Source organism: Macaca thibetana, chromosome 7, assembly GCF_024542745.1.
Source record: "Macaca thibetana thibetana isolate TM-01 chromosome 7, ASM2454274v1, whole genome shotgun sequence".
NCBI classification, from domain to species: Eukaryota; Metazoa; Chordata; class Mammalia; order Primates; family Cercopithecidae; genus Macaca; species Macaca thibetana.
The window spans coordinates 12497161-12785518 of record NC_065584.1 but is presented as its reverse complement, the minus strand read 5'-3'; the positions used below and the strand labels follow the sequence as shown (position 1 = coordinate 12785518).

General features: G+C 46.2%; 1 pseudogene; it reads right to left on the bottom strand.

The window, feature by feature from the left end:
• Positions 1–10811: 10811 nt before the first annotated feature.
• Positions 10812–11736, bottom strand: LOC126959118 (60S ribosomal protein L15-like; annotated as a pseudogene).
• Positions 11737–288358: the final 276622 nt, after the last annotated feature.

The window sequence follows — 288358 nt, the reverse complement described above, 5'->3', positions numbered from 1 at the left end:
GGATTTCCAGGTCATGTGATAACTCTATATTTAACCATTTGAGGAACTGTCAGATCATTTTCAAAGCAGATGCACCATTTTATATTCCAACAGCAATGGTATGGGGGTTCTAATTTCTCTGCATCTTCACCAACACATATTAGCCTTTCTTATTAATTTCAGTCATCCTCATGGTATGATGTGACATCTTATTGTAATTTTGATTTGTTTGTGCTGATGACTAATGATGGTGAGCATCTTTTTATATGCTTACTAGCCATTTGGATATCTTCTTTGAAGAGATATCTATTAATGTTATTTACCATTTATTTATTTATGTGTGAGACAGAGTCTCACTCTGTCACCCAGGCTGGAGTGCAGTGGCATGATCTCAGCTCACTGCAACCTCTGCCTCCCAGGCTCAAGCGATTCTCCTGCCTCAGCCTCCGGAGTAGCTGGGACTACAGGCGCACGCCACCACGCCCGGCTAATTTTTGTATTTTTATTTTTTTATTTTTTTTTATACTTTAAGTTCTAGGGTACATGTGCACAATGTGCAGGTTTGTCTTAGCAATGCGGGCCTTTTTTACATATGTATACATGTGCCATGTTGGTGTGCTGCACCCATTAACTTGTCATTTACATTAGGTATATCTCCTAATGCTATCCCTCCAGCCCTTCCCCCCACCCCATGACAGGCTCCGGTGTGTGATGTTCTCCTTCCTGTGTCCATGTGTTCTCATTGTTCAATTCTCACCTACGAGTGAGAACATGGGGTGTTTGGTTTTCTGTTCTTGCGATAGTTTGCTCAGAATGACGGTTTCCAGCTTCATCCATGTCCCTACAAAGGACATGAACTCATCCTTTTTTATGGCTGCACAGTATTCCATGGTGTATATGTGCCATATTTTCTTAATCCAGTCTATAATTGATGGACATTTGGGTTGGTTCCAAGTCTTTGCTATTGTGAATAGTGCCGCAATAAACATATGTGTGCATGTGTTTTATAGCAGCATGATTTATAATCCTTTGGGTATATACCCAGTAATGGGATGGCTGGGTCAAATGGTATTTCTAGTTCTAGATCCTTGAGAAATCACCACACTGTCTTCCACAATGGTTGAACTAGTTTACAGTCCCACCAACAGTGTGAAAGCATTCCTATTTCTCCACATCCTCTCCAGCACCTGTTGTTTCCTGACTTTTTAATGATCGCCATTCTAACTGGTGTGACATGGTATCTCATTGTGGTTTTGATTTGCATTTCTTTGATGGCCAGTGATGATGAACATTTTTTCATGTCTGTTGGCTGCATAAACGTCTTCTTTTGAAAAGTGTCTGTTCGTATCCTTTGCCCACTTTTTGATGGGGTGTTTATTTTCTTCTTATAAATTTGTTTGAGTTCTTTGTAGATTCTGGATATTAGCCCTTTGTCAGATGAGTAGATTGCAAAAATGTTCTCCCATTCTTTGTAGGTGGCCTGTTCACTCTGATGGTAGTTTCTTTTGCTGTGCAGAAGCTCTTTAGTTTAATTAGATCCCATTTGTCAATTTTGACTTTTGTTGCTGTTGTTTTTGGTGTTTCAGACGTGAAGTCCTTGCCCATGCCTATGTCCTGAATGGTATTGCCTAGGTTTTCTTCTAGGATGTTTATGGTTTTAGGTCTAACATTTAAGTCTTTAATCCATCTTGAATTAATTTTCATATAAGGTGTAAGGAAGGGATCCAGTTTTCCCAGCACCATTTATTAAATAGGGAATCCTTTTCACATTGCTTGTTTTTGTCAGGTTCATCAACGATCAGATGGTTGTAGATGTGTGGTATTATTTCTGAGGGCTCTGTTCTGTTCCATTGGTCTATGTCTCCGTTTTGGTACCAATACAATGCTGTTTTGGTTACTATAGCCTTGTAGTATAGTTTGAAGTCAAGTAGCGTGATGCCTCCAGCTTTGTTCTTTTTGCTTAGGATTGTCTTAGCAATGCGGGCCTTTTTTTTTTTTTAGTTCTGTATGAACTTTAAAGTAGTTTTTTCCAATTCTGTGAAGAAAGTCATTGGTAGCTTAATGGGCATGGCATTGAATCTATAAATTACCTTGGGCAGTATGGCCATTTTCACGATATTGATTTTTCCTATCCATGAGGATGGAATGTTCTTCCATTTGTTGTGTCCTCTATTATTTCGTTTAGCAGTGGTTTGTAGTTCTCCTTGAAGAGGTCCTTCACATCCCTTGTAAGTTGAATTCCTAGGTATTTTATTCTCTTTGAAACAATTGTGAATGGGAGTTCACTCATGATTTGGCTCTCTGTTTGTCTGTTATTGGTATATAAGAATGCTTGTGATTTTTGCACATTGATTTTGTATCCTGAGACTTTGCTGAAGTTGCTTATCAGCTTAAGGGGTTTTCTAAATATACAATCATGTCATCTGCAAACAGGGACAATTTGACTTCCTCTTTTCCTAACTGAATGCTCTTTATTTCTTTCTCCTGCCTGATTGTCTTGGCCAGAACTTCCAACACTCTGTTGAATAGGAGTGGTGAGAGAGGGCATCCCTGTCTTGTGCCAGTTTTCAAAGCGAATGCTTCCAGTTTTTGCCCATTTTTTGAGACAGAGTTTCACTCTTTAGTAGAGACAGGGTTTCACCATGTTAGCCAGGATGGTCTCCATCTTCTGACCTTGTGATCCACCCACCTCGTCCTCACAAAGTGCTGGGATTACAGGTGTAATCCACTGCGCCCAGCCTTTACCCATTTTTAATTGAGTTATTTTTAATGGGGAAAGCAAAGAAGGAATGGAGGAAGAAAGGAAGGAAGGAAGGAAGGAAGGAAGGAAGGAAGGAAGGAAGGAAGGAAGGAAGGAAGGAAGGAAGGAAGGAAGGAATCTGTCCATACAAACACTTATACCTGAATTTTTTTTTTTTTTTAATAGATCTCACTCTGTTACCCAGGCTGGAGTGCAGTGGCACGATCTTGGCTCACTGCAACCTCGCCTCCTTGCCTCCCAGGTTCAAGCAATTCTCATATCTCAGCTTCCCGGGTAGCGGGGATTATGGGGGTGCACTACCACACCCGGCTAATTTTTGCATTTTTTGTAGAGACAGGGTTTTGCCATGTTGCACAGGTTGATCTTGAACTCCTGGTCTGAAGTGATCTGCCTGCCTTGGCCTCCCTCAGTGCTGGGATTATAGGCCTGAGCTATCCTGCCCAGCCTAAATGTTTTTCTTTATCTTGGGTAATCTTTTCCGGTAACCTAGAAGTGGAATTGCTGATCATCTGTTAACAGTATGTTTAACTTTGTGAGAAACTGCCAAAAATTATTTCCAGCGTGATCATACCATCTTGCATTCCCCTGCATAATATATAATGCATGTTCTTTTCCCTTTATTTACCAGTTTTCAAACTAATAAGCTGGTTCTTTTTTTTTTTTTTTTTCTTGAGACAGAGTTTCACTCTTGTTGCGCAGGCTGGAGTACAATGGCACGATCTCGGCTCACTGCCACCTCTGCCTCTCGGGTTCAAGTGATTCTCCTGCCTCAGCCTCCTGAGCAACTGGGATTACAGGCATGTGCTACCACACCCAGCTAATTTTTGTATTTTTAGTAGAGATGAGGTTTCACCATATTGGTCAGGCTGGTCTCGAACTCTTGACCTCAGGTGATCCGCCCGCCTTGGCCTCCCAAAGTGCTGGGATTACAGGCGTGAGCCACCGTGCCCGGCCACTGGTTCTTAATATACTCCAAGAATGACCCACTATGTTCTTTTCTTTTTCCCTCAAGTATCATGAATTCACATATTTAAATGTATTTTATGGGCAAGGCATAGTGGCTCATGCCTGTAATCCTAGCACTTTGGGAGGCCAAGGTGGGAGGATCACTTGAACCCAGGAGTTCACAACCACCCTGGGTAACATAGAGAGACCCTGTCTCTACTAAAAATTTAAAAAATTAGCCAGGCATGGTAGCATGTGCCTGTGGTCCCATCTAGGGAGGCTGAGGTGGGTGGATCATTTGAGCCTGGTACGTTAAGGAGTCAGGAGTTTGAGGTTGTAGTGAGATATATATATATATATATATATATATATATATCTCACTGCAACCTCCGCCTCCCAGGTTCAAGCGATTCTCCTGCCTCAGCCTCCCGAGTAGCTCACAATAAGGTTCTTTCCCCTGATCCAGGATGCAAACTGGGATCTCATATTGTGTTTTGTTGTTGCGTGTCCTTAGTCTCCTATAATCTGGAACAATTTCTCAGTCTTCCTTCACTTCTTATGATACTGGCATTTTTGAAGATTACAGAACACCTGTTTTATATAGTACCCCACCATCTGGATGTGTCTGACTACTTCTTCATTATTAGATTCAGGCTTAAAAGGTTTTGCAAATATGAGACCTAAATGATGCTTTTGGCTCCCACTGCACCCTGTAACAGGGCTCACGGTGTCAGTGGTCCCATCCTGGTGGGGGTAACTGTGATCACTGATTGAGGTAGTGTCTACCAGATTTTCTCCCTTTGAATTACTAGGAATCGTTTGGTCTCCTTTTGTAATTCATCACTAATCCCTAGCTCAAGTAATAAGCAATCCATAGCTCAAAAATAAGATATTTGTATTTTTTTATATTAAATTTTTGCAATCTGGGGCATGTGCTACCTGGAGAGCACACTTTGATTTGTAGCAGCCATGCTTCAAATCCTCAGGAGTCACCTGTGGCTGGTCGCCACCATGTAAGACATTTGTCACAGCATTAGGCCATGAAACAAGACAGTGTGGGGGTTCAAATCACAGCCCCATTACTTGTTAGCTTTATTAACTTTGGGTAAATCATTGAACCTCTTTAAGCCTTAATGCTTCCTAAATTGTAACAAGGGATTTGACAAGGGAACCTATTTATCTCTTAGAGTTGTTTAGAAGAGAGAATGTAATAATCTGTGTAAAGTGCTTTATGGAGTGTTTGTTGATTCATCCATTCAACAGGGAGGGCTTGCCACACTCTGGGTGGAGCCCAGCAGGGAACAAGCCCTTGACTCGAGCATTCTATTTATACTGAGCAAACTACTGATCATGTATAAAGTAAGACAAGTGCTGACAGTGCCATGCTTGTGATAAACGCATTGAAGATGCTGAGGCCAGAGTGCTGGCTCAAGCCTATAATCCCAACACTTCGGGAAGCCCAGACAGGATCTTGTGAGCCCAGGAGTTCAAGATTGGCTTGGACAACAAAATGAGACCCCATCTCTACAAAGGATCAAAAAATTAGCTGGGCATGGTGGTGTATGTGTGTGGTCCCAGCTACACAGGAGGCCGAGGCAAAAGGATCACTTGAGCCTGGGAGATGGAGGCTGCAGTGAACTGTGTTCACACCATTGCACTCCAGCCTGGGTGACAGAGTGAGACTCTGTTTCAAAAAAAGGAAAAAAAAATTAAAGTTGATGAGAAGGGATCTGCATTATCTGTAACATCACCTGAACTTTGTGATGACTCCTAGCTCCACGGTGGACCATCCTCTGAGTGCTCCAAGGAAAACAACTGGGGGCTTGATTATTCAGGTTGTTCATTCTGTAAGTATTTGTTGTGGATGAGTCGCCATGCCGGGAACTGGGAAAGGAAATAGCAATTCACTGAGACCAGGGCAAAGGAGCTTAAAGGTGAACTAGGCAAGGAGCCTGGAGATGTGGGAGATGGGGAATGGGCAATGAGAGACAGTCAAGATGGAGATGCAGAGAAACAAGACAAAGCCCACAGTGAGGCAGAAGGATGACTATACAATACGTCGGGACCCTCATTCAGACCAAGGGACTGAGAAGGTGGAAGAAGTAGCTCCCGACTCCAGTGCCTGGACATTCAGTGGCATCTTTTGCAAGTAAGAGGAAGTAGAAGCCGATGGTATTCTGAGAGAAAAGAGCTGCTTGCACAAAGGTGAAATACTGGAAAGGGGCAGGACTTTGAGGACTGGGCAAGGCTGAAAGCAGAGGTGGAATTGGAGGAAGGAGAAGGAGGGTTGGAGGCAGGGGGTGGGCACATGGTGCAGGGCCCAGTAAAGGTATTAAGGACGTTTGGACTTTTATCCAACAGCATTAGAAAGGGGTTAAGTGGTTCTACTCCCGAGGAACAGGAAGCAGGCCCTTGAGCGGAGGTGGGCCGCTGTCAGGGAAGATAGCAGAGGGATGGTCAAAGAGGAGGGGTCCAGGCTCCCCTGAACTTGCCCTAGGTCTCAACTGGGGAGTGGAAGGGCCAGAACTACATTCCTGGAAACTTGGACCCGTGGAGAGGTGGGGTTGGCCCGCAGCCTGAACTGAAGAGATAACCCAGGCCCCAATTGCTTGACAATGGAGTTAGGGAGGAGGGCCGCCTTGGGTGGGTTCCTCCTGAGAGGCTTAACAAATTTCCTCTGACAAATCTATCTCAATCCATCCTTATCTCAAGGCCTTTACACGTGTCCTTTCTCCTTGAGCTAAGCTCACCCCCCAATTTGCACAGCTGCCCTTTTCTCTGCAATCAGGTCCTAGTCAAAACCACCGACAGAAGGCCTTTTTCTGACCACAGCTCCTGGTGATGTCATCTCCTCATCCTCCTCTTTCTTTACCACCCTGACCTGTTGTCTTCTTTCCCTCTGTTTTAGGATACTGTTTTAGGATATCTGGCAGACATTCAAAGATACTTGTGTCTGACTGACTGCATGGATGATGAATGGACAAATGAATGAAGAATGAATAAACACATTTGGTGACTTTCTTTTTTTCTTCTTCTTCTTTGAGATGGAGTTTCCCTCTTGTTGCCCAGGCAGGAGTGCAATGGTGCTATCTTGGTTCACTGCAAACTCTGCCTCCTGGGCTCAAGCGATTCTTCTGCCTCAGCCTCCCAAGTAGCTGGGATTACAGGCGTGGGCCACCACACTTGGCTAATTTTGTGTTTTTAGTAGAGACAAGGTTTCACTATGCTGGTAAGGCTGGTCTCAAACTCCTGACCTCAAGTGATCCACTCACCTCGGCCTCCCAAAGTGCTGGGATTACAGGCATGAGTCACTGTGCCTGGCCCAGTGACTGTTTCAATGCGAGTGAGAGAAGTGGCCTATAATCTGAATCTAGGAAAGAAATTTTTTGGTGTAGTCCTCCTATTTGAGAAATATACCAGAGCTGGACTTGATCTTGGTGACTGACTATGGAGTTGCGCATGGAGGTGAGAAATAAGGAGGCTGACTCCAAAATAGGAATGGTGAATGGGCCACCCAGGAGCCACATCCAGTCTATGCAGATGGTTGGTTAGGACTGCACCATGTTTCAAAAACTTTTTTGAATTGGTTAACAACATTTAAAAATCTCTAAAGATTTCAAATAACAAATTTTGATTTTATTTTTATTTTATTTATTTATTTATTTATTTTTTGAGACAGAGTCTCCAAAAAAGGCTGGAGTACAATGGCAGGATCTTGGCTCATTGCAACCTCTGCCTCCCAATTTCAAGCAATTCTCATGCCTCAGCCTCCTGAGTAGCTGCAATTACAGGTGCACACCACCATACCTGGCTAATTTTTTGTATTTTAGTAGTAATAGGGTTTCACTATGTTGCCCAGGCTGGTCTCGAACTCCTAAACTAAGGCAATCCACCTGTCTTGGTCTCCCAAAGTGCTAGGACTACAGGCGTCAGCCACTGTGCCCAGCCCAAATTTGGATATCCATTTTCACTTAACTAAAAGATCTGACAACATCAGACCTGTATTTTTACAGGAAAAAAATTGGTTGGGGCCAGGCATGGTGGCTCATGACTGTAATCTCAGCACTATGGGAAGCCAAGATGGGAGGATCTCTTGAGTCCAGGAATTCAAGACCAGCCTGGGCAACATAGCAAGACCACGTCTCTACAAAAAAATAAAAAAATTAGCATAGCAATGTCTGCTTGTAGTCCCAGCTACTCAGGAGACTGAAGTGGAGGATCCCTTGACCCCGGGAGTTCAAGGCTGCAGTGAGCAATGATCACATCACTGCTGTCCAGCCTGGGTGACAGAGTGAGCCCCTGTCTCCAAAAACAAAACAAAACAAAAGTCAGTTGGAGCTGAGTAGCATTTGCTCCCATTGAGTCCCACTTTGACCTTCAGGTTGGACTCTCCCGGCCCGCTTCCTCATTCCCATCACAGGACTGGCCCCGCCAGTCTTGAGTTTGCTTCTCTTGCTCTAATGCTCTAACTAATCGTTCAAAGCAGTGGTTCCCAACTCTTTTAAGTATGAGAGCCCCTTTGTAAAATAACTTTCTCTCTGTAAATATGAAACTAATATTCACAGAGACATGCTCACAGCAGGAACTCAAGAAACACAGAAAAGTAACAGACAGAAGACAGTATCACCCACACGCCCAACATCTAGAGCTAAGCACTGCTTGCGTTTAGTGGATAGGGGGGCACCTGACATTTTTATGGTTCTCACACATTCGTAGTTTTGTATATAGTAAATATTGACTGACCGAAATAAGACGTCACAGAAACTACAATGATTTCAGAAACACTTGACGGAATGGGTATTTCCCTCGGTACATCAGCACCGATGGCCATTTGAAAAATAGCCATACATGTACAGAGATAATCATTACAGACGCACTGCATGGGACTCCTTGGTGCTCACATGGAGGTTCAAAAGCTTGTCTAATATTTGTGGGCCTGGAACCTCCACTTTAAGGAAGTAGAGCAATGATCACAAAGTGTGGCACTTTGGCTACATGGTACTATAGATACTCTCCGGAGTTCTTATCACAACTAGGTCCTGTAGAAATTACAGAAAACATGTATTTTACTGCATTGATGGGCTTATTAGAAATAAGGAAAGTTTTGAGGGCCGTGATAAATAAATAAATGTATGCCAGAGGGCTGAAGCCAAAGCAAGGAATGGTAATAAACAAGTAAATTGAATAATAACTATGAGATAGGATTGTCCTGAGTTTGAAGATCTAAATCAGCACCATCTATAGAAAACTAACTTTTGGTCAGGCGCGGTGGCTCACGCCTGTAATCTCAGCACTTTGGGAAGCCAAGGCAGCTTGGCTTCAGGAGTTCAAGACCAGCCTGGGCAATATGGTGAAACCCCATCTCTACTAAAAATACAAAACTTAGCCAGGCATGGTGGTGCACACCTGTAGTCCCAGCTACTTGGGAGGCTGAGGCAGGAGAATTGCTTGAACCAGGAGGCAGAGGCTGCAGTGAGCTGAGATTGTACCACTGCACTCCAGCCTGGGTGACAGAGCAAGACCCTGTCTCAAAAAAAAAAAAAAAAAAAAAAAAAAAAAACTAACTTTCAGGCTCTTATCAAACTAGGAGAACTGAACCTAAGACATCTGTATTGAGCTCTGGATTCTCTAAAAACAGGCAAGCAATTTAAAAAAAAAAAAAGCATAGAAAAAGCACAAAATAAAATGATATAGACAAAATCCAATTTTTTTTTTTAGTTTAATAGACATTTATGCCTTTAGTCAAACAACCTCTACACAATCAAAATGTATGACTTAAGATCTTTTCTTTTTTTGAGAAGGAATTTAGGTCTCAAGAACTTTTGTGAACTTGCTATGAGTACTTCCTGGAAATCAATTAGCTGATCCTTTTGAAACCCCTAGAGAAGATAGGAGAAAATTGGTTCAGAGAAACAAGCATTTAAATTAAGTCAGCAAAGGCAGAATTTAGAATTGGGCAATTCCTTGTCTACGTTTCCTTTGCACTCAAATTCACCCTGGAGAACAGTAGCCTAGTCTCCCGGAAGACGTGATGCAAACAGAAATGCAGTGTGGTGCTATACTTACAGTGAATGTTGGTGTGGAAGTGATGGCCCAACTTTGTGGAATGGTAAGGATTTTTAGGATGCTTTCGCCGGGAACAAGAGAAACAACTACAGACAACACATGTGGTTGGAATTCATGCGCTTGTATGACTTTTACTTTTTGTAGCCTATGAGAGTGGACAGAGTGGGTAACCCAAGATATTTTTAAGACTGACTGGACTAAGAATGAGGTACTTATAGCCAACTACTTTCCCACTAATGTGACTGTAAGTATTCATAATGTTCACAAATTAGTGTTACGATTAAGTATTTTAGGGTTGACTTCTGAACTCACACTTGAAAGGTATTTATCTAATGGCCACCGGCTCACCAGCTTCCCATTGATTGCTAGCTTACCAACCTTAAGGCTAATAATTTTATATCACATTCAGTTTCAAAACACACCAGTGTTAAAACCACGACCACTAACCATTGAATGCCATGAAGCGATGGCACTGACCCAGGAGCTTTCACCTTTTATGTGAACTTAAAATGGTACTGTGGAGACTGAGGCAGTTTTCTTCAGGCTAACCCAGATTTGTGCCCATAATTTTCTAAATATAATCATGACATAGTTAAGATGTCCTCCTCCTACCCTGCAATTTCTAAAGCAAAGCCCAATTAAAAAAATCCGTGCCTGCCAAGCTAAAACCCCCCCCAGTCACTGGAAAGTAAGGCAGCAGAGCATTGCCATCACCTCATAAAGCTGCAGGTTTCATCACATGCACCAGACAAATCTACAGACCTAGTTTCAGTACTTTTCTTTTAAAGAATTTAGTTTAAACCTATTATGCCACACAGTATGTTTTATGCACTGACATATAACTCCCTAATAAGATAAAGCAAAGACAAAAAAGTTTGTCTTATTAGAAACAAGATACACCATCACTTACTGTTTTCAAACATTATTATACTTTAACTTCCTTGACAAAGCATTCAGGAAACAATCTGCAGACCAGTTTTAACAGAAAAATAGCACCTGTAAGCAGACATGACTGTCCTAAATTATTTATTAGGTATGAATTTTACAAACTTTACTTATATTAGCAGTAATGGTGGAGCTGGAGAGTATTGCGCCTTCTCCAAGCTGCCCAGCGAGAACCACCAATAGTGTGGTGGAACTTATGGCCCTTTCTTTCGGCCTGCAGATGTCAGCCCACACATCTCCCTGTGCTTGGGGTCTGGTTTGGTGATCCACTGGGTGTCAGGATTTCTTCTGATAGCTTTATGGAATGGATGGATGAGGATAACCTCAAAAAATTTGTATGCGGAATCTTCACCAACCCAGTAAGAATTCAGGACTCTTTTTTTTTTTTTTTTTTTTTTTTGAGACGGAGTCTCGCTCTGTCACCCAGGCTGGAGTGCAGTAGCCGGATCTCAGCTCACTGCAAGCTCCGCCTCCCGGGTTCACGCCATTCTCCGGCCTCAGCCTCCCAAGTAGCTGGGACTACAGGCGCCCGCCACCTCGCCCGGCTAGTTTTTTTTGTATTTCTTAATAGAGACGGGGTGTCACCGTGTTAGCCAGGATGGTCTCGATCTCCTGACCTCGTGATCCGCCCGTCTCGGCCTCCCAAAGTGCTGGGATTACAGGCTTGAGCCACCGCGCCCGGCCAGAATTCAGGACTCTTAAAGAGCCCTACAGTGGCGTCCAACTTGCTCCTCTGCAATGGACTGAAGGCTTCGAGCAAACTTTAGCTGGTTAACACCATGATGGACAGGCTTGCCATAAGTTGCACCCTTAGGAACTGGGCATTTTCGGCCACCACAGCGAACACGAATCCTACATATAATGTAACCTTGTTTGGCCTTGTAGCCCAGTCGGTGCGCTTTATCAGGCCAGAGAGGGCAGGGAGCCCTGTGCAGGGCAAAGAGCTGGTGGTACTGCCAGCAGTGGACCCTCAGAAGAAAGCACATGACATCAGACTGCTTCTTTCTTCATAGCTCCTGGATGTACTTGTATGCACCCATCTTGGCTTACCTGATGGCTGCCTCCAGATGGAAAGGAAAGACCTGTGCTACCCCAAAGTTCAAATATTTTAATAATCACAATAAATTTAAGTGGACCAAATCTACCAGTAAAAGACTAAGATTGTCGTGTTAGATTTTTTTCTAAATTTAGCCATATATTAATTATAAGAAACATAGATGAAACTAAGAAAATAGAAAGTTTATAAGCAAAAGTAGAATAAGAGATACATACACCAGAAAAATAATAATAAACATCAAACAAAATAAGTTTTAAGAACAATGCATTATTAAAGGTAAAGAGGGTCAATATACAGTGATAAGAAGTTTAATTCACCAGTAAGATACAACAGTTATAAATTTGCATCCATTTTTATAAAATCTAAAAAATATAAACCAGAAATTGAAAATGACTACAAGAAGTAGTTCAATCTGCCACAATAGTAGGAGATTTCAATGCACCTTAATTAATTATTGGTAGGTCAAAGAGACAAAATTTTAAAGACATAGAAGATTTCAATTTAAAATGGACAGGCATGACTTGATGAACATAATCCCCCAACAGTTAGATTATGCTCATTCTTCTCAAGCACATGTGGAACGTTAACCTGTGTTTTAAGATTTCTTACCATTTCAAAAAATTGATTTCTAACTTAGTTGCATTGTGGTTAGACAATAAGATTGAAAGGTATACACTTTATTAGGCTACAAAATGTGTCATTATGTTTAAAACAATCAGTATCATACAGATATCCTGTGGTCTCTGATCACAACAGAATTTAAAAAGTAGATGTAGATAATACAAAGACACATTTTAGTAATCTTTTTTTTGAGAGTCTTGCTCTGTCACCCAGGCTAGAGTGCAGTGGTATGATCTCAGCTCACTGCAGCCTCCTCCTCCAGGGTTCAAGCAATTCTCCTGCCTCAGCCTCCCGAGTAGCTGGGATTACAGGCGCCCACCACCACAGCTGGCTAATTTTTGTGTTTTCAGTAGAGATGGGGTTTTGCCATGTTGGCCAGGCTGGTATCGAACTCCTGACCTCAGGTGATAAGCCCACCTCGTCCTCCCAAAGTGCTGGGATTATAGGAATTGGCCACCGCACCCGGCCAAATTTTAGTAATTTTCTATGTCTGGAAATTTAAAAGCACACTTCAAAATAACACCGGAATGAAATAAAAAATAGCAATGTAAATTGAAAAATAATTAGAATTGAATGCTACTGAAAATATTACATGTTAAATATTCCGTTATGAAGCAAAAATAGTCTGTTGAAAGGGAATACATAGACTTAAGTATTGTTACAGAATAGAGAGGCTGGGTGTAGTGGCTCATACCTATAAAATCAACACTTTGGGAGGCCGAGGTGGGAGGGTCACCTAAGTCTGGGAGTTTCAGACCAGCCTGAGCAACATAACGAGATCCTGTCTCTATTTAAAAATAAAATAGGCTGGAAACGGTGGCTTATGTCTGTAATCCTAGCACTTTGAGAGGCTGAGGCAGGCAGATCACTTGAGCTTAGGAGTTTGAAACCAGCCTCTGCGACGTGGCAAAATCCCATCTCTACATAAAACACAAAAATTAGCCAGTATGGTGGTGTGTGCCTGTAATCCCAGCTACTCAGGAGGGTGAGGCAGAAGAATTACTTGAGCTCTGGAAGTGGAGGTTGCAGGGAGCCGAGATCACACCACTGCACCCCAGCCTGGGCAACAGAGCAATATCCTGTCTCAAAAATACATAAATAAATAAAATACTTTTTTTTAAATAAAAAGAAAATATACCCCCAAAAACATAGAAGGAAAGAGACAAAGATAAGAACAGAAATCACTGAAATAGGAAAAAAAAGATACAATAGAGCAGGTTGATAAGGCTAAATATTGGTTCTTCGAATAAAATAATAAAATAGTCAAGTTTCTGGTAAGACTGATTAAAAAAAGAAAGCTCGTACACCCAACAATACTAGAAATGAAAATGAATCAAAATTAGAGCGACAACAAAGATTTAAAATAGTAGACCAATAAAATATTATGCAAATGTTTACATAAAAAATTTGAATTCTTAGATGAAATACTGAAATTCCTAGAAAAAATGTAACTCCAAAATTGATTTGAAAAGAAATCAAAAGCTCAAATTTTTATTTAACCATATAAATATGAATAAGTATCTGGGTGCAGTGCCACACACCTGTTGTCCCAGCTACTTGGGAGACTGAGGGAGGATTGGCTGAGCCCAGGCGTTCAGTGTTACAGTGCTCTATGATTACACCTGTGAATAGACTCTGTACTCCAGCCTGGGCAACATAGCAAGATCCTGTCTCAAAATTTAAAAAATGATTAAGAGGTTAACTATCTTTCCATTGAAAAAATAATTTCAGGTCATATATATATACACACACACACACATATATATATATCCCATACACACACACACACACTTGTATATATATATACACACATAGGACCTACAATTATATATGTGTGTGTGTGTGTGTATTATTTTAAACAGGAGAGTTCTACCAAACTTTTAAACTCATTCCAATCTTACATAAAGTCTTCTGGATATTAGTGAAAAACACCTAATTCATTTTATGGGGCTAAAAATGAGTTAGGTGTTGAGAATGAGAAAGGAATGAATACGAGAAAGGAATAGGACAAGTTAGTCTTATTCATGAATATGAATGCAATAGTCCTACATAAAATATTACCAAACAGAATCTGGTAATGAATAAAAATGACAATACATGAGAAACTAGTTGGGTTTAATTCCAAAAATGCAAAGATGATTTAGTGTCGAGAAAAAAATCTATAAATATTCACTACTTTAACAGATTGAAAAACAAACCATTTATTTTGACCTTATGTGTCAAAATAAAAATTTAGACCGAGCACAGTGGCTCACGGCTGTAATCCCAGCACTTTGGGAGGCTGAGGTGAGTGGATCACTTAAGGTCAAAAGTTTGAGACCAGCCTGGCCAACATGGCAAAACCCTGTCTCTGCTAAAAATACAAAAAATTAGCCAAGCGTGGTGCATGCCTGCAATCCCAGCTACTCAGGAAGCCAAGGCATGAGAATAGCTTGAACTGGGGAGGCAGTGGTTGCCATGAGCCAAAATCACACCACTGCACTCCAGCATGGGGGACAGAGTGAGACTCTGTCTCAAAAAACAAAAAACAAAAAACAAAAAAAACCAAACCAGATTTTGAAAAATTTAATACCCATTTATAATTAATCAATTAAATAAAAATTACCAAAATAGAAAATGAAAGGGAGCTTTTTTGACAAGGTGAAAGTATCTACCAAAATCACCAATTTTAATGCTGATCAGTTAGAACCTATTTCTAAGAAGTTGGAGATAAGACAAGAGTGTATTCTATCATTACTATTGCCCTAGAGGTCTTAGCCAGTGCAATAAGGCAGGAAAAAGATGTAATGATTGGAAAAGAATAAATACAACTATTATTCACAGATAATGTGATTGTTTACGTAGGAAATCCAAAAGAATCTACAAATTATTGAGATTAATGAGAGTTCAGCAAAGTAGCTGGATATAAAGTCAATAACTTAAACATTGAATTTCTATGTAATACAATAAGCAATAAGCAGTTATAAAATGTAATTTCAAAAATAATACCATTTATAATAGCAAAAAAAAGATAAAAGGCACCTTGGGATAATTCCCTCCCCCTCCTCTCCCCCTTCCTCTCCTCTCCCCTTCCCTCCTCTCCGCTCCCTTCCCTTTCTTTTTTTCTGTTTCTTTTCTTTTCTTTTCTTTTTTTTTAGGCAGGGTCTTCCTCTGTCATCCAGGCTTGAGTGCAATGGCACAGTCATAGCTTACTACAGCCTGGACTCAAGGGATCCTCCCACCTCAGCCTTCTGAGTAGCTGGGACTGCAGGCATGCCCCACTACACCCAGCTAATTTTTTTAACAATTATTTTTTGTAGAGATGGGGTCTTGCTACATTGCCCATACTGGTCCCAATCTCCTGAGCTCGAGTGATCCTCCCACCTCGGTCTCCCAAAGTGCTGGGATTATGAGCATGAACCATGTACCTGGCCAATAGCGGTTTTATAAACATGGAAGACCTCTGTGGAGAAAATTGTACAATGCTAGAGAAAAAACATTGAAGTCATAAGTAGATGGAGAAACATTTTCAGTTCATGGCTAGGAAGACTTGATATGCTAAAGATCTCAAGTATCCCCCAACTGAGCCACAGACTTAATACAATTTCAATCGAAATCCCAACTGGATTTTTCAAGGAACTGAACAAGTTGATTCTAAAATTTGTATGGAAGAACCAAGGCCCAAGAATAGCCAAGACATTCCTGAAGAAGCCTGAAGTAGGGCAGTTTGCCCGGACAATGTTGGAATTTATTGTAGTTATTTGGATTATGGCAGTATGCTATTGGCACAGAGAAACTGACCAGGGAAGCAGAATGAAAAAGCTCAGAAACAAACCCAAACACTTTTGGTAACCTGATCTGTGACTGCAGTGGCTTTGCAGGCCATGGGAAAAAGGGGGGACTAATCTGTCAAGGATCCTAGAGGAAAGTGGTCCCTTATCTCCCATCACTGATAAAAACTAGATACAGATAAATTAAATATGTAAACGAGAAAGGCACAGCTTTCAAACTTTCAGAAGAAAGTATAGGGGGATATTCTTGTGACCACCAAGTGAAGAAGTATTTTCTGCATAAGGACAATTGTAGAAGAGAAGATTGGTAAATGTGACTGCAGTAAACTGTTGTTCATTAAATTCAGTCTCAACAAACAAACCACAGATGAAGAAGACAATAGCAGCACTGTAATGAAGGATTACAATCCAGGATACATAAAAAACTACTATAATCTAATTTGAAAAAAACAAGCAAGCTTACAGAAACAATATTGATATTAAAAAGGGATCTTCCCATCCCCCAAGACATAAACAGAGCAATCCTTTTGATTTTTGGTTGTCTCCAAATTCTGTGCTAAGAGAAAGAGAAAATATGTATTTTACCCAAGAGTCCTGTCACTTGAGAAATGGGTCACTAGCTTCTTTGAGGAATGCTAGGAAGGAGCGGGGCTGGGTTGTCCGGAGGTGGGGATGTGTAGCGACTCAAATGCAGGTAATCTGGCTCAAGAGGAGATGTGAGTCAGTTGAGATAGTCAAATTGTTTTGTAAATAGGAAAATAAAAATTCTAGTTTTCTAATTGCCTTCTAGAATACAGTAATTATTAAGTTAATGGGATTAACATATGTGCAAAGGATTTTACAAAGGGTGATTTTTATCAGTGGTAGGGTGGGGTCCCTTCCCCGCCAGAGTTACCCTGCTTCCACAACTTGGTTCTACTGTGCACTAGAAGCCTCCAGGAGCAAAAGGAGGAAGGATTGAGAGTAAATGTGCCTGTGGCAGGAGTTTTACAAACTCCCAGCCCTTTAGCCTGCAAGCTGAGACAGCAGCCAGGGAGCAAGCTGGGGACACTGAGCTTCAGGTTCCTCTCCTATGGAAATGGGGTGACAACACCCACCCTCAGGATGTGATAAGATCACCTGTGTCACCTGGGTAGCACACAGCCTGGCATATGGTATTAATAGTATCTCAGTCAAGTTCTGTCACCTCCTTCTTTCTTGGGAGACATCTGCTGAGGTGTCAGTTCCTTCCTCCCTCTTAACCTCCTTTGCTTGTCCCCCTTTTTCCTACTCTTCTCCCTTACACCTTCCACCTTCCATGAACATTTAGCCAGTAGTTTCCAGGTACATGTTGATTTCCAAACCCTAAATGGGGATGCAAGTGAATGTATCACAGAGCACACAGCCGTGAGAGCTATTAGACCTGGGAGGACCGCCATAGTCATGATGAAGATTAACATCAGTAAAATAAACAATCACAATAATGAAACTTGCTGCAATTTAGCCATCACCTAATCTGTGCCAACGCTTGCCTACTTTATCCCATTTAATCCTCATTCTTTCCTAGAACCCTGGCAGCAATGTTACACCCAGTTTGTGTATCTTGCTGAGGTCGCAAGGCTTCTTGTAGTAGCAGGAACGTGCATTCGCTGTAGATCTGTCAGTTACCGTAGCACGGTGGTTGGGATATTAAAAAGGGATCTTCCCATCCCCCAAGACATAAACAGAGCAATCCTTTTGATTTTTGGTTGTCTCCAAATTCTGTGCTAAGAGAAAGAGAAAATATATATTTTACCCAAGAGTCCTCTTACTTGAGAAATGGGTCACTAACTTCTTTGAGGAAGGCTTGGAAGGAGTGGGGCAGTGTTGTCCGGAGGTGGGGATGTGTAGCAACTCACAGGTAACCTGGCTCAACCATGGTCCCTGGCCTGAGATTCCCAAGCCTATCATCTACCAGCTTTCAAACCACAGGCAAGTCCTCTGGCTGCTGTGAGACTTATGTTGTCATATTAAAATGGGGCTTAGACGGGCACAGTGGCTCATGCCTTTAATTCCAGCACTTTGGGAGACCAAAGTGGGCGGATCACCTGAGGTCAGGAGTTTGAGACCAGCCTGGCCAATGTGGCGAAACCCCATCTCTACTAAAAATACAAAAATGAGCCAGGCGTGGTGGCGAGCACCTGTAGTCCCAGCTACTCGGGAGGCCGAGGCAGGAGAATCGCTTGAACCCAGGAGGCAGAGGTTGCAGTGAGCCAAGGTCACGCCACTGCACTCTAGCCTGGGCGACACGGTGAGACTCCATCTCAAAAAAATAAAATAAAATAAAATAAAATAAAATAAAATAAATAAATGGGGCTAACTTCGGCTTTAGAGTATTTTTGCAAGGGTTCTATTATCTGCTAGAAATACCTAAAGAACTTAGAACAGCGTCTGGCACACAATTTGTGAGCATTAAAAGCACCAATTTATGCAAAGTGCTTAGAGTTGGGCTTGGCATAGAGTACCTGCTATCTAATTGCTTGTTATGATTATTGTTGTTGATGGGGATGATTCTGGGACCACCCAGGTTGCAGATAAGACCCTGCTTATCAATGTGAGGACGTCACCGTGGGCTTGGGGAGACACAGAACCAGATCAGTCATGATCTGAGTCCTGAGTCAGAGCTTCAGCAGCACACAATCTTCTTCCAGCCTGGATGTCCTTGGGGAAAAAAAGGAGACTTTACACAAAAATCTGAATATCCAGTTTCTCTTGGAAAGCTAGATCTGGCAGCCCTGGGCCCATATCCTGTAGGTGACAGTTTTCTCTTTAAGGCTAGCATGTGTGGGTCTTCCCTGCCAGCCTCAGTGGGGGGCATCACTTACCTGGTCCCTGTAGGCAGCGAAGTTGGTGACCCATGTTGGAAGTCTCTCAGGGACACAGAAGAGGGTGTGACTTCTTTGTTTTTTGCTTTTTGGGTGTTTTGTTTTGTTTTGTTTAGACGGAGTTTCACTCTGCCACCCACTCTGGAGTGCAGTGGCACGACCTTGGCTCACTGCAGCCTCCACCTCCTGGGTCCAAGTGATTCTCCTGTCTCAGCCTCCTGAGTAGCTGGGATTACAGACACCTGCCACCATGCCTGGCTAAATTTTTTGTGTGTATGTTTTTTGTTTTGTTTTGCTTTGTTTTAATAGAGATGGGGTTTCACCATGTTGACCAGGCTGGTCTCTAACTCCTGACCTCAGGTGATCTGCCCGCCTCGGCCTCCCAAAGTGCTGGGATTGCAGGTGTGAGCCACTGAGCCCAGCCGAGGGTGTGACTTCTTGCATGGTCCAACAAGGGTAAGAAGAACTTCTAACAGAAGGTGACATTTCAGCAGGCCTTTTCAAAAAATTATGAGACATAGCATATGTAGTGAAGAACATAAAATATATACCCATAGTTGAAAGAACAAGAAGACCTGGGTGGACTGACACGCGCGTACAGTCCCAGCTATTCAGGAGGGTGGATCACTTGAGGCCAGGGGTTCGAAGCTGCAGTGTGCTATGATCACATCTGTGAATAGCTACTGCACCTCAGCTTGGGCAACATAGTGAGACTCCCAAAACATAATTTAAAAAGATAAGAAAACGTATACTCATTTACCTACTACCCAGGTTGAGAAATTGGACATCACCTGGATTTTGGTACCTTTTTGGCCCCTAGACTGGCAGCACCAGCCTCCTGTTGGGGCTCACTGAAAATGCAGCATCTCCAGCTCCTCCCCAGCCCTAGGGAACCAGGCGATGCGTGTGCACGTTAGAGCTGAAAGGCGACTTCTGCAGCCCCGTGTACAATTCTCAGTTGTGCCCCTCTGTCTCCTGACACCAGAACAGTCTCTATCCAACTTGTAGCAGCTTTTCCACTTGTGTAGGTATTTCCCCAGAATCCTGTTTCCTTTTGAACGGCAGCATGAACCTGGCTGTCTCTGGGGCAAGTCCCTTCCAGCTTCCCATTGAGCTCTGTGGAAAGGATGTCACGGGGAGGGCAGATGTGGTCCCCCTTCGACTCCATGGGGCATCTGGAGAGCCTGCCACATGAGCAGGGACAGAGATCAGCAAGCGGCTGCTCTGTAGTTTCTGCTTGCAAGCTCAAGAGTAGGTCAAAGCTATCGCAAGAACAGAAAACCAAGCACCGAATGTTCTCACTCATAGATGGGAATTGAACAATGAGATCACTTGGACACAGGGCTGGGAACATCACACACTGGGGCCTGTCGGGGGGTGTGGGGCTGGGGGAGGGATAGCATTAGGAGAAATACCTAATGTAAATGACGAGTTAATGGGTGCAGCACACCAACTTGGCACACTCTACATATGTAACAAACCTGCACGTTGTGCACATGTACCCTAGAACTTAAAGTATAATAAAAAATAAATTAATTTATAAAAAAAGAGTAGGTGAAAGCAGAAGACTTCTTGGGGCTGGCATGAGTGTCTCCACTGGACCCGGACCCTGCTGGAGAGAGCAGACACTTCATCAGCTCACAGCCAAGTGCAAGGCTGGGCCAGGCCAGGCTTGCCACAACAGCGCTTTGACAGCGGGGATGTTAGTGATGGCACCATGGACAACCTACTTGGGAGACCTCAGGACAGGGGGGTCAGTGGGGAGTTGCATTGAGCCAAGGGGCGCAGCCAGTCCAGATTGGCCCCTTTGTTGAAACAAACTCCATGTTGTTTCCGCCTTTCCTGCTCTTGCCATTGTGTGGAATGGTCTTCTTTAAAAATCCGTTTACTGGCCAAGTGCAGTGGCTCACTCCTGTAATCCCAGCCCTTTGGGAGCCTGAGATGGGAGGATTGCTTGAGGCCAGGAGTTTGAGGCCAGCCTGTGCAACACAGTGAAACTCCATCTCTACAAAAAAGAAAAAGTTAGCCAGGTGTGGTAGCACACACCTATAGTCCCAGCTACTTAGGAGGCTGAGATGGGAGGATTGCTTGAGCTCAGGAGTTTGAGGTTGCAGTGGGCTATAATCACACCACTGCACTCCAGCCTGAGCAACAGAATAAGACCTTGCCTTAAAAAAAAAAAAAAAAAATTCCCTTTAATGTAACTTAATGGGATTCTTTAAGGGAGTAGAATTTAAAATGTGTGTTCAGGTTGCTGGTTCACGCCTGTAATCCCAATACTTTGGGATGAGGTGAAAGCATCGTTTGAGGTCTGGAGTTCAAGGCCAGCCTGGGCAACAAAGTAAGACCCCATCTCTACAAAAAAAACTTAAAAAAAGAAAAAAGTAATAGAATGTGTTCAGTCTGCCCTCTTGAGCCGAGAAAGTCTTAGCCAGGTCTCTGGATGACAAGGAAGGTTCGGGAAGGCATTCAGGAAACGGTGTTCCTGAAGGGCTAGGGATGTGTGAGGGGTGACTGATAGTGTGTTCCTTTCGTAGGACTCCTGTGAAGTGCCACAAATAACACAGATTTATTCTCTCATGTAACTAGAGGCTGGAAATCCAAAATTAAGGTGTTAGCAGGGCTATGCTTGCCCTGAGACGCTGGGTAGAATCATTCTATCTGTCCTCTTCTTTTTTTCTTTTTTCTTTTTGAGATCGAGTCTCACTCCCTCACCTAGGCTGGATTTCAGTGGTGCAATCTCAGCTCACTGCAACCTCCGCCTTTTGGGCTCAAGCAATTCTCATGCCTCAGCCTCCTGAGCAGCTGGGACTATAGGCACGCACCACCATGCCTGGCTATTTTTTGTTTGCTTGTTTGTTTTGGTATTTTTAGTAGAGTTTCACACGTTGGCCAGGCTGGTCTCGAACTCCTGGCCTCAAGTAATCCTCCCACGTCAGCCTCCCAAAGTGCAGGGATTACAAGTGTGAGCCACCGTGCCTGGTGGCTGTCCTCTTCTTAGCTTCTGGAGGTGGCTGGCCATCCTTGGTGCTCCTTGGTTTGTGGCTGTGTCACTCCAGTCTCTGCCTCCATTATCACACAGCCCTCTCCCTGTGTGTCCCTCTGTCTCCTCTCCTTTAAGAAAAAAAAAATTTAAATTTAGAGATGGGGTCTTGCCATGTTGCCCAGGCTAGCCTCAAACTCCTGGCCTCAAGCCATCCTCCTGCCTTGGCTTTGCAAAATGCTGGTATTACAGGTGTGAGTCACTGCACCTGACCCTCTCCTCTTCTCCTAAGGACATCAGTTGTTGGATTTAGGATCCACCTAATCCAGTATGACCTCATCTTAACAAATAACATCTGCAAAGCTCTATTTTCAAACAAGCTCACATTTTGAGATACCAACTGGATGTGAATTTTGAGGGGTCATTAGTCGCCCCAATGCAGATGTGTGGCTGGATCTCAGGGGGAGATGACAAGGTGAGATGGCAGGAGACAGCCAGAAAGCAGATGAAGGGCTGAGCCCCCAGACTTCCCTCACTATTTGGCCTTTATTCTCGGCCCATGGAGGGTTTTAAGGTTGACAGTGATGGCGCAGGTTGGTTTTAGAGCAGGCAACATCCTGCCCCACCCCCATGCCCTTTTATATCTCCATGTTTCTCTTTGCCTGTGATGAACTGTCCCATTCTCCCAGGCTCATGCCAGCACCTTTGGGGACAGTCTCTGGCCAGCCCTGGTGAGTCCACCTCCCAGCCTCTGCTCTGGCCTCCCTGGCCCTAGGCTCATGGAGCTTGGCTGGCTTGGGTCCTGCAGTGAAGCCTCTCTTTCCACATCGTGCTGGGGCAACCTTGGGGGCCAGGACTAGCTCTCATTCATTTCTGTATCCCCTGCACCCAGCAAGGGTAGGGCACAGTGGATGGGACATAGAATGGGAAGCCTGAGAAGATGAGACTCAGAGCCAATGCATCAACTTGTTATGGTCATTTTCCAAGGGGTATTTTCTGCATTGCTGTGAGTGATTTTTTTTTTCCAGGTGACAGATTCTTTACAGTCCCTCTCTGAAGTTATGAAATTAAATGTCCTTCTAAACATGTGCCTGTCCCTCAGCAGTCAGAAGAAGGGACATCCACCTCTGGAGGTTGCACATCCCTGTGCCCCAGGCTCTGAAATCCCTACCCTCCTGGCCTTCCAGCCAGCAGCCCCCGCATTCCAGGTCGCCTGCTGCTGACACCCCTCTGTTTGCAGCCCTCCTGTTTGATGACAGGCCCCCACGTTTCCAAGACAAGGCATGGTCATAAAATCAACTGTCCGCAGCCATTTAGTCTAGGCATGGTTAATGCCAAAACTGGCTTCCAAATTGATAGTTAATGAGGGAAAATGACGAGGGGGCGTGTTAACAGACGCAGGCTCAAGGTAATAAACAGGCCATTAAAGTCAGGTAGTAAACAGCTTGCCAAGGACCATTTATGAATTTATTTTTTTGAAGGAGAAAAAAATTAACCAACAAGGTTTGTCCCCTTTGGTGACTGGGTCCGACTGGCAGTAGGAAGAAGTGAGAGGTTCCTGGGGAGACCTCAAATATCTCAGGAGGTCCCCTCAGGTTGGGATGTGCGGACGTGCGGGTGGAGCCAGGGACGTGGGCTCGCTGTGGGCTTGCTGTGGGTTCCCATGGGCACGCTTTGGTCCCATCTGTTCCTCATGCCCTTGGACGCTGGATGGGGTGTCAGGAATCCCAGCAGTGGTCCTGGTTCTGTCTCTGGTTGATGCTGGGACCTAGAAGAAGTTACCTGATTTTCCAGGCCCTCTCAGCTGCAAAGACCAGGATGGACTCCATGATCTCTATAGAGACTTGTGCTGAGTTGAATAGTGTCCCCCACCCCCTAAAATTCATGTCCTTCCTAGAACTTCAGAATTCCACTGGCCGGGTGCGGTGGCTCACACCTGTAATCCCAGCACTTTGGGGGGAGGAGGCGGGCAGATCACCTGAGGTCAGGAGTTCAAGACCAGCCTGGCCAACATGGTGAAACCCTGTCTCTACTAAAAATACAAAAATTAGCTGGGCGTGGTGGTGGGTGCTTGTAATCCCCGCTACTCGGGAGGCTGAGGCAGAAGAATCGCTTGAACCTGGGAGGTGGAGGTTGCAGTGAGCCGAGATTGCACCATTGCACTCCAGCTGGGTGACAAGAGTGAAACTCCATCTCAAAAACAAAAACAAAAACAAAAAAACAAATCCGTAGCCCTAAAACCTCTGCGAGGGGTGCAAATGAAAGCGGATTTCTGGAGGGCGGGCATACAGCATTCCCATAAACCAGCGGCTCCTCAACAAGGGGAGATTTTGCCTTCAGGGGACATCTGCAACATCTGGGGACATTTTTGGTTGTCACAACCAGAGAGGGGGGCAAGGGTTGGTGTGCTCCTGGCACCTTGTGGGTAGAGGCCAGTGGGGCTCCTAAACATCCTACAGTGCACAAGACAGCCCCCCACAAATTATGACTCAAGCCAAAATACCAACCGTGCAGAGGTTGAGAGCTCTGGTGTGCATGAGTGTTGACTCGGAGGCCCACTCTGTGCTGCATCAGAACCAACCCAGGACTGCCTGTGTCAGGTGCAGGCCATGAGAGGGTGTGAGAGCTACAGAATGATCCAACTCAACAGGAAAAAATGATCTTATCGCTACAAAGTAAACCTTCCAGTTAATATAATCCCCCCTTCCCTCCTTCCCACACACATATGCACACATTATCGGAATCAACATAGCGGGTTTGCCAAATTTGTATAGATGTCCACTGCTGGGCTGACAGGTGGGGGTAATAGGGTTAGTGTGGACCTGAGGTCAACACATTGGAATCACATAGTATAAAGACCCCGAGAGTTAATAGCTGGAAGACACTTGTAGGGGTGCGTGCCTCCTTTGTTCTCATGATGCTGGGTGGTGTATCTGGCTAGGGCTCTGGTCCCTTCACCAGCTTCCAACCCACAGGGATGTAGCCATGCCCACAGGCAACTGATGGGCCATTGCTGAGACCACTACAGGGACTCTGAAGGCACCCCAAAAGAATATGTGGGTGGGAGGACAGGATATATATTAAAAGGATTAGTTTAGGTAGATTCGATAATTTTATATTATTGAGTTGAATAATTCCATAATAAATATAGGTAAATTGAAAAAGTCACCACTGGTTGGTTTCCATGGTATTACATCAAAGCCAGTGACATCTTCCTACTCCTTCCACTTCCTTTTTTTTTTTTTAACCCCTTGCACCCTCATATTTCACTTGGTGGCAGACAGTTAAACTTTGGGATCTGGCTTCAGAGTGTTCCTTGGTTGCATAGCTGGCCCTGTGGTCTTCTATGAGTGACATAAGCTGCCAAGCTGTAAGGTGAGAGTCAGCCATCACAACAGCATAGACCTCCCAGGAGCATGAGGATGGAGGAGACGACACAGCTATCTAAAGCCCTTGACTCAGCGCCTGGCTTGGAGGACATGCACCAGAAGCCCCCGAAATGCCTGCCTTATACCAGCATCCCTGAGGCAGAAGCAAGATCCCTCCCACCCCCAAAGCACAGGCTTTGGGAGGCAGACAAACACACAGGCAAACACCAGAAGCATGGCTTCCGGTTAGTAACTGGATCTCTCTGATCCTCAGTTTGGGCAGCTGTAAAATGGGAATAGTGCTTGTCTTTGCAAATGTTGCTGGGAAAATTAAATCATATGAAATTCTGAGCAAGGTGTCTGGAGCTTTACACTTACTCCTGTCCCTCTCTCCAGGTTCTGGTCAGGGGCTGCTTTTCCTGCCACTGAGGCATTCCAGGGCCTGGCCAGGAGGAGAGCCGGGCTCTCTGGTACCTGGTTATTGACACCTGAAGACCACCAGGCCTATCTGTGGATACACAAGGAGGCCTGCATTTTAGAATGGTACCCAGAGGCAATGGTGTCCAGCTTTCTGATCTTATAACAGGAAGCCTGATACCTGGATAGGAAAGTGACTTCCCACCCCTAAGGTCAGCCAACAGGTCGAGGAGGTCAAGGCAGAGACCCCACTTGCCCCCTCTTTCTTTGAGATGGAGTTTCACTCTTATTGCCCAGGCTGGAGTACAGTCGCGCAATCTCAGCTCACTCCCACCTCCGCCTCCCAAGTTCAAGTGATTCTCCTGCTTCAGCCTCCTGAGTAGTTGGGATAACAGGCATGCACCACCATGCCCAGCTAATTTTTATATTTTTAGTAGGATGCTGGCCAGGCAGGTCTCAAACTCCCGACCTCAAGGTATCCATGCGCCTTGGCCTCCCAAAGTGCTGGGACTGCAGGTGTTAGCTGCCATGCCCGGCTTCACTCCTTTTCCTTATGCTTTGTTGACAGCTTCATTCAGTAAGTGCTTGTGATCTCTAAGGTGCCAGGCTCTGTGCGAGGGGCCTAAATGGAGTGAAATCCCGTGTCTGCCCTCCCCACCTGTAGTGGGTTGACTCATGGACCCCCAAAGAGATTTGGTTTTAGCCAATTAAGTACCATTTTCATTTACATCTATCAGGCCCAGAAATGGGGGTATTTGTGATTGGGAGGACTTCTCCCTTGGGTTTCTGTCTCCTCCGTATTTACGTTTATGGCTTCAGAGTGCTCCTTGGTTGCATAGCTGGCCCTGTGGTCTTCTATGAGTGACGTAAGCTGCCAAGCTGTAAGGTGAGAGTCAGCCATCACAACAGCATAGACCTCCCAGCAGCACGAGGATGGAGGAGACGACACGGCTATCTAAAGCCCTTGACTCAGCACCTGGCTTGGAGGACATGCACCAGAAGTCTCCGAAATGCCTGCGTTATACCAGCATCCCTGAGGCCAAGCCCTTTGGGTTTGGGTTTATCTTTGGTAAAAAGATTCTTTGTAGTCGTAATCAAGAATCTATTTTTTTTGAGATGGAACCTTGCTCTCTTACCCAGGCTGGAGTGCAGTGGTGCAATCTCGGCTCACTGCAAGCTCTGCCTCCTGGGTTCAAGCGATTCTTCCACCTTAGCCTCCTGGGTAGCTGGGATTACAGGCACCTGCCGTCATGCCTGGCTAATTTTTTGTATTTTTAGTAGAGATGGGGTTTCACCATGTTGGCCAGGCTGGTCTCAAACTCTTGACCTCGTGATCCTCCCACCTCAGCCTCCCAAAGTGCTGGGATTACAGGCGTGAGCCACTTAGACACTTGTGCCTGGTTTGAAGTAATCAAGAGTCTTGAGATGGGATTGTCATGGATTATCTAGATGGGTCCTAAATCAAATGATCAAGTAATCTTTTAAGAGACAGAAGTGGAGGAGAGAGAAGAGAGGGCCATGGGAAGAGAGAGGCGAGGATCAGAGTGATGCAGCTACAAAGAATGCCTGGAGCCACCAGAAGCTGGAGGAAGCCAGGAAGGATTCTCCTCTAGAGCCTCCAGAGGGAGCCTGGCCCTGACAACACCCACGTTTAGGATGTCTGGCCTCCAGAGCTGTGAGAATAAATTGTGCTTTAAGCGATCCAGCCTGTAGTAATTTATTATGGCAGCTCTAGTAAACTAATACCCCGCCCAGAGCCAATTAAGAAAGATACGTGTCACCAGCAACCATTGCCACTACCATTAGAAAATATTAAAAATGAATAGAGCACCGAGTCCCCTCTAACTCCTTTAACTCACTTAATCCTCTAAACACACCTGAAGCAGGTACAATATTATCCTATTTTATAGGTAAGAAAACAGAAACTCAAAGAGGCCAGGAAGTCAGAAAATTAAACGAACCTCAGTTTGTGCCTGACTTCAGTTTGCTCTTGATTTCAGCGCTGGACTGTCCAACACCAGGGGCCAGTCAGCAGCTTCTCTTAGGTCCTTTCACTTTTCCAAGCCAACTTTTTATAGAGACCTTGCCCAGGCCAGTGGCTTTAGGGAAACTAAGTCAGCCAAGAAATAATAATAATACCAACAACATCAAGGACATTTACTGAGCATCTACCATGTGCCAGGCACTGAACAAAGTATATCCACAAATTGCCTCATTTTCTCCTCCTAACAGCTCTACAAAGCAACAACTATTATTATTATCCTATTTCACAGATGGGAAAACTGAGGCTTCCAATACAGGCCAGTCTGGCCAGAGTTCATGTTCTCAAGTTAACAACCTCACTGCAGCTGCCTCTAAGAGGGGCACAGGACATTGGCTGGAGCATTGGCACATGGCTTGAGTATCATGCTCTTCTTACGTCTTCCACTAAAGCTCTTAGAACATCATGAGGTGAGGCCAGGCATGATGGCTCATGCCTGTAATCTCAGCACTTTGGGAGGCCGAGGCAGATGGGATCACTTGAGACCAGGAGTTCGAGACCAGCCTGGCCAACATGGAGAAACCCCATCTCTACTAAAAATATAAAAATTATCCAGGTGTGGTGGTGCGCACCTGTAGTCTCAGCTACTTAGGATGCTGAGGCAGGAGAATTGCTTGAACCCAAGAGGCAGAGGTTGCAGTGAGGTGAGATTGCACCACTGCACTCCAGCCTCGGTGACAGAGCGAGACCCTGTCTCAGAATAAAAGAAAAAATGAAAACAAACACAAAAAACAACAACAAAAAAACATTGCGAGGTGATCACTTGTTCACTTGTTTGTTTTTTACTTGTTCATTTTCCTATGCTGGAACAGAACCTCACCAAGGGCAGGGAGCAGGCCTGTCTCCGTCTGTATTACGAGTCCAGTACTTGGTACTGAGAAGGAGCTCAGCAACATTGGAGGACTAGTCAGGTACCTGTCTCCCCACTAGACTCTGAACCCTTTGGGGCACCAGCATCTAGCATAGCTCGAGAGCGAGAGCCTGCAAAGCAAATGACCTCAAAGGAGCCATAAACATAAATACAGAGGAGACAGAAACTCAAGGGAGAAGTCCTCCCAATCACAAATACCCCCATTTCTGGGCCTGAGAGATGTAAATGAAAATGGTACTTAATTGGCTAAAACCAAAGCTGTCATTATCTAATCCAGGAGCCCGATAATAAATTTTCAATGCCTTCCACTTATACTCTGGAGCAATGGTGCAGCTGCCCTGGCAGATGGAGGCAGTTGGAGACATCCACAGGCATCTGTCTGTCTGGGGAGCAGCTGTGGACTTGGTGATTCCATTGGGGAAGTCTACTGCCATGGAGAACACTCAGGTGCTGAGGAAGCCTTCATTTCCAGTAAGGCAGACACCCCCGTTTGTCACTGTTGCCTAAAGAATGATCATCATTAGGCTGGGTGCAGTGACTCACGCCTGTAATCCCAGCACTTTGGGAGGCCAAGGTGGGTGGATCGCAAGGTCAAGAAATCAAGACCATCCTGGCCAACATGGTGAAACATCGTCTCTACTAAAAATACAAAAATTAGCTGGGCGTGGTGGCGGGCACTTGTTGTCCCAGCTACTTGGGAGGCTGAGGCAGGAGAATCTCTTGAACCCGGGAGGCAGAGGTTGCAGTGAGCCCAGATCATGCCAATGCACTCCAGCCTGGTGACAGAGCGAGATTCCGTCTCAAAAACAAACAAACAAACAAACAAACAAACCTGGTCATCATTGTTCTCTTAAGTCCAGCACTTAACAGTTTGCAGAGCACTTTCACATTCACAAGTCTTTCCTATGACTGCAGGGATGGGGACAGATTGGACTGTGGCCCCAGTGTCATCGTTGAGGGAACTGAGGCCCAGAGGGCAGTCTAGTCTTGAGTTGTGTCTCCTGCCTTCTCACATTGGTCGCCTGTGTCATTTCCCACCTCCAGGTATTACAGGATCTGTGGGGTGTCTATTTTTCTGGCTGGAAACCTCTGTGGCCATGGTGCCTTTGCCTGAGTTCCTGTCCCGCATCCAGGAAGAATGAGGTACACAGACAAGTGAAGGGTGAAGAAGAAAAAGAGTTTTATTTAGTGTTAGAACAGCTCAGAGGAGTGGGTAGCTCCTCTCTGTAGACAGGTTGTCTCGCCAAGTGTTCAACTCTCAGCAGAGAGGAAGCCCTGGAGAGGGTGGTTCCTCTCTGCAGGCAAGTCATTTGGACGTCTCTGCAGGTCTGTGAAGCTCTCAACAGAGAGGGTAGCTCCTCGGCCAGCAGGTTGTCTCTGCAGTTCTCAGCTCTCTGCAGCTGGCCATCCCATTATCTCCAGCTATCATCAGAGAGGATGCTCCTCTCATCCAGCTATCGTCCTATACAATTGTCTCTCTGCCCTCTTCATCCTCTGGCCATCCGCTCACCTGCTCTGGCTAGCCCAGGGCTTTCATGGACCTCGAGGGGAGGAAGTGCACGCCAATTGGTCCATGGGTGGCCATGGGGGTGCCTGGAAGAGGCACCACAGTCCCCACTACAGTCCATGGGACTGGTTGCCTGGCCCCCAGCCTTCAGGCCCTCCCTGGCCCCAAGGTGGGACCTTACTGGGGACCCACCCCCTTCCACCAAAGAATTAATCTGCCTGCCGCTGCCATTCATGGCCCTGGGGCCTCGGCCCCAACCCCCACTCTGAGATTGGAGCAGGTGCCAAGAGTGGAGAGGGGCCAGACAGTGGGAGAAGACACCCCTGAGCCTGCAGGGATGAGTAGGTGGGGTCCTTCTTGGGGCTCTGAAGGGTGCAGGCTGCAGAGACACCCAGCTTCTGCACCTGGGAAGGTGGCCCCAGCGGCACCTGGGAAGGCAGATCCTTCCTGCTCCCTATCCTCCCCCAAAAGCACAGAGAGGCTCAGATCCACAGCTGCAGTTCGGGCAGCTATAGCCCCACCCAAGAGGGTGGGGCTCCTGTCTGCTCTGTAGACCAGGAGGCCTGGGTCGGCAGCTGCAGTTTGGGCAGCTGCAGCAGCATCCAGGGACCTCCTGCACTCAGCCATCCACTGCTCTGACTGAGCCCAGGGCTTCTATGGACCTCAGAGGGCAGGAAGTACACGTCAGTTGGTTCATGGTGGCCATGGGGGTGCCTGGAAGCGGCAGCACGAGTCCTCACTCCAGTCCACGGGACTAGCTGCCTGGCCCCCAGCCAGCAGCCTGGCCTCCTCCAGTAGCTTTAGCCCCTTTCCTGCCTCAGATAATCTATTTAGTAGGTCTATGAGGTGTCTCCAGGACCTGCCTTTTATTTTATTTTATTTTAAAGTTTCTTTTTAAAATTATTTTCTTCTTTTGAAATTTCAAAATTTATTTATTTATTATTTGTTTGATACAGATTTGGCTTTATTGCTCAGGCCAGAGTGCGGCGGCACAAACATGGCTCACTGCAGCAGCCACTGCTATCACAGGCACACCCCTCCTGTTAGTGGGGCTTTCAGAACTTGCTCTCCTCTGAAGTCTAACAAAGCCATCTTTGGGACCCCCGTCACAGTATTCCTCAGCCTCCCTGGCCACCCCTTTCCTTTCCTCCTCCTGCTGGGCCCTCATGGGCTCCTGGGGGTCTGTGTTGCTTGCAGGATCCTCTGCCTGGTGTAAACCCAGCCCCTCCTCACTCTCCCTCCCCAGCAAACCTCCCCCTCTGCTCCAGTGCAGGAATTAGGACCGGGTTGTCCAAGAAGCTGCCCTAATCCCCAGGCTGGTGGACTGACCTTTCTCTATACTCCTATAGCAACCAGATTCCAGAACCTTCTCTCCAAGGCTGGCGGTGGAGGCAGACTCCATGTTGACACCGATTGAGGGGTGCGTGGTTGGGGTCCCAGCAGGAAGTGGTTGCATCCACAGGGGGTGTCACTGAAGAGAGAAGAATGAAGAGACTGAGGCTGGGCAAGGCTGAGGGGGTCTCCAGGGGCTCTGAGGTGCCCCAGGGCAAGCCACAGGGTGGGGAAGTAGCTACTGTTGCCAAGTCTGAGGGGACAAGAGGAGGGAGTAGCTCTAAGAGGGCTCCCTGCAAGAGCCACAGCCACCCACCCTCCCTATTCTGCTGTCTCTGGTCCTTACCCTGCCTCTCACAGTGAAACCCCACAGGACACTGGAGGGCAAGGCGCCTGGGGATGCCTTCCAGGAGGGTCAGCCTCAGGGCAAGCAGGAAGGGTGGCCAAAGGGGGAGGGTGACCTGGGGGCCAGTGTAGGAAATCCAGCAGGGAGGCATAAAGCAAAGCATAGGTGCCCACACTTGCCCATTCTACAAGTAGCCACCTGCAGTGCCTTTGGCCCTTTTCCTGCCTTAGATAATATAATTTAGTAGGCCTGTGAGGCGTCTCCAGGACCTGTCTTTTATTTTATTTTTAATTTTCTTTTTAAAATTATTTTCTTCTTTGAAATATGTATTTCAAATTTTATTTATTTTTTATTTTTTGATACAGATTTGGCTCTGTTGCTCAGGCTAGAGTGCAGTGGCACATACATGGCTCACTGCAGCCTCGACCTCCTGGGCTCAAGTCATCCTCCCACCTCAGCCTCCAAAGTTGCTGGGACTACAGCTATGCACCATCACCTGTGTCTAACTTTTGAATTATTTTATTTTTATTTTATTTTATTTTATTTTATTTTATTTTTTTATTTTTTTTTTTTGAGATGGAGTCTCGCTGTGTCTCCCAGGCTGGAGTGCAGTGGCGTGATCTCGGCTCACTGCAAGCTCCGCCTCCCGGGTTCACGCCATTCTCCCGCCTCAGCCTCCGAGTAGCTGGGACTACAGGCGCCCGCCACCGCGCCCGGCTAATTTTTTGTATTTTTAGTAGAGACGGGGTTTCACCGTGTTAGCCAGGATGGTCTTGATCTCCTGACCTCGTGATCCGCCCTTCTCGGCCTCCCAAAGTGCTGGGATTACAGGCTTGAGCCACCGCGCCCGGCCTGAATTATTTTAGAGATGGGGTTTTGCCATGTTGTCCAGGCTGGTCTGGAACTCCTGAGCTCAAATGATCCACCAGCCCCGGCCTCTCAAAGTGCTGGAATTACGGGCATGAGCCACTGTGCCCAGCTTTCTTTTCTTTTTACTTGTAAATTTCTTGTACAATAGAATCTGCTTTTTATTATTTTATTTTATTTTTATTTTCATTTATTTATTTATTTTTGAGACAGAGTTTGCTCTTGTTGCCCAGGCTGGAGTGCAATGGTACAATCTCCGCTCACTGCAACTTCCTCCTCCCAGGTTCAAGAGATTCTCTTGCCTCAGCCTCCCAAGTAGCTGGGATTACAGGCATGTGACACCATGCCCAGCTAATTTTTTGTATTTAGTAGATACAGGGTTTCACTATGTTGGTCAGGCTGGTCTCGAACTCCTGACCTCATGTGATCCACCTGCCTCAGCCTCTGAAAGTGCTGGGATTACAGGTGTGAGCCACCACGCCCAGCCAGAATCTGCTTTTTAAAAATCAGTCCTCTTGGGTGGATTTTAAGCGCAGTGTCCGCACAATGTCAGTATGCTTTCAAGCAGCAGGTTTTGAGATCAGACCTCACAGGGAGGTCTGAGCTCTGGTGTTATCCCACTTCTGCTGTGTAACCTTGGGCCAGTCACTTCTATGTGTGAGACTTCAGTTTCCCCAATAGTAAACAGAGGGGTTTGGAGTCTTCCAGCCTGAGGTGCCAGCCATGAAGCCAGCCCTGTTAACTCTTACCGAAGCTGTAGAGGGAAGATGGTGGTGGCTGTTCAGTCCCCAACTCCAGATGTCCCTCAGCTCTTTGCAGTTGACAAAAGCCAGAGGGATCAAGTCAGCTGCCCAGAGGTACATGGCTACCCTCCAGGGCAGTCTGGGAATTGTATGCTGTCTTGATAGCAATGCCTGAATGGACGACATTGATTTTGGGCATTCAAGACAGACATGGAGTTTACAGGGAAGGATGGGTTTATATGGATTCAGGGTATAGCCACACCCCACCTATTTGCCTTCATGGCAAAAAGGGGCTGGCTGGATGATGATGAGTGATAGCTTATAATCTTTGGGGAGCCTCATAGAGCTTCCTGTACCCCTTTCTTTGGTTGGAGGACACCTAGGTAGATACAGAGATGACCCCCAAAGGGAAGGGCTGCAGAGCAGTCTGTTCCCAAAGGACATGGTGTCCCCAAGAGGCTCCCATGCCCACTTCCCTGAACAAGACCCATGAGGACAGCAGAGAGGAGCCCTTTCACCTCCATCGTAGCCCTAGGCGCTTGGGCATGAGTGCAGGGCCGGCCTGCTCTTTTCCCCGTATGTTGTCACAGGGTCTATCTTTTTTTGTTTTTTTAGAGACAAGGTCTCACTCTGTCACCCAGGCTGGAGTCCAGTGGTGCTGTCACGGCTCACTGCAGCCTCAAACTTCTGGGCTCAAATGATCCTCCCACCTCAGCCTCCCCAGTAGCTGGGACTTACAGGTACAAGTCACTGCCTTGGGCTCTAGGGTCTCATTTATCTTTTATCCTGAGAGCCCAGCACAAGCCTGGAACCCAGGAGAGGGTCAGGCCATGTTTGGCAAATAGATGAACACAAGATCTGCTTGTACTTTCCCTGGTTATTGCCAGAGCCTAAGCTTCACTAACTTTGAATCCCACAGGCAGCAATTCCCACTACCTTCCCTACTGCCCAGTGGAAATCCAGTCACCATTTTGTAGCTGATTCTTGCACATCCTCTAGTGGTTGAAAAGGGCTGCAATAGAATTCAAAGAGCCTCCTGGGAACCAAGCCTAGGGGCAGAGATCCATCGTCCTCAGGGTCTATTATTCCTCCTGCAGTTATGGTTCCTACTGATAACAGTTAACTCAAAGAAGCTCAGAGAGGCTGGGGAACTTGCCCACGTTCAGTTGGTGAATGAGCAGCCTCATTCCCCCGGCATCTCTGCCAGCATCAGCTGCTGCTGGCCACCATCTCTCCCTCCCCTAGGGACTCGCTCTTTTCTCCCTTGGTTCCTCTGTCATCAGCTCCTGAGAAGAGAGCATCTTCTTAGTGTCTTCAACTTCTCACACTTTTCCCTCTCAGTCTTTTCATCTTCCTGTCTCTGAGTTATTGCCCTCCCTGTCTAGCTGTGGGCACTCTGAGGGGTCTAAGAACCCTCTCAAGGGCAACATGTCATCTGGATGAATTGAGCCACCATTGCCTGAAGCCTGGTTGGCCACTCCTTGGCCAAGCCCTGAATGCAACACCCTTGGAGGGATCCATGGTTCTTGTAAACTCTATTTGAAATCTCCCTGATTAGCTTCCCTCAATACCCCATCCTCTTCCTCACCTTCCAGACAGTGCTGCTAGTTAAAAGCATTCCTCCCACTACTCGGACTCATGGGGGCAGAGGCAGGGGGCAGGCAGAGCCCAGGACTTTAATCCAGGTTGGTCTGAGTCCAGAGCTCAAGTGCTCAAGCTCTTCACCACTCCATGAAAGGGACAAATCAGTGACTAGAAGCATATTGGTAGTTGTGTTTTTTTTTTTTTAACAGTAAATCTTTATATATAGATAGATTTATATATATATATTTGAAGACTTTTCATCACTCAGCCACAGGCTTCCCCTACAATCATACCGTGGTGTCCCTGTTGATGTTCTCAGAGGCCACTACAAAGAGAAGCCTCTTGTTTGAAGCCCGACATTGAGTCACGCAGCACTTGCACCCTGGTATTAAGCTGAGTCATGCCAGGTTTTATGTTTCCAAAGCACTGAGAAGCTCCTTGGTTGGCATTTCCCACCGCTAGGGACACTGTCAGAGCCTCGGGCCTCTGAGCTGGGGATGCTCCCTGCATTGCGTTTATATATTCCCCAGATGTTTATTTTGCACCTAGACCCTGTTCTAGACTAGGGTACAGCAGGGAACAAGACAGATGAGGTCCTTGCCCTCCTGAGGCTGGTACACAAGTGGGAGAAAACATGATTACAAGGAAAGATCATTTCCGAGTATGATAACGTTAGGAAAAAATATGACTTATATGATATACAATGAGGGTGGGAGGCAAAGCCAGCTAGAATGGCTGGGAAAGACTTCTTTAGGGTAGGGACATCGAAATGGTGAGAAAGAGCAACTCGAGTGGAGGGATGAGTGGGGAGTAAGTGCAAAGGCCCTGAGGGAGGAGCCCTGGAGGAGGCTCATGCACCTGGAGCACAATGGATGAAGGGAGCGGGCTTAGGAGGGGAGGTCAGAGGGCAGGCAGGAGCCAGGTCATCTGGGTCTTGAGAGCTGTGTTAAGTAGCTGAATTTTGTTTGAGATCAGTGGACACTCATCTTACTAAGTATGCCACAAATGTCCAGCTCTGATCATTCACTTATTACGTAGGCAATTTCTCAAGGTTATGTTTGCAGCCAGCAAGCTCGAGGGGTGAGGTTTTATCTCCCTCCGTGGCAAAGAGCAGGCTTATTTCCTGCTTGCTATAAAATGGTGAGTTACCAAGCTCAGAGCTCCTCTCCTGTAAGGGAACCCCCCAGCACATGCAGGCCTGTCTCTGTCTAGGCCTATTCGAGTTGCCCCTGTGGCAACTGGGGCTAAGAAAACTGAGGGGAACGTGCTGTCACTCTGTCTATTGCATTCACTGTGAGTAACAACGTCTTTTGTCTCTGACCCAGGAATCTCATGTCTTCTGTCAGCATCCATGAAACTGGCATGCTAATTTGGTAGGTTGCAAGTAGGGTAAAATCTCAGCCCCTTCACAGTTCCTGACAGTTCCAGGCGGGGGAGGGAGGAGGCGGGATATGGGTGGAAAGGAAGCAGAGAAATCAGTCAGGTGGCTGACTGTGGAAATAGAGTGCAGTGGGCTGATTTGGGATTATTTGGGAGGCAGAGTGTTTAGATATTGCCAATGTAGGGGATAAGGGAAAGAGAGGAATTGAGGATGTCCCCTAGTTTGTGGTTCAAGCATCTGTACGGATGGTGGTGCTACTTAGCGAGATAGGGAAGACTGGTAGAGGGGAAGTTTGATGAGCAAGCTTGAGGGATGAGGTTCTATCTCTCTCCATGACAAAAAGCAGGCTTCCATGAAGCTATCATGAAGCTACTTTTTGGCTGAGGTCTGAGATCCCTGTGAGACAACAGGGAGGGTATGAAGGTCTGAAGCGTGTGGGGAGGCCTGGGATGGAGATGGAGATGGAGATGTGGACTTGGTGAAATGGAAGCCATGCAATGGGACATTGGCCCTTTGCAGCCAGGAACTGAGCCCTGTGTGTGTACTCTGCAGAACCTTTCATGCTCTCCTAAGTGAGAAGAGCAGCTGGGTCTGAAGTTTCCTCTCTGGCTCTCAGTCTGCCCTAAACTCCCAGTAGCCACTCAGTTTCTGAAATACACTTTCCCTCGACCTATCCTGAAGAATGTCATTTAGTGAATCAGAGGGAGGCCCTAGAGCCAAATGACCAGCCCTCAGGATCCTTGGAATCTAGACTATACCATCTACTGTCGGCTTGCCATTGAGCACATTATTTTGTTATGGCAGCCCAAGCAGACTAACAAACCATCCATCCTCAGTTTTGTTCGTAAATTCTTATTGTGTACTTACTCTGCATCAGGCACTATTCTAGGCTCTGTGGAAACAGCAATTAACCAAGCAAAAGTCTCTGTCATCATAGAGTTTGCATTCCAGGGCAGAGGGGACAGACAATGAACAAATAATCAAATGGAGAACTATAAAGCAGGGTGTGGTGGGGCCTGTGCTGGGCCACCAGATGCCCATTCTTCAGAACGGCAACCCTCATTCTCCATTCACTGGGAGCATTGGCTGCCAATGGCTGTCAGCTGAGTCCTTCTCTGTCAATCGCCCTCAGCTGAAGAGAGCCACCTCATGCAAGGTCATCCTCACTTCCTGGAGCATCTGCATCAAATGACTGGTTGATGTGGGGATATAAAGGCCTTGCCTCAATTTTGGAAAATTCAAAATGGTCATCCCAGGTCTAGAGTTCCCTGTGAGAAGCTTCCTGACTGGTTTCTTGGCTTCCTTTCCATTCGCACTCCAGCTTTCCTCCACTTTCCAAAAGTCATTCTTTCAAGAACTTGTTATGTAGTAAAGTTAGAAACTATTGGATGAACAGATGGTTGTATGGATGAATGGATGGGTGGAGGGAGGGATGAATGGAAGGAAGAACAGATGGATGCATGGCTAGACAGATGGACATATAGATGAACAAATGGGTGGAAAGATGGATGGAGGGCCAGGTGCAGTGGCTCAGGCCTATAATCCCAGCACTTTGGGAGGCTGAAGCAGGAGGATTGCTTGAGTCTAGGAATTCAAAACCGGTCTGGGCAACATAGTGAGACTTTGTCTCTATTAAAAAAAAAAAAAAGAAAGATGGATGGACAGATGGAAGGTTGGATGGAAGAGTGGATGGATAGATGGGTGGATGGATGGATGAAAGACAAATGGGCAGACACATGGATGGATGAATGGATGCCTTGGGCTTGCTATATTTAACCTGTTCATTTGAAGTCCACTCTCTTTGGACCTCCTTGTTGACACAGCCAAACATCCTCTCTGCCCTTTAGCACGTGGAATTGTGCTTTTCATAGGCACATTGTGCCACCGGCCGGCCTGTCCCCCATTAGCTGTTTGAAGAGTGGCACGATAGCATGGAACACACACCAGATCTGCACTATGAGAGGCTTGGGTCCAAGTTTAACTCAGCTATTCTATCTTAAAGTTTATGTAAAGTGCTTACATAATGCAGGACACATAGTCTTTGCCCATTAAGGGTCATTTTCCTCCTGTCCTTCACTCCATTCTGTTGTTTTTTTTTTTCTGTCATTTCATATGTCTTGTGCCTCGTCCAGCCTGAGCTTCCATTCTGAAAGAAGCAGGCACTAAAAAGAAAAACTATTTTAAAACTTATTTCTTTGCATCCTGCCTCTTTCAATTTCATTAAGGGTAATCAAAGGGGAAATCAAAAGTTAGGAAGATAAAAGACTTATAGGCAGTAACTAGAAGGCATCTGCAATTGCTGGTGCTGAGCTACTTGGCAGGCCAGGTGAAAAGGGGAATATGATCTATTGCATAGCCTTTACTATCAGAACAGGAAGAATTCACCAGCCATCTCAGAAAAGGAGTATGCTACATACATAAACAATTACATTCCATACCCTTCTAAATTTCTTGAATTGAAAGAATTTTGGAATGTTGTTCCTGGGGAAAATTTCTACATAAAATCTAGACTGAGGCAGGGAGGAGGGGAGGATTGGAAAGAAAGGAAATAGGTGCTGTGAAAAAATTATTATTACACATAGCAGTGGACTTAAACTAACATGTCTGATGTACTGTGCCTTTTGTTGGAGATATGAAACTAGTATGCACACTGGTTGGAAAAATGCTTCCACCTAATTGCCTGGGGACGAAGCACTTTATTTATAGACATCAGAGGGAAATTTGGCTCCCTTGCACTATAATACGGTAGGGAACAGGGCCAGGTAGCTGCCGGTTCCAGGACGGTCTGTGTTCCACAGGGCAGGAATGTGGAACCACTTTCCATGTAAACACAGTGAGTTCTTCTCTCTCTCTCTTTTTTTTTTCTTAGACACTTTTTTGTTTTAAATGTGAGATGCCTTTGAAGAAGAACCTGCTTAGCCATGAAAGTCAAGGGTTAGTAACCCTCTGGGTGGGTTGGTGCGGGGATTTGGGGGTGAGGGACTCTGCCAGGCTTCATTGTTCTTCCTCGTGCTTTAATTAAACCTCAAGGAGATAAGATGGATGGATTCCACCCAGCCCTCAGATTCTGGAAAGACTGCAAATACAATGTGACATTCTCATGAGTTCTCTGGATCAGAGGGAAATAGGAATTTGGGAAATAGTAGAGAATCTACTGCCAAATCCACGGGCTCTATACAGCTGGACAGTCCCTTAAGAGGGTAATGTAGGGGCCGGGTGCAGTGGCTCATGCCTATAATCTCAGCCCTTTGGGAGGCCAAGGCGGGTGGATCACCTGAGGTCAGGAGTTTGAGACCAGCCTGGCCAGCATAGTGAAACCCCGTGTCTACTAAAAACACAAAAAATTAGCTGGGCATGGTGGTGCCTGCCTGTAATCCCAACTGCTCAGAAGGCTGAGGCAGGAGAATTGCTTGAACCAGGAGGCAGAGGTTGCAGTGAGTCGAGATCGCACCATTGCACGCCAACCTGGGCAATAAGAGCAAAACTCAGTCTCAAAAAAAAAAAAAAAAAGAAACAAATAAACGAAAAAAACCAAGATGGTAACCTTTGCTCTACTGCCCTTGAGGGAGGGTCAAGGGAAGCCAGAGAGAACTGTTGCAGCTGGGCTGTGGAAGCTCTGTTCCACAGTGGAAATGGATTTGGGCCACAGCAGAGTTTCCTCAATTGGCGCTTCAGTTCAAGGGGAGGCGGTGGGGCAGAGGAGGCCTGTGAGTGACAAAAGAACAGATGGACAGTGTTTTACAGTTTGCAGAATGCTCTCAGCTACTTGTTTTTTCATACATTTCTTGTCAGCAAGCATTGATTGTGCACCTGCTGTGTGCCAGGCACAATGCACACTGGATTGGTTTCTGGGAGGACAGAAGCAAACAGCATCTGCCAACTCTGCTTTCACGGTACAGCCCCATGCAGGTATGTTTGCATCCTCTGAGCCACCGTCCCCTCCCAGCTCCAGGCCCCCAGCCCCTGCAGCCCCACCTGGTCTTGGCAGAAGCCTCCTGACTCATCTCCCTGGTGGCAGCCAGCTGTGCCCTTCCAGCCTGTTCTCCACGAGAAAGCCAGAGGAATCCTTTTCAAAGTAAGCCAGGTCACGTCACTTAAAAGTCAGAAACCACCAGGTACCTGAACGGAGAGGATGCCATCTGCATAAAACCTTCCAGGAGCTTGGTGATGGTGAGTTTTCTGTGTCAACTTGGCTGGGGTCTAGTCCTCACCCAGTTATTCAATCAAACATGACTCTAGGACTTGCTGTGGAGGTATTTTTGCAGATGTGGTTAATGCCTGTAATCTGTTGCCTTTAAGTAAAGGCTATTAACTGTTTTTTTTTTTTTTTTTTTTTTTTTTTTTTTTTTTGTTTTTTTTTTTTTTGAGACGGAGTTTCACTCTTGTTGTCCAGGCTAGAGTGCAATGGCATGATCTTGTCTCACTGCAACCTCTACCTCCCGGGTTCAAGTGATTCTCCTGCCTCAGCCTCCCCAGTAGCTGGGATTACAGGCATGCGCCACCATGCCCGGCTAATTTTGTAGTTTTAGTAGAGATGGGGTTTCTCCATGTTGGTCAAGTTGGTCTCAAACTCCCAACCTCAGGTAATCTGCCTGCCTCGGTCTTCCAAAGTGCTAGAATTACAGGAGTGCGCCACTGCTCCTGGCCTCTTTTTAAAATTTTATTTTATTTATTTTTTATTTATTTTTATTTTTTGAGGCACGGTCTTGCTCTGTCACCCAAGCTGGAATGCAGTGGAGTGATCTCGGCTCACAGAAACCTCTGCTTCCTGGGTTCAAGCAATGTTCCTGCCTCAGCCTCCCGAGTAGCTGGGATTACAGGTGCCCACCACCACACCTGGCTAAATTTTATATTTTTAGTAGAGACGGGGTTTCACCATGTTGGTCAAGCTTGTCTCGAACTCCTGGCCTCATGTGATCTACTCACCTTGCCCTCCCAAAGTGCTGGGTTTACAGGCATGAGCTACCATGCCCAGCAAGGCTATTACTCTTGATAATGTGGGTAGGCCTCATCCAATCCATGGAAGGCCTAGGAGCAAAAACTGAGCTTTCCAGAAAGAAGAAATTCTGCCTCAAGACTCCTGCGGCAACTCCTGCCTGAGTTCCCAGACTTCAGGCCTGTCCCGTGAGTTCTGGATGTGCTAGCCTCCACAGTCACATGGGCCAGTTTCTTGAAATAAATATCTCACACACACACACACACACACACACACACACACACACACACACCCCCTGTTGGCTCTGTTTCTCCGGAGAGCCCTGACTGATACAAGCCTTCTATCTTATTCAGGATAAATGCCCAGGTCCTCTGAGTAGCCCCCAGGCTCTCTGCTCTCCTTGCCCCTCTCCCAGCCAAGCTCCCTCTAACTTCATTTTAGCACTTGCTCCCTGCTTATCAGGCCACACCTTATCATGCATTTTCTCACACAGGACCTTTGCATGTGCCGTTTCCTCTGCGGCACACTCTCCCCCATATATCTGCATATTGCTGGCTCCTTCACCTCTCCTTATAGTCTCCACTAAGCTGTCACTTTTCCCGAGCACCTAAATGCTATACCCTGCCACTCCCTACTCCTGAACTCTGTGCTATTTTCCCTGCTTGAATTTAGTACCCTGTGATGTAACACGTCTTTACCAGCACTTTTTAAGCATTTTCTTCCTCCTCACTAGAATGGAAGCAACCTGAGGGCAGAGCCTTTCGCTTATTTTGATGACTGTTCTATCCTCAGCGTGAAGGTCTGTCTGGCACACAGAAGGTGCTTGTCTCAGTCAGCTCAGGCTGCCGTAACAAAATACCACAGAATGGGTGGCTTAAGCAACAGAAATGAACTTCTCACCTCTCTGGAGGCTGGAAGTCCCAGATCAAGGTTCCAGCAGGGTTCAGTTTCTGACGAGGGCTCCCTTCCTGGCTTGCAAACAGCTGCCTTCTTGCTGTGCCCTCACATGGCCTTTCTTCAGTGCGAGGGTTCAGACAGACACAGAGAAGGAGAGCTGTGTGGTATCTCTTCCTATATGAACAGTAGTCCTATTTGGCCTGGCATAGTGGCTCACACCTATCATCCCCGCAATTTGGGAGGTTGAGGCAGGGGGCTTTCTTGAGCCCAGAAGTTTGAGACCAGCCTGGGCAACATATATAGTAAGATTCTATTTCTAAAAAAAAAAGAAAAAAAAAAGTAGAATATTAGTCCTATTGAATCAGGACTCCACCCTTATGACCTTATTTAGCCTTAATTACTCCCTAAACACTACAGTTACACAGGGGTTATGACTTCAGCATATGATTGCGAGAGGGATACAACTCAGCCCATGGAACACCCAACAAATGCATACTGAATGAATGAAAGGGCAAGGTCTAGGGAACCATGTGCTCACAATTCAGGGGACCCCAGCCACCCTGGAGGGTACAGGAAGCTTCTAGAAGAGGGGCTGAACCCAAAAGGTGCTTCAGTGCTAATGGTGTTTTGTTATCATTCTTTATACTTCACACATCAAAAAGCTGAGGCTCTGTCATGTTCCGCACCCACCATGGTGGGAATGGATGGCAGAAGGCCTGGTGTGGGGCTAGGAGTCGGGTCCAGCCAGGAGACAGAAACCATGGTAGTTGAACAGAGATTTTTGTTTTATTTTTTTGAAATGGAGTCTCGCTCTGTCACCCAGGCTGGAGTACAGTGGCATGATCTCCGCTCACTGCAACCTCCACTTCCTGGGTTCAAGCAATACTCCTACCTCAGTCTCCTAAGTAGCTGGGATTACAGGTAACCCCCTCGCCACGCCCAGCTAATTTTTGTATTTAGTAGAAATAGGATTTCACCATGTTGTCCAGGCTGGTCTCGAACTTCTGACCTCAAGTAATCTGCCCTCCTTGGCCTCCCAAACCGCTGAGATTACAGGCATGAGCCACCATGCTCGGCTGAACAGAGAGAATTTGACACACAGAATGGTTAACTAGGCATGAAGTTGTCAGCTGGGTAACTGCAAGGTGAAAAGAGAACACTAAGGCATAATACAGGTGGCAATGGCAGGAAGCAGCTACCACCTCCAGGGCTGGGAAACAAAGACAAAGACAAAGGGAAGAGTGAGATTATTACAACTGAGAAACTTACAGGAGAGTCCAGTGGTCTCGGCCCCACACCTTTGAGGTGGGGCACCAGCCCACCAGCGGGCTAGTGTTGGTATCCTCAGGGCAGAGGAGCACAATGAGGCAGTAACTGTGAGTGCTAGAAAAACTGTGGACTGGATTCAGCCGGTTCTCTAGATAAGAAGCCACGCTGGGTGATGCCTGAGGAATAATTCCTAGCAAGGGAGGCTATGAATGTGGGTGGTTACTTTTGTAACCAGTCCCTTTCATGGAGGCAGGTTCCAGAGGTGGTACTTGGGAAGTATGAACCAAAGAGGCCGAATCTAAGAGACAAGGATGGGCAGTGTCTACTAACATGAACACAGGCTGACCCTTTGACCCACAATTCCACCCCTGGGTATAGACCCAAGAGAAAATGCACACCCCAAAGACGCAGAAGAATGTTCATAGGAGCTTTATTCATAATTATCCTATACTAGAAACAGCCCAAGTATCCATTTATTTATGGATAAATAGTGGTATATATAGAACTAAACAGTAATACTACACAATAATGAAAAACAACAAGTCATTGATACATGCAGCAATGTGGAAACATCTCACACATATAAAGATGACTAGAAAAAGTTCTGCCAGTGTTCGAACTTCCTATAAATGGAATTTGGCAGTATTTACCCTTTTGCATCTACATACTCCATAATTCCATTTATAGGAAGTTAAGCCTGGGTAGAACTTGCTGATGGTGAAAGAAATCAGAGCAATGGTTATCTTGGGTGGGGTGGAGGATATTGACTGGGTAGGGACCTGAGGGAGCCTCTGGGGGTACTAAAAATGTTCTACATCTTGATCATGGTGGCGATATTAAGTATGTTTATATTTGTCAAGTTGTGCACTTGAGGTTTACGTACTTTACTGCCTGTAGGTTATACCTACATTGAAACTTATTTTTATTTATTGTTTTTTGTTTTGTTTTGTTTTGTTTTCTAGAGATGAGGTCTCCCTGTGTTGTCCAAGCTGGTCTCAAACTCCTGGGTTCAAGTGATTCTCTTGCCTTGGTCTCCCAACATGCTGGGCCTACAGGAGACAGCCACTTTCCCACCCTGAAACTTACTTTAAAACACAAGCCAAGAGGAGGATCATCAAATCCAAGTGTGAACATGGGACAAAGGAGTCTTTTTTTTTTTTTTTTTTTTTTTGGTCAAGGCGCCAATAATAGTTGCCTGGTACATAGAAGGCCTCAGTAAATTATTGTTAGAGGAATGAAGGAAAGAATGGCATCAATAATATTACATGAAAAAATGCACCAACTCCTTACAGAAGGGAAGGAAATGGAAAATGAAGCTAGACAAAACATTCAGATTAATAAATAACAAATATCCATTTATCTATCCAATTTGGGGAAAGTAACAGAGTGCTAGGCAGCCATGATTATAATACCAGCCCCTGTTTTGGTTGACAAATTAATCTGCCCAGGGTTTGGGAAGTGACGGGTCATCTCAGTATATCATTCCACAGGCCCAGCAGCCTCATCTGATTTCAGGGGAATAGATGGAGGCCGCCTGATTTTCATGTAGATTGTTCGAGAGCTGAATGTAAATTGATGTAAATCAGGGAAACGGATCAGCAGCCACGGCACCTCATTCTCCATCATGGGGCCTCTCCTGTGCACAGACTAGCCAGTGGCTCTCTGGGTACCTTACCAATCTGAGCCAGGCAGCCTTCTGGGGGCGGGGAGGACCCAGGAAGCCAAAGGGGCGTTGTGTGAGCTCCAGGAGCCCTTGAGGAAATAGCATTTCCCTAGGAAAGATATCTATGACAACCACCAGCCGTGTCGCTCTCGGTGAGTGTCTCAGACACATCTCAGGCCTAATCGACACACTCTCAAGCCAGCAATGAGATGATGGCCATGTTTTTTATACAGGTAATAAATGTTCATTGTAGAAGACTAGCAAGTTCAGATAAGCAAAGAGAAAAGAAATAGCCACCCACAACTCCACAATTTTCATGTGTTGCAATGTGAATGCAGATATTATGTCTGTGTATAAAATTTGTATTTTCACTTTGCCATTTTTAATTGTTTCATTCCTTCAGCTCCATGTAATAAATTTAGAAATTGAATAAGGATAAATGAGGTTTATCCAGAGGTAGATTTTCTATGAAGTGAATGAAACAAACTCTAAGATGCCTCACTTGCTTGGCCCCTTCCAAGGCTTTGTACCTAAATTTGCATTCATAAATTTTGTATTCTTTTCCGTAAAGAGGACTTTCCAACTGTCAAATCTCTTTGCTCCATAAAATCCGATTCCATGCCTGAGTTTAATCACAAGCCAGTGTTATGGGCTGAATGGCATCCCCCCAAAAGATATGTTGAAGTCCTAACCCCTGTGCCTGCGAATATGACCTTATTTAGAAATATAGTGGGCCTTTGCAGATAAAATCAAGGTAAGATGAAATCATATTGGATTAGGGTCCTGTTCTTATAAAATAAGGGAAATTTGTGAGCACACACAGAGGAGAAGACCGTGATATGACAAAGGCAGAGATGGGAGTGATGCATCTATAAGTCAGAGGATGCTAGGGAAGGCTACCTGAGCATGTCTAGAACTACCAGAAGCTAGGAGTGGCAAAGAAGGAGTTCCCCAGGGCCTTCGGAGAGAGCATGGCCCTGGCAACACCTTGATTTCAGACTTCTGGTCATTAGAACTGTTAGAAAATAAATTTCTGTTGTTTCAAACCACCCAGTGTGTGGTATTTTGTTATGGCAGCCCTAGGAGACTAAGGTAGTCCGTGACCCCTAACACTTGTTGAGCAACAGAATTACTGGGGAGACTGAGGGATGCCACAGGAGGCTGTTAGGTAAGGGAGGACCCAGAGTAGTGGAAGGGAGCCTGTCAATGGCATGTCCCTGGCTCACAGCTGAGGCCACCTCCCCAGTCAGTAAATATCCCCACAGGCAGTGCTGGATCGAAAAGAGACACCTGTTCTTATTAGATGATGTCTCTTTTTCTCCAATGACCCAAGGAAAGGAAGGTCTGTTTATTGAACATCTACTGAAAGTGTTAGGCCCTGTGCTATGTCTTCACTTTTGTCATTTATCTGCATCTCACTATAACTCCCTGCTATGGTTTGAATGTGTCCCCTAAAGTCCATGTGTTGGAAACTTAACCTCCAATGCAACAGTGCTGAAAGGTGATAACTTTAAGAGGTGATTAAGAGGATTAACGTCATTATCACAGGAGTGAGTTCCTGATAAAAGGATGAGTTTGGGCTCCTTTGTCTCTCTCTCTCTTGCCCTTCCACTTTCCACCATGGGCTGACCCAGCAAAAAGATTCTCTTCGGATGCAGCCTCCTGGCCTTGGACTTTCCAGCCTCTAGAGCTATAAGAAATAAATATTTGTTCTTTATAAATTACCCAGTCTCAGGTATTCTGTTATGGAAGCACAAGAAAGACTAAGATATTCCCTACTATATAAATATTATTATCCTCATTTTACTGGCAAGAAATTGGAAACCTCACACATTGCTGCCAGGAACGTACAATGGTGCAGCCACTGTGGAAAACAGCTGGGAGGTCCCCCAGTGAGTTAATCATAGAGTTACCATATGACATAGCAATTCCACTCCTAGGTATAGACCCAGAAGAATTGACAACAGGTGTTCAGAAAAAAATCCTGTATGTTAATATTCATAGCAGCACTATTTACAATGGCTAAAAGGTAGGCACAACCCAAATGCTGAACAACAAATGAATGGATAAAGAAAACATGGCATATCCACACATATGATGACATATGGTTCAGCCATAAAAGGAATAAGGAACGAGGTACTGATGCACACTACAACAGGAGTGAATGTTGAAAGTATTATGCTAAGTGAAAGAAGTCAGACAGAAAGAGCCACATATTGTATGATTTGTTTTATATGAAATGTCAGAAAATACATCCATCCAAAAAGACAAACCACAGATTGGTGGTTGCCAGGGGATAAGGGAAGGGAGGAACGAGGGGTGACTGCCTAACAGATATGGGGGTCTCCTTTCCAGAGGTGATGACAATGTTTTAGACCTAGACAGTGATAGTGCTTGCACAACATTGTGAATATATTTCATGCCATTGAATTATACACATTAAAATGATGATTTTTATGTTATGTGTATTTTATCACAATAAAAATGTTTCCAAAAGAATTGTCAGTGGATTTCTCCTGCTGCTGCCTGTTCCTTCTCCTCCCTGTCCTAGGCAAACTTCTCAGAAGAGCTGCACATACAGGCTGTCTCCTGTTGCTACCACCCCTCACTCTTGGCTCCCCTCCAGTCTGGCTTCAGGCACCATGGTTTGGGAAGTTGTCCCATTCGATGACTGTTACACCTTTCCACTTACCTGACCCTCAGGCATCACCTCACAACACACACTACTGATGCAGACAGCACACACACACCTTTTCCATTTGAGGTAAGCTGCTCTCTCCGAAGACTGTTTTGTTCCTGGTGCAGCTCCCCTGACGTTGGAAACTTTCAGACTGACAACTCAATGCTGACCTTGAGCAAGGTTTCATTCCTCAACAGGAGAGACGGGCCTGAGCCCAGCAATTATGGGCTGATGGCCATCAATGTAGCTCGTCCAGGGGACCGAGATTCTTGCCCAGGCAGGCATCTGATGCAGAATATATATTCATGAGAGTCAAAAGGTAATTTGCACATGTCTCAAATTGCACCCTACCTTTCTCCATCAATTTTCTTCTCCTGCAGAAGGTAAAATTAAAGGCTTCAGAATATTACACATTTTAGTAGTTACCAGGTGACAGGGAATCAAGGTGTCAAAGTTATTGACAGGCTGGCAGGTTGAACTTGGGCTTGGGATATCCTTTATCACAGCTACAGTCAAAGCACTTTGTAACCACATCTCAGGGACAATAGCAATTAATTTAGAGAAAATGCAACCACAGTGAAAACTATGAATAATTTTATTTGTACCTGTGCATCTTCTGAACACTTTGAGCTCTTTGGGGTTCAACTTCAGTGGCAATCCAAGGAAATACAGCACAGGGGTTCAGAATGCTGGCTTTTCTACCAAGACAATCTGGGCGCAAGTCTCAGCTCTGACACTTACCAGCTATATGGCCTTGAATTCATCCATTACCTCTCTGAGGTTTTGTTTCCTCTTCTGCGAAATGAGGAGAGTAATAATAGCTCCTATAGCACGAGGACTTTTGTGACATTGAAAGGAGCACATTTCTTCATTTGAGAAATTTGTTAGGTACTGCGGTCAAGCCAGGCAAGTCCCTGGCCTTGTGCCATCTGCATTCTAGAAATACTGAAAGCACAGAGCTGGAACAGTGTCTGATTTCCTATAGCCCTTAGCAAGTGCTAGTTAATGTTATTATGAAGAACACATTTTCCTTTTTGATGGTATAGAGCACAAAGTACACAGCTCAATAATTTTTAAAAAATAGACTATTTTTTTAGAACAGGTTTAGGTTCACAGCAAAATGGAGCAAGAAGTATAGAGAGTTCCCATGTACCCCCACCCTCACAAGTGCATAGGATCCCCCATCATCAACATCCACCTGCAGAGTGGCACATGTGTTACAGCTGATGAATCTCACTGAGACATCGTCACCACCCAAAGTCCATACTTCATATTAGCCCTCACTCTTAGTGTTGTACATTCTATGGCTTTGGGCAAATGTATAATGTCATGCATCCAACATTACAGCATCATTCAGAAGAGTTTCACTGCTCTAAACATTCCGTGTGCTCTGATTCTTCATCTCTCTCTCCCCCCAACCCTTAGCAATTGTTGATCTTGCTGTCTCCATAGTTTTGTCTTTTCATACACATACACATGCACACACACATATATGTATTTTATATAATAAAAATATATTACATATAATAAATATATATTTCTGAGACTCTGGTCTTGCTCTGTCACACAGGCTGGAGAGCAGTGGCAGGAACACAGCCCACTGCAGCAGCCTCCACCTTCTGGGCTTAAGGGATCTTCGAACCTCAGCGTCCCAAGTAGCTGAGACCACAACCACAGGTGCATGTCACCACACCTGGCTACTTTTTTGATATTGTTTAGAGATAGGGTCTCACTTTTGCCTAGGCTGGTCTCAAACTCCTGGGGTCAAGTGATTCTCCCACCTTGGCCTCCCAAAGTGCTGTGATTACAAGCATGAGCCACCACACCCAGCCTTTGCCTTTTCTGGAGTGTCATTACAGTTGGAGTTCTGTAGCATGTAGCCTTTTCAGATTGGCGTCTTTCACTTCGTGACAGTCATTTAAGGTTCCTCCATGTCTTTTCACGTCTTGATAGCTCATTTGTTTTTAGTGCTGAATAATATTCTGTTGGCTGGATATACCACAGTTTAAAGCTCCATACATTTTTCCTGTGCACATACCGAAGTAACACCATATGGATCAAGAGACAGGGCATCCCCAGTCCACAACAGGTTCCTTTGGGTGCCCTCCCAAAACGTGACCACTCTTCTCACCTACATCACCAAGGATTCCTTTTCCTATTTTAAAACTTTATATAAATAGAATCTTACATGATTCCTCTTGCTTCATTCAACCATATGTCTGACAGGTTCATCCATATTTTGTGTAGCAGAGTTCATTTTTTTCATTGCTGTACTGCATGAAAAACTTTCCATTGTGCATTATTTCTTGGAATATAAACATATTCTATAGATTAGACACTGTGCTAGGTGCTGGAGATACAGTGATGTGCCCTGCGCAGGCCTTGCACTCAGGGAGTACACAGTTTAAAAGCTGGATGTGAAACATTCTCCAATTTTCCCAATATGAACCGTTTCATAACATATATCCAAAACAGAGAGTCAGTTATACTCTATGGAAACACTGTGAGGGAGGACATTTATGTATCTAAATATCTGAGCTCCTACAAGGTGCCAGGCCCCATGCAAGGTGAGTAAGGTGGATAAGATATGCTTCTTGATCTTGTGCAGCTTATGGCCTGGGGCCAGGGGAAGAGGCAAGTTGCAAAGTGAGGTGTCCTATAATCAAGGAATAGCAACAGGCTGTTCTTGTTCCTCGACTGTTTCCACTACTCTGGGAAGTCAGGGAAGGTACAGTACACATTGTTGGTGGCCTGGCCTACAGATAGTCTCTCCTTCCCCCTTCCCTCCCATCAGCCAAGTAGTCTCCCTGCAGCAATATTTTACAAAATATTTCAAACATGGCGGCCATGTATTCCCAGAAGGTTGAGCCTCACCCCTGCTCCGGAAGATGAACCGTGATTGGTCCAAGCCTATCCGGAGGCATCCATTCTTTCACAAGCCATTGGTTAAGCCAGGAACATGTGACACAATTCTGGCCAATTATAAATGAGGGGAAGTCCTTTGGCATGGGTGTGGGGTGGGAGGTTCTCGGAAACATTTTCCTTGCTGATTCAAAAAACAAAAAACAAAATAAAACGTTTTCGGGGAGGAACTATCCCATTTTCTGCCTCTGGTCTTCATCATCAGTAGGTGACACTGTCTTAGAGCCCATTAAACTGCCAGCACAATTCACCTAGAATTGCTTCATCTGTGACTTTTGGTTCTGCGTGATAATAAAGTTTTTGTTGTTGTTTTCATCACCTTTTGTTGGATCTTCCCTTATCTGTAGGCAAAAACATATCAGTTAGTAGGAAAGTCTTCTTAAAGGACATGATTTCTTAAGCTGAGCATTTAAGGATGCCCAGAGTTAACCAGGAGGGAACTCCACGGAGGGGATGACCAGTGATTTAGCCTCCAAATCAGGACACTGCACGAGAGAACGTGGACTTTGCTGATGATGACTCTGGGACGAGGGACCTAAACCAGCTCTGCCCCTGGAGACATGGGACATATGAGGCAAGTTGCAAAGTGAGGTGTCCTATAATCAAGGAACAGCAACAGGCTGTTCTTGTTCCTCAACTGCTTCCAGTAGTCTGGGAAGTCGGGGAAGGTACAGTACACATTGTTGGTGTGTACTTCTAGTTTTAATTTCATTTAACAAACACAGCTTGCTTGCACTCTGGCAGACGTTGTTCTCAGCGCTTTGGAAATATGAAGCCAGAAGGTGATGCTGAGAGTGGTGAGGATACAGGAGGACAGGCCAGGGCAAGGGCTGGCTTGTAAGACCATGACAGCTTCATCCAGGTGGAGGTATTTAAGCAAGACCTGTATGGATGCACCAAGCAGGGGCACAGCTAGAGGAAGAGCAGGAGAAGTTCAGCGATTGGCAGAAACCAAAAGCTGGCCAGAGCTTGGGGTGTGCAGGGAGGTGGGAGAGAAACCATGCCAGACAAGGTTGCAGGAGTCAAGACTTCGTCTTGGAGACCTCTAAGGGTCTGAGTAGCAGTTGCAGATGCAGTTTTTGAGAGATCCAAAGCTGATATAATTTGAGCGATTCTCCTTAAGATAAAAGCATACAAAAGTACGGGTCATGGAAGCAGCCCACTCAAGTAACAGGCCCTGAGCTTATGCTTCACTAGCATGGCAGTAAATCATCTCCAGTGAGCAGAGATGTGAGATAGTCAAAAGTGGGCCTTATCGAAGCAGTGGGGCCCCCATACAAGCTGTGAATGTGAGAGAGAAAGATGGGAAAATCATTGATGACAAAGCATGGAAAAGAAATTGGGGAACTACATTTTGCATCCCATTGGAAATTTTCAGTTTATATCGTCCAAAGAGAGGTCTTTGGCCAGCACAAGGAGATTACAGGGAAGGGGGATGTGGCCTGACCTGGGACATGTTCCATCTGCCCACTGGATCATAGTCTGTCACTCTGAGGGGTGAGGAGAACTGATGACATAGGGCCTTCCACCTCTGTCATTTGGTAATTTCAGGAGGTACAGAAAGCCACCTGAGGCCATCTTGGGTTCTGAGACTTTTTCACAGGAAGTGATCTTATAACATTGCTGGCAGGTGGGATACCCTAGATCACCTAGATCGGTTTCCAAAATCCAGCTGGTTGTCAGAATTATCGGGGAGTTTAAAATAAAAAACATTGAAAAAAGAAGAAGTTACATCCAGGTGACCTGTGTAGGGCCATGGGTTGTGATCAGTAGACCAGGGGTGGGGAACCGTTGGCCTGGGATGGGAGTTTCACACTGGGCCTAAGGTACTGTGATGGTTAATTTAATTTTATTTATTATTATTATTATTATTTGAGACAAAGTTTCGCTTTTGTTGCCCAGGCTGGAGTACAAAGGTGCCATCTCTGCTCACTGCAACCTCCGTCTCCCAGGTTCCAGCAATTCTCCTGCCTCAGCCTCCCAAGTAGCCGGGATTACAGGCGCCCACCCCCATGCCCAGCTAATTTTTCTATTTTTGATAGAGGCGGGGTTTCACCATGTTGGTCAGGCTGGTCTTGAACTCCTGACCTCAGGTGATCTGCCCGCCTCGGCCTCCCAAAGTGCTGGGGTTATAGGCGTGAGCCACGGAGCCTGGCCTGTGACGGTTAATTTTTTATGGCAACTTAAGTGGCCACGGGCGCTGAGATTAAACATTGTTTCTGGGCGTGTCTATAAAGGTGTTTCCAGATGAGATTAGCATTTGAATTACCAGGCTTGCTTAAGAAGATGGCCTTCCCCAGTGCGAGTGGGCACCATGCTATCTACTGAGGGTCTCAGTAGAACAAAAGGTGGAGGAAGGAACAATCCCCTTCTTTTTTTCTTTCTCACTACTTCAGCTGGAACATTTCATCTCATCTCCTGCCCTTGGGCTGTGATTTCCACCACTGGCTTCTATTGTTCTCCAACCTTCAGATTCAGACTGAATTACACCATCAGTTTTTCTGAGTCTCCAGTTTGCAGGCAGCCAATTGTGGGACTTCCCGGCCTCCATAATCAGTGAGCCAATTCCATGTAATAATCTAGGTCTATCTGTCTATCTATCGATCTATCTGTCTATCTATCTATCTATCTATCTATCTATCTATCTATCTATCTATCTGTCCATCCATCCATCCATCCATCCATCTGTCCATCCATCTATCTCCTATTGGTTCTACAGTTATTTTTTAAACCACTGCTCCAGAGCCAGAGTTCTTAATGCGGAATCCATGGAACTAGGGGTCCTTGACTGGGCTTCCAAGAGTTGGGGAAGTTTCTGCAATTGTAAGCAGAAATCTGTGTGCATTTGCATATTAATATTTTTCTGGAAAGAAGAACTCATGGCTTTCAACTATTCTGAAGGGTTCCCGGGACTCCTCCCATAAAAGGGTAAGAACTATAGTATAGCTCTTCTTAGACAAATGTGCACATGGGGATCTTGTTAAAATGCAGATTCTGGCTGGGCGCCGTGGCTCATGCCTGTAATCCCAGCACTTTGGGAGGCCAAGGCAGGCAGATCAACTGAGGTCAGGAGTTCAAGATCAGCCTGCCCAACATGGTGAAGCCCCGTCTCTACGAAAGATACAAAAATTAGCTGGGGGTAGTGGCAGGCACCTGTAGTCCCTGCTGTTTGGGAGGCTAAGGCAGAAGAATTGCTTGAACCCGGAAGGCAGAGGTTGCAGTGAGCAGAGATTGCATCACTGCACTCCAGCCTGGGTGACAGAGCAAGACTCCATCTCAAAATAAATACATAAATAAATAATAAAATAAAATAAAATACAGATTCTGATTCAGGAGGTCTTAGGTGGGGCCTGAGATGTTGCATTTCTCATGCATTCTCAGGTGATGCTGATGCAGCTGGCCCATGGACCACACTTTGAATAACAGGGCTGAAGGCTATCCTGTCCAATAACAAAGACACTGGCCACATGCAGCTACTGAGCTGTTGAAATGTCACATCCAATCTGAGATGTGCTCTAAGTGTGAAATACATGCTAGATTTCAAAGACTTAGTACCCCACAAAGGTGAAATATCTCCTTAATAATTGTTACATTGATTATATGTTACAATGGTAAAATTTTGGATGTATTGGGTATTTAAATTCATTTCACCTGTTCCTCTTTACTTTTTAAGAATGTGCTCAGTAAAAATATTTAAATTACATAGATGACTTGCACTTGTGGCTCACATTCTATTTCTCTTGGTTATTGACGATTAAATAGCAGCCAATTCAGGAATAAAAAGATGGCATAGGGTAGTAGAAAGAGCCCCAGAATTTGATCCCTGGGCAAATCCTAGTGGTGCAGCTGAACAGCCTAGAGACCTGAGTCATTCGCTTTCCCATCCATCCCTGAGAGTCCACCAGTATAACAGAGGTTAGGGGAAGGGTCGCTGAAGGATCCTCTCAGGTCTCAAGAGCCATATGGCTTCTACAGAACCTCACCTCCCTAATGCAGCATCACACAAACAGAGACGCAGTGTAGTGATCAAAGTACGAGGTCTGGGGCAGACTGGCTGTGTTCAAGCCCTGATTTGCAAGTTACCCCATTTGACCTAGGGCAAGATGCTGCATCTATCTCTGCCGGGCCTTGCGTTTTCCACTTGTAAGATGCACATAATGATAGTGTCCATCTCACAGTCTTGATGAGGGGAATACATGAGCCTTCCCTAGGAAGGCTTAGTCCATAGCCTTTCACTAATGGGAACTAGTGTTTTGTATTAGTCTATTTTCATGCTGCTAATAAAGATATACTTGAGACTGGGTAATTTATAAAGGAAAGAGGTTTAATCGACTCACAGTTCAGCATGGCTGGGGAGGCCTCAGGAAACTTACAATCATGGCAGAAGGAGAAGCAAACATGTCTTTCTTCACATAGTGGTATGAAGGAGAAGTGCCAGAAAAAGGGGGAAAAGCCCCTTATAAAACCATCAGATCTCCTGAGAACTCACACTATCACAAGAACAGCAGCAGGGGGGTAACCGCCCCCATGATTCAATTACCTTCCACTGGGTCCCTTCCATAACACATGGGGATTATGGGAACTACAATTCACGATGAGATGTGGGTGGAGACACAGCTAAACCATATCATGTTTTATTACAAACCAGCTTAAAATTCACATTCTATCCCTACTCTATGAGGTGAACTCGGCCTCTGACTTTGTCAACCCTCAGGTTCCTCTTCTGTAAGATAAAAACACCAGTACTTACCGACAAATGAATACGGCAGTATATGTGAAGTGCCTAGCACTGTGCACAGCACGAGGCAGGCCCCGAATAAATGGCAAATCGTTGTCCTCTTCTGCTCCTTTCTGTTATTTTGGTGTCTGTTCCTGCGACCAAGAGATGCTGTGTTTGATCAAATCAGATGTCCCTTCTCCAGGGTATTGTTTCTCAGAGCAGCCAAGGGTCGAGCTTAGATGCCCTCTCTCACCAACATGGAGTCCAGTAACAGAGCCAGGTAAACTTCCAGCTTGAACCTTCTGGGAACCTATTTTACGCCCCATGCAGAATCTGATCAAGAATTAAAACGAAAAAATTATTGTTGTGAACCCGTAGCAGGAAACCTCATGGACGGCCATGGCAGGTAGTAGCACTATTTAATTCATTTGCAAGACCTGGAAACTTTAAAATTGTACTCGGAGGCTGTGTCTTTGCCCCCTCTCCTCTCTGGGTTGTGTGTTTGGGTCTCAGTTGTAATCTATTTTAGGTTTGCAGCTCCACATGACATTTCTGGTTTTGTTTTGCCTGACTGATGGAGTCCAGAAGGCTAAACAGTCACCCTGCGTGGGACATTGCATCTCTGAAGTAGAGTTGCCCGGCGGAAAGGCCTGGAAAATGATTTATGGGTGGTGGGGAGTCGCCTTGCATGAAATAAAGGATGGGTTAATGGGTTGGTCCCCACTCGGGAAAGAGTGTTTTCGTTCCAGGAAGCTGAGGACCACAACTATTTCTGTCAAGCAGGCTTGGCAGTTCATTTCTGCAGGCCTTTCACAGAAGGATGCAGGGCTCATCAACTTTTCCAGGCTTTGAAGCAAAAGGCGGCTGTGGTGTGCTGGAAAGCTTGCCAGCATTGTAGCTGAGAAATCTGGCTTCAGGTCCCAGCTCTGCTACCTGGCCTCTGTTTCCTCATAGGTAAAATGGGGACAGTAATACATTGCTCCTTAGTTACTCTGGGGAGTCAGGGGCGTAACATGCGATGGTGTGTCCAACATAGAACGGCCACTTCATAAACATGTGTCGAATGGAAAACCATTAGACAAGTACACACAGTGTCAGGGAAGAATTAGTAAGAGAAAATTTCCAAGCTCTGTGGCTGTGAGAAAAATGCCAAGATCTCTGAATTCAAAATGCCCATTTTGAATGGCCCCGGGGAAGAGCTTCCTGCGGGTTGACTACCATGAGTCGAGTCCCGCTGTGGTTGTGAGCAGAGCAGACAGGCCTGCTGGCTCAGGGCTGGCTGTGCTGGAATCTTTGGGGACTGTCCCATATAGATGAATTAGTACATTTTATACTGGCTCAGAAAAGACAGCTGTGTGTTCCATGCCCGTTGGCTGCCTGTTTTCCTCACTTTGTTCAAATGGCTAATTACATCCCAACATCCATTCTCTCCTTTTTTTCTTTTGTCATTATAAATAGTACAACTGAGCCAGGCACAGGGGCACACATCTGTGTTCCCAACTACTCTTGAGACTGAGGTGGGAGGATCGCTTGAACCCAGTAGTTAGAGACCAGCCTGGGCAGCATAGTGAGACCCTATCTCAAATAAATACATAGGCTTGGCACAGTGGCTCAATCCTGTAATCCTAGCACTTTGGGAGGTCGAGGTGGGAGAATCACTTGAGTCCAGGAGTTCAAGACCAGCCTTGGCAACATAGTGAGACTTGTCTCATTTTTTTTTAAAATAAATAAACAAAACAAATTAAAATGAATAAGTGAATATGTATATGCATCCCTACGAACATACCACAATCCCACCCACCTGCCCACTCACACTCACAGTGAACACCCTATTAGCAGGGCTCTTGCTACCCAGCTGGACCTTCTCTATCTCAGCCTCCCTTGCAGCTAGATATGCCTTTGGGCACATTTGGCCAGTTCTGGCTAGAGCTGAAGCAAATGGGCACATTTCTGCTAAGACCAATTCTGTAATGGGGGAGTAGTTTATCTCACGTGTGGCCTCACAGCAACAGGATTTTTTTCTCTTGGGACTAAAAATTGCTTATTGTTTTATTATAATTATAAATGCAGCACATGCTTATGGTAGAAAATTTGAAAAGTAATGATAAAATTAATTAATATTCTCATCAGATAAAGGTACTCTCCATTAATGATTTGATGAAACGTTCTAGTAATTGTGTCTGAATGTTTCTTTGGCACAAGAAGATTCCTACTAGACACTCAGTTTTGTATTTTGTGGGATTTTTTTAAAAATTCAAATTACCTTGCACCCTGTCTCTACAAAAAAAAAAAATTACAAAAATTAGTCAGGCTTGGTGGCTTGCATCTTTAGTCCCAGCTACTTAGGAGGCTGAGGTGGGAGGATCACTTGAGCCCAGGAGGCTGAGGCTGCAGTGAGCTGTAATTGTGCCACGGCACTCCAGCCTAGGTGACAGAATGAGGCCCTGTCTCAAAAAAACAAATAAAATTAAATTAAAACATTGTGAAACTTTTCTATCTTTTGAAAAAAGGAAGTACAGATGTGTATGGTGTAAACTAATCCACGTAACAACTGCAAAGTAGGAATGAGATTATAATAGGAAAATAATAAACTCCCAGTGGGGTTTAGCTTCTTTTAAGTGGAGTTATCGAGTCAAAGGATTTGCCTATATTTAAGGCTTTTAATATATCTTGCCAAATTTGCTTCCAGAAAAGTTGCAACACAGCACATTCCCACCAGCAGAATATGACAGTAGGTCCTACAATCACAGCCTGGATCAGGGAGAGGTAGGGCCACCAGCCCCCTCCCCTGCCTGCGGTCCCCAGAGGGCTTTTTAAAAAAAAGTTTTAATTTAATTTAATGAATTAATTTATTTATTTTATTTATTTATTTTTATTATACTTTAAGCTTTTTAAACCCCATTTGATGAAGATGATGACATGGTTCACTGAGAATGGCAGACACCCATACTACGAAAGGCAGCAATCTAGCAAGATTCTATACTACACAGGGGCCACCAGGGCTGCTACACGGATTTCTAGTCTCCTCTTCACCAAGGCACCCATGACTGCTCTTAGCCAGAAGTGACCAAGGGGCTGCTTGGGGACCTGGCCCTATCTAGATGTTTCATCCTCCCTAGTCTGCATTCTCATTCCACACTGGACTGCTCCGGCTCAGTTACTTTTATTTTTTTTCCCCCTGAGACAGAGTCTTGCTCTGTCGCCCAGGCTGGAGTGCAGTGGCGTGATCTCAGCTCACTGCAACCTCCACTTCCTGGGTTCAAGCCATTCTCGTGCCTCAGCCTCCTGAGTAGCTGGGATTACAGGTGCCTGCCACCATGCCTGTCTAGTTTTTGTATTTTTAGTAGAGACGGGGTTTCGCCAGGTTGGCCAGGCTGGTCTTGAACTCCTGACCTCAAGTGATCTGCCCTCCTCGGCTTCCCAAAGTGTTGGGATTACAGGCGTCAGCCACTGCACCCGGCCCCTAAGATCACTTTAAATCCAATTCTTATTAAGTGTCTTACCAAAAAGGGCAGTCTCTTTAGCTATCATCTGCATAAAGTCTGCCACTAGGGACTTAAGACATGCACTCATCCCTACATTCATTCATTTTTTATTCAACACATATTTAATGACCACCTCCTATGTGCCGGGCACAATGAGAAGCACAGTGGTAGACAAGACACACATAGTCCCTTTCCTCATGGAGCTTATTGCCTGGCGGTGGAGCTACATAATAGACAATAGACAAACAAAATAATATATAATTACCAAACTGTGCGACATACCATAAAGGACACAGATAGAGCCCTGTGAGAGTGCCCAGGGTGGGTGGATCTAGTGCAGAGGAGTGGGCAGGAATGCCTCTCTGAAGAGCACCTCTCTAAAGGTGTTTAATCTAAGACTTGGAGGATGAGAAAGAGAATGGGATGATTGGGGGAAACATATTCTTGACAAAGGGCACAGCACATCCTTGAGATAGGAGAGTGCTTGGAGCTTGTAATGGACGAGAAGAGGAATACGGTGACAGTGGCCATAGGTGGGCTTGGAGCAGAGGGCAGAGGGCAGTTCCTTTTCTTCTAAATCCAGGCCACTGAATGGTTTGTAAGTAGAGGCAAACAGAGGGAACAGGGCCCTCATTCCCATTTACAAAGGAGCACATTTCCAGTTGTAAATGGATTAGAGAAAATGGAGCAGCAGAGTGGCCTGGCTGGACTATTGCAGTAGTCCAGGAGAGACGGTTGACACCAGGAAGTAAAACGAAGCCAGGAAGAATTTTCATGGCATCTTGTCCAAGCCATCCTATCAGGCATCGTGTAGCACTGGAGCCAGATCAGGCTGGCAAAGGGGCTGTGGGTGCTGTCAGTTTTGTACACAGTCAGCTGCCACCTACAAAGCGTGGTAACAGAGTGCCAGACAGACCGGAGACCCTCCCTCAGCTGTGAAGGCCTTGAACTCCATTTGTAAAAGACAAAATCCCTCTCCACGGGCGCATGTAATATTTAAAGGGAAAACCCCAGGAGCAGGCCCATTTCGACCTGTTCTCAGTTGTTGATGCTGCGTGGGAAGGAGTTTCTGAGACCTGACCTTAGGCAAGTTACCCTATTCGTATGGATCTGTTTCCTCACCAGTGAGATGAGAAGGTTTGCCTCTTCCCTCCCTTCATCACTCATTCACTCAACAGCCTGCCCAGGTGCTGGGAAGGGCGATGAGTGAGATCCAACGAAGCTGAAACTCCAGCAGGCCTCTTCGGTTCCTGTTAGTCTGTAGAAATGACATCACTGGTTTCCCCATTTTACTGAGGACCTCCCTGAGTCCAGGGGAACTTCGGAGCATCATGCTGGAGTCTCCTTCCCAGGGCCCTGTGGCCCCTCCTCCCAGCTCATCTGATAGGTCCGTTTCACCGGCCTGGACTCCTCCTGGAGGCCTTTCGCTCAACGTCTGGACTACAATGGAGGTTAGAAGCTCACCCCGATTTACCAGGCTGGTGTGCCCCAGAAACACAGGATTCTCACTCAGACACCTGGAGTTTGTGACAATTGCCGAGCAAAGTGACATTCCTGCCTCCCGGACCCATTCTCAAACCATTTCCACCTCGCTCCCCCCAGCCACCTCCTCAAACCCCCCTCCTTGCCACAGCCTGGTCTCTGCGCAGGCCAGAATCTGGTCCTAAGTGATTGTCAGAGTGAATTTCCACAGCCTGAAAACACTCACGCAGCGACCAGGGCTAATGCCAAAGCTTGTGATTATGGATCTAATGTGAATTCTTTCTAGAAGGGTCTTGCTCTGCAGGCCAAAAACCTGTTGGCTTTTTTTTTTTTTTTTTTTTTTTTTTTTTTGAGGGGAAAAATGAAATGAGATCAAAGAACACAAGGAAAGGGAAGACACTGAACAGACACTGAAGGCCTACAGTGCGCCAGTGGATTTTATATGCGTTAACTTTCTGGTAGCCCATTTTAAAGGCGGGCCTTTTGAGCCTGGGAGAAGTTTGCACAGGAACGTTCAGCCAGTAAGTTTCAAGGCTGGGAATCAAATCAGGCTTGTTTGTCTCCAAAATTTTCCCTCTTTACTACCTGGCACTCGGATGAAAACAGGCCTGGAGTAAAGACGGATGGCATTTTGGACATGGCCTCCATATCCCATATGGCCGCTGACTAGCTCTGCTTAATTCAGTCAGTACACGAGTCACTACACGCCCAGCCCGGGGGCAGAAAGCTTCCCGAGATATGTTCCCTGCCCCACAGAGCTTATAACTAGCAGAGAGGTAAGATACACGCAGCAGGGAAAGAAAAGAGAATGCTGAGGAACCTGGTTCTAAGTAAAAGAATGGAAGCAGCGGGGCGAGGGGGCTCACGCCTGTAATCCCAGCAATTTGTGAGGCTGAGGCAAGAGGATCACTTGAGCTCAGGAGTTCGAGACCAGCCTGGGCAACATAACGAGACCTTGTCTCTACTAAGGAAAAGAAAATCAGCCAGGTGTGGTGGCACACGCCTGTAGTCCCAGCTGCTCAGGCTGGAGGCTGAAGCGGGAGGATCACCTAAGCTTGGGAGATCAAGGCTGCAGTGAGCCGTTATTAAGCCGCTGCACTCTAGCCTGGGCGACAGAGTGAAACTTGTCTCAAAATAAATAAATAAAAATTTTAAAGAAGATGGAAACTCCCAGGGACCCAGGAGTGGTCCTTTCTGGGTATGTCATAACTCAGATTTCTTTCCTTGGGAGATTTTCTCTTTGATTGTCAGTAGGAAGCTACCCCGTCCATCAAAGGAAACGAACGTGGTAAAACCTGCTCTTTGGGAGAACGATATGTTTTATAGATATCTGGGAACACAGCTCTGGCTGAGGATGTGCCTCCCCGGCTTGGGCGCGCTCCAGGGCGAGGCCCCTCTGGGTGGAATTTCGCCAACATGCATTTTACAGAGAAGTGAGGGAAATCTATCGCGAGGTTTATTTCTGCAGAGTCTGCAATAACAGGGGAAGACATCCATGATAGGTTTTAAAAAAGAAACGAAGGACTGGAGGGAGGAAGGAAGGGAGGGAGGGAAGTGTATTCATTTTCTCTGGCTGTATAACAAGTCACCATGCATTTAGCAACTTGATATAAGTTCACTACCTCCATGTTCCTGCAGGTCAGGAGTCAGGGCTCAGACCTGCTGGGTCTCTGCTAACGATCTCCTGCAGCTGCAGCCCAGGTGCTGACTGGGGCTGTGTCTCATCTGGAGCTCCTGCAAACTCATTCAGGTTGCTGGCTGTTGGATGGGAGAGGTGGGGGCCACTCTTAGCTCCCACAGGCCACCCCACCTTTAACCCAAAACTGGAGAGCTTCTCACACATTAAATCCCCCTATGCAGCTCAGCCCCCAGGCTCCGAATCTCTGCCTCCCTGTCTCTGATCTCCTGACCCAGTTATTTTTATTTTTATTTTTGAGATGGAGTTTCGCTCTTGTTGCCCAGGCTGGATGGAGTGCAATGGCGCGATCTCAGCTCACTGCAACCTCCACCTCCCTGGTTCAAAGAATTCAAGATATCAATACAGATATCTGGGAACACAGCTCTGTCTGAGGATGTGCCTCTCGGCTTGGGTGTGCTCCAGGGCGAGGCCCCTCTGGGTGGAATTTCGCCAGCACACCTCAGCCTCCCAAGTAACTGGGACTACAGATGGCTGCCACAACGCCCAGCTAATTTTTGTATTTTTAGAAGAGACGGAGTTTCACCATGTTGGTCAGGCTGGTCTTGAACTCCTGACCTCAGGTGATCCACCCACCTCGGCCACTGCACCCAGCCTTTTTATTTATTTATTTATTTATTTTTTGAGATGGGGTCTCACTCTGTTGCCCGGGCTGGAGTGGAGTGGTGTGATCAGCACTCACTGCAGACTTTACCTCCGGTGCTCAAGCAATCCTCTCACCTCAGCCTCCCGAGTAGCTGGGACTAAAGGCACATGCCACCACGCCTGGCTAATTTTTTGTATTTTTAGTAGAGACGGGGTTTTGCGATGTTGCCCAGGCTAGTCTTGAACTACTGGGCTTAAGTAATCTGCTCTGCTCAGCCTCCCACAGTGCTGGGTGTGAGCCACTGAGCCAGGCCTTCTGACCCAGATTTTAAGGGCTCATCTGATGAGGCCAGGCCCACCAGGATATCTCTTAACCTTAAGGCAGCTGACTTGGGACTTCAATTACATCTGCAAGATTCCTTCACAGCAACACCTAGGTTTGTATTTGATTGAAGAACTAAGAAAAAGCCTGTGTCCACCGGGGCCAGGAATTTGAGGGGCTCCCTGAGACTTCTGCCTATAAGACAGATAAAGCGAGATGGAGAGAGAGAAAGAAGTCAAGATTGAAACTTAGGAAAGTAAGATATTATAAAGGTGGGTCAGGTGTGATGGCTTCTGCCTGTAATCCCAGCACTTTGGGAGGCCAAGGTGGGCAGATCACCTTGAGGTCAGGAGTTTGAGACCAGCCTGGCCAACATGGTGAAACCCAGTCTCTACTAAAAATGCAAAAATTAGCTGGGCATGGTGGCATGTGCCTGTAGTTCCAGCTAGTCAAGAGGGAAGCTGAGGTGGGAGAATCGCTTGAACCCAGGAGGTAGAGGCTTCAGTGAGCCAAGATCGCACCACTGCACTCCAGCCTAGGCAACAGAGAGAGACTCTGACTCAAATAAATAAATAGGTGGAAAGCAAAGAAAAAATTAAAAAAAAAAAAAAAAAAAAAAAAGAAGTTGGGAAGTTCCCTGATAGAACAGGCTCCAAAGAGGCTGCTGTTTGGTGTGGTCTGTGGTGGAGCATGGAAAAGTAGGTTAAGAAACACAGTTGTTGTAAAGGCCAGATGGAGACACTGCCCACCCTCCAGCATCCAGAGATCCCTGCAGACCATCCACACTTCCCGGAGCTGCAGTCCAGCACCCAGCATGTGAAACTGGCCAGATGGGCACAGCTGTGGTCCCTTGTCAAAACAGCATAGCAGCCGGACATCATGGAGAACCCCCACCTCAGTGGCCAGCTGGACTTTGCTTAGCCACACAAGCATTTGCTCAGCTAAGACTACTTGCATTTCATCAGTGAGACCAAGGGTGGGGTCCATCTGTCCAAATGGACAGTCCATCTGATTCATTATCTTTTCTAGTTACCTGAAGTGCTCTCATTTAAGTAGAAAACTTTTTTTGGAAAGAATTTAAAGTGACAACTTGCCTTGTTTTTCTCTTCCTTCAAGTGCAATACATATTCATTGTAGACGGAGAAGAAACCACAAATTAACAGAAAGACAAAATACTCCTACACATAATCCCATCCTAGAGAAAACTGCTTTTAGAACTTTGTCTATATTTTTGTCCAAAATGGGAGGATATTCTATGCATTGTTTTATAACTAATTTTTAACTTATTGCATTGAGAAGGTCATTGCATAGCAGTATTTTTCTACCATTGTAGATATATCATCATTTATTTCACCAGTCTCCTGTTGTAAATAATGTTGCAATGAACATCTGATGACTGTCTTAATTGTTCCTTAGAATCAATGCCTGGAAGAGGGATTAGTGGAGCGGGTAATCTTGTGTCTTAGTTTCTTCACCTGTAAAATGAGGATAGTGGTAATATGCATGTCAAAGAAAATGGAAGCAGTTAAATGAGAAAAAAAACACCATATAAAACAATTTAAACAGGGTATAGCACAGGGGAAATGCTTGATGAAAGTTGATGGTTAGCAGCACCTTTTTCAAAAACATGCTTATTAATGGAAATGTTTCTAGCATATATCACACACATGCACCAGCGTAGCCAATGGCAGAACCTGGGCATCCACGTGCCCACAGTGGTAATAGTCCAGGGTCCCTGGGTTATCTCCAAAGGTGACCACCATCAGTTCCCCTTCCTTGAGAGTACATGCTGTTCCTCACAGCAATTTCCTCACCAGCTGAATTGGACATGTCCTTTCGACTTGCTTTGGCCAACAGAACTCGGCAGAACTGTGCACCAGCCCCAGGACCAGCCTTTAGAGGACTGACAGTTTCATCCTCCCACTTAGAAGCAGCCACTCTATATAGGTTCAGCTACTTTGAGACCATGATGCTGTGGTCCATGCTGGCCATGTGGAGAGAGAGAGATGCCCAGGTAGCCCCAGCTGGTCCAGCCACACAACTGAGGAGACAGACACAGGAGTGAAGATGCCATCTTGGTGTTTCCACCCTAGAAGAGGCCATGTAGAGCAGAAGAACCACCCTGCTGAGCACAGTTAATAAATGACTGTTTAAACCACTGAGCTTTCATTGAGCATTCAGCAATAAATAACTGAAACATCTCCAAGAATCTTCAGGGGAACTTGTGCATATACCAAGAGCCAATCCTGACTGTTCTTGCCCAGATGGGGACCTGAAAGCTGGACCCTACTCTTTGAGGCCAGAGGCCCCCCACACCCCACCTGCATGTGGTTGCCATAATTAGGGGTTCATCCTAGGAGCAGCAACTATCTCCCCAGGGGGGCATGAATTTTGGATTTCTGTGGATGGGATTAGTTGTTACAATAATTGAAGAGGGAGGATAAATGGCATTTCTTGGGTGGAATAGGTGCCCCTGAGGCACGGGACAGTCCCACAGAACAAAGGATTGCCAAACTAGGCATTCATCGAAGTAAAAATCATTATGCAATTAACCGAGCTTAGAGCCCTGTACTCAACCGAGGGTGATTTTGTCTCCTAGGGGACATTCAGCTTTTCTTGGAGACATTTTTGGTTGTCACACTGTGGGAGGGGGTGCTCCTGGCATCTGGTGGGTAGAGGCTAGGAATACGGCTAAATATCCTATAATGCATAGGACAGCCCCCATCACAAAAAAAATGGTCCTGCCCCAAATGTCAATAGTGCTGGGAAATCCTGACCTAGAGCTTTACTCTGTTTTATGTATAAATGCAGTCTTTTCTACAAGTTTGTAATATACACTAAAATTTTCTGGAGTTAAACAATGGAATTAAACTACCATATAAATCAATGAAACTTTAGTAAAAAATCATCCACCTTTCAGAAAAGCACCTATCTGGACACCCAGGCTTTTGCTATGTGAGTTGCCAGCCCATACCGGCTCTCACATTAACAGCAGTTTGCCCAGTAGATGCAAGCACTCCCCTGCTTCACTGTGTCTTCCAGTGCAGTCAATCCCAAGCATTTACTTACTGAAATGCATGCCATTTTTATTATAAATCCTTTTCTTTCTATTTCCTCTTTCTCTAACACACAGGGCATTCTAATGATTTTTAAGATTTTGTGTGTAAATTATGTGTGTAATACTATAAGAGTAGGAATTTTTATTTCAGAATCAATCATAAAGGAGAGGCTACAAAATATTTTAGGATAATAGAGGAGAGATGACACTAGTTGTTAGAAGGTGACATTGAGTCAGACAGGTGGAGGACTGTTTCTCGAGAACACATTATGATGCTGTCCCTAAAGCCATAGACAGACTTACCATTGAACAAAAGTGACACCCACCTCCCCAAAACAGGCACCCTGGGAGAACAAAGAGGCTGAGCTCCCCCAGAGGAGTCACCACTCATGGGGGTGCCCAGGTCATGAAGGGGCTCCTCCAGGCTCCAGGTGGTCTCACTGTCCCTCTGTGTCCTGTCCATGCCAATGAAAGGCCCAAGGCCCCAGTTTCACTTAGACACCACCCCCCTTGAAGCTCACCTGCATCAGAATCACTGGAATGGGACCAGTCCTGAGATCAGTGGCCTTACACACCAGAGCCACCATCCCATTTCCACCTTTGCAGAAGCCTCTGCAGGCCCCCTCTCCTCCCGTTACCCAGGGAGAGCTTACCCCCATGGCTGCATTACTCCGGCCATTCTGTCCCTCTGCCTACAGACCCAGTTCATGTTCAAGGTCCAGTTTCCCCACTTCTCTGCCTCTTCATGCTTTTGTTTATTTGGTTATTCTATTTGTTTTTGTTTTGGTTTTGTTTTTTGGTTTTTTGTTTTTGTTTTTGTTTTTTTGAGACAGTGTCTTACTCTGTCGTCCAGGCTGGAATGCATTGACATGATCTCAGCTCACTGCAACCTCCGCCTCCAGGGTTCAAGCAAATCTTGTCTCTCAGCCTCCCGAGTAGTTGGGATTACAGCCGTGTGCCAACAAACCTAGCTAATTTTTGTGTTTTAGTGGAGATGGGTTTTCGCCATGTTGGCCAGGCTGGTCTTGTACTCCTGGCCTCAAGTGATCTGCCCACCTCAGCCTCCCAAAGTGCTGGGATTACAGATGTGAGCCACTGTGTCTGACCTATTAGTTATTTTTAATAACATACTAAGCACCTGCCAATCACCACCCAAGGCACAGTTAAGATCTCAACAATACATGCCATTTAACAATATGGTCCTTCCCACAACCCCACCCCCAATCTTGCATTGAACGTTACCTTGCTTTCCATTTAATATAGTTTTACTGCCTATATGAATTCCTATAAAATATATTTACTTTACTTAAATTTAAATGTACTCAAAGGGTGTTATACTGTGTGCAATCTTTGGGGCTGTTTTATTTTACTCAATATTATCTCTTTTAAAACTTCACAGTATACTGCTAAAACCCATTTGCGTTTTGCATTCACTCTTTTTCCAGGTTGCATCGTATTCCATCCGGAGCACATTCTGCAGCTCCACGCCTGTCCTGTGTTTGGCTCTGGGGAGCTGTTAGGGCCTTGCTCTTGTAAAGATCGCTGCTCTGGACAACCAAGGAGCTCTTGTCTTCCAGGAACTTGGATGTGTTTCACACACATACCTGGCAGAGGAGCGTCTCTCACTTGGCTCTTCCTGGAGAGCAAACGGAATGGAACAAGCCTACACCTTTCTAGTTGATTTGAGGTCGACATTAAGATGGAAAGAGCAAGCGTTCTGCTGCAGAAAGAACTTGCCATGGCCCTGCTCCACCTTGTGCCAGCAGTGACTCTACGTGAGTCATTGACATCTCAGAGCATCAGTTCCTTCATCTCTGCGTGGGGGTCCATGACCCATTCCTCCCAAGGGTATGTGAGTTTCCAGATGCTTCCTGCACCTCCAAGTGCGGCACAATGGCCCTGGGGAGCAGGTCTGGGTCCTCCTGGGGAACAGAGTGTGGCTTCCCCAAAGATTGTCAGGCCAGAGTGGGAGTGCTGAGGGGCTAGACATTTTCATGTAAATCAAACACAACCATGCTAGGTAGTAAGAACAATATATACATGCGAGTCTCAAGCTAAATCAGCTGTAAACATAAGACAGGCAGTTTGTGGGTCATTGGTTTCTCCAGGACACCAAGGGAGCCCAACTCTTAGACTCTTACCTCTGAATAAATCTGTCCATCTGTCTACTCAGTGTCGCCATTCTTATGTATTGATTGATTGATTGATTGAGATGGGGTCTTGTTATGTTGCTCAGACTGGTCTCAAACTCCTGGTCTCAAGCGATCCACAAGCTGCCTTTCCCTCCCAAAACGTTGGGATTACAGGCGTGAGCCACTGCACCCTCCTGGCATCTCCACTCTGATGGACCATGTCAGGCATGCAAAACAGCCCAGCCTCATCCTGACCCCAAACTTGACTCTCCGCAAGGTTTTCTCTACCTTTGAGCAACCCCCAACCTCGTGCACAGCCAGCTGTAACCCCAAGATACAGTCAGTCCCCAAGGCCCTCAAATTTTTTCTCAGATGCATCTCTTCCATTTCACTTTTACTTCTGTTGTTCTAAAAAAATTACAAAAATCACAGTAAATAAGTATATAGAGAGTGCTTCTTCAATGCTGGGAACTGTTTCAAGCATTTTGCATAGAGCAATTTATTTAACTGGATTATTGTTATTGTTATTATTATTATTAAGCCAATTCAAAACCCAAATTTCTAAAAGGCAGAATTGGGATTTGAACCCAAGGAATCAGGCTCAGACCCCATGGGTATGAACACCATCCTATACTGCCCCCGGCATGTTCCCAGCCTAGAAACCAGGACAGGAACCCCTACAGAGCATGTAGCCAGCAGGAGGGCCTCAAGGGGTTGAACTTCTCATGTCCCTTCTGAGGCCCGGGTGGACTCAAGGCCAGGGTTGGGTCACACATTTTGCTGAGGCACTCAGGGAAGTTACGGAGTACATGTGTCGTCTACTATAAAAAAATTAGCTAGCTACACAGTTCCCAAATTAAATGCAGCCTGAGGCAGTCTCAGTTGGCTGGTGCACAAAGTAATATTTGTTCCTCTCCAGTCCTAATATCATGATCCTATTAACAAGGGAGCATTACCTAAAAGGCTGGGAGAAGAGCCCGGAGATGCTGGTGGAGGCGGCCAGGAAGCCCTGCTAGCGCCCAGCAGTTGCAGCCAGGGATCAAGTGCTATGCTGGATGCTATGCGTGTGGCTTCTCTGGAGCCAGATTATTCCTGACTACATGCTCCTGTTCACCACCACCAACCTTCAGTCCTTCCCCTGCATGCTTGGGCTGTTTCCCATCTCTTTTCTGCTAGGCATACCCTCCTTTTGGAGGAGCTCAGGGAAGGAAGGGAACTGGGGGAATTCTATGCCAACTCCTCCCTGCCTAGGGCTCTCTCCTAAACCATCATAGATGAACACGAGTCAGATCATGCATCTTGCTGGATGTGTGAAAATAGAGCCCTAACTTTCACCTTGGGGCCTTAAAATAGATACAGCCCTCACAGCAGGAGGTCACAATTTCCAAAGGGCTGACAGTTGCTTGTTTGAAAGAGAATCACCTAACTGGGCCTGGTGGTGTGCCTGTAAGTCCTAGCTACTTGGGAGGCTGAGGCAGAAGGATTGCTTGAGCTCAGGAATTCGAGGCTGCAGTGAGCTGTAGTCACACCATGACACTCCAACTTAACAGAGCAAGGCCTTGTCTTAAAAAATGTTTTCTATTTAAGAAAAGAGAATGATGGTTTCCAGCCGCATCCATGTCCCTAGAAAGGACATGAACTCATCCTTTTTTATGGCTGCATAGTATTCCATGGTATATATGTAAAGAATTACCTACTTGCCATATCCCTAAAAATGCATACATAATATCTTGGAATAACAAGACAGAGATGATTATTACTTGATGATAGAACTACTGAAAACAGTTTAAACTTTTTTTCAGTTCTTTTTGTTTTCAGGTTTCATTCCACTGGGGATATTCAGTGACATCACTGTGCTTCCCCTTGAAATCATTTTGCTGTGTTTACTTATGCCACCAACTGGATACATGTTCAGGCTCATTTGTTTTATTTTGCTTTCGATTTTCCAGAATTTCAGTTTTCCTCCTATTTTGATTTCCTTTTGTCCTGTATCTGAAAGATTCTGGAGAGAGTTGGGCTTCAGGATCAGATGCCATGTTCTGTTTCTCTCGTTCTTCCCTGCTATGGGACTTTGAAAAAGTCACTTTAATTCCATGAGCTGAGTGTTCTCACCTCTAAGCAGAATGATCACACCTACCTGGCCAGGTGCAGGGGATGAACTGGAGTCAGAGCAGGGACTTAGTGGTGGGAATGACACTGAATAACTAAAATACACTGAAATAGCTGGGTGCAGTGGCTCATGCCTGTAACGCCAGCACTTTGGGAAGCTGAGGCAGGAGGATTACTTGAGACAAGGAGTTCAAGACCAGCTTGGACAACATAGGGAGACCTCGTCTCTCCAAAATAAAATTAAAATATCAGCGGAGGTGGTGGCAACACACCTGTAGTCCCAGCTACTCAGGAGGCTGAGGCAGGAGGATCACTTGAGCAGAGGAGTTTGGGTCTGCAGTGAACTGTGATCACACCACTGTACTCCAGCCTGGGTAACAGCAATACCTCATCTTAAATGAATAAATGATAAATGAATAAGACACACTGAAACACGAGAGGAAAGGTCTGGTTTGGTGTCCACTGGCTACGAAATGTTCATTTTTCCTCCGTTTGAAGCAGCCTCCAGCTTCCTGTGCTGTGTCCGAGGGCAGAGACAGGGCTGCTGACCGAAACTTAGAGTCCTCCATGCAGCACAGCAAGGCGCCTGGCCAGACTCGGGGCTGCCTCGGAGGAGTCGTGCCATCCATCCTGGACACTCCATTCTCCTGGGAAGCCTTTGACACACCCATGTTATCCTGCTTCCAAGGACAGGGCGGTGAGCACCAGTCGTGTTGAGAGTTCTTACGCCTTGCTCAAAGTCACATAACTTATGAAGGACAGAACTAACTCCTCATCTGGCCGTTGGCTGGAACTTGAGCTCATGACTTTCTCTCTCTGACCCTGGGCTTTCCCATGGGTAAAATGGAGACACGTATAGTGCCGTGTAGAGAGAACACAGCAGGGTACGTCGCTGGCTGCCTGGGTTCACATCCCAGTCTTCCAATTCTGGCTGGATGAATCCAGGCAAGGACATGACACTCTCTGTGCCTCTGTGGCCTTATCTATAAAACGGAGATGATCATCGAACCCACCTCACAGGGTCGTGGCAAAAATTAAATCTGTCTATGAATGCAAGGTGCTAGCTAGCCTAGTGCTGGAATAAAGCAAGCACTCAGTATTCATTAGCTATTATTTTACTGAGGCAATTCTTGTTATTAACACCTCATGGCACTGCTATTTCTACTGTGGTTTTCTTTCTTCTTTCTTTCTTTCTTTTCTTTTCTTTCTTTTCTTTTCTTTTCTTTTCTTTTCTTTTCTTTCTTCTTTGTTTGAGACAGGGTCTTGCTCTGTCACCAGGCTGGAGTGTAGTGGCGCAATCATGGCTCACTGCAACCTCGAACTCCTGATTCCAGGCCATCCTCCCATCTCAGACTCTGGAGTCGTTGGGACTATGGGCTTGCACCACCACAACCAGCTAATTTTTGTATTTTCTATAGAGACATTTTGCCAGGCTGGTCTCTATCTCTTGGGCTCAAGCAAGCCACCCTCCTTAGCCTTCCAAAGTGCTGAGATTATAAGTGTGAGCCATAATCTCAGGGGAAGGCCTGTATCTTCTTTTTCTTTGTGTCTCTAGTGCCTGTGGTGTGCAGTTTACCTCCCCTCTGATCTCAGCCCCTGCCCTGTCTTTCTCCTAGATTATCGGGAGGCTCATGGTGTTTAATGTGTGCAGAAGCACTACACTGACCTTAAGGTGCAATAAAAACTTAACTTTTGTGAATAAATGATTCGTCTACTCAAGACAAAGTATGGTGCCCCTACTTTGTGCTAGCTTTTGTGGCAGGAGACACAATTAACTCTGGATCAAAATTATTCTTCAGGGATCTTGAATAAAAGAAACCAGATGGGTAGACAACAGATTTCCACTGAATTTTCAGAAGAACTTGCTGAGATGGGCTTTTCCAGTGCTGATCTTAGTTGAGACAGTGGAGTATGTAAGAGCTGGGCCACCTGGGCTCAAATTCCATTCTTGTCACTTAGCTGCTGTGTGGCTTCAGGAAAGCTACAGAGCCTCTCTGAGCTTCAATGTCCTCACCTGTGAAAGAGGATAAGTAATGCAGTCTAGCAGCAGTGTGTAGCCTGGAATGGCCTGCCTTGAGACCCAGGAAATGGGCAGGGGGCTCCCTGGAAAACTATAGACAGGGAGGACAGGCATATGGCTGGGTAGTGTGGATACAATCCGTGCCCTGAGCAGGGGCCTGCCCAGGTGAATTTAGAGGCGGAGGCCTCTGAACTCCTGAGAGCTTACAAATCCATGGTGCAACCCTTGAGGAATGCTCAGGCTAGGGGAGGTGAGAAGTCACTAACACTGAGTGAGAAACGGTCAACGTCATGAGAGCATCACAAAGAGGTGAGGTCACAGGTTGCAAGGATGGCTCTTGAGCGAGAGGGCATGTGTGAGCATCTTGAAGGACAGTTTGGATTTAGACCTTCAAGTATGTGGAGGAAGGACACCTGGCTGGATATGGAATCGTCTGGTCTATAAATGTAGACTGTCAAGACCAGCTCCATTTCCTGGGCCTGTAGGGTGGAACAGTGTGGGGTGGGGTCTGACACAGCTTGAATATCAAGCAACGGGGTTTGTTTTCTTTTTTTTTTTTTTTTTTTTTTTTTTGAGACGGAGTCTCGCTCTGTCACCCACGCTGGAGTGCAGTGGCGCGATCTCGGCTCACTGCAAGCTCCGCCTCCCGGGTTCACGCCATTCTCCTGGCTCAGCCTCCCGAGTAGCTGGGACTACAGGCGCCCACAACCGCGCCCGGCTAATTTTTTGTATTTTTAGTAGAGACGGGGTTTCACCGTGGTCTCGATCTCCTGACCTTGTGATCCGCCCGCCTCGGCCTCCCAAAGTGCTGGGATTACAGGCGTGAGCCACCGCGCCCGGCAAGCAACGGGGTTTGAACGTTTGCTGGGACTTCTGGAAGAACCAGGCTGGTCCTAGCTTAACTGCTTTAAGCACAACCAAGGACCAATTGTTTAAACTTTTGACCTGCCCTCGCTTTAGAGCTGAAAGAGCTGTCTGCGGTCCCCTGTGCCTACAGAATAAGATTGTTGTGCTAGGGCCGGATGTTTGGATCTTACCTAGCTTGCTATTGCTTTATTCTAGGTTTCTTTGAGGGATCCAGACCACTAACAGGCTGGCATCTGTGGGCTGGCAAGAGGGAGGGTGGCCTGGGGGAAAGGGACGCCACCAACAAAAATGGGCTCTTTCACCCTGGGGATCAGGTGCTCCTCAAACTAAGGGTGCAGGAGATGCCACTAAGGTGCCACAACACAGACTCCTGCTTGAATGACAGCTCCAAGAAGGATCTAGGAAGCGGGTGTCAGTCTGTGGGTGGGACTATGCAAATCATGGTCCACAGGGAGGTGCCTTTGCAGAGATGTGTTCAAATCCTACTGCATCTTGGCTCAAAGACCTCTGGGAGACCCTGTTCTCTGGGATAAGAGAGCAACCCCTGCCCTTTAACCTCCCCGGTCACCTCTCTCTGTCTTCCTCAATGCCCAACCTAACTTGTCCTGGGCACAGCTCCAGCTCTGGAAATCTTGGCAGCGCTTTGCTTTCATTTCATTTCATTTCATTTCATTTCATATTTTTTGAAACAGGGTCTCACTCTGTTGCCCAGACTAGAGTTCAGTGGCGTGGCCTTGGCTCACTGCAACCTCTGCTCACTGCAACCTTCACTTCTCAGGTTCAAGTGATTCTCCTGCCTCAGCCTCCCAAGTAACTAGGATTACAGACATGTGCCACCACGCCCAGCTAATTTTGTATTTTTACTAGAGACAGGGTTTCACCATGTTTGCCGAACTCCTGACCTCAAGTGATCCACCCCCCTCGGCCTCCCAAAGTGCTGGGATTACAGGCTTGAGCCACCATGCCTGGCCTGCTTTGATTTTAATTCGGCTCAAGAGTTCGTTTTTAAGAACCTCCCATGTGCCAGGCACCAGGAGAGGGGCTTTCTCTACTTTATTTCTCTTGATCCTTCCAACAAATTGAAGAAGTAGAGGCCGGACACGGTGACTTGGCTCGGTGCAGTGGCTCACACCTATAATCTCAGCACTTTGGGAGGCTGAGGTGGGTGGATCCCTTGAGGCCAAGAGTTCAAGACCAGCCTGGCCAACATGGCTGAAACCCCGTCTCTACTAAAAATACAAAAAATTAGCTGGGCCTAGTGGCGTGCGCCTGCAATCCCAACTACTTCAGAGGCTGAGGCAGGAGGATGGCTTGAGCTCAGGAGCTCGAGGTTGCAGTGAGCCAAGATTGTGTCACTACACTCCAGCCGAGGCAACAGAGTACAACTCTGTCTCCAAAAAAAAAAAAAGAAACTCAAAAAGAAGAAATAACACCACCTCTTTTTTCCAGATGAGAAAACTGAGTGTCAGAGAAGGGAAGAGATGTTGCTGAGTAAATAGCAAAACCAGATTTTCACTCTCCAAAGTCCATACAGATTCTTCTTATCTCAGCCTTGCTCAGTTGAGTGCCTACGATGGGGTTAAAAACAGTCTCTGCACTGCCTGGCTCTGTGACATTGGACAAGTCATTAGTTCTACTATGTTTCGGTTTTCTTATCTCTAAAATGGGGATAATACTATTAAACTATCTCATAGGACTGTTTTGAAAATCAAAGAATAATTACATGTAAAATGCTCCAAGCAGGACCTGATGTGTAGCAGCTGCTTTTATTTATTTATTTAATTTTTCATCGAGCAGGGCATGGCCTCCAGCTTGGTGCCAACTCCCAGTGGTGTTCTAACCTGACTTCAAAATGTGTGGTGCTGGCTCTGCCACTTATCCACCATGTAACTTTTGGGAGAGTTGCCTCAGTTTCCCCATATATCAAATGGGGATGAACTAGATCAGTGATTCTGAACCCTAGTGGAGTCCTATGAGCCTCTGAGGATCTGAAGGAAACAGTGAATACTATCCAGAAAAATTCTTCATGGCGCTCTGATCCTTTCTCGGCCCCCTGAAGCCTGCCTGCAAGCCTTCCAGTACTTATGGGCTCCCCAAGTGTCCATCCGGCTGTGGCAAGAAGGGGAGGGCTATGGGTTGGGGGTCACTGGACAGCTCCGGGTGTCTCTCTTCCCTGCATTTTGTCTTTTTCCTTCTTCCCTTTCTTTATTTTCTAATTCTTAAAGCTTCTTAAAACTGTGGAGTTAGAAAATGGAGGCTGAGGTAGGAGGATCACTTGAATCTGGGAGGCAGAGGTTGCAGTGAGCCATGATTGCGATACTGCACTCCAGCCTGGGCAACAGAGTGAGACCCTGTCTCAAAAAAAAAGAAAAGTCCAAATTCCAGGGCAGAGGGGGTACCTAGACTGGACCTTCCATCCACACACCCATCCTCATTTCTGCTTGAGGTTCTCTTGGTCTCTTCCGTTGCTCAGAAAAAGCCTTCCTCAGTGGTGGGGGTGGAGGGGAGGGCATGTTTATGAGAAAAACAGCGTAATCCACACCAAGGGAAGAGGCAACAGCAGAAACCCAAGCTGTGGGGGAAGGCTTCCTGCTTTATCTGCCGGGGCGGTGGCCAGCTGCCTGTGCAGCAGACCATCTCATCCACCGCGCGGTGGCAATCAGCGGGGATTTAGCTGAGGCCATCCCGGCAGGAAAGCAAAAACCAACCCCACCAACAGAAAAAATGCATCCCAAAGCCAGACCTGCGTCACCGAGGTGTCACCACCCCATAAAGGAGGCCAATGAGACGCCTGGGAGCCTGCGAGTCCAGTCGGTCCGGGCGCGAGGTGGAGCTGTAAAGCCCTCTGGGCGCGCTCGGTGTCCTCCCGCGTCCCGCCCGTAAATGGTCCCGCCACTTGGCAGTCTGCTCTCGCCATTTTTATATGGGGTCGTCCCCAAAGGCCACGTGGTGGGGAAACAGGGCCCGGGACACAATGGTGGCACAGTGACCAGCCGCCCGGGCCCTGGCTAATCACTAGAAACACCTGGAGGAACTCGTTGAAGGAAACAAGAAAGAAAATCCCTCCGATTAGTGTCGCAGGCTTCTGGTGGTCCCGGCTAATCTCTTTCAGGTGGAGGGCCCGGTGGGGGGGCCTGGCTGCCTCCCCAGCCCGGGAGCCGGGGGCCTGGGGCCAGTGGCTGGAGCGTGTCGAGTCATGAGGTTTGTAAGGCTGGTCTGAAGATCTGTGGCAGCAGGTGCCCTGCAAATGCCGGGCGCCATGGAGAAAGCCGAGGTGTGTGCGGGAACCCCATAAAACAGATCAAGCTATTTAACAGCCACCCCCGCTTTCCATAGGGAGTTACCCCCACCCCACCCCCATCCACTCTCAAAGCAGGTCAGAAGAGAGAACAGCAGAATGTCAAAGCTGAGATGAATAAATCCGTCGGTGCTCAGCTTCTCAAATAACATAAGCAAACACTGATCAGTTTTGCCCATTTCAAGAGTACTATATGTTTATGGTGGAAAATTAAGATAATATGTAGATAAGGAAAAAAGTAAAAAAGCACACAGTCCCATCACCCAGAAATAATCATGTTTAATATTTGAGACTTCTCTTTTATTGCCATGTGCATATAGTAGAAGTTTATAAATGTTATGTAAATGTTTTCTTCCCGAATAGAATTTACTCATCCATATATCCTTTTTTTTTTAGACGAAGTTTCGCTTTTATTGACCAGGCTGAAATGCCAGGGCGTGATCTCTGCTCTCACTGCAACCTCTGCCTCCTGGGTTCAAGCAATTCTCCTGTCTCATCCTCCCTAGTAGCTGGGATTACAGCCGTGTGCCACCACACCCAGCTAATTTTTGTGTTTTTAGTAGACAGGAGATTTCACCATGTTGGCCAGACTGGTCTCAAACTCCTGACTTCAGGTGATCCACCCACCTCGGCCTCCCAAAGTGCTGGAATTACAAGCATGAGTCACCATGCCCGCCCTAGGGTTTGCACACGGCTGTTTCCCTCTCAGCTTCATCTCACGTGTCTTTTGGAGAAAAGTCCGTTTATCCAAGCCTCCATGGTACACGAAAGTTAGTTTGGGCCCTCAGTGGGAAAATGACTCACTGAGGGTCATGCTACCATTTGTCACTGAGTTGCGGATTTCTAGGTGTGCTGCAGACCAACAGTCTGACCTCAGGCCTCCTTTGGACACAACCATCTCATCAGTGGGGCAGTCGTCTTTCACATCTGGAGGGAAGGCCCCATCAGGGACGGGGTTTGAAGGTGCTGGCAAGGATTTCTGCCAGCAGGCACTACTCCCGTGGGCCTGAAGTTCATCATGAGAGAATTTGTGCTTAAGGCACTGTTCCCCTACATCTTTGGAAACTTCCATGGATTCTATGCAGCCACTTACAGATTCTCTAGCACCTTAGGGTGAGCTACAACCCAAATAATCATAGCTGCTGTTCGTTCAGCACTGGGGAGATGCTGCTGAAAAACACAGAGCCGGCCGGGCGCGGTGGCACACTCCTGTAATCCCAGCACTTTGGGAGGCCGAGGTGGGTGGATCATGAGGTCAAGAGATCAAGATCATCCTGGCCAACATGGTGAAACCCTGTCTCTACTTAAAATACAAAAATGAGCTGGGCATGGTGGCGTGTGCCTGTAATCTCAGCTACTCGGGAGGCTGAGGCAGAAGAATTGCTTGAACCTGGGAGACAGAGGTTGCAGTGAGCTGAGATCGTGCCACTGCACTCCAACCTGGCAACAGACTGAGATTCTGTCTCAAAAAAAAAAGAAAGAAAAAAAAAAAGAAAGAAAGAAAATGATAGAGCTAGGGCCTGCTTTCAGGAAGTCGTCATTCTCATGGCCACATGACTTCTCAGACAGCCTCATGGCTCAGGCTTCCGCGGCCGAGGCTTTGCAGTCCTGTATGAACTTGCTTACATCACTGCCTCACTCTGCCTCAGCATCTTCTTCAAGGAAAGTGGTGATAACACCCACGTTTCAGGGTCATTATGAAAGTAGGTGACACGTGGACTGCAGAGTGTCCCTATTGATGAGGAGGAGCAGGGCACCCGGAGTGGGCAGGCGCAGAAGGAAGAGGGAAATGCTGTCCACTTTCCCTGGCTGATTCTATTATACAAACCAGCATCTTGGAGTTCAAGGGACTTTGGAAATGACTCCTTTCCCAGTTTTCTAACTGAGGCCCAGCTTGCTGAGCAGAGACACAGATCTACATCCTCAGGGTAAGAAATCCTGGCTCTAGCAGGAGGTATCAAGGGCTGCCTGCCTGCAGCAAAAGATCCACAACATCCCTCTCCCGGTTCCCCAGTCTGGCACCATCATCACTACCATCACCCTATGTTGCACTCATGCATACATGTGCCCCGCACACATATTCACAGGTGCACACTCTCCTACTCACATGCGCACACTAACTCACAATTACCCATGCACGCACACACACACTGACTTCAACAATACTACCTGCATGCACACACATGCTCACATGAGCACACACCTCCTCCCTCCACACACACCCATGTACATGTACTCTCACACACAGACCTATGGGCGCACACCTACCTACATACACCCACATGCCTATCCACATGCAAACACACTCATGCATGCACACACACCTACCTGTGCCCACACATATGTTCTAAGATACACCTACCTGTGAGCCGACTTGCACACGCACACACATACACACTCAGCCATGTATGAACACACGCAAATGCAAACCTATATAAAAAGAACACAGGTACTTTGTACGCTGTGTTTACTGTGAGAATGAAAACGCGATGGTTAGGCGCTCAGCAGTCCTTGCTCTGTCACTTACTAGCTCGGTAGTCTTAGGCAGGTCACTTCCACTCTCTCTGCCTCAGTTTCCGCATCTGTGAAATGGAACTATTAGTAGCACCTCGCTCAAAGGTTGTTGTTGAAGATCACTTGGCACAGGGTACAGTACACAGTGAGTGTCCAATAAATGGCAGCTATTAGTGGCACCGTGTGTCCGCCAAACCTTCTTAGACTCTGGAAGCTTTCTTTTCAAATTTGCAATGACTACATTTCCTCAAAAATCCATGTGGTGTGTGTTTCATGTTTATGGAGGCAAAATATGGCATTGACCTTGCACCTACCGGGGGAACAGAAAACTCAGGTGGCTGCTGGTACCAAGTTCCTCCAACGTGCAAGTTCTGGGGGAGACGTGACCCAGTGTGCCTTCCCCATCCTCCACGTCACTCCCTGCTCCACACGGCGCGCTTGCTTAGTGATCTCACCCTTTGTCAACCCAAGAACAGTCATCGCATTGTTTCATCCTCAGCCTAACTCGACTCCCTTTACATTTTTAAATTGAATCTACTGCCAGTAATCTAATTTACATTTGAAGGCACACACAATGCCAACACGACCAAATGCCAATAAAATTTCTAGTAAAACCCATAAATGGCTCGGTGCTTGTGTTTATGGAAATCTTAGCCAGCTCTTGCCTTAAGAACCCTGCAGCCCAGAGTCCCAAATCACTCCCATATGACTGCGAGACACTCTGGACGCCCCTGGCAATGGGGGATAAGGCCTTTCTCCAGGACCTCAGAGGTGCTGCCCTGACCAATGAAAGTGGGTGGGAGAGGGCAGGGCCGGGGGTGGGGCTGGCTTCGAGTCAGGTGCACACACCTGCTGAAGTCAGGGCAGCATCCCCTGCCTCTCCCCATTTTGCCCCATCTGCCTGCGTCTGGCCACGTAGTCCGGGCCACTTGCAGGAGCAATGGCCACCTCACTCGGGTTTCTGGAATGACAAATGAGAGAAAATTACTCTACTTAATAATTCACTCTCCCCTCCTGAGTCACCCTGTCCCATCTGTTGAGCACATTACAAGCATCCCATAGACTCAGCAAAGCGTAGATTCTCAACTTTGAAGGAAACTCCAGGGGTACCCGGTCTTTCTTTCAATAATGGTTTGAATCACGATAAAAATCAAAGCAAGTACCTACTGAGGATTTAGACTGTGTCAGCCACTGTTCTAAGTACTTTACATGCATTAACTCAGTGAATCCTCGCAGCAGCGCTGTGTGGCAGGGCTTTTGCTTTTTTCACGTAACTGATGATGACACGGAGGCACTGTCACTAGCGTCAAAGATGGGGTTTGCACTCTGGTTGTTTGGCTCCAGAATCCACACACTTGGCTACCATAATATTCTGCCTCTCATCTCCATGGAAGAAGCACCTGCTATTTGCTAAACTAGGAACCAAGTCCTTTACATATCTTAGCACTGAGCTCTGCAACAGGTCCACGATACAGTACTGCGGGTCCCAGAGAAGGGAATCATACTGAGGACAAGATGAGCTACATAATTTTTAGGACCCAGGGAGAGTAAAAATTCAAGACCCCTTGTTAAAAAATGATTAAGAATTTCAACACAGCAGCAGCAGAGCAGAAAGCCAAGTATGGGCGCTGTACACTGCCCACAGGCATCCACCTTGTGGATTTGCTGGTCCAGCTTTCGACTGTTTCAGGACCTGAGGTTCAGAGGACAGAGTTAACCACACTCCTCAGCTCATGGCCATGGGTCCCCATTGGCCATGCTAGGTTCCTTCTGGATTGATGAATTGATCAATGTGATCCCTTTTTACCACATTTCCCACCTCTACCCCTCCCATTGGGTAAAACATGTTTTATTAGTTTTATATGCATGTAATATTACTGCACATAAATATGATCATGCTATAGATACATGCTGGTTCTTGTTTTTCATTCTCCATGTGTTCATGCTCTATGCTCCATGTAGCCATGTGTCTACCTCTCATGCTCTTGGTATTCCATAGTGTGTGCATCTAGAGTGCTTTTTTTTTTTTTTTTTTTTGAGATGGAGTCTTACTCTGTCATCCAGGCTGGAAGTACAGTGGCGCGATCTCTGCTCACTGCAACCTCTGCCTGCCAGGTTTGAGAGATTCTTCTGTCTCAGCCTCCCGAGTAGCCGGAACTACAGACATGCACCACCACACCCAGCTAATTTTTGTATTTTTAGTAGAGACAGGGTTTCACCATGTTGACCAGGATGGTCTTGATCTCTTGACCTCATAAGCTGTCCTCCTCGGCCTCCTGTAGTGCTGGGATTACAGGTGTGAGCCACAGTGCCTGGCCACTTTCTTAATCCACTCCCCAGTGGTGCACCTATAAGTTGCCTCCAGTGCCCTTAGACCTAATCAAGGATGTGATGAACATCCTCTTAAATATCCCCTTCTGGATGTGTGTTTGGATTTCTCTGGATCAACAATGGGGAGTGGGATTGCTGGGTCATAGGAGATAGATAGAATTAATTTGACTGAGTCCTGCCAGGTGACCTTCCAGGATGATACTCCAAGGCCAAGCATGAAAGCTCCTACCTCCCCCCACCATGCCAGTGCTGTGCTCTTTCCTGACTTCTCGTTCTTGCTAATCTGGTGAATGTAAAGTGATATCACATTGCATATCAATTTCCAATCATCGAGTTACTAATGAGAACATCCTTCACATGTCTGTCGTCTTTGGGGCTTCTCTGGTTGCGTTAACTGGCTCATGTTCTTGCCTGCTTTTCTATTGGGATTCTCACAGATTTTGTGGCAGATTTCAATGGTTAATTTTATATTCCAAGATATCAATTCACTTTTATTTATTTTCATTTTTTGAGACTCTGTTGACCATACTGGAGCACAGTGGCAGAATCTTGGCTCATTGCAACCTCCCCCTCCCAGGTTCAAGTGATTCTCGTGCCTCAGCTGCCCGAGTAGTGGGATTACAGGTGCAAGCCACCATGCCCAGGTAATTTTTGTATTTTTGGTAGAGAAGGGGTTTTACCATGTTGGCCAGGCTGGTCTTGAACTCCTGACCTCACATGATCCACCTCCCAAAGTGCTGGTATTACAGGCATGATATGCTGCACCCGGCCTCGGTCCATTTTTAATATTAGACATGACATACATTTTCTCCCTTTGTGTCATTTATCTATTAACTTTGTTTATGTTGCCTTTCATTGAACAAAATTCCTTAATTTTGATGTACTCAGACTGATCAGTTGCTTTTCCATATGGTCTGTATTATAGGGGTATACTTTGGAAATTCCTTCTTTGTTCTAGGTCACCAAAATATTCTCCCATAATTTCCTTTATTATACTTATGATTTGTCTTTCACACTTAGACTTTTTTCATTTATGGTTCAACTTTGCTTACAACGTTAGTTAGGGATCGAATTCTATTTTTCTCTATGTAGCGAAGCAGTTTTTCAGACGCCGTCTCCTAAACAGTTCTTAAATGTGTTTTAAGAATAAAACTTTTTTTTAAGAAATGGTGTGCTCTACTTTCAGTTTACTTCCTCAGCACTTTAAGGCTTTATTGCTCTTAAGAGTAATTAAATTGTATTTTCTGATGTATTTATTTATTTAGTTAGTTAGTTAGTTAGTTTTGTTGCCCAGGCTGGAGTGCAGTGGCACAATCTCGGCTCACTGCAGCCTCGGCCTCCAGGAATCAAGTGATTCACCTGCCTCAGCCTCCTGAGCAGCTGGAACCACAGATGTGTACCTCCACACCCACCTAACATTTGTGTTTCTCGTAGAGAAGGGGTTTTGCCATGTTGCTCAGGCGGGTTTTGAACTCCTGAGCTCAGGTGATCCCAAAGTGCTGGGATTATAGGAATGAGCCACTGCCTATTATTTCCAATAACATAATAAGTACCTGTCAATCAACACCCAAGGCACAGAAGACCTTAACAACACCCACCATTTAACAATACGGTCCTTCCTACAACCCTACCCCCAATCTTGCATTAAACTGATCCCCTCCTGTTCTGCTGAGGCACCTCTGTAGGAGCTCTTTCAATGGATATTTGACCTTTGTCCTCCTGTGCCCCTGACTTTACTATCTCAGGAGACAGCTTCGTCTACTCTTGGATAACTTTACTGCTAGAAAGTTCTTCTTTAGATCGACTCTAAAATGACTCTTGGTAGCATTTCTAGCAACTTTTGACTACTCAGAGAATGTTGTACCCAGTTCAACCTTCCCAGGACTGGTCTTTGACTATTTTAAAGACATTACTTTTGGGATTTCTTTTTTTTTTTTTTAACCTTTGAGTTTTCTTTTCTTGAAGTTAATCAGTCCCAGATATTCCTCCAGCGGCCTCATGTGATTCTATCTCAAGTCCCTGGCTCCCTCTTCTCTGCACCTTTCCAGCCTGCCAGTGCTGCTTCTTTTCTTTTTTTTTTTTTTTTTTTTTTTTTTTTTTTTTTTTTTTTGAGACAGAGTCTAGCTCTGTCGCCAGGCTAGAGTGCAGTGGTGCGGTCTCACTGCAGCCTCTGCTTCCAACCTCTGCCTCCTGGGTTCAAGCGATTCTCCTGCCTCAGCCTCCCGAGTAGCTGGGACTATAGGCATGCACCACCATGCCCAGCTAATTTTTGTATTTTCAGTAGAGACAGGGTTTCACCATGTTGGCCAGGATGATCTCAATCTCTTGACCTCGTGATCCGCCTTGGCATCCCAAAGTGTTGGGATTACAGGCATGAGCCACCGCTCCTGGCCCAGTGCTTCTCTTAAGTAGCAGAGCTCAGACTTGAAGATAATTCTCCAAGAATAATAAAAACAGGGTTGAGTGGGAGAAAACAGCCTCCTTCATTTAAAATGTTATACATCCATGTATGCAACCTAAGCAGGCATTAACTCCCTTAGCTGATACCTTATAGCAGGAATCACCTTGAATTAACTGTTGGCCAAAACCCTTTTTCTGCACACAAGTTATTGCCAAATTCTAACTCCTTATCTTGTCTTTGAGTGGCTGAGATAACTGGCTTCTTCCTTTCAGCTGAGAGATTTTCTCTCCAACGTTCACTTCCTTTCATTCATAAACTCAATGAATATTTATTAAGTAATTACTGTGTAGCAGACCTTAGAGTGATAGGAAAGGACACACCCCATTGCAGCCCATTCTCCATGGCAAGGATTCATGAATTTTGCTTCCAGAAAATTAAACGAACCCGAATCCATTTATGAATTCATCCGCTTTGCAAGCATATGTTGAACCTCTACTGTGGGCAGATACTTCCTCCACTCCCTTTTCTTCACCCCCCTGGGTGAGGAGCAGTAGAGGAGAGGGAGGCGGGAGCAGAGCCCGGGCTTTTGGTGAAAGTCACATTCACTGACCAGAACCCAGAGCCAGCTCCCAAGTCTGAGAGTCTCCCAGCAAGACGCCTTCCTCTCTGGCCCCAAGAGTGTGACACCCAGACCCTTGCTGGCCCTTCCACCACTTCAAGGGACACTGCTGAACCTGGGGAGGGCAGGGAAAGCCTTGTCGGTGTCTCTGGGAGAGAAGTTGTGCTCCAGTCTGAGGCTTCCCTTCCAGAGCCTCTGCCACCCGGCACTGGAGATTGGAGCTGCCGGGGCCAGCGCCGCATAGGATACATGTGGAAAGTGAGGCGTGTAAACACCACGCAGTGAGGCTGGGACAGGGGGCCTCAGCTCACTTCACCCCCCAAGGCAGTTTCCTGCATGGAGGTTGCGGAAGGGCCGGGGTAGGATAGGGATGTGGGCCTCCTTCTTGGACTGGACATGGACAGCAGCCCTGAAGAGCCAGAGTGGTCCAGGGAAGTGAGGGGTTTCCGCAGGGGATGGTGAGCTCCGGGCATGGGAGAGGATCTCACAGAAGTGGGAGTGGCCAGTAACAGGAAGCTGCTGCACCAGGTCAGAGACCAGAATCTTCAGGCATGGGCTCTGGGACTCACCGGGGAGGACTGAGCAGGTGGCCAGGCAGATCAGAGAGTAATGTGTTGGAAGAGACATAATCACCTCTTGTTTAGGAAAAGTTCTGCTTGGACCCACTCTCTCCTGCCTCCCGATGCAGCCCCTCTGCGGCCCAGGCCACCCGTGCTCAGCTCTCCACGCATCGTTCTTCTCGGCAGCCTGGCACTTTGCTGCGAAAGGGCAGGACACAGGCCGGCAAAACTGCCTGGCAGCTTGTAAGACATGCAGAACCTCAGGCCTCACACTGGACCTACCAAATGAGAATTTGCATTTTGTTTTGTTTTGTTTTGTTTTGTTGGAGACAGGGTCTTGCTCTATCGACCAGTACAGCGGCACGATCTCGGCTCACTGCAGCCTCCACCTCCGGGTTCAAGTGATTCTCCTCCCTCAGCCTCCTGAGTAGCTGGGATCATAGGCGTGTGCCACCATGCCTGGCTCATTTTTGTATTTTTAGTAGACACCAGGTTTCACTATGTTGGCCAGGCTGGTTTCAAACTCCTGACCTCAGGTGATCTTCCCACCCCGACCTCCCAGGGTGCTAGGATTACGGGCATGTGCCACCATGTCCAGCCAGAATTTGCATTTTTCACAAGATCCCAGGTGCACATTGAAGTCTGAAAAACTCTGCAGCGGAATGTCAGTTCTGTGAGGGTTGGGAGTGGGTCTGTCTCATTCACACCATGCGTGTTAAAGGTGGAGAAGTACTGGGCTGGCAGCAACTGTACCTGTGTGACTTGGGCATGGCATCCAAACTCTTTGTGCCTCCATGACCTCATCTATCAAATGAGAGTGATGACAATAGTTCATGCCTCAGTGGAGTTGTTGGGATGATTAAATGAGTTGATATATAAGAAGAGTTGGCTCATGGTAATCATTATATAAGTGCTAACTATTATCAGTACCTTCAGCCCACCCTGCTGCATTTTTCTAAACCTTCCTGGCCACAGAGGTAATAGACCCATGGTTTGGCTTTCATTAGGTGCCTATTTGGTTTTGGCATCCATTGTTTCTTCTTGTTTGTTATCCATATATTACAATGATATGACATACAACTGAGGAAATTGTGGCACTGAGTGCAGAGGGCGGTACATTGCCCACCCCTGTACCAACCAGCTCTTCTCTTCCTTATGTGCTCGTACTCTTTATTAGTGAATGCATTTGTCAAATATTTATTGAGCAACTATTGCATGCCAGGCATCATTACAAGTGCCTGCCTTACAGCAATGAACAAAGCAGAATCCCTACTCCTTATCCGTATGAACCTTCGAGTCTTAATAAAAGGAGGCAGAAACAAAGTGTAACAGATAAACAGACAAGATAATTTAGTGTAGACTCAGGGTAATATGCTGCTATTTTTCACTCATATATCAGATGTATTTTGCATGTTATCACAAAGCCTTCATCTTACTGCCCTTTTTAATGTCTTCAGAATACTTTATAAACAAACGCGATAGGATTTATGAAACCCAGTGAGTGTCAGGGCTAGTGCTAGATTTCAGGCTATCCACGTGATGTCACTTGAACACAGATGTCTGTGGGACTGAACAGAGAGAGTGTGTAGCTGCCCCTCGCCTTCTCAGCTTTCCATTTCAGACAGTTCTGGTTGGTTGTTTTTATCCCGTCTCAGAGCACACACGAGGTTATCTTTGTTCTCTCTCACACACACAGACACGCAATGTCAGGAAAGAAAACTATGAATTAATGTGCTCCCAGAGCAGCAGTCAACCAGTCAGGGTTACGGGCTGATGTCTCAGTACCCCAGCACCCCAATCCTCTGCGTGTGTTTTTTGTTTTTTGTTTTTTTTAGATAGAGTCTCACTCTGTAACCCAGGCTCACTGCAACCTTTGCCTCCCAGGTTCAAGCGATTCTTCTACCTCAGCCTCCCAAGTAGCTGGGATTACAGGCATGCACCACCATGCTCAGCTAGTGCTTTTGTATTTTCAGTAGAGACGGGTTTCACCATGTTAGCCAGTTTGGTCTCGAACTTCCGACCTCAGGTGATCCACCCGCCTCAGTCTCCCAAAGTGCTGGGATTACAGGTGTGAGCCACCATGCTCAGCCCCATCCTTTGTTAAGGGCAGTCCTCAGAACAAATTCTACTCTGCCACCAGAGTCCCCAGCATGATCCAAAACAGTAAATGGTTGATAACACATGCTTTTATAGGCCATCTTCCCTTCCTAGCCTCCCTTTCCCACTTCCCCACTGGTGTTCCCTGGGATCACCTCCCAGATAAACAACAGGGTCTGCTTCTAAGGCAACCCCTGCTAAGATGACTCCCTCAGAGATAACTGTGAGGGTTGAATGGGGGATGTCTGGGGCAGTGCTGGCATTGCTTTTATTTTTGAGGGACAAAGAGGAAAGTCAAACAGGCTTTCCCAGGGTGTTTTCTCTCTCTCTCTCTCTCTCTCTCTCTTTCTTAGACTGCCAAGATCCCAAACTCTCTAATCAGGCAGTGGTGTATAGGTTAAGGTTTATTATACATTTTACTGGTATGAAAGATGTATAGCAAACAATTTACAAATAATAAAACGTACAGTACTCTATTGTAAATGCCATGCAGCCAGTTGATTCTCATAGAATGCTTCCATTGATTTTTGTTGAACTCTCATATCTATGGCCAGTCTATGGTTACAATTGAAGCATGAGCGTACTTCCGTCAGGAATGTTGGATGATGTTTTTATTTATGTTAACAAGGAAGACAAAAGTGAAACAATGAAGACTTCACTCGTTCATTAATTAATGGTATGAACAATTTCTTTGCTGACTCAGATAATAGTTTGCAAAGTCTGGGAGATTTCTTGGATTTGGGGGCAATTCACAAGGTAACAACTGTAACCATGACACATGTAAGTTTGTTCTGCTTCACGTTCTGACGTCTAGAAAATCAACACAGCAATATAAATTAAGCCCCGATTTGTAGCATTTGCCAATTTTTATGGAGTAAATAGTCCCACTGTGGCTGATTTCAGGCTATCCACGTGATGTCACTTGGACACAGAGTTGGGACGAGAGGCACTGTAGCATATCCTTACGTATTTCCATCATATAGAGACAATAAGTCACTGTCTCTATAGCTTAGGTACTAGTAAAAGCTTAGGTACTGGTAAAAGCTTAGGTACTGGTAAAAGCTTAGGTACTAATAAATTAATTAGAAAATGATGATTTCTGAGTATTTATTACCTTTGGGGTTTCTTTTAAGTCACTAAACTATTTTTTTAAGGAAAGTTTTAGGTTCACAGCAAAATTTCACAGAAAGTAGAGATTTCCCATATATCCGCCCTCCCCACACACGTGTAGCCTCCCCAACTTCCAGGCCAGAGTGGAACATTTGTTGCCATTCATGACCCTCCACTGATACATCATAATCACCCAAATCCCATCCTTTACCATACAGTTCACTCTTGGTGGTTTACATTCTATGGGTTTTGGCAAATGTTTGATAACATGTATCCACCATTGTAGTATTATACAAGAGTTCCCCTGTGACCTTTGTTTCTAGTACAAAGTTGTTTAATTGTAAATTTACATGATTTAATTTTTAATGTTGACTCTGTTTAACAACTTGCTTGCAAAGTTCCTGAAATTTTAACAGTTGGTTCTCAGGGGCCAGTGACTGCCGGCTTCAGGACACCCCTGCCACCCAGTCTCTTTGGAGAACCTGAGGTCCCCAGGCTCACCTGTACGGCAGTTTCATCTCTTCCAGGCAAAGCTGGAGCTGCTCTAGGCAGCTGTAAACTCAGAAGACCCACCTTGTAACTGGGTGGGACTAGGTCTCACCCCTTCCATTTGCATCCCTCTGCACGGCAGGCAGGACTCTCTCCTCTGCCTCTTTCCACCAGAGCTGCAAGCCACGAGGTGCCTGTTAAGAGCGTCTAGTTTAGGTATGGGCACAAGGCCTGGGACCCCACATGGGCAGTGCACACATGGTCTAGCGACAAGGGTGGCTTCTCCAGCCTTTTATTCCTGCAGGGTGTGGATGTTCGGGTAACTGCTATCACGCTTTTGGATGAGAGGCCCTGAGAAGTTTACAATAAAAATCAAAGACAATTTTCCACTGAGGAGGAATCATTTTCCCTGGAGAGTCGTGGCCTAAAGTTTCTCAGTCTTAACTAGCACAGCCATTATTTATTGCCCTCCAGAGAGATTTGCCCAAAGTATGCTGCCTTAAAGAGCCAGCCAGCCAGGTGCAGTGGCTCGCACCTGTAATCCCAGCACTTTGGGAGGCCAAGGCAGGTGGATCACTTGAGGTCAGGAGTTCGAGACCAGCCTGGGCAACATTGCGAAACCCCGCCTCTACTAAAAATACAAAAATTAGCGGGGCATGGCAGTGGGTGTCTATAATCTCAGCTATTTAGGAGGCTGAGGCACGAGAATCACTTGAACTTGGGAGGCAGAGGTTGCAGTGAGCCAAGATCGTGCCACCACACTCCAGCCTGGGTGACAGAGTAAAACTCCGTATCAAACAAACAAACAAACAAAAACAACAATAAAAAACCTAAAACAAGTAAAAAAGAGACAGCTACACTGAGCTTAACTTGGCTGGACCCGTAAGAGAACCTCCTGAATGCTCTGATGTTCCAGGGCTCCAGTGCTGGGGACTGGGGATTCAAAGACAATAGATCTCATAGCCTTTGAGGATGGGCAATTCCAGAACAGGGAGATTTGTCCCACCACAGTGAGAATCACAGAAGAGACACCAACCCAGACCAATCCTGAAATAAGGAAAATATCCTGGAGAGAGAAACCTATTTACTTATTTAACAAGCAATCATGTAGCACTTGTAACGTGTTATGCACTATTCTAAATACTTTACAAATATTGATGCATCTAAACCTCATACATAGGTGCTATTAAATCTATTTTATAAATGAATAACTGAAGCCTCAGAAGGGTATGTAACAGTATTTGAATCCGGGCAGTCTGGATCCAGGGTCAGAGCTGCAAACTATGATGTTACCCTATCCATGAAGGCAGCTGAGAATACAGAGCAGTCAGGGAATGACTTTTGGCTGGGACAGCAGGTGTGGGGAGATAGGAGGGAGTGATGTGAATTCAGACTGGAGTGATCAGTGGGGGCCAGATTTTACACACACACACACCTGTGCATAATGCACACACGAACATGCACACTGTGCACACACAAACACACGGGCACAATCATGCATGCGCATGCACACACACACACACAACTGTGCACATGCATATACACATGAACACACAAACACATGCAACATGAAACACATATCATGAGGTTTCCGCTTTAGAATACTTACTCTAGTGGTTCGTGGGGGAACATGGGGAAGTTGCTTCTCTCTGGATCACGGCTTCCTCATCTGAAAAATGGAGGACCTGATTTTCCCGTAATGAATGGGAAAATTCTTTGTAAACTGTAAAACTAAAAGCATGTAAGCCATGTTTTCAAACCCCATGTCCTTGTCAAAAGATTAAAATATGAAAGTTACCAACATAGCTCGCAACACCCTATGTCAGCACTGGGTGGAGGTGGTAAAATGTGTGTATGTGTCTTCGTGTAGCAAATGAAGAAACTGGGTCCCAAAAAAGGATAAGAAGAATGCCTAGGGGCACCCAATAAGTTTGTGTCTGATCTGGGATTTAAATCCGGGTCTTTTTGACTGAAGGCCTCATTGGGTACCTGCCTGATATCACCAGTGTTTTTCAGCAAGAGCCAAGATTAAAAACATTTTTCCCAGGCCTCTTGTCTCCAGTGACCATGTGACCTACCCACTCCGAGGGCAGGTCTCACAGGACAACAGTCTAAAATCCATTAGCCACAGGCACCCTTTGTCCACTTCAAAAAAAAAGGGGAAGAGGGTGTGCTCAATATGTGCTGAGAAATGAAAAGTGTCGGGGGCAGGTGTGGAGCCACGGCCCTCTGTGGTGGGACAGCTGTGAAAAGGGGGCAATGAATGTTTGCTTCATTCAACTTCCAAGAAACAGATGCTGCAGGAAACAGAGCCAAAGAGGTGACCTTGCGGTCCACAGGTCCCAATGCTTGGATGGTGACAGAATGGACAGAACAGGGATCATGGGTTTGGAAAGGTCAGTGGAGCTGGAAAGACCTGGGCTCGAGTCCCAGCTCTGCAACCTCACCAAACTCACATAGCCTCTCTGAGCATCAGTTTCCTCTTCCAGGAAACTGAGATAATTGCATCGACTTCCTAACTGTTATGAGAGCTGCAGGCTCCATGGAAGCGCAGAGCACACAGTACATGCTCAATAAACAGCAGTTGCTGCAGTTGTCACTGTTGATGGGACATTTATCCCAACTGAGGCAGAAAACCTACCCAGCCAGATCCCAGGAAAACGCCAGACTGCCTGTAGGGAAGAAAAGCTTCCAGCGCCTCCCCTCTAGCCGGCCCTTGAGGCTTCGCTTACCTTTCTGAAAATTAAATTAAAATTCAACAGTAGCGCCATTGTGGCTTATGCATCGCTGGACTTGCCAGCGAATAGTCTTTAATATCCACCGCTGACAGGATGGAATTAGCTGCATTTTTTTGTTTGGGTTTTTATTTCTTGCTCCAACTTTCATTCTCCCCCACAGGGTGTAAGCTGGTGTTTAATCCCATCCCCAGAGCACTGGGCCACTCTTAAGTAGGACGGGCGGGCAGGCAGCCTTGGCCCCCAGGCAGACCAAGGTGAGCGCTGGGTGGACGTGGGCAGAGGGCACCTACTGTTGATCTTCCCCTGCCATCCAAGTTGGCCAACACAGGTTCCGCAGGCACAAGAGAATCAGTGCAGAATTATCGCTAAGCCTCCAGATCATCATCCTCATTAGAGGTAACCGGAGCCTGGCTAGCCCGAATGCAGCTCTAAACCCCACTAAGACGGGACGCGCTCGGGAAGAAGAATATGCTGAATGTAATTTAATCATCTTGGAAACAAGTCTGCATTCTTTTTTGTCTTTGGCCCAAAGGAGAGGTAATTCCCGATGCAGTCAGAGAAGTGGAACCATGCCGACTCGAGAGAAAGGCCTAGATTGGGTGGACAAGAAGGGCTTGGTAGAATTTGGAGGCTCTGCTCTGTTTCTTCTGGATGAAATAACCTCCCATTCACCCACACCCAGATCAAGGCCTCTGCCAGCTTTTCAGAACCTTCCAGAATTTTCCAGTACTTTCATATGAATTAATGAACAGAGTCTCTTTCTCCAGGTTGATGAAGCCTGCACCCTCATGGCATAGCGAGTGGAGAGGAGGCTGATTCCAGCCCCACATCGCCCCCTTCAGGGCAGCCCAAGGTAGAAGGCTCCCTGCCCCATTCCCATAGCAGCCGCCTCTGCAGATTGCCCCATCCCTCCCCATCGAAGCCTCACTCGGCAGATGGTTTCCTGAGCTCTGAACCTCTGCCTTCCCCATCTGCAAGCCTGCCTTGCCAGCTCACCTTTCACCCAACCTCACCTGTGCACTTTCTCTGCTCCAGCCCCACCAGCCATCCCTGCCTCCACCCACACGCCAGGTGGTCCCAGCACAGGGATAACCTTAGGTCCCATGCAAATGGTGCTTTGCAGCAGACAAAACACTTCTGCATCCTTCACCTATCTGGATTCTCCCTCAGCCCCATGAGAGACGCAGGGTGGAATTATGATGCCTGTTTCTCAGATGGGAAGATGCAGACTCAGAGATGGGAAATGGTTTTACTCAAATCATACGGCTGCTCAGGACTAGGGCTGGGCTGGGAACCCCGGCCTTCTGGCTCTGAGTCCAGGCACCCACCCTGCTTCCACCAAGGCTTTAGAGGCTGAATTGTGTCCCCCAACCACACTCCCACTCCCTAAATTTATCTGCTGAAGTCCTAGCCCCCAGGACTGTATTTGGAGAGAGGGTCTGTAAAGAGGTATTTTCACGCTGCTGATAAAGACATACCTGAGACTGGGTAATTTATAAAGAAAAGAGGTTTAATGGACTCACAGTTCCACATGGCTGGTGAGGCCTCACAATCACGGTGGAAGGTGAAAGGCATGTCTTACACGGCGGTGAGCAAGAGAGAGAATGAGAGCCAAGTGAGAGGGGAAACCCCTAATAAAACCATCAGATCTCATGAGACTTACTCACTAACCTGGAAAAGTATGGGGGAAACCACCCCCATGATTCAATGATCTCCCACCGAGTCCCTCCCACAACACGTGGGAATTATGGGAGCTACAATTCAATATGAGATTTGGGTGGGGACACAGCTAAACCATATCAAGGTGATTAAGCTAAAATGAGGTCATTAGGGTGGGCTCCAATCTGACTGTTGTCCTTGTAAGAAGAGGAGATTAGGACAGGCAGACACACACACACATACACACACACAGAAGAACACAGGAAGGCACGGGGAGAAGGCAGCCACCTGCAAGCCAAGGAGAGAGGCCTGAGAAGGAACCAGCCCTGCTGACACCTTGATTCCAACTTCCAGCCTCTGCAACTGTGAGAAAATGCATGTCTGCTGTTTAGCCCTCCCCCTGTCCACCCTGGGGCTGAGGTACTTCGTTAGGGCTGCTCTGGCGGACTAACCGAAAGGCCCTGTCCGCTCAGCCCCTAGTTGTCTGTGCAGCCTGCACTGTTCCCCCCGCCCCCACCACCTTTGCCCGTTCTCAGCATCCCCTTGCTGCTTAGCGGGCACCTGCTGCCCACCCAGTGGGACTGAGATTCGGGACTGTGATGGTGTAGTTATTAGTGAGGCATGCATGTGAGAGCGCTTGGGGCTCTCTGAGCCAACTTTTAGGATCTTTAGGATCTTCCTTCTCTTGAACTTGTCTGGTCATTATAACTGATGTTATGATATCAGCTTCGTGTGTTTCAGGAACACTAGAAATCCTTGCATCTGGGGAACATGCTTTTGGAAGAACTTTTTGTATATTTTGTATATAACTTATATGTGCGAACGTGCATATGGACACACTTCATAAATCGTTATAAAACATAAGTGCATCTATTGAAAATTATGTATATATATATATACGCCAACATGCATGTAACTGTATTTTCACCCTATGTATAAGTTAGCTTTTTTCTGAAACAGAGTCTCACTCTGTCACTCAGGCTGGAGTGCAGTGGTGAGATCTCAGCTCATTGCAGCCTTGACCTCCTGGGATCAAGTGATCCTCCAACCTAAGCCTCCTGAGTAGCCAGGACTATAGATGTGAGCCACCATGCCCAGCTACCTTTTGTACTTTTTGTAGAGATGGAGTCTTGCTATGCTGCCCAGGCTGTTCTCGAACTGCTGGGCTCAAGCAATCCGCCCAGCTTGGTCTCCCAAAGTGCTGGGATTACAGGCATGCACACCGCACCTGGCCCCTAAACTAGCTTTTTTTCAGCCTGTATTTATCATCAGAATGTGAACATACCAAAGAAATGCATTTCTTCCTAATCTTCTTTTCCATAAACCTGTAGAAATGCCACCCAAAGAGGATAAATGACTATAATATTGATCACATCCTGACCTTGATATTTTCAACATCCTCCTTTAACATGTTTTGAGGCCTGCATGCACCACTTTTATATTGGGCAGAAATCTTCAGAACCAGCAAGTTCACTTCCAGCAGCCATTTTCTCCAATTGTCCCTCTCATATGGATGTGTCCCCCTTGGCCCTGAGCACCTCGGCAAGAATAAACAGCAGGTGCTTCATATAGACGGATGCCGTTCTCCGGGCCTGTGTCTGGCCTGCCAGATTACTTGGACAACCCTGGGGAAATCCACTGGTGCCTCCAAGCAACAGCACAAGACAGAGGAGGTGCCCTGGCTTCACCCACCGCCTGCTCTTCCTTGCAACATCCCACGAGCAAGCGGAGGCCCTGGCCGGGAATGCGCACGCTGAGGTTGGCAGAGCAGAGGCCTCCGCAGACAGAGGTTGGGGAGTGGACAGGTCCAGCCTGCAACCACAGCAGCTCTCAAAGGGCTTGCCTGACTCTCATGCAGGTCAGAGGGGGCATCCCAGGCTGGCCGGGGCCACTCCTGGCCTCCAGACTATGGCTGCTGGGCCACCCACACTGACACACAGGCCCTAGAGAAGGGGTGCTCAAGTAGAATCCCACCCAAGAGAAGTCAACAGAGCCACCCAGGCTTTTAGGCCCTGAGCTGGGCTGGCAGGGCTGTGGGGGAGAGCGGCACAGCGGGAAGGCACTCGCTCAGCCTGAGGAACGGGACAGGCTTCGCAGAGGAGCCACGTCTTCAAATAAACCCTGAGGGTAAACGAGAACCCCCCTAAACAGGGGTGAGACACGCACTTGGCGCTATCTCAGCAGCCCTCTTGTCCTGTGGGCTCCTGAAGCCCTGGGATCGGGGCTGGGGTCTGGCTCCCTACAGACCTTGCCGTGACCTTGGCAGAGCCCCCTCCTCTCTGGGCCTCCAAGAGAGGCAGGGAAGCAGAGCTAGTGCCCTACCCTCTACCTGGGCTTGTGATCCCAGCCATGTGAGCAGGTTGGTGAGGTTTGTGGGAGGCTGTGGAGGGCGGCCATTCAGGGAACAGCAGGACAGCACACCCTCCTGAGAGTGAGCGCAGGAAATATGAAACACCTCTCGCTAGGCGAGAAGCTCTCCTCCCCAAGCAGCGGGCCACGAATGTGCTGATGGTGTGGGAAGCCGCTCCCTGGCAGCGCCCAGATCCTGGAGAACTGGCTCTGTCCAGCGCAGCGTCTGTCCTGCAGACCTGTGTGCCCTTCCTTCCCACACAACCGGCGACCATACCTGAGATGGATACACAACACCGAGCTGCAGACTATTGAATTAGGCCGCCCTGGCGTGACTGTCTTGGCAGCACGTTCCTCCATGATCCTTATCAGCTATAATCAAATCTGGAGAGTGGCTGGAATGCTGATACCTTCCTCACCCTGTGTCCTGGGCCGACGCAGGCGAGAGCTTCCCCTGCTTGTCAGGTCGCTGCGGCTCTACTCCACAAGGCCTCGTGTTTCAACAAGGGGATTCCCCAAATGCCAATCGGTCAAGCAATACCCTCATGTTTGCTGGGAGAGACCCTCCTAAGCCGTGGCGAGGTTTCGTGTCTAGTGGGATGATGACAAGAGGACAGGATGGACTGTGGCTTCTGTCCAGCCCTGTGAGGAAGGTGCATGGGTGGGCACCAGGTGGGCTCCAAATGAGACCCGTTTGTGCCCTCAACAGAATGTGTTCATTTGCTTCTTCACTAAATAAATGGGGGTTACACACCTACCATGGGGTGTGGCAGGAATAAGACGAGGCCCCTGCCCTCCAAGGGCCCACAGACCCGCGGTGGCAGCTCTCCAGCTCACAGTTGCAGGTTCATTACAGCATGTGTGTTATAAATGTGCTGCGGGAGCATAGTCAGGACACCAAAACTAGCCTGGGTGAGGTGGTGGCTGGAGGACTTCCTGGAAGAAGCTACGTGTCAGATGAATCAGAAGCAGGGAAGTGAGAGGTGGGTTTTTGTTTCAAGAGCTCCAACTCAAGGGCCTTCAAAGAGTCCTAGCAGAAGGATTTGAATTAGCACCAGATACTTGAGAATGGGAAGTCACAGTCTTGGGCGTAGGTGGAAGGAAGGAAGGAAGGAAGGAAGGAAGGAAGGAAGGAAGGAAGGAAGGAAGGAAGGGAGGGGGGGAGGGAGGGAGGGGAGGGAGGGAGGGAGGGAGGGAGGGAGGGAGGGAGGGAAGAAGGGAGGGAATTCACAGCTCCAGTTCCAGACCTCATCACAAGGAGAGTGGCTCTGTCCTTGTCAGAAATGGGGACACAGGGATGATGAGGAGGTGGCCTGGAGGGAGAAGCTCAGCCAGACTGAAGCTGCGTGAGAGTGGATTCTTGGACCCAACCGGAAACGGTGCAGGTCTTCGAGTACCCTGCATGACTCTGAGCTGTCTGAGGTGGTGCTGATGGCAGAGGCTAGGCTGGCTCATGCTTCACACCTGACAGTGGCCTGGAGTGCTCCCCAGGGGTGGCCAAGCTGTGTCCCAGAGCTTCAGCCATGAAGGATGCAGATTGCTGAGGGTCCACACATTGCCTTCAGAGGACATAACCCCAGGAGCTCACCCTGTAGAGGAAGGCTGGCCTGGGAGTCACGGCCCATCCAGCCGGGCTCTGCCTCACAGGGGGCCCATGGAAAAGCCACCCTGCTCCCTAGGGCTCTGCTTCAGTCACTGAGCAATGAGGAGCAGACATCTCTTCAAAAAGGAGACCTGATAATGAGATAGAAGTGGACGTTCTCTGGTTGGGGCTTGGGGCCTGGAGCCCTGACTCCTGGGGACCCTCTGGGGACTTCTAAGTCAGAGAACTGTCCTGAAACCATTAGGGGAGGGGACCTCCTGAGGACCTCCACCCACAGCAGTCTGAGATTTCTGAGGAGGAGACTGTTTCTTGCCCCGACTGAGGAAGTTCTGAGGGCAGAGGTGAGCAGTCAGGGAGGGATGGTGGTCAGGAATAAAGTCAGGAATAAAGGGTGGCTTAGCACTGTGGAGGGAGAGTGATCCAGGGCTCAGCCACCTTGCACTGCAAACCCAGAGCCTAGGCTGGGGTGTGTCTCTCGGAGCTTCTGCTTCCCTGTGTCCAAGAGGCAGCAGTGACCGTGGTGGCTGGTGGTGCTGGTCAGGCAGGGCAGGCAGAATTAGGGGCTCAGTGGGAGCTGGGGAGGGCAGGCTGTCCCGGCTCCCATAGATGCCAGTGGGGCCTGGAGGCCTGGTAGGACCACCTCGGAAGGACCCCCAGGCACCCCAGATTGAGCTCTCCAGAGGTCCCATGGTGCCCCTTTCACGTCTGTGAGGGGCATGCCTTCCACCCACCACGCCAGACCCTGCCCACCCTTCTCAGCCTGGCTCAAGCCTCACTTCTTCCAGGCAGGCTTGTAATCACCCAGCCACCTTTCTCCCCATGAACGTGCCCATCACCCTGCCTTCCCCACCTTCCTTATGTGGTCAACTCCCCTCCTCCTTTCAAGGACAAGTTCCAAGGTCACAGTGGAGTCATGGGTCCCTTAGCTTGGGCATTTGGCTCCCAATCTTGGCGTTACAGTCCTGTAGCACCTGACACTACGCTGCTCTGGCCCCGGAACAACAGTTCAGCCCTGGCTTCACTGCCACCAAGCCCAAGTGACCTCTGAGCCTGACCTGTACAATGCGCATGGGAGTGCCAGTACCTCCCTCCTATGAGGATCCGCTGTGGTAAAGGACCCAGCCCTGTGCCCCACCTGTGATAAGTGCTTGTCAATGACATCATGGTTACTACATTGCAGTATTTCACACTTACTTGTATATTGTTCTCCTGTGCCTAGCGCAGCACCACAGGCTCCCAGGAAGACTGCCACGGCACCCACACTCCTCATGGGCTCATGTAGAGAATTTGAAACAGCTTTCTCCTGTGTTAGATTAAACCCTGAAAGGGTTTTTTGTTTATCCTTACCTCTCTCTCTGAGACAGGTAGACCAGGGATTATTTATTCCCATTACACACACACACACACACACACACACACACACACACACACACACACAAATGCAGGCTCAGAGAGCTCAGGTTGCTTGCCTAAGGTCACACAGCTAAAATCAGCAGAGCTGGGGCTCAAATATGGGCTCCCCAAGGCTCCCAAGCCTGGAGTCTTCTCCTCGATGCTCTCCCCGCCTTACATTTCCCCTGAAAAGGACTTGGCAGAGTCAAAATACAGGGCGGATACTGACAAGCCCAATGCTGATTATAGTGCCTATAGCTGGAAAGAGGTCCTTTCTCCATCTGAAAGTACCCCGGCCTATTCTGCAAGTGAGGAAGACACATCCAGGGAGGCCATAATGTCACGTGATGGAGTCCTGGCCATGAGCTTCTGCAAAACCCACATCTGTCACTGTGTTTTCAGGACCATCATCACACCCAGGTCTTAAAACCCACCAACTGCAAAGCAAAGGGTAGCAAGGGTGTGTGTGGGGTGGTGTAGATGTGTAGATGTAGATGTGATGTGTCTGGTGTGTGTTTGTAGTGTATGTGGGTGGCATAGGTGTGGTGTTTATTTAATTTACTTTTTTTTTTTTTTTTGAGATGGAGTTTTCCTCTTGTTGCCCAGCCTGGAGTGCAGTGGCGCAGTCTCGGCTCACTGCAACCTCTGCCTTTCAGGTTCAAGTGATTCTCCTGCCTCAGCCTTCCTAGTAGTTGGGACTATAGGCGCCTGCCACTACACTCAGCTAATTTGTTATTTTTTTGTATTTTTAGTAGAGATGGGGTTTCACCATGTTGGCCAGGCTGGTCTCGAACTCCTGATCTCAGGTGATACGCCCAATTCAGCCTCCCAGGTATGGTGTTTGTAAGTTGTGCATGTGTGTGGTTTGTGGGTGTGGTGTGTGTGATGTGTGTGATTTGTGTGGTGTGTGGGTGTCTACGTGTGTGTGGTGTGTACATGTATGTGTGTGTGATGTGTGTATGGTGCGTGTGTTATGTGGTGTGTGTGATGTGTATATGTGTGTGGTGTGTGTTGGTATGTATTGTGGTGTGTGTAGGTGTGTACATGGGTGTGTGGTGTGTGTGTGGTGTGTGGGAGTGTGTATGTGTGTGATGTTTGTAGTGTGTGGTTTGTGTGGGTGTGTACGTGTGTGGTGTGTGTAGTGTGTGCATGTGTGTGTGTGAGGGTGCAGTGTGCATGTGTGTATGTGTGTGTACATGTGTGGTGTGTGTGTACTGTGCGCATGGGGGTGTTTTTGGGGGTGTACATGTGCGTGGTATGTGGGGAGGTGTATGTGTGTGGTGTGTATGTGTGTTTGTGTGGTGTGTGGGGGGTGATGTGTGTGGTGTGGTGTGTGTGTGGTGTGCATGTGTGTGTGACATATGTGGGTGTGTATGTATGTGTGTGGTATGTGTGGGTGTATACATGTGTGGAGTGTGGGTGTGTACCGTGTATGTGGTGTGTGTAGGTGTGTATGTGTGTGTGGGAGTGTGCATGTGTGTGGTGTGAGTGGGTGTGTGTGGTGTGTAGGGTATGTGTATGTGGTGTGTAGAGGTATGTGTGTGTACATGTGTAAGGTATGTGTGTAGTGGTGTACATGTGTGTATGTGTGGGGGTGTGGTATGTGTGGGTATGTGTATAGTGTGTGTGGGTGTGTGAGGTGTGTGGGTGTGTATCTGTGTGGTGTGGGTGTGTACATGTGTATGTGGTGTGTGTGGGTGTGTACGTGTGTGGTGTGTGGGTATGTGTGTGTGGTGTGTGTTGTGTACGTGTGTGGCGTGTGGGGGTGTGCACATATGTTTGTGGTGTGTGTGGTGCCTGTGTGTAATGTGTTGGTATGTGGGTGTGTACATGTTTGTAAGAATGTGGGTGTGTATGTGTGTGAGATGTGTGATGTGTACATGTATGTGATGTGTATGGTATGTGGTGTGTGGGGGTGTGTATATGTGTTTGGGATATGGGGGTTTGTGTGTGTGTGGTGTGTGTGGTATGTGCTGTGTGTGATGTATGAGGGTATGTTTGTGTGTGTTTGTGGTATGTGGTGTGTGTGGGTGTGTACGTGTGTGTGGTGTGGGGGGTTGTGCACATGTGTGTGTGTGGTGTGTGGTGCCTGGGTGTAGTGTGTCGGTGTGTGGGTGTGTACATGTGTGGTGTGTGTGATGCGTGGTGTGTACATGTACATGATGTGTATGCTATGTGGTGTGTGTGGGTGTGTATATGTGTTTGTGGTGTGTGTGGATTTGTGTGTGGGGTGTGTGTGTGGTATGTGATGTGTGTGGTGTGTGTGGGTTTGTGTGTGTGGTATGTGATGTGTGTGGTGTGTGTGGGTGTGTGTGTGGTGTGTGTGGGTGTGTGTGTGGTGTGTGAGGGTTTGTGTGTGGTGTGTGAGGGTATGTATATGTGTGTGTGGCATGTGTTTGTAGTATGTGGTATGTGGGTGTGTATGACTTATATGTGTGTGGCGTGTGTGTACGTGTGTGTGTGTGGGTGTGTACATGTGTGGTGTAGTGGTGTGTGTGGGTGTGTGGCTGTGTAGTGTGTGTGCTGTGTGTACACATTCATGCAAGCATGTGTCTCCACGCCTGTCTCTCAGTGCTTTTCTGCTAACGGTGACAGGGTCAGGGAGGAATTTTCTGTGACTAATTAGGTTTTAACTTGCCAGAGAGAAAGTGGACATTGGCAGCCTATTGTATAAGAGTGAAACAAAGTTTGAACTAGAGTGAACTTAATTTCCTTTGCACTGAAAGGAAAGAAAGATTAATGAAATATCCCCAAATCCATCCTGTTAGTTTTTATTAAATCAGCAAATGAAATTTAACCTCCAGTTCTGTTTTAACGTCCTTTCCTGCAGATTGGGTTTCAGCAAGCCTAGGTGAAATAGACACACTCCCTCTAGAACAACATTTCGATATGAAAATTGCATTATTGCTGTCAACATCAGGTTACCTGAGGAACAAGCCACTTGGAAAACAATTAATTCCACAAAGAGCAGAATGACACATACATTGCCTCAAATTTACAAGAGCCACAATGTTCTGATTACAATATTTGTGTAAGTTCACTTCTTACCTCTTTGCTAATGCTGATAAAAAACCAGTTGAATTTTATGTCATAGCAGCGGCAATACTCTTATCTTCAAACAGGGGTGAGAAAAGGGAGGGGAAGAGGATGGTTATCCGCCACGCACCTATTTATTGTGTGCCGGGCGCTGGCTCTCTCCTGCATGTTGTTCTCATAACACCTCAAGGTAACAAAACTTACCCGTTACAAGGATGAAGAAACGGAGGCTTAGGAAAGCAAAGGGCACGCTAAGGTCAAAGAGGTCCTATTCAAGCCCATTCGCTAACGTGCAGCCGTTTCCTGGCTTTCTAGCAAGGAGATGTGTGTGTCGCTTTATTCGTTCATTGAACGAATGCTGGTCAGAGAAGCGTCGCTCTGGGCCGGGTACCCTGATGGTCTTGGGAACCCCAAGCATCCATGTTTATTCCTCATTTCAATTGACCCTCACCGCGGCCCCATGAGAGGGGGTGCTAACGCCATTTAGAGTTTCGGAGGCGGGTGGCGACTAGTCCAGGGCCACAGAGAGGAAGTGGTGGGGCTGGAGCTAAAAGCCAGGGCTTCAGCTTGGAAGTCCAGCGCACCCAGAGCCAGGCCACCCGATGTACTCGGGTGTTCCGTGGGCACCATAGTCAGGAGGGGAGCAGGACACTCTCAGGCCAGCCTCAAAAGTGGTTTTCAAGTGAGTTACTGAAAATCTGTCTTTGTCTACGTTTTCTGATGTTATTGGATGGAAGCAACAATCCAGTATCAATCCAGTAATGTGAATAAGATTAAAAAGGTGGCTTAGGAACTATCATTTCTGTGGGACTGAGACAGACGTGTGTTCCGTGAGCCTGTGGGAGCCTGTGGGAGAACCTACCAGATTCAGATCTCAGCTCAGAAAAGGGTTGCATCGGCCAGAGCTGCCTTAGGGAGAGATGACTTGCTTGTCCCTGGGGGAAAACAAATGGAGACAAAGGGACCATTTGGCGGGGAGGCTGGGATGGGGACGCAGCTCATGCTCCTGCCATTTGATGATTGTACCTTAGGCTACTTCATGTTCACATCTTCTCTGGAGGTGGCTTCGGTGAGCCTGAGGGTGCCGGCACAGTGCAGCCTGGAGACTCTGCAACCAAGAGAGGACGCTTCTCACTTGCCTTCTGCCTGGGATGGAGAGTAGGCTGGGCTGGAGTGTGAATCCTGCCCTGCCACTCCCTGGGGGCCTTGGCCCTCTCACCTGGGAACTGGGGGCAATGTTTGGTCTGTCCTCACCGGGCCTTGTCAGGGTTAAATGGCTTAGAAAAGCAAAGGGCACACTAAGGTCAAAGAGGTACTATTCAAGCCCATTCGCTAACATGCAGCCGTTTCCTGGCTTTCTAGCAAGGAGATGTGTGTGTCGCTTTATTCGTTCATTGAACAAATGCTGGCCAGGTGAGTGTAAGCACTTAGCACAGGCACACAGTAGATGCTCAACAAATGTGAACTGTGATTATCCGCCAGTTGTTAAGGTTTTCTTCCTTCAGAGCATGAAAATTCATGCAAAACTCCTGAGCTGGAATCCAGGATGTGAATTCCTTGCTGGAGGGACTCTGGAGAACTGCTCTCAAGGGGGACTGGGAACGTCCATCCGAGTGGAAATTCACATGGGACGCTGCAGGTTTCCAAGTGCCCACATTTTGGGCCCCATCGGAACCCCATTAGCTACATAAAATATTCAAAGCAATAGCCAAGAGGGAGGCCCCTTTGCCAAGGTTCCCCAAGCTTGTCCTCTGGAATTGATTACTTGAATCCTTTCAGAAAAGCAGAAATAAAACGATGCCAGGGCGGATGGACAAGCTGCAGATCGGCTCATGTTTCTAATCCAGCAGCCCCCCTTCCCCGCTCCCACCCCGGAACAAAGTCTTCTCCAGTTTTTAGTAAACTTAAATTGACAATCGTCAAAGGGAATCAAACAGCGCAGAAACAAAGCCTCTAAAAGATGTCAGAAGAAGTCAGAATCGGTAGAAATCTACTATGCATCCCATCCACCCCCTCCCCTGAATGAGTATTTAAATCTTTTAGGAACAGGCTCGAGGGGCCGGATGATTTAACTTGTTGGCAAGAATGCATTTAGGAAGGGCACTCGTGTTTATTTTGGGTATTACCTTCTCACCTCTTTAGTGTAATCCCCCCGAGACTTAATCCGAGGGTTATTGGGAAGACACCAATTAGCAGCAACGAACGGCTCCTCACCCCAAATCCCCAAATCCGATGGAGAAACCCCTGGAAGGGAGATAATTAGCTGAAGGTGCTGCTCCGGTATCTGCAGGCTGAGGAGTGGGAACCGGCCCCCAGACCACCAACAGACTGAGGGGGCTCTTAACAGCCTGCCCCAGCATGTGTCCCCACACATGCCCTTGCTTTATCAGAAGGGCCTCTGCCAGCTAAGTAGATTTTCCCCACCTCCTCTGCTCCTAAATAACCCCAGCTGGGGACTTCTCTCCACACAATGCCTCTTTACAGCACAAAGATGTAGCACAGACTAGGCCGAGGGGCATCCACAACGTCTGGGCACAGTTGGCTTGCTAAGGCTGCACCTGCTAAGGGCTTCACCTCCTCTGGTCATGTACAGATCCTTGGGTCCAGGTCCTACTGAGGATGGGGGAGGTGGAGGCACAATTCATCGTCATTGATCGTCTCCCACATGCCAAGCCCTGAGCTGGGCAATGTATAAATGTAATGTAATTCCACATGAAGACCCCCTCCCACACCACTGCAGCCACAGCTGACCACCTCATCTCTATTTGGATGCCCTGAGAAGGACAGGGCAGCTCAGTGTGGCCCCTCACGGTGAGAGGGCGCTCAGCTCAGCCAGGACAGGGAAACTGGTATAAAGGTGGGGCATCTGCACCATTCCCATCTTGCACGGCTACTGCCTGCCAGTGCCTCTCCAGGCTGGAGTTTCCTCATGGCCAAATAGCAGTGGATGGATGCATCCACTGGGACCAGGAGCGCAGAGGCTTTCCCTTCCTGGGTTCCATTGCCATGCTTAGAAGGGACTCTTTGGAGATAGCAAGTGTAGTGCTGTTTTCTTTTTTTTGTTTGTTTGTTTTTTCTTTGAGATAGAGTCTTGCTGTGTTGTACCTCGGTTGGAGTGCAGTGGTATGATCTCGGCTCACTATAACCTCTGCCTCCCGGGTTCAAGTGATTCTCCCACCTCATTCTCCCAAGTAGCTGGGATTACAGGCACCTGCCACCACGCCAGGCTAATGTTTTGTATTTTTAGTAGAGACGGGGTTTCACCATATTGGCCAGGCTGGTCTCAAACTCCCGACCTCAGGTGATCTGCCCACCTCGGCTTCCCAAAGTGCTGGGATTACAGGCATGAGCCACCATGCTTGGCCTACTGCTGTTTTCTTTTTGCAACAAAACGGACCGTCTCCAGCCTGCTTGGGTTGAGCAATCTTCTCTCTGGCCACGATACTGAAGGACTGGTCTGCTGGAAACCAACATGGTGAACTGAAAAGGGTGCAGGTCAGAGCTGGGCCCCAAAATGCTGCCTCTGCCAGACCTGGCTGGGTGATGGGGATAGGTCGCCTGTCATCTCTAAGCTGCGGTTCCCCCATCTATCAGGATGAGTGATAACCTGGCTGGCACATTTGGGCACCTAAGTGGGATTCAATGAAAGAGTTTCCCATCCTCTTCTGTGAGTTGAGGTCAATACATGTTCTGCAAAGATTTTAACCAGAAAGATCTGGAATGGCAGTTTCTTGGTCTGATGGACACACAGCTCCCTTCCAAACAGCTTTTTAATCTTGTGAAAAGTGACCTGATCCCATATTACACACACATACTGGCTTCTAGAAAAGGAACCTTAAAACGTTTCAACACTAAATATTCTCTGAAGGCTAAACCTGAGTCTGGGACCTGCCTCAAGGTGGTTACCCTATGACCTTGGGTGAGGCACTGACCTTCTCTGCTCCTCTGTTTCCCAGGAGACAGCCCCGGGCTAATGCCTCCCCACTTCCAATGGGCCCAGAGGAGCAGGCAATATAGGCATGCTGTGAGACCACAAGGCCATTATAAGCAACGGCGGCTTCATATAGCAGGGTGAGGTCAACTGGGCAGAGAGAGAAACTTACTGGTGTGTGAAAGCTTCAGTACTGCACATGGAACAAGCCCAGGGCCAGGCGTCCCGAGCAGTAGACCCTGTGACCTCAGCCATGTCACCCTCTCCGGGCCTTCATCTTCTCATGTTTCCATGAGGGTATTCGATGGGACAGTCCCATTGTAAGAATCTGTTTTGGAGGTGGCTAGACTGTGTCCTGCCAATCCCTGCGGTTGTCCCATAAGGACAGACATCCTAGGGTTTGTAGATTGATTCTGTAGGTCTCAAGCAGGACTCTGTCTCAGATAGGTAGATCTTGGGCTTCATTCATTCATGGGCTTTCTGCTTAGCATGTATGTCATGAACAAACTTATAAGGGAATTGTTCTAGAAAGCAGACTGGCCACAGCTTCTTGGTCAGCATCCAGGGTGAGATGAGCTTGCAGGAGCCTCCTAAAGCAGCTCATCCCGTGATACAACCATAACTGTGTGGCCAACTATCTGTTCTCATGCATGAAGCTCTCTTGCATGTCCTGGGAAGTGCTCAGACCCCACTCTGTAGGAAGGTGGCATGGAGCTGCAGAGAGAGGCAGGACTTTACAGCCTGACAGCCCGGGTCAGACCCCAATTGTACCCCTTGCCCATTGTGTCTGAACTTGGGCCAGACCCTTAGCCTTTCTGAGCCTCAGTTTTCTCATCTGCACACTGGGGATCATGACATCTACTTCTCAGGTTGTTTGGAAGACTAGAGGGCAGAAGGTGCAAAGTAAAAGCACCTGCAGAAAGGAGAAGGGGCTCCATCATTAACTTTCCCTTCTAACCTGCTACCAAGGCATCCAGCTCTCCTGATGTCCTCCATCTTCTCAGGAGATCTGAGCAGGTTCGATCTTGGGCATAGCAGAGACCAGCACTACGCTGTCCCTTTATTCACTGTCTCTTGTATTCATTGAGTGGCAATTATTGAGCACTTACTGTGTACTCTGTCTAGTGCCAGGTCCTGGGGATAGAGAAATGGAGAAGCCTCACACCTTGCTTTCAAATGCTTATTATCTAGAGAGGAGAGAGATGTCAACCATCACTGAGTGTGCAGGTGGTGGGGGACACACATCACAAGAGCCCACAGAAGCACGGGGAGGACCACCCTTCTATAAAGCAGAGGGCTTCAGTGCCAGGATCCGAGGAACCTCTGCACCTGCTGAATGGAGAGCAGCAGCCAAGAGGAATTCTCCTGAGTCCTGTGTTTGGGGATGTTTGCGTAAGTTAATGTTGCACGCAGATGGAAGGGTCCTCACCGCCCCACCCTGCCACTCTCCTGCACAGTACTTCAACTTCCCATACGGGTCTTCCTCCCGAGAGCCCTGAGCCGTGGCTCCATACTCTAGGACACACCATAAGCCCCAGAGATGCACAAGTTGTACAGCTCATACGAAGGCTATCCTCCTCTGCCTCCCGGTAACTGTTTGTGGGAGTGTGCAGAAGTCCCCAAGATCTCCCACCAGAACGCTCAACCTACAGACGCCAAAGAAAGGCACTTCTAAAGGCAGATACCACTTCACAATCCCACACAATCCTCCCCTCTCCTGCTGCCTTCCGGCTTTCCTCCTTCCCCCTGCGCGCACACACACACACACACACACACACACACACACAGAGACACATGCATATATACAGAGACACACATACACACACAGACACATACATATGCACAGAGACGCAGAGATACACACAGAGACACAGAGACACACATACACACAGAGACACACATACACACAGAGACACACAGAGACACACATACACACACATACACACATACACACAGAGACACACATACACACACATACACACACATACACACAGAGACACACATACACACACATACACACACATACACACAGAGACACACATACACACAGAGACACACATACACACAGAGACACACAGAGACACACATACACACAGAGACACACATACACACAGAGACACACAGAGACACACATACACACAGAGACACACATACACACACATATACACACAGAGACACACATACACACAGAGACACACATACACACACATACACACAGAGACACACATACACACACATACACACATACACACACATACACACAGAGACACACATACACACACATACACACAGAGACATGCATATATACAGAGACACACAAACACACACACAGACACATACATATGCACAGAGACGCAGAGATACACACAGAGACACAGAGACACACATATACACACATACACACACATACACACAGAGACACACATACACACAGAGACACACATACACACAGAGACACACATACACACACATACACACAGAGACACACATACACACAGAGACACACATACACACAGAGACACACAGAGACACACATACACACAGAGACACACATACACACACATACACACACATACACACAGAGACACACATACACACACATACACACACATACACACAGAGACACACATACACACACATACATACACACAGAGACACACATACACACAGAGACACACATAGACACACATACACACACATACACACATACACACACATACACACACATACACACAGAGACACACATACACACACATACACACATACACACAGAGACACACATACACACAGAGACACACATAGACACACATACACACACATACACACATACACACAGAGACACACATACACACAGAGACACACATAGACACACATACACACACATACACACATACACACAGAGACACACATACACACACATACACACAGAGACACACATACACACACATACACACACATAGACACAGAGACACACATACACACACATACACACACATACACACAGAGACACACATACACACACATACACACACATACACACACATACACACAGAGACACACATACACACAGAGACACACATACACACACATACACACAGAGACACACATACACACACACACACACATACACACATACACACACATACACACACATACACACACATACACACAGAGACACACATACACACAGAGACACACATACACACACACACACATACACACAGAGACACACATACACACACATACACACAGAGACACACATACACACAGAGACACACATACACACAGAGACACACAGAGACACACATACACACAGAGACACACAGAGACACACATACACACAGAGACACACATACACACACATACACACAGAGACACACATACACACACATACACACATACACACAGAGACACACATACACACAGAGACACACATAGACACACATACACACACATACACACATACACACAGAGACACACATACACACACATACACACACATAGACACAGAGACACACATACACACACATACACACACATACACACAGAGACACACATACACACACATACACACACATACACACAGAGACACACATACACACAGAGACACACATACACACACATACACACAGAGACACACATACACACACACACACACATACACACATACACACACATACACACACATACACACACATACACACAGAGACACACATACACACAGAGACACACATACACACACACACACACATACACACAGAGACACACATACACACACATACACACAGAGACACACATACACACAGAGACACACATACACACAGAGACACACAGAGACACACATACACACACATACACACAGAGACACACATACACACACACATACACACAGAGACACACATACACACACATACACACACATACACACAGAGACACACATACACACACACATACACACAGAGACACACATACACACACATACACACACATACACACAGAGACACACATACACACACATACACACACATACACACAGAGACACACATAGACACACATACACACAGAGACACACATACACACACATACATACACACAGAGACACACATACACACAGAGACACACATACACACACATACACACACATACACACAGAGACACACATACACACAGAGACACACATACACACACATACACACACATACACACAGAGACACACATACACACAGAGACACACAGAGACACACATACACACACATACACACATACACACACATACACACACATACACACAGAGACACACATACACACACATACACACACATACACACACATACACACAGAGACACACATACACACACATACACACACATACACACAGAGACACACATACACACACATACATACACACAGAGACACACATACACACAGAGACACACATAGACACAGAGACACACACATACACACATACACACACACATACAAACACTGTCTCACACACGTGCCTCTCCTTTCAGCAGTCTGTCTTTCACACGATTGTTATTTCACATAAAAAGGGAATTCTGGAAGAAAGGGCTAAGATTGCCTGTGGATTGGCGGGTAACCCCTGGTGAGTCACCAGACCTCAGAAAGACAGCGCATGAAGCCGTCTGCCAAAGAGGTGGAGAACCGGCCCTCAGAGGCCCATCTGATCCTTTCCCTCCCTCCTCTGCAATGAAATATCAGGAAAAGGGCAGTGGGGTGAATTATGTGAATAGATGCGGTATTTTATGAAATACAAGAAGAAAAATGCTCTAAAACCCATAATCATAAACACAGCATATGGAAAAAGGAAAGCGCTAGTTTCGAGTTAGAAGCATCTTTTATCTACTTCCACTGCCTCCCCTTTCTGGTCAATATTAGATACATAATCAGAGAAATGCTTAAATTTCACCAAAGGCTTGCCTGAGTGGGAAGCTTGATTTTTTTTTTTTTTTAAGAAGAAATTCCCCACCATCCATTCTACTGCAAGGATTTTCTTTCTCAAGTGCTTTCACCTGTCAAAAGCCCTCTGTCCAGAAACTTAGCAGATCCCTCCACTCTCTCGTTCTGCAAGGCAGAGAGGAGAGGAGGCTACACTGAGTGAGTGTCTACCATGAACCGGGCTCAGACGCAGACATCTGGCATCTCCTGCCAGCCTCTCGGAGGGGCTGTGAGGACGGTGGGCTGCCCATGGGCTCTTGGGTTCAGAGAGGCAGTAAGCCTGGCTGAGGGGCACCAGCTAGGAAATGGCAGAGCCAGATTCTGCACATCCCCAAAGCCCCAGACACCTCCCTACCTGCCCAGACTTCTCCATTTGAGTATGCGCCCTGCCGAAAAGCAGAGAAATGGGATGCGGGATGTTTTCCCCACAACAAACCCGGGTTCATTTTCTCTGTTGCTCTCGTGCTTCCATATTTGTTATTCTGCTCCTAGATACAGCCACGAGAAACGACTGCTTGGTCACGTTTTCCTATTTGACATATTCCTTCCCTCTCTTTCTCCCTCTCCCCCTTCCTTCTTTCTTCCTTTTCTTTATTTCTCCCTCCCTCTCTTCCTCCCCCTTTCCCTCCCTCTCTTCCTCCCCCTTTCCCTCCCTCTCTTCCTCCCCCTTTCCCTCTTTTGGTTATCAGTCTTTTTCTTATTTATTGAGATCAAACAGGTACCATAATATACACACATCTTTCTGCTTGTGAGGAATTTTTACATTAGCTGCCATGCATTGCATAAGAACATTTCAATGAGTGACTGCATATACAGCAGTGATCCCATAAGATGGTCACACTGTGTTTTCACTGTACCTTTCCTGTATTTAGATAGGTTTAGATACACAAATACCGCCGCGTCACAATTGCCTATGATATTCGGTGCAGTAACATGCTGCACAGGTATGTGGCCTAGGAGAAATAGGCTGTACCTTATAGCCTAGGTGTGTAGTAGGCTGTACCATGTAGGTTTATGTAAGTACACTCTATGATGTTTGCACAACAAAATCATCTTTAGGTGATGCATGACAGTACAGGGCCATAAAGTCACTTCTCAGATCAAGGTATAGGACAATTCCAGGCTCTCTCACACCCCTTCCCAGTCAGTACACACCCAGTTTCCCACCCCTCGCCTCCCCAAGTTAGATAAGGACTATCCTGATGGTTAACACCATCAATGGGTTTCACTGGTTCTTTTTTTCTTTCTTCTTCTTCTTCTTCTTCTTCTTCTTTTTTTTGAGATGGAATCTCACTCTGTCACCCAGGCTGGAGTGCAGTGGTGCGATCTTGGCTCACTGCAACCTCTGCCTCCCGGGTTCATGCCATTATCCTGCCTCAGCCTCCTGAGTAGCTGGGACTACAGGTGCCCGCCACCATGCCCAGCTAATTTTTTGTATTTCTAGTAGAGACGGGGTTTCACCGTGTTAGCCAGGATGGTCTCAATCTCCTGACCTCGTGATCTGCCCGCCTTGGCCTCCCAAAGTTCTGGGATTATAGGCGTGAGGTACCGCGCCCGGCCTCACTGGTTCTTAAGCTTCATCTAAATAGAGTTGGGCTTCCTCTGCTCATCTTTGTGTCTGTGAAATTGCTCCTTCTTTTTGCATGCATCAGTATGTTGTTCTGATTTAGTGCTGTATAGTTTTCCACTAGACAACTGTGTAGGGATAGCTTGGTGAGAAGTGAGTAAATAATTAGCGAGTTTTTAAACTCTTAATGGACACTTGCTTGTTTCCAGTTTTTAGCTAGGGTCTATAATGTTGCTATGAGCATTCTTGCACCTGCCTTTCAATGGATATAAACACTCATTTCACTTGGGTATATGCTGAGAGTAGAATTAGTACGTCATGATGTATAGGATGCTTTTGTTGATTATTGTTATTTCTATTCCAGCAGTGATACACATTATTGTAAAGAGTTAAATAAAGAAAAGTTAGGCTGTAATCCCAGCACTTTGGGGAGGCCGAGGCGGGCGAATTGCCTGAGGTCAGGAGTTTGAGACCAGCCTGGACAACATGGTGAAACCCTGTTTCTACTAAAACTACAAAAATTAGCCAGGTGTGATGGCATGCACCTGTGATCCCAGCTACTTGGGAGGCTGAGGCACGAGAATCACTTGAACCTGGGAGTTGCAGGTTGCAGTGAGCCAAGATCACACCACTGCACTCCAGCCTGGGCAACACAGCAAGACTCTGTCTCAAACAAAAAAGAAAAAGAAAAATTAAACCCCACCTCCCCTAGACCCATCCTCCCTGGGTATAATCTAATATGCTTCTCTACATGTTCACGCAACATACATGTACCCAGGTTCAACACATATGGTGTTTTTGCATTTCTTTCTTTTTCTTTTTCAAAAACAAAAATGAAATCACTCTCAAACACTACTTGGTGACTTGCCTTTTTCTGCTTAAACTTTGCATATGTTGGCCATTATCAGACTGATCCATATACGTCTACTCACTCTGTTTAATAGCTATATAATATCCCAGAATATGGTTATACAATTATTTGCTCAATCAGTATCCTCTTTTGATGGAAGTAATTTCCAGGTTTTTCATCTTGACACAAAATTCCATGATGAAGATTTTGAGAAAGATGTCATTTCGTACTGCTGGGGATTTTTCTTGTAAAGATTACGAGCATTGCCATTTCTGGGCCAAAGGATATGTGTGTTTTAAAATGTAATATATCCAGGCCAGACACAAAAGGACAAATACTGTATCATTCCACTTATATGAGGCAGCTAGAATAGCCCAATTTATAGAGACAGAAGGTAGAAAAGTGTTTGCCAGGGACTAGGCGTGGACGGGAATGGGGAGTTGGTGTTTAGCGGGGCCAGAGCTTCTATTCGGGAAGATGAAAATGTTCTGGAGGTGGATGGTGATGATGGTAGCACAACAGTGTGAATGCACTTCATGCTGTTGAATCGTACACTTAAACATGGTTAAAATTGTACGTTTTGTATTGTGTGTGCTTTACCACAATAAAAAATTTAATAATAAACATAAACATTTAACATATCCAGTGATGACTTTCTTTTTTAAAAATTTTTATTTATGAGACGGAGTCTTTGATTTGAGCTCACTGCAACCTCCACCTCCCGGGTTCCAGTGATTCTCATGCTCCAGCCTCCTAAGTAGCTGGGATTACAACAGACATGTGCCACCATGCCGGGCTAATTTTTGGTATTTTTTGTAGAGATGAGGTTTCACCGTGTTGGACAGGCTGGTCTCGAACTCCTCTTTCTTCCCCTGCATCTCTTCCCACCATAGGTGCTGCCCTGCACAAGTCTCTTCCAGGATGTCCAAGATCTGGCCACCTCTGAGGTTATTCTCTTCTCTGGACTCTTTCAGCCTGAACTTGCTCCCTGATATGGTGTGGGGGCTGGGGGGCTTCCTGGCAAGGAAAGAGAGAGGGTGAACCAGTCAGGAGGCCTGGCACATGCAAAGGTCTGCGAACTGGAACATGCAAGTTCTGTGTAGCATAAGGAATGTCCTGGATTCAGTCACGGGCTTGTGACTTACCTCTGCTTTGCAGAAGCTGGGAGAGTGGGGGCAAATCACTTGGATGCTTGGAGCCTGTATGCTCTTCTCAATAAAATAGAGGCAAAATGGTGCCCACCGCAGGAGTTTCTGAGAAGATCTAGCAAGTTGGCGTGCATGGATGTGCTTTGCAAAATGTGGTGCAGATGGTAGTCATTTGGGTACGTGCTTCCTTGAGAGGGTGAACATCTGTGCCTAGGGGCTTAAAAGGCTGCCATATGCCCCCTACTCTAACCCCCCACCCCACCACACACACACACACACTGCTCAGAGCCGTTTGGAGCAGTCGGTGTCTTGAAATGAGAGAGGTCACAGAAGGCTACCATTTCTAGTCATCTTTGTGCTATAATGAATAGAAAGGTTGCGTGTTTAATGACCTTGCCAAAATGACCCGGATGCCCCTGAGCAACACAGAAAAGGGATTTCTTACTAACTTCATTCTCCTCCAATCTATGCACTGCCTGCAAAGTGCCTGGCGTGGTGCTTGGGCTACGGGAGACACGGAGACAAAAGAGCCACACGCAAGCCACGAGCAGCTCACGTTCTGCCTGGAGATGCAGAGTGTAAACAGCTGGGTGACTTTGAGTAAGCCATCTCGCTGCCATGAGCCTCAGCTTTCTCATCTGCGAAATGGGGAGAACTCCATCGGTCTCACACAGCTACTCCAAAGATTGAATCAAGCTGATAGATGTGAAAGAACCCATCAGGCCCTTGCCTGTGAGCCTAGGAAATAAGAATTACGAGAGCCCACTCTGTGCTCACAGTCACGGAAGCACATGACAGACACACTGAACCCAGAGCTTCAGCCTTTTGTGGCCGGCGTTTGCAGAGCATCTTCCAGACCTTACCTTGTGCAGGTGCTTTGCAGACATTACGGTTGGAAACACTCAAGATAACAAGCTGTGGCCTAGTCAGTTCTATGTTGTTGATAAGGAAGCAGGGGCCCAGAACGGTGGAGTGACTTGCCCAAAGCCACACAGTTCACAGGTTGCTGGAGCCAGGATTCCAGCCCATGCCTGTCTGATCCTACGGCCCACGCCTGCCCACGTGCTGCTATTGAAGTGTCCTGTGTGCAGCGCCAAAGCCCTGACATGATCACTCCAGAGGAAGGTCACTGTTGAGCCCTCCCTTCTCCCTTCATCATCAAAGTCTGGGTTGACGACTGGGGGCTCAGAAGGCATCAAATTCTAGAATGCTGGAGTTAGGAGGCCCTAGGAGTGTCTAAATAAACCAATCCAACCATGTATTAACATCTACATGCTGGGAGCTGTTCCGCACACACCGTGGCAGCAACAGACTCCATCGGGCTCCTTCCCTGCCCTAAAGCAGCCCACAAGGAACTTGGAGCAAGCAAGCAGACCAGAGCTTTGAGAGTCACCAAGACATTCCAAGACATTTTGCAAAAAGAAAGAAGGAAAGAGGAGGAGGGGATCCCTACTGCCTGGGAGCTGAGGGCTGGCTTTTTGCAGGAGCTGCTTTAGCAGGTCACTGAGGGATGGGCAGGCAGGACCTCAGCAGGCTTCAGGGACACTGGGCAGTGCAGGAAGAGGGGCTCACGTGAGCAGGACACAGAAGAGGGCTGTGGGGCTGTTTCCGCCTGTGACGGGACTGGGAAGGGAGGGCAGGCGGAAGGGCGGGAAGGAAGAAGTCTAGAACAAGAGAATAACATCAGATTCGCTATGGAGTTTGGACTACGTTTTGTTGAGTTGAAGGGAACTTCTGCAGCCGAGAGCTGGGGCAGGAGGACAGAAACAGCTGGCCTCAGGGACAGAGAGATCAGCTAGAACATTTCTCTCCATCCTCTTGCCCAACCTGCTCCCTGGGGCAGATGGGATGGTGCAGGGCAGAGAAGGGAATGAGGTTGAAGTGGTCAGCAGCAGGAGCAAAGTTCAAAATATTTAGCAGCCAGAATGATGCAGACATTGACCAACCAGGAGGACATCAGCTTTAACCAGCCAACATAGAGATGCTGGTATGAGCTGACTGGACGCTAGCCCTGATTGACTTTAGAGGGTGGCATTGACTTAGGGTACCAAAATGGTTCCCCAGGACCTTACCGCTTTTTCCCTTGATGCCATTAATCTAGAATAGGCCAGCTGTCTTAGAAATGTCCACTCTGTCCCAAGGGAACAATGCCCTCTTTGTAGCATCTGTTGAAGGGCTCTCTGACCTGGTACTGCCAGAGAAGATGCCCAAAGGCTGGGGGGTGAGGGGCACACCTGTTCACACCTGCAATATTATCACCTTAAGGAGCTGGGAACAAACCAACCAGGGACCGATGACAAATATGAAACATGTTGGGTGACTCGTCTTTGTTAGTGTTTGAAAATCCGTCAAAGGTTTTTAATTAAAGTTAAGAGGATCTTTGAGGAGCCTGGGCCTTCCCAGTCTGTGTGAATGTGGGATTAGTTCTGGGTAGTGGGTGGTGGGTATGAGGTCTTATTTAGGAGATTGTCTTTGAGAACCAAGCACGTTGACTTTTGCCGGGCTCAGTTTCCACGAGGATTGCTAACCCCCCAGTGGGCTTAATCTTTGCTATTTACTTAGCTGTGAATACCCAAAGTCACCAGTTTAAGTTCTTTTAATTTTTCTCCTTAGAACTCAGGTCTCCCAACCTCTTGTCAAAAAGTATTTGTGTTACCCCCTAAGGCCTCCTCCTGTTTTTTAAGAAAACGGCCAATGATCCTTGGAATGGCTGACATTTTTCTGACATTTGCTTACATTTTTAACATATTTTTACTCTGTCCTGACTTCCTAGTTCCAAAAGGCATCTGAATTCCTGTGGTTCTATCCAACTGGCCTGGTAGCAGCACCTGATTTAATAGATAGGCCCGGCTTTAGAAAACCCAACACAGTGAAATGAAGACATTGGAACATTGGAATTTAGAAAACAGAATCCTTGAGCATTGAAAGAAGACTTGCATTGTAAAAGGATTTTCTCCTTCAACAAAGCTTTCTTCTGAGTTAGCAGGTCCACTTTGCTGCATGAAGGGTCTGGTCAACCAAAGCACGTCCTTTGCACCTACTGTGTGTCAAGCACTGAATGAGGCACTAGGAAGAGCTACAAGATGACACTATGGTGTGAAACAAGCTATCATAGAAGCAAGGACATGGGAGAGCAGAGAATGGAACAGTTAATCAACTACTGCTTCAGAACGCCTGATTCTCAACTTATCTCCTCGTCTTCTTTCTAGAAGCCCCATATTCCTATAGCACAGAACTTACCACTGTTACCTTGAATGAGAATTGGTTGGTAGAGGTAACTCAAGAACAGCAGTAAACGTTTCTCTCTAATCCCTTAGTCCTTAGCTCAGTGACCAGCACATAGTAGGTGCTCAATAAATGTTTGGTGAATCAATAAATCAACAAGCAAGTGATAAGACTAGGGCAGGTGGTGGCACCAGAATCTAAGACCTCTGCCAACTGGGTTCTGGGGAGACTATGACAGCATGAGCCAGCAGAAAACAAATTCAACTTCTTAAAAATCCAAATTTCATGGAACATTTTCAGGCCCTGGGTGTTCCCAAATGAGAAAGATTGGTGTTAGATGGAGGGGAAAAGTGCGATGATCGGTCCTGGTGTGGGTTGGAGACAGGAAAGTAACAGGAAAGGCCACTTATGGAATGACTGAGCAGTTGGCGGATTCAACCAGGAGTTTGCTGGAAGAGCTCTGGAATTTTCCCACTGGAGAATGCAGGCTAAATAGAATGGGGTTCAGCAGCAATTGAAGATGGCGTCTGAAACCCCATTTGGGTTTTGCTTTTACTCTGAGGTTTGAAAACCATTAACATGTGCTCATTGGTTTCCAGGGCTCTCCCAGTGCAACTCCCCAAATTTCATGCTGTTCCAGAACCACAGAGCATTCAGGCTGGAAGGGTCTTCAGTAGGGTGGCCAACCATCCCAGTTTGCCCAAGACTGTCCTGGTCTTAGCACTGAGAGTTTCATGTCCTGGAAAAACTGAGACAGTCACATTAGTTTTAGAGACCATCAATGGACCCAGACAGATCAAGGTTCAGGCCTCAGGACTTCCACCTCCTGGCAATGTGACTTCAGGTAAGGTGATTTGTCATTCTAAGCTTTGGTTTCTTCATCTTTAAAACAGGGAGTGTAACAGAGCCTTCCTAGGCACTGCCTGTACAGCATTTGGCACAGAACCTGGCCCCCATTAAGCAGTCAATAAATGATAGTTGCTATTATTATTGTAGTAATTATTATCATTGTCTTCCTCATTGTTATTATATTCCAAATGCCTCATCTCACAGATGAAGCCCAGAAAGAAGACTGGCTGGTCAAGGTCTCCAAGTGGGGCATAGTGGAAAAGCCAGGACTCAAAGCAATACCTGTGACTCCTAATCTAGTGCTCTTCCTTTAAACCAGACCAATGGAGTCATGGGCTCCATCTGAGCAGCTTTCAGGCCAATGCCAGCCACTCTCCAGGACACATGCTTGTTCCGTGTTCAAGGGCAAAAGCCATTGCAACCGTTGGAGCTCTTCATTCATAAGCAACAAAAACAAGTTCTTGCAAACCAAGAAGAAAGAGAGTTTATGGGAAGAACATAGGGTCTCCAGGGACCACATGGCAAACTGAGAAGCCAGTTTGGGATAGATGGGTCAGGCAGGGCAGGAGGGCGCTGCTGGCAGCAGGGTCGTACAATTGTTGCACCAAGGTGCTGCTATGAGAATGAGTGAACTCCAAAGTTGCTCCACCCTTGAGATGACCTGAGAGTCCAAGGTCCAGGAGAGAAAGCCCAGCTGACTGAACTGCTTGGCAGGGGTGGGCAGGGAAAGATGAATGGCACAGAAGGGGCCTCAGGTTCTCCTCTGTTTCTGCAGTGAGAGGGTAAACACCAGGACTTGGTCCCCTATCAAGACTGCATTCTAAGGTGGTGTCCCAGAAAGAAATCAGAGTGCAATGAGGGAGGGAAAATTAGTGTTAGGTGAGTGGCCATAAACAATGACTGTCTACTCTAGCTATGAACTTGGTGAAGGTTGTTCTGCAGCTCAGTCTAGAGCAATTAGATTCTGGCCTGAACCCAGTCCCATTTCCAGAAGGGACCTGCCTGAGGGATATGATGTATTCATGTCAAATAATCCCCCGCCCTGTTTTCTTCTCGTGCTACCACTTTCCCTCTCCAGTGTGACACTTTTTTCTCCCAGGGGCCACTTCCTTTGCTCTCCCAGTCTGATTTGACTTCCTCACTTTGCCAAGGAAGCCCATTTTTTTTGGCTGGACTAAGATCACAGCTGGCTGCAACCTTTGAATTGCATGAAACCCAAGTCAAGCTCTCTCCTTGGAACAAAGTTGCTGCAATTTGGTGAAACCACTGTAATGAAACAGTAGTAAACATCCAAGAAACTCTCGGTGTGAACAGGGACCAGAAGGCTGTTTTTCTCCAAATGGGTCCGTTTTTCACTTTCTGCTTTTTTCAAAACGTTCATTGTAATGACTTGCTGAAAACCTGGACTCCACCGTGTTGTTTTGAAGTCCAGGCTGTCTTCAATTTTTTTTTTTCCCCCCTCTGATTTAACTTGCTGGGCGCCTCTGGAGTCTGGTATTAATAATAAATATTATTGCCGTGCATCCTTATTTTTCCCTTAATTTAATTAGAGAAAATGTAATAGCCCTTATGAAAACAATATACGAGTTTTCAAACCTAATTAACATGATACCAAGTGCGCAGGTCACGAAAATTGTTGTTTTCTCTGGAAAGCTTCCATGCAAATAGATAAAAACAAAACTGCATTTAATTCCACAGCCTCGGCTAACAGGCAAATCAGAGTTGACGGGCTCTCGCCCCAGGGCTCTGTCTGCCTGGTAATAAATACTTTCCTTTTGTCACGATTCAAGGGAGAGCCACAGCGATAGGCGAACCCTATCAAGTATTCCGAGGTGGAGTCAAGTCAGCCATGACCGGGGTTCAGCCGTCCCGCTTTAGGATGTTGAAGCCGCGAGGCAGCCCAGTTGGAAGGGAGCCTGCCGGGCGCCCTGCACCGCCTGTGGTGCTTTGTGTGCCGCACTCCCTCCTTCGCTCCGGTCAAGGCTGGTCCGTCCCGGGGGCCGGGCCGTCCTCCATCCTCCTCCAGTGGGTTTCCCTGGGCACGGGGCGCCGGCCCATCACCAGGCAGAGCCAGGACGCTGGACTCCAGGCTTTCTCCTCTGCAACTTCCCGAGCTTGGAACGGGTTTTTCTGGGTGTTCTCCGAGGCTGAGCAGGCGGTGCCGCCAGAGACAGATCTCCCCCTAAAGTTGCGGTGTGGGACCTGCCAGGGTCCTCCCCAGCCTCCCCACCACGGGCATTTAACCTCACTCACTTCTCAGAAGACGCCTCTCCTTCCTTCCATTCAGCAGCGTGCCTCATGCTCCGCACCCCAGAAGCTCATCCCACTTTCCCTTCCTGAGACCCAGGCCCTGTTCCCTGGAGACTGGGACGGGTGCCCCACCTCTGAGAAGCTGGTGTGGAAAACGGAGGTAGTAAGAGTATCCACCCGTACTATAACAAGTCGGGGGAGGCTTAGCATGCAGTAGCGCTGTATAAATGTCACTTCCATGTTTTTCTCTGGGTCTGACAACTTCCACTCGTTTCATGCAAAGTCTGAATGTGTGCTGGGACAAGCCCCCACTCCACCTTCCTTTCTTCACTATCATAAAGCAGCCCCTGGGTCCCTTCCTCACAAACGCTTTTGGAGAAGCAGCTGGACCTTTGCGTTCAGATGGTGTCCAGACCAGGGCCCTGTAGGTGTGGAGGGAGAGCCCAGGACAGAGGCTTCAGAACCCGGGGAAGAACCAGCGCTGCCGGCACACATGGGGAGGGGTGGGGTAGGAGACCTAGAAAACCAGACCCGAGCAGGAGAGAGCCGGGGCCGGGCTGGCGGATCCCATCAAGACACCAAACTTGCAAGTGACCAGGAAGAGGGTCTCTCCCAAGTCAGCTGACTCCAAACATGGGGCGGCCTCCCTTGTTCATTGTTCTTAGACACATGACTGACCATCTAATTATAAGACACCGAATCAGAAAAAACGCAGCCAAACACGACTGCGTTATCATGGTATTTATTATGATTATTTAAATGGTAGTTATATTCACTTATTAATGAAAGCAATTAATAATAATGCATGTATGTGTTACAAATGCATGTAAATGCACTACATTTTAAATACAATGTAAATAAATAAAATGTATTTTCGATAAAAATATATTAACTTGTAAATGTATCACAAATATTTTAACACATGACGAAGAAAAGTTTGGTCACTCTTAGCAAGTTTGAAGCTCCCCTTAACTGAATTGCATGTCTGTGTGTGTGTAAGTGTGTGAATGTGTGTGGTTGTACGTGGTACAGAGAAAAAAACACCCATGAACTGAAGAAAAAAGGACACCCATGGACTTTTAACAGACAGACAACATTAAATATACATGTTGTCTCCCCTCTGTTTCTCTCTCTCAAACACCTGAAATGACAAAGGAATAATGAAGATACGGACAGACTAAAAGTCAGAGAATTATACAGATGGGGGGAATGTAGGTCCCAGAGATGACCAAAAATAATTGGATGAGCAATAGTCACTGACTTGGCAAAGCAGTGCTGCCGGGGTGTGGAGCTGGTGGAGGCCAACTTTAACAATCAAGCAGAGGCAGAAACCAGGCTCCCAAATACTCAGACACTGAAGGTTTACAGGTACCTCAGGGGTCTGGGGGCAAAGGATGTCTTGAAATAAGAAGCTTGGTCCAAAAGCCTGACCAAGAGTGGCTAGAACCCCAGCTTCTCCACTAACGTGCTCCCCCAGGCAGCTCCTGCCACACACGCAGGAGGGTCCTGAAGCCTCTGTCCTGGCAGAAGAGTAAGGGTTAATCGCAGAAGAAACAGTCAGAGAGGGAAGAGACCCAAGACCACCAGGGACAGCCAAGGGCAAGGTGGGCATCATATTGAAAATGTGGGATTGAGGCTGGGCATGGTGGCTCACACCTGTAATCCCAGCACTTTAGGAGGCTGGGGCAGGTGGATCACTTGAGACCAGGAGTTGGAAACCAGCCTGACTAACATGGTAAAACTGCATCTCTACTAAAAATACAAATATTAGCCAGGCATGATGGCACACACCTGTAGTCCCAGCTACTCAGGAGGCTGAGGCTGGAGAATCACTTGAACCCAGGAGGCGGAGGTTGCAAGGAGCCGAGATCGCACCACGACACTCCAGCCTGGGCGACAGAGCGAGACCCTGCCAAGAAAGAGAAAGATAAAGAAAGAGAGAGAGAGACAGAGAGAGAGAAAGAGAGGAAGGAAGGAAGGAAGGAAGGAAGGAAGGAAGGAAGGAAGGAAGGAAGGAAGGAAGGAAGGGAGGGAGGGAGGGAGGGAGGGAGGGAGGGAGGGAGGGAGGGAGGGAGGGAGGGAGGGAGGAAGGAAGGAAGGAAGGAAGGAAGGAAGGAAGGAAGGAAGGAAGGAACTGAATAAGAATTAGTGCCCTAAATGGTGGGACCCCTGTCCCTCTCCCCTTCAGGCTCTCAGAATGCTGCAAGCCAGGTTTATCCTCCACAAGTGTGAGCTTGGATGAGACTCCTCCAGGAAACTGACTATTCTGAGAAAAAATAATGATAGCTACTCACACTCAAGGGTCCCTCAATGAAATAGCCATAAGTCTAAAGAAGCCCACCAGCCAACAAACCCCACCCCTGCATCCAAAGCTTGCAGTCAGCTTGATAGCACTTTGTCCTTACATATGAACATATGGCCAAGGATCAACAGACATTTGAGGAAAGCACTAGAACCAGCCAACAAACCAGTGAACAGGACAAAGGGATGTATAGGAAACAGAGATTTCGATAACACAGATTCATATCCTTAGAGACATAAGAGGAAATATTGCATCCAAGCACAGGGTATCATTTAGAGAGTTCTTGGAAAGTAAAACCTATTTCAAATAAAAATTCAGTAAAGTAAAGGAAGATATAATTGAGGTAATCTTCTGGGAAATATCACAGAAAGACAAAGACCTGGAAAATAGAAAAGCCAAATAAATTAGAGCATCAATGCAGGAAGTTCAATATCAAATTATTAGGATTTTCACAATATAAGATAATTTAAAAAAGAGAAATAAAGAAATACCAAATAATGTGATTCAGTTTTGCAGAATATAACCAAATGAGTTTCTGAATTAAAATGGTCCACTGAAAACCTAGCTCAGGTAGGACTAGAAGCCCCTCACCAAGACACATCACAAAGAAATTTTAGAAAATCAAGGATAAAGAGATCTTATATGTTGTCAGAGGAAAGGTGGGGGAATGTCATATATAAAGAATCACAAATCACAATGGCACTGAATTTCTCAATAACTGAAAGGTAAAAGATGATAAAACAAAGCCTTCAACAATCCAAGAGAAATTACTTCCAACCAAAAATTATATACCCAGACGAATTATCAGCCGAGTGTGAGCATAAACTTCCATTTTTAGATATGGACAATGTCAAAAATGTACTTTCATTAACCATGTCTGAGGAACCTACTGAAGGATGTGCTCCACCAAAACAAAGGAGTAAGTCATAAAAGAGGAAGGCATGCATCTTAATCTGCTCAGGCTGCCATGTTAAAATACTATAAACTGGATGGTTTAAACAATAACTGTATTTCTCACAGTTTTGAAGGCTGGAAAATCCAAAATCAAGGCATCTGCTAATTTGGTGTCTGGTGAGGGCTTTCTTCCTGGCTGGCAGACAGTCAGCTTCTCACTGTGTCCTCACATGATGTTTCTTTGATATGTGCACATGGAAAAGAGAAGAGAGAGAGAGAGACAAAGAGGAGAGAAAGAGAAAGAGAGAGAGAGAGATCTCACTCTTCTTATAAGGCCACCAATCCTGTAGGATTTAGAACCTCATCCTTATGACCTCATTTTACCTTCTAAAAGCCCTATCTCCAAATGCAGTCACATTTCAGTTTTAGGGCATCAACATATGAATTTGGGAAGAACACAATTCAGTCCAAGCAACATGGAATCCATGAAATAGGTAATTTAACACAGGAGAGAGACTAAGCACATTTTTAGGATAACAGCGGAACGATGGGTCTAGGGAAAACCAGCTCCAGAGCCGAGGATGGAAGGCTTCCGGAATTAATAAGAAAACTGATCAATTACCCAATATATTTGATTGTCTCGAAAGAAAGTTCAAACTTCTGGCAAAAAGTTTGGGATATATAGAAAAGGACATTAAAAAATAAAGCAATAATTAGCTACTCAATAAATAATAATATTAGGAAGGAAATTCAATTATAGTATGCTGTGTGGCTTTAGCAGTGAACAAAATTTATATATATTTTTCACCTATGATCAAAATGCTATCACAGCATTGAGGTTTACTCTACATAGAGCATCATCCCTTCACTGCCAGGAACAGCGTCCCCTTGCTCTGTGCTCCCACCTCACTGTGCTCCCATCTCTCCCAGCTCAAAACATATGGACTCTGTTCCTGTCTACCTGTTAGCCCCCAGCTCCCCTCTTTGCCGAGACTGCCCCTGTAGGGCACACATTTGGTGATGGAGACGAAGATTAGACACAGTAAAGGAGAGCGTTGTTGCATATTAGAAGTTGTGAGAAAAAGAACACTCAGGACTGGGTGAGGGGAGGCTTGGGCATGGGAAGAGGGATCAGTCTGCAGTATTAATCAGGGTGGTCAGAAAAGGTCTCTGAAAAAGTGAGGGTAATGGTTCATTTTATTTGTCAACTTGCCTGGGCCATGGGGTGCCCAGATTAAACATTGCTTCTGTGTGTGTCTGGGAGGGTGTCTCTGGATGAGATCAACATTTGAATCAGTGGGCTTGGTCAGGTTGATTGCCTTCCCCAGTGTGCACAGGCATCATCCAACCCACTGAGGACCCAAGGAAAGAGCAGGCAGAGCAAAGGGTAGAGGAGAGAGGGATTCCCCTTCACCTTTTTTCTTTTTTTTTCTGCCTGTTTGACCTGGGGCATCTCATCCCAGCTGGCTCTCAGTCTGGGATTTACACCAATGGCTCCTCTATTTCTCAGGCCTCCAGACTCCAGCTGAATTACACTATCCGTTTTCCTGCATCTCCAGCTTGCAGACTGTGGGACTTCTCAGCCCCATAACTGCATGAGCCAATTCCTCATAATAAATCTCTTCCTACATATTTCCAATTGGTCTGTTTCCCTGGAGAGCCCTGACTAATGCAGTGAGCTTTGCATAAAGACTCAAGACAAGCTGCTTTCTGAGGGAAAAGAGTTGCTGGCAGAGGGAAGGGCTAGGACCAAAGCCCTAAGCAGTGGGAAAGAAGAAGGAATGAGGATACAGAAATAATAAGGTCAAGGTCATGAAGGGACTTTTAGCCCGTGGGTAAGAACTTTGACTTTAACTCAGAGGGAACTAGGGAGCCATTGAAGGTCTCTGAGCAGAGGATGGACCCGGTCTGATTTATGACTGCAGAGGGACCAATTAGATGCTGTTGCAGCAATCCAGATAAGAGATAATGGGGGCTTGGCCGAGGTGGTCACAGTGCGGTGGAAAGAAAGGTTTGGATTCTGGATGTATTTTGAAAGAATGAATGAATGAACAAAACTAGTTCATATGAGATTCTATTTGACATTAGATTTTCTTCAGAAATCCGGATAGCAATAACTTTAGTTCTTTCTTTTTCCCTCCCTCCCTCCCTCCCTCCCTCCCTCCCTTCCTTCCTTCCTTCCTTCCTTCCTTCCTTCCTTCCTTCCTTCCTTCCTTCCTTCCTTCCTTCGTTCCTTCCTTCCCTCCAGAGGGCCTGACTATGTGCTGGGCTCCACATCACACACCTGCCCATCCATCCCCTTCAATTTGTGCAACCACCCTCCTTTCCAGATGAAGAAACACAGGCTGATGGAAACCAGGCAGTTCCCTACAGTGATCTACAAGTAGACAGGGTTGGAGCTGGAATGAAATCCAGGTACACTGATTACAAAGCTCATGTGCTCTCCCGAGAGCTTAGGGGAGGTCTGCCTTTGGGTAGAGTCCCCACCCTGGGGTTCACCCCAACCTGACATGGAGGCTGCCGAACTGTCAGGGATCTAACCTGAAGCACAGCCTTGGCCTGCTTGGTTTAAGGAAAACTAAATGATAGGTAAGAATTGCCATGGGATTCCCAAGAGCTGCCTGTCACTTAGACCTGCCAGTTCATTTCCTGGAGGTGTCAAAACTGGGAGTTCTGTGAACGGGGGACATTCCAAGTCCCTGGGAGGGAGGGGTGCTGGTCCAGTTTTGCTTCCCTACATGCTCCTCTGGCTTTCAAACACCCCGGCTTCACAGCCCTCCGTGCCTCTGCAGCAGCACGCAGGCAGTGCACCCTCAAACAAACATCACATACGGCTCCCACAAAGATGGTCATATGGGCTGCAGCTGGGACTCAGAAGTTCCTTTCTATGTGGTCTGAAAAGCAGCCGGAATCATCCATGCCCTGCTTCTCCCACTGACCTTAAATTGGTAATGGAGGGGAAATAGCAGATCCAAGTCAAATTTCTCTTTTCAAGATAAAACACGGAAGCTTTGGAGCCTGAGGACCAGAACCTGAGGACCCGGCTCTCCCTTTTCCTTTGGCAATTTCTTTCAGCTCTCGGAGCTTCAGGTTCCTCTCTTGTACAAAGGACCCTCAAGCGGCTGTTGTAAAGATTCCTAGTAGAATGCGAAGTCGCCAGCAAAGTGCATGGCACATGGATGCTCATCCTTAGGGCTGGGCATGCTGGAACCTTAGGTGAGGAATTAAAATTTTGTTATGGAAGGACAAGAGTCTTCTAATTTCTTGCCACCCAAGATCAAACTTTTTTTTAAAACTTATCTTGCATTGGAATAATACACTTTAATCAACATGTATTGTATGTTGTTTAATCCTCCCTGTAAGCCTATGCATTAGGCATCATTATTTCTATTTTATTTTATTATTTATTTATTTATTTGAGATAGGCTCTCCCTCTGTTGTGCAGGCTGGAGTGCAGTGGTACCATCACGGTTCACTGCAGCATTGATTTCCTGGGCTCAAGTGATCCTCCCGCCTCAGCCTCCCTAGTGCTGGGACTACAGGTGTGTGCCACCAGGCCTTTATAGAAATATTTTTTATTGATGGGGTCTCACTATGTTGCCCAGGTTGATTTGGAACTCCTGGGCTCAAAAGATCCTCCTGCCTCAGCCTCCCAAAGTGCTGGGATTATAGATACAAGCCACCACACCCAGCCTCTTTTTGTTTTAAAGAAAAGGACAGGCCGGGCACGGTGGCTCATGCCTGTAACTCCAGCACTTTGGGAGGCCGAGGTGGGCGGATCATCTGAGGTTGGGAGCTTGAGACCAGCCTGATCAACATGGAGAAACCCCGTCTCTACTAAAAATACAAAATTAGCCGGGCGTGGTGGCACGTACCTGTAATCCCAGTTCCTGGGGAGGCTGAGGCAAGAGAACCGCTTGAACCTGGGAGGCGGAGGTTGTGGTGAGCCAAGATCGCACCATTGCACTCCAGCCTGGGCAACAACAGCAAAATGTCACCAAGGAAGGAAGGAAGGAAGGAAGGCACACACGCTATGGCACAGAGAGGTTTAAAGTCACATAACACGTTGATGGCAAAGGAGGAGACTTCAAACCCAAAGCGCAGAGCTGCCTCGCAGTAAGAATTGCCTGAATTTGCCGAATGAAGACTCAAAGCCGGACCTCTAGGAAGGATGATGATTATAACATGGAGGGGGCGAAGCGGGAGGCAATAACAATAGCTACAACTTATTGAGCACAAAGCCTTTCCTGAGGCTTTCTGTTCGTTTCCTCCCTTCAGTCCTCCCAGCGACCTCATTCAGCAGGCAGCACAGGGAGGATCAGGACGAGATGCTGGTGTATCTGGGCTCCCTCCCTATTCTTTCACTTTCTAGCTGCATGACCATAGGTAATGCACTTCTCCTCTCCGTGCATCAGTTTCCTGACTTGGAAAATTGGGCTAATCATTATACCCCTCTCCGAGAGTGTGGGGAGCATGGAGTGCTACGGCTGCGTCTGACCTGGAGCGAGTGCTCCACAGACTGAGGCTCACAGACAGTCGCCAAGGCTGGCCCACTCATCAGTGGGAACTCCTGTCAAATAAATAAAAAGGCACATGAGCCATCACTGAGCACTTGTGGTAGATGAGGCCATGCAACTGGTAGGGGAAGAGATGCAAAGGGAATGCTTCTCAGTGGCATTCACTTGCCCCCCAACTGCTACACATCGTGTTCCCCCAAAACACATATGTTGCAGCCCTAACCCCCAATGTAACTATATTTGGAGATAGGGTTTTAGGAGGCAACTAAAGTTAAATGAGGTCATAAGGGCAGGGCCTGATCCAACAGGACTGATGGTTTCAGAAGTAAAGGAACAGGGAGAGAGAGAGATCTTCCCCCCCTTGTAAGCACATAGCTAGAAGGCGCCATCTACAATCTAGGAAGTGAGTTCTCACCAGAGACCAAATGACACCTTGATCTTGGACTTTCCAGCTTCCAAAACTGTAAGAAAATAAATCTCTGTTGTTTAAGCCATCCAGTATGTGGTAGATGGTTATGGCAGCCCAGGTGGGATTCATACACCAACACAGTCAACAAAGTAGATATTGGATGGTCAACAGCAGTGTGTGACCCCAAAAGCCAGGCAATGCTTAGTGACAATGAAAAGATGAGACATATTGCTAAGGGGTAGTGTGGAAATAAACTTGAGACAAAATGTTCAATGAAAAGGCAAGTGATGGAACAATTCAGAAAGCATACCCCATTCACGAAAACCAAAACACAGTGCACACACAAATACAAAACAAAGCCGTGTATTTCTTTTTTTTTTTTTTTTTTTTTTTTTTGAGAAGAAGTCTCACTCTGCCGCTCAGGCTGTCAGGCTGGAGTGCAGTGGCATGATCTTGGCTCACTGTAAGCTCCGCCCCCCGCCATTCTCCTGCCTCAGCCTCCCGAGTAGCTGGGACTACGGGTGCCTGCCAACACGCCCGGCTAATTTTTTTGTATTTTTAGTACAGATGGGGTTTCACCATGTTAGCCAGGATGGTCTCAATCTCCTGACCTCGCGATCCGCCCTCCTCACCCTCCCAAAGTGCTGGGATTACAGGCGTGAGCCACCGTGCCCAGCCAACAATGCTGTGTATTTCTACTGGATCTTATTTAAGTATGTAACGTACAGAAAAAGGTCAGCAGAAGTAGACTTCTGAAACTAATGTCCTGGAGTACTTCTGAAGAGATGGGGAGGATAAAGGGGGTCAAGAAGGACTTTAGCTTTATTTGCCTCTTGACATTGTGAATATATTCATGTATTATGTTACATGAGGACTACAAAAGTAATACAAATTTACCAAGAAAAAAAAAGAGGGAGAAGCAGAAGAAGGACCGTCTGCTCTGAGGTGAGCTTTGCCTCCATCACACACATAAAAGCCTGTGGCGTAATTTTCTAATGCCTCTTCACCCCACACCCCGTTACATCTCTTAAATGAAAGACTCTTTTGGAAACAGGAGGAACTGCAAAGAGGATGACAGGGTGGTGAGATCCATTAGATAGTTTGAAGAGAGGAGAGGAGGGCAGCAGCAAATGAGAGCAAGCGATAAGGAAGAGAGGACGTCTGATCAAAGGCTCTCATGTACGTAATAGGCACTCATATCTGACGCACGTGCTCCTGTTGAATTTTCGTTGCAGCCCTGCTGAGGGTTAACCCACTTTGCAGACATTCAGTTCTTCTAGCCCACGGGCCCTGCAAGCTGCCTCCTGCTACCTCTCTCTGAAGCATAGATTCCTCCGCAGGATGCAGCCTGGGCTCACGGACGGATGCTTGCAGATGCTCTTCTCAGAGGGCTCACCTCTTCCTGAGTCACCCCTGAGTCACATGTCACAATCCTACTTGTGGGCTGGGCCCAGGGAGGAGAGTCAAGTCACCCAGAGGCTGGGCAAAGTTGTATGTCACAATCCCCCCTGCAGGCAAATCCAAGGATGAGTCACAGTCCTACACACGTCCCAGGTTCAGTCTGTCACCTGAGTCAGTCAGTCGCTGCCCTGAGCCTGGTACTGCAGGAGCCACTGCAGCCCTCTGTCCTCTGTGTGCTGCTTCAAGCCCTGGGTGGCTGGGTGGCTTCTGTGTCTATGCAATGCTAACCTGCCTAACTCTGCAGGCCCAGTGCCAGAGAAGAGGCGGACACCTTTGAGCAGAGCCAATGTCAGCCTAACTGACTGAGGGGTAGCATCTCCCAAGGGGACTGTTTGATGGGGGCAGAGCTTCTTTGTGTGTAAAGGACCCAGTCCAAAGACAGGTACCAAAAGGTAATCTCTTCAAAGGGTGTTTAAAAACCAAAAAGGAATTGGGAAACCTATAGCGTTCTTTGCACAAGAAGTGCCTGATAATGTTTTTAAAGGCAAGAGAGGGGGTTGAAAATAAAAGAAACAAAAAGATATTTTATTGATGCTGCTGTTTATTTTAATTGCAATCAAGGGCCGCATGTGGTGGAAGAAAGGTAGGTATAGCAAAGGATATTCAGTAGAATTCAGTCTCTTTTCCACCCCAGGAGTAAATGTCATGGCCAGTCTCCTGTCTCCACGCACACACACACATCTGCTTCCTCACACATCTGGAAGTAGACTCTATACACCATTCAGCATTTTGTTTATTTTTCAATGGACAATATATAAAGAAAATAAAGATGAAAATAGTTTCCCACTCCAAGTCTTCTCAAGACCTGGCCAGACCTCCATCTAAGAAGAATCATCTGAGTTGCTCAAATGCACTACAAAGAGTATGAAGAAGGGATAAGGACCGTCTGCAGAGGCCCCTAGGACAAGCGTGTGGAAGAGGAACCCTGGGTGAGCAGGAAGAATTCCAAGACTTGGCTGGCAGGCAACAGCATTATCACCAAGAAAAGATATAAAAGGCAAGGAGGAAGACGGTTGGTTCTGCATGGGAGCGTCGGAAAGCCGGGGCCCTGACATGCTGCCCTCTCAGGCTGGGGGACACTGACGGGAGGCCCGCCTGGGTTCACGTAGATATGGAATCACAATTTTACAACGCAATGGCAGGAGCTGGTACAGAAGGAAGTAGAAGGAAGTCTAAGGCTTTTCACGTCTGAGAACGACATTGCGTATAACACTTCAGCACAAGCCGAGGCAGTCTCTCCTAACCAGACACATTCATATTTCACCAGAAAATGTTCTGATAATTTTTGGTTCTCAAACCTCTTTGAATCTCAGAAATACATAGAAGGGGTTGTGGACTTCAGTAATGGACCCACCTCAAAAAGAAACATATTAAATGGAGTAGAAAGGAATGGGCTTCAAGAAGAAACGAAATTAGTAAACACGTTGCTAAATCTAAATCAACATTGTTTGAATAAAACTAAAAACGTCATGGTTTGATGGAGTGTTTTTTTTAAATACAGGAAGGAACTACAATACTCGGCAAATATCGGAGAAAATGGGGAGGCAGACGACCAGAGTTAAAACCTTCTAACATCATTGTGTTGTCTTGTAGGATGACAGGAACAGTTTTTTACTTAGAAGTTAGGCATTCAAGTTGGGTAAAGTAAGGCTGAGCGCTAAATTGTAAAAGAACACAAGATACAACTTCCAAACAATTAAAAGGGAGAAAGAAAGTAGTCAAGGCTTGATTTAAAGTAATAAAGCACGACAAGTGAGACACAGTGGAAAATCATAGTAAACAGGATATACGGAGCCAGATGGCAGAAGTCTGCTGAGTCATATGAACAAATGTAAATGGATCAAACTCATCCAGTAAAAAACTGAGATTTTTTTCAAGCCTGGGCAACAAAGCGAGATCCCATCTCTCTGAAAAAGTAGGAAAATTAGCCAGGTGTGGTGGCACACACCTGTGGTCCCAGCTACTCAGGCTGCTGAGGAGAAGGATCACTTGAGCCTGGGAGGTCAAGGCTGTAGTGAGCCATGACTGCACCACTGTACTCCAGCCTGAGACAGAGCAAGACTCTGTCTCAAGGAAAAAAAAAAAAAGTGAGTTTTTCTCAGATTGCACTTTTAAAAACCTAAGTATGTGATGTTTAAGAGATATATCTAAATTATGATGCCATAGGAATAAAGAAAATAAAGGTACAGGGAAAGATATCCAAGGCAAATAAATACTAACCTAAGGAGGTCTTGGGTCCCGATATTAATATCAGATAAAGTAATCTTGAAGGTGTTATTTAACTGTGTCTCAGTTAATAGAAAAAGGCCGATTAGCCATATGAAAAAAATCTCAACTTATAAAATAGATGAACATCAATATATTCGCCCCAGGCTGCACATTGCAAGGGAAATTGTCTGCTAATGTATCTATATTGTCCACTAGACTCTAAGCTCCTGGGAGGAAGCAAGCCATGTCTTATTAGTAGTCACTTAGCCCAGGTCTGACTTAGGGAATTCTTAATAAATGTTTATTGAATAAACCAGTGGTTCTCAAGCCTGGCTGCACATCAGAACCTTCTGGGAGTTTTAAAAAATACTGAGACTTGGGCCCCACCCCAGACCATTTAAAGGAGAATCTCTAGGGTGGGACTTCAGTATAGTATAGATATATTTTAAAAGCTCCCCAGGTGATTCTGATATTTGGCCGGGGCTGAGAGCCGCTGGAATAAATAAATGACTGAATGACCAAATGAATGAGTGTCTCTTTGATTTACAAAAGAATTCATTGCAGGATTCCTTTTAAAAGCACATTCCCATGGTGCATTTCCATGTAATTTGATTTTAAGAAATTTGATTTACACCCAATATTGCTGGGACAATCTATTTTGTAAAGCAAGGAACATCTGTATTATCTATCCATTTCTTTTTTTTTTTTTTTTTTTATGGATTTGGGAATATTCTGTTTCTCCATTTAGAACTGGGCTGGAGACTTGAGCAAAGATTGGATCATTTCCTGTTCTCCAAAAAAAGCTTTCTCCCACTCTGGCATTCAGAGACCATTTCCCGGCAATATTAAGCATGTGATTACTTAATGAGACGCTTAAAGCAGTTTTGAGAAGTATAAAAACATCATGGTCTGGGCTTCCTACTCCTGATGTTACATAAGTGACAGCAAGAATTCAACTCAATCCTGCCCCCACGTATTAGGTCCCTCCTGTGTGCCTGGCGCTGTGTTAGGTGCTAGGAGCAGACAGGGAGATAAAAGTCCACTTAGAGCAAATGGAAGGCAGAAAGCAGGATAAAAGGATGTCCAAGGCTGGGCGCAGTGGTTCTCGTCTGTCACCCAAACACTTTGGGAGGCCAAGGCAGGTGGATCACTTGAAACCAGGAGTTCAAGACCAGCCTGGACAACATGGTGAAACCCCACCTCCACAAAAAATACAAAAATTAGCCAGACGTGGTGGCATGCCTGTAGTCCTCCCAAGAAAGGACGCTCATGTGTAAGGTGAGGCGACAGAGATGTGCTTTCCCAAGTAGCATCAATATGAAGACAGATCCCTATGTTCCGATTCAGTCTCAGGTGGGCTGGCATGAGAAACATCTCACAGAGGAAAGAGCCCTGGAGCTCTGTCTTAAAGGACGTGAAGGATTTCTACCATGGAGAAGTTGTGGGAGCTTGTTGAAGCACGGAGAGCAATACGAGGAGACTGGGAAATTGCAGCAGAGGAAGGGTGATCTGTTGGAATATTTCCTGGTGCCTTTCTTGAGACTCCTTTGTGGCCACCCTGTTCCCAGCACCCCGGCCGCCAGCCACATAGGACATCGACTACTCCTTCCCTCCAATCTCTGCTTTCACCAATGTTTTATCTCCTCCCTAGGGCTGCCATAACAAAGCACCACACACTGGGTGGCTTAAAACAACAAGAATTTATTTTCTCACCGTTCTGGAGGCTGGAAGTACAAAATCAAGGTGTTGGCAGGGCCCGGCTCCGTCTGGATCCACAGGAGAATTATTCCCTGCTTCTCGGAGTTGCTGCTGCCACCAGTGATCTCTGACCTTCCCTGGCCTGTGGCTGCTTCATTCCATCTTCTGCATTCACATGGAGTCTTCTCCCTGGGTGTTTTCACATCCCCTTCCCTCTTTCTGTGTGCCTCTGTGTGCACGTTTCCCCTTTTTATAAGAACGCCAGTCATATTGGGTTAGGGCTCACCCTAACAGCCTCATTTTAACTTGATATTTTTCTGCAAAGACCCTGTCTCCAAATAAGGTGCTGTTGTGAGGTCCTGAGGGTTAGGACTTCGGCATATCTTGTTGGGGTACACAGTTTAACCCATAACAATCGTAAAGTTGGAAAGATGACCCAATTTTATTCTCACTTCTTGCCTTTTCCCAAATTCTTTTTTTCTCTGCCTCCAAGCAATTAGGATTTCTCCTCTCCCTCCCCCAAAATTCTCAGTCTCCTGCCTCATTCTCCCTCTTCCCTCCTCCCCACCCACCTTCACTGCCCACAGGATCCCTTCAGCCACCCTGGAAAGTTTGGGCAACTCAGTCTCATCTGCAGCCTGGGTTTCACACAAGGTACCGCCTGTCTTGCTGTCTGTCCCTCCTGGTTCCCACAGCTTGGTGGACACAGCGCACCTTTCCCTCCAGCAGGGATTGGAAACGGTGCTTCCTGTGGTGATCAGCCTCTCGTCTGGGCCAGCTGCTGCACACGCTGTCCTTCCGTGCAGCCCTTTCATGTTTCTGCCCTCACCTCTGGGACCATTCCGTAGGCTTCCAAATTCTCAATTTCCCCCTCTGTCAATAGCAGCATCTTAGAGGTAACCCCAGAGCTTCCCCCACAACCCCTCTGTCCTCTTCTTTCCTCTCTGAGATAATCCGAGCAAAGTCCAGTCTTAACTTGTCGGCCTCTGTCCTTCACCAGGATCTCAGCTCTGCCTTCATCTGTCTCGTGGTACATTCTTGAGTGTCTGCAGCCAAGGCTGTATTTCTTCTCTGCTTCCCTCTTCCTTCTCCCGTCACCTCGAGTGTCTGCAGCCAAGGCTGTATTTCTTCTCTGCTTCCCTCTTCCTTCTCCCGTCACCTCGGCTTGCTCTCTGCCCTCTCCCTTCATTCTTCTGTCTGTTATTTACATAAAGTTCCTTTCCACCTTCTTCATCCTGTGGAGAGATTCCCTGTCGAGGCTCCAAGGGTTAGCACACCTTCTGGAACACGGTTTGTGATGCTCAATCTTTGCTCAGTCACCTCCAGCCGTCTCATGGGGTGCATCTCCCTGCCATGGGACATGCCTGGGCTTTGGCCCGCAGAGGCCTGGGTGGAAATTCCACTGGGCCAAGGTGGCAAGGGTCCTCTTTAGTGATAAAGAGCTTGGAGTTGGCCTCAGACAGACAGGGATTTGGATTCTCACTGTCAATTGTGTGATGGGCAAATTCCTTAACTATCTAAGAGCTGACTTCCTAATCTGTGCAAACAGGGAAAGGTAGCACCTACATCATAAGTGTGGGAGGTTAGTCAGGTCTCAGCAGGAGATGCTTGGCAATTTTGTAATAGGACAGTTCTAGGATCATTCATTAAGAGTTTATATACAAAAGGTCTATATACAAAGGGTCTATTTACAAAGTGGCGGGTGGCAGCAGTAACTACCCCAGGCCCTAAGAAATGGGGACGGGGCAGGCAGCAGGGAGGTAACTAGAATCCCAAATAATTGGCTGGTGACTCTACAGAGTCGGCCACCTTGAGAGATGGGAAACCCAGGCCAGAGCAGGTGCCAGTGTGTGCATAGCCTCATTTCTTCCCCTCCCATCCACCTGCCTCTTGCTGCTGCGTCCCACTAGCTGAACCCCTCAGGAGGCCAGAGGCAAGGGGTTCCTGGCCATGGATCCATGGAGGTCAGCCAACAGGGAATTGGGGTGCAGGGAGGGTAAAAAGATTTGGGGAGGCAAATGGATGAATCAGTTTTGTAAATCAAATAAGGTAAGGCATGGAAAACCCAGCACCTGGTACCTATTAAGTTAATAAATGTGTTAGCAACTTTTCCTCTCCTGCTCCTCCTCCTCCTCCTCCTCCTCATTATTACGACTTACATCAAACCAAGCATGGTCTTTCCCAACTTTTCTCTCACTAATTCTAGCTCTCCAGGAAAAGGAACTGCCAGAAACCTCTTCCCCTTGGATTGTTGACAAGCACCTGCCAACTCTCAGTCCTATTCAGAGACCCACCCAACTGGCCTCAGCCAGTTGGACCAGGGATGGGCACTCCACCCTCATAAGCAAAGAACCACCCAATGAGTCCACCTCGGCCTTAGCTGATTGGACCAGGGGTGTGTGTCTGTGAGGCTGTTGGATGGTGATTGGCCATCCCCACTAGCTCTCTCTCTTAGAGAGCTATTCAGATCTGTTCAGAGGCAGCACCGGGGTAGCACAGTAGAGATGGGAAGACCTGGGGTGCCCTCGAACCCCAGAGCTACCACTTTCTCCCAAAAGTTGGTCCAGCTCTCCCTGAGGGCCTGGTACAACAGCATGGAACTTCTCCTCGTCCTCCTACAATAACCCACGTCAGTGAGCCTGTCCGGGTCAGCTATGACTTCAAAGCACTGAACTAACACAGCATTCAAACAAGAATTCCTAAATGCTTTTCAAACACGTGTCCACGTCGGCCCCATGGCAGAGAAGCAGGAGGCCCGGCCACAGCCCAGGTGCTGTTCCTGAGGAAGGGGCTGGCGGCTCCTGACGTGGAACACGCTCCTCTCCCTGGCTCGTCAAGGCACAAGGGGGTAAAACGAGGCCCCTTCAATGTGTAAGGATCTCCCTTGACAATGTAGTTACTTGGTTTGTTATTCTTATAATCAAAAGGACCCACTAATATGTGAAAGGAATTTATGCAAAATAAATATTGAACAAATATTTAAGCTACACTGAACCAAGGTGGAGAGCAGAGCAGAGCAATCAGCTCAGGCATATTTATTCACTCTCACTGGGCAATTTTCCATCCCTTTTTATAATTAAGTACTGTTGTTTTCATCTCCAGATCCCAAAGATTTTACTCTCTGACACATCTGTTGGACATTTGATGTGTGTTTTCTCCTTTCTCTTTCTGAATGGAAAGCTGGTCACGTGGAGTCCAGCCTGCTTTTTGTTTTTGAGGAGAACACTGAGTCCCCACAGGCTGGTAGGTACATTGCCCAAGACCTGAGTTAGAGGCAGAGAAGAGAATAGACTGAGGGCCCAGGACTCCTGATCCAGTGTTCCTGCCAATATCCCATGCTATCCTTTTTATCTGCAGGCAAGACGTCCCCAGCTATGGGATCTTGGACTCCTGAGCCTGCTCAGGCTTTCAGAATGGGTAGCAAGGCCACCATCTCCTGGAAGCCCCTCCTGATGACCTCTCTAGATTTGGGGTTGCACAGTGCTTTGTCCTTAATGCTTCTTTCTTTTAGCATCATCAAATGTCTTCATGCGTCTTACCTTCTATTGGACTCCAAGTTCTCTGAGGTCAAGACCTGGGGAAAATCACCTTTATATTTCCCTATAGTGCCCCGCTTAGAGCCAATGTGTGTTTATTGGGTGGATGAGTGAATAAATAATGGAAAGAGTGCAAACAGCAATGATTCTGCTGGAAAGAAAGTAGCCAGCTTAGAATTGGTTTAATTGATAGCCAGCCGTGATATGAAAGGCAATGCAGGGTGGAGGTGAAGAGCACGCATTCTTGAGTCACAGGGACCTGGATTCTAACCCCCACCACTCACTAGTGGTGTGATCTTAGGCAATTTTCTTAATCTCCCTGTGCCTCTGTTTACTTGGGTGCAAATGAAGATAATGTGACTCTTTCCTTTGTGTTGTGAGAATTAAGTGAGAGAATGTGAGTAAAGTACTAGCCACTTTCCTGGCACATAGTAAGTGCTCAATAAACACTTATCATTAGCCCATTGTTACTGTTGAAGTTGGATATCATCCCCACCTCAAAAGCTTTGTTTCTTCTCTGTGAAAACAAGAACCTACCTTCTTCTAACACTTCATTTTTTTTCTATGTTTCACTGGAAGCTGGGGCACTGATTAAATCTAATTCCTCTCCTTTCAATTCTTCTTGAAGTGTTACCCACCTTCTAGCTCAAATTCAGAAACTTTTTCTTTTTGTATCTCCAGTAAAGCCAGTGGTACATGCTTACTGGGTCTTCACCTTGCTCCTGGAGCCTCTGCATCCTGGTCAGGTCTGGGAAGAGGGAAGAAGACTGAGGCCCTTCCTTGCCTTACAAACAAAATTTAAAGGAACACTCAGGAAATAAAGATTAAAAACTCAGGAATAAAAATAAATTTTATATATATATATATACACACACACACACACACACATATGTATAATGGTAAAATATGCGTAATATAAACTTAATCATTTTAATTTTTAAGCATATAATTCAGTGGCATTAAGAACATTCACAGTGCTGTGCCACCGCCCCACTGTCTATTTCTAGAACTTTTCATCTTCCCAAAGAGAAATCCTGTACCCATTAAACAATAATTCTTGAGGAAAATATGTTAATGCACTGTTTTTAAATTTTATTTATTTCAGTAGTTTTGGGGCTACAGGTGGTTTTTGGTTACATAGATAAGTGGTGATGGCTAAGATTCTAGTGCACCCATCACCCAAGAAGCCTACATTGTATTCAGTACGTAGCATTTTATCCCTCACCCTCTTCCCAACCTTCCCTGAAATCCCCAAAGTCCATTATATCATTCTTATGCTTTTGCATCCTCATAGCTTAGCTCCCACTTAGAAGTGAGAACATACAATATTTGGTTCTCCATTCCTGAGTTACTCCACTTAGAATAATGGCCCCCAGTTCCATCCATGTTGCTGTAAAAGCTATTATTTTGTTCTTTTTTATGGCTGAGTAGTATTCTATGGTGTATACATACTACATTTTCTTTAGCCACTCGGTTGACAGGCACTTAGGTGGGTTCCATATGTTTGTAGTTGAAATTGGTATGCACTATTTTTTAAAAGTTGAAATGAATGCAAACATTTATGATGAACAAAATATTAAAATTTTAAAGAAAGACAGTGACAATTAGCTAAAATTAACTAAAAATTCTTTAAGGTTGTCATTTGGCCGAGAGAAATTGACAAACGTGGCGATTATCTCCATTGAAACTGAAAATGAGATCAAGGAAGAAACTGATTTTTTAAAAACATAACTGATGACCGGGCGCAGTGGCTCACGTCTGTAATTCCAGCACTTTGGGAGGCCGAGGCGGGTGGATCACGAGGTCAGGTGTTCAAGACCAGCCTGGCTGGCATAGTGAAACCCTGTCTCTACTAAAAATATAAAAATTAGCCTGACCTACAGGTGTATGCCTGTAGTCTCAGCTACTGAGGAGGCTGAGGCAGGAGAATCGCTTGAACCTGGGAGGCAGAGGTTGTGGTAAGCTGAGTTCGAGTCACTGCACTCCACCCTAGGCAACAGAGCGAGATTCCGTCTAAACAACAACAAAAAAACGTAACTGACAAGTTTGCTTTTATTAATGCCAGGAAAGTAAAACTATGTTAAATTCCGTTGAAATAACAATAAAATATTTAAACTCAAAACAATGTTGTGAGTTTGAATACACTTACTTTTCAATCTCTCAAAAAATTTATCAACTGTTTTACTGTTCTGGGGGAAAAATAACAATTTAAAACTGCATAAAAACATGTACAGAGAGACACAAATTTTTCTTTCTGCCTTGGGCTACAATATGGCTCAGCATGGCTAGGTAACTGATCCTGTAAGTCTAAAATTTTTATATTTTGTTTATCATGAAGTTTTGGCATTGTTTGATTTTTAAATATTACATTAAAATATTATTTATGTTTATTAATGGGTTTTGGGGGTACTCTATTGATTTTTGTACCTAAAAGGAGGGCCTCATTACACCTTACTCCTAGCCCTGCCTCCTTGAGCATGAACCTAGCTCTAATGGGGAGGAGGTGTCTGCTTGGGAAGACAGGCTTCTCACACACATGACTCTCCAGAAGTATCTGCAAGGGAAAAGGGAAGATTCCACTACCATGCCCTTCCTCTCATCCAAGGACACATGCTACAGGACCCAGTGCAAAATGAAAACTGCCAGGCCCTTGTACAAAAGTTATTAAGAACTTCAAGATGGCAGTCGCAAAGCACGAGACCAAGCACTAGGGCCTTTGAGCTTGGGTGACCTTGTGCAACTGTCTGGGTCATCACCCGGGAAGCTGGCTCTGATCTCGGCCCCACCATCTCTACAGCTCAATGCTGCATAGACTTCCCACACCTCATGAGACCTCCCCAGCCTTCCTACAAAACATCCAGCCCAAAGCTCCTCCGCAAGAAGCTGACCCTGGTCTGGCAGCTCTTTGCCGTATTTTCCTGAGCATGGAGAGTTTGTCGTGCCTTCCTCTCCAGACAAAAAGCATCCCAGAGGTGGGAACATTTGCTCATATATTAGTCCATTCTCATGCTGCTAGAAAGAACTATGCGAGGCTGGGTAATTTATGAAGAAAGGACGTTTAATGGACTAACAGTTCTGCAGGCTGTACGGGAAGCATGGCCGAGGAAGCCTCAGGAAACTTACAATCATGGCAGAAGGCAAAGGGGAAGCAAGCACATCTTACCACGGTAGAGCAAGAGAGTGCGTGAAGAGGGAGGGGCTACACACTTTTAAACAATCAGATCTCATGAGAACTCACTATCAGGAGAACAGCAAGGGGGAAGTCTGCCCCCGTGATCCAATCACCTTTCACCAGGCCCCTTCCCCAACACTGGGGATCACAATACAACATGAGATGTGGGTGGAGACACAGAGCCAAAGCATATCAGTTCACATGGCCATGTGTTCATTCTTTCATTCATACACTAAGCATGCATGGAATATCTCCATGCCAAGCATAGGGCAAGGCATTTGGGATCCAGAAAAGAACAGCACCAAAGCTCTGTTGTTGAGAACCCAGGTTAGAACTGAGTTCATTACAGTGCAGGTGCCTTCACAGGGCTAACAGCATAGAGCAGGTGGTGAACATATCTGTTTGGAGTGTGAGTTACCTTTGACTCCTCGCTCCTCTTCATTCAGGCTGTGTGACCTCTGTGGCCTATGACCTTGCAGGGGAAGGCAGGCTTCAGTTCTCTTCTTTCTGACTCTCCTGGTCATCCTGTCTCAGAGCCAGGTGTGCAGCCCCTCCTTCTGCCAGCCCTGAGACCTCATGCAAGTCAATCAGCTTTCAGGGCCTCGGTACCCTCCCTTACTTTTTTTTTTTTTTTTTTTACGGACCCAAAGAGTGAGCAGTAGCAAGGTTTATTGTGAAGAGCAAAAGGACAAATCTTCCACAGTATGGAAGGGGACCCGAGCGGGTTGCCCGGTGTCCTCCCTTTCAAAGTGGAAAGCCATTTTTCCTCACAGCTCCCGGGAATCTATGAAGCAAATCAGCTAAGTCCTTGTAAAGTTCATATCCATGTGAGGGAGTGATATTGTGAGTGGATTGATCATTCCGTAGATGCAGCACCAAGAGCCACTTTTACACAGCTAACTGGTTATCTAATAGTCATTTGGCAAATGTTTGCTGAGCACCTACTGTGCACCTAGCCCGGTGACATCTGTGGCATCTTAAGTCTTATCAAGCATTTTCATATGTCCCTTTTTTTATTCTTCTAGAAGGAGATGACTGATATTAAGCCCATTTTTACGAACAAAGAAACTGACCCTCAGACACATCGAACCCAAAGTCACTTGGCTATTTGGGGGCACTCTGAGATTTGTACATATCTCTGACTCTGTGACCAGTTCTCCTTCGGTTATATCTCAAGGCTCCTGCAGGGACCTGCCACCCGCCTCCTCCTACTCCCAGTCTGGCCTTGGAAAGGGATTCCAGGCAGGAAGGAATTTCCATGGGCCTCTTCCTGCCTGCTCCAGTGCCCCCACCTGTGCCCCTGGGACTCTGGGGTCACCTCTTATACTCCTCACTCTGGTAGCACAGCAGTGGCATCTGGCAGGAAGAGCTTTGGAAAAAGCAGGCCTGGCCTCCAGCCCCACCTGCACTTGGCCGGCCTTGACCTTGACCTCCCCCTGCTCCTCTGCACAGTGGGAAATAGGTCTCACGGCACAGGACTGTGGTGAGGGCTACACGGGAAGGGGAGGGGGTCTATATGCAAAAGGACCTGGCAAGGAGGTTTCTGTTCTATTCTTAATAACAGAAGCCTCATCTTTACCCTGGTCTCATCCATCAGTGGGGTGGGGACTGCATGGCCACTTAGCAAAGTAAGTCCCTCTGAAGCAGGTCCCCGCTTCTGCCTGCAAGCTGGGTTAGAATAATCACCATTACCATCTGCTCCAGAGTCACCCCAGTAGTTTTCTGATTTACAGGTACCTGTGCTTCCTTGCTGTGTTCCCAGGGGTGTGGTGGGCTTAGCAGAGCATGCAAGGGAAGGCCTAGTTACTGCCCTTGGAAACTTGCAGCCTGCGAGAGGAGGCAGGAGCAAGCTGACCTGACCAGCAAGGACCTGACCAAAAAGAACCTGACCAGCAAGGACCTGACCAGCAAGCTGGTCACACAGCCTGAATGAAGATGCTCTTGGGAAGCGATCTCTGCCCTTTCCGTCCATGTTAGAAACTGCTGACAAACTTCACCCCACCCTCCTGAGGGATGCATGCTCTTTGGGTAGTGTGTGCTCTAAAAGGCTTCCTGGAGGAGGAAGAAGTGGAGAGAGGTGGGGGTTTAGTGACTTCCTCCATCCTGACTCTTTGGGGCTACATCCACTTCTCTTTTGAATCAAAGTTTACTCCTTTCGTCTCTTCATCAAACTATTCTTTATCCTCCAAGTTCAGTTCAAGGTCACCTCCTCCAGGAAGCCTTCCTGAATGCTCACAGGCTGAGTTTGAGGTCCTCTCCTCTGTGCTACTATAACATCCTCTGTTATATCTATAATCATAATTTTAAAAGTAATCATAGTTATTCCCTATTTGGTCCTTATTTTTGCTGTGTTCATCACCTCATTGCATCCTCCTGATTTCCAAAGTGTTGGAGGAACTTTTACCAATATCTCTATTTTGCCGATGAAGAAACAGAGAGCTAGTACACGGCAGACCTGAGCTTTAAACTTGGTAACTGATCCCAAGGCCTGTCTCTGGACCAGCACCTGCAGGCTGTGAGAGCCTGGACCCTGCCTTCTTCACACTCACACTCCCAGTCCTCAGCACAGGGCCTGGTCTGCAGTGCAAGCCAAGACAATGATCTCTGGATTAAAATGTTCTCTAATGTTCTGCCCATCATGTACTGAGCACAGGTGGGAGCTTGGTGCCTGGAGATACTAGAATCATCTAATCTTCACTAAGGTTGGCATTCCCATTTCACAGAGGCATGAATGGAGAGTCAGAGAGAACAATGCAAAGCAGCCAGCACATGGCATGCCCTCCAGGCCTCTACAGTTTTTCCTGCTCACGAACTTCCTCCCCACCCTCCTGAGCACAGCACATTCTTTGGGCAATGTGCACTCTGGGAAGACTTCCTGGAGGAGAAAGACCTTGAGAGGTGATGAAGGTTCATTTCTCCTGGAGATGCCGAGGCATCAAGGAGGAACACCTCCTTGCAGCATTCCTTTCCATTCCATTTTTCCAACCCACCTCTCTGGGGTTTAGCTGTTGCACACAAGCCTTCATTTACTGTCTCATCTGCAAAATGGGAGCAACAATATTACTAACCCCACAGGCTTGTTCCAATGCAATGATGAAATAATGGAAATTAAATTGCTTTGTAAACTGTCGAATGCCATACAAATGTCAATTGCTGTTATGTTGGCCCCACTGGCCGACTTCACTTCCTGAAGCAGTGCTGTCTGGGCATCCCCGTCTTGACTCGTTTCACAGGAGCCAGCTTGGAGTCGGGCCTCTGGGCATACTGCTGTTGTCTTGTAATCACATGGTCCTGAGTTCTGTCCCCTCCGTGCACTGTCCCTCTTGGTCCTTCTAATGGGACTTCTATGAAGACTGTTGAGAAACGGTTCACTTTCTCGGGGCTGCTTTCTTGGGTGTGGTAAAATACACATAACCTAACACTTACCATTTTAACCATTGTGAAGTGTGCCATTCAGTGGCATTAAGTGTATTCACACGGTTGTGCAACCGTCACCACCATCCTTCTCCAGAACTTCCTCATCTTCCCAAACCAAAATTCTATACCCATTAAAACAGTCCCTCCCTATTTTTCCTTATTCCCAGCCCTGGGCAATCACCATTGATTTCATGCAGTGTTTGGTCTTTTGTGTCTGCCTTATTTCACTTAGCATAATGTCTTCAAGGTCCATCCATATTGCAGCATGTGTCAAAATTTCCTTTTTTTTTTTTTTAGACGGGATTTCACTCTTGTTTCCCAGGCTGAAGTGCTGGAGTGCAATGGTACAACCTCAGTTCACTGCAACCTCTGCCTCCTGGGTTCAAGTGATTCTCCTGCCTCAGCCTCCCAAGTAGCTGGGATTACAGGCACCCGCCACCACGCCCAGCTAATTTTGGTATTTTTTGTAGAGATGGGGTTCCGCCACATTGGCCAGGCCGGTCTCGGACTCAAGTGATCTGCCTGCCTCGGCCTCCAAAGTGCTGGGATTATAGACATGAGCCACCACACCTAGCCAAAATTTCCTTTCTTTTTCAGGCTGAATAGTATTTATTTGTGTGGCTACACTTTTTGGCTATTCTGAACAATGCTGCTCTGAATATTGGTGACATATACCAGTTTGAACTCCTGCTTTCGATGCATTTGGGTATATATCCAAAAGTAGAATTGCTGGATCACATGGTAGTTCTATGTTTAAGTTTTCAATGAACCACCATCCTGTTTTTTAAACCAGCCATAGCATTTTACATTCTTTGGGATTACATTTTACCAACTCCTCTTCCTGTGTACTAAGCACCTATTCTGTGATCGGTGTGACCTCTGTTGAAAGCCTAGAAAAAGTTAACATTTAAAAATAGGAAAGACTAAAGGGACGAGTCATTCAGTGACTTACAGAAAACACAGGAGGAGCAGACAGAAGTTCAAGGCAGTAATGCTGAGCCTGTAACAGCGCCAACGTGCAGAACTTGTTGCATGACGGAGCTTTTGCGTGTACTTGTAATCATGGATAATTTTATTACTTTTTACCAGATGCCTGTTAAATCCCTTCATGTAAAAAGCAATGATTATTCTTTTGCCAAAGGACTTGAGAAATGCCTATTCTGAAACCATGAATACCAGGGATACCGGGCAGACAGCAAAACCCCCAATGCAAACGTGTCTAGCTTTCCCAATAAAGAACATTATAGGAACAGAGGATTTTTTTACATGCTCGTAAAATGATTATACTTGTTCTGAGAATTTCCTGGTTTGAGTATGACTGCTACAGACTTATTTCATAAGTTGATTTATTTTTTAATAGTATCTGCAGGGACCTGTGTTTTAATTCCATTTTTTGTTTTCCTTTTCCCATATCACAGTTGAAAAGTTTCTTTTCAGCGTGCTGCATTTAGAAGTGGCTAGAATCGTAAGAGGTCCTTGGTACTTCGAAACCCTGTTCATGTTCTCAGCTGCTAACATTCCGGTTTGAGATTGTCCTTGTCTTGAATATTCATTGGCCATTTCTGTTGTTGCATTTACCAAAATAAAACCTACTTCAGCTTGTTTCTCTCTGGGAAAGGGCTGGTGAGCAGCTTTCTGACAGTTGTATATTAAATGCAGGTGGCTTCATGAATGTACTTTCTGTCTGGCTCAGAACATTAACCATAACCCACAGTTTCTTCCAAAGGAACTGGAATGAATTAAATTGTTTAATAAAACCTTACTTACCTGGATAAACTCATTTCTATTTTGCATTTGGATTCCCTAATGCATCTTTCCAGATTGTTATTTGTAAAATAAAAAGCTAGACGTGTTTACTTAGAAAGCCAAACATCGGACTCTAATCCTGGTTCCTATCCAAGTTCTTTGCAACATCTTTTTTTCACATTTCCTACTACATTATGAACCGTTGCATATTTCATTTAGAACGAATTGATCACTCCCACCCCAGGTCCAAATTAAGATTCACTTAGGCATTGCATTTTCTTTTTTCTGCGTATGTTTCTCTCCATGGCACCTCTGAAATCTGTACTGTTTCAGACAGAAAGGAGCCCAGAGTTGCATATTTGCAAATTCATTTTAAAGGAATGTCCTTGCAACAAGGCCTTATCTGACTTCTGGATGAAATTCTCCAGAATTATCAAGGGTCCCTGTAAGGAGCTGCTTGTAGGGATGTTATTATGCTCCTTATAAAATCATTCTACAGCCAACATGGTAGACTAAGCTGATGGTTTAATTCATACAGAAAGCTGGACCTGAAGGATCAATCATCTTTCTCTGTATCCTTGGCAAAGCAGTTTCTGGCACATAGTAGGCCCTACGTGAGTGCTGGCTAAATTGACTACTGAATACATAAACAGTGAGGATAACTGACTTCTTTTCTATTTCCCCTCCTTCCCTTTTCTAGAAACTCAATGCCAAATTTTATGCTCAAATACAATTAACTATATTAGTGCAGATATTCGATCTGATTGCCCCTCTCTTTCTTCTGAAGACTTTAAAATTTCTAGACAATTTTATTATTCACCTCTGTTAACATAAAGTACTAAAGATAAGGTCCTTCTAAGAGCCAATATTCACTGAGCACATACTTCTTCTGATGTCACCTTACTTAATCTGCTGACTAACCCTGTGTGTCAGGAATCAGTTCTCTATGTAATAGATGAGGAAACCTAAACATCTTTGTCCTTGATTTTTTTGAGCAAGCTGGTAGCTAACATGTTTATAGTGTTTATTGTGTACCAGGCATTGGGCTGATTATCTGACTTAATACACACACATACACACACAAATTCACGAGGAAGGTATCCTTGGCATCCCCATTTTGTGGATGAAAGAATTGAGACTTGGGAAATTAAATAATTAGCTGAAGCACACACAGCTGAGAAGTGGTAGAGACCGGCTTTGAACCCACGACTCCTACCTCCCAGGCGGGTGCACCCAACGTGATTCCCAGGTGTAGTGCAAGATCACCAATTCAGCTGCATTTTCATTCAGATGCAAATGGTTCTTTCTCATAGCGGCAGCAGCTGCCTACGGACCACTGTCTGGGCTTCGGATAAAATAAAGTGGATATTATTGCAGAACAACGTGGCTGATAGACCAGGCATCACTGCAGCAAGGAATACGACTGCAGGCCGCACGAGCTCAGCTTTGCTGTGTGTGTCAGTGGTTGCTCAATGGAAGAGAAAGGGTGCTGGCTGGGCTGGAGGGCCGCCACGCAGTTCTGACCTCAGGCAAGTGCCTTCCGCTCTTTGAGAATCATCTCCCGATGACAGGCATTGGGCTGGATGTCACCCCAGCTCATGGCAGCTTAGACAATCTTCTCTTCCCCCTCCGGGCCTGGCCATTTGCAGGGGAGTCATTCTGAAGGCCCCCCCCCCCCCGCCCCCAACTGCAGGCCTGCTACACACGAGTCCTTCATGTCAAACTGCTTGAAAAACTCGACAGGAACATCGAAGATGAGGTGCTTGAGGTTTATCAAGTTTTCAAGATTACACCTCCATAAACCCTTTACAAGGCCGCTCAGCACCAGCCCTCAGAGCCTCCCCGGGCATCGCTGCCACCTCTGGCAGGCGCCAGCAGAGGCTCAGGAAGCCAGACAGCCCCCCATCCACCCACCCACTCACCCACCCACCCATCAGACCCACAATGGCATTGTTAGGAGGAGGGGGAGAAAGCACAGCGCTGGTTACCTTATAATCAAATTTTCGCTGCGCTCTCTGACAGGTTTTTAAGTCACTTAAGGGATCTATTTATATGTGAAAGCATCAGCATCGTGCAGTAAATCCAACCACAAGCCAGTCCCATATTTTATTAAGTTTAAGTTCAGTGAAAGTGCAGAGCAAACGAGGGCCCTGTGTCTCTCCGTTACATCTGATTTGCGGTTCCCATAAAAAGGGCCACATGCCGCTGTTTCAGATGTGTTTTGGATTGAAAATAGGATTAATGTGCTAAAGTGTGATTAGAATGGTTAAACACGATTAATTGGAACAGACTTCTGCTGCCAAGGGAGCTCCTCCGAGGCTGGCCCCGCTCCAGGTTACCAAGTGAACAAAGCCGACCAACTGTCCAACTCCTTCCACGTCTCGCCTCACGTGCCTTGCCCCTTGCATTTTCTCATCGCCAGCCTGTCTCAGGGCAGATTAAATGCAGCTGAGAATGTTGGGCTCACTCGGCGGCGGGCGTCCTCCGGGAATAGGCAGGAACCTCGGCCCGGCCTGGCCTTGGCGGTGCCGGCCGAGCGCTGCCGCGCACTGGGGGCAGCGGGCCAGGTGGCTGGGCTGGGGTGGGAGTAATTTGGGATTTTTTTAAATGATCTATTAAACCCCTGAACTTTAATCAAGCTGCTACCACACTGACGGTGCTGATTTACTCGAGGAGGCGAGGGGCCGGGCCAGGCGCAGGCCACTGGGGTTGGCGGGAGGGCCAGGGCCGCCTGTTCAGGTCACCCGTGGCCCCCGGGGGCTTGGTCCTCAGCCAGGGGGCTGGACAGAGGTGAACCTGCCTCGCAAACACAGACAGAGGCTTTCCAGTGGAGTCCAGCCAAGCCTGTCCCAGGCGACCTGCCCGTGGGATTCCCCTGGGGGGGCCCTCTCGGCGGGGGCTGGCTCCTCCACGCTGATGTCACCAGGAAAATGTGGGGTCTCGCAGGCGGCAGCTGCTCCCGAGTCGCCTGTCCCTCTGAGGCCAGGCAGACCGACGTGACTTTCTCAGAAGTCCCTCAGGATAAACATGTTTAAAAGTGGCGTTCCTCATACCAGGGAGCTTGAAAGAGCTTCTTAAACAGTGAAGAAAACTTCGTGTAGGCCCGGAACTTCAGAGCAGGCTGCCCCTTTAAAAGGGTGGCCTGGATATTAAAGGGAAACAGGTCCTGGGAGGGACCCATTTCCCCAGATCCCGGGCTCTGTGTGCCACGCAACTGCCGAAAGTGTGAGGGACTTTACGGGCGGTAAAGTCTATTTTTATCTCTCCCTTGGGTCCGCTAAATAAGGAGGGGTGTGTATGAGAGAATGGTTGTGTCTGTGTGGTGTGCATGTCTGTATGTGTGTGTCTGTGTGGTGTATATGGTGTGTGTGTCTCTGTGTGGTGCATGAGTCTGTGTGTGTCCCTGCACACCTATGGATTGTGTGAGTCTGCATGTGTGTGTGTCTGTGTACATGTATCTGTGTGGTGCACGGTGTGTCTCTGTGTGTGTATATATCTGTGTGGGGTGTGTGTGGGTCTGTGTATTCATGACTGTCTATGGTGTGTGTGTCTGTTGCGTGCATGTGTCTGAGTGTGTCTGTGTGTGGCGTGTGTGTCCATGTGGTATGTATAGTGTGTGTCTGTATGATCTGTAGGTGTATGTGTGTGTCTGTGTGGTATGTATGGTGTGTGTGTCTATGTGGCATGTATGGTGTATGTGTGTATATATGGGGTGTGTCTGCGTGTGTGAGTCTGTGTGTCTGTGTGATGTATATGACATATGTGTGTGTTCATGTGGTATGTGTGTCTATATGTGTGTGTCTGTGTGGTGTATATGGTGTGTGTATCTGTGTGGTGTGTGAGTGTGTGTTGTGTCAATGCATGTCTATGGGTTGTGTATGTGAGTCTGTGTGTGTGTGTGTATGCACATGTGTCTGTGTGGTGTGTGGTCTGTATCAGTCTGTGTATGAGTCCATGCATGTCTATAGGGTGTGTGTGTGTTCGTTGTGTGCATGTATGTGTCCATGTGGTATATATAGTGTGTGTGTGTCTATGTGGCGTGTATCTATGTATCTGTGTGTGAGTCTGTGTGCATGCATATCTATGGGTGTGTGTGTCTGTGTGATGTGTATGGTGTATGTGTGTGTGTCTGTGTGGTATGTATGTGTGTGTCTGTCCATATGTGAGTCTGTCTATGTGCCTGCATATCTATGGGTGTGTCTGTGTGATGTGTATGCTGTATGTGTGTGTGTCTGTGTGGTATGTATGTGTGTCCGCATGTGAGTCTGTGTGCATGCATATCTATGGGGTGTGTGTGTCTGTGTGAAGTGTATATCTGTGTGGTATGTATGCTGTGTGTGTCTCTGTATGTCCATGCATGTCTGCAGGTGTGTGTGTGTGGTTGTGTGTGTGTGGTTGTGTGTGTGTGGTTGTGTGTGTATATGTGGTTGTGTGTGTGTATGGGGTTGTGTGTGTGTGGGTGTGTGTGTATGTGGTTGTGTGTGTGTATGTGGTTGTGTGTGTGGTGTGTGTGTGGTTGTGTATGTGGTTGTGTGTGTGGGGTTGTGTGTGTGTGCGGTTGTGTGTGTGGTGGTTGTGTGTGTGTATGTGGTTGTGTGTGGTTGTGTGTGTGTGTATGTGGTTGTGTGTGTGTGGTGTGTGTGGTTGTTTGTGTGTGGTTGTGTGTGTGGTTGTGTGTGTGGTTGTGTGTGTGCGGTTGTGTGTGTGGTTGTGTGTGTGTGGTTGTGTGTGTGTATGTGGTTGTGCGTGTGGTTGTGTGTGTGTGTATGTGGTTGTGTGTGGTTGTGTGTGTGGTTGTGTGTGTGTATGTGGTTGTGTGTGTGGTTGTGTGTGGTTGTGTGTGTGTATGTGGTTGTGTGTGTGTGTGGTTGTGTGTGTGGTTGTGTGTGTGTGGTTGTGTGTGTGTGGTTGTGTGTGTGGGGGGTTGTGTGTGTGGTGGTTGTGTGTGTGTGGTTGTGTGTGTGTGTGCGGTTGTGTGTGTGTGGTTGCGTGTGTGTGTGGTTGTGTGTGTGGTTGTGTGTGTGTGGTTGATGGGGAGAGACTGAAAGCAGGAGTTGGGCCTTCTGGAAATGTCAGCTCTTCTAGGCTTCAGCTTCAGGCAGGCTGAAAGCATCGAGGCACTAGGAAGGTGGCCATATGATTTCTGGTCTAACCCAGAACGCTTGGGGGTAAAAGACACACACACAGACTCACACACACAAACACACGCACGCCCCAAACAGATATAGACGCATATGCCATACACGCCACATAGACACACACACCATATTTACCACACAGTATACACATACACCATACACCATACACATCACACAAACACACACACCTCACAGATATTCATGGACACAGACTCACACACAGACACACACATACATACTGCACAGACATACACACCATACATACCACACAGTATACACATACACCATACATCATACACATCACACAGACACACACACCTCACAGATATTCACGGACACAGACTCACACACAGACACACACATACATACTGCACAGACATACACACATACACCATACAATCACACAGACACACACATACTGCACAGACATACACACATACACCATACACATCACACAGACACACACACTATACATACTACATGATCAGAGGTGTAAACAGGAGCTTAGTGGGTCTGAGGACCCTGCAGGAAGATAGAGGCCCCTCGAGACACTCTGGGCCACAGTGGGGGGAGACTAAGCCCAGAAAGGGAGGGTCGGTCGGAGATAACACGGGAGTGGGGGCAGGTAACCTGGGCGGAAGCACCACCATCGCTCTTCTCAGGGCCTTGTCTCCAAGGGTCCCAGGCAGCCTGCACCTGTTTCATCCCTGCTTTGTTTTATTCTCACTCTTTCCAGAACTCTCCCCTCTTGGATGCGCCCCACACCCCACATGGCCTCTGCCAGTCCTTCAAGGGCCTGTCTGGCGGTTGCTTTAAGAACGTTTATCCAACCAACCCCCTGCATCTCCAGGGCACCCGCCTCAGGGTCGTGCCAGGCTTGTCATGCATGTCCATTGGCCCCACCTGGCACTGTCGAGATGGCACAGCTGAGGCAGCTACTAGACTAGGGAGCAAGGGTAGGGACATTGGCCCATTTCTCCACCTGCAAAATGGGGACAATATTCCCCCCAATTCAATACTCACATTTTTATAGAAATTTGGCCACATCTTGATTCGAGGCACACATTTAATTAGGGCATCTTTATTTCCTTAAATGATTGTTATTAAAGCAGTGTTGGGTCTCCCAGTGAAAGATGTGTTAGAACTGAGAAAATTCAGAACAGCCACTCTCGTGAGGTCATTCTGTAGATTAAATGGCAGAAAACAGCACAAGGACAGGCACGTGCTGAGCTCTTGTGAACATCGGCCATCACCATTGGAACCGCAGTGAGTCTGGCTGAGCCCTTGGTGAACACTGGCCGTCACCATTGGAACTCCAGTGAGTCTGGTTGAGCCCTTGGTGAACATTGGCCATCACCATTGGAACTCCAGTGAGTCTGGTTGAGGTCCTGTGAACATCGGCCGTCACCAGTGGAACTCCAGTGAGTCTGGTTGAGCCCTTGGTGAACATTGGTCATCACCATTGGAACTGCAGTGAGTCTGGTTGAGCCCCTGTGAACATTGGCCATCACCATTGGAAATGCAGTGAGTCTGGTTGAGCCCTTGGTGAACATTGGTCATCACCATTGGAACTCCAGTGAGTCTGGTTGAGGTCCTGTGAACATCGGCCGTCACCAGTGGAACTCCAGTGAGTCTGGTTGAGCCCTTGGTGAACATTGGTCATCACCATTGGAACTGCAGTGAGTCTGGTTGAGCCCCTGTGAACATTGGCCATCACCATTGGAACTGCAGTGAGTCTGGTTGAGCCCCTGTGAACATTGGCCATCACCATTGGAACTGCAGTGAGTCTGGTTGAGCCCCTGTGAACATTGGTCATCACCATTGGAACTGCAGTGAGTCTGGTTGAGCCCCTGTGAACATTGGTCATCACCATTGGAACTGCAGTGAGTCTGGTTGAGCCCCTGTGAACATTGGTCATCACCATTGGAACTGCAGTGAGTCTGGTTCTGCGTCTGTTTCCCTCTCATGCTGGGAGCTCTTTGAGGCAGGGGCTAGGGGTGGGGGAGTGGCACATCTATATCCTCTGTTCCCACACATGGCTGGGTTCCCACTGGTGACTGGAGGTTTCTCCCTGAGTTTGAAGAGCTTCTGCCCACCCTGCCAGCCAGAGACCCTGCCCAGGGAATGGGCAGGGCTGAACTCTGCATTCACTTGTTTGCTTTTCTGAAAAAAATATGCATCCTGGAGCTGTAAGATCTGGAAAGCTGTCCACCACCTGGCCAAGAGAACCAGGAAAATTGAGTGTTTATGGGATGTGCACACAGGAAGGCTTCCTCAGCACCTTGGGGTGCCAGCCTGGGATTCTGCTCAGCCCCCTGCACGGGTCAGTTCTTTCCACTGAGAGGGGTTGGAGTGTCCCCAGGAGACAGCGGGGAGGAGAGGCTCCTTCCAGTGGCACAGTGAACACACTGGCTGCAGGGCTTTTGTCCATCCCTGGGAAGGCCAAGGCCTCTGTACTTTCCCGGCGCTCAGCACGGGGCTGGCACCCCTCCATGTGTGCAAATGAACACACGATAAGACGGATGGAAAGGGTGAACTTCGCACCTCAGCTGGCCGCCGCCTTCTCAGCCGAGGATTTTTCTGTATAAGGTACCAAACTGACAGCCCCATCTAGCTGTGGAGAGACTCCACAGGTCGCTGTCTCCTGATGCCCTGGGCCACAACCAACCATAAAGGGGTGCTTGGTTTGAATTCCCTGAAGTCAGAGCCTGGAGACAAGATGTTGGGCCTTGAAGTGGGTGAATGACTTAGGAAGTGATCCCAGGAGCAGGAAGGCATGAGGAGCGTGAGACAGGAGGGGAAGAAGCCAATGAAGTGGCCATCACTCTGGTCTCTGCTGTGGGCGACTTGCACCAGGTACACTGGGGAGCCTCAAAGAACCACACAGAACATACCACAGATTGTCCCTCAGAGGAGGGGAGGCCAGGACATGTCCCCAGTGCTCCCATTCCCCTCAGGTGAGGTCCTCAGGGCAATAACGCCACGCTTCCCTGCTGTCCCTGCTTGAAGGCTGTGAAAACTCCCTCAGCTTTCTAGAAAGTTCTGTGGCAGAAACACTGAGATATAGTGAGTGCTTGTGTGGGAAGCCCAGGCACTGGCAGGATGGATTTGCCCCAGCCACAGGCTAGTCAGAGGAGGCGGGGTGACACAGGGCAGGGCCCGCCAGCAACTGCCACAGCTGGGCAGTATTTACCAGCCCACTGAGGGTACGTCGTGGGCTCCCCATTCTGGGCTGCATTATGACTTTTGTGGGCCGCTTCCTCCAGAAAAAAATAAAATAAAAATTCTATTTTACAACTGTGTTGGTGTAAAGATGAATGTAATCTGGGCTGGATTTATTAGTAGTATATATGTATCATTACATTTATATTTTTCTTTTTTTTTTTTTTGAGATGGAGTCTTGCTCTGTTGCCCAGGCTGGAGTGCAATGGCACGATTTTGACTCGCTGCAACTTCTGTGATTCTCAATTCAAGTGATTCTCCTGCCTCAGCCTCCCGAGTAGCTTGGATTGCAGGCATGTGCCACCACACCTAGCTAATTTTTGTATTTTTAGTAGAGGAGGGGTTTTGCCATGTTGGCCAGGCTGGCATATTTTTCCTTTTATTAAAAAAATTTACAGTTGGGCCTGATGCAGTGGCTCATGCCTGTAGCCCTAACACTTTGTGAGGTCGAAAGGCAAAGAATGCTTGAGTCCCAGAATTCAAGACCAGCCTGGGCAACATGGCAGGACCCTGTCTCTATAAAAAACAAAAAATTAGCCAGGCATGGTGGTGCATGCCAGGAGTTCCAGCTACTAGGGAGGCTGCAGTGGGAGGATTGCTTGAGCCCAGGAGATAGAGGCTGCAGTGAGCTATGATCACACCACTACATTGAAGCCTGGGTGACAGAGCAAGACCCTGTCTCAAAAAAAAAAAAAAAAAAAAATGCATTTCAAACATTTCCATGGGCCACGGGCATGGTGCCTACTGAGACCAATGGAGAAGGCAGCCGTGTTCCCATTGTGCATAGAATAACCCCAACTCGTGTCATGTGGCCTGCAAGGCTTCTGGTGTCAACGCCGGCCTCCTCTGTCTACGAGCTCTCCTGAGCCTTTCGCCCCTTGGGACTTCAGCATGGAGCTGTCTCAGCTCTCAGCCTACACGTCACCTCCCCTCAGAGGCCATCCTTTTACTCTCTCTCACAGCACCCACTTCTGGCCCCTCACAGCACTAGCCACCCCTGCAATTACACGTGAGTTAATCTGCGTGGCTGAATGCCCATCTTCCCATCCTAACTGTAAGCAACAAGCAGGCAAGGACGGGGTCTGTGTCATTCACCGCTGTGTCCCCAAGGCTCAGCAGGTGCATGCAGGGATGTACTTCCCAGAGCCCCTTCAGGGAGCAAGGACTTGTTCCCGGAGGCCGAGGGAGCCTGCAGCAGACAAGCGTCAGCTGTCTGCCCTTTTGTGGGAGAGTTCCCTTGCCCCAGGCCTCCCTCCTTCCAGGACAGCCTGCATCCAATGACAGAGAAACCTGGGTCTAAAGGCCCAGTCCTCTTGCCCCATCTGGGGCAGCTCTGACAGGCCATCCATCTGCAGAGATCCCCATGGTGGGGGACTGGGGCCTCTGTTGGGCCCTCATCACAGTCCAATGTCTCCGTCACCCAGTGCTGATCCTAGTGGCACCCCCACCAAACTTCATCTCTATCTCAGATTCTACCTCCCAAGCGTCCCCTGCAACAATGACCCGTGCAGTTGTGGCCATAGTGTAATATGTCAGAATGACGAGGCGGGTCTCTATGAAAAGGAACAGGCATTTATTAGCAGCCTGCTGGCATTTTTTATTTGTATCCATGGAAGAGATTTTTTAATAGTGTTCCTTGAAGCCCTCTTGGGGCTATCATGAGGGGGCACTGAGGGACTTTATTCTGAAAGAGTGATTCACACACCTCCTCCTCCCCATTTCCATCCAAGAGCTCTGCGCTATTCCAATCATGCCCTGGGCATTTGCATCCAATTTCACTTGAAGAAAAGGCTCTATCATTTTCTTCTAAAAAGTTTAAACACCAGCGACTTCAGTAATACAATAATGCTCCTGATGATAGTGATAGCAAACATCCACCCAGTGTTTACCTGAGTCGGGCACACTTGTCGTGAATTTGCTGATTGGGTCCTCGCTTCAGTCCCACAAGGTCGGGCACAGCCACCACCCTCATCTTATCATGCAGGAGATGGAGACACAAAGATGCGAAGTGACCGGTCCAAGGTCACACAGCTGAGAGCTGATAGAACTAGGTCTCTACTGGTGTTGTATAGCATTTGATCCCAGGAGCTGATGAAGATGCAAGATTCAGGATCACAGTCTCTAGAACACAGCCAGTCGCATCTCTCTTGAATCTGTGCACAGGAAAGCACCTGTTTTTGAAAATCAGAAGCTGGGCAGCTCCTTCGCTGCTCTTCACTGCTCCGTCTTTACCCGGGAGAGAAGAAGCAGCTACTCGCCACGTTTGATTTGGGGGTGAGAGCAGGGGAGAGGCGGAGAGCAAGGAAGACAGTAGTTGAGATTTTTAAAAATTACCCCAACAGCTCTTTGAGAGTCCGTATCCCTTGTTTTACATGTGGAGAGGCTGGGGAGGAGACTTGCCCAAGGGCATACGGAACACAGTGGCTTGCGGCCTCCAAGCCAGACCAGGGCTCGGTCCATTCGGCAGATGGCCTTTCTCATGTTCAGAAACCTCTAGAATGAAGATAAGACCTTGGTCCATGGCCCCTGCCTGTGAAGACCCAATCAAGGTAGGGGGGACATTTGTCCTGACTGCACCGCCTGGGCCCTGAGCTCTCAGGAAGCCCAGCAGGATCGTGCCGCCAAACTCCATCAAATCCAGTGTCCTAATGTGGTTTATTCAATGCTGAACTAAGGTCTTGTCACCTCATCAAGGAAAAAGGCCAAAGTTTCTCAAGTTCCCCAAAGAGAGATGCTTCAGCCGAGTTTGGCCTGTATTCTCCTCAAGGATCCAGGCACAGCAATGATAACACTTGGGATTCTGGCTGGCAGGCCTCACCCAGCTCCACTGGACTCTACCCTGGTTCACGTGGGTTGACAGCACCGATTCAGCTTGGAGCTCCACAGCTCAGGGGCTGTGTTAGGGGGCAGGCCTTGAGGGTCCCCAGAGAGGAGCGCCCACCTTCAGCCTCCTTTCCTGCATACAAACGTGGAACAGAAAAGAGGTTGCCTTATCTAGAACACTTAGCTAGTCATTGGGTTAGAAAAATGGGAAAAGACTTAACTCCTGCAGGCTGTCATTTCCATTTTATTTGAATGTCTGTTTTCTTGCACTCTCTGCCCACCCTGGCAGGGTTATGGCTTCTGTGGCATTCTTATACGATGATACAGGGATGTTTTATTCACGGAATCCCTCTCCGGGAAGAATTGTATGTGTTGGGGACCGTCCAACGAGGAAGGCTGGATGAATGGGACATGAACCAGCTTTCTGGTCAACCTCATTGTTTCCCACTGGAGTGTATCTAATTTCAGACAAAGATAAATAAGTCTGAGGTTTTGAGTGGGCTGTGTCACCTCTTCTTGGGCAGATGTGTAATTTCTGTGAGGCCTTGGCCATATTCAAATTAGGGGGACCCTACCTCCACCCCCTACACACACTCCTGTCTCGATGGCCCTCCTGGGGACAAGGTAGCCCAGGTGGGAACACTGGTCCCTATAATCCCGAAGGAACCATCAGCTGGGGACATCCTGCAAAGCCAGGACACTGCATTCTATGCACTATGTCCCCATGGACTAGAGACCCCTCGAGGGCATTGGCCTGCGGTACAGCAGGTCTAGGCCCTCCTCCCAGCCTGCCCGGGCTGAGCTGCCTCACTCAAGACTGATGTGCTCATCTGGCTGCCTCAGGTTGCAGTCTGAGCTATTCCCATAGGAATCAAGGTACCTCTCCCCCTAAAACCTGGATTCCTCACCTGATAAATGGGGATGGCTGGCCCAGTTTTCTCTCCCTCATTTATTCAAGAATTTGGCTGGGCACAATGGCTCATGCCTGTAATCTCAGCATTTTTAGAGACCAAAGCCAGTGGATCACTTGAGGTCAGGAGTTCAAGAGCAGCCCGGCCAGCGTGGTGAAACCCCATCTCCACTAAAAATACAAAAATTAGCTGGGTGTGGTGGCGCACTCCTGTAATCTCAGCCACTCAGGAGGCTGAGGCAGGAGAATCCGTTGGCCCGGGAGGCGGGGGTTGCAGTGAGCTGAGATCACACCACTGCACTCCAGCCTGGGTGCCAGCGTAAAACTCCGTCTCAAAAAAGAAAAAAGAAAAAAAGAACTTATGGCCCTCTCACAGTGTGCAGGCACCATGTGGTTGTGACCTGGGGTGGGGAGCATGGTGGTGACAGAGACGGGAACCAAGGCTGCCCAAAACAGGAAAGCATCACGTCACCATTTCATGCTTACTCTTTATCATCTCAGAACAGTGTTCAGTCCAAGGGCCCAAGGACCTCTGGTATCACTTCCAAGACTTAACACAACCCCCAAACTTTCATTCATTCCACAAACATTTCCCGAGCCCCTTCTATGTGCCAAGCACCATCCCAGGCAGCAGAGATACAGTCATGAGTAAATCAGACACAAAAACAAAATAAACAAGCAGATGAAATAAATATGTATTATGGGTGAGAATGTATGTCATAAAGTGATCGTAGTATATTACATTGTGAGTGATAGTGAGTATAATAGTATATGATGAAGGGATAAAAACTACATGAAAAAATGAAAACAAGGGGGTGCTAGGAGAGGTGGGGGTGCCGGTATAGATACGGTGGTCAGGGAAGGCCTCCCTGAGAAGGTGGTGTTTAAGCGGACTCCAAGCAGATGAAAGAGTGAGCTACTCAGCTATCTGGAGGATGTGCGTTCTAGGCAGAAGGAACAGCATGCACACATGGCAGAAAAGCATCTGGCAGGTTTGAGAAACGGCAAAGAGCTCAGTGAAGCTTAACCAGAAGCAGGAAATGAGGCCAATCCGAGAGACAATGGGACCAGATCATGCCCAGCTTTGCAGCCCTTGTGGTGATGTTGGCTTTTGCTCTGTCTTCCAGCTACTCAGTCCTCCCACAAGCCACAGAGACGGATAAGAAAGGGAATGTTCCAGCCTTGGACTAGCTGCTCTTACCACGTCACCTTCCCATGGAAGGTCAGAGCCTGGAGAAACCTTCGTGGAAGTCCAGCCTGCCTCTCTTCTCCACTGCCCTAAATCAGGTCTCCAGGGAGACCAACTCTGAGACAGAGACATGGATGCAAGGGGGTTACCGATGGTGCTCCTGGGAGTCATGAAGAATTCCTATGGGGGCATGAGGGAGGACGACTCATGAAGGGAAATGTTCAGTAGCGATGCAGCCACAACAAAGGCCTTGGCCAAATTCTGCATGGAGTTCTGGAGCTGAGGTGGCCCCTTAGGGAGCCTTTAGATGTGGGCTGTCCCCCAGGAGGGGGTACAACTTGAGGCAAAGCCACTCTCTTACAGAGGGCAAGTTCTGGAGAGGGACTCACAGAGAACCATTGGCTCCAATCCTCCCAGCAGCTGGCAAATGAGTGCCTCGTATCTGTAGGGTGCTCTAGTCTGCACTCCCAATGTCCACTTTGCTTACCATGTTTACATCCTCCTACACCAGGTGGGCCCCTGCCTCTCCTTGCATACCTCCAGCATGCATAGGAAGCTCAGTAAGGGAGCCAAGGGACCCTGTCCAACTCAGACAGCTGGGACCATAGGAAAGTCGTCATGGTTGAAGGAGAACCTGCTCAGCCCTAGCGGCCTAGCTGCATGGCTTGGGTGAGGTACTTTAACCTTGAGGAACCCCCAGGCTCCAGGTATTGTGGAGTGGAGATAGTCATTGTTGTTGGCTGAATAATGACCCTTGCTATAGTTTGAATATTTGTCCTCTTCAAAACTCATGTTGGAATTTAATCCCCAGTATGGTAATATTGAAGGCGGGACATTTAAGAAGTGATTAGGTGATGAGGGCTGTGCCCTCATTAATGGATTCATCCATTCACAGATTAATAGGTTAATGGATTCATGGGATATTATGGGAGTGGAACTGGTGGCTTTATAGGAAGAGAGATCTCAGCTGGCACATGAGCATACTCAGCCCCATCTCCGTGTGATGCCCTGAGCTGCCTCGCCAGCAAGAAGAGTCCTCACCAGCAAGAAGGCCCTCACCAGATGCAGTCTCTTGACCTTGGGCTCCCAGCCTCCATAACTATAAGAAATGTATTTTCTTTATAAATTACCCAGTTTCCAGTACTCTATTATAAGCAACAGAAAACAGACTAAGACAGATCCCCAAAGACATCCATGTCCTAATCCCCAGGACCTGTGAACATGTTAAGGTATATGGTGGCAAAAGAGACTTTACAGAGGTCTCTGTAAGGATCTTGAGAAGGCAGAGTATCCTGGATTACCCAGCTGGGTTCAATATAATCAAAAGTATCCCTATGGAGGGAGGTAGAGAAGGCAGAATTCCGAGACTAGAAGATGCTACATTGCTGGCTTTGAAGAAGGAGAATGGGGCCACCAGCCAAGGAATGCAGGGAGCCTCTAGAAATTCGAAAAGGCAAGACAACAGATTCTCCCCTAAAGCCTCCAAAGAACCCACACCTTGATTTTAGGACTTCTTAATACTGTAAGATAATAAATTCGTCTTGCTTTAAGCACTAAGTTTGTGGTAATTGGTTACAGCAACAATAGGAAACTAATACTTAAAACTAATGCAGGATTTTCACAAGGGTTAGCATTCATCATAAATGTATATAATAATATTAGTAGCATAATATAAGCTCTGACACATAAATTAGTTCATAAACATCTTCATCTTTTCCTCTTCCTCACACTGAGTTAACCCCCCTGCCTACAGCTCCCACTATCTGTCCTGACAAGACCCTTTGGCCCTGGGGTCACCAAGCAGTAAATAACAGTTCACAAAATCAGGAGTATAAGAATATCATGCTTCTATTTCCACAAATCGTCTTAGTTCTCACTCAGTACCCCTTCCATTAATTCCCATCTCATTATTTCTTTTTTTTAAAAATGTGGTTTTTTTTTTCTGAAGTATGTACATGCACAAATACAAAAGTTTGCAGTGAATGGCAAACCTCTCTTCCACTCCTTTACCCCAGTCATCTCCCTGAAGGTAGCCTGCATCCACCTGGAGAGCCCAGGTGCCTTCTCAAAGTCCTGGAATGGTTAATAGTGGTGGTTTGCATGGACCCAAGTCTCTCAATCCATAGCAAGCCAACACAACTTGCAAGGAAAACCGTATCCTGACTTGATTTGGGTTGGGTGGTACTATTTAGTCAAGTCATTTATTCATGCAACATTAAGACCCTGATGAATATCAGGTCAAGGATGAAAGGATAGGCACCCAAAGAGGTGATAACTTGACCCCTGGAAGACCACAGTCCAGTGCGGGGAACAAACATAGGGCAAACAATGGCCACAACATGCCCCTAGTGCTCTTGTTAGGAGTTGAAGAGGAGGAGGGAAGTGGGGAGCAGGCCAGGGAGAATTTTTAGAGACGCTGCTCTAGCCAAATCTAGAGAGGCAAGTCACTGCTTGCCAGGCAGAGCTGGTGGAGAAGGAACTCCGGGCTGAAGTAGCAGCCATGCCAAGTCCTAGAACCTGATGCAGCCTGGTCCTACCTTGAAATGTGGTAAGCAGAGGCTGAGGCTCCCTGAGGCTGCAGCTTGGAGGGAGGTGCACATGGGAGGGACTTCCGAGGCAGCGCAGGGAAAAGAGGGGCTCGCCGTAGGATCTCCCTCCCTCCTGCCTGAGACCTCGGAGGCAGCGCAGGGAAAAGAGGGACTCGCCCCAGGACCTCGCTTCCTCCTGCTGCCTTGTTGGGGTGAGCCTGTCCGCATTGGCTCAGTGTTCCTCCAAAGGATTCCTCAGCCAAGAGGATGAAGTTCAACAGAAGAACATCCTCAAGTGAATAAGAAGATAGGGCCAACTAAAAGAAAAAAGGAAAGGAGGGAAAAGGTGGATAAAATAGAAAGAGTGAAAATAACATTAAAGTTAAGTACCTGGATCATCAGAGTTTAAAACTCAAATCTCTTTCTCTCATCTGTCAAATCCGGTTTTTAATACCTACGGGGCAAAACTGCGGTGGGAAGTCCTGAAACGAAGCATCGGCATGTGCCTGTTCCACAGCAGATGCTTCATAGAAGGGTGGCTGTCATTGCCAAAGCAGAACGCAGACAGCTGCAGCTTAATGGAAGAGTTGAAAGGAGACTGTGAAAAGACAAAACTGTGAAGTATGGTTAAATGATTCAAAAGAAACCAAATCACCAGTGTAATCGCTTAGGCCCTAGGAGAAAAAGGAATAAAACTCTAACTAGAGTTTTGTTTTTCTTGTTTTTGTTTGTTTTTTGTTTTGGTTTGGTTTGGTTAAAAATGAAGCAATGGACGTCATGCAGACACAACTGGTATTCCCCCAGGTGAGGTCACTTCCCAGAGCTGCAGATCTCTGCTGGCTCTGCAAGCACCGTCCCAGGGAGAGGTGAGGGAGCAGCATGGAAGGCAGGACTCTTGGCTACCCACCCTTCCATCCCCACTTAGGATTAGGTAGAGGGAGAAGACAGGTCCTTCAGAACAGGCCCAGGGAGGTACTAGCCAGCTCCCTCTGCAGCACACTTGCCCCAGCACACCAGATGCAGCTATGGGTATTGGAAGGGAGGCAGGCAGGGTGTCCAAAGGAATTCACCTGTGGCCTTGACAACCCCCAGCAAGTCCTGCCCCCTCTGTAGCCCTCAGTTTCCCCAGTTGCCAAACAAAAGGGATAAGCCTCAGCTTTGCCCTCTCCAACTCTCTTGAGTCAGCAGACAAACCCATCTGACACCCCTTTTCCTTTATTACGCAGGAGCAAACATACGCTGCCGCTATTTCTGGGGCAGATAGCCCCTAACTGGGTACTCAGTGGAGTGACCAACCACCCCAGTTTGCCTGGGACTGAAGGTTTCTCAGGTGTGAGACTTTCAGCACCAAATCTAACAGTTCCGGGCAAGCCAGGTAAGTTGGTCCCCCGGCACAAGAGTAGGATCATTTTTCCCCCGTCGTCTGTTTTTTCCAGAGGGAAAAAAACACACTGTCTCCTGGCTGGTTTTCTCAGGCTAATTCATTGCCACCAACTCTTTTAGGGGGAAGATGACAGGAAATACAGCCTTTGCCCGAAGTCAGATTCACAGCAGTAGCCTCTTCACCGTAAGATGAAAACTCACAGATGCAATCGTATACAAGGTAAAATAAATAAATAAATAAATAAAAATTAAAAATTAAAAAAAAAAAAAAAACCCACATGCACACCTACACCCACACCCAGAGGGCCAGGGTCAGACAGAACCCTGCCAGAGCTGAGCAAGGCCAGGGCGGAGGGAGGGCGTAGCACCCTGCAGCAGTTAGAGAAACAGAGGGCTCTTAGCCCCAAGTGTTCCGGCTGGCCTTGGCCTTCTGTGCCTGAAGGGCTGGACAAGAAAAGGGAATCGAGACTTCCCTGAGGCCCCAGACACAGGCCGGCATTCGTACGGAGAGGGATGTGGATCCACAGGACCTGCCTGGCCAGGCTGCCAGCCACAGAGCGGGTGACCACTCATGGCCGTTGAGTCTCCACGTTTGAGACGGGAATTTGAAGACCAAACAAAAGAACGAACAAAAGAATGGAAATATCTTGTTAATAGATTTTTACATAGATTATATGTTAAAGCTATAATATGTTGGTTATCATGGGCTAAACTATATTACTAAAATGAGTTTCATGTGTTTTTTTTAGCTTTTTTTTTTTTTTTTTTTTTTTTGAGATGGAGTCTCACTCTGTTGCCAGGCTGGAGTGCAGTGGTGTGATCTTGGCTCACTGCAACCTCCACCCCCACTCCCTGCCTGGGTTCAAGCGATACTCCTGCCTGGGCCTCCCAAGTAGCTGGGATTATAGGTGCCCACCACCATGCCCAGCTCCTTTTTGTGTTTTTAGTAGGAATGGGGTTTCACCATGTCGGCCAGGATGGTCTCTATCTCTTGACCTCATGATCCGCCCACCTTGGCCTCCCAAAGTGCTGGGATTACAGGCATGAGCCACCGTGCCCAGCCTCTCTTACCTTTTTTTAACGGGCCTTCTAGAAAATATATGGCTGTATTCATTTGCTAGAGCTACTGTCACAAAGTACAGCCGGTTGGATGGCTTAGACAACAGAAATGTGTTGTCTCAAGTTCTGCGGCTGGAAGTGTAAGTTCAAGGTGTGGGCAGGGTTGTGTCCTTCTGAGGCTGTGAGGGAGGACCAGCTGCAGGCCCCTCTCCCAGCTGCTGGTGGTCACTGGCCTTCCTTAGCATGCAGAGTCATCACCACAATCTCTGCCTTCACGCCCACGTGGCATTCTCCGTATGTGCTGTCTGCATCCAAATTTCCCCTTCTTTTGTTTTTTACTTTTATTTTTGGTTTGGGGGTACACGTAAAGGTTTGTTACATAGGTAAACACGTGTCACGGGGCTTGTTGTACATATTTCATCACCCAGGTATTAAGCCTGGTACACAATAGTTACCTTTACTGCTTCTCTCCCTCTTCCCACCCTCCCCCATCAAGTAGACCCCAGTGTCCATTGTTCCCTTCTTTGTTTTCACGAGTTATCATCATTTAGCTCCCATTTATATGTGAGAACATGTGGTATTTGATTTTCTGTTCCTTTGTTAGTTTGCTAAGGATAATGGCCTCCAGCTCCATCCATCTTCCTGCACGAGACATGATCTCATTCTTTTTATGGCTGCATAGTATTCCATGGTGTATCTGTACCACGTTTTCTTTATCCAATCTGTCATTCATGGGCCTTTAGGTTGATTCCATGTCTTTGCTATTGTGAGTAGTGCTGCAATGAACATTCGTGTGCATGTGTCTTCATGGTAGAATGAATTATATTCTTCTGGATATGTACCCAGTAATGAATTTCCCTTTCTTATAAGGACACCAGTCATGATGGATGACCTCATTTTAACTTGATTGTAAAGACCTTATCTCCCCATAAGGTCACATTCTGAGGTACTAGAGGCTAAGGAGTCCCTAAGAGGGGACACAATTCGGCCCCAAACAATGGCTCACCTCCCATTTCTGGTGGATAGCACTGCACTCGCCTACAAGCAAGCTTAGTAACCTCACCCCACGCACTCTCCCACACAACCTTCGGAAATAGCTGGCTCACTTCTGGGAGGCTCAGGCTGAAAGGACTCATTTTGTCAATTAATTCTACAAATTGCTTCTGAGAGTCGATTCTCTGCTAAGATCTGGGCTGGATTCTGAAAGTGAGCGAGTCCCAGTATGAGCATGGCTCAGGGGTCAGACAGATGCCGCCCCTTGAGTGCTTGCAGGCAAGTTGCCTTGGCACAGCAGCTTCAGCCTTGTGCGATGAGAAAACAGAGGCTTACCCTCCAATGTGCATGCCAGTGCCTTTGAAAGCGACGGTCACACAGTAGCCACCTGCTTCCACCACTGCGAGGAGTGAGGTCCCTGTCACAGGTGGTGTTTAAGCAAAGGCTGGGTGATCTCTTCTCAGGAAGGCTCTTCTGTAGTCACAGGGCCCACTGGATAATCCAGGGTCGTCTATTCATCTCAAGATCTTTCATCTCATCTTCAGTCTCTTTAGTCATATAAGGTAACACTCATAGGTTCCAGGGATTAGCATCTGGATATCGTTGAGGGTCATTATCCAGCCTACCACAGAGCCCCTAAGACTGACCAGGCTAATCTGCTATTTCAAAAATGGGGAAACTGAGGCATATAGCAAGGTGTGCTCAGCCAGTCTCTCAGGGAAGTGGCTGCAGGGCTGAGTCGTGACGATCTGGGGCTGGGAGTTTTGTGCCTGTATGGGGAGGGCATAAAGACCACCTCGAGGCAACGGGGTGGGAGGAGAACACCTAAACTCTGCTTGGCCTTTGTCTCTGGGCCATAGGGAGAGAGGCAGGGCAGTGCTTGGACAGTGTCTAAGAGCTGCCTCCCTGGAGTCAAGCTGCACTTCGGTGGTTTTCAAATGTTGTGGTCTCATTCTTCAAAATCACTGAGGACTCCAAAGAGCTTTTGTTTGTGTGGATCATACATAGCTATAAACATTCACCATATTAGAAATTAAAACTGAAAAATTTAAATATATATACCAATTCACTTAAAATAACACACAAACCTGTGCATGTTAACATGCATATTTTAAGGGGGAAAAAACCCTATAGTTTCTTTTTAAATGTTACTTATTTAATTTTTGGAGGCAGGATCTCACTCTATCACCCAGGCTGGAGTGTAGTGCTGCTATCATAGCTAACTGTAACCTCAAATTCCTGGGCTCAGGTGATTCTCCCACCTCCGTCTTCCAAGTAGGTAGGACTATAGGCATGTACCACCAAACCCATCTAATTTTTTTAAAAAAAAATTTTTTTGTAGAGACAGTCTCGCTATGTTGTCCAGGCCCATTTCAAGTGATCCTCCTGCCTTGGCCTCCCAAAGCTCTGGGATTATAAGAGTGAGGCACCTCACCAGCTTAAAAGCAACTATATTTTCTAAAACAAAAAATTTACTGAGAAGAATGATTGTTTCACACTTTGGCAAGTCTCTCTAATGTCTGGTTTAATAAAAGACAGAAGAATTCTCCCGTCTGCTTCTGTTTTCAATCTCTTGTGATATGTTACATTGATTGAAGGACGTAAAGAAAATCTAGCTTCACCCAGATATATAATTGGAAAAGGGAGGAGTCTTATAACTGCCTTTTCAGGTAATTGTGAATATTTAGTTTTGATTAGTACATCAACATTTGACAAATGTCAGTTTCTTTTAAAATTTCAATGTGGAATCTGAAATCATGTCAAAATGAAATTTTTATATTGTGTTAAATTACAAACTATTGTTGTATCTTGAGTTTTAATGGCTCTTTTATTCATTCATCCCTTTGCAATGTCACGCATTGGTCACTTGGAAAATATTGGTTCACTGAAGTATGCCGAGATTCCAAATGTTGACGCCTTTTGTTATGCAATATCAAACAATCTCATTCATTAACACTACCTCCAAACTCATTTTTTAAAAGTTTTTAGGTGTTGGGAAACACTTAATTATGGATATAAATTTTCCAAAATTCAAATTTTCCTTGAAAAGTTTGAATTTTTTTGTTGGCAACAAATACTGTCCATTGTTTTCCTTGAAGTGACAGGTTCACTTCATTTTCTCAAAAATGTTTGCCAAATGCCCAAGTCTAAACAACCATTGTTTGCTTATCAGTTGTTCTTTCAAGAAAAAAAGAGGATTCTATGAAATAAGAAGCTGTTCATCTCACAACTCAGACATGCACCTGCGTGTATGAGAAGCACCCTACATCCACTTCCTGGTTAGTCACACAGAATGTTACGAAGACAGGCAATCAAGGGTCAGGGTTTAATAAAATTAATAAATTGTACTGCTTCATCGAGGATATTGAGAAGTGAAATCAGCCTTTTATGCTTTTTCTCTGCCAGTGTGTGGTGGCAAATTATCCAGTGACTGCTCCTCCAGCTTGGTGTCCCTGCCTTGCGTGATTCCTGCTCAGGCGCCTGTGGTTTCCCCACCATGGCTCTTACACTATCAGTGAAAATGTCAACGCAATGAGAAAGGCAAATTGCATCTGAGTTTTATTATGGAAATGGCTTTGACCCAGCAGATTAATAGAGTCCCAGGCATGCCCGGGGCCTGTGGACCACACTTTGAGAATCTCCATGTAACTCAGAGGCTACGTGGTTCTGCCCAGGGCCTGCGGACCACACTTTGAGAATCGCCGTGTAACTCGAGTAACTGTATGGTTCTGCCCAGGGCCTGCGGACCACACTTTAAGAATCTCCATGTAACTCAGAGGCTATATGGTTCTGCCCAGGGCCTGGACCACACTTTGAGAATCTCCATGTAACTCAGAGGTTACATGGTTCTGCCCAGGGTCTGTGGACCACACTTTGAGAATCACCGTGTAACTCAGGTTGCTGTGTGGTTCTGCACAGGGCCTGTGGGCCACACTTTGAGAACCATGTAACTCGAGTAGCTGTATGGTTCTGCGGTTTGTCTTGGATGCCCCCATCTGCATCCTCCTCTGCTCCCACCACCCCACCCTGATTTCACCTGCTTCCTCCTGGTCAGGCTCCCTGCTGTGCCTTGGGCCAGTCCTACCCTCCTTTGTCTGATTCTGGTTCCTCCCTACTGGGATGCGCCTGCTCTGCATCCCCGCACCTCTGAACTACACTGGTGGTGATGGTCCCTCTTGCTCACCAGCCTAAGCCCCTAGAGTAGGCGGATTCACGTTTCAGCTCCTCCGCTGCAAGTGGGCTTGGGGAATGGATTTAACCTATCTGAGCCTCTGTCTTCTCATCCATAAGATTAGGAGAAAAGGGGCACCTGCCCCTGAGAGTCCAGGGAATGAGTGAGACAGAGAACCCACATAAAGCACGCCGCACGTAGGTGGGGCTCGGTCAAGGCTCTCCGGCATCTTTATTACTCCTGCAGGGTCTTGCTGGGTGTGCAGAGTGAGCTGCAGTTTACAGAGCACACCAACCTCCATGGCTCCTCCTGTGTCCTCACAACCCCCAGGCAGGGCTCCCTGCTCGCCTGGGTCCTCCTGAGCCCTGGAAGTTTACATGAGGCTCAGGAGGCCAGAGAAGAGCCAGAGCGTTTCTTTCTCAAACCTTCTAAAACCGAGGACGAGGAGGGGTGGTGGCAGGTCTGAGCACACCCTCAGGACCAGCTGTAAATGCTGCTGGCAGCTTCCTAAGGCAGCAATGGGCCACCAAGGGCCTCATCAGGAGTGTCTGCACCGCCATCCTTTAGGCCCGTCAGGGAGGGTTAGGAGAGCTTTGTTGGCCTTTTGGAGAGCCAGTCATTATTAATCACTGGTATTTCCTAAGTTCACCCTTTCAGCACTAACACTGTCCACACAGTTGCCACATATACATCCACTTGCAGCAGGGTGCGGTGACTCACGCCTGGAATCCCAGCACCTTGGGAGGCCGAGGCAGGTGGATCACCTGAGGTCAGGAGTTCAAGAGCAGCCTGGCCAACATGGTGAAACCCCGTCCCTATTAAAAATACAAAATTAGCCGGGTGTGGCGGTGAGTGCCTGTAGTCCCAGCTACTTGGGAGGCTGAGGCAGGAGAACTGCTTGAACCGGGGAGGCAGATGTTGCAGTGAGCCGAGGTCATGCCACTGCCCTCCAGCCTGGATGACAGATGGAGACTCCGTCTCCAAAAACAAAAAAAGAAAGAAAAAAAAAAGCCACTTGCTGGCTGGCTCCTGCCGGATGGATGCCTGCGTCGGGTGGGGCGGGGGACACTCCACTGGTTCCCAGACACTTTGTTTTGTGCTCCATGTCATCAATTCCTGGCAAAAAAATAATGCTTCCAGGCCCGTCAGCCAGGAGCAATCTAGAGACCAAGGCTCCTTGGCTCAGTGAAGAGCCGACACTGGGACCCTCAGGAGGCTGTTAGGTCACACAAATGTGACCTCAGGCACCAGCCACTGGCGCTGATCCTTGTCTGGACAGTGACCAACTGGGGAGAGGCAGTGATGGCATTTTCAGTTCGCTCTTCATTCCCAGGCTGCAGAGAGAGTTTGAGCAGTTAAGTGAAGGCGCTGGGGACAGTTGTACAACAAGGTCCCGGGAGAGAGCACGTGGGTGTTGACCAAAAGCCAGTGGGACTTTAGACAGGAGGCCTTCCTTGTACCTGGGAGTGCCCGGCCCTGGCTGAGCAGTTAGTCATTGGCTTCTCTCACTCCAGTTTCACAGGAGCCCCCTAAGGAAGGAGCTATAATTATGTCCCTCTAGTGAGGGCCTTCTCACTCTGGCCTTTATCTCCATGGCATGGGGGACTGTTGTCCTCTGAGCACCAGACTCCACCTAGGCTTCTCTGTGTCCCTGGCACCGAGCTCAGGCACCTGGCTGAGGAGGGGAAATGGCAGCTTCAATTCTGAATTGCGTGTCCCTGTAAGACAGGCTGTTTTCTTCTCTTTACCAGGATCCACAGAATGGGAAGAGTTACTAAGCATCTCCAAATGTCAGTTCCTTTCCCCTCCCTCTGCCCCTTTTCTGAACACCCTGCATAAACCCGTTCCCCAGAATGCCATTTTACAGAATGCCTTTCTAGAAGGTCAAAGAGGGGAGGCGATCAGCCCAAGGTCACTCAGTGATTTAGAGGAGAACTGGGATTAGAACTTCTGATTCCAGACCCCTGGCCTGGACTCTGTCCTCTGAAGATTCTGTGTGTTTTTTTTTTTTTTTTTTTTTTTTTTTTTAACACTGCATTGTTCTTAGTTGGCTTCTTTTGTGTGGTGAGTTCTAGCTAAAGATGTGGCTTAAGATAAAACATCGGTTTAGGCTCTTCAGTTCTTATTCTTTGGAGATCATCTTCCCCCATTCTGCAAGAATCAGTATGTTTCAGGTGGGGTTGTCCCAGGGGAGCACATGAGAACAATCAGAGTGATTGACAATAATGGGTTCAGGGCTGGCCCAGTCAGAGTCTTCCCTGGGACAATGGTGGAACTTCAAGGCAAGACTATCATTTCCTCCAGCTTTGGAGCAATCCGGATAACAGAGGCTCGGCGCTGCCATGGAGAAAGCCTATTGGAGAATGAAGACAGAGCTGAAAAGTTGGGGGAAGTCCGGCTGACATCATTTGAACCTCTGGGTCCATTCATGCTAGGAGAGACCACCCCCTTGGACTTCCCGGAAACTCAAGTCAATACATTTCCTTTTGTAAATCAAGTCAATTTGAGTTAGCTTTTGATAATTTACAAATAGAAGAGTCTCAACTCACACACACGGCACATAGGTAAAACCTGTTCCAAAGGCTGACGTCTGGAAAGGGCAATTCTGGGGCTCTTTGAGGGACATCAGAGGCCTCCCCCTACAACCTCACTACCAGGTGAGAGTGAAAGCAGGTTTCAGGTCAACTTTTGCTCACATGTCAATATTTACTAGCAGGCAGTCACAAAAGCTGTCCTAGAACTGTTTGGTGGCTGCAGGGAAGTCCTGGCTTTATTCTTTTAGGGATTCCTACAGCAGACATGCCCATATACTAGCTGCAAGATTCAGCAAAGCTTGACAAACTCCGGTAACCAATTTCCCATGAGCACCCAAACAGAGACTAATTTGGAATCACACGTCTTTAGCAGCACTACAAAGTCTGAAGATCCTAACACTAAGGTTTCTAGATTCTTCAAGATGAGTTATGCCTAGGCAGAACAGCCTGGGCAACAGCCCCAGTGGTGAGCACCCCTCATCTCACCCACAGAAAATCATTTCTAACATACGTTATGCTCTGGTTTTCACTGGAGATAAAGATGGCTAAAGCACTTCAAGAAGCTTCTTAAAAAGGTGAAAATTGTTATAAACTTCTGATTTTGGAATAATTTTAGAAAAGTGGCAAAGATGGTACAGAAAGTTCCCATACATACACCCCTCACTCGGGTTCCCCCAGTGTGAACACCTTACATTACTATGGCACATTTGCCACAACTGATGAACTCACATTGGTACATTACCATTAACCAAACTCCAGACTTTACTCATATTTCTCTAGGGTTTTCCACTCATGTTCCTTTTCTCTTCCCAGGTCCAGGAAACCACATTATATTTAGTCATTGTGTCTCCTTAGAGTCCTCTGGTCTGTGACAGTCTCTCAGTCTTCCCTTATCGTTAATGATCTTGACTCTTTTGAGGAGTACTGTCAGGAGTTTTGTAAAATATCCCTCAATTTGGGTTTATCTGATATTTTTATCGCCAACTGGGTGATTTGTTTTGGGCAAGATTGCCACAGAGGTGAAGTTCCTTATCATTACATCATATCAAAGACCTGCGCCTTCAACATGACCCATCACCGATGTTGACGTTGGTCCTTGGTTCAGGTCTTGTTTGCCAGTTTTCACTGTAGTTCACTTTCTTTCCCCTTCCTGTATTCTATACTTGAAAACAAGGCAGTAAGTCCAGCCTACATTCGAGGGTAGCAGGGGCAGTTAAGCTATCTCCAGGAGGGAGCTCTTTATCTCCGCTCCCTTGAGTGTGGACTGGACGCATTGCCTTCTTCTCGTCAGTGAATTCTTCTGATTTCTAAAGGAACATTTATCTCCACTCCCCCATTTGTTTATTTAAATCAGTATGGACTCATGGGTATTTATTCTATATTTTGGGCTATAATCCAATCGCTTCTGAATTTCATGGCTCAAATTATTCCAGCTTCGGCCACTGGCAGTCCTTCTAGTTTGGCTCTGGAAGGTGCAGTTTTGATGAGCTGCTTCACATGCTAACTACCCACCTCTGCAGTGGGTGTTTTCCTGAATAAGGCATGTTTCCAGCATTAATAATAGAGTGTAGATTAAGACTGATTAACCTAATGGCAAGCAAACTACATACGCTTTGCATCTTTTGTATTCGTTTAACTTTTCTGTTAATGTCCATATAATGTACCATTGAGTAGATAGACCACAGTGTCATAACTCTTGTGGTCTGCTGTTTTAAAGAACACTGATATGAACATTTTTGTGCATTGTTACATTTATATTTATTTTCTCATGCAAATTGTTAAATTTTAATTCATGTCACTTTCTAAAGGAGTTTTGGACTGCCACCAACAACATAGGGTATAGGGTTATTGAAACTATTATTATAAAACAGATGAGGGGGCGGAGCAAGATGGCCGAATAGGAACAGCTCCAGTCTCCAACTCCCAGCGCGAGCGACACAGAAGACCGGTGATTTCTGCATTTTCAACTGAGGTACTGGGTTCATCTCACTGGGGAGTGCCCGACGATCGGTGCTGGTCAGCTGCTGCAGCCTGACCAGCGAGAGCTGAAGCAGGGCGAGGCATCGCCTCACCTGGGAAGCGCAAGGGGGAAGGGAATCCCTTTTCCTAGCCAGGGGAACTGAGACACACAACACCTGGAAAATCGGGTAACTCCCACCCCAATACTGCGCTTTAAGCAAACAGGCACACCAGGAGATCATATCCCACACCTGGCTGGGAGGGTCCCACACCCACGGAGCCTCCCTCATTGCTAGCACAGCAGTCTGTGATCTACCGGCAAGGCAGCAGCGAGGCTGGGCGAGGGGCGCCTGCCATTGCTGAGGATTAAGTAGGTAAACAAAGCTGCTGGGAAGCTCGAACTGGGTGGAGCTCATAGCAGCTCAAGGAAACCTGCCTGTCTCTGTAGACTCCACCTCTGGGGACAGGGCAATAACAAATACAGCCGAAACCTCTGCAGACGCAAACGACTCTGTCTGACAGCTTTGAAGAGAGCAGTGGATCTCCCAACACGGAGGTTGAGATCTGAGAAGGGACAGACTCCCTGCTCAAGTGGGTCCCTGACCCCTGAGTAGCCTAACTGGGAGACATCCCCCACTAGGGGCAGTCTGACACCCCACACCTCACAGGGTGGAGTACACCCCTGAGAGGAAGCTTCCAAAGCAAGAATCAGACAGGTACACTCGCTGTTGAGAAATATTCTATCTTCTGCAGCCTCTGCTGCTGATACCCAGGCAAACAGGGTCTGGAGTGGACCTCAAGCAATCTCCAACAGACCTACAGCTGAGGGTCCTGATTGTTAGAAGGAAAACTATCAAACAGGAAGGACACCTACACCAAAACCCCATCAGTACATCACCATCATCAAAGACCAGAGGCAGATAAAACCACAAAGATGGGGTAAAAGCAGGGCAGAAAAGCTGGAAATTCCAAAAATAAGAGCGCATCTCCCCCGGCAAAGGAGCGCAGCTCATTGCCAGCAACGGATCAAAGCTGGACGGAGAATGACTTTGACGAGATGAGAGAAGAAGGCTTCAGTCCATCAAATTTCTCAGAGCTAAAGGAGGAATTACGTACCCAGCGCAAAGAAACTAAAAATCTTGAAAAAAAAGTGGAAGAATTGATGGCTAGAGTAATTAATGCAGAGAAGGTCATAAACGAAATGAAAGAGATGAAAACCATGACACGAGAAATACGTGACAAATGCACAAGCTTCAGTAACCGACTCGATCAACTGGAAGAAAGAGTATCTGCGATTGAGGATCAAATGAATGAAATGAAGCGAGAAGAGAAACCAAAAGAAAAAAGAAGAAAAAGAAATGAACAAAGCCTGCAAGAAGTATGGGATTATGTAAAAAGACCAAATCTACGTCTGATTGGGGTGCCTGAAAGTGAGGGGGAAAATGTAACCAAGTTGGAAAACACTCTTCAGGATATCATCCAGGAGAACTTCCCCAACCTAGTAGGGCAGGCCAATATTCAAATCCAGGAAATACAGAGAACGCCACAAAGATACTCCTCGAGAAGAGCAACTCCAAGACACATAATTGCCAGATTCACACCAAAGTTGAAATGAAGGAAAAAATCTTAAGGGCAGCCAGAGAGAAAGGTCGGGTTACCCACAAAGGGAAGCCCATCAGACTAACAGCAGATCTCTCGGCAGAAACTCTCCAAGCCAGAAGAGAGTGGGGGCCAATATTCAACATTCTTAAAGAAAAGAATTTTAAACCCAGAATTTCATATCCAGCCAAACTAAGTTTCATAAGTGAAGGAGAAATAAAATCCTTTACAGATAAGCAAATGCTTAGAGATTTTGTCACCACTAGGTCTGCCTTACAAGAGACCCTGAAGGAAGCACTAAACATGGAAAGGAACAACCGGTACCAGCCATTGCAAAAACATGCCAAAATGTAAAGACCATCGAGGCTAGGAAGAAACTGCATCAACTAACGAGCAAAATAACCAGTTAATATCATAATGGCAGGATCAAGTTCACACATAACAATCTTAACCTTAAATGTAAATGGACTAAATGCTCCAATTAAAAGACACAGACTGGCAAACTGGATAAAGAGTCAAGACCCATCAGTCTGCTGTATTCAGGAGACCCATCTCACACGCAGAGACATACATAGGCTCAAAATAAAGGGATGGAGGAAGATTTACCAAGCAAATGGAGAACAAAAAAAAGCGGGGGTTGCAATACTAGTCTCTGATAAAACAGACTTTAAACCATCAAAGATCAAAAGAGACAAAGAAGGCCATTACATAATGGTAAAGGGATCAATTCAACAGGAAGAGCTAACTATCCTAAATATATATGCACCCAATACAGGAGCACCCAGATTCATAAAGCAAGTCCTTAGAGACTTACAAAGAGACTTAGACTCCCATACAATAATAATGGGAGACTTCAACACTCCACTGTCAACATTAGACAGATCAACGAGACAGAAAGTTAACAAGGATATCCAGGAATTGAACTCATCTCTGCAGCAAGCAGACCTAATAGACATCTATAGAACTCTCCACCCCAAATCAACAGAATATACATTCTTCTCAGCACCACATCGTACTTACTCCAAAATCGACCACGTAATTGGAAGTAAAGCACTCCTCAGCAAATGTACAAGAACAGAAATTATAACAAACTGTCTCTCAGACCACAGTGCAATCAAACTAGAACTCAGGACTAAGAAACTCAATCAAAACCGCTCAACTACATGGAAACTGAACAACCTGCTCCTGAATGACTACTGGGTACATAACGAAATGAAGGCAGAAATAAAGATGTTCTTTGAAACCAATGAGAACAAAGATACAACATACCAGAATCTCTGGGACACATTTAAAGCAGTGTGTAGAGGGAAATTTATAGCACTAAATGCCCACAAGAGAAAGCAGGAAAGATCTAAAATTGACACTCTAACATCACAGTTAAAAGAACTAGAGAAGCAAGAGCAAACACATTCGAAAGCTAGCAGAAGGCTAGAAATAACTAAGATCAGAGCAGAACTGAAGGAGATAGAGACACAAAAAACTCTCCAAAAAATCAATGAATCCAGGAGTTGGTTTTTTGAAAAGATCAACAAAATTGACAGACCACTAGCAAGACTAATAAAGAAGAAAAGAGAGAAGAATCAAATCGACGCAATTAAAAATGATAAAGGATATATCACCACCGACCCCACAGAAATACAAACTACCATCAGAGAATACTATAAACACCTCTACGCAAATAAACTGGAAAATCTAGAAGAAATGGATAATTTCCTGGACACTTACACTCTTCCAAGACTAAACCAGGAAGAAGTTGAATCCCTGAATAGACCAATAGCAGGCTCTGAAATTGAGGCAATAATTAATAGCCTACCAACCAAAAAAAGTCCAGGACCAGATGGATTCACAGCTGAATTCTACCAGAGGTACAAGGAGGAGTTGGTACCATTCCTTCTGAAACTATTCCAATCAATAGAAAAAGAGGGAATCCTCCCTAACTCATTTTATGAGGCCAACATCATCCTGATACCAAAGCCTGGCAGAGACACAACAAAAAAGAGAATTTTAGACCAATATCCCTGATGAACATCGATGCAAAAATCCTCAATAAAATACTGGCAAACCAGATTCAGCAACACATCAAAAAGCTTATCCACCATGATCAAGTGGGCTTCATCCCTGGGATGCAAGGCTGGTTCAACATTCGCAAATCAATAAACATAATCCAGCATATAAACAGAACCAAAGACAAGAACCACATGATTATCTCAATAGATGCAGAAAAGGCTTTTGACAAAATTCAACAGCCCTTCATGCTAAAAACGCTCAATAAATTCGGTAATGATGGAACGTACCTCAAAATAATAACAGCTATTTATGACAAACCGACAGCCAATATCATACTGAATGGGCAAAAACTGGAAAAATTCCCTTTGAAAACTGGCACAAGACAGGGATGCCCTCTCTCACCACTCCTATTCAACATAGTGTTGGAAGTTCTGGCTAGGGCAATTAGGCAAGAGAAAGAAATCAAGGGTATTCAGTTAAGAAAAGAAGAAGTCAAACTGTCCCTGTTTGCAGATGACATGATTGTATATTTAGAAAACCCCATTGTCTCAGCCCAAAATCTCCTTAAGCTGATAAGCAACTTCAGCAAAGTCTCAGGATACAAAATTAATGTGCAAAAATCACAAGCATTCTTATACACCAGTAACAGACAAACAGAGAGCCAAATCAGGAATGAACTTCCATTCACAATTGCTTCAAAGAGAATAAAATACCTAGGAATCCAACTTACAAGGGATGTAAAGGACCTCTTCAAGGAGAACTACAAACCACTGCTCAGTGAAATCAAAGAGGACACAAACCAATGGAAGAACATACCATGCTCATGGATAGGAAGAATCAATATCGTGAAAATGGCCATACTGCCCAAGGTAATTTATAGATTCAATGCCATCCCCATCAAGCTACCAATGAGTTTCTTCATAGAACTGGAAAAAACTGCTTTAAAGTTCATATGGAACCAAAAAAGAGCCCGCATCTCCAAGACAATCCTAAGTCAAAAGAACAAAGCTGGAGGCATCACGCTACCTGACTTCAAACTATACTACAAGGCTACAGTAACCAAAACAGCATGGTACTGGTACCAAAACAGAGATATAGACCAATGGAACAGAACAGAGTCCTCAGAAATAATACCACACATCTACAGCCATCTGATCTTTGACAAACCTGAGAGAAACAAGAAATGGGGAAAGGATTCCCTATTTAATAAATGGTGCTGGGAAAATTGGCTAGCCATAAGTAGAAAGCTGAAACTGGATCCTTTCCTTACTCCTTATATGAAAATTAATTCAAGATGGATTAGAGACTTAAATGTTAGACCTAATACCATAAAAATCCTAGAGGAAAACCTAGGTAGTACCATTCAGGACACAGGCATGGGCAAAGACTTCATGTCTAAAACACCAAAAGCAACGGCAGCAAAAGCCAAAATTGACAAATGGGATCTCATTAAATTAAAGAGCTTCTGCACAGCAAAAGAAACTACCATCAGAGTGAACAGGCAACCTACAGAATGGGAGAAAATTTTTGCAATCTACTCATCTGACAAAGGGCTAATATCCAGAACCTACAAAGAACTCAAACAAATTTACAAGAAAAAAACAAACAACCCCATCAAAAAGTGGGCAAAGGATATGAACAGACATTTCTCAAAAGAAGACATTCATATAGCCAACAGACACATGAAAAAATGCTCATCATCACTGGCCATCAGAGAAATGCAAATCAAAACCACAATGAGATACCATCTCACACCAGTTAGAATGGCGATCATTAAAAAGTCAGGAAACAACAGGTGCTGGAGAGGATGTGGAGAAATAGGAACACTTTTACACTGTTGGTGGGATTGTAAACTAGTTCAACCATTATGGAAAACAGTATGGCGATTCCTCAAGGATCTAGAACTAGATGTACCACATGACCCAGCCATCCCATTACTGGGTATATACCCAAAGGATTATAAATTATGCTGCTATAAAGACACATGCACACGTATGTTTATTGCAGCACTATTCACAATAGCAAAGACTTGGAATCAACCCAAATGTCCATCAGTGACAGATTGGATTAAGAAAATGTGGCACATATACACCATGGAATACTATGCAGCCATCAAAAAGGATGAGTTTGCGTCCTTTGTAGGGACATGGATGCAGCTGGAAACCATCATTCTTAGCAAACTATCACAAGAACAGAAAACCAAACACCGCATGTTCTCACTCATAGGTGGGAACTGAACAATGAGATCACTTGGACTCAGGAAGGGGAACATCACACACCGGGGCCTATCATGGGGAGGGGGGAGAGGGGAGGGATTGCATTGGGAGTTATACCTGATGTAAATGATGAGTTGATGGGTGCAGCACACCAACATGGCACAAGTATACATATGTAACAAACCTGCACGTTATGCACATGTACACTACAACTTAAAGTATAATAATAATAAATAAATAAATAAATAAATAAAAAAGACCTAGTTAAAAAAAAAAAAAAAAAACAGATGAAACAAAACTGCAAATAAAAGGAACTACAGAATGCACACTCACAGATACATACAAACATGCAAACATTTAGCCAACTCCCACATCTGTGTCAAGCTTGCTATAGCATTTTTCAAACTCAATTACATGCGATATAGCAGGGAGGTTGACCAGAGGATCTATTAGATCTTCTAGGGCTCTCCTAGTTCTGATCTATTATGATCCTATCCTATCCGTGGAGTATAAATATCAACATTTAACACATAAACAATTTGACATATAAACACTTCTGGGCTTTTTGGGGGAAAAATCCAGCCATTTCTCTGGGAAGGTAACATAATTATTACATAATCTCCACCGCATAGTGCGAGATCCCCACATGCCAGTCATCACCCTTAGCGCTTTACATCCCCACTCTTGGTAAATCCTTCTGATATTCCCATTTTACAGAGGGAAGCCTGAAAGCTGGCCTGATGACACGACCTCTGTCACACCTCCCGGCAGCACAGCTATGGCTGACTGATGTGTCAGCCCTCCCCATCGCTGCAGACTTCTCAAGAGTTGGGTCTGTGTCTCATCCCTTCTGCTCCCCAGTGCCCAGCACAGACCCTGGCACTCAGAAAGTGCTCGACACACCCCAGCTGAACCGTTGAGGCAATAAAGCAGAAAGTAGAGATCAGGATATAAGCACCGAAAAATCTAGTAACAAAATCCAAAGTTAAAAAAACAAAACTTGTATAAAGAATGCAGTAAAGGGAAATGGGAGAAACTGCAGTACAGAATAAAAAGTTTTGCCCTTGGGGTCCGAATCCTGGTTCATATCCTGACTGTCTGGGCCTCTCTGACCCTCAGTCTCTTCCTTGGTAGGGTTATCATGATCCCTCCTACCTTAGGGGAGCTGTGAGAATTAGAAGGAATTGACAGAAGTGTCCAACACATCATAGATGCCCAATAAATTACAGGCATAATAATTTTATTTATTAGCCAAGTGGTCTGAAACAGTCCTCTTCACTCCTCTGGATTTCTATAAAATGGAAATGATAAAGTGGCCTCTGAGGATTACAGTAGGGTTAAATGAGGAAATGTGGACCAATTTCTCAACATGGTTCTGGACCTTGGCAAGGGTTCCGTCAATGTTTGTGGAATTCGCCTGAAAAGATATGTAACATACTGTGACTGTTAATCTCTTCATTAAAAACAGAACCTCACAAGATATGCCAAAACTACTAACAACAAGTCAAATCAAACTGGGTCTCTGGTGCCAGAAACAACAGCTGAAAGCTTCAATTCAGCAGTGTGTGGCCAGACTCTGGTGGGTGGACATAGCCGCAGACCCTAAGCTGTGACAGTGCACAGCCCTGAGAATCTGACCTGGTGCCTCCTTCTCTTGAGTCCCTGGGCAACTATCAATCCCCCTTCCCACCTTTCCTTCCAGAAACTACTTTCCACTGGCCTGTTAGACAAACAGGACCTTCTCCCTGGTTTGTATAGTGCAGAGCTGAGAGCACAGTCTTAGGCGTCTCAGACAAACTTGGGTGTTATTCCAAGCTCTGCCTTTCCCTAGCTGTGTGGTCTTGGGCAAGTTACTTAACATCTCTGTGCCTGTTTTCTCATCTGTAAAACGATTAAAAAAAAAAAAAATGCTCCCTACCAGAGGCTTGGTGTGATGATTAAATGAACTAATGTGTAGGAAGCTGTTAGCCAGTGCCTGGCACAGAGAAGCAAACAACGCATGGGAACGATTATTACCATTAAGATGGTGCAAAAGTAACTGCAGTTTTTACATTAAAAGTAATGGCAGGGGCCGGGCACGGTGGCTCACGCCTGTAATCCCAACACTTTGGGAGGCTGAGGCGGGCGGATCATGAGGTCAAGGGATCAAGACCATCTTGGCCAACATGGTGAAACCCCATCTCTACTAAAAGTACAAAAATTAGCTGGGCGTGGTGGTGCACACCTGTAGTCCCAGCTACTCAGGAGGCTGAGGTAGGAGAATCGCTTGAATCCAGGAGCAGAGGTTGCAGTGAGCCGAGATGGCACCGCTGCACTCCAGCCTGGTGACAGAGCGAGACTCCATCTCAAAAAAAAAAAAAAAGAAAAGAAAGAAAGTAATGACAGAAATCCCAATTACTTTTGCATGAACCTAATATTTACATGAGGAAGCTCGCAGCCGGGGCTGGTGATATGCAAAGCCATGCATTAGTTAGGTGCTCACTAAATGCTTTTTGAATGAACACAGGCAATGAATGGATAAATGTGCATATGAATGAATGACTCATGCTAAGGTCCCTGGCTCACACTCTCCCATTCCTCCTTAGGGCCTCTCCATCCCTTCTCCTGCCCTCAGTTTCCCTCTGGGCTGCCTGTCCCCCACCCAGCAGTCTTGATCACTGCATTCCTCAACTCTTTCTGAGCTGTTCTGTCCTCTCTGCCTCCCATCAGCTGTGGCCTGGGTAGCTGGTGGTGGTTGGTGAAACTAATTTGTGGCTGGAAACCTGGCAGGGAGTCCACCCTCCCTTTGTCACCCCAAGTCTCAGCTGGCTGTGCAAGCCACAAGCCGAGGGCTGCAGCAGGATCCCTCCCCCAGCCCATCTCCATGCCCCTGACCGGGTGCATATTTCAGAGTTGAAATGAAAGGCAAGAGGTGGGCTTGGCAAGGACCGGATAACCCTGGAGGAACTGCGAGGAATTATAAACAGTGTCACGTCAACTCCAGATTGAGCCTCAGATCCCAACTTGAGCGCGAGGAAACGGGGCCGTGACAAGGAGACGCTTACTGCCAGACGGATGTCCAGAGGTGTCCCGCGAAGGGCATGATGACAGGCAGAGGCTGAGCTGGGTGGGGAGGCGCTGCTTATGCACTGCAGGTTTTGCTACGTGCCATTGAGGGGGAGCCTTTGAGGAGGGAGTGGAGCTGGAGATAGGGTCCTCATTACCTTTGCCAGCAGTCACAGAGCAGGGACATCCTCCAGGAACTCCCAGGGTCCACAGGGGACCTAGCATCCTCCCAGGGAGACTCTTGCCAGGTTTAAACATTCCTGAAGCTGGAGAACAGTCCCCTTACCTCCCCCATCCCCACATCTTATCAGGTTCCTGGAAATTTTGAGCTCTGGTGGCGTCAGAAAGTTTGCGGAAAGATTCCAGGGCACATATTTGAACCTTTCACTGCCTCCCTGCAGTGATGGTTCTGAGATGCATGAGACTTACCTCTCTAGGGAGACGTGCCGGCAGGAAGATGAAAATGGGAGATTTCTTGATGACTTCCCCACTGGAGAGAGAGCTTACTACCAGCTCTGCTGACTGCAGACAGCTCCGCGGGCACCCAGTGGGACTGCCCAGAGCCAGCAGCCCGCCTTGGCCTTGTCTCAGCAGACATGGCCTAGGAGCCTCAGGGTGTGGCCCGAGGCAGACAGCCCGATTGTCATCACTCATCAGCAGGCGACAGTCGCTTAACCTCCAAACCTCAGCTGCCTTGTTTATAAAATGAGAATCATTTTATGGAATAAATTTTCCAGCACATGAGACCCATTCCCCCCAACACCATCAAAAAATGTACCCAAAACATTCCATCACTAGTACTACAGCACTGAAGCTGAGCCTCGAAGCCATCAAATCATAAATTGGCAACAGCAGGTCCCACCGTTTCCCCATCTCTTCAATATTCCATTTTCTGCGTGAACAAAATTGTATGTTTTCCAATCATTTTCAATGCAAATGTTTTTTCGAACACATTTCAATTTTGTTCAAAAAAGGTAAATTAGAATGTATTTTATCCACCACTTTGTGTCTACAAGGAGGTTGACAGGTTGTGATGATTTGAGGAGATGACATTGGAGCCAGCACATTATATATTTATTTCTCTTCCAGGTTGGTTGCGCACACCCTCGGTGCCAGGCCCTAGAGCCCAGGGATGCTGCAGACACCATCCTCGGATCTCAATGCCATGGTCTTAGAGGAAGATGGGAGCGCTAAGGGATGGCAGATACATCCTCTGCTAAAAGTGTTTGGGTAGCGATAGGGATCCAAGGCTGTGCGAGCTAACATGTACATCCGCCTGGGGTCCCTGACCCAGGAAAGGCTTCCACGGTACATGACATTTGAGCTGAGCCTTAAGGATAAGTGGACTTACGGGTAAGGGGACATTTTAAACAGAGCAAACAGACCAAACAGCAAGTGCAAAAATAGAGGGGCATCAGAGTCTGACATTTCACACTGTAAGATATTTCCCCATTACAGCTACTACTTCTGATAATAATCACACAAATGGTAACAATTCCAGCGAACATTGATTGCTTACCTACAGTGAATCTGGTATTGTGCCAAGCATCATGCAGACATGCCCCATGTGATCCTCACCACAACCCAGTGAGATACAGTCTCCGGTTGTCCCCATTTTCCACATGAGGAGACGGAGGGAGGATTTGCAGCTACCCCAAGGTTGTGCAGCTGGTAATCCCAAGCAATCCGACTTCGAGCCTAGGATGTTGTTTGTTGTTGCTGTGCTGCTTTGGGAGGAGAGAGGGATTCTGTGAATTTGCTCTCACTTAACCAACCTAATAATCCCTGGAGGTAGAAGTATCTGCCTCTCATTTCGCACGTGAGGGGTCAATGGCTCAGAGAGGAAGAGTGGGTGGCCCAAACCCACACAGTGGCGGGAGGCGAACAGGAGGCAGAGCCAGAGCTGCCTCCAAGTGTGGACTCTTCTAGACCATCTGAGACGAACATGGTCAGCGGCCTCCTTGGTTGGCTTATTCTTTGTTTGTATCAGAAAAGAAATTAATTCAAGTAGAAGTCTCAGCTGCCCCTTCTTGACCCCGCAGAAGAGTAAAGCTGGTTTCCTGTCGCTCCCATCTTGGGCTTGCTTCTCAACCTGTGACTTCACAGAGCCCCAGTGTCCACTCCCAATCCTAGGCACCTTATGTTCCCTCTTGCTTCTGCACCCACAATTCATTGACCCATCTTCAAGGCCCTGCTCATAAGCCACCTCCTCCAGGAAGCCCCTTGCCCCTGCCCCCACCCCAGCCAGGTGAACACAAATTTGTCTCGCATTACCACCCCCTTGCATCTCCTGCTTGGTCCTTGGCTGAGGCAAGGGGATTCTTCAATGAGGCAGCCTGGATTCAGATTCTGCCCTGGCTCACCAGCCATTACCGTGGCCACTCACTTGGCCCCTTAAGCTCCAGTTTCCCCATCTAATAAAGGGGGAGAGATACTAGTAAGATCAACCTCATAGGACACTGTAAAGGCAAAACGAGGTAAGCACCCAGCACAGTGCTTGGCTCAATAGACGTTAGCTGCTGTTGCTCATAGCACCAGGGAGTGGGTGAACACCATGTTCTAAGACTGAGTCTTAGGAATGAATCTCAAGCTCCCAAAGCCAGGAGTCCACAGTCCCGGGAGTCCAAGTCCATAGGAATCTCAAGCTCCCAAAGCCAGAAACACTTCTTGTCTTCCCTGAATCCCTTGAGACACAAAGGATCTGAAGGGGACATAGAGTCAGGAGTCAGGGAGGGTTCAAATCAGCTCTTCTACAGCCTTGCTGTGTACATTTGGGCATGTTACTTAACTTCACTGAGCCTCCGTGTTTTCAACTGGAAAATCAGAATATCTATCCCTACTTCATGGGTTGTTATGAAGAAAGAAAAAAGATTCGTTCATGCATTCGTTCATTAATGGAGACCCTGAGCTCCTGGTTTGTATCACACGCTGTACTCAGGGCTGGGGATACAATGGTGAATGACACACAGGCCTGGTCTTGAGAGGTTCATGGCCAGCCCATCGCACTAGACAACTCCTGCACCAACAAAAGTGCTTACAACACCTCCGAGTGCACTCTCCACACAATATGCAGAAGAGCTGAAGCCAGAATCCACTGCGCTTGTGCGAGGCACAGCTTTCCTTCTGCAGCGAGCAGGGAAGGGCCACTGTGGATATTCCGTTCCTTTTTTTTTTTTTTTGAGACAGAGTCTCCTTCTGTCGCCCAGGTTGGAGTGCAGTGGCGTGATCTCCGCTCACTGCGACCTCCGCCTCCCGGGTTCAAGCGATTCTCCTGCCTCAGCCTCCTGAGTAGCTGGGACTACCAGCTTAAAAGAGCTGGTGTATCTCCCGGGGCGAGATACAACCCTTGGTGTTTGGGGCGTCAAAAAAGGAAGGACAAAAACGATCTATTTTCCAACCACGAGGGTTTGGGCAGAACCCAAAATGCACTTTGCCAAGCAAACCATTCCCTCTCCATCTTGGAACCTGTGGGTGCTTCAGAGAGATTTTATCTGTATGTTTCTGTTTCATCGACACCTAATTTATCAAAATACTGCATGGAAGCACCGGGGGCCTGGGCAGCTTCTGCTGTCCATGAGCTGCTGGAGTCCCCAAGTGTCCCTGGGGCTTACGTACAGCATGTGAGGTGTTTCTCTCCCCTGCTTGGTGCTGTGCTGTGTCACTAGGCTCCACAGAGCACTGCTTGTACCCGCTGTACCCAAAGACTCTCTCAAACTTGGTTCCTGCATCTTCTGGCCCTGACTCTGTTTTCTTTGTGGCTCAAAAGGAGCTTCAGAATAAGAAGAGGAAATCCTCATCCTGTTCCTCCTAGGACCACACCTCTACACGCACATGTGCACACATGTACATGTGCAATACAGAGACACCCCATGCATGGCATTGACTATCTCTTCCCAACAAAGTGCCGCTCCATTAAGGCAGAGAATTCTATCCATCTCGTTCCCTGCAGCATCCCCAGTGCCTGCAACAGAAGCTGGCATACAATAGGTGCTTCATAAATATTATTTCAGGAACATATGAATGAATGAAAAAATAAATGGTAAGCTTTCTGGAGCATCTCTGAGGGTGAGGAAGAAAGTTACTCACCTCCGTTGAGCACCTACTATGTGTCAGGCACAACGCTTGATACTTTACTCGGGGTCTTCTTTCTTACAACCGTGTTGTGACGTGGGGTCAGTGTACTCATTTTATGGAGGAGGAAACAGGCTCGGGATAAGTCACTTGTCCGGTGAATGACACACAGCTGGTAAGGGTGAGAGCGAGGGTTTGCACATCGGTCTGTTGGACTTGAACAGCAGGCTGCTGCTTCTGGGCTGTGTGCCTCTATATTTGAGATCAGTGAATAACACAGAAGCGCCAAATCCATGACAAGCCACATCACTGGCTCCCCATCACCCTGGATCCCCGGAGAGAAGCCGCACTGGAATAAACACGGGACAGACCACACACTGTGGTTAAGATATCAAGGCTGGCCGGGCACGGTGGCTCAAGCCTGTAATCCCAGCACTTTGGGAGGCCGAGACGGGCGGATCACGAGGTCAGGAGATCGAGACCATCCTGGCTAACACGGTGAAACCCCGTCTCTACTAAAAAATACAAAAAACTAGCCGGGCGAGGTGGCGGGCGCCTGTAGTCCCAGCTACTCGGGAGGCTGAGGCAGGAGAATGGCGTGAACCCGGGAGGCAGAGCTTGCAGTGAGCTGAGATCCAGCCACTGCACTCCAGCCTGGGCGACAGAGCGAGACTCCGTCTCAAAAAAAAAAAAAAAAAAAGATATCAAGGCTGCGTCTCAGTAGCTTGATGGGCTAAAGATTCCTTTCTCACTTGTGTTTCTCAGCCTGGTGTGGATTGGGTGGCCCTCCTGGGTGGTTTTTCTCAAAGAGGGGACTCAGGCACCTGGCTGCTCCCACACGGTTGCTACATCTTACAGAGCACACAGTTTCCAAGGTTGCAGTGGAAAGGTGTGAGAGGACTGGAGGGTGGTGCCAGATGTTTCTAAGGACAGCTGAGAAGCAGCAAGCAACTTTCACCCTTACTCCATTGGCCAAACCAGTCACTGTCCCAACCTAGCTGCAAGGGGAATAGAGTGTTCCTGATAGTTCAAGGGAGACCCAGCTGGACGAGCTCAGGACCCTGCAGCTCCACACACCTGCCCTAGTGGGTCCTATCTCTCCGTGTGCCTTCAAGCCTCCCTCACCTGGCCTTGCTCAGTCCTCAGAGCCCCAGGAACAAGCCAAGCCCAGAGACGCTGGCCACATATATAGACTTCTTCTCCTGGATCCCAGGGGTACCATAAACACTTCCTAGAAGCTGAATGAGCCTTTTCTGGGGTCTCTCAGGAGCCTTCTCCAAGCCCACAGGAGCTGCAGGGAGCCCCTCATGCCAGGCACTACTGAGCTCTAGCCCCATTCTTGCTGCTGCCAATTTCATGGCTCCAACCAGGGACCCTATCATAGTGTCCCAGAGCTCAGAGATCAGCTCGTCCAACATGGAGGCCTCCCCCTGGCCCTCTGGGCCTCTGGCTAAGGGTGGCTCCTAGAGGCCCCCGTGAGTCTGCACAATTTCTGTTATGGGTCTAGAAGCAGGATGTTCAGTCTAAGCTTCCAGAGATTTATCCATCCATCCATCCATCCATGCATTTGTCCATCCATCTATTCACCACTCTCCAAAACCCTGGATCTCGGCCTGGCTTCTGGGCCACCAAGGCCAGATTTGTCATTAGAGGTTGGTTCACACAATTATGGAATCTGAGAAGTCCCATGACCTGCCATCTGCAAGCTGGAGACCCAGGAAAGCTGGTGGTGTGGTTCCAGTCCAAGCCCAAAAGCCTGAGAACCAGGAGAGCCAATGGTGTAAGCCCCAGTCTGAGTCCAAATACCTGAAAGCCAGGAGCTCAATGAGAAAGGAAATTCCTCCTTCCTCTACCTTTCTGTTCTACTCAGGCCCTCAGTGGGTTGGATGAGGACTATGAAAATAACCATCACAGTGGGTTCTTCGGAACACTAGCACCTTGAGATGCTCTGCCTCAAAGTGGCCCCCAACCAAGTAACTTTGGGAACTATGACTGTAGGCAGCCACCTCCCTCTACCCCATTCCACCTTGCATTACAATACACCTTAGCCTATAAAGGTTCTGAAGCAGAAAGCCTGTTTGGTTTAATTTTATTTAGCTTGACACCTCCAAACTTGGACCACACACTTAGTACTCATTACCTAGTAACACTTCTATGGAAAACAGTTTGGGAAATCTCTCCTAGACAATTCTAGACTCAGTTTTAGAGAAGAATCACACCTCACTCCTGTTCTGGATTACTCACCTCTCTGATGGGGGTAGATGGCAGACAAATATAAGCATGATCAGTGCTTGGCCAATCAATGTCTTTCAATAAAAAATTATCTGCTTAATTTTTAGATAAACTTATATTTATCTTATATATTATACATGCATTTGTCTATGTGTTTTTTTCTCTGGTCCCCTCTGTCTTAATCTGTCTTGTGCTGCTGTAACAGAACACCTGAGACTGGGTAATGTATAAAGAACAGAAATTTATTCTCTCACAGTTCTGGAGGTTGGGAAGTCCAAGATTAAGACACAGACAGGTTTGGTCTCTGGTCTCAAGATGGTGCCTGGTTCCTGAGTCCTCTGGAAAGAAGGAACGTTGTGTCTACACATGGCAGAAGAGCAGAGGATAGTGAGCACACTCCTCCAAGCCCTTAGTGTCATCAATCCATTCATGAGGGCAGAGCCCTCTGGACCTAAACACCCTCCATTAGGCCCTACCTCCCACACTGCTGCACCGGAGATTCAGTTTCCGCATGAGTTTTGGAAGGGACAAAAACATTCAAACCACAGCATCCCTTCCCTCTCACTAGAACAAAATCTCCACAGGGAAAAAGTTGAATCTGTATTGTTTAGGGCTTTATGTCCACACTCCTTTCTATGTCTAGGATACTGGAATAGTGTTTGGCATATACCTAGTATTTACTAATTTTTGGTAAGATGACTTTGTTCATAGTACAGAATCAGCCCATTGTCACATGGCTAGTACATGGTGAGGCCGAGATTTATTTTTATATTTATTTATTTTGAGATGGAGTCTTACTCTGTCACCCAGGCTGCAGCGCGGTGCATGATCTCAGCTCACTGCAACCTCCATCTCCCAGGTTCAAGCAATTCTCCTGTATCAGCATCCCAAGTAACTGGGTCTACAGGCGCACACCACCACACCCGGCTAATTTTTATATTTTTAGTAAAGATGGGGTTTCACCATGTTGGCCAGGCTGGTCTTGACCTCCTGACCTCAGGTGATCCACCCACCTCGGCCTCCCAAAGTGCTGAGATTACAGACGTGAGCCACCGTGCCCAGTCAGGGGTCAAGATTTAAAGCCATGCTGTCTGACTTTGGAGTCCGTACACTGACCACTCTGCTAACTGCCTCTCACCAGTACCAGGCTACACTGAATGCATAAATGATCCAAAGCCTGTTTTTTTCTTAAAAAAAAAAAAAAAGTCTCAGCTGCCCAAACCTGCTCCACCCCAGTCTCTACTTGAGACCTATGTTAGTTTCTTTCCATACCTGCCTCAGACCCTGCCCTTAGGCCAGCATCAGGCTGAGGATCAGGTCACCCAAGACCTGCCCAGTGCTGCTATTGAGTCCCAGCAATAGAACCTGGGGGTGACCCTTGGAACATCCTGTGCTAGATTCTCCATGAGGAAGAGAATTCTACTGAAACCCCCAGAAATCCAGCTTGACAGCTTCCAGCTCTGTCCTTGAAATCTGATGCCAAATCAAGCGGTCAAATAGAATGACTTGAAATTAGTAACTCCCCTCCTCCCCCCCCAGCCTAATAAAATAAGAAGGTGGAGTGGAAAGGGGCTTAGTTCAGAGCTGGAAGCACTGTCTCTGGGCCATGGCTTCCTTGGCTTGCCCTGCAAACATCCCTAACTGGAAACTTCCACAGGAATAACTGTTAGTAGGTGGGTATAATACTAGCACAGAGGCATGGGCAAGATGCCAAGGACCTCAGACACAGGGGTTCCCTGCCAGAGAAGGTCAGGGAGGGCTTCTCAGAGGCTCAAGTACCTTTGATAGGAGTGTCTGAGGATGAGTGGGAAGGTTTTAGTTGCAGATGAGGCTAGAAAGGAAGGTTAAGGCAGATTGTACAAGGCTTGAAAGCCAGGACTTTCTCCTGCAGGCAACAGGAAGCCCATGAAGGTTTTAAACGAGGTCCTCTTAGGCTAGCTTTCCATCCAGTATTAGGATTAGATTCGTCTGTGACTTGCAGAAAACTCAAAAGAACAGTGGCTTAAACACACAGAATTTGTTGTTTTCCAGAAACGTGTTCTGTACAGAGACAGGCAGTCGGGACTGGTATAGCAGGTCTGGAGGCCTCAGAGACCCAGGCATCTTCCTTCTGCCCCCCCACCTCTATATATGGCTGTTGGGGCCATCATGAGATGATGGGGCCATCATCTCATGGCCCAAGGTGGCTGTTGGGGTTCCAGCTTTCACATTTGCCTTCCTGGCATCTGGACAAGGAATGGGAAATAGACTGTATTAGTCCATATTCATACTGCTATAAAGAACTTCCCAAGACTGGGTACTTTATAAAGGAAAGAGGTTTAATTGACTCACAGTTCTATGTGTCTGGAGAGGCCTCAGGAAACTTCCAATCATGGTAGAAGGTAGAGGAGAAGCAGGCACCTTCTTCACAGGGTGGCAGGATGGAGTGAATGCCAAACGAAGGGGAAAGAGCCCCTTATAAAACCCTCAGATCTCGTGAGAACTTACTTGCTATCACGAGAGCAGCATGGGGTAAACTGGCCCCGTGATTCAATTACTTCCACTTGGTCTCTCCCTTGACTTGTGGGGATCATGGAGATTATAATTCAAGATGAGATTTTGGTGGGGACACAAAGCCTAACCATATAATAGACACAAAGGGCACACCTCCTGCAAAGCTGGCTCCTTTGGAACAGTTTTCTCAGAAGCCCACACACAACTTTCACTTGCAACTTATTGGCCAGAACTTGGTCTCATTGCTACTCTACCTGGAAAAAAGAATAGGTAACGTAATCTTTGTTCTTAGTAGTAATTTGCCTTGTTACATAGCAGAGCTCTGTAACTGAAGAGTATACTAAGAAAGGATATCCAGCAGGCATCTGGCTACATAGGCTTTGGACTTCAAGAAACAGAATACCTGACAGCCATCCTTTAATTCTTCCTTAACAAGAAGGTCCCAGGGTTAGGTTGCTGATTCAGCAATAACCTAAATAATCAGATTTTTTTTTTCTAATCTTTGCTCTGCCATCCTCAGGGTTTGGATATTGAGTTATTATTAAATGATTATGTTTACAAAGCACTTATGCTATATAAAAATAAAACAAAATCTATTAAGTATATCAACTCACATCACAACATGACTGCCATAGCTCCAGACATCACATCCTGTCCCTACATCCCATGAAGTAGGACAGGAGAGAAGCCATTATCTCCTTTTTTCCAACAAAATGGCCGCTTTCCCCAGGCCTCAGCGGCTGCGCTGGCTGTGGAGTTTAAAATCGACCCTCTAGCATGTGGGCAGCCCCAGCACTGACTGGTAATTGCATCAAATGTTTTCCTTTTCTGCCATCAAGAATGCTCATTTCACCAATCCCCGAGGGCACAGGAGGCTCCAAGCAGAGAGTGAGTCAGGAATTCTATGTTTTCACCTTGGCCTTAGCTTCTCTATTTGTCTTGTAGTTTCATTAAATCCTGTGCCACATACCACAGACTTATTTCTAATCTAACGGCCTGTCTCAGGGATCCAGGACATTATAAACACAGAATGTTCTTTGCCTGGTTTTCTTTCTTAAAATCAAATGACTCTATTCACCACTCCATCCCTGTGTCTCGCACGGTTCACTTAGATTAATAACATTTGAGATTCTGCCTATTAGGTATCGAAAGCAGCGAGCAAGAGCCTTCTAGCCAATTCCAATTCCAGATACTGCGCAATGGAAACTATTTCTCCCCGACCCTGTTGCCAGCAACAAGCTTTTCTCTAACGGCTTAATTAGGATTCAAGATTGTGTCCAGGAACCCAGAGCCTCAGAAGGAGCCAAGCCGGCGTGTTTACAGACTTCTGTGTTCAGTTCATTCCTGGTTTTGTATTTTGCAAGAGGAGGGAAAAGGAAATGGCTGTGTAAGGGAGACACAGACAGAGACGCAGAGAGGGAAAGAGAGAGAGGTGGGTTTCTAATGACAGGAGGAAGCCCCAAATATGGTGAATATGAAGTTAAGTTGGTGGCCAGTCAAGAAGGTGGGGACGATGAGAACACAGAGGGAGGAAGGTAACAAAACCCAGAAGTGGTCCAGGCAGACCATAGAGATCAGAGCTTCCTTTTCATCTTCTGCATGGCAGGACAAGAGGTCATGAACTTATCCTTCTCTCATTATCCACGGGGACTGAACATGGGGAAGAAGCCTTGTGTTTAAAAGCAGCGAGACTCGGGTAAAATTTTTTCTTTGTTCCTTCCAAGCTGTGTGATCTTGGAGTAGTCACTTCACCTCTCTGAATGCTAGCTTCTTCATCTGGGGAATAATAATATTGTTTTATGGAATCATTGTGAGATTTATCAAATAAGTATGAGAAAAGCATTTGACATTGCCATGGCATGTGGGGGACCCTTGGGAAATATGAGTAGAGACGAGTTGAACCTTAATTCCCTGGACCTTTATGTTACCCTGGATACAACGATCCAATCTTAGAGCTAGAAAGTGGACAAACCTTGAAGGAGCTGTGGGTACAATTTACGCTCTCATGGCCTGTTTCCTCATTTATAAAATGGGTTAATAATCATGTGGTTTAAAAGACAGAATGCACAAAAAGCTCTTAGCTCAGTGCCTGGCATGTGCTAGGTGCCCAAACCTGGGGATGGGGAGAAAATTGTCTGCTCAAAGCCCATTATTGTACTTATGGGGAGTCTGAGTCCCAGTGCAGGAGATGACGCCACTGATCCACAACAAATTAATGGAAGAACTGAATTCTAACTCCCATTCTTCCATTAATTTGACTTTTAAGATGCATCAAAGGGGATCAATAGAAGCCAGAATAAGCATGAACCTTTGACAACATGCTGGTGAGGAACACTTTGGGAATAATAAACAACAAAATAAACGACTTCAACATAGAAAAAGCAGACACCAGAAGACACATTCTCCTGGAAATCTCAATTTATATCAGCTTGTTTCTTTATCAAAATTGAAATGATCATTTAGGTCAGTTTTCTGATTGCTCTTTGAAAATGTCATTTTACATTCAAACCAGTCCCTGGAATCTAGCACTAAGTATCCCATGTCTAGGGATACTTCTAGCCACAGCTGCAAGCATTTACACATGAGGACACTCATTGCAGACTTCATAATCACAAGACATGGGAGGCACCCTATAGGTTGGAGAGCTGTTTAAGCAAAGTGTGGTAATCCAGAGGGCAAAATGCAAGGCAGTTATTAAAACTGACATTTGTAAAGTGTTTTTTTAATGAGTCAGGAGAAACACTTATGATGTGAAGGAAAAAAGGCTAGGCATTGTGGCTCATGCCTGTAATCCAGCACTTTGGGAGGCCGAGATGGGAGGATCACTTGAGCCCAGGAGTTCGAGACCAGCCTGGGCAATATAGTGAGACCTTGTGTCTACAAAAACCAAAACCAAAAAATTATTCAGGTGTAGTGATGTGTGCCTGTGGTCCCAGCTACTTGGGAGGCTGAAGTGGGAAGATTGCTCGAGCCTGGGAGGTCGAGGCTGCAGTGAGCCAAGGTAGGAAGATCACTTGAGTGCAGGAGTTAAGAGACCAGCCTGGGCAACATAGGGAGACCCCCATCTCTACAGAAAAAATAATTTAATTAGCCAGGCATGGTGGTGCACAACTATGGTCCCAGCTTCTTGGGAGGTTGAGGCAGAAGGATCACTTGAGCTCAGGAAGTCGAGGGTACAGTGAGCTATGATGGCACCACTGTACTCCAGGTTGGGTGACAGAGCAAGACCCTGCCTCAAAAAAAAAGAAAAAAGATACAAAGCGACACAAAACTGTGCATTATAATGATTTCAAAACAAGTGTGTATGTGTATGTATGTGTGTGTACTTAAAGACTGGAGGGAAGATATATGAAACTGGTAATGCTACCTATATCAGGATGATAAAATTAGAAGCGATCTCTAACTTTCTCTATTTACTTATTTACACTTTTCTGCATTTTAGAAATTTTTGTAGTGAGTATACATTACTTTTACATCAGAAAATACCATTTAAATGCTAAATAACATACAAAAGGCAAACATAAAGTGAATTCCCCTAGCCTTTAACAGTATCTTTCCTCACTCCACCAAGCCATTTGTATAAAGAAAGGTCTAAAGTCCAGTTTACCATCCCATGCAAGATAAGTAAGTGCCTTATACGTTCAAGGGCTCAGATCTTTCTTTTGTCTCAGTATTAATCTGAGCAAGATTAAGTAAGTATTAATTATTTATTATTAATTTGAGCAAGGCTTAGAGATTGTAACTTCAAAAAAGAAAGAGAAAATGCACTTTCAAAGAGTGCAAGGGAGTCAAACTTCAGAAGGCTCACCTCACCAAGCACAAAACAATTAGAACTTAAAAGGAAAAAACCCACAGAATTCCCAACATTTCTGTTACCTATTGCTATATAACCACCTCAAAACATAAAGGCTCAAAACAACATTGATGTATTATTTCTCATAGTTCTGCATGTCAGGGATTCAGGCAGGGCTCAGCCAAACAGTTCTTCTGCTCCATGTGGTGTCAGTTGGGCTCACTCGGTCAGCTGGCTTCAGCAGGCAGTGGGTTGGACTGGCAGGTCCAGATGTCACTGATGTCTGTCACTGAGTACTACTCCATGTGGTCACTCTCTCTTGCACCTGCTCACACACCCTCTCTCTGGCTGGCTCTTCCACAGCACAAAAGCAGAAGCTGCAGGCTTAAGGGCTGTGCCCAGAACTGGCATACTATCACTTTTACTACATTCTACCTATCAAAGAAGTCCAGAGCCAGGCCCCATTCCAGGAGAAAGGAAAGAGATTCCACCTCTTGATGTGGGAACAGTATCACACAGAGGGATGGGAGGATTTGCAGATGACAACATTTGGACAGAAGCAATCACAGTGACCACCTTCACCTTGGTCTGTTCATGATGGGAAAATAGAAACTTTCTCACATGTTCATCAATCATGCTGGTGCTACCTGTAGCCTGGAAGAGAGGAGGGCGGAGCTACGCTCTGGGTCCACACTCCAACAGATATCAGTTCAAAACCCAGCTCCACCACTTACCCACTGGTAACCTTAGGTGAGTCAATAAACTTATCTGACCCTCAGTTTCCTCCCCTATAAAATGGAGATAATAATGTCTGCCATATATGTTATATGTGAGGATTCAATTAAAGTAAAATGCCCAGCACAGTATTAGGCCAATGTAGCTGCCCAATAAATGTTAGTATTGTTCCTCTTTCTCACTTAATTTTTTTTTTTAATTGTAAGGTTTGGTCAGTAGAAACAAAGGGGCCTGCATTTTTAAGCTTTCTAGGATTATGAGGGTTCTGGGCAGCTATTCTCAAAGTAAAAGAATAGCCAATGCCTTTGGGAGCCCAACAAGCTTTCCCATCCTTCTTCCTGTGATAACAAGCACCCTGATCATTGTAGAGTGGGCATGTAACCTGCTAGTTCTAGGACCCACCCCAATAACTTTGTTAGCCAGGGCAGCCATAAATTTCCTTTCTGCTTGAGCCAGAGTGGGTCAGGCTTCCAAAACCTGCCAGCCAAGAGTCCTGGTAATTCAGATCTCAAGAGGAAGAGAGATCCAGAAGGACAAGTACTATGCAGCAAAGTAGAGGAGAGAGGGAAGAAACAGCAGCCAGAAACAGATCATTCCTGAGCCACTCATCAGCCCAGGACAAGGTCAGAGGAAAAACCCTGCCTCCACTCTTCTCAGTCATCACTTCCATCAGAGGGATACATGCTCATTTCCTGTGGGAGGCAAGAACAAGACTGTTGCCATATTGCCTAGGGAAATAGAAAATAAGCAACAAGGCAAATACATCCAGAGTCGTCAGTGTTAATTCCGTGGTCTTCCAACCAGCATTCTGAAAGTGCATTGATATTCATGGTCTTGTTGTCTTTTATCAGACTTCTGACAGGTAATTACGCCTGTGTAATCGTCGTAAAGTTACCTAGCCTAAAGATGGACTCAGACTGGTTCCTGCAATACTAAAATCTCACTTCAACCCAATTTTTGCTTTGTTCTTATCCAGTTTAAAATACACTTGCATTTCTTCTTTATCTTAGGGATTAAAGTGTAAGGGGTATTGTAGGCATTTAGGCAACCCCACCTGTCTCAAACTTTTAGGTAAAAAATTGTATCCAAAATGAAGTAGATTTGAGAGGCTGAGGCAGGAGGATCACTTGAGACCAGGAGTTTCAGACCATCCTGGGCAACATAGCAAGACCCTATCTCTACAAAAAATAAAAACATTAGCTGAGTATGATGGTACATGCCTGTACTCCCAGATACTTGGGAGACTGAGGTGGGAGGATTACTTGAGCCCAGGAGCTCTAGGCTGCAGTGAGCTACAATCACACCACTGCACACTCCAGACTGGACGACAGAGCAACGCAACACCCTGTCTCTGTAAAATAATAATAAATAAAGGAAATTTTAAAAATAAAAATAAATTGGAAGGAGTTGCTCAAGTGGAGTAATTTTACTATGATCTTGTCAGTAAAGACCAGAATACCAAGTGATTAGAGGACATTTAAAAGATATTTGAAATTGTCCAAATGCTTCTACATTCATATACTTATATACATGCAATGATGGATGAATATCTTATTAGAGCAACACTGAAAGGCCAAATGTATGTGCAGTTATCTTTTGTTCTTAAAAAGATATATTTCCTAGGAAGACTGTTAAATTGTAGGTGGTCGCTTTTTACCTGAAGTTGCAATGATAAGGAATATCTTTATAAAAGTTTTAGACTCTTTTATATTAAGAATATAAGGCACCAGGCGCGGTGGCTCATGTCTGTAATCCCAGCACTTTGGGAGGCTGAGGCGAGTGGATTGCCTGAGGTCAGGAGTTCGAGACCAGCCTGACTAACATGGTGAAATCCCGTCTCTAGCTACTTGGGAGGTTGAGGCAGGAGAATCGCTTGAACCCGGGAGGTGGAGGTTGCGGTGAGCCAATATCGCGCCATTGCACTCCAGCCTGGGCAACAAGAGCAAAACTCCGTCTAAAAAAAGACTATAAGGCAGAGTGGCTAACTTCCCAATCTCAGAGAAAGAAGAATCTGTCCTCCCCAACTCCTGATGGTCAACAGTAACGAGTAGAGATCACAGGCAGTCTCCCCTGTTGGCATTCTGGGTATGGCTCTAGTCAACACGTGGCTGCTATGACTTGTTTGAGAGGTAATTATGCAACTTTATTTTACCCTCAGGTAAGAGAATGCAGACATTGTATTACATTCCTGACTTGAGCTACTGAATCTTTGATGCAACAGCCAATACAGTTCACAAAGTAGCATTAAAAACTTAAACCATTAAATTAAACTCAGTAAAGAAGCAACATAAATGACCACCAACAGAGGAATGACCAAATAGACTGAGATAAACTCATACAGTCAACTGCAAAGCAATAATTTAAAATATTGAGAATAATTCAAATATTGCAAATCATCAAACATAATGATTATTAGAGGAAGATCTCCAAGGCATTTTATTGAATGAAAAGCTGAGTACAGAATGGTAATAAGAAACAAAGAAACAAAAAAAACCATACAAGCACACACACACAGATGATGTTATACTATGTGCATATTATATATGTATGTGTATGTGTGTGTGTACATATGTAGTGGTATATAAATGCATGGATACAAACTAAGCTGATATGGTTTCTTTGGGGAAGTCAAACAAGAAGCAGGATTGGGTTGAAGTCAAAATGAACTTTAGCCTTGTCTATAATGCACCCATATTTATAGATACATCATATTGTATATAATGTATTGATATGTTACTTGTATAATTAATACCATTTTTAAAAATAACCACTATAAGCATAAACGGGGACTCATAGCAATTTAATTTTGCAATCTTTTACTTCAACGTCCTTAATTTAGAGTCAAAGAAGCCAAGGCTCAGAGAAGAGAAGCGACTCACCCAAGCCCATCCTGGGTGAGGAGTTTGAATTAAATCCTCCAGAGTTCCAACCCAGCCTCCTCCTACCATGTCACTCTGTGTCACTCAATAGGGCTACCAATCTATGTTCTCAGAGGTTGCACACAGAGGTGGAGAGCCTGGGCCTGCAATGACCTTGTCCCATCTCCCTGGTCATCGTCAACCTGTCTGGCCAGCCTCAGGATGCAAAGAGAACATGGAACCAGGAGGAGGAAACCGACTTGGGGTGGTCCTCTGCCTTCACCTCCTATGTATCCTTGGGCGAGTGGGTGACTGGCTCAGTGGACTCCCTGCTTCCCTCCAACCCTCAGTGCTACCCTCTGTGAACTTTGCCTGTGGCCCCGTCCATATACAACATACCCTTCGTATGACCCTAGATCTTTTCCTCCTGTTCGTAATTAAGAGAAGAAACCAGCAAATGAGCATATGCGTAAATATATGCAGTAATGAAGTCTTTTTTTTTTCTTTATGTGAACTATTTTGGCCTAATTCTTTTTTTTTTTTTTTTTTCAAAAAGAACAGCTAATATTTCATGAGGAGAGATAAGATCTTGCTTTAATACGGTTAGCTTCAATTGACCTTGAACTGGATCTACAAATTTCTTAGAGGTGACCTCTTCATCGACGCTTGATACACATTCACAAATAAATGAACTGAGAAGATTCCTATTTAGATAACTAGTCCAAGAGAGGATTCAAAATAAAGGCAGATGTCCAGGGCTCAGGAGGAGAGTTGTAGAATCACAGAATCTTAGAATAACAGAGTTTCAGAATGACAGAATCATAGAATCTTAGGGTGAGTGGCAGAGTCCAGAGCTAGAGGGAACCCCTAAAATGAAAAAACTTAAAGATGACTCCACCATGAGCTCCTTAGGGAAGAGGTCACGTGTTGGACATCCCTAGATCCCGGCTGGCACATAGTAGGAGACATTGTAAATAGTTCATAATAAGTGAACAATTAAGTGTTAAGGAAGTAAGACTGTAGAAGAAAGCCAGACAGGGAATCACTATTCATGCATTCATTCACCCATTCAGCAAAACTTTACTGCACATCTCCCGTGTGCCAAGCTCTGTGTAACATACGGACACAGGGATGCATAAACCCAGATCTTGCTCTCGAAAAGTCTCTGTCTAGTGACAGTCACTGGGTGCAGGAGGATTCTGGGAGGATTTTCTCTTATCTAGCCCCCTTTTTCCTACCTAAGCTGCTCCTTCAGGGACCCTGTCATCTCCTTGGACCTTGGACCTTTTACCACCAAGGGAAATATTGCTTGTCCCTGAGCAGGACAATTGGCTAAGCTTTTATCGGCAAAAATAACAGAAGAAAATAACATTTACAAAGAGGAATATAGCCCCCAACTCAATCATTTTATGCTTTCTTTCCATACATAGTTATAGGTCTTAATTAAAATAAGCATACATATTTGCCATTCAGTATGTTTTTTTTTTTTTTTTTTTTTTTTTTTTTTTTTTTTGGTGGCAATCTGAAAATAGGTCAAAGTTTAAAGGAATATAGATCTATGGATTCTAAAAATCATCTTCCACTAACCTTCAACTGTTAATAATTACCATTGACTCTAACTCTGGGTTTCCCCTGTGTGCACAGCCCAGCAATGCTTCTGGGAGATTGTAACAGATGTCCTACAGGAGTGGAAGACTTTTGTCTCCAAATAGGTTTGGAAAATGCTAAAGTAAAGCTCAACACATTTGTTTACTACAGGGCTTCTCAGAGCATTTATTGTGTCAGAGCTTACAGTGAATCTCTATAGGGGGCACAGGTACAGCTTGTCTCAAAGTAATTTGACTGCAGAATTCTTTTGGATAAATCCTGCACTGGTGACACAGAGCAAGCCTAGTGCAGATGGGACCAACAAGCGAATACATTCACAGTGTTACACGAGAAGTCCCAGGGAAGCTGAGGCTCCTGTGATCTTTTTCATCCATGCATCCCCTTCATCCCCACCTGGGCTTTCGTCCAGTGGAGCTGCCCTGGGCTGCTGTGGACAATTGCCTCTGTCATTCATTCACCTCTTCTCATGTCCCTCCCTCTCCCTGGGGAGCTGAGCCTTTGCTGGACTCATTCCCGGCTCCCCAAGTCTAAGCCAGAGTAGAACTGACAGAAGAGGATAGAACAACGTATTTTCGGGGGAAATGTTGGTTTTGCAGCATGGTGGATGCTTGGCATGGCTTTGGTAACTGTCAGGAAATGAAGATGAAAATGTAGAGACAAGAAACAGGTTGGGAAAGACATGAAATGTCACTTTAAGGAATGTGGACTTTATCTGAAAGGCAAAGCCAACCACTGCCAGGTTAGCAGGTCAATTCTTCTTTCCACGGGGAGTCCCATGGCTCAGTCCTTCCCTTCGTCTGAGTCTCTGCTCTAAGGATGCCTCCTCAGCACGACATCTCTATCCTGCACTTGCTATACCCTCTTCCTGCTTTATTTTCTTCAGAGTGCTTATTAATACCTGACATCATATTTTCATGTTACTTTTATTTGTCTTTTATCTCTCTCCTCTGCTGGCAGGCAGGCCCCATGAGGCCAAGGCACTCTGGCAATGTTCACTGATACATCCCCAGCACCCAGCATGGTGCCTGCACACAGTAGGCACTCCATAAACATGGTGGAATGCATAAAGATTTTAAGCAGAGAAGCAATGTGGCCAGGGGAGTCTTAGGGCAGTCTCTCTAAAAGCCATTCTTCATGGCACTATTGAAAAGGTGAACATTGTATTTAAAATAAATATATAACTTGCAGAAGCACAATTCCATCTAAATACTTGCATCTATAACATTTAATAAAGAACTATAAAAAATCAGAAGACCGGCCAGGTGTGGTGGCTCATGCCTGTAGTCCCAGCACTTTGAGAGGCCAAGGTGGGCAGATCGTGAGGTCAGGAGTTCGAGACCAGCCTGGTCAACATGGTGAAACCCCATCTCTACTAAAAATAGAAAAATTAGCTGGGCGTGGTGGCAGGTGCCTGTGATCCCAGCTGCTCAGGAGGCTGAGGCAGGAGAATCACTTGAGCCTGGGGGGCGAAGGTTGCAGTGAGCAGAGATCGCACCACTGCACTCCAGCCTGGTGACAAAGCAAGACTCCGTCTCCAAAAAAAAAAAAAAAATCAGAAGACTTGGAGGACATTTAACCCAAAAGTCTCAAACAACAAGGACTATCTCTACCTACAAATGTGTTTTGCCCAACACACTCAGCTTTTTTTTTAATGCCTTTAGGCAACTGTACTGCAGTCCTCTACCTTCCTTTTCATCTCACACTTGGTTCACTTTGTCCATTTACACTGCCAGACCTCAAGTCATTTGTGTTTGTAACTTGACCAAATCCTTAATTTCCCATTTGAGAAAACAGAAGCTCAGAGACTAACTGGATTCTACGCAAGGTCTCATAGCTTAATAGGAGCCAAGGTCTGGACTGGAACCTGGGTCCCCAGACACCTGGCTCACTGTCCTGCCCATTACACAGTCCTGTCTCCCTCCGGACCTCATAGATTTTAAGCTTGTCCTCTCTCCCACAGGGGCTGGATTTCCCCTCCCCTTAATAGATTGCAACTGGGAGAAGGTCAAGAAAAGCAGAGGCACCAAACTGAAGCGAGCAGAGTAGACCTTGTGGAAAGAGAAGCCCAGAACCAGGAGGACTAGAACTCAGTTTCCTGTCCTGGCCAGCCTTTCAATGTACCATCAAACCTTCCTCAGGCAGGACACGGTGGTCTGGTTCCAGGAGACCTCATGGACAACTTCTTCGTGATAGTCCCTGTCCTAAAATGTGTTCACTCTGACAGCAAACTCTTCCTAAGAAACTTTTAGCATTCTGTGATGGGGAAAACATGGGCTTTCAATGGAGAGAGACCTAGGAAGAAATCTCTACTCTGCCCCTACTAGCTGAGCAAATCCTGTAACCACTCTGAACCTCAATTTTTCATCTGAATATTATGAGGGTCATAGTGATCTCCCTGACCATTTTTTGAAAAAGGAAATAAAATAGTGTGTTTCAGGTGCTTAGCACAGTTTATGGCACCTAGAACGAGCTTAATAATGATGGCTACTTTGTCTTAGTTGGAGTTCCCACAGAAGCAGACCATGAGACAATAACTCAAGTGCAAGTGATTTATTACAAAGGTTATTCCAGGAAACACCAGGATCAGAAGTGAGACACTTGGGCACAGAGGCTCATGCCTGTAATTCCAAGCACTTTAGGAAGCCAGTGCAGGAGGATCACTTGAGGCCAGGGGTTCAAGACCAGCCTGAGCAACATAGTGAGACCCTGTCTCTATAAAAAGTTAAAAAAAAAAAAAAAAAAAAGAAGTGAGACAGTGAAGGAAAAGAAGGGTAGATTATTAAGCATGTTACTACTGGGCAAACAGAGCTCAATCCCACTGGGGAGCTCTGGAAAATGGTGCAGAATATATGTCTGTGCTATCCCACCTTGAAGGTGAGGGAGCTGGGGTATTTATCCACCAACTTCCATCAGCCGTTGTTAAGGGCTGCTCCTCCCAAGAAGTATTAATTCCTCAGCATTTCATGCTTGCCTCACTTGCCTGCAGAGCTGATAGGAAGCATAAAGAGAAAGTCCTGGGGCAAGGAGTGCAGATAGTTGAGAGATGGGCAGGCATGCACTGAAATGGTAAGGGCATGGGGATTAGGGCAGGGCAGTGATTGTATCTGCTACCCTGCGGTTATTACTATCATCGAGAATAGCTAACATTTAATAAGTCCTTTCTTTCTTTCTTCCAGGCAATATTACAAGTGTTTTACTTGTGTTCCCGTGTTTAATCCTCGCAACCAGTCAAACAGTCAGTGAGGTGTGTCTTACTGCTATTCCGGTTTTGTAGATGAGACAAATGAGGCTCAAGTTCATGTGGCTAGATTTGAACCCCGGCTAACTTTACAGCCCATGCTATTAAATACACTGCCTCTACTCAAGGCACACACAATAACACAGCTAGATAGTGGTGAAGTCATATTCAAATTCTAAACTATAGAGAATCTCATTATTGCTCAGTGTGTATTTTAGTGCCATCCTTGGTTACAGCCTGTCCTGGGCACAGAGTGATCTTATACAAGCTGCTTGAGCTATCTGGCCTGAGTTTCTTTAGCTGCAACATGGAATAAAAGGCATAACTACTTTATAAGATTATTTTCAGGATAAGCAAACAGGTATATCAAGTTCAGCAGTTAGGATACAGAGTATTCTCAGTTAAAAAAAAATGGTGTTATGTTTTCCCCCTGTAGAAACCTTGGTTTTCTTGTCTGCTAAATAGAAAATATAAATCTATCTCAAAGGATGTCTTGGTTATCAAGTGAGAAAATTATTTTCATAAAGACAGGGAATTGGAAACTGAGAAAAGTTAAAAAATATTTTATGAAAGTTGAGAAGGACTTTAGTTCTGACCCTTGTCAATTTATGTTATTCCAAACCAGAAAGACAATTCTGGTAATATGACAAAATGGGGTTCCTTAACCGAAAGATCACACTAGTTCATCATCAATGGATCTAAACCAAGAAGAAATCTCTGAATTGCCAGAAAAGGAATACAGAAGGTCGATTATTAAGTTACTCAAGGAGGCACCAGAGAAAGATGAATAACAACTTAAAGAAATCTCTTGAATGATGCGAGATATAGACAGAAAAATCTTCAGAGAAATGGCATAAATAAAAAACAATCACAACTTCTGGAAATTAAGGACACACTTAGAGAAATGTAAAATACACTGGAAAGTCTAAGCAATAGAATCAAACAAGTAGAAGAAGGAACTTCAGAGCTTGAGGACAAGGCTTTCAGGTTAACCCAATCCAACAAAGACAAAGGATAAAGAATTTTTTTAAAAATTGAACAAAACCCCCAAGAAGTTTGGGGTTATGTTAAATTAACAAACCTACGAATAATTGGTATTCCTGAAGAAGAGAAATCTAGAAGTTTGGAAAACATATTTGAGGAAATAATCAAGAAAGCTTTCCTGGCCTTGCTAGAGATCTAGACATCCAAATATAAGAAGCTCAAAGAACACCCAGGAAATTCATCACAAAAAGATCATTGCCTAGGCACACAGTCATCAGGTTATCTAAAGTCAAGAGGAAGGAAATAATTTTAAGAGCTATGAAGCAAAAGCATCAGGTAACCCAGAAAGGAAAACCTATCAGATTAACAGCAAATTTCTCAGCAGAAACCATACAAGCTGAAAGGGATTGGGGTCCTATCTTTACCTTCCTTAAACAAAACAATTATCAGCCAAGAATTTTGTAACCAGTGAAACTATGCTTCATAAATGAAAGATATGGTCTTTCTCAGACAAAGTTGCAAGAATTCACCACTACCAAGCCAGCAGTACAAGAACTGCTAAAAGGAGCTCTAAATCTTGAAAGAAATCCTCGAAATACACCAAAATAGAACCTCCTTAAAGCATAAATCTCACAGGACCTATAAAACAATAGCACAAAAAAAAAAAAAAAAAAAAAAAAAAAAAAAAAAAAACCAACTAGGGCATTCAGGCAACAACTAGCATGATGAATAGAATAGTATTTTGCTTCTCAATATTAACGTTGAATGTAAATGTGCTAAATGTGCCACTTAAATGATACAGAATGGCAGACTGGATAAGAATTCACCAACCAAGTATCTGCTGTCTTTAAGAGACTCACCTACCACATAAACTTAAAGAGGTGGAAAAATACATTCCATGCAAATTGACACCAAAAGTGAGCAGAAGTAGCTATTCTTATATCAGACAAAACAGACATTAAAGCAACAATAGCTTAAAAAAAAGAGGGATATTATATAATAATAAAAGGACCAGTCTAACAGAAAAATATCATAGTCCTAAATATATATTCATCTAACACTGGAGCTCTTAAATTTATAAAACAATTACTAATAGACCTAAGAAATGAGATAGATGGCAAAACAGTAATGCTGGGTGACTTCAATACTCCACTGACAGAACTAGACAGGTCATCAAGACAGAAAGTTAACAACAAAAAAAGGACTTAAACTATATCCTACATCGAATGGACTTAACAGCTATTCACAGGACATTCCACCCAACAATCACAGAATACACATTCTATTCAACAGTGTGTGGAACTTTCTCCAAAATAGACCATATGATAGGGCACAAAACAAGTCTCAATAAGTTTAAGAAAATTGAAATTATATCAAGTACTCTCTCAGACCACAGTGGAATAAAATTGGAAATCAATTCCAAAAGGAACCCCCAAAACTGTGCAAATACATGGAAATTAAGTAACCTGTTCCTGAATGATTGTTGGGTCAGCAATGAAATCAAAATAGAAATTAAATAATTACTTGAACTGAACAATAATAGTGGCACAACCTATCCAAACCTCTGGGATACAGCAAAAACAGTGCTAAGAGGAAAGTCCATAGCATTGAATGCCTATATCAAAAAGTCTGAAAGAGAACAAAAAGACAATCTAAGGTCACACCTCGAAGAACTAGAGAAACACAAGCAAATTAAACCCAAACTCAAAAGAAGAAAATAAATAACAAAGATTAGAGTAGAACTAAATGAAATTGAAACAAAAGAATACAAAAGATAAATGAAACAAAAAGCTAATTCTTTGAAAAGATAAAAACAATTAACAGACCTTTAGCGAGATTAATCAAGAAAAGAAGAGAGAAGATCCCAATAAGCTCAACTGGAAATGAAACAGGATATATTACAACTGATACCACAGAAATGCAAAACGTTATTCAAGGCTACTGTGAACACTTTTATGCACATAAACTAGAAAACCTAGAGGAGATGAATAAATTCCTGGAAATATACAACCTCCTAGATTAAACCAGGAAAAAACTGAAACCCTGAACAGACCAATAACAAGCAGTGAGACTGAAATGGTAATTTTTAAATTGCCAAGAAAAAAAGTCAAGGACCAGATGGATTCACAGCTGAATTCTATCAGACATTGAAAGAAGAGTTGATAACAATCCTACTGACACTACTCCAAAAGACAGAGAAAGAGAGAATCCTCCTTACTTCATTCTATGAAACTAGGATCACCCTAATACCAAAACCAGGAAAGGGCATAACAAAAAAAGAAAATTAGAGACCAATATTCCCGATGAACATAGATGCAAAAATCCTTAATAAAATACTAGCTAACCAAATCCAACAGCATATCAAAAAGATAATCCACCGTGATTAAGTGGGTTTCATACCAGGGATGCAGGGATGGTTTGACATATGCACGTCAATAAACATGATACACCACATAAACAGAATTTAAAACAAAAATCACATGATTATCTTAATAGATGCAGAAAAAGCATTTGACAAAATTCAGCATTACTATAGGTTAAAACCCTCAGCAAAATAATTTTAAGAGCTATGAAGCAAAAGCACTGGATAACCCAGAAAGGAAAACCTGTCAGATTAACAGCAAATTTCTCAGCAGAAACCCTATAAGCTGAAAGGGATTGGGGTCCTATCTTTACCCTCCTAAAACAAAACATGTAGAAGATACATAACTTAAGGTAACAAAAGCCATCTGTGACAAACCCACAGTTAACGTTATACTGAACAGGGAAAAGTTGAAAATGTTCCCCCTGAGAACCAGAAAGGGTCAAGGATGCCCAATTCCATCACTTCTACTCAACATGGTACTGGAAGTCCTAGCCAGAACAATCAGACAAGAGAAAGAAATAAAGGTTATCCAAATCAGTAAAGAGGAAGTCAAACTGTCACTGTTTGCTGATGATATAATTGTACAGCTAAAAAACCCTAAAGACTCATCCAAAAAGCTCCTAGAACTGATAAATGAACTCAGTAAAGTTTCAGAATACAAAATCAATATACACAAATCAGTAGCACTGCTATTCACCAATAGAGACCAAGCCAAGAATCAAATAAAAAACTCAACCCCTTTTACAATAACTGCCAAAGGGGAAAAAAAAAAAAAAAAAAAAAAAAAAAACACATAGGACTATATCTAACCAAGGAGGTGAAATACCTTTACAAGGAAAACTAAAAAACACTGCTAAGAGAAACCAAAGATGACACAAACAAATGGAAACACATCCCGCGCTCATGGATGGGTAGAATCAATGTTGTGAAAATGACCATACTACCAAAAGTAGCCTACAAATTCAGTGCAATTCCCATCAAAACACCACCATCGTTCTTCACAGAACTAGAAAAAACAATCTAAAATTCATATATGGAACATAAAAAAGAGCCTGCATAGCCAAAGCAAGACTAAGTAAAAAGAAGAAATTTAGAGGCATCACATTACCTGACTTCAAACTATACTATAAAGCTACAGTCACCAAAACAGCATTGTACTGGTATAAAAACAGCCAAATATACTTGTCTCTATTATCTTTTCTCTTCAGAATGGGTCATATTTTCCTATTTGTGTGTCAAGTAATTTTGGATTGTGTTATAGACATTTTGACTGTCATGTTATTCTTGTCTGTTATAACTGAATTTGGTTATGCCTGAGGAGACTGCTGATTTTTTGTTTGTATTAGCAGGCAATGTTAACATAGGTGGGTGCAAACTGAAAACTCTGACACAGGCTGTAGCTCAAATCTCAGTTCAGCTCTTTCATCCTTAGCTGGACTACTTGCAGTCTGTCCTGCAAATGCATGGTTCAGTGGTCTACAAGAGATTTGAGTTTATACACAGATTGTGGTTCCCTCTTTCTCTAGGTCTCTTCAGAAATGTTATAGGTTTTCTACTGGTATTTTATTGGCCTCATGTGGGTTATTTGTGGTCTGCCTTCAGGCTAAACACCAGATAGGCAGAAAATCATCCTATGCCATTTTCTTCTTCCAAGTTTCTATTCCCCTGCAGAATCTGCCTGCTTTTACTCACTCTACAGTACCTGCCTTTACGTAGTTGTCTTTTATGTTGTATTCTGTTTTACTAAAAAAGTGTTCTCATAACTTACCATGCAGGGAACTCTGATACTTCCCTTTCCATTTGAAAGTCATAAATAGATATTTCTAGATTCACTCAGTCAATCATCAAAGAGCCTATCCAAAATTATTTTTTCTAGCCAATTTAGAGACTTCTACATTCATTTTCTCATTTTTCCATTTACTCATTCTGTGATAGAAAAGCAGAAATGTGGTTTGTAAAATCTTAGCCCCAGCATCATATAGAAACGCATTTGGAGCTGAGGGACAACCCTTGGGCAAATTGCTTCCCCTCTCTGAGTCTGTTTCCTCTTCTGTAAAAAGTTGGATGTTCAATTGAGAAGTATATACAATAGCAAAAGAAAAAATGAAAATGACTTCAAGCAACCTAACAACTGGTAAAAATAATTACAGTCAAACTATATCATAGAACACAGCATATTTGTTAAGAATGTTTTGGTTGAAAATGATGTGGGAAATATTTTAAATTATATTATGTGGTTAATATAATAAAATTATAATAAAACAAGTTATAAACAGGTAAATATAACATAGGATCCCAGTTTTGTTTAAAAATATACATAATATCCTTTGAAAAAAAGACTAAAAAGATATATGACCAAATGTTTTATATCTTTTTTTAAATATGTTTTCTAGGTAGGATTATAGGTGATTTCTAGTTTTTTCTTTATTTTCCAACTTTTCTAAAATTAATATCTTAGGTTTGCTTCAAGTAAAAAGCTTTAAAAATTTTTTAAATTAAAGGGATAGACTTATCACCAAAGTCTCTTGCAGCCAGAACATTCTGTGACTCATTGATTTATTCAGATGTATGTATTGAGCACCTACTGTATACCAGCCACTCTGCCAGGCACTGGGGAGAAGTTAAAGATGATTAAGATATTATACCATGCAGCTTACAGTCTAGAGGGGAATCAAACACATCTCATTCATTTTAAAACGACAGTATTTGGCTCAGTGCCCCAAACACAGCAGTTGCCCATTTGATGTTTGTCGAACAAATATTTATTGTAATCGCCTACCTGAAAATCAAAGCAGACTATCTACCTGAGACAAGGAGATACAAGGAGTACATATGGGGGTGCAGTGGAGGTAACCAGAGGGAATAAGGGCTGCAAGGGGAGGGGCATGTAGACCAGAATGTGAGATACAGGTGGAAGGTCCAGCTTGCTTGTGTGTGTTGGGTGTAGACATGAATGGAGAGACTCACTCCCTTGCTAGGATGTTCTTCCCATGGTTCCCAAGAATACCTAAGGTGATCAGAGGTTCCCCGCATTCCTAGGGGAAGTCAAGGAATCAGGTCCCTCCCTCTGCAGGTAATCCCTCAAGCCAGCATCCTTCACTTGCACGAAGGAAATGCATGTCTCCTGATATATTTCCGTCTGAGTGAGAGGCAAACAGACAAAAGCAGGTGGCCGCTGCGCAGGGGATTCCCACATCTAAGCCATGGGCCCTCCTTTGCCCCAGCCCCTCTGTGTGGTGCCTGGTGAGGCTTCAGGTGGCTGCCATTGAATGGAGGAGAAGACGAACACCCTTAATTAACAACCTGAGCCAAATTGGAAACAGCTGTGAATAATTAGACAATTTAAGTGCTGTGAAGGAGGAATAATTTCTGTAGCCTTCGTAATAAATCTTATGCTGTCTCAGTCCCTAGGTTGGACTTGAACTTTTTTTTTTTTTTCCAGGGGTGAGTTAGCACATTACTCATAAAAGAAACAGTATCCCTTTTGTTTTGGCTGGGTCTGTTTAGTAACAAAAGAGCCTATTGCAATTATGGGGGCAGCACCATGACAAAGTGAGTGCCCCCATCTGACGGGGCTTGCAAACTTTGTGGAGAGGAGGGCGGCAGCTCCCTGACCCCCTGTCCTGTCCAGTGTGCCTTGATTTCCACTCTGGAAGATCTTTGCTTTCAACTGGTTTCAGATTTTGGAGATTGTGGTAGAAAAGATATAGTGCCCAAATATGTTCATTTCAAAGAAGGACCTCAAGTCCCTGCAGGGTTGAACTTCTATGGAATGCTAAGCCATACTTCTGAGAAAGAGAAAGAGAAAAAAACACAACACTTAGAATTAAAGAGTAGGAAGGGAATCGAGAGGCCTCTAGATCACCTTCCCCTGCCCCTCGATTTTACAGAGGATAATCAAGACCACAGGGAGGAACTGACGTGGCTGAAGCCACCACTAAATTTGTAGCAGAATCATATCTAAAATTTGACTGCCCACTTTGGATACTGCATAGCAGTTTTCACAGATTAAATATTCAAAATCGCTTGGAGCTCCCTTAAAAGGTAATAGAGCAGCTATTTGAGCATACCACAAGGATTAAGATGAGCTCTGGGGCGCCAGTCCTGGTTTCTAACCCCGGCTCTGCCCCTTCCTAACTGTGATCCTGGGTAAGTCATTTTACCTGTCTACATTTCAGTTTACTCATCTGTGAAACAGGTACAAAATGGCTTCTAAGATTTGTCATGAGGATTGATGAAACAATCATTAAATAGAGCTGCACCCATGCAGCCGAGCATGGCTAGGGAAAAGCGCATAGCCATGCTGGCTGGGCTTTTCTTGTGTATTAGTCCATTTTCAGGCTGCTGATACATACCTGAGACTGGGCAATTTAAAAAAGAAAGAGGTTTATTGGACTTACAGTTCCACATGGCTGGGGAGGCCTCACATCACGGTAGAAGGCAAGGAGGAGCAAGTCACATCATATGTGGATGGCAGCAAGCAAAGAGCTTGTCTAGAAAAACTCCCATTTTGAAAACCATCAGATCTTGTGAGACTCATTCACTATCACGAGAACAGCCCAGGAAAGACCCACCCCATAATTCAATTGCCTCCCACCGGGTTCCTACCATTACAGGTGGAAACTGGGAGTTACTATTCAAGATGAAATTTGGGTGGGGACACAGCTAAACTATATCACCTTGAATTAATGACCCTAACCCTCAGCCGAGCTCTTGGAGTTCTCAGCAATTCTTTTCCATTTTCCCAATCAATCCTCTGGCAGAAGATCATCTCACGTCTTCCTTTTTCTCAAATTGCCAACACCCTCTCCTCCTTGCTTGCTCTCAACTAATGACTTTACGTCTATTTTATTACACTAAAATGAATTTGAAGCAATCAGAAGATAATTTTCAAATGGCCCTCCATGAAATTCACCAACTTACCTATACTCTGCTTCTCCTCTTGTTGAAACATATGAATTCCAACACTCTTAGCTAAGCCATTTCTTACCTTACACTGGGTCAACGTTCAGAGAAGCTAAGTTATTTCCCCAAGGTTAAAAGCAAGTAAATAGTAGAACTAACATTTTAATCCCAATCCTATTAGAAAGTGAACTCTGAGAGATCTTTTTCTCAGTACCCAGCACAGAGCCTGGAATATGGCAAGTGCTCAGTAAGTGTTGGTGATGAATGAATGAATGAATGAACAATCTAAGATCTCAATGGGTTTCCCATGACACCACTGATTTATCGGCTGTCACTTCCCTCTCTCTGTCCTCCTCTCAAGAACAGAGGTCTCAGAACTGTGTAAAGAGGTAGTAGAATGGAAGCTCTTGCTAAAGCTACTAGCAGAAAAATGGTGAGGGAGCTTGCCACATGTTCACAGCCCTGGGTAGAACAACAACAACAAAAAAAAAACCCTCTAGAAATTGCCAACCTGAGTCAAATTTTGTTCCTCATAAGACATTTGAACCCTAAACTGACACATTAACATTAAGACTAGCCTGGGACAAGTGAAACTTGCAAAGATCATTCTGTAGAGACAATTTTATAACACAAAGTGCACGGGATTCCCACAGGAAACAATTCCTGTGAGAGATGAGGTTGCAATCTAAAATTACAAACCACAAATGAATGAACAAATGAATCACCTTGAGGGTAAACATGAGAATTGGTATCCCAAGAACTGGAGAGAATACTCTGAAAGAAACTATATTAAAATACCATCCTGTATCATAAGTATGATAAGTATACTAGGTCATTCATCCTCTTTAAGAAAATGAATCCAGATTGAACCATTTCTCTCATCATGATACCAATGAGAGAAATGGTTCAATCTGGCTCAGGCTTATACCTATAATCCCAGCACTTTGGGAGGTGGCCAAGGCTGGCAGAACTCTTGAGGCCAGGAGTTCAAGACTAGCCTGGCCGACATGGCAAAAACCTATCTCTACTAAAAATACCAAAAAAGTAGCCAGGCATGGTGGCATATGCATGTAATTCCAGCTACTCAGAAGACTGAGGCATGAGAATTGTTTGAACTCGGGAGGCAAAAATTGCAGTGAACCAAGATTGTGCCACTGCACTCCAGCTTGGCCAAAAGAGCAAGACTCTGTCTCAAAAATAAAAAGAAAAAAAGAAAAAGAAATGGTTCAATCTGGATTCAGTTTCTTAAAGAGGAACCAATGAGATTAAAGGCCCAACAAGCCATAGATCATCAGACCTAGAAAAAACACTTACTCCACTATTTACTCAATTTCAATCATTAGCATGCCACCTTTACAATTTTTGCAACACCCATTAATAATTTATATTATTTACCTATTTTTTAATTTGTTACCTCCCTTTAAAATTTTTTATTAACTTTATCTAAAGGGAAATCACAATGATGCAGTAATCTCCACAAAATCACGGGTTTGATGTACTATTTGTGTTGTTTTACTAAACATTAAAATAAATATTTAATCATGATAATTTAAAAAATACTTGTCTATGTACTAAAAATTATCTCATATACCACCAGTGGCACATCAACCAAACTTAAGGAAATGCTAGCCTATGGCAACCCCCTTGTGTCAAAAATAGGAAAGTGAAACTTTGCCACAGGTCATAGAGCAAGTTCAGGACCGGGCCAAGACTTGAACCCAAACACCTGCCTCTCAGTCAGGGGACTGAGTCCTGTGTTCTGCGTCATGGTGTCATTCGTATTTTTTCTTGCATAATTTTTAAGTCTGTTTGCAAAAGTCAGAAATTCTTTATACCTTTTCCAAAATAAATATATAAATGGTCTTAAAAAGAGGGGCAGTTATTTCCACCAGACATTTATTACTTCTCTGTAAATTAAACCCATATTCATGCATGCTAATGAGCTGGGAAGTGAGCAATAATCCTTCCCAATGAAAGGGGAAGCAAGTCTGGGGGCAAGGCATTAGCGTCATAATATTGCTGAAGTCACAGTTAATTGAGGATCTCAAAGGATTTCATTAATGTGAAGTCATTCATAACATTTTGAAAGAAATCAAATTAAAGGGAGCAAAATTTCCTTACTACTAAAATATTCCTAATGTATGAGTGAACTGGAGCCTGACTGCTTTGAACAATTGCATAGCAAAGGAGATGTTCAGGGAATTTTCTTACTAAGCTCTGATTACAACCAACTTTCAGTTATCTCTGGGAGCAAAATTTGCAGCGCCATCCATGCACTTCACTTCCATTCCTCCATTGCCACCACTGCTTGTTGCAGGAAATTTCCAAATAAAACATCTCAAGTGAACTAGGTCTCACTGGCCTTTCTGGGTCAATGTCCCACCACTTCCTCCAACACACACACTGGACTTTAACTTATGCTTGTATGAGTTCTACAGGTTCCAATTGCCATAAATACATCTCCAAATTGCAAGGATATAGCACAAGAGAATTTTACTTCTCACTTCCTTAATAGTTCAATGTGAGTGTTTCAGTTTGCTGAGAAGCTTTCCTCCATGTGATCATCCAGGGATCCAGGTCCTTTCCTGCTTTGAGGCTCTATCATCCCTGGGAACTTAGAATTTTCTGTATCTAGCCAGCAGACAGGGAAAGAGTTCCAGGACATGGTAGATTCCTCTCTTAATCATGTCAGCCCAGGAGTGGCAAACTTCTCTTGTGCTTACATGTCACTGTCATTTTGACCCTCCAGGTTGAAGAAAGAGAGTCCTCCTTGCTCTTTCTCCTGCTGTGCCTTCTTCACCGCTTGAACTCCTATTCATCCTTCAAGGCTCTATTTATCCTCCAAATATCATCTACTCTGCAAAGCTGTCACTGTGTCCTTGGCAGAATTAACCAACCTCTCTTTCTTGTCTCCACAGCATTCTGAACATATCTCTATAGGACACACATTAAGTATTCAAATATTTGCGTGTCCTGACACCTGAGCCCCAGGAGCTAGGTCTGTGTCTTCCTCATCTTGTGTCACTGATAGCACCCGGCCTCATTTCCAGTAGAGGGCAGTAGGCACGGTTATTGAATCAAACCGATATACGCTCATAAAATTCACTAATAAGCAGTATTTAGTGAGTTGTTGGTATGCTCCCAGAACACACATCTCAGTCTCCACAGTTCAAGTCTTAGATGCAGAGATCTCCACATAGGTCTCCTCACTCTAGCCACCAGTGTTGAAGCCTCGCTTGTCCTGTCTCCAACCCCACCGTGGACAGAAGTCAGCTGGGTGCGTGTCCTGTGGACACATTCTCCAAAAGTGGTGCCTGCTTCACAACTTTTAAGATCCTATGTTGATGATTGTTAGGACTATAATAAAAAGATAGCCAGGAGGTCCCGTGAAAACAAGACTGTGAGACACCTACAGAAAGTCATCAGTAGGCTTGCTCCTTTGCTAGACTGTTTCCCAGAAGACAGAAGTACAAGCTTGACACACGGTGTTGCCACTGGGACCCCACCCACCCAGTTCACTCCCTACTGCAGTCTGTAGGCTTGCTCTCTCTCCTTCCCATCTCCATTCACACATCCCAGGAGAACAAGGGATCAGGAACTGCTCCTCACCCCAGAGCCCATCTCCAAGGGAAAGCTTTGTGGTTATTACCAGGCAGCAAAGCCTTGTGGTCCCGTATGTGGGATCTGGGCCAGACCTCCTGGATTAGAATCCTGTCTGCCTCCGAGGAGTTTCTGGATCTCAGAGATGCAAGGATTCCTCATTTGTAAAATAGGATAATAGTATACCTCCTTCCCAAGTGGTTGTGAGAATTAAAGAAGGCTACATACAAGAAGTATTTAACTGGTGTCTGCAGTGCCTGACACACGGAGGCAGGGGATGCCTAGAAGGACCAATCCAAGTGTTCTCCCTTTGTGGATAGCCCTTGCCCTCTTCTTTCTCATTTGTGCTGAAAGGCAAGTTTATCTGCCCCACCCACATCAAACCAGACACCAAGGTTCAGAGACCTCCAGCCAGGATGCCAGCTGAAGATTCCTTGAGGCACCACCTTGGCAGGGGAATGCAGGGAGGTACTTCCTTTTCTCAGAGACTGGAAGCAACTGGACCCTGTGGGGACAGGAGTCAAGGGAGAGAGTGAACATCTTCCACTGCCAAGGATTGGGGATCAAAGGGGAAGGGGCTCAGAGAACATTCCCGCCTCCCACTGTTGGTCACTCCCTGGAAGGTGGACAGACATGCCCAGGCAGTGTCCCCTAGAGCAGGGAAGCAACTGGAACCGTATTAGCTATGTGTATTGTTATCATTCGTAATAAATAGCCTGCCTGCCACGGAGACCTGAAAGAATTTGAAGACACTGAGAACAGCAAAAACCCTTAGAGAGGCGTGGAGGAGCTGTTAGGTGGTTCCCCAGACAGTGGTTCTCAGCTTGGAGCACACAGCGGAAACCCGGGAGACTTGTTGGCACAGACTGCTGGTCCCCTCCAGGAGACCCTGGCCCTGGAGGTGGGATGTGCCTGAGGGTTCTGCATGGCTACCCAGCGTCATCCAGGGGCTGACACTCCATGGGCCCAGCCTTGAAAATTCCTCCCAGTCAGTGGGGTTTGCCTGCACATTAAAATTATTGAGCGTGGCCGGGCGCAATGGCTCAAACCTGTAATCCCAGCACTTTGGGAAGCCAAGGCGGGTGGATCACCTGAGGTCGGGAGTTCAAGACCAGCCTGACCAACATGGAGAAACCCCATCTATACTAAAAATACAAAATTAGCCAGGTGTGGTGGTGCATGCCTCTACTCTCAGCTACTTGGGAGGCTGAGGCAGGAGAACCACTTGAACCCGGGAGGTGGAGGTTGCGGTAAGCCGAGATCGTACCATTGCACTCAGCCTGGGCAACAAGAGGGAAACTCTGTCTCGAAAAAAAATAATAATTATTGGGGGTGTGTTTATTTAAAAAAAAAAAAAACCCATGCATGGACCCCAGCCCCAAAGATTCCAATTTTTTAAATCAGCATTTAAAAACATCTCCCCACGCAATTGCTGGTCTGTAAGGGCTAAGAACCACTCACTGTGTTCCAGGCAGCCAACAAATGCCTCGTGCGCTTTCTCTGCCCAAAGACATTTCTTCCAAAAACCTTTTCTTCTTCAGATTCTGTTACTAATTCTACAATACAGCACTTGGGAGTAGGTGGTAGTTTTTTTTTCCTCGCAACCCCTAGAATCTACGGAAGTATTGGTTTCACTGGAATTATACCAGTGCTTCCGGGAAACTCTTTGATGTTAGGCTTGTCCAGATCAACTGTGGGAATACCTGTGTGGTGAGGGAGGGTAGAAAACAAAACCCCAGGGCTGCCTGCAGTGCTGGAGCTGGGGAAACGTGCCCGGGGGTGCTGGGGGGACTGGCACAGCCCCTTATCCTTCAAGAGAAGGGGAGGGTGAGCCCTCGTCTGCAGTGAGGCAGTGGAATTTCAGAAGCGAACTTCTCAACATCAGTTAGCAGATTTGGGGGCAGCAGTGGCAGGGCGGGGACTCTGTGGCCCTGGATTCATTTCCCCAGGCTGCCGTAACACATTACCACAAACTCCGCATCTTCAAACAACAGACATCTATCCTCTCACCACTCTGGAGGCCAGAAGTCTGACATCAAGGTGTTGCCTGGCTACATTCCCTCTGATGGTGCTCAAGGAGGGCCCAGCTACTGGTGTTTCTAGGCACTCCTGGCTTGTGGCTGCATCTCTCCAATCTCTGCTTCCATCCTCACGTGGGCTTGTCCTCTGTGTCTGTGTCTTCTCCTCTGTCTCTTGTAAGGACACTTGTCATCGGGTTTAGGACCCACTGGTTTATCCTGAATAATCCCATCTCAAGATCCTTCATTAAGTCACATCTGCAAAGACCCTCTTTTTTTTCAAATAAGGTCCCAAACACAGGGTCCAAGGTTAGGATGCGAACAGATATGGGGGGCAGGTGCAAGTTAACCTGATACAGCCTCTATCTGCAAAGAGATACAGCCCACAAAGAAATCTTTGAATCCATGTTGCCTGTGTTCTTTCTGTCCGCTAGCTATGGAAAAGGATTTTTATGTTGCAGGTTTCAGCATCATAGTATTAGCAGTGGACAGAAATAAAGAGCTAGGAAAGAAGAAACTTGGGAGGCCAAGTGGGCAGATCACTTGAGACCAGGAGTTGGAGACCAGCCCGGTCAACATGCCAAAACCCCATCTCTACTAAAAATACAAAAAAGTAGCCAGGCATGGTGGCTGGCGCTCCCAGCTACTCAGGAGGCTGAGGCAGGAGAATCGCTTGAACCGGGGAGGTGGAGGCTGCAGTGAGCCAAGATCGTCCCACTGCACTCCAGCCTGGGAAACAGCAAGACTCTGTCTCAAAAAAAAGAAAAAAAAGAAAGAAAGAAAAAGAAAAAGAACGAAAGAGGAAACAAAGGGAGGGGAGGCAGGCAGAGGAGGAATAGACCAGAAAAAAACAAGGGCTTCCACCCCAGAACTAAATAAATCCCAGAGTCCTGGGTGGCCAAATGACATGAAAGACACGATCTCCTACAAAATGAGGACCACATTCCTTTGAGCTTGTTGCCCTCTCCCTGCTCTGCCCTCTCCCCTGCAGTCTCACCGGCCACATTCTTGCTGTACTCGGGACTGAGCTCCAACACCACCTCCTCCAGGAAGCCTGCCAGCTCTCCAGCTCTTCCCCTGGGCTGAGCTGGTCATTCTCTCCCCTGGCCTCCAGAGTTCTTGATTTGGAGAAGGAGGTAGGAGGGGACCCTCAGAAAAGCAGGGGGTCAAGAAATTGGACTCAGCTAAAAGGCTTAAGATAAAACTTGCCAAGTCACTCTTTGGAAATGTTTCATGAAATGTTTCCAGATTATCGAAGCAAAAGAGAGACGCTCCCTTCTATGCTTTCTTCTAGTAGCATTCAGTCAATTTGATTGACTTTATCTGTGGGGGGAAAAAAAGCCATGGAAAATACTAATTTCCCACTCTACTGGATTGTTTGCTTGCTTTTTTTAAATAAGAAAATAATGTCTCACAAAATCTGGCGTGCAGCCATGTAAATTAATGACTAAAGCCAGGACAATAACATTTTCACAAATGCTCAGGTCACAGGCTCTTCTGACATTTGGGGCCACACCACGCTGGGCAGAAATGCCCAGGCCAATCCCCAGCAGAACTCGGCATCAGGCTGGAGCTGGGCAGGGCGCGTCCTCAGCACGCAGGTGCAGTGGCTCCTAAAGGCTCTGCAGCCACGGGCATCAGCAACCTGCCCGCCTCACAGCTCTTCCCTGTTGAAGGGAGGTCTGACTGCCACCCTTGTCACATAAATGGGGATTTGGAAATGGGATTTCATCAGCAAGACCAGGGAAGGCAGGAAAGAGCACGAGTCAAAGCTTGTGAGGGTAAATGTGCAAGGCAAGTTCACTTGGGGGGATCTGCTCAGGATGGTTTCAGGGAACACAAGGGAGGGGGGTCTTGAGGCTACACCACAGTGCTTGGATTCTGTGCTAAGGACGATGAGGAGCCAACCAAGGTTCTGAGAATCACAGTGACATAATCAGATGGAGGCTTTGGGAAGACAATGTCACTCGTGATGCAGAAGCAGTGGATATTAATACATTTTATTTCGTAAACAGAAAATTTGGGTAAAACACAAATTTTTCATTAAAAAACATGAATAACATCCAAAGACAAACTACAAAGTGGGAAAAGCTATTTGCAACTCACATCACAGAGACAGGGTTGCATTCCTTCATTTCGAAAAGGCTCCGGCAAATCCATAGGTAAAAGACCAAATTCTGTTTTATTTTATTTTTTATTTTTTATTTATTTATTTTTTTTTTTTTGAGACGGAGTCTCGCTCTGTCGCCCAGGCTGGAGTTCAGTGGCCGGATCTCAGCTCACTGCAAGCTCTGCCTCCCGGGTTTACGCCATTCTCCTGCCTCAGCCTCCCGAGTAGCTGGGACTACAGGCGCCCGCCACCTCACCCGGCTAGTTTTTTTTTTTGTATTTTTTAGTAGAGGCGGGGTTTCACCGTGTTAGCCAGGATGGTCTCGATCTCCTGACCTCGCGATCCGCCCGTCTCGGCCTCCCAAAGTGCTGGGATTACAGGCTTGAGCCACCGTGCCCGGCAAAGACCAAATTCTGAATAGAAAATTGAAAAAAGGAGGTGAACAAATAGTTCACAGAAAAAGAAATACAAGATGGCTTTTAAACATGTACTGAAAGATGTGCAAACTCACTCTTGGTAAAAGAAATGCAAATAAAATTACAATGAGATACTATTTTATCTACCAAATTTACAAAGATTAAAAAACATATTTTAACATATGCTGGTTGTGGGGGGCACTAATCTCTAGCTTTGTGAAGAACAGTTCATCAATATGCATTCAAAATCAAATGCATATTCTCTTGACCCACCAACTTGCTTCTAGGAATTTGTCCTGCAGCTACACAAGAACCTGGGCTTTCATTTGTAATAGGAAAAGACTAGAAGCAATGGAGAACTCCATTAACAATTGGGTGGTGGTTAAGAACACTGTTATGGGTTGAGACGTGTCCCCAAAAAAGATGTGTTGAAGTCTGAATCCCCAGAGCCTCAGAATGTGACCTCATTTGAAAATAGGGTCTTCGCAGATATAACTGGTTAAGATGAGGTGGAGGAGGGTGGCCCTTAATTCAATATGACTGATGTTCTAGAGAGAATGCCTCGTGATGATGACAGAGAAACACAAGAGGAAGGTGGTCCCATGACAATGGAGGCAGACCCGGGAGTGGTGCAGCCACAAGCCAAAGAATATCAGGAATCTCTAACCACCACTGGAAGCTAGGAGAGATGTATGGAGCAGATTCTATCCAGAGTGTCAGAGGAAGCACGCTGCTGATCTTGAACTTCTAGCTTCCAGGGCTGAGAATTCTTTTCGTAAATGTCTATTGTGTAGGCCACTCACTTTGTGAGTGTACAAGTCCATTCTTCCTTCGCTATAAAGAACTACCTGAGACTGGATAATTTATAAAGAAGAGGTTTAATTGACTCAGAGTTGTGCAGGCTGTACAGGAGGCATGGCTGGGGAGGCCTCAGGAAACTTACAATCATGGTGGAAGGCAAAGGGGAAGCAGACAGGACTTACATGGCTGGAGAAGGAGGAAGAGAGAGAGGGGGAAGGTGCGACACAGTTTTAAACAACCAGGTCTCGTGAGAACTCACTCACTATCACAAGAACAGCAAGTGGGAAATCCGCCCCCATGATCCAATCACCTCCCACCAGACCCATCCTCCAGCACCGGTGATCACAATTCGACATGAGATTTGGGCAGGAACACAGACCCAAACCTCATCGGGGGGCTTTGTTACATCAGCCCTAAGAAACTAATACAAACACACCTTCTCAAGCTGCAGCACTACCTGGATTAACATCCCCCGACTCTCCCACCAACTAGCCATGGAGCCTTAGTTTCTTAATTTCTCTAAGCCTTCATTTTCCCATCTTTAAAACTGAAATAACAATACAGCCCATCTCCCAGGGTTGCATTTAGGTTAAATGAAAGAATATCTGAAAAGCTCTTAAAGAGAGGCTTGCACAGAGAATACAACTATATCAGTGTCATTAAATATAAACAGATACACTTCAGAATAAGATACAGTGCATGTGTACAGTAAAATGCTATGCAGACCTTAAAAGAATACTTCAGATCTATGGGCACTGATATGGGATGATGTCTAGGCTATATTAAGGAAGAGAAAGCAAGAGGCAGACAAGCTTGCATAAGTTGCTCCCATTTATGTAGGAAAAGACAAATATAGTGATCCTGTATGACATGCAGATTTTGAGGTTAACTGGTAACAGCGGTGTCTCCAAGGGGCAGTGGTGGCCCTTGGGGACAGAGGGGGAGAGTGTCTAACTTTTCACACATTTTTATACTTTTAGAAGTTTTCATCTTGTACATGTATCACCTCTTCATAAATTAAATGAATCAAACATTTGAAAGAAAGAACCTGCTGGCACTCACAGGAAAGAAGGAACAGATTGGAGGGGCTGGTTGGGTTCAGTGTCACTAGTCAACTGGGAGATGATTCAGTCCTGACTCTGGGTGGTGGGTTCAGATGGAGAGCCAGGAACATGGAGAGGGACTCAAAAGGTGCTGAGGGGATGGGCTCCCAGCAGAAGTGAGGGACAGGGAGAAGTCAGGGACCAACCGGCAGATGGATGAGCCACCTACCAAGATCAGTGTCTCGGGCTATACGGACTGCTGTCACAACACACCATGTACTGGGTGGCTTACAAACCACAGAAATTTATTCTCACAGTTCTGGAGGTGGGGAAGTCCAAGATCAAGGTGCTGGCAGATTCGGTGTCTGGTGAGTGCTTCCTCTCAGACCGCCGTCTCCTCACTGCACCCTCACCCGATGGAGGGGTGAGAACAAGCTTCTGGGGTCCCTTTTATAAGGGCACTAACCCCATCCATAAGGGATCTGCCCTTCTGAACTGGCCACCTCCCAAAGGCCCCACCTCCTAACGCCATCACTTCAGGGGGTGAAGCTTTCAACATATAAGTTTTAGGGTGACACAAACATTCAAACCATAGCAGAGTTCGGGATGCACAAGGTGAGCAGTGGAGCAAGGAGAAGGTATTCGCTTCTCCTTCAGAACATGCCTTCTAGTTTCTTCTACATCCCTATTTGATTTGTAAGGCTTGTTTTCCACACTGTCTCAGACACACAGACCTCTTTGGTATTCCCGAAAGGAAATCCAGCTCGGACAGAACCAGGCTTGTCTCCCAGTCCCACCACTTTCTGGCTGTGTCAGCTCGCGTCAGTCACTCAACCTCTCTGACCTTCTTTATTGAATGAAGTCATATCTAGAGAAAGGATGTGTGGGCTACAGGAAGTGATGGACTATAGTATTGTTTCCAGTAATAACTGTTGCCATAAATACGTACAAGTTACTTTTTGCCTAAGAACTTCATATGGATATGTAAGCAGGCTTATTTTTAAATCTGCGTTCATTACAGTGAAAATAAAAGTTGGCTTTGGCTTCTATAAAAGGAATCTTTTGAATTCCAAAGAAAGAGGCTCTGGAATTCAGAGGTTTGTTTAAAATGGGCAGATCCCAGGAGTCTGCATCTGCTCTCGGCATCACAGGCAGGAAGTATCGCTGTGAACGAGATGCCAGGCAGGCAGGCACAGGTCCTCAAACAGAAATGGCTGGGCGCCACTCACCGCTAGCAACAGAGACAACAGCAGCTGCCACCCCTTTCTGGGGGCTGACCACATACACCCACTGGGTGGCCCCTCTGTACGAGAGCTTTACCGATATTACTACCATGAATTCCAACTTCAATTAGCGAATTCGGTTCTGGAATTTCCAGTTCACAGATGGAAACACTGAGGCTCAGGGAAGTTACATAGCAAGTCCAAATTCACACAGCTGGACTACAGGGCTGAGGCCAGGTTTTAAATTCAGTTCTGCTTGAGTCTGTACTCCTGACCACTATGTTATATCAAGCTGCTTCCTGTGCAACCGCTGGCTGGGAGTGGGCCACCTTTCAGAGCTGGGGGTCAAGGTCTTGAGCCTCGTTGCAATGTTACGGCAGTGGAGAGGGGACAGCAGAGGCCCGGAGACGGCACCTCCTCGCCTTGGCTTTTCCCTATGCCTGAGACCCCGTCACCACTTCGTCTGAAGTACAAGGGCTCTAACAAGACTCTCCTGCATCCTTCTTTCTTCCTGGAAATTATAGTAGACAGTTTCCCCAATGCAAGTCCCATGGAACACCAGTCCCTCCTGCTGTTTTCTAGGAACCAGGCGAGAAGGGGTTCTGAGAATGAGCTTCCACCAAGAATTCCTAAAACAGGCTTCCACAGAGCCCCTCGGGGAACCACTGGCTCAAGCAACTGCCCTAATCCTTTTCTAAGGCACAGAGGACGTGGCCACAAACATTTAGCTCTCTGGAGTCACTGTGAGAGACCGTGAGCGCTGGCACTGGGTGGGGAGGGGGTGGCCAAGAAACCACCTGGCTTAGGGACCATCGGCTGCACACGGCCAAGGGGCTACTGTTTCTAATCTGCATGTAATCAAACACTAAGGGTCAGGAGCAGGGACAGAAACGGAGGTGCGGCTCCTCCCTAATGAAACCTGGATGATTGTCAGTGGCTTGGCAGCGGGCCCTGAGCCCTGGGTGGACACAGCCCTAAGCCATGAGTAGCATCACCTGGGCCCGTGGCAATGACACGGGTCACCCCTGACTCTCTTGTGCCTGACCCAGAGGCTGGGCCTCAGGCCTGGCTCCAACACCAGTTTTGTATCTATTTGTAACTTTACTTCATGGCCTATGTATGTCTCTGCTCACTGAATTCTCCTTTGTAACGTCTTACTGATGGCTTCAATAACTATCGAGTTAAATAAAATCGCTGGCATGTAGTCATTTCATAGATTTATTTTTATTATATTTACATTCATCTTATTTACATTTCATACTTTTTATCTCCTTTATCAACAATCTCCTTTATCATCTTTTATCATCTATCAATCTCCTTTATCATCTCCTCTTATAAATATGGTCACAAATATTTAAACAGAATTCCAGCCCCTTTTTCTATCAATTTCTTCCTCTTGGTTTCTTTAAGTTTGTGGAGTGCTCTTTCTCACTTCTTGATTTAAAACATTAGTTCATTGATTTTTGTTATTTCTCATTTAACAATTGAAATTATTTTATGCTACAGATGTACATCTTTGGTAGGAAGAAAAATGGCCCCCACAAAGGTATATTTACTTCCTAGCCCTCAGAATCTATTAATATTACCTTCTGTGGCAAAAGAGTGAATATTACTTTATGTGGCAAAAAAGTGATACAGGGATCCTAGGTTATCTGGATAGGCCTTAAACGCCATCACTTACAGCCTTATAAGAGAGATGCAGAAAGCAATTTAACGTAGACACAAGAGGAGAAGGTGAGGCCAGGTGTGGTGGCTCATGCCTGTAATCCTAGCACTTTGGGAGGTCGAGGCAGGAGGATCGCTTGAGCCCAGGAGTTTGACACAGCCTGGGCAATATAGTGAAAACTTGTATCTACAAAAAGAAAAAAATTAACTGGGCGTAGTGGTGCATGCCTGTGGGAGCTACTTGGGAGGCTGAGGCAGAAGGATCGCTTGAGCCCAGGAAGTCAAGGCTGAAGCGAGCTATGATGGCACCATTGCACTCCAGTCTGAGTGACAGAGCAAGACCCTGCCTCAAAAGAAGACAAGAAAAAGAGAAGGTGATGTGAAGACGGAAGTCGGTACTGGAGTGAGGCAGCCTCAAGCCCCGGAGCTCTGGGAGAGCTCCCAGAACCGCAGGAGGAAGTGTGACGCCGCTGACACCGCTTGTCAGTTTCAGGCGGGTGAGAGATTGCATTGCTGTTGTTTATGCAGCTGGCTACATCAGCCACAGGAAACTAATACATCGTCTAAAGCAGACTTGGTCAAGTTGCAAGTGTTTCTGTGTATTGGGTGTTCATTTTCAATATTTTCTAGGTGGTCTCCAATTGCAGCTTTTAGTTGCTCTCTCATATTCAGAAGAAAAATTCTGCCCATTCTTTTTAAGTGGGTCTTGTTAGTGGCTTTGGCTGATAATGTTTAACGTGTTAGTATATGACATTCTAAATAGGATTGTGTTTTTTGGGGATTTATCCATATTTTCATTATGGCACAATTTATTATCAATGTTTTTAAAGTTCCATGGGATTGGAAAAGTTGTAAAGCAACTTATAAGAGGAAGTAAATCCATCCATCCATAATTTGTATCATCCAAGTTCCTTGTTTTACCTACCTGGTCTTAAATGATTAAGAGATGTGTGTTAAACTGTTCTGCTCTTAGTATGTTTGTGAAAATTTCTCTTTGTTTGTTTTCTAGATTTTAATATCATTTATTACATCCCATAAAACTCTGGGATTTTGTTTTCTTTGTTTTGTGTTCTTTACTTCTTTATTACCCTCGTAATTTTTTGTGGTTTCTTGATCTTTTTTTCTCTGTTACAATTTTTGGAGAAAAAAGAAAACAAAACACATTTCCTTCCATCTTTTTGAGCCATTTTGTTTTACATGAGTCCCATGGAGAAAGTATATAGCTTAATTTTGATTTTAGTTTTTGTAACCAATTGTGACCAATTTAGTTTTTGTATCTCATTTGGGAATAAGCATGAGGTTTAACTCCTTTACACTTCACTGATATTTGTGTTCTTGTTTCTACTACTTGTTTTACTACATGTTTTAAAATAATTTTCTGCTTTCTTTAGCTTTGATTTTTTTCTTTCTTTCCCCTCTGCACTTGCTCATGTAAACAGAGTTTTCCTCTATGACTGTGAAGGTGTACATGCCATGTTTAAATCTTCTGGACCTACCTGCTCCTTCCAGAGCCGTCTCTTCACTGACACCCCCAGCTCTGTACTTGGGGTAGCCACTCTTTTGTTTATTCCTATAACAAATATGTAATGAATCCATGTGGTGTGCTACGCATGGTGCCAGTCCCCAGGAATCAAGTGAACCATGCCCCGCAGCTCCTGCCCCGTGGGACAGGTGGTCTGGTAGTGGGAGAGAGACCCTAAGCTAGCCATTCTCTTAATAATTATTTCAGTACAGTTGCAATAACCATACAGCTGCCTTCAAATTCTACGAACGTGTAACAGTTGAAGGAAGACATACATGACTTGCTTACAAATACATCTCTCTGAACAAAGGGTCTCAGAAGGACGCAGGTGCTTACATCTTACAAGCTGTGATGCTTTCTGGAAAAGCCTCACTGCACATCGGCCCTCAGAGTCACTTTGGAATCTTCCCTCTGTCTGCTGGAATCCGTTTCTAACCCGTGACTGGCACTCTCCCCTATACCAGCTGGTGCAGGGTCTTCCCTGTTTCTACAAACCATGCTTATTTCCATGAGGACCAGGAAGAAAGAATCACACGCTATGCGCTTTACTGGAAAGACTGAAGGTTTTGCTTCCATGAAGGCCTGGGAACTAGCACAGCAACTAGCTACTGAAATAATGTATTCACCAGAATCCTTTGCTGTAAGCTGCCTCTGCCCTTTGGGAAGAGGAGAGGACGTAAGTAATAAATATATTATTATAGTGCTGACTCGGTCCTTAACTCACTCTGCAACCCTGGGTGAGTCCCTTGGTAGACTTTGGTTTTTCTGCCCCATCCTGATGTGGCATGACAGATACAGAGTCAATGAGTAATTAATGGAAGTCCATGCATCTCAGATTTTGCCCTAGATCTGGGGACAGCAGGAGAGGAGGCTGGGGGGCAGGAATTGGTGTTCACTGGGGGAAACAATGAAGGATGTTCCGGGAGAAATCTGGAGATTCCATATGCAGAAATAAACCCAGAACCAGTTCCTCACCAGGCCTCCCAGGGGACAAGTGGTTGGGGGATAGAAGCAGGCTCAGGAATCAGAGAGGGAGAGGGAGTTTCATAGGCACACACAGGCCCCATGGGCCTCTAAGACACAGGGCTGAGGTGGTCCCTTGGGCCCTGCGCAGCTCTGATGCTGTGGCTCTCCAACCCTGATTCATCTGGTGTCCTGAGAACACAACATGGGGATGGGCCCACCATGGCTTCCCATTCAGCTTTCCACTGGGGTTAACTGTCGCAACTACACCTTTCCAGCGATACCCCCTTGTTAATGCCAAACTAGTTTTCCAAGAGGCTTACCCAGAAAGAAGAGCTCACAGAGGTTGGGATCAAATCAAAGCCACTGGGCTCAGCAACTGTGTCAGCTCCCTTAGAGAGGGTGTTCAAGTGACTGGTGCAGGCAGCAGACAAGGAGGTCTCAAGGCTCAGCTCAATTGAAACAGCTCTGGTCCCTCAATAGCTGTTTCCCGGCCCAACCCACAAGCCCAGAAGGCTTAACAAGGACATGAATGTGAACCTGGCCCTCCTTCGGCCCTGTTTCTATGTATCCCTTCCGCCACCCATCTATCTTGCTGGCAAATATATGAACAGAGCATCAGCTTTGGGATGGGAATAGGGAGACAGGAAAGAAAGCAATTCACCCACATGTTCTCCAACTCTGCCTTCCCCCAAACGTAGTTCTTAACAGGAGTCACCATTAATAACTAGAGCTAACTGCTGGCTAAGATTTTTCTCTTTTTCTTTTTCTTTCCCCTTTTTCTTTTTTCTTTTTTTTTTTTTTAATCTGGTGTTTATAATTCCAATTGGTGTAAAATTTCCTGATGGTTAACACATCACATTACTGACACTTTTGAATAAATGACTCATTCCCAAATAATTGACTAGCTTTGTAATTTGGGAAGTAAAATCACATTTACGAGTCCCTGGAGTGGAGGGTCTATATTGTTGTGCATAAAAAGTAGATAAATCATAAAAGCGAAATCTGCAAACACTCCCATTAGCCTTTGTCCTCGCATTAAGGCAGTGCCTCTTAAAAGGGCACAGCTGCCTAGAATCACCAGAGGGCTTTATACTCGGGCCCTGTTTTATCTTGATGGTAAAATTGCATGTTGGTCACTGTAATCCCGTGTCCAGTGGGCCGGCAGCGCTCCGTGTCCCTTTCCCAGTCCGGCTTCTCATTCCCATTCAAACCATCCAGACCACATTGACTTTGGGTGCTTTGTGGCCAAACATGGAACCCCATCAAGAAGAAACACTCCTCAATTACGACAGATTCAATTATGAGCAGCATCCACAAATAATAAATAGGTGCGTTGTCAATTTAGGGTTCAACAAGCCCACAACGTGATCCTAATAAGACCTGACAAGGGTTTTTTTTTTTTTTTCTTTTCTTTTCTTCTTCTTCTTTTTTTTTTTTTTTTTAGTAGTTGGGAGTCAACTATCATGACTTTGTTTTAACTACAGATGCGCATGCATTTTTAAGTATATCCATTTTTAAGCGCAAAAAGTATACATACAACCGAAAAGGCAGACTCAAGCCTGTGCTATTTTGTGCTGAACTCTAATTGTATTTTTATGTGCTGTGGATTTGAAATCTAGAAGTCCTGGGATTTTAAGCCTCAGGTCCTTTTCCCACTTTTCCAGAGTACTATAAATTAGTTTAGTATGCTTGAAAGAACCCCTAATTGTAACTGCTCTTGTTGACATATCAACTTGAGGCCGCACAGAGCTGGCTTAGGGACTGCTGCCCTTGGTTTTGTAGTTACAGTGCATTTCAAGGGCCTGACAGGTCCAGTGCTAAGATGTTCTGAATTAGATTTGAATTACAACCGCTAAATGCCCTTGTCAAAGATTGTTAGTCCTGACACTAGCCATGTACCTTGAGCTGACTGTTCCGATGCAAGGCCGACGGCTTAAACAAAGACATGCCCCCAAGTTTCATTCCGAATTGTCAAAATGTAATTGAGTTAAAAAGAGCAACTACAGCATAAGAATTGCAATCTTCGCTGCTTCTTTCTGCTTTGAAATAAATCCAGGGGACAATTTAGCGGCATCACAGGCACAAAACGAGAAGAGTATTTTCCACCAAGATGTGGCGTTCTTAAAAAATAAAAATCTAAACCCATCTGTGTATTCCAGGATTAGACTAACCGAAGACCTTGTTGAATGCCTTTCAATTTTGGACTTAAGTTCATCCCACGTGAAACAAGTAAAAATAGCCAACTAGAGAATTGACCCAGTGCCGTGCCAAGTCCATCGCTATCACTCAGCCAATGTTAGGCATGCTAATGAATGAATAAATTTTAAGAAAGATCAACAGATCACGGGTAGAAAGATGGAACGTTAAAGTCAGGCAACCAAACTTGAATTTTCTTCTTGTTGCCAGATGTGTGATCTGACCAACTGCCTACCTTTTCTGAGCCTCTGTGTCCTCAACTGCAAACATGAGGCTACCCGGGACACCCCTGCCTGCCTCCCAGAGTATTGAGTGAGACCATGGCTATAAAGCTGCATTGGCGCATTGCAGTCAGCTGATTGGTTTTCTTTCCTTCTTTATGAGATTGCCCACAGCAGGGCTTCACAAAGCTGCAAAGGGAACTTTCAAACAAAATCCACAGAGAAGCAAGGCCTGGAACAGCTGCTATGTGAGTGCCCAGCTCAGAAGCCGTGAAAGCTACACAGCACCGGCAGGTGGGCAGCTGCTGGTGTCACAGGAGGAGTGGTAGGGACTGTCATGGCTAAAGAGTGCCTGCTCCATCTGCAAAATCCCCAAATTCCTATTTCAAACACATCATCCAAAACAAATTTAGCTGCATGAGGACTCAGCCAGGGGCCAGCAGTTTGCCAGAGGATTTATACCTCAGTATATTTAAGAGAAGGCAGCTGGTGAATTGAAAATCAAGTTGCCAGATAAAATGTAAGCTATGCTTCCCCCAGTTATATTTGGATTTCAAATAAATAATTTTTTAGTATACCTATATCCCAAATGTTGCAAGGGCATATTTAAAAATTATTTATTATCTAAATTTAACTTTAGGTAGGGGTCCATTGTTTTCCCTGCTAAATATGGCAATCCTTGTTAGAAAAAATGTAGAACTGGCTGGGCACAGCGGCTCATACCTATAATCCCAAAACTTTGGGAGGCCGAGGCAGGCCGATCAGCCTGGCCAACATGGTGAAACCCTGTCTCTGCTAAAAATACAAAAAAAGTATGTGGCACACACCTGTAATCCTAGCTACTCAGGAGGCAGAGCGGGAGGATAGCTTGAACTTGGGAGGCGGAGGTTGCAGTGAGCCAAGATTGCACCACTGCACTCCAGCCTGGGCGACAGAGAGAGAGAAAGGAAGAAAGGAAGGAAGGAAGGAAGGAAGGAAGGAAGGAAGGAAGGAAGGAAGGAAGGAAGGAAGGAAGGAAGGAAGGAAGGAAGGAAGGAAGGAAGAAAGGAGGGAGGGAGGGAAGGAAGGAAGGAGAGAAGGAAGGAAGGAAGGAAGGAAGGAAAGCAAGCAAGCAAGCAGGCAGGGAGGGAAGGAAGGAGAGAGAGAGAAAAAGAAAGAAGAAAGAAAAAGAAAGAAAGAAAGAGAAAGAAGAAAGAAAGAAAAAAAGAAAGAGAGAAAAAGAAAGAAAGAAAGAAGAAGGGAGGGAGGAAGGGAGGGAGGGAGGAAGGAGGGAAGGGAGGGAGGGAGAGAAGAAGGAAGGAAGGAAGGAAGGAAGGAAGGAAGGAAGGAAGGAAGGAAGGAAGGAAGGAAGGAAGGAAGGAAGGAAAAAGAAAGAGAAATAGCCTAGAACTGGAAGTAAAAAAGAAAGGAGGAAACCCAGCTCCAAGTTAGTCATGCATTGAACCTCCCCCAGCCTCAGATTGCTCAGCGGTGAAATGATAACATTGGCCTTGAGTCCCAGAGGGGAGAAGGGGCATGAATCCCAATGGCCTTGGGTGCTGTGAAGTACTCTGCTCATGTTCACTGTGGCTATTTCAGAACCAGCAAGTGCCATCAAGATGCCAAGCGCAAGAGGCTGTTTCATTCCCAGAGAGAAAAGTCCCCGCTCCCTCCCTTGCTAAGGAAAGTATGCGGTGTCTCAACTACACATGTATTTCTTAGCAGGGATGGAAATAGCAAGCTCTCAAATTGCACCATCGGATTCTTAGACTTGGAACAGGGAGAACAAATCTCCACAGCTTAACATGAAAAAAAAAAAACAAACAAACAAACAAAAAAAACCACTCCGGAGAAGACGTTGCAGTGGCTTGTTTGGGGATCACCCTCTCCAGGGGCGAAGGAGTGTGATGAGAGATGAGGTTCTCTGTCCACATCTGGAAAGGCCATCTCATGCTTCCCTAGGGAAAAGCCCGAGGCGCCCAAGGAATGTTTGCCCTGGCGAAAGCCAAAAAGGGGAGAGAAAGAGCAGGTAGCAGACAGGGAGAGAGAAGCCACTGAAATGGGAGGTTCTCACTCAGCCTCAGACTGACCCGGAGGACCGAGAACAGCTGCCCTTTCCTCTTCTAGGCTGCACAAAAATCGCTTCCCTGCTCTCAAGTAAATAAATGAGAGGAAAAATAATCATTTTTTGTGGGTCCTGCATAAAGCCCAAAGCAAAATGTCTTCAGGAAAAAAAAAAAAAAAAAAAAAAAAAAAGCTGAAATGATGAAGTATGCGTCTGCAGTTTTACCTACTGGCACACCCCATCGGATAAATAGGGTTTCGTGAAAGAAAATTATTTCTTGGTTAGAAGACTCAAGACTGGTGAAAGAAAGATACTTGTCTTCAGGCCCCATAGCACCAGCTTTGAAGCCACAGGTTTGAGGGAATTAGCTCAACCCAGCATCCGTTCACTCTGTTCGCGGCGTTAATTTCTGATTCCATTAAGCAGCCTATGGGCTCACAGCCTCCCCTCCTCCCCTTCCCCGGGCCTGATTCGGATGCAAGTCACAGCGCTGGAATTCAAGCTGCTGCCTCTTAAGAAGGCCTATTTTGACACAGTAATTACAGGGCTTGAACGATGCTTTACATTAGAGTATAAAACACTCATTAAATTAAAATTCTTCCATGAAATCATGAAAATAAACAGTCTGTCCAAACTGGCATCAACAAATTCACAGGGCGCCTCTGCGTTTTCTCAGCCTGGGCCAGCTAAGGGCTGCATTTAACCACGAAGTGTGAACGGTTCACATTCCTTTGAAGGCCGCATTCTGCTTCTTTTTAAGATTATTGCTTTAATTGTTTTTACAACTTGTAAGATTTTAAAGCTATTAAGCTTCCAAGTTGGGGGTGGGAAAACTTGAAATGGGGACCATGGTACCCGGCCCAGGGTGGGAGTGGGGGTGGGGGACAGGTTACCATTCCCAGACCCTTCTGGGACCATTAAAACGCAAGGGACGAGATGGGACGGGCAATCTCTCCGTGGCCCCTTGAGGGATGGAAAATCAACCTCACATTTCAAAGAATCTAGACAGGAGAAGAGGCAGCATGGTTGCATGAAAAGGGTAGGGCACTGAGAGCCAGTCAAACGGGGCATGAACTTGGCAACGGACCTCTCTGAGCTCACTGTAAAATAAAGTGAGGATACCCGGGATACCCATGCCTACTTCTGGGTAGGTACTTGCTGGGACTACGGGTATTTGCCACCGTGCCTGGCCACAACTGTTACTATTAAAGCACATTATTTCCTCCCTCTAGTTCTTCCCCCTACTTCTCAGTCTATGGTTGTATGTAAAATAAAGACAAACGAGTACAGTGGATCTCATGATTTGTTGGAGTTACTTTCTATGAAGCAGCCACAAACACCAAATTAGCAAATAGAGCCACTTGCTCCCAGGAGAAACACAGGCTTAAGTTCCTGCAAGCCTCAGGTCACGTTTCTGTCAACCGATCAATACATAACCATGCATTATGTGTTTTGCTTCAAGACATGGTATTTAATATATATTATTGATGTATTAACATTCAACTCCGGGCCAACAGCCCAGCCAACTCATGCCTGAATGACGCTCATCTATGAGCTACATTTTCTCTGCAAGGCACATCAAAGCCTAGGAACTTGGGCTCAGGAACATTAGACAGCCCTTCTGCATTGCACTTGGGAGCCATTTTTAAACAGCAAAATCACCAACAAAAAGTGTTAACAGGCAAACAAAATATATAGCACTAGATAGATTGCAATGAGGACACTTGTTTGCCATACAGAAGCTGAGAGATGAAGACAGAGAGCACGTCACTGTGTTCATCCTCAGCTGGGAACATGAAGAGACTCAGATTATTCCCTACTCAGCCCAGGTTGGTGAATGACTCCAAAAACACCACTGAGCTTACAGATAAATTGTATCAAGGAGGCACATTTACCAAAATAGGATCCATGAGCCATGAGGATCAATTGTACTTTATGGGCTTAAACAGCGGGGTGCCACTTTGCTTTCCAAGCAAAAAGGTCAGAGGAGAAAGTGGAGATGACATGTGAATGCGAGTCAGGGAAGAATCAATCTTGGTGCTGCTCCCTGATACCTACAGAGACAGGAGAAAGAGAAGAGTGACAAGAGTTTGATCAAGTTGAAGACAAGACAAATGTTAAGATGCAGGTGTCTAACATTTTATTTAGCACCACATGTTGATGGGTCAAAGGCTTTGTCCAAAGGCAGGAAGAAGACGTTCTAGAAAGAGAATGAAATTGAAACAAAGATAATTTGAGGTTTCTGAGGTATTCAGAAAGAGCAACAGAGGAGGACAGGAGAACCACAGGAGGAGCTCACTCTGAAGCCCCAGAGAGGCACAGCCAGGGCCAAGTCCTCTCCTCGAAGGTTTCATATTCCTCTTTGGACTGTGGGCCTCACTGAGCTACCGGGGCTGCAATCACCCTGTGCCCCAGCTTCCACACTGCCTTTTTTGGGGAATCTAGATCAAGAGATGGACCATGGAGAACAGACCAGAACAGAGGTGATGAGATGTAGGGAGCTTGGAGAATTCAGTGGAAACAGAAGCTTAAAGTTCACAGAGACAAACAGATGTGCATACCCTCCACCAAGATTCCCCAGGGAAATTGGGTGGAGAGTGATGACAGGGTCCCACCAGATGGGAGGAAGGGGTTCAAGCCACTCTCACTTGCCTACACAAAGGAAAGGTGACCCCAAAGTCAGTATTACGGGACACCCAGGAGGCTAGTTCTTGGGACATATTAAGTTGCTATGAAGATACAAAACACTCAGAATATAATGGTACTCTATAAATCGGAATGTTGTAGGTGCAACTGTTACTACTTTTTTTGAGACAAGCTCTTTCTGTTGCCCATGGGTGCAGTGGTGCAATCTGGGCTCACTGCAACCTCTGCCTCTCAGGCTCAAGTAAACCCCTCACCTCAGCCTCCAGAATAGCTGGGACTACAGGCACGTGCTATCATGCCCAGCTAATTTTTGTATTTCGTTGCAGAGACGGAGTCTCGCTATGTTGCCCAAGCTGGTCTCAAACTTGTTGGCTCAAGCTATCCATTCGCTTTGGCCTCCCAAAGTGCCGGGACTACAGGTATGAGCCACCGTGCCTGACCACAACTGTTACTATTAAAACACATTATTTCTTACCTCCCATTCTTCCCCCTACTTCTCAGTCTATGGTAACTTCGCAGAACAGACACTGTGTCTTAGTCTTCTCTGGATCCCCATTGCTTAGAACAAAGCCTAGCCCATGGTAAGTGCTCAGGAAACATTTGTCAAAAGAATAAAAAATAATGAGCATGGGTTTCATGAAGATCGTCACCTGCCTTCTTAAGGGAAGCATTGCTTTGATGGGAAGAAATCTGCCAGGCCAATAGTCTGGAACATATGCCCAGTGTCTCCAAACCTGGCACCAGAAAATAACCAAGATTCCCCTCTGGACCTAGGCTTTCCTACCTTGGCTGTGAAGAGCCCCAGGACATCAAAGAGGGGGTCTCAGGTGGGCTCTGGAAACCAGAAGGAGGGATTAAGTGGAGGAAAGCCAGGCAGGCATGGTTCAGGAAGAACCACTTAGCCTCCACTAGCCATGCAGCAAAGCATTAAGTTTATTACATTATTCATTGGAATTGCAATGTCGATATTATTTAACAAAAACAAAAAAATCCTTGCTTAAAAAATAGTAAAAGACACACTTGGACACCATTGACATTCAATCACTTGATACTGGAGAGAAGAAAACTGAGATTCAGAAAATGAAAGTGACTCAACCAAAGTTCCAGAGCAAGAAAGGGACAGACTTGGGCCAGAAGTCCAGTTTCACCACACCACTGGATGGTCTTCATGGAGTGCACCTCTTTAAGTATTAATTTATTGTTTTAGTCAGGATGGGATAGGCTAAGTTGCTGTAACAAACAGTCCCCAAAATCTCAGTAGCTTAGCATAAAACTTTCTCACTCACACAGACTCCGATGCAGGTCTGGGTGATTCTCCAGGGCAGCCGTGCTCCATGTGGTGACTCAGGACTCAAGATGTTTCTTTGATGTCGCTGCACCATCTCAGCATCAGTCCTCCCCCATAATTACCCCCGTCTGGGAAGGGAGAGACAGGAGAATGAATCACACAAAAGCTTATTTTCACTCCCTCAGCCTGGAAGTGACAGACATCACTTCCACTCACGTTTATTGGCAGCAGTAGTCATGTGACCCTGCCTAACTGCATGGCGGCTGAGAAGTATGGTCTTTGTATGCCCAGGGAGGAGAAAAGAATGGGTTATTAGGTAGGCACTGGTCATTCTCACCAGGTCTGAGTTTATGTTCAGTCCCTAAGAAAATGGAAAACCTTGGGCTTGGAGGCAGAAAACCTGAGTTCAAGTTCTAGTTTCACCTATTTGTGACTATGTGATCACAGCCAAGTCAGTACAGTACCTTGAGCCTTATGTCTCTCGAAAATGAGTGCAATGGTAATACCAACCTTCCCTCAGGAGTATTTTGAAGTTCAAAGCTGAGGCACTTGGAGTTCATTTGAAAATTACAATGAGATCTACAAATATTATTTACTATAATTGCTATCCAAAGCTTGGGCCTTTGTCAGAGTTAAGCCAGAGGACTGTTGAGTTCAAAAAAAAACATATAATCAACTCTCGAACAAGTTCTCCCTTGACAAAAAGAACCAGCGCATGGCAGAAAAGAAACTCACATTCCTATGGATACTTGAGAAGGATTCAGAACTGTAAGCCACCAGAACGGAAAGAACTGCGATGACTCACTTTCCTGCTTCTCATTGTACAGAAGGGGAGACTGAGGCCATTATTTAAATGTTGTCCCTATAAATAGACATACAAGCATGTATTAGGGAGTGCCAAATTCTCTCCATTCTTAAAATAATCATTTTGGGTTTTTCCCATCTTGTTCATCCTCAATCTCCTTATAATGCTTAGCTGTCAGAGAAATGCAATTGTGATTTTAAAAGCATCGATGGTATTCAGGGCTGTTGAGCATAAGATAATACAGACATGTATATATCTTGCTGGTCTGGACATGAACCAGAACAATATTTCTGGTTAGATTTACATTAATATAAATATATCAGGAAACTTTGACACAGTAATTCCATAGTGGGGAACCTATTTAAAATATTTAAAATATGTACAAAGAAAAAGTCACACACATAGATGCTAACCATAACAGCTTATGTAACAGTGAAAAAATAAAAACCCTTTAAAAATCCAACAGTAGGAAACCAATAAAGATAAAATGGTAAAATATTATGTAGCCATTAAAAATAGTAGAGTTTTTAAGGAAATGAGAATACATTTCTGATAAAATATTATGAAGAAACAGCATCTAATTACTTTCTTCAGTTTTCGTATGAAGATACTATGAGCCAGGCTACAAACTGAGCTTAAAAGTGTCCATTTATTGCCCTGTACATTAATTCAACAAAGATGTACTGGTGGCTGGCATGTGTCAGGCACTCTGTTAAGATCTGGGACACAAAATCATCCACCTACTTATCCATTCATTGACTATGTGTTTGTTGAATGTGTATTAGCCAGGCATTGTGATAGGCACTAGAAAGCAGAATTGTATGTAAGTGTGTAAATAATACCAATGTGAAAGAAGGCCATACTAAAACCTTCTTAGCTATTAACTCTGGGCATGGGATTCTGAATGATTTCAAATTTTTTTCTTTGTATTTTCCACATTTTATGCAATAAATATTTATTGCTCTTGAAATCGGAAACAAAATGTTGAACAGAAGAAAAATGTTAAAACCTGAAGTGGGGCATAGTTGTAAATCTGAGTTTCGGGAGAACTTATTGGAGAGGACAGTGGACTCAGATGCAGAGACTGCTTTCTGGCTCCAGGGCAAGTCCCCATTTGTCTCTTCTCCTGCCTTCTGACCCCTGCAGCATTTGTTTTCTAAATGAATGGAGTGCACCTTTTCCGCCACACTGCCGCCAGGTTTCTCATCAAAACAAAAAGATCAGAGAGCTGCTAGTTAAATAGGTCTGGATTTGAATCCTGCCTTTGCTACTTAACAGGCATTAGACCTAGAAAAAAAGTATTTATGCTGTCTTGGCCCCTACTTACTGATCTGTAAAATGGGTATAATAATACCTACCTCATTAGATGCCCTTGGCAATTATCTTAGTCCATTTGTGCTGCTATCATGAAATATCTTGGACTGGATGATTTATAAACAACAGAAATGTATTGCTCACAGTTCTGGAGACTGAGAAGTTTAAAATCAACATACCAGCAGATCTGGTGCCCGGTGAGGGCTCTCTGCTCATAGTTGACATCTTCCAGTTGTGTCTTCACATGGCTGAAGGGGCGAACAAACTCCCTCCTGCCTCTTTCATAAGGGTACAAATCTCATCCATGAAAGTGCCAGCCTTATGACTTAATCACCTCCCAAAGGCCCCAACTCCTTATACCATCACATTGGGGGTTAGGTTTCAATATTTGAATTTTGGGGTGACACAAATATTCAGATCCTAGCAATAGCTAAGGCATATATTGTATGTAGGGCACCTAGTGTAGGTCTAATAGGTGTTTAGCATGTTTTATTTTCCTCCCCTAAACATCCCCCATCCTTCATTTCCTCTGGGAAATACAAGGATTTATGATATGGTATTCTAAAATATCCTTAAGAATGATTAACTTATAAGAAATATTCCAGGAGCCCACTGGTGGAGTTCAGGGCTGATGTATCATCCCATGATATCATCAATGACCAGAGTCTTCCTCTGTCTGCTTCTCCAGCTTACGGGGTGGCTTCCATCCTTGTGGTCTCAAAATCACTCTTTTTTAAACCAGAAAGCAATAGTTTTCCCAGTAGCCTGAAGATACAGGCTACTATTTGCTTCTCACTGAGTCAAAGAGCAATGCCAACTACAAGGACATCTGGGAAACTAATTTTACACTGAGGCCATTGCTACACTGAACAGAATCTGAGGATCTGTTTATAAGGAAGAAGAGGAGAATGATGGAGTAGGCAACCATGTTTGTTTGCTGGGAGTTGATACTCATTACCAGAAATGTGGCTCTGGGACCTTGTTCTAAAAACAAAAACCCAAAAGATTTTTTACATAAAAATATTTGTTGGTGAATTATCTATAATAGTAAAAAAATGGGAACAACTAAGTACCCCAAAATTAGAGAGGTAATCAAGTTACAGGGCATATTCACTCAATGAAATATTATGTAGCCATTAATATCATTCTCAAGAGGACATGAGACAAAATGTCTTCGTAAGCACAATCTTAATGGAAAAATGCTTATGCCATGATGTTAAGTGAAAAAGCAGAATGTACAATCATCTCTGCTCATTCCTGAAACTATGTGAAATATGTATGCCTATGGAAAAATACTGAAAGGGACTTAAAAAATAGTCGCTCTCTGATGGAATGGTGATATTATGACCAATGCTTTTCTTTATTTCAAAATTTTCTGCAATGCTGGTAGATTATTTTTTCAATTAAAAAGCTGTACATAAAAATTAGATTATATTAAAAAAAAAAACCTAGCAAAGAAAAAGAGAATCAAATATCTGTCAGGTCCTGAAGGGATGATTATTTTCTCAGTTTTGAAGCCAAAGAAAAAATTTCAGAGGAAAAATACAATTAAGTGTGATGAAACAAAATATAAACATGCAACCAAATGCAATCCTTAAGCAATCCACTTATTTAACAAAAGTAATTGTTTTAACAGTAGACAAACTGCTGGCAAAACTGCTGGCAATGTTATGTTGTAACCCAGATCCAGTGGTGGAGGGAATGGGCGTGACCTTTTTGGAAAGCAATTTGACAAAATATCTCAAGAGCTGTAAACATAATCCTAGGCTTTAGGCTGATATCACCACCCTTGAGATAGCATGCTAAAGACATAACCCAATAGAAGATAAAGCTGTGTGCATGTAGATGTCCCTTGCAGTGTTGTCTATAATGCAATACTTGCAGAGCTACTCATTACATGCTAAAGGTTTGGGACAGTGTGCATAGAACTCCATGATATGCTATTCAGCCTTTGGGTAGGATCACTATGAGGACAATACTGTAAATTGAAAATGTGTTTTGACATAATAATACATGTTTAAAAATGGAATCCACAGGCCTCAGAGCCCAATTATTCAATAAATCTTTATTGCTCACTTTCTGTGTACTAGGTGCTGGCGATATACACTCACATTAAAGAGTGCAGGGCTCTCAGCAGGCAAATAGGGCTGAACTTAACCTAGTCTGAAGTGCAACAATGTGACTGTGCATGTGTGTGCACCCGTGTGCAACGTGTGTAGTGTGGAGGGTGTGGACAAGGGTTACACAGGAATGTCCAAGGTAGGATGATGAATTATTTTTTCCATGTTCAAAGTTTTCTTAACATTGTTACATTGCTTTAAAAATAAAATTTTAAACTTCCAGAATAAAATAATTCTGCTCCTAGTCTCTAAGCACAGGAAACTGAGAAAGGGTACGTATCTGAATCATTAAAAAATGTAACCTTCATTCCAAAAGTTAGGCATATAGGCAGTTATGAACAAAGGCTCAGTCACCATTGTGGGAAATGTCAACAGTACTACTGAGGAATTAAAGGTGTAATGAATTAAATTTTAATCACATTCAAAAACTGAAGCAGTGAAAAATATTCTCTGTCAAACACTTTATTATATCTATTAATATTAACATTAATTAATATTAAAATTAATTATACCTGTTTCTTTTTTCTCTTTAATTGCAGCTACTAAAAATTCCAAAACTACATATATGTTTTCCATTATCTTTCTATTGAACAGTGATGTTCTAGATGCTAAGCTCATGTCAATTATGTTTTTTTAAAATCTTTTATAGTTTGGAGTTTGTCTTTTCACTTTTCATGAAATCTTTTGATAATCAGGACTTCTCTATCTTTATGACCTTTGGGTAGAGACATATTTCTTAAAGATGACACCAAAAAACAAATTGCAAGCCTTAAAAGAAAAGATTGACAATTTTGACTTCATCAAAATTGTCTCAAGTTTCATTCTGAAACATCAGAATGTTTGCCTTCCATATTCAAGTGCGTGATCCTTCCGTGGAGTTGGGACACATTTCTTTTTTCAATTTAAATTACCAGTTGCTCTAACTTCATTTATTGACCAGTGCAACCTTTCTTTCCTTTGCTCTGCCTGCCAACGTGTCACATACCAGGTCTGCACAAGGCATTAGTTTGTTTCTGAATATTTTTTCTGTTCCTTTGGTCTATTTGTCTGTCCTTGTACATACGCCACACTGTCTGAATTACAATCATTTTATATTCTTGATACCTGCTAGGGCAAGTCATCCTGATTGCTGTTTCTTCTTCCGGAGGCTCTTTGCTATTTTTGGTCTTTAGATCTTTTATATAAATTTTAAAACCAACTGTCAAATTTCTTTCAAGAAAAAAAAAAAAGGAAAAAAGAAAACCTCTCAGAGTTTGATAAAAATGGCTTTGGATCAATAAATCAATTTGGAAGAAACTGATGTTTATGAAATATTATGTCATTCCCATCCATATCAGTGTTATGTCCCTCAGTTTAGTTAGTATTTTTAATGCCTTTCAATACATTTTTATAGTTTCCTACTTAATTTTGAACTATTTTGTTTGTTCTATTCCAAGTTACTTTATTTTTCGTTATTGCTGTAAATACTATATTTGTATTGCTTTTCTAACTGTTCACTGTTGATATATAAAAATGTGACCAATATTTGCATAAATTGCTTTTATATCAAGTGTATAGGGTTTTATATCAAGTGTATAGGGTTTTATATCATGTTTGCTAGGGTTGCTATAACAGAATGCCACAGACTGGGTGGCTTAAAGAACAGAAATGTATCACAGTTCTAGAGACTAGAAGTTCAAGATCAAGGTGCCTCCCGCCTTGGTTTCCAGTGAAATCTCTCTCTTTCTATTGCAGACAGCTTCCTTCCTGCTGTTTCCTCACAAGGCCTTTCCTCTGTGTGCACATGGAAGGAGGGAGATCTCTGGTGTCTTTTCCTCTTCTTATAAGGACACCAGTTCTATTGAATTAGGGCCCCATCCTGATGACTTCGTTTAACCTTAATGACCTCATTAAAGCCCATATCTTCAAATACAGTTACATTGGGGGTTACTGTTTCAACATATAAATTTGTGGGGGACACAACTTAGTTCACAATATCTAGCAAACTTGCTAACCTTTGTCATCAATTCTGATAAATTTGTGCAGAGATTCTTAGGTTTTCCAGATGTACAAGAATATTATCTGTGAATAATGACACTCCCATTTCCTCCTTTCCTACATTTATATCCTTTCTTTCTTTCCTTAATTTCTACATTGACTAGAACCTCCAGCAAATGTTAAATAGAAGCAATGATAGCAGAAATGTTTGTCTTATTTTGATTGAAAGGTAAAGATTTTAACATTTCACCGTAGAACAGGGTATTTGGTACAGATTCTTGGCAGTTACTCTTTATCAACTTAAGGAAATTCCCTTCATAGTTGTTAAGGATTTCTACCATTAATTGAATTTAATCGAATGCTTCATTGCAAATATTGAGATCACCACATGGTTTGTCTCCTTTAAGATGTTAATATGGTGAATTTTCCTAATATATTTTCTAACGTTGATTCTGCTTTGCATATCTGGAATACTAGATGTAGATTAAATTATATATATTTTCTTTTTTTATACATTTCTGGATCTGGTTCACTAATATTTTGTTTAGGATTTTTGCATTTCTGTTCATGAATAATATTGACCTGTTATTTCCCAACATTTAGCAGCTTAAAACAATAAATATGTATTATTCCATAGTTTCTGTAGGTCAGAAAATTGAGCATGGCTGTGGCTGCTGTCTCATCTGAAGGCTCAACTGGAGGGATATCTGCCTGCAAGCTTACTCACATAGGTCTCTGCATCTCACTGGCTGTTGGCTGGAGGTCTCTCTCTGTTCTCATCATCTGGACCTCTCCATAGAGTGACCCACAACACAGTTGTAAGCTTCCCCTACAGCAAGTAACCCAAAACAGTGAGAGAGCCCACATCCAAGATGAAAGCCACAGTCTTTTTTTATAATTTAATCTCAGAAGTGACATTCCACTATTTCTGCCATATTCTATTTGTTAGAAGTAAGTCACTAGATCCAGCCCACTCTCAAGGGGAAGGAATTATACAAGGGCTTGAGTATCAGTAGGTGGGATCACTGAGGCTATTGTGGAAGCTACCTGCCACAAGGAGAAAAAAAAGAATCAAAGGCCACTCCTTCCCTCCACTGAGTTCCCCAGCAGTAGGATCTCCACCCTACTCCTTTCCCTGATTCCAACCATGAAGGAGCAATCATGGGTTTTAGTCCCCTGACAGTTCTCACTAGCCATGTGACTTTGGGAAAATCCTTTAAACTCACCCTCTCTCCTGGGTGGAAATATCAAAGCAGTATTTGAAAGAAGCACTTGAATGTGACAGATCAACCTCAGGTAGTGACTAAAAAGGAAAGGCAGAACAAATGGATTGTGGAGTGACTCTGCATAAAGAAATGGGTGAGGGGGTGGTTTCTAATGGGTTAGCACCATCCCCCTAGTGCTGTTCTTGTGATTGAGTTCTCAGGAGATCTGATTGAACCTTCCCAATGCCTCTGAGAAGAAGAAGAAGAAGAGAGAAGGGCCCTCAACATTTGCAGAAAAAGCATTTGATTTAAATTCAATTCATGGTAGAAACACTTAGCAACTGTGAAGGGAATTTCCTCAAATTGACAAAGAGTATCTGTCAAAAATGTGTACAAATATCCTACTCAGTGATGAAATATTAGAATCTGTCTTTTTAAAACCAAAATAAGACAAAATTTCTGCTATCATTGTTTCTATTTAACATTTACTAGAGGTCCCAGCCAAGGCAGAAAGTAAGGAAAAAAAGAAAGGGTGTAAATATTGGGAAGGAGGAAACAGGAGTGTTGTTAATCACAGATGATATTCTTGTTCATCTGGAAAGCCTCAAAGAATCTCTGCACAAATTTATTAGAATTAACAAGCTCAGCAAGTTTGCTAGGTGTTATGGACTAAATTGTATCTGCCCAAAATGTATATGTTGAAAAAACTAATATTTAATTTTAAGCTCATTAATATATAAGCAAATATTACTGAATAAAATCTGACACACACTCAAAGGCAGTGGGACTGTGTGTGTAAATGTGTATGTGTTAGTCCATTCTCACATTGCTATAAAGAAATACCTAAGACTAGGTAATTTCTAAAGAAAAGAAGTTTAATTGGTTCATCGTTCTGCAGGCTGTCTAGGAAGCATAGTGGCTTCTGCTTCTTGGGAGACCTCAGGAAACTTACAATCATGGTGGAAGGCAAAGGGGAGGCAGGCACGTCTTACATGCCCAGAGAAGGAGGAAGTCACGGGGAGGGACTACCCACTTTTAAATAACCAGATCTCCTGAGAACTCTATCACCAGAACAGCACTAGGGGGATGGTGCTAAACCATTAGAAACCACCCTCGTGATCATTACTTCCCACCAGGCCCCGCCTCTAGCACTGTGGATTACAGTTGAACATGTGATTTGGGTAGGGACACAGATCCAAACCGTATCAGTGTGATTGGGCATAAATGTGAGTAAACCAAGGGAGTGAACTGAGGTCCCCAAGGGACCAAGGTGCATGTGCAAAACAGCGAGAAAAATCAACTGGGTCCAATGAGTTGAGGCAGCACCTCTGAGCCTGATGGCGATATGGGAATCTAGCCCCCCAGTAGCCCCAGAAACCGTAAAGTGGGCACTGCATTTACACAGAATATGGAAGGGGAGCTTGCATCTGTCTTTGTGGATCTTTATGCCCATGGAATCCCAGCTGATATTGAGATATTTTTGGACATCACAATGCTTCAGTGTTCAAAGAAAGTTGTTTTCAATGGCCTTTACAGTTTACTCCATATTCAGCTTTTCTGAGGTGAGAAAGGAGATCGGTGGCTCTCAGCATGTCTTAAGAAGTCCCCTCTTTCCTGAGAAGGAGGGTTCAGGACCTTAGAAGCTTTGGGGAATCACTTCTTCCCAAGGAGGAGCAAAGGGGCCTTCCAGTTGTCAGGGGAAACCGAGGTCCTGTTCCTGGTATTATCTTTCCTCCTTCTGGTTTTGGTGGCATGGACCGTCTTAGGGGCCTCACTCTCCCTTCCTCTGGGATAAGCTGGATGGGGCTGACAGCCATCGAGTGGGGCAGGGACACCTCCAACTTAGGGCCCACAGGCAAAGCTCTGGAAATCCCTGCCTGCTCTACACTGGGAAAGCCGCTGTCCTGTGGTAGGAAGCCTCAGCCCAGACTCAGAGAGAGGGTGATGCAATCCCAGCGGTTGCAAACATTCTTGGAACATTTCTGTTCCATTGGAGTCCACAATTATGGCTGCTGGGGCTTTGTCTGAAGCTGTTCCAGGAGGTGGCCTGCCTTGGTAATTGCCCGGTTTTATCTCAAGCTACAGATCTGGAGCCGGAGCTCCCAGCCTTATGAAGTTACAACCAATGTGATACTTTTTCCATGTACGTGAAACAATTCTGAAACATATACATATTTTATCTTCAGCTTGTGAACATGTACAAACACCAGTGATTCCAAGAGTCATCTAAATGCATATTTTATTCACCCAGGTTGTATAGGCAATCTTGGGTTGAGAGGGAGCTGTTTATATATACTTGTCATGTCATGGGAATGTCTTTGGCACATGTGGAGGGGTTTCCTTACTCCCACCAGCCACACTGGTTGACGGTGGACACCACTGGGAGACAGCCATCTCTCCCTAGCAACGCCACAACCATTCCCACACGGGGTCCAGTGAGCTGATTGGTCATAGCCACGGCGTCCACCTCTGGCCCAGGGCCTTATTAGTTTTAATTCCTGCTGTACAACCTTGATGGATCGGATCCACGGATGTAGAACACAGCATCTGCATGCCCCATCCATTAGGAGCAAGGAGCACTCTTTCCTGTACGCCTCCTTCTCAGACCTCTCCTTGCTTCTCATTGGGAGAATCAGGTCATGCACTCATCCGTAGATCAGTCACTGGCAAGGAGAATTAGATAAACATAGCCAACTCAGTCCCATCAGGATTTCCTCCTGACTTACCTCCATGGAGCACGGATACCAGGATGGGGAGACTGGATTTGGCACTGGCAGCCAACAGAGTCTGCAGTGCCAATCAAGGCAGCCTGATCCAAGGGTGATGCTCTCATTCATTCAATCATTCATTCACTCACTTGGCAAACACATTCTAGGGCTAAGCTCTGTCCTAGATGAGAAGCCACAACAGTGAACAAGGCATGATTCTTCCCTTTCAGGGACAAGAGAGACAGACACGTAAACCTTCCGTTTCAAGAGAGCAGGTGGGTGCTGTCACCGGGATAAGCCTGGATGGTAGGGAGGCCCACCAGCGGGCTTCCTGGGGAAGGCCCTTTCTAAGTGGAGACCTAGGAGTAAAGAGGACTAAGAAAGCAGAAGGGCCCATCAGGGAGGACAGAATAGGGAGGAAGAGAGCGGAGTGTGAACAGGCAGTGTGAGGGGCCAGGGTGGCCAGGCAGGCAGGGGGCCTCGAAGCCTGGAAGAGAAAGGGGAAAAGGGCTTTATCCTGAGAACAAAGGGATCCCAGAAGGGTTTTAAGCTGAGGAAGCATGTGTCAGAGAAGAAGGAATTCGTTTACCCAGGAAGGAGGAGGTGTCAGAGGCATTGAGTGGCATTTTTCTTTTTTTTTTTTTTTTTTTTTTTGAGACGGAGTCTCTCTCTGTCGCCCAGGCTGGAGTGCAGTGGCCGGATCTCAGCTCACTGCAAGCTCCGCCTCCCGGGTTCCCGCCATTCTCCTGCCTCAGCCTCCCGAGTAGCTGGGACCACAGGCGCCGCCACCTCGCCCGGCTAATTTTTTGTGTTTTTAGTAGAGACGGGGTTTCGCCGTGTTAGCCAGGATGGTCTCGATCTCCTGACCTTGTGATCTGCCCGTCTCGGCCTCCCAAAGTGCTGGGATTACAGGCTTGAATTCAGGCCCTGAAAGATGAGCAGGAATTCCAAAGCCACGGGGGAAAAACCAAAGGCATCCCCAACTAAGGGGGTGGTGCTGGGAGCCACAGCAGGTGGTGCAGGAGAGCAGGTTGAAGAGGGACCACTTGAGTAAGAATAATGATGGTTTTCAAGGTCATGGATGTTTTATTAGAGCCAAGGACTTCTTGCCACCCTTTCGTGAGAGTGGCTGAGTGTAAAGAAACAAAGTTCCCTCCGTGATAGTTAATTCACCTTTGCACAGCACATAGAGTTTGCAGAGCACTTTTCCAGCATTGCTTCAGTAATCCTGCCAGGGGCCTGGGCAGAAAGGATTATTCCCAGCCAGTTGACAGCAGGCTGAGATTCTGAGCAGTTCTGTGGTTACAGCCACCCAGCTGCTAAGTCCTAGAGTGACGATTTGCACATAGGTCTCCTGGAGGCTCATGGCCTTCCACTGAACCACTTGGTCTCCCTGCATCTACAAACAGAGGGCTTCCAAAAAAGGGGTCAATTGTGAAGCTATAGGGTGTTCCAGGCTACCCTGTCTGGAGAAGAGGGCCTTGGGGAAGGGATACAAATCAACCAAGCGGAACCCTGAGGAAGCAGCCCTGGAACACAGCAGACTCCCAGAATGGTTCCCCAGGGCAGAGGGCAGCTCACAGCCCCGAAGCCACCGGGTGGAAGAGGGAGCACAGAGCCCTTGTCCAGCCCCGGTCGATGGACAGTGTCACGATCAGTGGGAAGGCCGTGTTCATTCAACATTGTCTCGTGCCTTCCCATGACTACCAAACCTCAGCCAGGAAAAAGGCCTCATTGGGGAAACTGAGGTAGGCTGCTGGGTTTCACATGTCATGGGACTTTTCCCATTGAAAGGTATTGTCAAGCACCCACCTGCCAGTCACAGGCTCCAGCCATCACCGAGGAGAATGGGGAGAAGGAGCCTGAGGGCTTTCTCTGTGTGTGCCCAATATGAACTTTCTAGCTGAAATTATCTGCACCTCCCAACCACAAGACAAATTCAATTCAATAACACTTAGCAAATATATGTCCGGCACCAGAAGGTGCCATGCTTGGTGCCAAGCACTGCTGGCAATGCAGAGCTTGGAGAGCTAGCATCCTGCCCTCTAGAAGCTTCCAGCAGGAGAGACTGAGATAAACACACAATATCGCACTGAGATGATCCAGCCATATGTCTAACTCTGCCACGGGTCAAGACTGCAAGCTCCTAGGGGCAGGGACTGTGCCTTTACCCTCTGTATCTCCAGGCTTTGGCACGTGACAAGTGCTCCAGAAACATTCATTATACAAATAACACTGAAGTTAGGTAATTTAATTAAGAATTTTGCCTAGGGTCATAAAGCAAGTAAACTGTAGAACAAGCATTTGAATCCTCAGTGTATCTTTCTCTCCCCTTCCTTTTCTCCCTCCTTTCCTCTTTCTCTTCCTCTTTATCACCCTCCTCGTTTGCCTCTAAGTGACCCCAAACAAGAAAGGCAGGTGTCCACCAGCAGACCCTAGAAGGCTTCTGCTCTGCTGACATGGTCCTAGGAACCATTTGTCCAGAGGCATCTGCAGAGGTTGCAGGGCCTGGCTGGGTACATGTTTTCTACCAGTGGCTCCCAGAGCACCAGATACCTGTTGGGGTCAGGGCCCTTCAACCAGGATGTGAGTAAAACAGGCATCTCCAAATCTATAGCTACGGAGCCTTCTCAGAATGATTCCTGTGGACCCCAAGGCAGCACGGGGAGCAGAAAGGTCCTGAGTCTTGGGCCTCCAGCTTCCATTTAGCTCTTACTCATGCCTGCCATGAGCCATGTGAAGCTGCTGAGGTGGAAGGCTTTGTGCCCGAGCCCCAGGATCTCACAGCCTCCACTAGAGGAAGCTGCAGGTCAGTCACCTGCCCTACTAAGCCTTAGCACCCTCATCTGTGAAATGGGCAGAACGAGGCCTGGCCCGCTTACTTACCTCCAGAGAGGACCGCCCAGTGCAGGTGCTCAGTAGATCTTAGTGGAATTAATGAATGGATGAACAAATGAATGAATGGAGAAAATGAGCAACAGTAAATCCCATTGCACGTAAGGAAAATATCATCCCTATATGCTCTTTCTTCCTCTCTCTGCTAAGGGGTCAGACTCTGCCATTACCGCAGCATCATCAGAGCTGAGTACGTTTACAGGTAGCTGGAAACCAAGGCCCAGGCAATCCCTTGCTTGTCTTCACAGTGTGCCACAGAACATAAGTTTTAAAGGGGTAATCAGATCAAAATCACCCGGGGGTGATTGGCCCCTGGTACAGTGACAGGGCACCCATAGATTTATTCACATTATTTTAGGATTCTAATCATGGCCTGGGTATTTTAGACCTTGGGCCACCTAAGAAGCCCATAGGGACCTGGCAAAGATGGGGCCTGCTATAGAGTTTACTAACTTCATAATTCCATGACCTTAGCTCATTGCACAGAAGAGAAAACTGAGGTGAGAGAGGTTACTGCGGAGGAACTCCAGCCAAGGCAGAAAACGACTGCACTGACTGTTCTGCCCAGATCTTCCCAAAAGCCTGCAAAACCAGGTTAAGGACAGGGCAGGGGTCCTGAGGCCTCTCTAAGAAGTCTCCTTACACAGATGTCTTAACCTTGGCAAGCCTTGGTTTTCTCATTTACATAATGGAAGGAAGAACAATGATACATGCTCCTCCCAGGCTATGGGGAAGGTATAGTAATTATGAGAATGAAAGCACTTTGTAAACTGTAAAGTGATACACGTGTGCCTGCGTGTTACCAAGTCTCCATTACAGTATCTCCCAAACTGCTCAAACATGTCCAAATTTCCCCCTCAAAATTGGTCCTACTGTATCTTCTCCCATCTTAATGCATGGCATGAATTTTTCAGGCCCAAACCTAGGACTTATCCTTCATTTCCAACCCCCTATTTCCCTCTCCAGCCACATCCAATCCACCAGCAAACCCTTGGAAATATCTGTTCATTTCACACAGCCTTTCCCTGCCTCCATCACTGTGGCCCAAGCCATTACCATCTCTACTCTGGAATCTTTTTTTTTTTAAAGCTTTATTGCGATATAATTCGCATACAGTTCACCCACTTAAAGTGTATAGTTCATTCTATTTCTGTGAAGAATGTCATTGGTATTGACAGGGATTGCATTTTATCTGCAGATAGCTTTGGGTAGTACAGACACTTCAACAATATTAATTCTTCCAACCTATGAACAAGGAATATCTTTCCATTTATTTGTGTTCTCTTTAATTTCTTTCATGAATATTTTATAGTTTTCATTGTAGAAATCTTTCATCTCCTTGGTTAAATTTGTTCCTAGGTGATTTTTTTACAGGTATTATAAATAAGATGGCTTTCTTGATTTCTTTTTCAGATAGTTCACTATTGGCATATAGAAACACTACGCTACTGACTTTCGTATGTGGATTTTATATCCTGCAAGTTTACTGAATTTGGTTATTAGTTTTAACAGTTTTTTTGGTGGCATTTTTTAGAGTTTTCTACCTATAAGATCATGTCATCTGCAGACAGGAGCAATTTGACTTCTCCTTTTCAATTCCGAAGCTATTTATTTCCTTCTCTTGACTAATGGTTCTGGCTAGGACATCCCCAGTTGTATATTGGACAAAAGTGGTAAAAGTGGGCATTCTTGTCTTGTTCCAGATTTTAGAGGAAAATCTTTCAACTTTTACCCTTCAGTATGATGTTAGCTGTGGGCTTCATATGAAACCATAAAAGACCCCAAATACCCTAGCAATCTTGAGCAAAAAGAACAGTGTAGGAGGCATCACACTACCTGACTTCAAAATATACTACAAAGCTATAGCAACAAAAACAACATGGTATTGGGATAAAGGTAGACACATAGACCAACTGAACAGAACAGATAGTACAGAAATAAATCCACACACTTACAGCCAACTAATTTTCAATACACACTGGGGAAAGAGCAGTCTCTTCAATAAATGGTGCTGGGCACACTGGATATCCACACACACAAGAATGCGATTAGACTTCCGTCTCTCACCATACACAAAAACCAACTCAAAATGGATTAAAGACTTAAATGTAAGACACGAAACTATAAAACTGGAAGAAAATATGGGGAAAATGAAACTATAAAACTGGAAGAAAACATTGGCCTGGGCAAGGATTTTTTAAATAAGATCTCAAAAAACAGGCAACAAAACCAAAAATGGACAAATAAGATTACATCAAACTAACAAGCTTCTGCACAACAGAGGAAACAAAAGAGTGAAGAGACAGTCCACAGAATGGGAGAAAACAATTTGCAAACTATGTATCTGACAAAGGATTAATATCCAGAATATATAAGGAATGTAAAAAACTCAATAGCAAAAACAAACAAACAAATGATTATATTAAGAATGGGCAAAAGACCTGAATAGGCATTTCTCAAAAGAGGACATACAAATAGTCAACAAGTATATTTTCTAAATGTTCGACATTACAAATCATTGAATAGGCATTTCTCAAAAGAAGACATACAAATAGTCAACAAGTATATTTTTTAAATGTTCAACGTTACAAATCATTGGGGACATGCAAATCAAAACCAAAATGAAATATCACCTCACACCTCCTGTCAGAATGGCTATTATCAAAAAGACAAGAAATAAATGCTGGTGAGGATGAGGAGAAGTGGAAACTCTTATACACTGGGAATATAAACTAGTACAGCCACTGTGGAAAACAGTATGGAAGTTCCCCCCCCCCCAAAAAAAAAAAAAAAAGAAATAGAACTACCATATGATCCAGCAATCCCATTGCTGGGCATTTATCCAAAGAAAATGAAATCAATATTTAGAAGAGCTATCTGCACTCCCCTGCTTATTACAGCACCATTGACAATAGCCATGATATGGAATCAACCTAAGTGTCTATCAATGATGAATGGATAAAGAAAATGTGGTATTTATCCACAGTAGAATATTACTCAGCCATAAAAATAAGAATGAAATCCTATCATTTTCAGCACCATGGATCTGGAAGACATTATGGAGGCCATGGCGGGTGGATAACTTGAGGTCAGGAGTTTGAGACCAGCTAGGACAACATGGTGAAACCCCATTTCTACTCAAAATACAAAAAAAATTAGCTGGGCATGGTGGAGCATGCCTATTCCCAGCTACTCAGGAAGCTTAGGCAGGAGAATCACTTGAACCTGGGAGGCAGAGGTTGCAGTGAGCCAAGATCATGCCACTGCAATCCACCCTGGACGACAGAGTGAGACTCCATCTCAAAAAAATAAATCAAATAAATAAAAATAAGTGAAATAAACCAGGCACACAAAGACAAATACCACATGATCTCACTCATTTGCAGAACTTTAAAAAATTGATCTCATAGAAGTACAGAATAGAACAATGGTTACCAGAGGCTGGGAAGGACAAGGGGAAGAGAAGGATGTGGAGAGATTGATCAGCAGATACAAAATTACGGATAGACAGGAGGAATAACTTCTGGTGTTCTATTGCACAGTAGGACAACTATGGTTAATAATATTGTATTGTATGTTTCAAAATAATTAGAAAAGAGGATTTTGAACGTTCTTACCATAAAGAAATTATAAATATTTCTAGTGTTGGATACACAAATTACACTTTTTTGATCATTACACAATGTATACATATGGAAACATCACTGTACCCCATAAATATGTACATTTATTATGTGTCAATCAAAAATGAAATTTAAAAATGTACATTTCAGTAGTTTCTAGTGTAGTCACAGAGTGTGCAAACATCACCATGATCTAAATTTAAAACATTTTCACCCAAAGAAGGAAACCCTCTCTACCCATTAGCAATCACTCCCCATTTCCCTCCCACCTCTACCAGCTGCAGGCAACCATAAATCTATTTTTGGTCTCCATAGATTTGTCTGTTCTGGGCATTCTGTATGAATGGAATCATACAAGATGAAGTATTTTGTGACTGGCTTCTTTCACTTAACATAGTGTTTCCAAGGTTCATCCACATTGTTGCACATATTGGTACTTCATCTCCTTTTGTTGTCTAATAATATTGCATTGTATGCATAGATCACATTTTTTTAATTCATTTATCAGTTGATGGCCATTTGGGTTGTTTCCATTTTCTGGCTATTAGGAATAATGCTGCTGTAAACATTCATTTACAGACTTTTGTGTGGATGTATGTTTTTACCTTTCTTGGGTTTATACCTAGGAGTGGAATTGCTGGGTCACATGGTAACTCTGTTTAGCCACTGGAGGAACCACCAGACTGTTTTCCAAAGTTGTCATACCATTTTACATTCCCATCAGCAATGTATAATGAAGGTTCTGTCCTAGTAGTGTGAAATAGTATCTCACTGTGGTTTTGATTTGCATTTCTCTGGCGAATTATGATATTGAGCATCTTTTCATATGATCATTGGCTACTATATATCTTTCTTGAAGAAATGTCTATTTACATCCTTGGTCTGTTTTTTAATTGGATTTTGTATTTTTATTGTAAGAGTTCTTTAAATATTCAAGATCCAAATGCTTGTCAAATTTATGATTTGTAAATATTGTCTCCCACTCTGAGGGTTGTGTTTTTTATTATTTTTGATTGTGTCCTTTGTAGTACAAGGTTTTTAAATGTTTATAAACTTCCATTTTTTTTCCTTAGGCCACTTGTGCTTTGGGCAGGATATCTAAGAAGGCTTTGACTAATCCAAGTTTACAATAACTTATTCATATATTTCTTAAGAGTTGTATAGTTTTAGCTCTTACATTTAGGTCTTTAATTCATTTTGTGTTAATTTTTTTGATACGGTGTGAGGTAGGAGTCCAACTTCATTCTTTTGCATGTGGATATCTAGTTGTCCCACCTCTTTATATTGAAGAGACTATTTTTTCTCCTGTTGAATTATCTTGGCACCAATGTTGAAAATCAATTAACTGTAAATTTGAGGGTTTATTTCTGGACTGACACTTCATTCTATTCCTTTGATCTATATGTCTGCTCTTATGCCAGTGCCACTCTACCTTGATTACTGTAGCTTTGTAGTGATTTTTGAAGTCAGGAAGTGTGAGTATTTTAACTTAGTTCTTTCTGTTCAAGATTGTTTTGGCTATTCTGGACCCCTTGAATTTTCATATGAATTTTAGAATCAGCTTATCAATATCTTAAAAAATACCACCTTGGATTTTGATAGGGATTGCACAGAATCTGCAGACCAATTTTTGCAGTATTGTTATCTTAATAAAGTTAAGTCTTCCAATGAACATGGGATGTCTTTCCATTTATTTAAGTCTTCTTTAATTTCTTTCAACAGTATTTTGCCATTTTTGGAGTATAAACTTCACAATTCTTTTCTTAAACTTATCCTTAAGTATTTTTTATTCTTTCTGATGCTATTATAAATAAAATTGCTTTTTAAATTTCATCTTCAAGTTGCTTATTGCTAACTTATTTTTGCATATTGATCTTTTACCCTACAACCTGGCTGAACTTGTTTATTGGTCCTAACAAGTTTTCAGAGGATTAGTTGGGAGTTTTACAAACAAGATCATGTCACTTGCAAATATAGATAATTTTAATTCTTCCTAATTGGAATGACTTTTATTTCATTTTTTTGCCTGATTGCCCTGACTAGAACCTCAGAATGCTGAATAGAATGGGCAAGAACAGAGATCCTTATTTTATTTTTGATCTTATCAAGAAGGCATTCAATCTTTCACCATTAAGTATGATGTTGATTGTGGGTTTATCATAGTTCTTTATCAGGTTAAGAAAGTTCCCTACTATCTCTAGTTCACTGAGAGTTTTAAATCATAAAATGGTGTTAGATTTTGTCAAACGTATTTTTTGCACTTAGTAAGATAAACGTGTAGTTTTTGTTCTTTATTCTATTTATAAGATGTATTATATTAATTGACTTGGATATTGAATCAACCTTGCATTCCTGAGATAAATTTCACTTGGTTATGTTGTATAATCTTTTTTATATGTTGCTGGATCGAGTTAGCTATTATTTTATTGAGGATTTTGCATTCATATTCATAAGAGATGTTGGTCTGTAGTTTTCTTTTCTTGTACTATCTTTGGTTTTGGGATCAGGGTAATACTAGCATCACAGAATGAGTTAGGAAGTGTTACCTCACCCCTCACCTTTTTATAAAAGACTTTGTGAGAAATTGATATTAATTCTTTAAATATTTGGCACAGTTTGCATTCTGAGCTTGAGTATTCTTATGTTGTTGGGTGAAGTGTTCTATGCATGTTTGTTAGATTTTGTTGGCTTATAATGCTGTTCAAGCCTTTTATTTTCTTGTTGATTTTCTGCCTTGTGAAACTTCTACCTTATCAGGAACTGGAGTAAGGGTGATTGGGATCTTAGTAATCTTGGCCTGCAGCCCCTGAGGTAGAGCTTCCACCCTACAAATTGGGGCTGGGTGTAGGACTTCCACCTTACAAACTGAGGAAGACAGCCCCAAACCTCTCAGCTGCTCTTGCCCAGAACAGAGTCTGCAGCATGGAGCTGGAGGGGATGAGAAATGCTGGTGGTGGGCCCCTCCTGACGGGGTGGCGGGTGGGGGTCCTGTGTTATTGGCTGCACCTGCCAGAGTGGAGGTTCTGTCCTGCTCAACTGGAAGAGAGGAGGAAGTTGATTGTGAATCAGGATTTAGTTGCCAAGATTTAGCAGATTAGTTTGAATAAACGTTTTCTTTCATTTGATGTATGCCCTTAGGGCAAGTATTAGAGACTTTAATCACTGCTTTAAATTTTTTTTTTTTTTTTTTTACCAGTTTTGGTTGTTTCATTGGAGAGAGGTCCTCCCAGCTCCTTACACTGCAATGTGAGCCACTGTGCCTGGCCAGATCTGTCTTATTTAGAGAGGACAGAGGTTTCTGGAAGGTGGGAACCATACCATACCGCCCTCTCTCTCTCTCTCTCTCTCTCTGCGCCTCTCTCAGCACTTGTGTGATGTGAGGCACACAGGAGCTCCTCCATAAGGCCGGATGACCTCAATCATAAATCGGTGAATATCTCTGGGTCTCCCTGCAATTTAGACCCTTCACAGCTGAGTACAAAAAAGAAAACCTATCTGTGCCTCAAGTTTCCAATCTGTTTCCTTTAAACCCACTGAAGTTTATATTTTGTAGCAGGCTCTTAAAGACAACAGCCTTCATCCCATTGAAATTGAGTCTGTAAATGCAAAACATTTTTTTTTAAATAATGAATTGGTATTTGAGATTCCTATATTTCAATATTCCTTTGATATTCCAAAATGAAATTTAAACTGCTGGGGTTTTATGCATTCTTCGACTTTCCTTTGATTTGGCTCAACTCGTTGCTTTGAATATGTTTGCTTTAATCACTGGACCATAGAGCAGGAGGGACGCGCATCTTGATGGGGGAGGGCTGGGGGTTCAGCCATCTGGGCCCAGAAAATGACTGCCTTCTGCAAATCACTGGCTCTTCCTGCTGGAACCCGGCTGTAGGGGATTGCCAGGCCCACAGGGAGGGGTGGACTCCCCTGGCTATACTCCAAGGGGGACACTTGAGCCCCTACCTTACAGTTCAAAGGCAGAAAAGGCAGCTGCAGCAGGGCCTCCAGCAGGTGCCAAACCAGGGACGAGTTCCCAGGACATCTGATGGCATCTGATCTGCAACTCAGATGACCAAATGCCTGACCCAAGGTTCTGAGGTGGGGAGATGGGGATGATATGAGTGCAGTCTATCCTCATTAAGTTAGGCGGTTTCAGTCCTAAAGAAAGAGAAGGCAAGATCTTGAAGATCATGATGATGGTGGCAGTGACAATGTTGACGATGGTGTAATTAGAGTAATGATAATAGCTACAACGGCCCACAGTGATGAGGCACTTACCATATGCCAGGCGCAGTGTTAAGCTCTGTAGGTGAACTGTTTTGTGAACTGTTTTGTTTTGCTCTCAGAACTGTCTCTATTTGCATTTTCCTAAAACCGACTCAAAGACCAGTAGTAGGAGCAGCCAAGATTGTCCCAGAAAGAGGAATAATGGATTGGGGAGCAGAGAGGAGCTGGGCCAGTGCTAATGAGCTGGTCACCTCTGTAGGCAATTGCAGCTCTATCTTGAGGGGCACCCTTTGGGAAACTATGTAAGGCAACTCAGAATTGTTCTATCAGAGGAAGGAGGAGGAGGCTGGTGCTTTTCTCCTCTGCTTCCCTTCCTCATTGGGTTCCATCCCCATTGATTGAGGGGTTACCACTGGTGATGGTAATTCCCCTGCAGTTCTGAATTGCAATTGCAGGCTGGAGACAAACCCCTATGGTGACTTGTGAGCCAGCGAACACCCTCTGTCAGAGCAGCAGATGGCCCAGGACCCTGAGAAAGAAAACTGTCCTCAGCTGGAATGGCCCACTGTGGCTGCAGGTAAACTCAGAGACAGGCTAAGGAGATATGAGGCCAGACATCAATAGAACCTTCCACAGCAATTTTTGCATAAGTATTTTTATGAATTCTATTTGCAGTAGAAGAAACTGAGGCTTAGAAAAATGACCAGATGTTGTCCAAGTTTGTCCAGCTAGGAGATGTATAAGAACCTCAACAAATATTTCCTTACCATCTGTGCTGTGTCTGACACAGGGCGACAGATGTGAATAAGACATAGTCCTTGTCCCCAGGGACATTACGCATGCGGGATGTCAACCACAAACCTCTAGTCCTGAGTGACAAATGTCATCTAGAAGCAAGCACAGAAGTTAATGTGGGGGAAAGGGCCTTCTAACCCAGCCCAGAGGACCAGGAAAAGCTTCCTGGAAGAAGCAACATCTGTTTTGGGAGGGTGGGTTTTGCTTTACTTTATTTACGTGTAAAGTGATCCTGTCTGTTAGGAAGAAATGAGAACAATCTGTATAAGTAAAATGAAGCTGGCACGACACCAGGCACCACCTGACTTGCCCACGAACCTGCGGAACTTCCTGCACCCTCTCCGTCCTGAGCCATGGTAAACTTATTAGCCATCGGACCACAGAGAAGCCCAGACTTCCACACTCCACGCCAGGCCCCTTCCCAATGTGGAGTCCGGCTGCCATACGTCTTTTTTTTTTTTTTTTGAGACGGAGTCTCACTCTGTTACCCAGGCTGGAGTGCAGTGGTGCAATCTCGACTCACTGCAAGCTCCACCTCCCAGGTTCATGCCATTCTCCTGCCTCAGCCTCCTGAGTAGCTGGGACTACAGGCACCCACCACCATGCCCAGCTAATTATTTTTGTATTTTTAGTAAAGACAGGGTTTCACTGTGTTATCCAGGATGGTCCCAATCTCCTGACCTCATGATCCACCTGCTTCGGCCTCCCAAAGTGCTGGGATTACAGACGTGAGCCACTACGCCTGGCCCCAGCTGTCATACTTCTAAGCACGGGTTACTCTCAGAGAGACACCTGCATCCTGACAGGCATCATTCAGGGAAGCTGGCACAAGCTCTACCTTGAGTCAGGGAGGGGTGAGGAGGGTTGGGCTCCTAGCCTCACTTGTGGAAAGGGGAGGCCCCTTGGCTCCCTGTACAATGCCTGTACTTCACTGTACTTCACTGATGGTTGTGAAGAAGGCTCACTCCAGAGCCTGCAGGAAGAAAGACTGGGGATTTGGAAAGGGGGGCCTTGAGTTCTAATCCTGGCTTCACCATTTCTCTAGTGACTAAACTTTCTTCTCATTGAGCCTGGCCACTCCTGAGCTCCCACTCCATCCCAGATGGCTTCAAGGCCTGGCACCCCTGCCCCAACTCCCCGTGGTATTCCTCCAGGTGCCTTTAGGTGCAAGGGATAGAGGCTGAACACCAGCTAATTTGGGCAATACGGAGGGTTATTGGTGCCCACAGGGGAGTCCAGGAATGGCCACCCTCTAGGCACAGCTGACTTAGGAGCACCAGTGTCAAAGAAGTGTATCCCACCTCACACAGGGCCCCAACAGCTCTAGACTCACCATCCCTCAGTACAGCCAAGGGAACGGTCTCCTTCTGGAAAGTTCCAGTCATGGGCAAAACAGCATTCCCGTTGGCCAAACTGGCTCACATGTCCATCTCCTCACTATGCCCATGGCCAGAGGAAGCTGGCCTTTGTTTGGCCCGGTCTGAATCACTTCCCAGGGTCCAGGGTGGGGTCAGCCCTGGATAAACCCTGTGAACTGAGACCAGGGAAAGGGCAGGTCCCCAGAAGAAACTCGGGCTACCGATAGCAGGATGATGACAAGCGAGCACTGGGTTAGAAGGAGGAAGCTGCCACTCCACGTGTAAAATGGTGGTGTTTTCAGGGAAGGACGCTGTATTAGTCAGAGTTCTCCAGAGAAACAGAACCAATAGGATATAGATAGACAGATAGATAAGAGGGCATTTGTTATGCGAATTGGCTTATGCAATTATGGAGGCAGAGAAGTCTCACCATCTGTAGTTGGCAAGATGGAGACCCAGGAAAGTGGTGATGTCCATGGAGTCCAAGGCCAAAGGCCTGAGAATTGAGGGTGGGGAGCACGGATGTAAGTCCCGAGGTCCAAAGGCCAAAGAGCCGGGAGTTGTGAGGGCAGCAGAAGTTGGATAGCACAGCTCAAGATGAGAGAGAGAGAGAGAGAGAGAAGAACTGGCTCTTCCTCCATCATCTCTTTGTTCTATCCGGACCCTCAATGGATCAGGGATGCCCACCACCTTGGCGAGGGCAGATCTTCCGTATTCTAAGGATTCAAATGCTAACCTCTTCCAGAAACACATAGGCTCACCCAAAACAACATTTCACCAGCCCTCTGGGCACCCCTTATCCCCGTCACAGGCAGTGAACACTCATCGTTGTGTTCCAGTGAATGCTGCAGGGCCTAGGTGTTGGCAGAGATTGGCTGGTGGCTGACAAAGTACAACTCCACGCCGAGTTCAACACGAGCGCAGAGCCCAGGAAGGGTCTGCCCAGATTAAACGCCATGGATGCCCATCCTCACTCTTCCCTGCAGAAGAAAAGAATGTGAGAGTGAGTGGAGGGGTGTGTGTGTGGTGGGGGGTGGTCTGAGCGTTTGTGGAAATTCATATGGGGACTTGGTAACATGTGGCACTGAATGTGAGCTTGTGTGCCTGTGGCTGTGTAGGTGTGTTTGAACGACTGGGTGTGGGGTTAGTGTGGGTGTATAAGTGTCTGGAAATAAGGGTGCACTTGGAAGGGGAGCCTGGCGTGATTGTGGGTGCACACAGAGTGAGTGCAGTCTGGCTAGCCAGGAGGACACACACAAGCCAGGTGCCAGCAAGTGGAGCCACCATGGGGATCGACAAGCTCCACAAAATGCCCCCTTGTTAAACAGGCAAGACCAGCCATGCCACCCAAGGTTACACTAGGGCTGAGGGGCTCAAGGACAGAGCTGTGACCTGATTTAGAAAAGTGCCTGCCTGCCCCTGCCTTGTCCCCTGGGACTGGTCAGTGTCCCAGAATGGGAAATGGGTCCTCACTCATCCCACAGACGAAGACTGAGGGCAGAGCACCTCACGGGTTATGGCCCCACAATCCCCTTGTCAATTACCACTACCACTTTCCTAAACCCAAATCCCTCCCTTTTCTACTGGGGGTTTCAGCCTCTGCCCAGAAGACCAGCTCCAGCCTAAATCCCCTAAATCCCACCCCCTAACCCCAGAACTGCAGACTCATCTTTTGCTTCTCTTTAAGCAGCACCTACCATGCTCCTGGGCTCCTCAAGTGTTTACAGGAGGGGAAAAAAATCAAGCACCATTCTAAGAAAGGGGTTTGGCCTACCTGGGGCAGGGGTCTAGAAGCATGTGGCCTCCAGATGATGTAGGAACAAAGAGTACGCAAGGAGTAGGGCCAGGGGGACATTGCCCATGAGAGAGGTGGGGGTCAGGATATGTAGCAGGGCATCGAGAGGGTAGAGGGATGCTGGTGGTGGGCGGAGGGGGTGTCCAGAGACCACCCCACCTTGTACCCACATTGAACTGCTTCTCATAGCCCCGGGCCTGCACCCTCCAGGTAGGAGTGACGAAGAGACTGCACAGACATTGCGCTGTCAGTCAGTCAGAGCATCCTGCCTGGTTCATAAACCAAAAGGACTTGGGGCAGCATGAAAAGACACATAAAATGCAATATGAAAACGACAGGACGAAACCAGGGGAAACAAGGGCAGGAGGAACAAGTTGAAGCATGCCAACAATCATTAGGCAAGGCCCCCAAAACCCTGGTCCTGGGGGATCGGACTTGGAATAGCCAAGCAGCCAACATGTCTCAGAAGTCACTCCCCCAAGAACCACAGCATGGAAAACAGATGGGAATGGCCTGCTTCGGCCCAGGCTCCCCTCCCCCATGACTGCTTGGCAAGAGCCCCAGTGCTTGGGTGCTCACAGGACATACTGCCAGGTACCAACCAGCGTCCTTATACCATCCCAAGCACCATGTCCAGGGTCACTTCCCTGTTCTGTGAGGCCCCCAGCACTGGACATCGGGCACATGCTGCCTCCTTTAATTCTCTGCATCCCATGAGATGAGCCCTGTGGTCATTCCCATGTCCCAGAGAAGGACACAAACAGTGACAGCCCAGGACTCAGACCCACATCTGGCACTGCCATCCTATCATATCATCTCTCACCTCTCTGAAGGGCTGCCCTTGGGCAAAGGGAGGGGCCGGTCCAGTGTGTCCCCAGCCCTAGATCGGACACCAGGAGGGCAGCTGTGCCCACATATTGGACCCACCCACAGATACATGGGTATCCTTGGCAGGTGGTGAGTTGCTTGTCACCCAGGGTGTCCAACACTCCTGACCTGGAGCAGCACAGGGAAGGGGAAGCCAGGAGGCCAGGTGGCTCCCACCCACCCTGAAACCCATGCTTTCACAGCCCAGAGAACTCCTCCTCCCGCCCGCCCACTCGTGTGCTCTGCACTAGTGTTGAACTGAGTGTGGAGTCATGTTTTGTCAGCCACCAGCCAATCTCTGACAACACCTAGACCTGGCACCATTAATTAAAACACAGCAATGACTATTCACTACGAGGGGAAAGGGTGGGAGGGAATCAGTTTCCTTTGACTACTTACTTGCCTTACAGTGGACATCTTGCTTTTATATCCTTTCCATACTATACGAGTTATTGACTTGAATTCTTTCTCATTTAGTGGTTTGCGTTGTCAGAGGGTAAAATCTGATGTGTAGCAAATGTCTCTGAGTTCACCAGTAATAACCCCCCAAGAGACCATGCTGAGGAAGTTATATGCTACCAAATAATAAAATATCCCCATCTACTTTTAGAAGCTTTGGACAGCAAAGAGAGACCGCCAGGGCTCGGAAAACCTTCAGACAGAATCTGTCTGGCTTGTCCAGCCTTATTCACAGTGACTCCATACATCACGGAAGGGGTTGGCAGGGCAGGGAAGCCAGGCATAGCCAGATTTCCTCAACGTAAAATCCCATCAACTGAAAGATTTAACAACAGCTTTTGGAAGGGGGAAGGGGCGAGCAAAAACTCCACAATGCCAAACATACACGAAGAGGGAAGATGTATCTGGACCAACAAAATGGTAAAAAGTGGAGGGAAGAGAAAGAACATCCATTTGTACGAAGAAAATATGGCAGATTCCTGCCCCTTGAGACCTGCGAAGTCATCATTTCCAGCCCTCTCTCTGGGGGCGTGCTTTTTAAAGCTCCAAAGATCAACATGTAGTATGAATCACACACTCTAAAAAAGAAAGAATACTCCAGTTCCACCAAATCTAAGGGCGCTGGACAGCTAGCTCAGCATGAACCACAGTGCTCCGGGCTAGACGCAATCCAGTCTGTCCTCCGAGGCCCCTGCACCACCACCCACTTCACAGAGCTTCCCCATAGCCATCCAGCACTGTCCACGTGTCCCTGGAGGAGAGGGCTCTCAAGGAAAGGGAGGAAATTAACAAGCCTACACAGAGCACAGGCCCCATGTCAGTGCTTTGCCAGATGCTGTCATGACAAGACTGAATGAGACCCAATCCCTGTCCTCAGTGAGAGGAGATGAGAAGATGATGATAACTTGCTGAGTGTCTCTGCACCAGCCACTGAGCTGGGTGCCATGTATGTGATGTCCCATTTGATCCTGGCATCAGCTGCACTGGATAATGATTATCCCCATTCTACAGATGGGGAAATAAAGGCTGGGTGAAGCTAAGTCACTGCTCCAAGCACAGGCAGCCAATAAATGGTGAAGCCAGAATACAAACTCTGGCCTCTCTCCAGGGCCTGTCCACACTACTTCTGCCACCCCAGGAACCCCTTTCCCCAGAACCCACAACCCAGAGAAACATCAGCAGGCACTGGACAGGTACTCCACTCTCACACACCCCAGCCCTCAGCACCCCCTCCATGTACACACTTCCACCTCCCATACACTTCCACCTCCTGGATGCCAACCCCTCCACCACGTCCAATCTGTCCACTTATCTTAATTTCCACTGATGAGATCTTAGGCCCCCATGGTCATGGTCATAGGAGACCACCATGACCTCCAAATAGCTCTGAGCTTCCGTTCTCACCCATGAAGTTCATGTCTCCACACAACAGTCAGCTCACCCTTTGTAAAACCCAAACCTGAAAATGCCCCTCCCCTGTTAAAAATGCTCTAATGGATTCTCCTTGCCTGGAGATAAAATGTTTCTCCTAGGACCCGAATGATCTGCTCACCTCTCTGGCTATCCTCGCCCTGGACCACTGAATAGCCTCGATATTTCTGCCTTCTGTTCATTCTTTCAATCTGTGTGCCTTTGTCCAGTCTCAGAGCCCTCACACATGCTGTTCCTGGAATGCCATTCCCCTCCATGAGTCAATGACTCTTCATCTTGTTCCCTTCCTTGGACAAGGCTGCAGCAATCATCCCATCCAAAGTTTCATTCTCTCCCAGAACCCTGCTCTTTCCTTAAAGTTACATATTTTTTCCTATTTATTAAATATTTGTCCCCTCCACTAAGAGATAAGCTCAAAGATATCTAGAATTGGATCTGTTTTGCTCACCATTGTGTTGTTCATGATACAGCATTGATGCCAAATAAATATCTTGAGTGAATGCATGAATTAATGAATAGGAACAGCATTGCTACTCACCGTGGTGTTTCCTCTGCTAACTAGCTGGGAGTCATTCCTTATCCCTGTGTCTCAGGCAGCCACTCCCATATCAATGGAGTTGATAAGTTTGATGTAATTCAGGTCAAACAAACTGTGGTATATCCATACCATGGACTACTACTCAATAAGAAGGAACAAACTATTGACGCATCCAACAGTTCGAATGAATTTCAAGGGAATTATGCTAAGTGAAAAAAGCCAGTCTCAAAAGGTTACATACCTCATGATTCCATAGTCAAAATGACCAGATCACAGAGATGGAGAGGAGATAAGTTAGGCCTGTCGGGGTGGGTGTGACTATAAAAGGAACACAGTAGGGAGTGCTCTTCTCATGACAGAACGTTCTGTATCTTGATTGTGATGGTGGTTACATGACTCTGTAGGTGGGATAAAATGCCATAGAGCCATGCATAAAGACATACAGAAAAATAAAACCACATGAATGTGCATAATAACGGGTGAAATCCAAGTACAGTGTGTAGTCTGGTTAATTACATTGTGAAGAATGATGTCTGGTTTTGATGAAGCAGTAGAGTTATATAAGATGTGTGAAGGGTGCACATGACACTTTGTACTATTTTTGCAATTTTTTGTGACTCTATCATTATTTCAAAAGAAAAGAAAAAGAAAAGATGGAATCCATGTGCCACCCCAGGCTCAGACTCTCCGTCCCCACCTGCCCTACTTCCATCCATGAGTTCCCAGGCTATTTCTGCTCCTCCCACTGCAGTGACCCCTCAGCACCTGCCCCAGATGGCTACTTCTCAGCTGGGACACCTACAAATGGCACAGAGCCGTGGACCAGTCCCACTGCTCCCATGGACAGAAGAGACGGGTACCCACAGCCACACCTCTCTGGTGTGGTTGGGTAATGAACACGTACAAGTTAGGTACCCATGCCTGGCATCTCATATCGCACCAGATTCGGAGGGAGGGTCCAGGAGGTTTTCGGGTATCAGCCTCTAATCAGTTGTTATACCCAGGCTGAGGCCCTCTCACTACATCTTAAAAGAGGCATTGGCAGAGATGGCCAGATGAGAAGCCCACACTGGAAACCTTCTGTACACTCATCCTCATAAACCCAGAGATGAGGAATCTTTAACTGAACCAAAGAGGCCAAACCTTTCATCTATCAACTGTGCCGTTGGCCACAGGCAGAAAAGACACTGGTTTTAGTTAAGGGTAGAAACTGTGCCAATGATCACTGTATTAGACCTAAGATAGATGCACGAGGAAGCCTGCTGGGGTTTGTGGCTTGGGGATGAGATGGCAAGTCTGGTTTGAGCTCAGTCCAGACTCTGGTAGGAAAAAGCAAGAAAAAGAAAACAGTTCCCAACTTGCGGCCACACAGCAAGCAGCAACTGCGTTTACTCCAAGACGAGACTGTGCAGGCGCGGTGTTGTCTTAACCCTTGGCTACACCCTAAGCCTTGACTGTCCGCACAGGCCAAAGGCTGGCAGAGACCAGCGAGCGTCTGAGGTGAACTGGGTAACTGGATTGACCTGGTACAGAGGAATGTGCCCTGGATGAGAGTCCATGGGATACTAGTCTTGGCTCTGCCCCTGATTCACCGTGTGTGCTAAGCAAGAACCTTTCCCTCTCTGGGCCTCAGTTTCCCCATCTTCCAAGTACACTGACTTTTGAGGTATTCGTCAGATGTAAATGTTTATCAAACCAGATTCTTCAGCCACAGCACTGTAGGCATTGTGGGCACTTTGCACCAGGCAATGCTCTGATGGGGACTGTCCCGGGCACTGTAAGATACTTAGCAGCATCCCTGACCTCTACCCACTGGTGGATGAGCAATGTCTTTCCCCAGCCCACAGTGTGATAACCAAAAAATATCTCCAGACACAGCCAAATGTCCCCTGGGGGGTAAAGTTGCCCTGCCCTAGACTCACACACCCTCCAGCCAAGAAGGAGGGAGGAGGCCCTGAGGACTCCTGCCTGCCGGAGGAAGCCACACACCTTCCCCCGAGACTCTGGCTCCCAGCTCTGCTCTGGCTCCCAGCTCTGCTCTGGCGCCTCCTACGACAGGGGCCTCCTCCAGGACAGCACTCTTTATTCCAAAGCTCTCAAGGTCCCTTTGGATTGAGCTGCAGCGTTCTTCACTGTTTGGAACAATCTAGAACCAGCCTGGGCTCTCCCCTGTGTCCCAGGCCACTGGCAACCCTTATCTTCTCCACTGCACCCCTGGAGAGGGCAGGTGCATGCCACTGGAAGGAGGGCAGGATCGGGGAGGCAGGACACCCACAGGCTCTGGGAAAGGGAGGCCTCCCGACAAGCCCCTGCCCTGTGACAGGTTCTGCTGTCTCCTACTGAGTTCATGCCTGCAGGCGCAGCATCCTCACCTGCCAGGTGCCTGCCCCGCCCTCCACACAGCTGTGAGACCCAGAAATAAGAAGCCGAAAATACTGTATAAACGGTGCAATCCCTTCAGGGCGGTTCTCCTCCCCGGGCTTTGGATTGCACCTAAAATCCCCTGATCTGGAATAAAAAGTAGGCAACCCAGGAAGTCCTTGATCTGCAGGAAGCAGCCCATATCAGAGGGGTCCTTCGTGACCCCAAGGCCTGATATTCACTGTCACCCAGCAGGGAGCATCCACTGCTTCCCTGCATCTCGGTGATTCTCCGTCTTCCCCGTCAGGTCAGCGCTGGGCCCCTGAGGCAAGCTCCTTGCCTTGTTCACACCGTCTCCCCAGCATCCCGACAACGTGTCCCCCAAGAGACGTGTAGTACCCTTTTGGGACAAGAGTACACAAAACAGAGCTCCTTGTGGCAAACAAGGAATCCTCCCTTCCCCGTGGGGAGTGGTCCAGGGGAAGCAGCAAAGTTAGAACGAAGGCCCCATGGTGTGCGGCTTGGAGACGGGATTGGGCTGTGTCCCGAGGATCAGGGTCAACCAGAGCAGCCTTTCGGAGTCCTGATGATGCAGGCTCGAGACACGTGAGGGCAGGAGGAGGAGATGGACCAATGCTGATGGCGACAGTGAACCTGGGGGCCACCCGGCCTCTCTTCCTGAGACGTGCTGATGTATTTATCAACTGCTATGACCATGTAAATTAATGTTAGTCAATACAGAAATACGAATTTGAAAGATATTTAGTTTATTCTAATGTGTGTGGTGTAGAAACCAGGAGATATTAACTGTGGTGGAAATGGCTCAGAAAACCCTTTTGGCAATTACCCAATGGAGGGCTGTTTTTAGCAATTGTCGGCTGATCCCTCGACATGGCTGTTACTAACTGCTGCCCCTCTCTGAGCCATGATTTGACAGGAATCCCCAACTCTTCCAGCAGCCTGCCCTGTGAGAGCCACGAGGACCCGGGCCCCACCCCTGTGCTGTGGCCAGCAGTTGGATGGCAGCACTGCTCCTGCCCACCTGGACACATGTGTGAGGCCATCTGACCCCCCGCATACCGCTGACCCCATCCCCACCGCTGCCCTGCACTCCAGCCCCAGCCCCCTGTCTATGCTGCCTGCCGGCCTCTGCTTTGGCTCTTCCTCCTGCCTGGAATACTCTTTCCTCGAGTGTTTACGTAAATGGGGCCCCCAGCTTTTTCTGGGTTTTCTGCGCAGGTCTGTTCAACCTTCTCTGGCCACCCTTCCTAAAACCTTAGCACCCCCACTGCAGACACCCCATCCCTCTCCTCGGCCCTGTCTTCTCCTTAGTGCTTATTCCAGCCACCTCCCATGGACTGTGAATGAGCGAGTGAGGAACGCAGGCTGGGAGACTCCTCTGGGGACCCCAAAGGGACTCCATGGAGTGCCTCCGGCCCTCAGGAGAAGGCTGTTCTCCAAGAACTGTTAGGCCCACCGTAAGGAAAATGTAACAGGATTTAAAAAGGCAAGGGGAAAGACGCAGGAAGGGAGCTTTCTTGAGTGCCGGAACTTTCTAGTATTTCAGCCATTTTTCACAAGAACTTGAGACAGGTGTTTTCACTCGCACAACAGAGAGGTGAAAAACCAAGGCCCGGAGAGCCTTAGCTCAAGGTCCCAGGCTTCTTAATGCAGAGCCAGGGCAACCTCAGATGCGCCCCGCTCCAAAATACTGCCCTCTCTCAGACCCAACCCCCGCATCTAGGAAGCAGCAAAAGTGCAGAACAGAAGCCAAACCATCCCAGGGTGTGAGCCTTCTTCTCATCTGCATCCCACCCAGTGGTCCCAAAAGTCCAGATCTCAGAGCGCTGGAGAGCAGGACCTGACACTCCGGGGCTGTGGGGCCTGTGTACCCCACCGACAGGAGCCAAAGGCCCGTGCCCCACCTGGGTCCCACCCCTCAAGCTGTCCGCTCCCATCAGAATGGGGCCTCTGACGTACAAAACCCCGGCCCTGCCTTGGGCTGGTTTCGGGTTTCTACAACACAGTAAATCGGCGTGTTTTTATTTCTCCATCTGTAAACATCTCTCCATCTAATACGGTAACTGCTGTTTATACAGAGCTATAAAAACAGAGGTCAGAGCACAATAAGATTATAGTCTTACTTCAATACATCCAATCCATAATAAAATACAATCTTACAAATGATCCAGAGGACCCGTTTAGGGGTTCCTTAAGAATTAATGTCTGTCATATGTAAGGATTCTATTCTATAATATTTTCCACAGCTGTCAGGACCCATTTAAAAGGCAATATCCTTTTGCTGGCATTTGATTTAGGCTCTGTTTATACCATGTGGAGGATTGTTAATTCTGCGATGTCTGACTCAGGGGTGTTTGATTACACGGAGGCCACCACCAGCAGGGTGACACATGATGTAGTGTGAGACCGGGGAGCGGGGCTGCAGCCAGGCCCCTGTCCTGATGAGGTGTGTCTGCAGGGATGGGACGCAGCGGCGGGGAAATGAGACGCTCTGTTTTCCAGGCAGCGTGGGCTGGTGGCAGGAAGAGCTCTGGCGAGAGAGGAATAGGACTTGGCCCAGCCATGCGCTCAGTGATGGGAGTGAGAGTTCATTTGCTGCTCGAAGACTTAGTTCCCAATTAATAAGTGGAGAGCCAACCTGGTGCCTCAGGAGGTGTTCCGGGCTGAACTGTGTTCCTCCCAGCCCCCACCCTCTCCAAAAAGTCTATGTTAGAGTCCTAACCTCGGCACCTCCGAATGTGACTGGTTTGGGGATGGAGCCTTCAAAGAGGCGATTAAAGTAAAATGAGCTTATATGGTCACGTCATAATCCAATCTGACTGGTGTCCTTCTAAGAGGAGATTAAGAAACAGACATGCGCAGAGGGAAGACCACGTGAAGAGAGGGGAAGACGGCCGTCTGCAAGCCAAGGAGAGAGGCCTCAGAGGAAACCAGCCCTGCCAACACCTTGGTCTTGGACTTCCAGCTCCTGAATTGTGAGAAAGGACATTTATGTTGTTTAAGCACCCTAGTCTAGAATGCTTGCTGCTGACAGCCCTGGCTAACTAACACTAAAGGGTCTTGGGTGGTTCCAGGATCCATGGATGCTGCTCAGTCTTGTTTGACTATTTTCTTGTCACTAGAAGCAGCGCTCTCTGCAGGAAGGTGCCTTTTCTGCCCAGGCTGGTTCTAGATTGTTCCAAACAGTGAAGAACGCTGCAGCTCAATCCAAAGGGACCTTGAGAGCTTTGGAATAAAGAGTGCTGTCCTGGAGGAGGCCCCTGTCGTAGGAGGCCCAGACAACAAAGGAGACTGGAAGTATAAGAGGCTTTCACTACCCTTGAAGGTGAAACCCTTGACCCTACTGTCTTCCCTCCCTTGATGATCTCATTCCATCCCACACCCACTGAGGACCCTGAAATGTTTTACCCCAGCCCAGCCCTCTCCCCCCAGCCTCAGAGCAAACATCCTGCTGGTTGCTTCAAATGCCTTCCTGCGTGCCTACAAGTCCCTCCTCCCACCCAGGGTGGCCAAAACCCCATTCTTGAGCACCTTGCAAACCTCCTCCCTTTAGTGGCTGTCACCATCTCAGAAATGGCAGATTTCACTGCTTGGATCAAATACCTGGAAGTTCTCCCACACTCCTCTCTTTCCACCATAACCACTCCCAGTTCATCGGCACGGCCATCCCATCAGCTCCACTTCACCACATGTCCAGAATAGAACCACTTTCTGCCCCCTCCAAGGCACCATCCTCATACAGCCATTATCACCTGACACCTCCTAACCCCTCACTGGACTGTGATACTTTCCTGTTGCTGCTATAACAAGTTAGCACAAACTCTTTGGCTTAGAACAGCACACATGTATTCTCTTACCGCTCTGGAGGTCAACAGTCCAGCATGGGTCTCCCAGGTCTGTATGTAGGGTGTCGGTAGGGCTGGTTCCTTCTGGAGGCTCCAGGGGAAATCCATTCCCTTGCTTCCTCCAGTTTCTAGAGGTTTCCCACCTCTGTGGCTCCTGGCCCCTTCTTCCACTGGCAAAGCCTGCTGCGTGCACCCTTCTCCTGGGCTGTCACATCCTTTCCGTGGACTCTGTTTCCACTCCCACCCCTCTGCAATGTCTTCACCACTCAGCTGCCTGCATGCTCCTTTTAAAATGCAAATCAGGTCTGGTCCCAATGGAGGTCCTGGTGGCCTAAACACCCCTGGTGCTCTAACCCCTGAGAGCTGTGACCTCTCCTGCCATTCACTCCTCAAAAACCCACCTCTCCTCACACTGGCCTTCTAGTTCTTTCTGGAACATGCCAAACATGCTCCACCCTGAGGGCCTTTTCCTTACTATCCCTCTGCACACTTTCCCCAGAAACTATTTGCCTGCAGGAGTGTGCCGAAAAGCCCTTTAGAGAGTTCCTCCCTGACCACACCACCTAAATTACAACCCAATCCTCCATCTGCAGCTCCCTCCATCTCTCCATCCTCTTCCATGGCTGCATTTTTCTGCATGGGATTTATCATTGTCTGACGTACACTTATTCGCCGATATTCTGTCTTCCCCACAAGTATGTAAGCTCTGTGGGAACAAGATGTGGTCTGTCTTCTTTCCACCGAGTCCCCAGCTCTGGCTGGCACAGGGGGACATATACACATAGATGTGGTTGAAAAGACAGATGTGCATTTTGAGTGATCAGTGGTTGAGGTTAAGACCTGAAAAAAGTCATTCCTGTGGTTCCTGAACCAGAAAATGTTTGAGTTAGAAGGCACTTCAGGATTGCCTTGTCCCACATAATCCACACAGGAACTCCCTTGGGGTTCTGCCCAGCAGAGGGTCCATCTGTCCTCAGGTTCAACAGCTGAGCTTCCCCCACTGCTCCAGAATGCCCTAGAAGGCATCTCATCTTTTGAGTTCTAGGATTCCAGTAAACAGCCTGATATAGATTGGGTTGCATAGATGGATGGATAAGGATGTAGAAGGATATATTGGTGAAAGTAAAATAAAATGGATGGATGGATGGATGGATGGATGGATGGATGGAAAAATGGATGGGTAAATGGATGAATAGATGAAAGAAAAATGAGTGTATGGATGGAAGGATAAATCAAAGGAAGAAAGAAAAGATGATGAATAGATGGATGGGCGGATAGAAAATGAATAGATAGGTGGAAAAATAAAAGGAAGGAAGAAGGGAAGGAAGGAAGGAGGGAAGGAAAAGGGAAGGAAGGAAGGAAGGAAAAGGGAAGGAAGGAAGAAAAATGGATGGATGGATGGAAGGATAGATGGAAGGGAGGATGGAATAAAGGAGGGAAGAAAATATGATGGACAGATGGATGGGTGAAAACAGATAAATGCATGGAAAGAAAATGGATGGAAGGAAGAAGGGAGAGAAGGAAGGAAGGAAGGAGAGAAGGAGGGAAGGAGGAGGGAAGGAGGGAAGGAAGGAAGAAAGAAAAGGTAGATGGGGCAGATGGATGGATGAAAATCAGTGACATGGAGCTCATCCCATTCCAAGGCAGCCTGTGGTAACTGGAGAGAACTGGCAGACAAAAAGCCCTTCTTGGAGCTGCACTGGTGTTCATTTCTCTGTATTACAGAATTACTGTTTGCCCAAGAACTTCCTTCTTCTCATTTTCCATAGGTTTGCAGGCAGGAGAAAAGAGTGACAGTTTTTTCTTCCTCCTCTGTTCTATGCTCCCCACTAATACCTCTGGTAGAGCATTCACCTACTGGGCTGTAGCCTGTTGGGTGCATTTTCTCCCTAATACCACAGGCTCTCAATTTCCAGCACAAAGCTCAGGACACCAGGAAACATCTGGTGAAGGAAGGCTGAGGTTACAAAGGACAGCAATATCCCAGCCCACAGCAGGGTCCCCACACCTGCTCTACTACACTCACTCGGTAGTGACTCCATTCCAAACGGGGCCTCTCACGGGGTGGCCATGAGGAGCTGGAGCTTGTGAGCCCCTTAAAATAAAGGCAACGTCATATACTTCACGTCTGCCTATTGCAAGAGCTCATCAAGAAAGACAGCACTGGTGTGCATTAAAAATACCACAATGTATTAAGTACCAGGCTCACATTTTCAACCATTTAACTCCCAGAACAAGCAAACCAGCATCACCACCCCCATTCTGTGGATAGGGGATAGGGGAAATGGAAGCTGAGTTGAAACTGGTTTGCCCACAGCCACATAACTAGTTCATGGTGGAGCAAGACTTGAACCCAGCTCTCCTGCCTGGCTCTGTCTCTGCACCTCCACAGCTGAAGGAATGAGAGGTGAGCCGCCAGCAGTTACGTGCAGAAGGGGCTGGTGGCAGGACAACATGGGCCATCGCTGGGCTCTCATTTCCCCTTCTTTCCTGTGGAGGTCACTGAATAGCCAAGGCAGGGAGGGCCCCGAAGACCACCTGGCACAGGGAGGGACCTGCCCAGAGGGAAACTAAGGCGCATAGCAGAGAAAAGGCTTGGCCATGGTCACGAACAAGAACGTGGCAGAAGTGGCCTGCTTGTAGGTGTCCTGTCCCGTTGACACCGCCCTGTTTTGCCGTTCTGCTCCTACCTTCACTGGAGTCCATTTCACCCCTCCCAGCTCCCTCACTGAGCCCCTCCTAGGTTACACTGTGTGCCCAGAGGGGTCGATTTGAGTCAGCCTCAAGCTGCACAATCCTGGGTGCTTCCTACTGACATTCACTCCTGAGAAGCCGCATTAGTCAGGGGTCTCCAGAGAGCAGAGAACAGAACCAATAGGAGGGGTGTGTGTGTGTGTGTGTGTGTGTGTGTGTGTGTGTGTCTAAAGAGATTTATTCTAAGAAATTGGCTCACATGATTATGGAAACTGGCAAATCCAAAATCTGCAGTGTAGACTGGCATCCTGGAGATCCACGAAGAGCTGGTGTTCAAGACCCAGCTCAAGGCCACGGGCTGCAGAATCCCCTCTTGCTCAGAGGTCTGTTTTCTGTCCCATTCGGTCCAGCAACCAACTGGATGAGGCCCATGCATGGGATGGAGTATGGGCCGCTTTATTTAAGGTCCACCTGTTTAAATGTCAATGCCATTCAAAAACACCCCCACAGAAACCTTTAGAATAATATTTGACCATATCCCTATCTAGGCACTATGGCCCATTTAAGCTGACACATGAGATTAACTGTCACAGAAGGTAAAACACTCATCGGACAAGCAGCTCCTGGGATCCTCACAAACACAGGGCTCCACCCCTGGCCAGCCCTAGGGAACCTTGGACAAGTCACCTCATGTCTTCACTGTGCCCTCCACTGACAATGGGACTAAGAGTCCCCCACCTTGAGGCTGGGCCGAGGATCAAATAGGACGGTGCCCTTTATTACTCAGCAGAGTTGCTGGCACACGGGGGAGACCAGCAGACGACACTCGACAGCATCGTGTCCCTTAGGCTGCCTGCCAACCCCCAGGCTCCGCCTCTCGGCTGCTGGTCCTCTCTGTGTCTGTCACCTGTGGCTGATTCTTGAGCTCCATCCCCCGCCCTCCTCCTTGTCGGAAGCAGGCTGGCTGCAGCCTACCCTCTCTACTAACTCTCCCATACACCCGCCACTGGCTTCTGATTAAGCCCAGCCCTGGGAAAGTGTTTGTGTTTAAGCTACCCCTTGTGTTTAAGACACCCCTTCCCGGCACCTGCCCACATGGTCCACACGGCCACCAGCACAGCCCCCTGGGGGCTACTTTGCCCTACCCCTCACCACACAGGCATGCAGGCACACACATGCACACCCACACATACACACAAGCACACAGGCCAGGATCAGCATCTCTCCCGATGTATGAAGAACATGTGGGGTGTGTAAAACCCTTTTTTGTCTCCATGGTGACATAAGGTCTGGACCTCTTGGAGGACCTCCCTCCTGGACCAAAAGCAGTCACACTTCACTTAACAATGGGGCTACATCCTGAGAAATTCATTATTAGGCAATTCCATTGTTGTGTGAACATCATAGAGAGTACTTACACTCTACGTAGCTGACTGGACGCCTAGGCTCTACAGTCTAGCCTATCGCATTCTGCAACATGCTGCCATGCTACACATTGTAGGTGACAGTAATGCAATGGTAAGTATTTATGTCTCTATCTCGAAACATAGAAAAGGTACAGTAAAAGTATAGTCTAAAAGATAGAAAATGGTCCGCCTGTCTAGGGCACTTACCAGAAGTGGAGCTTGCAGGACTGGACATTGCTCTCGCTGAGTCCATGAGTGAGTGAGTGGCGAGTGAATAGGAAGGCCTAGGAGTTACTTACTGCTCACTGCTGTAGCCTTTATCAACACTGGACACTCACATTACACTAAATATATCAAAAATGTTTTCCTTTCTTCAATACTCTATTAATCTTAGTGTACTGTAACATTTTTACTTTATAAACTTCTACTTTTTTAAAACTTCTTTACTCTTTTGTAACAGTACTTAGCTGAAAACACAAACACATTGTACAACTGTAAAAAATATTTTCTTTCTTTATATCCTTATTCCATAAGCTTTTTTATATTTGTAAAAATTCTAATATATATATTTTTTACTTTTTAAACTTTTTAACACGAAGTTAAAAACTAAGACACAAACACACACATTAGCCTAGGCGTACACGGGGTCAGGACCATCAGTGTCACCGCCTTCCACCTCCACATCTTGTTCCACTGGAAGGTTTTCAGGGACAGTAAGATGCATGGAGCTGTCCTCTCCTCTGATAACAATGCTTTCTTCTGGGTACCTCCTGAAGACCTGCCTGAGGCTGATTTACAGTTAACTTTTTAATAAGTAGAAGGAGTACACCCTAAGGCCAGGCATGATGGCTCACACCTGTAATCCCAGCACTCTGGGAGGCCAGGGTGGGTGGATCACCCAAAGTCAGGAGTTCGAGACATGGTGAAACCCCATCTCTACTAAAAGTACAAAAAATTAGCCAAGTGTGGTGGCTCATGCCTGCAAATCCCAGCTACTCTGGAGGCTGAGGCAGGAGAATCACTTGAACCCAGGAGGCAGAGGTTGCAGTGAGCCAAGATCCCATCACTGCAGTCCAGCCTGGGTGACAAGAACGAAACTCCATCTCAACAACAAAAAAAGAGTATACTCTAAAATAAGAATAAAAATTATAGTGTAGTAAACATATAAACCAGTAGCATAGTCGTTTATTATCATTATCAAGTATTATATACAGTCCATAATCACACGTGCTAGACTTTTATACCACCGGTAGCCCAGGAGGTCTGCTGACACCAGCATCACCACAGACTTTTGAGTAATGCTTCGTGTTACAACATCACTAGGCCATAGGAAGTTTTCAGCTCCATGATAACCTCAGGAGATCACTGTCATATATTCAGTATGCTGTTACCAAAATGTAATTATTGGATGCATGAATATAGTTCTAAACATTATATAAGTTTGTTCAAAAATTGTTTACAGACACCTCCCCCGAGTCAGGCACGGTGTGCATTCTAGCCATACACGGACAAAAAGAGAAAAATGTGGGGTTTGCTTCTTGGCCTCCTGATGATACTTGCAGGGACTGCGCCGGCTGAGCGGCCACATGGATGCCTGACACAGACCCGGGTCATCCCAGGCCAGGGCCTGGACAGGCTGAGCTTGCTTCTTCATTCCTGAGGGCTCATACTGAGCCCCTGAGTGTGTAAGGGGCTTGGCAGTCATTGTCCCGGCCATGAGCTGTCCCTTGGGCGGGCCCTAGGACTGTCCTGCCCTGTCCCACCTTTGCTAGAGCCCCAGCTTCAGGCATGGTTGGTCAGTGACCCCAGGAACGCTTCTCCACAGACAGAGGAGTGACTCCCTCACTCTGAAGGTGGCAGGACCCTAACTCCATGTCATCTGTCACAAAGCACATGTCAGGGCTCCTCTGTGCCAGGTCCAGGGACACTAAGAAGTGTCACCAGGGCCCTGCCCTCAGGGAGAAGGATGAGAGACAAACCTACCCAGCGGATCTATCCTCCCAGGCTAGAGACTGCGTCAGGTCGCTGGATCCAATGTATTCACCCTCCACCTCCACACCCCATGGGGGTGTCTCCTCCAAGACTGAGGCTCACAGATGCCTCCCAGCAAGCCCAGCTCTTACCTCCCAACCAATCACACTTCTCCACTGGAGCCCCAGTCTGGGGACCAGCTGGCATTTGGAGCTGCCTTTAGCGAAAAGATGTGTATAATCCCAGGAGTCCGTGGGGCTGTCGCTTCAGGAAGTTCCTGAGACCGAGGTCTGTGAGAGGGACAGTGGCGTCTCGGCTGCTGTTTCCCACTCGGCCCCAGGCGTCGCCCCCGGTGTCTGCAGAGAGGGAGAGAGGAATCCCCTACAGTATTTAAATTGGCTTTTAATCTCATTTTTCGCTGATTGTACGTAGCTGAATGTGAGTGTAAAATAATGGCCAGAGAACGCCATGACACGGTAAGTCCCCAAATCCCCGTTCAGAGGGCTGTGTTCTACGGTGTGGGCTCCAGTTCTATATGGGTCTATATGGGTCTGCCATCTGTTCTGCGATGGTTTGTGTATGAATGTGCACGCCAAGGCTTCAGCCATGCAACTACGCCATGGGGGCTGTATTATACAAAATATCTAACCTCACAGAGCAAGGTGACAAGTACAGCCATGGAGACCACCGCCCACTGAATGTGAGGATGGCCATGTCACTAATCTCCTCGGAGTCTGTACAAGAAGCAGGTGATGGGAGGCCACCTCCATGGCCCATCCGAGCGCTATCACTCCTGTATACCTGAAATGACACAGAGAGGCTTCATGGCAGAGCCCCATGGCTGATCCCAGCATTTAGTTAGGGCCTCAGAGATGCGCCATGATAGGTACGAGCCCAGGCTCTGACGTGAGACAGACCTGGTTTCTAACCCTGGCTCTGCTCCTTACAGGCTGCTTGACCTTGGAGGAATCACTTAACCTCTCTGGACCTCATTACTTTCATCTGCAAAGCAGAACAGATGACAATCACAGTGACCACACAGGGAGGGGTGAGGGTGAAAACTGATCACACAAGTAAAGAACATACTGGTGACCTGGTGCGGTGGCTCACGCCTGTAATCTCAGCACTTTGGGAGGCCAAGGCAGGCAAATCACATAAGGTCAGGAGTTCGAGACCAGCCTGGCCAACATGGTGAAACCCTGTCTCTACTAAAAATACAAAAATTAGTATGGCATGGTGGTAGGCACCTGTAATCCCAGCTACTCAGGAGGCTGAGGCAGGAGAATTGCTTGAACCCGGGAGGCAGAGGTTGCAGCGAGCCAAGATCACGCCATTGCACTCCAGCCTGGGCAACAAAGTGAGACTCTATCTCAAAGAAAAGAAAAAGAGAAGAAAGGAAAAAGGAAAGGAGAGGAAAGGAAAAAGGAAAGGAAAGGAAAGGAAAGGAAAGGAAAGGAAAAGAAAGGAACTGGCAACTGCCTGGCACAGAGTAAGTGCTTCCTACATTGCTTGTTGTTATTGGTGCTGTTGAAACGTGTTCCCAGGGTGCGTGTGTTGAGCGCCCATCTCTAGCAATCAGTCAGCCACAGGCCTGAGCGGCACACAGCAGCATTTTGCCTGTGAAAACATTTTGGTGCAATTTTCTGACCCGCAAAAATATTTTTACAGTGGAAACGCATGTCTGGCTTGGAACTGCTCAGTCTCACTGGCTTGTTTAGCTTCTCAGGAAAATAAACAAAGGTGAATTTGTGGACACTAGGGGATGGACTCAAATCAAACAAATGTGCCACTCGCCAGTCCCCAGTATACCCCCCTCCGCCCCACCCATCAGGGCAGCAGAACCTCAGACCAGGTCACCTGACCTGGCAGACTAAATAACCTCCTGGCGTCGCCTGGGAGGCCACTGAGCGCAGAGCCTGGCAGCCTGGAGAGCCGCCAGCGCCCCGGGGCCCTCATCCACCTTTCATTTCTCAGAGCAGGTGACAAAACCCAGGGTGGAAAGGCAACCGACTCAAATCACACGGCAAGACTTTGTGGGCACATTTGTTAGTTTGTTTAGATGTCTAATATAATTTACTGAGCGCACGCTAATTGTCTGAGGAAGCCAGTGCCATCCCTTTTTACCAGAGAAAAATGTGGTTTGGGGCGGTTACCTGGCGTGCCCAGGTCATGGTGCACAGGGGCTGGAGCCTCCAGCTTCCTTCCTTCCCTCTGTGGCTGAAAAGCCTGTGCCCTGTTTTCCAATCAGCTGACTTTGTCCAGAGAGATAGCAGGAAAATTAAAGAACAGGCAGAAGTCTTGACAAAAAGCAGTGTTCCCAGCATCATCATTTAGTAAGCGTGCAGCCATGGATAGACCATGAAGGGTGTCTGAAATCCACAGTCATCCTCTCTAAGGTGACAGTTCCATGCAACGGAATACTACACAGCAACAAACAGGAACCGACTACGAGCACACACACTCCAGCCTGGCTGACTCTCACACACATCACGTGGAGGGAAGGGTGCCAGGCAGAGAAGCACTCTCTGGGCACGTCCATTTATATGAAGTTCAAGAGCAGACAAAACTCCTGGGGTGGTGAAGGCCAGAACAGGGATTGCCTCTGGGGTGGGCTAGGGGCTAAAAGGATGCACAAGAAACCTTATGGTGTCGGGGATGGTAATCTGGGGTCTACATAGGCAAAAATTCAGCCGGCTGCACCCCCGGAGATCCGTGCTCTTTAATAATTGTAAACCAGGCCTCCATACAAATGATGACAATAAAATAAACAAGGATGACAGAAGTGCCTGCTTCACAGCAGTGAATTACGCCGTGGTAAGAAGGCAACGCGACACTTCTTTTGTTGTTGTCTTGATCAGCGTTTTGAAGTCACACCTTTTGCCCCTTTACTTTCAGACTGACTGACTAGATAGATTCGTTCGTAGCTCAGTCATTTATTCATTTGTTGATTCACTCAGCACGCTCGTGGGGCTCCACAGAAGGAACTCGGTGCAGGCACTGACATGTTCTGGCGGGCGTTGTAGCAAAACCTTCCTGACCCCGGTGGGGACGGTGGAGGGAGAGGGAGGGGACAAGAGAGGAGGCCAGTCCAGCCGGGAAGAGATTAGAAGGCAAGGTCTTGGGTCGTCTTCAGCTGGTTCCTGGCAAGTCTCTCCCATTAGGTCATTCACCTCAAGAGTCCTACCAGAAGCTCTGCCGCTCACTGTTTGACCTCCTGAGATGCTCAGCGAGGTCCGCACACGGCAGAGGCAGCCATGGAAACCACGACCCTTACTTCTTCCCAGCCACAGGCGTCTCTCATGTGCCTCCAGGTGTGTACATTTGGAGGGACCCAGAAGGTCATCTTGGAGAGAAAACCGGGCCCGGCCTGAGGCCACTCGTGCAACCCACTGGGCTAGATCCAGGTGGATAGACCCAGAATTAAAAAACAAATGAACAAGCAAAAAACAGGCAAGAGTTCCCCTTTTGTACAAAACGTCAATCCTGCTACCTTTCTTTCTCATTAACAGACCGAGGTAGCGGCAAGTGTGCTAAGCGCTGGGACCTGGTGAGGAAGACAAGACTGGCCCCTGCCTTCCTGGCCTGTGATGTTGGGAGGTGGGCAGGGAGCGCACAGTGTCAAACTCACGGTCACTGCTGTGAGCAGCACCAAGAGGAAAAATCAGGGGATGCACGGATGTGCGTATCGGGGAGGCCTGGCCTCGTCCGCTGGTGCAGGGAGACCTCCAGGAGGAGCAGGCATTTCAAGGATGAGGCAGCATCAACCAGATGGCAGGAGGGGGACTGGGGAAAGCGCACAAGCAGAGGAAGCTGCATGTCAAAGATGCTGAGCAGAGGCATGGATGGACAAGAAGAAGCTGTGGTCTGGGGCACAGGGCTGGTGCAGAGAAACTCGAGATGAGGCTAGACCCACTCAGGCCAGGCCCGGAGGCCTCAGTAAGGATCTGGGTCCTTGTGTGAGCGGTGGGGACAGGCGCAGAGGGCTCTGAGGTTTAGGCAGGAGCCCGGTTTGGTGAGAATTAGAGGTCTTACCACCTCATTCTGGCCTCCAGGTAGAGAGTGGCTTAGAGGAAGCAGGCAGCAGAATTCCAGAACCGATAAGAGTCATCCAGGCAAGAGGGAGGAGGGTGTGAGCATGAGCTGGACAGAGACTGGCTTTCAGCCATCCTCCTGTTGCCAGAGGGCTTAAGACAGTCTCTAGACGCTGGTGAGACACTCCAACCCCAGCTGGTGACCATGTTCTTAACATTGTCACGAGAAAGAATTCAGGGATGAATCAGAATGAAGGGACAGGCAAGAAGCTTTTCTTGCAAAGCAAAAGTACACACATAAGAGAGAAGTGCTAACGTACTCATGAGACCTCATCAGGCTGAAAGGAGTTGGGGTTTCCAATTGTATGGGCTCTTCTAATTAGGGAGTAGAATCATCACGAGGTTTTCTATAGGAAAAAACAGAGGTTTCTTAGAATTGAGGTGCCATCCATTTTTATACTAAATATGGGCTTGCTGGGATCTGTCAGGGTGCTAGGGGAGGCAGGTGGATGGTAATGAGCATTAGGTTTGGGGTGGGGCTCGGTTGAGACTCAGCCGGTCTCACCCAGCTCAGCACACTCCTGTTTGTTGGGGTCTTATCAGCCCAGGTTCCTCCCTGTCCTTGTAGCTAATTTTAACAGCTCCTTTCTAGCTGTTCTGTGAAATTGCTGCCTGATACTTTTGCACTTCTCCTGTGACCACCCAGTGCTGATTCCTATTTTGTGGTTGATTCTTTGGTTAAAGGCGGATAATGGGCCAGGGGCTATGGCTCATGCCCGTAATCCCAGCACTTTGGGAGGTGGATCACCTGAGGTCAGGAGTTCAAGACCAGCCTGGCCAACATGGCGAAACCCTGCTTCTACTAAAAATACAAAAAATAGCCAGTTGTGGTGGTGGGCACCTGTAACCCCAATTATTCGGTAGGCTGAAGCAGGAGAATTGATCGAACCCAGGAGGCAGAGGTTGCAGGGAACCGAGATCGTGCCATTGCACTCTAGTCTGGGTGACAAGAGTGAAACTCTGTCTCAAAAAACAAAAGGTGGATAATCATCATTAGATCATCATTCGGTATTCTGGATAAGGAGGGGATTTCAGGGACCCCCAGTTCCCAGTTACTGCTGCCTTTCTCCCTTATTTGGGTTTGCCCGGGAGAGTCACGGATGTGTCACTCTTACTGGGATTTGGGCTGTTTTCTCTCCTTTATTTTGGGTTTTCTGATATGCCATGGTTTCTTTCCCCAGTTATTGTTTTAGCTGCTGTTTGGGTTTTTCCATCCTCCTGCCACCACCCCATGCTGTTCTCTTCTCACTAGCAGGGGCAATCCCCTGGGATTTGGTGCCCAAGGCAGGGGTGGAGGGTCCAGAGAGCGATTCAGGATGATACCCAAACTTCCACATGGAACATCTGAGTGAGGATGTTTGGGGGCCTCTAAAGTCCAAAATGTCCTCTTCTGTTACCAACACAGAACACTAGCACTTGCAGAACCTGCTTGGTGTGGTCACCCTAGCCCCTGTTGAAATCCGGGCTAAGCCCAGGAGTGTTGGAGAAGGGAGTCCAGATCCCTTGCTCCCTTCCCCCTCCCAGCCAGCTCTTCTCCGATGGAACGTGAATGCAAGTCACCTGGGCATCTTGGTAAAATGTAGGCTCTCATTATGTAGGTCTGGGGTGGGCCCTAAAAGCTGCCGTCTAACAGCTGAGGCTGTTAATCCTAGACCACACTTTGGGTAGCAAGGGGTTATGCCAATGCTTCCCCTGTACCAAGTCGGAGACCATGGCAAGTTTCTAACCCATGGTAGAACCAGGAGTGTAGTCAGTACCGCCAAGCAGCTTTCCCCCAGCCCATCCAACCCTCAAAGGCAGGAGCTCTGCTTCTCTCTCTCAATCCTGTCCTCAGCTGTCTCCAGGAGTCCTGTGAGGTTGTCACTGGCCTGCTTGTGACCATGTCTCCTGCCCACCTGCTCCAGGGCCCCAGGGTTTGTAGACATTAAGACTCCTGAGGCCTTCAAGGCCACCCTAAAGGAGTTCCTGGGCCCTGCTACAGTGAAGCTCAGCTGGAGGACTCTGAGGGGCATCCAGGCAGACAGACCCAAGTGGCACGATGCACATGAGGGTCTGGAACAGGAGAGCCCTGGGTGGGAGGCGCTCCAAGAACAGATCCTAGCAGAGGCCCTGGAGGTAGAGGACATTCATTTCCTAGAGCTGCTATGTAAACAAACAACCAAAACACAAAATGAGCGGCTTAAAACAATAGAAATTTACTCTCTCACAATTCCAGAGGCTAGAAGTCCAGAATCATGCTGCCTCTGGAGGCTGGAGAAAGACTCTTTCCTTGCTTCTTCCAGCTCCTGGCAATCCATGGCAATTATTGGCCAATGGCAGCCTCGCTCCAGTCTCTGTCTCCATCGCCCCATGGCCTCTCCTCTCTGTGTGCCTCTGTGTCTTCATACGGCCTCTCATGGCAACACCAGACACTGGGTTTAGGGCCCACCTTAACCCACCATGACCTCATCTTAGCTTGACTACATCTGCAATGGCCCTATTTCCAAATGTGGCCACATTCACAGGCACCTGGGGCCAGGACTTCATCATATCTTTCGGGGGGCACCACCAACCCACAACAATGGAGGAACCCAAAGCAAGGAGGGGCCAGGAGCCTCCCACACTGCTCAGCCAGGCGGCGCACTCACAAGCATGTCGCCGGCCAGCCCTCGACATCTGCGGATCAGCTAGAGGACTGCCCTCTGCGCCACCTCTCAGGGCCATCCAGTAGTGAACCCCTTGCCTGTAAACTCTGGCCCATTGGCTATAAACTGTTTGTAAGATTTTAAATAAACACTTACAGCCCTTCTGAAGTCTGGTGACTCACCACTCACTCGAGGCTTTGGCAATTGTCAGCAAACTCCACAGCCTCAGACCCTGAAAACAAACCAAAGGGCAGAGCCACCCACAGAGGCCCACGAGGAGGGTTCCCATGGCAACAGCCCAAACCAGGATCCCTCCCAGCACCTCGCCAGGGCCAAACCAGCCGTGGGGATGTAGGGATGTGGGGATGCATCTGAGGAAGGCTGGGAGGGGCACGTTCCTCTTCTGGCTGAGATGCTGCCTGGAGGGTGGGAACTCAGCATCCCTCCCTTGCCAGCCTCAGTTTCCCATGTTGTACAAAGAGGTCCAGTTCAGGCCTGTAATGGGATGGTTCAGTGAGATTTTCATCCCCTCAGGTGGCCTGGGCCTGGAAACCAGCCCTTCTGTTTGCCATAATGGAAATCATGGGACCTCAGTTTCCCTATCAAAAAGACAGATGGCTAATTTATCCTGTGTCGCATCTGTCCGATATCCCTTTACAGCCCGGGTCATAAGGTGGCCACCTGTGTGAAAAATTCAGACCCCAGATGGGCTTAGTTGGGCTACCAAAGGGTGGGTTTTAAATGCTTTAAAAACAGAAGCCAGTATTTTAAAATGGGGAAATTCCATATGAAAAATCTGGATTTCAAGCTTTCCAGTAAAAATCGCATCTGGGGCCGATTTTTCCAGTAAAAATCGCATCATGGGGCCGACATAGCCTTCTGGGCTGCGTTTGGCACCTGCTTCTTGGTGGGCATGTGCCAGGTCCCCTTCCCCAGGTTCCTTGGGCCTGAAAACCAGCTCTGCTCAACTTTGCCCCTCTGCTGCTGTGTCCTTATCACCAGGCACTGCCGTGGATCTTTATCAAGTGGCAAAGCAAGAGCTCAGTTTTAAAAGCAGAGTTTCTTTTCTTTTCTTTTGTTTTTGTTTTTTTGAGATGGAGTTTCGCTCTCGTTGCCCAGGCTGCAGTGCAATGGCGCGATCTCAGCTCACGGCAACCTCCGCCTCCTGGGTTCAGGTGATTATCCTGCCTTAGCCTCCTGAGTAGCTGGGATTACAGGCACCCGCCACCACGCCCGGCTAATTTTTTGTATTTTCAATAGAGACGGGGTTTTGCCGTGTTGGCCAAGATGGTCTCAAACTCCTGATCTCAGGTGATCCACCCTCCTCAGCCTCCCAAAATGCTGGGATTACAGGTGTGAGCCCAGTCAAAAAGCAGAGTTTCTAAAAGAGTGGTGAGATGGGAGGAATGGCTTAGATATTTTCTGGACACATAAGACTTCTCATCAGCCACCTGGTCAGCCCAGCATCAGCATGGAGACCTCCTAGGTTACAGTCCACCCACTGCTTTCCCCAGCATCATGCTTCTGGAAGGTTCCACCAAAGTGCACTGATCAAAATGACCATTTGCTAGAGGTTCAAGCACGGGTTCCAGGCTCCTCTAGGAGCAGGAACCCCAGACTGCACTCTCTCACTGTGAGGCCTCAGGCAAGTTGCTTAACCTTCCTAAGCCTCAGCTTCCTCATCTATAAACAGCACCTGTGCATAGGAGAATGAGAGTGTGAAGTGAAGACAACGCATGAAAAACGATTCCCGTGCTGATCGGCAGCTATTTGTGTTGTTATGGTTGTTTTTCTATTGCTTCTGTTGCTAGATGGCTTACGTCTCAGTGGTATTCTCCCAAATGCAGACTCTTAGACCAGAATGCAGTGCAGATATTTTATGTGTGGGGGAGGCAGGATTCCAGGAAATACCAGTAGAGGAGTGGAAAAGTGAGAAAAAGAAGGCAAAGCAGCCAGGAAGTCACAGCCACTATGTTGTCATTACCTCTGTGGACAAGTGACATCCAATTGTGCTGGGGAGCTCCAGTCAATGAAACACTCACAAGTCAGAGTTCTCCATGCACCCCAGCCTACGAGCAAGGGAGGTGAGGTATTGATACACCCAACTCCCAACACTCAGTGGGTGAAGGCTGCTGCCAGAGGTTGTTCATCTCCCAGCCTCCCTGGCCAGCATGGAGGTGAGCAGAGTGGGCTTCTGCAGCAAAGAAAGCCCTCAAACACAGAAAGGATGCTGCCAAGTTTGGAAGCTGGGTGGTGAGCCCCGAAGTGTTCAGGGTGAGGAGATCTGGACAGGGTACCAAGAACATCTGCTAGACTCATGCTTGTCTTTTACATGGACACAAAATTTGCATTTGATTCCATCACATCCCCATGCTGGGTGTAATATAAAGATATATTGGTCTCCCACTCCCCACCAAGAATGGAGGAAAGCTCATATTACAGAAAGTGGCTATGCTTGCCCTGCATCTTCTGTCCTCCCTGGCATGCTTGCTGGACACAAACACACCTGAGAAAGCCATGACCCAGTGTGGAAAAACTGGATGTACCTTATCTCATTTGAACCCCCAGTCCATCTTGTGCACTAGGCATGCATTATTCCCATTTCACAGGTAAGAAAACTGAGGCCTAGAGTGTTCAGTAATTTTCTCACACTGGTAAGGAGGTGAAACTCCCAGACAATGGCCCTGTAGCAGCAAAGACTCCATGGAACCCAGGCTGTTGAGTGGCTCCCCTAGAATCCTGTTCAGGGAAATAGCCCTGTGAGATCAGAGGTCTCCTGGGAGGGAAGAGTAGTGAAAGCTGACTTAGGTCTTAGAAAGACCCCTCTGGGGTCCTCCCTTCACAGGGAAGGGATCTGAACAGACTGAGCAGGCACAGGAGAGCGGCAGGACTCAGCTTCATAATCTAGGGAGAGAGGCAGCTCTCTGGGAGTGAGTTCTGGCTGGGCTGAGGACGACGAGGGCCAGACCAAGGCCTGTGATGGAGGAGGAATTGGCCAGGCCTGGGGATCCTTGGGTAGGGAGTAAGGAAATGATGAGTAAGGTGACAGGCATGACTCCCAGTATCCAGCTTGGGCAACTGGGAAGACGGTGGGGCCCTTTACTCCAGGAAGCAGGAGGAGGAGGCATGGCTCTGGAGGGGCTGCAAGGCCATCAGTTCTCAATGAATTGATGTTGGAGGACTCCATGGGGAGATGTCCAGGACAGACATAGGGGTCTGGAAATGAGAAAAATTTCTCTGTCTTAGAAGCTTATATCTGAGGATCCACTGGAGTAATTAAGGCCATAGGAGTAGAAGATGTCACCCAGAGAGAAGAAGGGGAGGAGAGGGGAGGAGAGGAATGCCCAGGACAGAGCCTGTGGAGCCTCCTTATCCAGGGCCAGGCAGAGGATATCTCCATGTGTGAGCCTATGCTGGGGTCCAGAGGCCCAGGGAGAACCCAAAGGAAGGAGGATGTGGCCGCCAAGAGCAGAGCGTTAGGCTCCTGGAGCCTCCCTGGGGCCAGCACACAGTGGTTGCTCTAAAAAGACTTATTTGGCCAGGTGCAGTGGCTCACACCTGTAATCCCACCACTTTGGGAGGCTGAGGTGCGTGGATTGTTTGAGCTCTAGAAGTTCAAGACCAGCCTGGGCAACAAGATGAAACCTCATCTCTACCAAAAATACAAAAACAAAACAAAACAAAACAAACAAACAAAAAACTTAGCCAGTCATGTTGGCATGCATCTCTGGCCTCAGCTACTCGGGAGGCTGAGGTGGGAGGATTGCTTGATCCCAGGGGGGACAGGTTGTGGTGAGCTATGATCACAGCACTGCACTTCAGCTTGGGCAACAGAGCCAGACCTTGTCTCAAAATAAAATAAAATAAAATAAAAATAATTTTTAAAAACTTTCTTGGTTGAAGAAATACATGGATGAATTGCATTTTCTCAGTGCTTTGCTGCTTCCAAGTTCTACCGTAAGCAGAGGCCCGTTTGATGGTTATAAGAGGCAAGCAACAATGATTCCATGCTACGAACTGAAAACCCAAGTCAGCATCAACTGCAGCGGCTGGGTGGAGAGCTGAACTTGTAGGTGCTTCACTAAGTAATTTATCTGGACTTAATCCTGCATAACTGTTGGGCCCTTCCTGGGCTCCCTGCATCTCTGTCTGGCCCTGGGGGACAAATAGGGCAACTAATTGGTGCTCTGGGGTTAAGCACTTTCCCAGAGCCCAGCTCTGCATCCCCTCCCACCACCTCTCACACTCCTAAACACCAGGTTAGTTGCATGGACCAAGTGGGATATTTGCGTGTGAGAGCTGATTGGTTTTTGACAAATCCAGCTTGGCCTCTTTTTAGCACCTACTCATCCCCCAGGGGCTGGAAACCTGATATTTTAATGATTTGCTCCAGACCCTTTAGGAGGTGGGGAGGTGATTTTGTGGAGCTGAATTCCCAATGGAGGTAGGCCTGGTAGATGTAATTAGCAGGTGAGGATTCCATGGGCTAGGAAATCAGGTGCTGTCAGCACAGGCATGGCCCTTGCCGTTAACCCACTTCAAAGGCCTCTTCCTCTCATTTCCCAGCAATGTAGGGGCAGGCTTCCCAGCCCAGGGATAAGAGAGAGGCTTTAGAGGAGGGCTCTTTTGTCTTGGGACTGGACGGACTTTTCCCCTCTGCTCCTGTTTGGTCCTAACTTGCCTGTTTTCCCTCAATCCTTTTTCTTTCTTTTCTAAAAGATTTTTTCTACATCCTTTTGATCCTTTCTTAGAATCACAGAATCTCAGAAGGAGAAGGAGGCTAAAGTTCCACCTCTTCGTCTTATAAATGCAGAAACCAAGGTCCATGAAGATAAAGAATTTATCCAATGTTACAGTTAATATGATCATTATCATCACCACCATCATCATTGCCACCCCCATTATTGTTATCATCATCGTATGATCATTACCATCACCACCATCATACTCATTTTCACCATCATCACCACCACCACCCTATCATCACCATCACCACCATCGCCATCATTACCATCGCAATCACCATTACCATTACCACCACCACCATCAACGTTACCATCACCATCACCACCAGCATAATCACCATCACAATGGCCATTATCACTATCACTCACGTCATCACCACCACCCTATCATCACCATCACCATCACCACTACCATCACCATCACCACCATTATCATCACCATCATCATCACAATCACCATCATCACAACCAACCATTATGATCACCATTATCACCATCACCATCACCACTATCATCAACACCATTATCACCATCACCATTATCATCATCACCATCATCACCATCACCACTATCATCAACACCATTATCACCATCACCATCATCATCATCACCATCATTATCACCATCACCATCCCATCATCATTTCATTATGACCATCATTATTATCATCATTTATTTATTTATATCCAACATTATTCCCCCCAAATTTAAAGTGTCTCAGCCACCACAAGATCTTGGATCTCCAGACTCCTTCCTTAGGCTCCTCCTCACCATCTCAGCTCCTGCAACCATTGCAGGTCCCCACCCTCACACCACCTCTTCTTCCTTCTCCCCTCTCCACACAGGAGATGGCCCTACCATCTAAGGTCTTCCTTGCAATCCTCCCGCCCACTTCCCATTTAGTTCGCTTGTGTACACACTGCTTTCGAAAATCCCCTCTGTTCTTACTTCTTCCTTTTGCTTAGGGTGCGACTGAAACAGAAGGATTCCAGAGGAGAAAAATGTAAAGCACGGAAGATGAGGGAAAACAGCAGACAGGACGACAGAGGTGTGTGGAATGAAGTACAAGACTCCCAGCAAGCTGCTCCTTTGTCTCCACCGTCAGGCAGGCGGGGCTCACGAGCTGAGCCACTTGCCCTCTCTGCTCACTTCCCTCAGTCTCCTCATTTAGAGAATGGTCTGGAGAAGAGTGGGAAGGTTGGTGCTGGAGGATCTGAAAGCCCTGTATAGCTCTGACATTCCACAATTCCAGCAGCCTGAGGGGGAGGGTGGAGGCCGCAAGTCAGGCATCCCCTAAGGAGGGCAGAAGAAACACTCATCACAGTCCCCAGGCCCCAAAACGTGTTCAGCCTGGGGCTGAGCTGCATCTCCACACCCCTCTGAGAGATTGCGGCTTCAGCTGCCAGCTCTCCTGCCAGGTCATTTCTTTTCTTGGGCACCTCTCACTGGAGCCTTGTTGGGTGGGGCCAGCCTGGCTCATGCATGGGACACACCTGTGCCTGACATCAGTAGGGACAGACACACTGACAGTGCCACCCTCCAGGCACATACCCTCCTGGGTGAGCTTCTGCCCCACTAAATCCCCAGCCTCTCTTCCTCCCACCCAATTTCCCCACCACATCCTCTTCCTATTCTCCATGCTTCCAGCCTGACTCTTTGCAGCCTGACACTTGGAAATGCAGGATCAACTTCTGCTGCATTTGGCCAGAAAACGTCCATCTATCACAGCTGTGTCTTTGAAAGGAGCTTGAAGTTCAAAAGCCCTCCTCCATGAGCTTCCGAGCAGCAAGGAAGGCTGGCTTCTCTCCCCTGCCCTTCTCTCCCATTCCCTCCCCAGGATGACGAGCAAAGGGACACAGATGACTTCAAGATGCCCAAGGGCCCCTCTGAGTCTAGGGCGGTGACTCAGCCAAGGCCTGAGTTATGCCCGGCAGAGCAAACCTGACAACCTGGCCAGACCGCCTTCCCCTAATGAAGCCCTTCCTGATAACAGGCCAAAGCCAGGATGACATCCAGAGGCCTGCTCAGTCATGGAATAACTGACCTGGCTGTGCCTCGGC